The sequence below is a fragment of the Myxocyprinus asiaticus genome, chromosome 37, assembly GCF_019703515.2.
Source record: "Myxocyprinus asiaticus isolate MX2 ecotype Aquarium Trade chromosome 37, UBuf_Myxa_2, whole genome shotgun sequence".
In the NCBI taxonomy this organism is placed as follows: domain Eukaryota; kingdom Metazoa; phylum Chordata; class Actinopteri; order Cypriniformes; family Catostomidae; genus Myxocyprinus; species Myxocyprinus asiaticus.
Window position 1 is genome coordinate 24,428,359 of NC_059380.1, and position 288,358 is coordinate 24,716,716.

The following is a 288,358-nucleotide window of genomic DNA, read 5'->3' on the forward strand; positions in this document are numbered from 1 at the left end:
GTGTTCCTGTTTCCCTAGTCATGTGATTTCTGTTTTCCCTCCATGTTCATGTTCATGTTTTCATTGGTTTATTGTTTAATTATCTTGTTATCAGTTCTGTTTGTTCATTGGTTTATGTTCTCCCATGTCTTGTATTTAAGCCCTCATGTTTGCATTGTCTATTTGTGGAGTATTGAATGTTATTGGATGTGTTGGTCAAACCATGGTCAAACCATGGTCAAACCATGGTCAAACCATGGTCAAACCATGGTCAAGTCAAGTCTAATCCATGTTCATGTTTTGTTTTGTAGTCAGGGTTATTGGCGTTCACGTTTGAAAATAAACTGCACTTGGGTTCTTCATCTTCACGTCTTTGTCATTGCCATCATTGTCAGCAGCCAGCATATGTTACAGAAACACATGAAACTAGTCTAAAGTGTTGCGTCTATAACATATGTATTGTGCGCTGGCTTATGACAACAAAAAAATAAAAGCTTGTATTTGCCTACCTGTTATGAGTGATAGGCTCAGCGCTGCCTTCAGAATTGAATTTAACTTTGACGAAACAAACCCAGTCACAATTTATGGAATAAAGTTCCAGTTAAAGTGAAAACTCCATGAAAGGAGCTTAAAATTTCTCTCTGCCAGGAGGAAGAAATCTCCTTGCAGTACGGTAAGGGTAAAGAGATGAGCGATGTTCCTCTACCTCTTCCTAATTGGCCTTATTTTATAGCTAGATTGATGACATTGCAATGTTCCAGTGCATTCAACTAGTCTTTCTTAACTGTCTTTTGTTTAATCATTGGAGTAGTGATGTTCGCATTTTTGTGCCTGCTTGCTGAGTGAATTTGAAAATAACTTGTGTTACAATGTGTATCATTGTCCATGTGTAATTTTGAACGGGAGTGTAAATGCTTGATCACGCTAGATATTTGCAGTAAATCTGTGTACCGTCAGTGGATAGACCCTGCTGTGTAACCAGAAACTGACACGAAAATCTGCTCTGTTCAAATAACATTGTTGTTTAAACAGCCGTATTGAACCTGACGCTTAAATATAGATTAATCTCATTCTGAACAAGTTGAAAGTATAAGCGCAACTCTGTAAAACAATTATGTGAGTTGTCTGTAACTTGCATTGTTTAAGAATTGCTCTTTAAAGGAACTAGAGTGATAAATACCACACTGCAAATGGCTAAGCGTGCTGTTTTATTAGTTTGATTCGCCTTGAATGCATTGAAATTGCAAGCGCCACGTTGAGTTACAATGAGCTGAACATGATGGCTGTTATTTGTGAAATGCTCATAAATCAGTGGTACTGGTGTTGGATGCTATGATGATGGGTCATCACAGGAAGTCTTAGGAGACTCTTTTGGAGCAAATCACCACACATGCGCAAACTTCCAACGCCATATTGTAAACATAGCACAGGTTAGCTAAGCTAACTTGAATTAGTGGTCTTGCATTGAAAGCCTATACTGAACCATAGCATCAAAACTACCGGTTAGCATCCTGTAGCCTGTTAGAGTAAAATACAGCTTGTGTTTGAACAAACTGGAAATGATTTAACCCTTTAACTTCTCAAACTTTACACACATCTTTGCTCTCTCTCTCTCATTATGCATTTTATTAATTTTTCTCTCTCTCCATTACCTCATCTTTGAAAAATACTGTTTCTCAATTAACAATTGAGTTAAATGTAAATTAAGTTGAATTGGAGAGTCAATTAAAATAGTTATTTTCTTCCCATTGCTTCTTTTATCACTCATCTTTTGCTTAAGCCTTTACTACTTAAGATAATAATAAGTCTGAAGTAGTGTAAGTTTACAGAAAATGTACCGCTGCCTATCATTCCTATTATTACCTACCACCCATCAGTTTCCAACTTATTTTAACTACTTAATGGCTGTTTTATTTTATTTCCCTTTTTCCCTTTAGTGTGTTGGGCATTGAGGTTATCTGTCTCACGTGGAGGACCCCCACCAGAGCAGTATCATCTCAACCTCCAGGCCCCACAGTATAAGATTATATCCACTTCCCCATTGTGGAATTTTAAATCGACAAAATTCCTCCAATAAAATCTTTCTGTTACACAATCACGGTCAACGAGCACCAAGCATCAATCAGAATCCCTGATATTGCCATTAAACATAACAGAACAATTATTGGTGGATTTTGTTCATTTAGTCTTTGATTATGTCTCCCTCTGACATTTCTCTTCTTCCTGTTTACAGTCTAGAGACCACCACATCTCTTGAACCACCAATAATTCTGGTTAAAATATTTATCATCAATAAGAGTCATTTTGAAATGTCAAATCATTAACAAAATGTTCTCCCAAGTCTACCCTCACACAACCACTCTATCTTTGTGTTTATCAACACAATCAAAATTCTGGCATCCAAACGCAACCATTTCTGGAAATAAATCACAGACAAAAGTGGCAGGTAACCGTCACATGCCTTTGAGGCATCTTTGGTAAGCAGTTCAACTGTACCGCATAAACAGGTGTATGGTGTCAATCCTGACAGATTGAAAAGAAATATAATTACACTTCACCAGTTGCTCACATTCACTGAAAACAACACTTAGCTGTTACTACCCTTAATTTGTGCCTCCACACACTGAAGTCAATACCTAGTTGTAACACTACATCATGACCCTTAACCCTGTGCAGATCTGTGTCAGCTCTCTCCCTAGTCTTCCACTACAGTGCACCAACATGTTGCTGAAGACTTACCCCACGGCCCACTGGAAAGACTTGGAGGCGGGACTGAGTGTAATGCTGGAATAAATCACCTGCTCCCTGGCTCACAACCTCATAGGCCATATGAAACTGAGTGAAAAGAATGCCGCCCATCTGACACAGAAAGTAAACGTCCTAAAGCTGCAGTCCACAAAGACCCAAAAAGTGCTAACGTGTGCCATGTGCCGCATAGACCAGCTAGAAGCTGAAGCCCATGATCGACGCAAGGGGTTTGAACAGCTGGAACAAGCATCAACGAGAGAAACTGAATGGCTCCAGGAAGCCCTGACAGCTGCCAAGCACAGAGAGAAGCAGGCCCAAGAGGACCTGGAAAAGAAACTTCAGCACACCGAAGCACAACTGGAAAAAGCCAGGTTTGATTTGAAAGACATGAACTATCTAAACAAGGCCTTGGAAGGCCATCTGGACATTTCTAGAAGTTGAAACCCTGACCCAACAACTTGACCTCACCAAAGATAAGCTTGACATGGTCAGAGATGAACTGAAACACTCTTACAAGTTAAGGTGAGAGCTTAAAATGGATAGGCATCTCATAGCAGCACCCCTGTTCAACAAAGCAGCATCCTCCAACCAAAACCCAAAACCCATGATTACCTGCATGACATAGACTTCCACCTGAATATGAGGCCTCAGATGACTAACAGAGACACTTTATACCTACTATGGATAACATCCAGTTTTGAGGTGCAAAGTTTTCCTGACAGACAGCCAGACCACACAAAGTCTGACTACCAACTTCTAAGAGAGGCCCTGATTAAAGAATTCTCAGACCCAGAGTCTGAGCAAGAACTGTTTACCGCCCTGAACACCAAACAGGGTTGGAAAGAAATCATACAAGCCTACTACCATCGACTACAGCAAGCCTACTTCAAGTCCTGGAAAAACCTGAGATGGAAGAAGAAATCAACTTTAAAGCATCTGTGATAAGTTTGGATGTTCGGTCACAGGAGGAGTCGGGAAACAACGAAGCAGTTCAAGTAAGACTTTATTTACACTCACACTGCACACTCTTGGCCTCTTGGGCTCTCCACTCAAACGAAAACACTCTCTGAACATAAACTCTCAAAAACAGGCTCTAAATATCATACACTCTACACTCTCAGAATATCTCATGTCGCACTCTCGTGTCACTCTCTCTCCTTTCTGGCGTGTCTTGGCTGCTTTTTGTGGTCTCTCCCTGCTAGCAAAGTAACAAGAAACAGCTGTTAAAAATTATGCCAACCAGTTTGACAAGTCACACCACTCCCTCTCTCCCGCAAACAGACACACGGCCATGCCCCCATCCCCACACCATCTTCCTCTGAAACCTGCATCCCATGGTGAGCTATCATCTAGGAGTCACAGCCTGTCCTTGCACAATGACAGCTCAAAAACTGCGTGACTTAGCACATAACGCTTATGTTAAACAGAATTGCCTGAAGAAAGGCTCCCAAGGCATCGTCAGTCTCAAGCCTTAACGTCCATATTGTCTTAAGGCTGCCGGGAAAATGGACAACCTTTTGAGGATACGCTCCATTGCGCCATGTATTTGCCCAATGACAATGTACAGGTGCATCTCAATAAATTAGAATGTCGTGGAAAAGTTCATTTATTTCAGTAATTCAACTCAAATTGTGAAACTCGTGTATTAAATCAATTCAATGCACACAGACTGAAGTAGTTTAAGTCTTTGGTTCTTTTAATTGTGATGATTTTGGCTCACATTTAACAAACACCCACCAATTCACTATCTCAACAAATTAGAATACATCATAAGACCAATTAAAAAAAACATTTTTAGTGAATTGTTGGCCTTCTGGAAAGTATGTTCATTTACTGTATATGTACTCAATACTTGGTAGGGGCTCCTTTTGCTTTAATTACTGCCTCAATTCGGCGTGGCATGGAGGTGATCAGTTTGTGGCACTGCTGAGGTGGTATGGAAGCCCAGGTTTCTCTGACAGTGGCCTTCAGCTCATCTGCATTTTTTGGTCTCTTGTTTCTCATTTTCCTCTTGACAATACCCCATAGATTCTCTATGGGGTTCAGGTCTGGTGAGTTTGCTGGCCAGTCAAGCACACCAACACCATGGTCACTTAACCAACTTTTGGTGCTTTTGGCAGTGTGGGCAGGTGCCAAATCCTGCTGGAAAATGAAATCAGCATCTTTAAAAAGCTGGTCAGCAGAAGGAAGCATGAAGTGCTCCAAAATTTCTTGGTAAACGGGTGCAGTGACTTTGGTTTTCAAAAAACACAATGGACCAACACCAGCAGATGACATTGCACCCCAAATCATCACAGACTGTGGAAACTTAACACTGGACTTCAAGCAACTTGGGCTATGAGCTTCTCCACCCTTCTTCCAGACTCTAGGACCTTGGTTTCCAAATGAAATACAAAACTTGCTCTCATCTGAAAAGAGGACTTTGGACCACTGGGCAACAGTCCAGTTCTTCTTCTCCTTAGCCCAAGTAAGACATCTCTGACGTTGTCTGTGGTTCAGGAGTGGCTTAACAAGAGGAATACGACAACTGTAGCCAAATTCCTTGACACGTCTGTGTGTGGTGGCTCTTGATGCCTTGACCCCAGCCTCAGTCCATTTCTTGTGAAGTTCACCCAAATTCTAGAATCGATTTTGCTTGACAATCCTCATAAGGCTGTGGTTCTCTCGGTTGGTTGTGCATTTTTTTCTTCCACACTTTTTCCTTCCACTCAACTTTCTGTTATCATTGCTTGGATACAGCACTCTGTGAACAGCCAGCTTCTTTGGCAATGAATGTTTGTGGCTTACCCTCCTTGTGAAGGGTGTCAATGATTGTCTTCTGGACAACTGTCAGATCAGCAGTCTTCCCCATGATTGTGTAGCCTAGTGAACCAAACTAAGAGACCATTTTGAAGGCTCAGGAAACCTTTGCAGGTGTTTTGAGTTGATTAGCTGATTGGCATGTCACCATATTCTAATTTGTTGAGATAGTGAATTGGTGGGTTTTTGTTAAATGTGAGCCAAAATCATCACAATTAAAAGAACCAAAGACTTAAACTACTTCAGTCTGTGTGCATTGAATTGATTTAATACACGAGTTTCACAATTTGAGTTGAATTACTGAAATAAATGAACTTTTCCACGACATTCTAATTTATTGAGATGCACCTGTATTTGAATAGGCCGATTTCCATGAAAGAAAGTCTACGTGACTTTGTTGGCTTGATCTTTATCCTGGCCTATACAAAAAGCTCTTCCAGCCTTTTAAGAGTGTGTTTGTACATGCAGAGGATAATTGTGACATCATCCATTTAGCTGTGCAGTGCTGGCAATCTCACCCCAGATTGTTCATGGATTCCTTGGGCCATCTGTCTGGCACCAATTAGGATGATTTCAAATGCAGCTGTGAACAGGATGGGAGAGATTCTGCGATCCAGTTATGTACCCCTATGTTGCATGACATCTGGTACATGGAAAAACTCCAGTGCATAGCTGATGAGCTGGTGTGGAACCAATCCATAGGCATTTGCCAGGTCCAGCCAGACTACATGGAGATAATTCTTGTCTCTCTTGGCAGACTGGATCTGATCCCATATTATTGACGCATGCACAAGACATCCAGGAAAACCTGGTACGCCTGCCTTCTGGCAGCTTGTTTCTATGTATTCATTCTTCAGGAGGAAATCAGACATCCTCCTTGCTACCACCAAAAGATAATCTTTCCCTCCACATTCAGTAGAGCAATACTCCTAAACTGACTTCTGTTGGTAGATTCCTGCTCTTTGGGCATAAAGATTGCCACTGCCTTCTGCCATTCCAGGGGTATGCACTGCTTCTTCCAGGCAACTCTCAGTAGTCTCCATAACTGTTTAAGAACTGTTGGACACCGCTAATACAACCTATAAGGTATCCCGTTCGGGCCCGGGGCTGAAGTTGCCCTGGCTTTTTCTACCACTTACCTGATCTTCCTCAACTTGGGTGGAGCTACATCAAATCCCATTACTGGCTCCACTGGCTGTAGGACATATCTGGATGAGCCTAGAGGGCTGACTTTATCAACAACTTTATAGTTGTCTGCTGTCAAATTCTCTCTGCCCTCCTCAAAACTGACAACCTAGCCCTTATGGCATCCCACAATACTTTCAAGCTCTCCTTCTCATGCTCATCTGATCTTCTCCATGCCATGCAAAGCTGCCTCCGCTCTTTCACCAGCTGAAGTATTTCCTTTTCTCTCCTACCCATCGCCATGGGACCATGCTTCTTCACTGAAGCTTCCCCAAATCTACCTACACATTCTTCATAAACAATGTCACTAAACATATTAAGCTTGTCCTCCAACCTTCTGCTGAGTGCGTTCTCCAAGGTGGAGCACATGTCTTGGTCTAGTCTGCTCCAAGCATCATTATCATTAGATCTTGGCCAATTAATTAGTTTCCTTATCCCAGGCTCCTTTTCATTGTCGTGCCTTCCCTCTTTTGTCTATGGGTTAACAGTTGTATCCTCCTGCAGCTCATCTCGTGGGCATGACGTGTCTTGATGTTGGCACTGGTCTTCTTGGTGACTCTCTTTCAGTAAAGCTGTGATGCTCAACTGGGCTCTATATCCTTCTTGTCTTACCTGCTGCTGCAGTGCAAGGTTGTATTTGGCATTTCATTCTTTTTTGTTAAATCCGCAGACCCTTGTAAGTCGTTACCCTCGTCCACCCGAAGCTGCATTTCATAAGGATCCTTTGCTCATTATCCATGGCTGTTCCAGTCATGTCCATAGAATCCATCCTAATTGGTCCATCTTCTATCGCACCTCTCGGAGGACTACCGGGCTGTTTTTATTGTAAAGTGCTCGTAGTTATTTAGGGTGTCCCCTGTATGACAACCTGTGGATAAGGTAACTAGCCTGCCCACCCCTGTGCAGACTTTCCTGCAGTCAGCCAGTCTTTCTTGATAGTCTTCCAGTCTTCCCTGGACTCCAACTGCTCTATACACAGTAGTCACTGGACTCCCAGAATATTACTCGGATGCACAGGTAAATGTCTAAACCTGCAAGGCATTAAAGCCTGCCGCACCTCTGCCAGTACCTTCAGTTGTCCAGCTATGGGGTCATCAGTTGGGAGCCACCTATCACGGATGTTTCGCCCCATTAATCCCAGAACATCACCTGGTGGTGGGGCAGCAGTCAGAGATGTCTCCCTGCCATCGCCCCCCACAACTGGACACCAGATACTTTCGATTGCCTCTTGTTCTTGCTTTCCCATCAAGAATTCCTTCTTTCCCATAAAGACATACCATACAACCAGGGTTCAGTACACCCCCCATGAGCAGACCTACCCTACGTTCAAGACCTCTTCTTTGTTAGTAAAAACACAAGCTATCAATCTTTGCCTACCACCCGTCCAATGCCTATCCTTAAACCAATTCTCCAACAGATTAAATAGCAGAGCTACGTGAGTGGCAAGCCACGAGACTGTGTCAGATGCCCCTCCAATGCTTAGCTTGGCCAGATTTCACTTCCCTTCTCAATCCCTCTCCAGAAACCCCTGGATAAGGACAGAGTGGGTCAGTGGATATAATTCCTCCCCACCCCTTTCCTCTTCTACATGCTACCTCACCACATAACGCAATTGTTCCCAATTCCTACTTTCTCACTTCTAATATCTATCCTATGAGTGTTATACTTTCTGTGCTGATCAATGAACCAATTTTGTTTGCCTGTATTTGGTTTATTGGGTAAAAAAACAAAAGAAAAAAAAAACCAAAACAGATGATTAATCAGTTGAATTGAAAGAAATTGAGACACAGATTTGGTTAAAATTCTTGCTTTTGAGTTTCAGAAACAAAGTTATATAGATGTTTACATAAAACAATTTTGTTAAGAGTTTGTTGAGAAACACAGATTAAGTGAGTTTCTCTATTTTTCTTTGAAATGTGTACTTTTGCAGCTGTCAGCCAAGCCAATTGTTATAAATAAATGTTTTGAATTATTGTGTGAACCTTGACATGTGAAAGTTTCTTAGATATCCTACAGTTCAGTTAAACAAATGTTTGTGTTTTGTTGGGCCTCATGTACTCAGACAGAAGAGAAAGGCAGGCCTAACAGTCGTAAAAGCCTGACCACATACAAAGTCATAAATCTTACTGATAAAAACTGCGCCAAAATCAAACAAAGGGAGTCCAAAACAGAATACAAATCCCATGAAGCCTTGCTCACTAAAGGATCGAACTCTCAACTCCTATTGAATGAGGCACGTGACAGAACGCCCCTCAACCATGACATCGACAGGAGTAGAAATATCTCTGAGATGCTTCCGGGATTTGCTTCCACCAACTTTGCTCGCCGTGCGTAGACGCAGCTCATTGCTGCTCTCAGGTGTAGCCTCGTGGCACAAGGAAGTAACGTCCGACTTGAAACTGTGGCCATACAATCTCTATCTCGCTGGACGAGTTGAGATTACTCTGTGTTCCACTGAACACTCTAACAGATCCGAAGGAGACCGCTGAGCAATCCGCATCTTCATCCGTTTGCCTGCAGAAGTGAAGAGATAAAAGATTTCTCTTCCATCTTCAATCAAGTCGACTTCGCTGATTTCTCCGCCAGCCCGCCGAGAATCAGCAGCCATACCGCCTGCCGACAGAGCGAGGAAACAGCCTCCCGTCATCACCCGAGCCTTGAGGAACCAAGTCGGAGATAAAGGACGGATGAACACACATTCTAGCTGCATCCTCATGCGATTCAAGTAAGAGGTTTACGTCTGGGCAGGGATAGAATATTATAGTGTGTTATTCTTGTGTATCAAGGTTATTGCTTGTACAGTTTACGGACCACCGAGTCCGCTCTTTGCTAATAATAATACTCAAGGTATTACTGTAATGTACTGGTATCACGAATGAGATCTGCTGTGTTGTAGTCCAACCACATTGGACTGTTGTGTATTTTCGCCATCGCGGGTGAGACCAGCACGCTGAGTTTATCCATTAAAGAATCAAAGACCATGGGACGGTTTACGAGCCGTCCACCGCGTCTCTGAGTGATAAAGTAACAGCTACTTTCTCTCCCACGATCACGAAACCGGCTTTGGGGCCGTCACTTAATTCTCTCTCTCTCTCGTACTAACCACACACACACGCGACCCCTCACAAACATTCTCGCATACATTTTTGGCTAGTAGATAACTTTGTGATAAAGCTCAGCTTTGTCCCTAAGCTATCGTACAAGCGGATACACACGGTAAACTGGCAGACGCCATTGACCGGTTTCTCTCTGGCAACATCCGCGGCCATATTCTCTGGCCGGAAATCTCGCATGACATACTCTCCACGAGAGTCACGTCCGCCATTTTGTGCACGTCCCTCCTTAAACACACATACACACACACACACCTTCCTCATGTGTTATAGGATTATTTTGGTTACCATATCTAATCATATCACTGTTTAGTTTGTAGTTGTAAGTCGGAAGTTTATTGCATTGTATTAATTATTAATTGTTATTACTGTATAAATAAACTTTGTTATATTTCAAAGAGAAGTGTTTTGGTTTGTTTTGCATACACCTGTGTCAAATGCTGATGGGATGTCAGTGCTCAGATTCAAGCCTTCATTGTTTTTTTTTTTTTCGAAAATCGATGTCGATTTTCCTAAGAGAACAATCTAATATTGAGACTGTTATACTATCTGGTTATTAGTCCCTGATTCCAGGGTGGTGCCCCGGTGATATTAATCCTTATTAATATTCTATTGATTTTTGATAATTGATAATTATCTTTGATGATTTTTGAATTTGAAGGATCAATAAGCTAGTGTTAATTTTAATCAATGTTTCATCGATGTTAACAATTAATGATTATCTTTGATAATTGTTGATTTAAAGGATTAAAAAAAAGCTAACATTGATTCAAAACAATGTTCTATTGATTTTAATAATTAATAATTATCTTTGATAATTGTTCATTATTGCTAATAACCAAACCCGCTCCTGAACGTAGCACACTACATTTACTGGAGCCCCATATGAGGTTTTAATGGGTTAGATTCTATTAATTAATTTGAATATTAATTAATAACTAAAGAAATAATTATTAATTATTTCTGATAGTAACACTGATCTAAACAACCAATAAAGACCTACAGTTTACATGTGTGTTGGCAGCCATTTTGAGATGCCCAAATGTCCTGGAACATCCTCCCCAAATGTTCCAGCGCATCTTTTGTTAAGTATAACGAGAAGGACCTGGCTGCAGCCCACAGAACGAGGCGGGGCTACATATGGGGCGGGGTATGCCTCATAATGCAAATTATTTTTTGCATTATCTGAATATTTATTCATTGCCGTTTCTGTACAAGATAACAGGGAGTGGGTATAAATGGTATAGAAAACATTATTGGAGCGAGGAGGAAAGAGAATCTACAACTCTTAAAGAATTTAATATAAATCAATAGAGACTACAGACAAGTGAAAGCACCGCAACAATCTAATTTTTAAGAATGGCATAACATTTTTTAATCAATTTATAAGCCTCTTGTCTGTTATTGAAGACATATATAAAAATGTATGCTTCGAGTTAATTACTAAATGCAGAATGACTGAATTAACTAAAACCTGTTCTGCAAACTGCAGCCAGTTATAATTTACTAATCCTACTATGGGGAAATATTTAGCTCTATTATTAATGCAGTAGTAGTTGGTGTTAAAATAATTCGAATGGACTGATGAACAAATTGTGCTGTCATTCAAATCTATAAATCAAAAAGTTGCACAATTTCACAAAACCTTAATTATAATGTCATGGTTAGATAAATAAATTATGAATTAAATAAATTATAAAATATGTATTTTTTTTTATATCATCATAGAGGATTAATGAAAAGTGTATCAGTATTGTTGTAATATCAACATTTTAATATATATCCAAGACACACAATTGTTAGACTATTGCATTGCTATTAGTTCTGATGCAAATTAACCCGACATATGGGATATGAAATCTACTGTAATCTACTGTAAATTAACTGTAAATTAACTCCAATTCTCACAAAAGTTATCAAGATGTAATGATACTAAATATAAACATATCTCCAAATATCCTAATATGGGGACACAGAATACAAAAACTCATGTCATTCATTCATTCATTCATTCATAAGGAATTGGCTTGGTTTGGTCCCCCTACACCTCCCTTTGTGATAGAGAAGCATGAAGTCAGAAATCTGATGCTTAGTCAGAACAGTAGGAGAGCATCAGGTCCAGACTGTGTATCATTTGCAATCCTAAAGGGGTGTGCACAATCCCTTGCCCCAGTTCTTACAGACATCTTTAATTGGTCCCTAAAGGAATGCAGAGTTCCTGCATGCTTTAAAGTGGCAGTTATCATTCCGGTACCAAAGAAATCTAGGATCAGCTGCCTAAATGATTACAGACATTTTACATTTTACATTTACATTTATTCATTTGGCAGATGCTTTTATCCAAAGCGACTTACAAGAGAGGAAAACATAAGCGAATCATCTTAGGAGACAGTGGTATGAAAAGCGCTGTATTACAAAGTATCAGTTAAGTATCAGTTAAGGCAACAGACCTGTTGCCTTAACTTCAGTGGTAATGAAGATACAGTTGTGCTCAAAAGTTTGCATTCCCTTGGAGAACTGGTAATATGTGTACCATTTTAAAGAAAACATAAGTGAGCAGGCAAAACACATTTCTTTTATTTCTTATGGGATTCATATTCAACTGTAGGTTATAAAAGAATGGCACAATCATAAAACAAAACATGGCAACAAAGAAAAAAATGAAATGACCCCTGTTCAAAAGTCTGCATACCCTTAGTTCTTAATACTGTGTTTTGCCCCCTTTAGCATCAATGACAGCGTGCAGTCTTTTGTAAGAGTTGTCTATGAGGCCCCAAATTCTTGCAGGTGGTATAGCTGCCCATTCGTCTTGGCAAAATGCCTCCAGGTCATGCAAAATCTTTGGTCATCTCGCATGAACCGCACGTTTGAGATCTCCCCAGAGTGGCTCGATGATATTAAGGTCAGGAGACTGTGATGGTCACTGCAGAACCTTCTTTTTCTGCTGTAACCACTGGAGGGTCAACTTGGCCTTGTGCTTAGGGTCATTGTCTTGCTGGAAAGTCCAAGAGCGTCCCATGTGCAGTTTTCGTGCAGAAGAATGCAAATTGTCAGCCAGTATTTTCTGATAACATGCTGCATTCATCTTGCCATCAATATTCACAAGATTCCCTGTGCCTTTAGAGCTCACACACCCCCAAAACATCAGTGAGCCACCACCATGCTTCACACTGGAGATGGTATTCTTTTCACTATAGGCCTTGTTGACCCATCTCCAAACATAGTGCTTATGGTTGTGACCATAAAGCTCTATTTTGGTCTCATCACTCCAAATTACAGTGTGCCAGAAGCTGTGAGGCATGTCAAGGTGTTGTCGGGCATACTGTAACCAGGTTTTTTTGTGGCATTGGCACAGTAAAGGCTTCTTTCTGGCAACTCGACCGTGCAGCTCATTTTTGTTCATGTATCATCGTATTGTGCTCCTTGAAACAACCACACTGTCTTTTTCCAGAGCAGCCTGTATTTTTCCTGAGGTTACCTGTGAGTTTTTCTTTGTATCCTGAACAATTCTTCTGGCAGTTGTGACTGAAATCTTTCTTGGTCTACCTGACCTTGGCTTGGTATCAAGAGATCTTGTGTGTTTGTAACAAGGTCAAACATTCAAGGGTATGTAAACATTTGATCAGGGCCATTTGGGTGATTTCTGTTATCATTATGATTTAAAAAGGAGCCAGACAACTATGTGATAATAAATGGCTTCATATCATCACTATCCTTAAATAAAAGACAGTTTTTTTTGCATGATTAGTCATGTTTTCAAAATCAATGCCAAAATTTCACAATTTCTGCCAGGGTATGCAAACTTTTGAGCACAACTGTATTTGAGCGACTGGTCCTCAGACAATTAATCGCCTCAGTCACTCTGGACACCTACCAATTTGCCTATAAGGCTAATAGATCTATGGATGATGCTGTGTCTCTGTGTCTTCATTCTATTCTAAAACATTTAGAAACTCCGACCACTTATGTGAGGGTTCTTTTTGTGGACTATAGTTCAGCATTTAATAAAATCATCCCAGTCAAGTTATTTGAGAAGTTAGGGAAATTAGGGGTTCATCAGTCCCTTGCCCACACTGTTAAACCTTCCTGTAAATTACAGGGTAAATAACTGTAAAATAGTCAGTGTTTTGCTGTAATATCGAGGAACAGTATTTTACTGTAATATTAGGTGCATCTTTAGGAATTTATGTAGGGCAAATAAATAAATTACAGTAAATTACTGTCCTTCGAAACTACTCCGACGCATTACGTCACTATATATTGCGAAGTGTATACATCTTCAGAAAACAAGGATTTAGGCATTAACACACATGCACACACGGGCTGACTGCCTTATCCTAAATGGGAAGGTGTTGCCCCTTTAAGGCAGCCAAGTGATTAACTCATGGTTGATTTACTTTTGAGTGTGCTCCATCAATCAATTCAGTTGCAGCGTTTTCATGTTTTATGCCTTAAAATGGAACCTCCAACAACAAGTAAGTGAACTGTTAAAAAATTGGTGAGGGTTTCTAAAATATATTATGTAAAGTGAAATCATTATTATGTGGTCTTGGACTTGCTTGGTTCCAGAAAGCTACATGGTTAGCTAGTTTTTAGCCTCTCCTCACAACTTTCAGTAATATCCTTTGGTGTTGCACATTATTTTCGCCTAACTGCATTTATCAACAATTGACCAACTCAACTTGTTTATTATTTTATTTTTTTTATTTTTTATTGTTTAGTTAACATTGCAACAATATACAGATGCAAACTGTGCGATGTGCCTTGCTGCCAACTAAGCGTTTTTTATACACATAAAAAGACACCAACATAGAGCAAATTTTCAATTTGCCTGTGGAATGCAGCAGTGCCCTTGCACGTTTAAGAAATTCTCCTCATTAAGGTCACATATGCACAGAAATCACAGGCAGTCACAAAAACAGGATACACATAGGCATCCACAGGCTAACCTCCACTGTCAGGTCCCAGGGTGTGTATTTGTGGCTAGTAATTTTTCAGAGCTGTGCTTCCGCCTGCGAATCCATATTAGAGATGGTAGAAAAGTCTGCTGTCCAGTTGAAGGGTGCTTGAAATATTTTAGAGTGAGAACATCATTCACCACTCATTTATCACGGAAGCATAAGCAGCCAGGTCCAGTGCAGCAGTCTTGTCTCCAAAAAGAGTCAACAGATCCCAACAGATCTGTCTCTTGATAGACAACTACCTCCTACAGATCTGTCACTTAATAGTGAGGTACCATCTCAAATCAAATCAAAATCAAATCACTTTATTGTCACACAGCATATACACAAGTGCAATGGTGTGTGAAATTCTTGGGTGCAGTTCCGATCAACATAGCAGTCGTGACAGTGATGAGACCGTACCAATTTACAATAACATCAAATTAACACAGCACAATTTAAACATTTGATATACACATAATTACACTTAACAATATACAAATAATAACATACACTGTACAGTATACAATATGCACTATATAGATACACATTATTCAATAAAAATAAAAAATAAAAATATATAAAAAAGTATATATAGTATATATAGAATGTACAGTATTGTACTGTATTGACATTCAGGCTGTCGTTTGATAGTCAGTTGTTAAGAGAGAATATAATATAATAATAATATAATTATGACAGTCCGGTGTGAGATATAAGAGTAATAAAGTGCAGTGCTGATGTATTTTGATCGTGGGAGATCAAGAGTTCAGAAGTCTGATTGCTTGGGGGAAGAAGCTATCATGGAGTCGGCTGGTGCAGGTCCTGATGCTGCGATACCGCCTACCTGATGGTAGCAGTGAGAACAGCCCATGGCTCGGGTGGCTGGAGTCTCTGATGATCCTCCGAGCTTTTTTCACACACCGCCTTGTATATATTTCCTGGAGGGAGGGAAGCTCACCTCCGATGATGTGTCTGGCAGTTCGCACCAACCTTTGCAGTGCTTTGCGGTTGTGGGCGATGCTATTGCCGTACCAGGCGGAGATGCAGCCAGTCAGGATGCTCTCTACAGTGCAGGTGTAGAACCGTGTGAGGATGTGGCGGTTCATTCCAAACTTCCTCAGCCGTCTCAGGAAGAAGAGGCGCTGATGAGCCTTCTTCACAACGACTTCAGTGTGGATGGACCATGTGAGTTCCTCAGTGATGTGGACACCCAAGAACTTGAAGCTGCTGACTCTCTCCACTGGTGCTCCATTGTGATGGTGATGGGACTGTGTTCTCTGTCTTTTCTTCTGAAGTCCACCACAAGCTCCTTTGTCTTACTGACGTTGAGGGAGAGGTTGTGCTCCTGACACCAGTGTGTCAGAGTGTGCACCTCCTCTCTGTAGGCTGTTTCATCATTGTCAGTGATCAGACCTACCACCGTCGTGTCATCAGCAAACTTAATGATGGCATTGGAGCTATGTGTTGCCACACAGTCATGTGTGTACAAGGAATACAGTAGTGGGCTGAGAACACAGCCCTGTGGGGCTCCAGTGTTGAGGGTCAGTGATGAGGAGATGTTGCTGCCTATTCTAACCACCTGGCATCTGCTTGACAGGAAGTCCAGGATCCAGCTGCACAGCGAGCTGTTTAAGCCCAGAGCCCGGAGTTTCTCATCTAGCTTGGAGGGCACTATGGTGTTGAATGCTGAGCTGTAGTCTACAAACAGCATTCTCACATAAGTGTTCTTTTTTTCCAGGTGGGAGAGAGCAGTGTGTATTGTAGATGCAATGGCATCATCAGTGGAGCGGTTGTTGCGGTAAGCAAACTGCAGCGGGTCAAGAGAGAGAGGCAGCACAGAGCAGATGTAATCTCTGATTAGTCTCTCAAAGCATTTGCTGATGATGGGGGTCAGAGGGGATCTACATCGTCTTTTGAAAGTCATAGAAATACAATAGATGAAGAGGCTTTTTTACATAACTTGGCTGTGTTTTACCTGAAGATGCAGGGCAAAATGCTGTTACCTGCCAGTACAATTCAATCAATCATTGAGGAATTTCAAGCAGTTCATGTTGATGGAATGCAGGCCATGCTTGTTAGACTAAAAGAAAAGCTGTTATCATCATCAGATATACCATCATGTGACAGACAAACTTATTGATGAACTGGTTACACAGGATCTATTAACTTTGTACAATGTAGGTCAGTTAAGGTCCGACAAAACCAGAAAAACCTTCTTCAAACAAAAGTTCAACTTTGTTGACCCAAAACAGATATATCTGTGCACTGACACAGCTGGTAAAGAACGCTTTTGTCAGTATGTGCCCTTGCATCTCTATTCAGAGAGACATCAGTGAGGGAACAGTACAACCAGTCAAAAATGCTTGATTCTGGTGACAAAGTGATGGAGGATATAAAGGATGGCACATGCATCAAGCAAAATGCCATCTTTCATGAGCATCCATCATCATTATCAATTATCTTTTACCAGGATGCATTTGAAGTTGTAAATCCACTTGGCTCAGGTATAAAGAAACATAAAATCCTGGCAGTGTACATGACCCTAGGTGAGATTCTACCACACAACCGCTCCTTAGTTGACCTAATGCAGCTTGTTTTACTGTGTAGAGATGAGGACTTTAAACAGTTTGGTCAGGAGAAGGTCTTTTCCAGCCTTGTTGTTGATCTGAAATATTTAGAAGATTCTGGATTTCAGTCTGTAGATGGCACTATTCTTAGAGCAGGGCTTATTGGCATTTGTGGGGTTAATCTTGGGTCTCATTTTATAGGTGGTTTTTCTGAAAATTTCAGTACCAACAAGTATTTCTGTCGGTACTGTCTAATTGACAGAGACACATTTTGCCATCAACCTTTAAATCTTGGCCTAAAAAGAACAAACAGAAATTATGCACATAGTGTTGATCAGCTCACAACTACTGATCAACGTGTAGTAGATGGCATGAAATTCAATTCAGTTTTCAATTCCCTTAAATATTTTCATGTGTGTGGTGGACTCCCTCCATGCTTAGGCCATGATTTATTTGAAGGTATTGTGGCTAATGACTTGGCAGTTTACATTAAACATTTGGTTATAGTTGAATAGCACTTCACCTACAATGAGCTGAATAGAGCCATTGCACAATTCAGGCATTTATGAAGTGACTCTCACAATGCACCATGTGCGGTTAAAGCAGATGGCCAATGACTTGGTGATTCTGCTGTACAGAATTGGTGTCTCTTGAGGCTCTTACCAATTTATGTAGGAAGTAAAATTAAAAACCCCATGGATAGTGAGGTTTGGCAACTGTGCCTTAAACTTAAGGAAATGGTTGAGCTGATTTGTGCTCCCAAAATTAGTCATAATGAAGTTTTTAACACAAGAATATGTCTCTGTAAGAAGTACCTTGTTTCCTGATGAGAGTCTGAAAGCAAAGCATCATTACTTGTTGCACTATGCAGACCTTATACTACGGTTTGGACCATTGATTCGCTTGTGGACCTTCAGGTTTGAAAGTAAACATTCATATTTTAAGAACTGTGCAAGAAAACTGCACAATTGTGTGCATCTTTGTAAAACTTTGGCAGAAAGGCACCAATTGCTCCAGTCCTATCTAGCTTGTGGCCAGTTGTTTCCTCCTAACATTCAATCTGTCAGTGAAGCACATGAACACAATGGCCAGTTATACAATACAAAAATACAAAATGCAATAAGGACAGCTAACTGTGTCATTCAGAGTACTTCAGAGGTATCAGGGGTTGTTTATAAAGGAATCAAATATACTAATGGCCTTGTTGTTGTTGTAGACCACAACAGCTGTGGTTATATCTTTGGAAAAATATCAGTGATACTCATTAGTCCAACCGATGTCTACCTTGTTGCTGAACTGTATGAATCTGTGCTTTTGTCTGACCTTGGAGTTCACTCTCTGCACAACTCTGATCCAAAGTATGTGTGTGTTAATGCTGACAGTCTCTTGGATTACTATCCCTTTCTGGTGTATAAAGTGGAAGGCCTTTCTGTGGTGTCATTACATCACTCAGTGTGTTCTTTTTAACTTCAGACACAGAGCTGATTCAACAAGAAATAAAAAGAGTTCTCCCATAATTAGACATTAACAAACTTCAAGATGTGGTCAATCATCTTTGTTTTGTGGTGGGTGTTCAGAAGACACAGGACCTAGCGCTAGTAGAGGTGACAGATCTTCAGGACTTCTTATTCCCTATACAATGTCGAAAACTAATAATGGAATTCAAACAAAGAGGTAAGATAAAAAAATAAAAAAAATCCTAAACCATGTTTTTGCTCATTATTTTCACCATCATATTCCTTTAAATTTGTATGCCGTTTTTTTGTAGAACACTCATAACAGAAATAATTTACGTACAGCTGTTCCATGTATAGTTACTATAAAAGTTATTATAAAAGTTCTACAAAATGTAAAAAATTTAGAGTTATTTAGTGTAAAACTTTTGACTTTGTTTCTCTGTATGTATTTTTCAAAGCATCTAGAGGCCAAGTGGATGAATCGCCAATTGAGATCACAGTCACCCCATTACCACCACCTGACTCCCTATCTGAACAGCCATCCACTTCTTACACTCCTGCAAATTCTGACTGGCTCAGTATTTTCCAGATTCCTTGGGACAGCATGCCTGCAGCCCTTCTTCATGCAGCATCCAATAAGGAGAAGGCTCCATTTGGACCGAGGAGAGAATTTGTAAGAACTGTTGTGGCAGCCATGAGGGAACTTTGCCCAAACCCAAACTTAGCTGACTGCGGGGAAGTGGCAAGAAACATTGTTTCTAAACATCCCTTAACATTTGGAGACTTTTCGGAGGAAGGGGAACAACTGGGAAAAGGCTATAGTTCACTTCAAAGACAGCTGAAAACCAGAGTAGAACATGTTAATAGAGACAATGTAGCACACAGGATTCGTCAACCCCAAAAAAAAAACAAAAAAAAAAAAACACAGCAACAAGAACTGAACAGCTGCACAGTCAAAAAAGTTTGATGTAAAGTAGACAGTTACGGATGCGTTAATTGGCAACCTACCTCCATACCGGATGGAGAGACCACAGAATCTCTTGAAATGAAGAGAAAGGTTGTATTAGGAATTTTTCAATCTGGAGGCCCAAGGTCTGCTGAATTGTCTGATGTGGACAACCTAATGCAAGAGACTTATATTTATCAGCGCCAAATGATTAATTCATGCCCCCCTCCAGCCATTAGTGACATAGAACTTGAGTGGCCATACTTATTCACTAAAAGAGGCCTATGCAATCATTTTGAAACCCTTACAGGGATTGACATAAGCAGTCGCCTCAGTGAATGCCTGGTTGGTAAAATAAAAGTTATTGGTTGGATTGTGAACTACTTTCAAAAACAGTCATTAAAATGGAATGCAGAGGTCCAGGCTCTCCTAAAAGAAATTGAAGCCACACCAGCAACCAATAACAAGACTGCCATATCAGCCATCCTACTGACAATGAAATACTTCAAAGAAAAAGAAAACTCTCTCTTCATTTTAGTAGATGTAAATAATTATGACATTACAGCACTAGTAAAGTAACCCTTTAAAATAATAAATGTAGTCCTGGTTTCACAGATATGGCTTAAAATTAAGCCAGGACTAGGCCTTAGTTAAACTAGGACATTTAAGTAGCTTTTATAAACGTGCCTTAGAAAAAAAAACATTACTGGTGTGCATCTTGACACAAAACAATGGCAATGACATATTTTAAGATATGTCAGTGCAAGTTGCTTTCAGTTAAGACCGCTCAAACATGCATTTTAGTCTGGGACTAGGCTTAAGCCTTGTCTATGAAACGGGGCAATTAATCAGTATTTTTTGTTTTATATTTAGAATTGAAAAGAAACACCCTCATCTTTTAGGGATTATGAACTGCTCTCTAATGCATGGTTAAAACTTTAATTGTTTTTTTATTCCATCCAAAATAATTTAATTTCTTAAGAAGACTAAACCAATAAATAAACCAGACCAGTTACATAGATTACACTTACATTCGTATATGGCACAAATAGGTTTCTAACAACATTATGGAGAGTAATTTACATGTGGGATCATTCAAGATTGCCACGCGTGACACATAAATGTAATTTATGTCTATAAGATTACATCCCACAATTTTAGAGGCAGGTCGTACTATGGCTCTAATGCGTTTCCTCTGCTGAATTGTGGAGTTGCCAAACCACACTGTAATTGAGAAAGTTAGTATGCTCTCAATCACTGCCCTATAGAAGTGGAGCAAACTGTCCTTTGATACTCCAAACTTTTTAAGCTGCCTTAGAAAGAAAAGCCTTTGGTGTGTTTTTTAATAATCCCAGCTAAATTATCATCCCATTTCAGAGATGCAGAAATAGTAGTCCCGAGAATCTTGAAACTAGGCACCCTTTCGACTTCTAGACCATTGATGGTTAATGGCAGGAGAACATTCTGTCACTGTTGGAACCATTTCCTTCGTTTTTAAAACATTTAGCACAAGATTGTTAGCACCACACCAGTCAATAAGGGAAGACACCTCACTCCTAAAAGCAGATTCGTTGTTATCTGTAATCAAGCCAATATTAACAGTGTTGCCAGTTAATTACTGTAACGGAGCCATTACGGTGACTAACTGGCAACAGTGTTAATTAATGTAATGCAACGCAACCACTCACAGTATAATACTGCCTATACATTTACAGTATATAATATATAGTAGTCATTCTGGTGTTATAAAAATGATGCAATATTCTTTACTGTTATTTTCTTTTAAAAAGGAGAAAGCATATAAAATGTTCATACAAATATATTTTATTATTTTGGCAAAACATAAATACACAACACAAATGATATCACAAAATTAAACAAATCAGAACATATTATACTAAAATGAAAACAACACTACTAGTGTATTACCAAGTAAATCAACCACATTTTCTATAGAATTGGCAAAATAACATTTTATAACCTCAGTAAAAACGATAACCAAATACAAGCATTCTTTTTTACTTTACAATATAACAAAAAAAGTAAAATAAATAAACAAGACTGCCAGTGTGACTTAGCAATTCAAGCATATACTTTACAATATTACACACACACAATTAAATAAATAAATAATAACAATGCCAGTGTATTTGAGTGAATTCTAGCAATTTATCTGGCATATTTTCAATGGAACTGACAAAATAATTACATCACATAACCACAAAAACAAATTATAACCAAATACCCCCCCCCCCCCCACACACACTTTAAAGTAAACACACTTTTAGTCTCCCGGTTTCTGCCATAACAGCTCATCATGAGTGATTAATTTGTACAATTATTAATAGATTCATTTATTGACCAAGTTTGCTGTATGCACGCCGTCCATTTTTGCTCGATCTGTTGATTATGCTGCATTTTAGGAACTGGGGGTGTTGATCTGTCTCTCTCGTGTAAGAACATTTTCTCATCAGTTTCAGGCTTTATAAATCCCGATTTGTTACTTACTTTTAACATAGGATATGATCCATGATATTTAAAATTGATTATCACATACAGGTAAGCACTATAGTCAAACTGTCTGGCTCAACTATTCAATATCTCTCAAACTATGGTAACACACCAACGACAACCACATCTCCTATCATTTATGTCTATGAAAGATGAACAAGCCAGTGAGAGTATGTTATGGGCAGAGAAACACATGTAACTCTGACCAATATGTAGCTCTGCCTCATTCTGCGGGCTGCAGCCAGGTCCTTCTCTCTTTTGTCTGTCCTGGGCAAAAAGTTGGCACCCAAAAAAATGTGGTCACAGACTATAAAATTGTTTTATACTATTAAGAGGCTTCAGAAGATTAAAGTCAGATATTTCAGACTTGCAGTCCTTTTGGGAAACGTCTTTAAAAAATGGCATTTGCAGTAGCCCTAATCATATTTTTAAGCTAGTGCTGTGTAGTGCAAAACCTGTGTAACATAATATAACATAATATTTCCATGTTCTGCTGTTTATATCTCACTTTCTCTCAAACAGCTGAATGCAGAATTGTTGCACATGAATCAGTATATTTGCAATAAATATTTTTGACTTCTTTGAAATTAGGCGCAAACAAGGAGCAGTATGTGAGAAAACCAAGAATGCTGTTAAAATCATGGATCAGGTATTCAATGTATGGGTATGGAACTGTTTGTCCTGGATGTTCCAAAAGTGTGGTACACCCTTCCCCAGGGTGGCATCCCAGAGGTTGCAAATCTACACTGCGATTAGTTGTTGAAAGGGGCACAAAGTTATCGTAAGTTTGGGAACCACTGGTTTGTCCTAAACAGTTCAGTAGTGTAATGAAAGCTACTGTATACATCTTAATCTGTTTTTCAGGGTCTGATAACTATTTGAAGTGTAATGCACATGAATGAAGATGTGAGTGGCCTGATCAAAGAGTACATGTTAAGGTTGGAATTATTGACAAAAGCAAAAGCAATCCAACTATGCTGAACTGAAAGGAATATGAACTACCGTCATTTACTGTAACATTAACATAACATGGTACTGTCACAGTAAGCTACTTTCTTGAAAAAAAAACTTGAAGTTGTGTTTTTCATTCTTCCTGTGCATAGTATAATGCTCAGAATCTCAGAAGAAACTATGTGAAGTTCATTGGTTCTCACCTGTCTTATGATGCATCACGTTTGAATGAGTGCAAGAACAAATAGGATTTAACTCACATTTCTGGCTTGTGGTTAATGTTAACCATTAGCCAAATACCTATTTAGGCATTATTTTAGGCTGCTGTTGTAGGTAATCTTTCTAATATTTTGCAGCTAGTTTTACACAGTAATTAAGTATCTGTTAAAAAATAAAGTTCATAGCAAATAATAATAGATTTGAATAATTATAGAATAGATTTACATGTCCTGATAACCAGTTTAGTTCCCAGCAGATATAAGCTCAAGTAAATATGGATTCCTGGAACAAAAAGTTCTTTTTATTCACTATCGACTACAAACTCAGATTCAGGCTTAGCTCTTTTCTGGTAAGGAACACCCACTGTTTACAATCCAATTAATTTCCTGTGCATAAAATCGAGTCCTTCATGTTTTTTAATTTTATAGTGTAGCCGGTGGATTGTAAAGGAACAACACAAGACAAAAAATATATATATTTTTGCTGATTAAAAAAAAATAAAAAAAATAATAATAATAATATAATAAAAACAGTGGTTGATGGGGCTGTATATACTGTATATTAAAATGATAATAATAAGAAGAAATAAAATACAAAAACTGGAATAAAATACAATTAAATACTAATATAGAGGCTAATGTCAAATGAAAATACAAACAGGGCATTAGCCTACCCATATGCTTAACCATACATCACCTTAATACATGCTTTTAACATTCACAGCATTTTATGCATCTAAGTACTTGCTTAAATCACTCAAAGAATACTATCCATTTAACACATGCTTAAACACACAGTATTTTATGAATTTAACTTCTTATTGAGTTTTGTGTTCCTTGCCACATTCACCTTTAGCTTGCTCACAGGGGTTCTAAATACAATTATTATTTAATTGTTTAATTTCTATACACAATTTACAATCATATTTAATAAAATTGCACAATGATCACTCTAAGACTTTATAGATATTACAGTTTCATTTGTTGATGATTTCCTGTAAAGCTGCTTTGAAACGATGTGTGTTGTAAAAAGCACTATACAAATAAAAATTACTTGACATACTTAAATCACTCAAAGCATCCCATGCATTTTTAACCAGGCTTTAAGGACATGTACAACCATCTAAAACAATAGCATTCTTATTACACGTTCCCTATCTGTCACTCACTTGACGCTGTGTCGATGTAGTGACACTAGGGGTCATTCTTGGGAGCCCGAGACACCTCTGGTCTTTGATAAAAGGCCAATGAAAATTGGCGAGTGGTATCTGCATGCCATTCCCCTGGACATACGGGTATAAAAGGAGCTGGTATGCAACCACTCATTCAGATTTTCTCTTCGGAGCCGAACGGTCATGCTCACTGAGCTGAATTCCCATGACTGTTCATTCACCTCTGCTGGATCTGATGGTGCATTTCAGCGGCTTCTCCCTCCTCTGCACTGGTGCACTGCAGAGAATGCCCCTGGGCGCTTCGGCAGAAATAAGAGTATATTTTTCTAAAAGAGTATATTTCTCTAAAAGAGCGGCACGCACGGAACGTCTTTTTAAAGACACGTCTTTTTAAAGATGCCTTTCCGATTGTGTGTTATTCCTGGTTGCGCTCATTATCTCTCGCCTTCTGACGGTCACGATCACTGTCTTTCGTGTCTGGGCACTGCTCACGTGGAGACAGCGTTCATGGATGGTCATGTTCTCATTGCGAGGACATGTCCATGGCAACGATGCGGTCGCGGCTCGCCTTTGTAAGAAAGCAACCCACCCCAGAGGCTCCCCGCCTCGGTCCTTTTACCCACGAGTATGAGGCCAGCACGGCTAGCACTGGGGGCGATTTGGGTCCCCAATGGGACCGCCTCTGCTGGGTATCCCCCTGTGGACCTCCCATTCCCCAGCACGCTTGTCTGCCCCGATCGGGCTTCCAGAAGAGTTCGCCGGCTCGTCTCATGGCGAGTTCGACCTCTTATTCAGAGCCCGCGAAAGTGATGAGCTCTCAAGCACAGCATTGGAGAGCAGGCTCGTCCAGTCGGATGCGGAAGCCTCAGCTGGGCTCCTCCCTTTGCCCAGTCACAGGCTGACGCGGAGATGACAACATGCTTTCCCGGGCAGCTGTGAGCGTCGGCTAGAGTGGAGCCCTCCGCTCTTCCCTGAACCCTCGCGGCTCCATGATTGGTTCCTGTGCTTGCGGCACTGCTCAAAGCCACGCCCCGTCCCCGTTCCTTTCTTCCCGGAAGTGCATGAAGAGCTGACAAGGTCGTGGGAGGCATCTTTACTGCCCGGTCACGATCTTTTCAGCTTCCCTGCCCTCACTACCCTCAATGGTGGGGCGGCCAAGGGCTATTCGGCAATCCCCCCCGTGTATAAAGGCAGAGCACCGCCACCTGGTGCGGGTATCCAAAGCCCCCGTCTAAGGCCTGTAGGTTACGTTGTCTCTGACGGCCAAGGCCTACGGTGCTGCTGGGCAAGCCGCCTCCACCCTGAACGCTATGGCTCTCCTGCAAGTCCACCAAGGTGCTAAAGGAACACCGCTCAGGTTGATGCATATGAGACCGCTTCAGCACTGGCTTCAGACTCGAGTCCCGAGATGGGCATGGCACCGTGGGACACATCGCGTGGTCATCACGCCGGTCTGTCACCGTCTTTTCAGCCCTTGGACCGACCTCTCGTTTCTACAGGAGGGTGTTCCCCTAGAACTGGTCTCCAGGCGCATCGTGGTCACGACGGACGCCTCCAAAACGGGCTGGGGCGCTGTTTGCAACAGGCACGCAGCTGCCGGCTTGTGGAAGGGCCCGCAACTGCATTGGCACATCAACTGCCTCGAGTTGTTGGCAATTCTGCTCGCCCTGCGGAGGTTTCGGCTATTGATCCAGGGCAAGCACATGTTAGTTCAGACAGACAACACGGCAACAGTAGCATATGTCAACCGCCAAGGCGGTCTGCGCTCTAGTTGTATGTCACAACTCGCCCACCGTCTCCTCCTCTGGAGTCAGCAGCACTTCAAGTCGCTGCAAGCCACTCACATCCCGGACAACCTCAACACTACAGCGGACACACTGTCATGACAGGTTACCCTCAGGGGAGAGTAGAGACTCACCATCGTGGTCCAGCTGATTTGAAGTTGATTCGGACAGGCACAGGTGCACCTGTTTGCCTCCCAAGAATCCTCCCCACTGCCCGCTCTGGTACGCCCTGACCGAGGCCCCCCTCGGTATAAACGCGCTGGCACACAGCTGGCCCCCTGGCATGTGCAAATATGCATTTCCCCCAGTGAGCCTACTTGCACAGACCCTACTTGCAAGGTCAGGGAGGACGAGGAGCAGGTCATCCTGGTAGCACCCTACTGGCCCACCCAGACGTGGTTCTTGGACCTCACGCTCCTCGCAACAGCCCCTGAAATTCCCCTGAGGAAGGATCTCCATGTCTGGGAGACTGCGGTGGTAGACATGATCACTCAGGCTAGGGTCCCTTCTACGAGGTGCCTGTATGCCTTTAAGTGGCATCTGTTCGCTAAGTGGTGTTCTTCCCGACGGGAAGACCACAGAGATGTGCAGTCGGATCAGTGCTTTCCTTCCTGCAGGAGAGGTTGGAAGGGAGGCTGTCCCCTTCCACCTTGAAGGTGTACGTTGCCGCCATAGCAGCACACCACGACGCAGTCGATGGTAAGTCCTTAGGGAAGCACGACCTGATCATCAGGTTCCTAAGAGGCGCCAGGAGGCTGAATCCCCCCAGACCGCGCCTTGTTCCCTCATCGGACCTCTCTGTAGTTCTTCAGGGTCTACAGAGAGCCCCCTTTGAGCCTTTGCAGTCAGCCGAGCTTAAGGCTCTCTCCTTGAAGACTGCCCTCCTGACTGCGCTCACTTCCATCAAGAGGGTAGGAGACCTGCAAGCGTTCTCTGTCAGCGAAACGTGCCTGGAGTTCGGTCCGGGCTACTCTCACGTGATCATGAGACCCCGACCGGGCTATGTGCCCAAGGTTCCCACAACCCCTTTTAGGGACCAGGTGGTGAACCTGCAAGCGCTGCCCCAGGAGGAGGTAGACCCAGCCCTGTCATTGCTGTGCCTGGTGTGCGCTTTACACATCTATTTGGATCGCATGCAGAGCTTTAGGATCTCTGAGCAGCTCTTTGTCTGCTTTGGTGCACAGCGGAAAGGAAGCGCTGTCTCCAAGCAGAGGATCGCCCACTGGCTCATTGACGCCATAACTATGGCATATCACGCCCAGGACATGCCACCCCCGGTAGGGCTATGAGCCTCCGGGGCCCTGGCCAGGGGTGCCTCTCTAACAGACATTTGCAGAGCAGCAGGCTGGGCAACACCCAACACCTTTGCAAGGTTCTACAACCTCTGGGTGGAACAGGTTTCGTCCCAGGTAGTGGCACACAATACAAGCGGATAAGCCCGGGATAGCCGGTCGGGTGTATCTTGCACATAGCGCCTTCCACCTCCTTTTGAGCTGAAGACATGTGCCATTAATTCCCAGTAGTGTTCACAAACTTTGTTCCCTGGTCGACTTCCTCCGAGCCCTGTGGCAGTCGAGTTTTTGGAGAGACTCGCTGCCGGCCCAGTACACGTGCTAACTAAGAGTCCTGTTCTGGGGTGGGTGCTCCGCATGTGGCGGTTCCCTGTAAGGCTAACCCCATGCGATATATATCTTCCACTAATTCGTTTCCCTGTTGGCAAACTGCGCCTTCCTTGGGCAGAGCCCCTCTGCCCCAGTCTCCATGTTTGTAGTAACTCCTCCCCCATTGGGTAGGATCTACCATGAAGACTCTCCACATGGTTGGAAAGACCATGTGACGTATTTTTCCACTTAAATATCCCCCCTCTTTTTGGGTGAGGTGTGGTCTCCGCGGTGTCTTCCCCTTGGGAGGGACACCCCCCGACTAGACCTGGCGGCCCAGTCGGATAATCCCCCTTCTTTTTTAGGAGTGGAAAAAAAGAAGGGGAAAAGAGGCCACGACTGGGTTAGCCTGTCTCTATCTTTTGGGTAGTCGACTTGTCCCCAAAGGGCCGTTTGACATTCATAACTATGTTGGGGGAGGTTACATGTCGACCTGGTGTGCTGGCTATGAGCCACACAGTAGTCTGCCCACCACACACCGCCAGTTCATGTAACACAGTTCAGCCAATTGTGGTCATTTCGTATAGGGACCCCTAGTGTCACTACATCGACACAACGTCGAGTGAGTGACAGATGGTCATGGTTACTTGTGTAACCTCCATTCCCTGATGGAGGGAACGAGACGTTGTGTCCCTCCTGCCACAACGCTGAACTACCCGCTGAAATGGCCGGACCTTATATCGGCTCCTCAGCATAAAACCTGAATGAGTGGTTGCATACCAGCTCCTTTTATACCCGTATGTCCGGGGGAGTGCCATGCAAATACCACTCGGCAATTTTCATTGGCCTTTTATCAAAGACCAGAGGTGTCTCGGGCTCCCAAGAGTGACCTCTAGTGTCACTACATCGACACAACGTCTTGTTCCCTCCATCAGGGAACGGAGGTTACACAAGTAACCATGACGTTTTCACATATATATGTATTACACCTATTCATTAAACTGGAAAACATTCTGGGCAATAAATCATTAACCCTCTGGGGTCTGAGGTTGTTTTGGGCCCTGGAGAAGTTTTGACATGCCTTGACATTTGTGCTTTTTTCAGTTGCTTAAAAACATATTAATGGCTAAAGTCTGATAACACTGTATTCAGCACAAACTGGGCTACAATAATATGTGAACAACATGTATGTACATGTTTGTATTTTTGAGAAAATAACGTTTATGCGTGGTTTTTGAAAAAAAAATTTAAGTCACTGAAATAAGGCCATATAACACATACTAAACATTTGTTCACAAGACTTTTGAGAGCTGGATCTTGTAGCCTTGAGTTTTTGCTACAAAAATGATGTCAAAACCATCCTGATCACTCATTCATATAAAAACAATACAGTCATTTAACTTTTGTAAGACACTTTTAGTGTAATAAAGGCCATATGCGAGAAGGCGTGGATGATCATGAATACTGATGTGATTCACATCTGAGGAGATAAAGACCCCTCCCATGAGAAAGAATGCATGTGAGCAGACTTAATGATTGAATGTATTGTTTGTAGCTTATTTACAAAATCAAGTTTAAGTTAAAAGAATAATCTGACTATACATTTTCTTTACATAAAGACTTAAACATTTTAGACCAACATTATGTCATGACGGCACTCGCTCTCACTTGCCTGCATTTTAATCACTCACACCTGCAGCTCATCTTCACCTCGTTTGGACAAGCACTTAAGCCGCACTCTCACCCTAAGTCAGCATCTAGCCTTATTGTAGGCATCATGGACCCTCCCTCGGCTCTGACAATGTGACTTTCAACATCTCTGCAATTCGCCTACCTTTGCTTCGATGCCCTGTTCAGTTTCTCAAGATAAGTGACTTTGTATATCCCGAGTGTATGGCATGCCGGCTTTACTAGTATTTGCCCCACTCGTGTGTTGATGAACTGCTTGCTCTTACAAGATTAACGACTAATATGAAGCCTGAGTGATTCCTACATATTGACATTTATGAATGACTCCTTGCCCGAGTGTTACTTCCTGGTTACACTTCACCCCGCTGTGTCTATGCTGGATATGTGACTTTGTTTACATTGTGTGATGTTTTCGGCAAGTGCCATGTTTTGTGTTTCCTGTTATGGATCTGTGCCTACTACCATTGCCCTGTGTTTGACCTATGTCTATTGTCAAAGACTTTATTCCTATCCTGTGATTCCCTGTATACACAACTTACCTGTTTCTCCTGAGTTTCCTTTAAATAAACTCCCATATTTGGGTTCATCATAACTCCCACTTTAGTGTTGTTACACACTACCATTTAAAAGTTTTAGATCTCTAAGGTTTTTTTAATGGTTTTTAAAAGAAGTCACCAAGGCTGCATTTATTTGATCCAAAATACAGCAAAAACAGTGATATTGTGAAATATTTTTACAATTTAAAATAACTTTTCCATTTGAATATATTGTAAAATGCAATTTATTCCTGTGATCAAAGCTAAATTATCAGCATCATTACTGCAGTCTTCAGTGTCACATGATCCTTCAGAAATCATTCTAATATGCTGATTTTCTAATATGGGCATATTTACAGCACATTTTACACATTTACACCCGAACAGATATTTGCAAGCACAAGCTTCATTGATGATAATGAGGCAGCATAAACACTAATTAAAATATAATCTAAACATTCATATTATTTTTATATCATATTACATATCATATTTATATCATACAGCATACAATTTAAATACCTGCTTTAGCCGAAACAACATTTAAATGTAACTAAAACTTGCCTATTAGGACATATTTCAATTCTCTGAATACTGGCTGGCAAGTCTGGAAATAGTCCAACTAGTAAAATATGTCCATGTTTATATAAAATAGCATGTCAACTAATATGTAAGTAAAACTAAATGACTTACTCATCCGAAATTGTATCCCAGGGTGGATCAAGTCGCTCTTCAAAATGCAAACGTTCATCAGAGTCCCGCTCTTCTTCTGAGGAAAATCTGAACTCTTCGTCACTATCCAGGACCATCTGTAGAGCTTCCTCACCTGTGTAGCGTGCCATCTTCCAAACGCGCAGAAAGGTGAATGAACTTGATGTTTTTTAAGGCATTGTTGGGGGCGTTTACCATTTGCATTGATCGCCTGAGCACATTACCATATGAATAGCGTGCTCTGCTGGTGGGTGGGATCACATTAGCGATAATTAGCTGAGCCAGGAGAAACTGTACATCGCTTTGTTTCATACGGATTACATTGCAGGAGAATATTTGTTTTAAATTTGAATTGTTTTATTTAAAAGTAGACATTTTAAGCTTTCTTTAGACAAATGTTTCTTGTTTGTGTGATAAGAATTCGCGGAGTTTCAGTTAATTTTTGTGACGTGTTTTAGAAAGATGCTCGCGGAGACAGAGACGGCTGAAAGCGCACCCTGTTTATTTTCTTTATTTTACAAAAGCACAAAGTTTTGTTGTTATTGTGAGTGTACACAAATAAAAGTAGACCCTTTATTGTCTCTAATGATGTCTTACACTTATCTGTATGTCCAAAAATGACAGCGTATTTTAAGTTGTTTCCGCTCTTATGAGGAAAAAATCCAGCAGGACGCGCCGGTGCGTCCGTCGACCCCAGAGGGTTAAATAAGATATGTTTAATACTAAATTTACATACCCACTTCTCACATGTGTGCGCAGAACATAATATCCACACATGCAATCCATATGCATCCTTAAAAAAATTATCCATAACAAACACTCAATTCTAACAATTCTACATACTTCTGAACACATCTAATGCAATTCATGAGAATTTTTGCAAAGCAAAATTTTACACTTACCCAAAGAATTATCAACCGATGAACAAAAGCGGGAGCTCTCTTGCCCAACCTATGCTCTCACCTTCTAATCAGCACATGTGTATAATACAGCAGATGTCACAAAACTCTTAAAGGGGCCACGTCCAATTTATGAGCAGAGTTAAATTTAAATGAAATTTCTCCACTTGCTGCAATAAAATATTGTTTAATTTTGAAAAAGAACACATTGCAGATATAAAATTAATTTGCAAATACTATTTATTTAATGTTAACTTTAAATATCTGTCTCTTTGCAATAGTGAACAAGTAGTGGACTACTTTTATGGTGCTTTTGTGTCCTTCTTCAGGGTTAAAAGCCCCTGGTGTGCTTTCATTGTATCAAAAAGAGCAGTCTGGACATTCTGGTATAAAAGTTATTTATTTATTTATTCATTCATTTATTTTTTTGCTAAGCTATTCCTTTATTGTGTGCACCCATCTTGTTTCCTCATTAGTTTCTTTGTACTGACAACTTTCTGTGTCTTGAGTTGTTTGCCAGGTTTTGTTCTTTATTGGTCCTGTCCCAGATAGCACCCTAAGCCCTTGCTGTCTTCATCTGAGTCCACTCTTTGGTGACGTAATTCACATAGACTGAAACATAAAACAACAAATGGAACACTCTATGGACTCGTGGACTTCATATGAGACCAGCATGCAGTGGCCATCGCAAGTCCATAAGACCGCAAGTTCACATTAAGTGTACAGTTTTGGACAAGGCCATGGCTATAATGGCTGTATGTCAGAATTCTTGGTTTTCACTTGGTTTCTCACCTTCTTAAATAAAGCAGAGTCTATATCTTTTAACCTTAACATGTGAGCCAACATTACACATCCGGGGTCACTCAACACTCGACTGGCGCTGTAGTGAAGTCTGGACTGTTTTGAGAATCAAATTGGTGGATGTGAAAGTCAAAACAAATTAAATTGTATATTTAGATTTTTCTTTGGGCCTTAAGTTTCAAGATGAGTAAGCACTCAAAGACCAGTCCTTATAAACCAGTGCCCCTCCTGCCTCAGAGGCCTGAGATTCACAACAGTTGACTGAACTAATCCATATTCCCTGCAGTTTAAGGGCAGTATTTCCATTTTGAGAACCACTTTTCTTGCGAATTTACACATGCCTCATGGGCAGGAAGTGTGGACAAATGCATCATTTGCTCTCCTGTGACATGTAACTCATTTTAAACCTGAAAGCACAAAGGCTGGTGGATGCTTTTAGAGCCTGCAAGTTGACGTGTTTCAATTGCCAATGCACTGCTGTGTGTGCATACATACATATGAGATGGACAACAAATTGTGTTGAAACGAATACTGAATTGTTAGAGAGCAAGGGATTTTTTTTTATTTTTTTTATTTTCTTCTTTAAAGCTCTGCTCTAAGTAATTTGAATTTGGAGGTTGACAGTTTTTTCCTCTTCTTCCCAACATACAGTAAGACAGGCATGATTTATTTTTATTTTTTTCTCTGAGCTCTCAGTTACTGATAGCCACCTCTATGGGGGGGGGCAGGCCTTTCTGCCTAACATAATTTTTGGGTAACACTTTAGATTACAGCTCGCAATTTACAGTGTAAGTACACCGAATTTACAGCATACCTTTTTTGTATTAATAGTGTAACTACACAGTATGTACTTGTAGGTATAAGGGAACAATATGCAAAGTTTGGGATATAAAGGGGTAACAAGCACCACTTCAATTTACAGCCTGCAAATGTTGCACTTACCCTATAACTACATGGAAAAAGGGGGTAACAAGTTGGACTTACACTGTAACAACACAGAACAATGGAATATTTACACGGTAACTACAGAAAAATGTTTTTCAATAGTTCTAATTTTGCTTACCTTGTTTTCCCTAGTTGCCTTGCTTAGTTTTAATTTTGCTTGACGACCCAACTAAATCCTCTACTCTTTTGCTATGTGGGTGGGGGTTGCTGGCATGACTCGCAGCTGAGATGGACTGTATGCAATACACTTTCATAAGGTAAGTAGCCTACATTGAAAATTCTAAATAAAATCATAGCAGAAACTCATTAACTCATTTCCTTAGATTTCAAGTTTTGTTGTTCAGTAATCTCCATCATGTATCCTGTAATAATAATAATAATAATAATAATAATAATAATATATATATATATATATATATATATATATATATATATATATATATATATATATATATAATATAATACCTATGTATTATTTCAAAAATTTTCAGTGTATGTTCTTGCTAAATTGCTCACAAATGTGAGATTGTTGTTTAGCATAGTAGGTCATATATACCACGTAATATTAGAATAGTTACACCTTAGTTATAAAATACTTACAGTATAAATTATTTGTAATTTTCCATTTTGTTTAGCATAGTAGGTCATACATACCACGTAATATTAGAATAGTTACCCCTTAGTTATAAAATACTTACAGTATAAATCATTTGTAATTTTCCAGGTTGTTAGCCCTTTATTCCCCAAACTTTGCATATTGTTCCCTTATACCTACACGTAAGTAATTTATAGGTACACTATTATTACAAAAAGGTACGCTGTAAATTCGGTGTACTTACGCTGTAAATTGCGGGCTGTAATCTAAAGCATTACCAATTTTTGTTTATTGTATAAGAGTCACTTTCAAGGTTTGCTTTCAGTTTCCCTTCAAACTTTGCTAAACGATGACATATCAGCACTTTAAAATTCAATCTGGAAAACTCAGTTCAACTTAGGCAATAGTAGTAACCTAGTAGTAACCATTTTAAAATAAGTCCCGAAACACGCTTTTCGAAGCCCTAAAAAAATTTGTCCCTGGAAAAATATTTTCTGTAATGTAATGTGGGAAACATGCTTTTTGCTATTATAGGTTGTGGATCCGGTGTCTACCAGCATGTGCTAAATGTACCTCCTAACCAGCTAATTCCTGACCCCCTGGCATAAACGGTCTTCTTCTATGGTCAGTTTTCTCATTTAGGTCAACAACTGTAATTGTGGAGTAACAGTTTGTAGAGAATCTAATAAGTTAGTTAAACTTGTCAACATCAAAACACATTTGTAAAATGCCACTGACATTCCCCTTCAGGGAAGTAACAAGGTATTCTGGGCCCTCTGACTGTATATTGCTCTGGGCCCCTTTTCTATAACAAAATACAGTTCAGAATTTGTTGTGCCCCCCTCCCCCCAGCCCTGGACCTGTGGGCCCTAGACTTCTTACTATATTTCACCCCACTAACATTCCCTTGAGTTCTGAGGTTTGTTATAACCACAGTAATGCAAGAACGCATGCTCAGTGCCCATGAATTGGTTTGACAGTGTTTCTTCCCCCTATGCTAACAAATATCTGATCATTTTACTAGAAAAAAGAGGGTACAACAGGGCTAAAGGCACACATTAAGAAAAAGGTTTTTTTTTTTGTTTTTTTGTTTTTTTCACAAAATGTATCATGACTGAAAAAAATACATGTCTTTTTATTGAGCAACATACATTTTGGTGAAAATAAATAATAACAGAATGTTTTTTTTTTTTTTTTTTTTTTTTAATTCAGTTAGGTGGTGGTGAGGGGGCCCACAAGGCCCCTAGGGAGTTTATTGTGATATTGTGTAGACATAGGGGCAATAGATATAGTGCAAAATTAGTCAACTAATGCAAATAATTGTGAGACAGCAAGATGCTTTTTTGAGTAACAAAGTAATTTATTCAAAATTACCATTTCAGAAAAGGTTTAACCATTATTTAATGGCATGGCATTTCATTAAATCTCTAGTATTCTATAAACAAATGAATCTTCATTGTTATTGGATCAGTCAATGTGAGCTCACTGTAAAAAAACAAAACAAAATCATAACAAGTCTCGTCCCTCCACTTAAGAAAAACAATCTGTTTATGTGGGCCTTTAGACTCTGCATCAAGGGGGATTTTTCTCCATAAATACTGTCCTTTCACTTATTGGACAATTACTGAAATACCTTTGATTTAATCACCTTGAAAATAACCAAAAAGTGTTTTTGTTTTTTTTTTTTTTTTTTTTTTAATAAATGTGACAATTTCAGGGATTTTCATTAGCTACATGAATTTGCAATATTTTAAAAAATTATTAAATATCAGAAGCAATTGCCTCAAAATCAACCTTTAGACATTGCACGCAATGATCTCATAGGATCAGAAAATGTTTGCAGTGCATAGTGAGAAACAGGTTATTAGGAAAGTGATGTGGTAGTTTTTGTTGCTATTTAGTGTTTTGGGAGAAAGTAAAATCAAATGTGCCTTTTTCCGCTGGGGGGCCTTTAGCCCCGCTGTACCCTATAATTGGTCCATTTTCCCAGAAGAAAAAGACTGTATATTTTAAATGCCTATATGCTAGAAATCAGTGGCGTGTGGTGGACTTTTGAAATGAGGAGGCAGATAACCATTTCAGGCGTTTTATTTATTTTTATTTTTTTTTGGTCCAATGTTCAAGTTTTGGTTCCATTTGACATAAACATAGCTTTCAGATTAAGCTAATCTGAAATCTGATATATCACACCAGATGATAGAAAAAAGCAGGCCTATATAAAATGAAATAAAATAGTCACATACTTAAACAACATGCAACAACATATATTTTAAAAAATTACAAAATGTCTTTTCATATATGTAACATTTCCCTAAATCATACGTTATTATTATCTAATTTCAGCAGACTGTCATATTGTTGTTTAGTGTTTGTTTGTAGCCGATGAAACCATGTCTATTTTAAAAGGTGAGAACTGTTATACTTACTGCAGGGCTGACCCGTTGCTTAGACGACATAGGCGGTTGCCTATGGCGCAAAATGACAGAGAAGCGGCGCATGAGATTTTTTATTTTTTTGTCTGAAGTGCGCCCCATCGTGACGAGTGTGTGCCCCTCTACCCATATATTGAGCACTAGAGCTACGCGATTATATTATAATCGGATCCTTATCATATGTGGACAAAATGAGTGAAAAAAGAACCGAATTATCAGGTGAAAAGAGGAGTAGAAAAAAAGAGCAATATAAAGGAAAGAATCACAAGTTAACGACTGTTCATGTCAGCCATTGATGTTTATGTACTACTTTGAAATAGCTTATTTAGAACTTCTTAACTGACACGGACACTGTGGGCCGTTCTATGCTTGTTTATTTAAGTTTAGTGCAAGTTAAGTGCAGTGTATTTTCTTTAACAATAATATAATGTTGTTTTAATTTCAGTTATATTGCTGCTTTCTTTCACTTCACCAAAAAACTCCTGAAATTATCAAGTGTCTTCTTTTAAAAGAGAACATGATTAAGACTGTAGTCTAAAGCATTCATGCTAAGCACCCTCAAACGAACCTTAGAGCACCCTCAATTGCAAACCAGGGCAAACTACTGCCTGCGGGTCGATTTATCATGAATGGTTTTTATTAGATCTGGCTTTGGGACCTGTCGCGCATCCACAACTTTTTTAATATGCACCAGATAATAGATGCAACACCCCCAATTAGAGATATATACATGCAAAAATAGGAAATGTTTCGTCTTATGTCATACTTAATTTATGCAATCTGGCAACCATGTATGTGCTTGTGCACACTTTCTCTCTCTTCGAAAAAAATAACATACATAGCGCTCAATAGTGCAATATTATGCTCAAAGAAAAATGTGAAATGCCACTCCGTGTCCATTTGTGAAGCTGCGTGTGCTAGTGCCAAGTCTGCGAGTAAACCTTTTCAGTGATGAACCTTAGGAAAATCCCAATAGATCTTCACATCATTCGCACACGGAGGGGACACATAAGCAAAACCAAGCGAAAGAGAAAAATGTTTGTTCTTTGTGTTATTTGTGAAATGCTGAAGTCCCTCACACCTGTATGCGAATGTTACTCTGGCAGTAATCATTTATCAGTGTCATGCAGCCTGTTTTATTCAGTTGTGTGCTGAATGGGATGTAGGGATGGGTGATACCTCTTATTTTCTTTTCGATCCGATACCAAGTACTTTTAGGTCTTTATCGCCGATATCGATACCAATACCGATACCTCAATTAAATGTAATATGTACTAATTCTTTGGATAAAAGTAGTAACTTTATTATTACTAAAAAAATTAATAAATAAATAAAATTATATATATAATATATATTTATGGGCCTAAACAGAAAATTATTAGGCTGCTTTGTTTACCCTTTAAAAATTAGTTAGTATAAGCCACATATAAAACCTCAGAATTAACTATAGATATTATTATATGGTTACTATTACTAAAACCAAGTTACCATATGGATACTACAGTAATGCTGTAGTAAAACCATGGTTAATTGTATCAAACCCTCGGTTACTGCCAAAAAAAAAAACAACAAAAAAAATAAAAACATGGTTACTACAGTCATGGTTACTAGTCATGTTTAATACAATATTACTACAGTAAATCCATGGTAAGTTTTCCTAAGGGTATCATTTATTATCGAGGATTAAAGATGATTATCAATTTTTTAACAACTCTAAATTTAAATAAACCTGTAAAAATTGTCACACAAGCCCGTTATAATACATGTCATGTCTTGGTTTGTCATTACTTAGTGTGAATAATTACAGATGCTGTTTTTCTGTCATTACCTCAGGAAAGCACTGCTCCCTCTTTGAACGAGCACTATAACTGAAAGGGTGAGCGCTGTCTGTGACTGTGACTGCTACTGTAGCCTATTTAAGCGTTTCTGCTGTCAAGATGAGCAGAAGAAATTCGCTCATATAATTATTTTTTTCCACTTCAAAGCTTATGAGATGCATTAATATTCATGTAATCTAAATGATAAGATCAACTGTTAAAAAAAACCAACTTCCGAATCGATATTTTTATGTGAGGACCAATATTCTTGATACCACATCAGTATCGAAAGTATTGATACTTTAGTATCGATCCACCCATCCCTAATGGGATGCCAAACAAACCATTGATGAGACCCACAACATGCATGACCCATAAGCATGTACACAGGATGATAATGTTTCAGAATAAAACAACTTTATCCACTTTGCGGCAAACATTAAAATAAGCTTTTAGAATCTATAATTTCAGAATATTTTTCTATTAAACCAGACTCCTGATGTAGAGTGTTAAATTGAATACTAAATTACCACTGCATTGAAGTATGATAAAATAAACAATTAATTATTGTATTCAGCCTTTATTCAGTTTTACTAACACTTGATAGAAAAGTAGCAGCAAAACTTCAAGCAATCGCAGAATGGTCCCATCAGTCTGTATACACTTCAGAAAATTTTTCATCATTCATTGAGTGCATGAGTGCACTACTACTTATGGTCTTAAAAGATACAACTATGCAGAACTTTTTATCTTCCCTCTTCCGTGTTCTACTTAACGGCTGATGTGGCCCCTGTACCAAAATAATCTCACACACCTGCTCAATTGAATATGTAAGACTAATACTGTAAATACTGCAGACTTCCTTGAATCTCAGCAAACACACAAAAATCCCTGCATTTTGTGAACACACAAAATGCTGCATCAATGTATGTCCTAATCTGCAGGTGCAGCATTTTGCTGTCATTTTCAGTGACAGATCATGTGAAAAAAAATAAATAAATAAATAATTAAATAAACAAAGCAATAATTGTTTTGTATATGAAAAACTGTTAAAAACGGTTACATTGTTTTAGTAGCATTTAAACATGATTTAATCTATAAAGAAAATTGTAATTACGATACATCTCTACTTTATACAGAGCACCCCCACTATTTTCAGAAGCACCCTCTGGAACCAGGCCTGTAGCAGGCTAACATCTACAGATACATTCAGTTATATAGCCTATATTTTGTAGGTCTATTCTGGGTACATATTTCATATTGCAAACCTAAAATCTCGCCTGGGGTGCCAACAGAGCCTGGGCCGGCCCTGCTTACCTGGGAAAAGAAAGGTGTATTAACATGTTAATATGGATGCAATTGTGTGTTTCATGTTTATGTTTTATATATATATATATATATATATATATATATATATATATATATATATATATATACAGGGTTTGGAGGGTTACTTTTGAAATGTATGCCACTACAGATTACAAAATACATGCTTTAAAATGTAATTTGTAATGTATTCCTGTTCGATTACTCAAGGTCAGTAACGTATTCTAAATACTTTGGAATACTTCTTCAGCACTGGTAGATTTTTTTCACTTGTTTTGACTATAAAACCTCTGCCAGTACAGTAAGACAAAATACACATGTTAAAAACACATTCTCTGAAAAACCTAAATATCTTATGCAGTGTTGTTTCTAACCCAAGATAAATCAAATTGATCCTGTTTTAAGGATTTTTTTATATTTTTACAGGAAAACAATACAAAAATTATTATCAAGAATATGATTTTTGCCCTAATATCAAAGGTCTTACTAGAAAAAAAGAAATTATGATCTAACGTGAATTTTCTTGATAAAAAAATATGATCTTGCCTGGTAACATGTGCATGTAAAATGGCTAGAAATAGCATTTTAGCTTAGTGTTAAGCTGACAATTTACACAAGGTTTATTTCTATTTCTTCTGCTCCAAACTTACTTCAAACTTAATCCTGTCTGCTCGTATGAATGTAACACATCATAAGAAAGTGTTTCACCGCTCTTCAAATGCACTTTGGATCGCATCATTTATATGTATAAATGTTTTCCATATGAAAGGACTAAATATTAAATGAAACAAATGACAAGAAAATGCAAAGTAATCTCTTCAGTAATCAAAATACTTTTTGAATGTAACTGTATTCTAATTACCAATGATTTAAATTGTAACTGTAGTGGAATAAAGTTACTTATGTTTTGTATTTTAAATATGTAATCCCTGACATGTATTGTGTTACTCCCCAACCCTGTGTGTGTATATATATATATATATATATTATATAACTCTGTGATGTATATGTAGCCAAGTGGAGAAATTTCACGTAGTTTAACTCTAGTCATAGAGTGGACGTGGCCCCTTTAAGACCAGAGTTCTGCGTTACCAGAGGTTGTTGACACCCACTTTCCAGCACTCTCTGTGGCTGTGTCTCGTTTTGAAGGCTGCGTGCTAGGTAGGATGCATCCTTTGAAGGCTTCAGTATACAGAGCGTCCTCCTTTAAACAAATCTCGTTTAAACGAGACGGCCTTCATAGGACAAACAGATATGGAATGTAACATGGTTGCTATGACAGCACGCCACTCTTTAACAAGCGCAAGCTCTTTGAGTGAGAAGGGAACAAAGTCCCTTTAGAAGAGAATGTATGAGGTACATTTTAGGAGAGTTATAATGATGTAAAGTGAAAAGAAAATAGATTTTACAGGTGTACTTTTAGTCTAATACTTTATTTTAATTATATATGAATATAATAATACATATTATATACTCTGCACCTTTCTTTGAACATCATAATTGTGGGCAAATTGGCTTTATTTTTTTAGACATTTCCGTTGAAGCAAAGAATTGTGGATTGTGAGTGCCCACGAAGGATACACCTCATGCATTCTCCGAATTCCCATGAAAGAGGGTCGCATTCGAAAGCTGCATTCGAAGTGTCCTACTCGCTTTTCTGAAAGGAGACAGCCTCGATGACGTATGCGGCTGAGAAATGCGACCTCCGGATGATGCAGCCTTCCAAACGAGACACAACCTGTGTTAAATGTGTCAGAACATACATTGTGCATGAGAGCTCCCAGTTTTGATCATCGGTTGAGATTCTTTGGGTAAATAAAAAATTCAACACAAAATGTTATTAAATTGCATCAAATATGTGTTCAGAAGAGTTGAATGTTAAAATTGAGTGTTTGTGATGACTGGGTATGTGAATTTAGGATTAATCATGTCTCAATTGGTGGTTGGTGACCCAGAGTTTTTTCCAGTTTAGTGAATAACTGTACTATGATTTATATGTGTAATGACAACATATGTAATGAGAATTAATTTGTTTTAAACTGCAAGACATGTCCTTAAAGCCTGGTTGAAAATAAGTAAATACTGTGAGGGATTTCAGCATCTGTTAAATGCATAAAATACTGTGAGTATTTAAGCAAGTACTTGAATGTATAAAATGCTGTGAATGATATAAGCATGTATTAAGATGATGTATGCTGAAGCATATGGGTAGACTAAGGCCTTGTTTTTATTTGCTTTTGACATTAGCCTCTGCCGTATTTTATTGTTGTATTTCGTTGAACCTTATTTAAATTTTTTGTAATTAATAAAAATAAATAAATATACAGTGCATCCGGAAAGTATTCACAGCGCTTCACTTTTTCCACATTTTGTTATGTTACAGCCTTATTCCAAAATGGATTAAATTCATTATTTTCCTCAAAATTCTACAAACAATACCCCATAATGACAACGTGAAAGAAGTTTGTTTGAAATCTTTGCAAATTTATTAAAAATAAAAAAACAGAAAACAAAAATCACATGTACATAAGTATTCACAGCCTTTGCTCAATACTTTGTTGAAGCACCTTTGGCACCAATTACAGCCTCAAGTCTTTTTGAGTATGATGCTACAAGCTTGGCACACCTATTTTTGGACAGTTTCTCCCATTCTTCTTTGCAGGACCTCTCAAGCTCCATCAGGTTGGATGGGGAGCGTCGGTGCACAGCCATTTTCAGATCTCTCCAGAGATGTTCAATCAGGTTCAAGTCTGGGCTCTGGCTGGGCCACTCAAGGACATTCACAGAGTTGTCCCATAGCCACTCCTTTGTTATCTTGGCTGTGTGCTTAGGTTCATCTCCCAACAGGACAACGACCCTTTGCCCCAGTCTGAGGTCCAGAGCGCTCTGGAGCAGGTTTTCATCAAGGATGTCTCTGTACATTGCTGCATTCATCTTTCCCTCGATCCTGACTAGTCTCCCAGTTCCTGCTGCTGAAAAACATCCCCACAGCATGATGCTGCCACCACCATGCTTCACTGTAGGGATGGTATTGGCCAGGTGATGAGCGGTGCCTGGTTTCCTCCAGACATGACGCTTGCCATTCAGGCCAAAGAGTTCAATTTTTATTTCATCACACCAGAGAATTCTGTTTCTCATGGTCTGAGAGTCCTTCAGGTGCCTTTTGGCAAACTCCAGGTGGGCTGTCATGTGCCTTTTACTGAGGAGTGGCTTCCGTCTGGCCACTCTACCATACAGGCCTGGTTGGTGGAGTGCTGCAGAGATGGTTGTTCTTCTGGAAGGTTCTCCTCCCTCCACAGAGAAATGCTGGAGCTCTGTCAGAGTGACCATAGGGTTCTTGGTCACCTCCCTGACTAAGGCCCTTCTCCCCCGATCGCTCAGTTTGGCCGGGCGGCCAGCTCTAGGAAGAGTCCTGGTGGTTCCAAACTTCTTCCATTTACAGATGATGGAGGCCACTGTGCTCATTGGGACCTTCAATGCTGCAGAATTTTTTCTGTACCCTTCCCCAGATCTGTGCCTCGATACAGTCCTGTCTCGGAGGTCTACAGACAATTCCTTGGACTTCATGGCTTGGTTTGTGCTTTGACATGCACTGTTAACTGTGGGACCTTATATAGACAGGTGTGTGCCTTTCCAAATCATGTCCAATCAACTTAATTTACCACAGGTGGACTCCAATCAAGTTGTAGAAACATCTCAAGGATGATCAGTGGAAACAGGATGCACCTGAGCTCAGTTTTGAGTGTCATGGCAAAGGCTGTGAATACTTTTGTACATGTGATTTAAAACAAAAACAAAAAAATAAATTTGCATAGATTTCAAACAAATTTCTTCCACGTTGTCATTATGGGGTATTGTTTGTAGAATTTTGAGGAAAATAATGAATTTAATCAATTTTGGAATAAGGCTGTAACATAACAAAATGTGGAAAAAGTGAAGCCCTGTGAATACTTTCCGGATGCACTGTATATATATATATACGACCACTGTTTTTTCCCTTTTTAATAAACATCCGTCAGATAACAAAATGCTTTTCAAAATGTCACAATATGATGATGATAGTCCAGTATTACAAAACACTGATGATGAACATGGTACAGGTAGTATGCATGATGTTCAGGGAAAGATTCAAGAACTCAACAGAAAACATGACAAGACCGTGGCAGCTATTTCCAATTTGAGTAGAGAGCCAACCAGGTCTTATGTATATGTGTCAAGAGAACGTCACATTCAACCATTTAGTGGTAATTTCAGTAAAGATGGGAGACATGTTGATGAGATTATTGAAGAAGTTGAGAGGGTATTACATGTTAGAAATCAGACCACAGAGTACCAGTTAGACCTCATACTCTCCCTCTTAAAGGGTGCAGCTTTAGAAGAGGTCAGATTACAGATGGGAAATAAACTAAAGTGACCATGTGATTTCTCTGTGTACCTGAGAGAAGCTTTTTGAGAAAAGTGCAGTGTGTCTCAGTTAATACAAACATTCTATAGCTGTAAACAAATGGAAGGCAAAGATGTTTGTGCTTACGCTCATGCTTTGTCTCAAATTCTGAGTTATACTGTGAAACAATCATCAAATGCAATTTCAAATGTGAATTCGGCAATTCATTGAGGGGATTAGGGACACAGGCCTTAGAAGGTAGCTTTGTAAGCTTGTGAGAGACAAAGCCTAGTCAACATTAATTGGAGTGCAAGATGAAGCCCTTCTGTGGTCTCTAGAAGATCCTAAATCTCGTGTCACAAAATTATTTAGCAACAGAACTATTGTGTCTGAGATAGCAGAAGCTCAGTGCAATGCTGTTGGTATACCTGAGAAAATCCCTACTACTCTTGAATATGTTTCAACAATTGTAGCAGAACAAGGAAAAGCTATAGGAAAGCTAAAACAAACTGTTAAGAAACTCACTTTGCAGTGCACTAAGTCAGAACCTGTGGCTCATTGTAAACCCAAGATTTAGCAAAGGTTTACAGATGATGGCCAGCTAGTGTTTGCGGTGTAATGGTGTAGGACACATAGCTAAGAGGTGTGTGAAGAAAAACAAACAGACTGTCACAGAGAATGCTAAATCGTCAGTGCAGCAGGGGAAACTTGCACCCTCGCTTGCTGTGAGCCAGGCAGTGCGAGGGCAGTCCATAAGTCCAATATCGATACTTATCGTGACTGACTGCTCCAGCATGCTGTGGGAAAATGTTCTGTCACTAATCTAAAGATTAGTGGAGTAATGGCCACTTGTTTACTTGATACAGGAAGCCAAGTCAGTACAATTTCTGAGAGTTTCTTCAGAGAACACCTGTCTGGGGAGGATGAAGGTTTGCTGTCCACAGAAGGTTGGCTGAAGATTACAGCTGCCAATGGTTTAGACATACTGTACCTTACCAAGGTTATCTTGAGTTGGAAGTTGAAACCATGGGAATTACCCTACCAGAATGTGTTTTTCTAAAAGTCAGAGGCTCACAAAACTCTTCTGCTGTTCCAGCCCTCATTGGCATGAACATCATTAGCAGATGTTGACAACTGGTTCATGCAGAGTTTGATACTACCCTAGGTGGGGAGTTGCAGTCTGATTGGAGGGAGGCATTTCAGCAGATACAGAGTGCCAGCAGTCTAGTGAAGTGAAGCGTAGTCCGAGTAACTGGAAAAGACATGGTACACATACCTGCTTCATCAATTACAATGGTAATGGTCAAGGGAGCAACGTGTATGTTAAGTGATGGTTCACTGGCATTCCTGTTAGAACCAGTGAACACACCCTTACCTGGCGGTCTGATTGTTGTTCCCTCACTTGTGTCCTCAGAGAAACTGTTGTTTCCTGTACAGGCTGTGAACCTCTCCCCAGAAGATATCTGGTTACAGGCCAGAACCAGACTTGCTACTCTGTCTCCTGTCGAGTGTGAAGTCCAATGAGATGTGTGATGTGAGATTTTCTGCTGATATTGAAGAGATCAGTGTAAACACAGAAGACAGTTAGTTATTGGAGGACAGCTCCAAAGAGTTTCTAAAACAGGTACGCATTGGTGGTACTCCTGAACAGCAGGCAGAGCTGAGTGATTTGTTGATGAAGTACTCTGATGTTTTTGCACTCGAGGATGAAGACCTCAGTTTTACAGACAAAGTGCAACATGAGATGCACGTGGTGGATGATGTACCGGTGGCCCAGCCTTATAGGAGTATCCCACCTACTCAGTATAGGGAAGTCAGAGAACATATTACCAAACTCCTTAAGAAAGTAGTGATCCAAGAAAGCACTAGTACTTATGTTTCGACTATCGTGCTAGTTAGGAAAACTGATGGCAGCCTCAGGTTTTGTGTCAATTACAGGCAGCTGAGCACAAAGACCAAGTGAGACGCATTTCCTCTGCCTAGGATAGATGAAAGCTTTGATACACTACAAGGAACAAAGTTCTTCCATTGATTTAGCTAGTGGATATCATCAGGTTGCTGTCCACAAGCGAGACAGGCAAAAGACTGCCTTTACGACTCCATTTGGGATCTTTGAGTTTTGTCGGATGCCCTTAGGGGTTTGGATTGGACCTTCAATGTTTCAATGTCTTATGCAGGCTTCCATGAGTGATCTAATTTTTCATATCATGCTAGTGTACCTTGATGACATACTAGTGTACTTGCCCACATTCCCTGAGCACTTGCAGAGACTGGAAGTAGACTTTAACAGACTAAAAGAAACAAGTCTTAAAGTTAAGCCTGAACAATGTAATTTCTTGCAGCAAGAACTACCTTTCTTAGGTCAGCAGATCTCAGCTCGAGGTATTGGTACTGATCCAGGTAAAGTTGAAGCAGTCAAGCAATGGAAAATCCCCAGTACAGTTAAGGAATTACATTTGTTCTTATGGTTCTGTAGTTATTAGAGAAAGTTCATTAAGGGTTTTTCTAGAAATACCAGCCCACTTCATGATTTAGTGAACCTGTGTGTCAAGCAGTTTGGCATCACAAAGAGAGCGTTTGAGGTGCTGAAGGAGAAGCTTACTTCAAATCAAATCAAATCACTTTTATTGTCACACAACCATATACACAAGTGCAATAGTGTGTGAAATTCTTGGGTGCAGTTCTGAGCAACATAGTAGTCGTGACAGTGATGGGACATAAACCAATTTACAATAAACATCAGATTTACAACACAATTTAAAATCTAATATACACATATTTACACATAACACAATATACAAATAATAACATACAATGTACAGTATACAATACACACAATATAGAATACACATTATACAATAAAAAAGTATATATAGTATATATAAAATGTACAGTAGGTTGTATTGTACTGTATTGACATTCAGGCTGTTGGTTGATAGTAGTTGCCAGTGTGTTGTTAAGAGAGAATATAATATAATAATAATATAATTTATGACAGTCCGGTGTGAGATATAAGAGTAAGAGTAATAAAGTGCAGTGCTGATGTATATTGATCGTGAGAGATCAAGAGTTCAGAAGTCTGATTGCTTGGGGGAAGAAGCTGTCATGAAGTCGGCTGGTGCGGGTCCTGATGCTGCGATACTTATGCTCCTGTGTTAGGGTATGCAGATTTCACTTTACAGTGCGACTACAGAGTTGGCCAACTCTCCCTCTCTCTCTCTCCGTTTATGTGCTGCCATTTTCTGTTAAGTGATATAAAATGGCATATGCATCAAAAGTGGAATGAAACAGCGCTATTCGCTTCCTGGAACAATGGACAAAGCAGTCCGAGCACAGAGTAGCTGCGCTCATGCTTCTCGTGGACCGGTCTCGAGCTCTCAACCTCACAGCTCACATTACAGCACTGTGAGGAACATTGAGAAGCACGGTGTGAGTCACGGAGACATTTGAATTTGGCACAGAATTCTATGGTGCAAACCTCTCAGTGAGCAAACATTAAACGGCCCAAAAAAACAACATTGACGCTGCGAAAACACCGTGACATGCACAGACATAAATTAGCAGACTTTTCACACATTACCACCATTATCATGAATTTACTATAGTAACACTAACTGTATTGACTGTAGTATTTTAGACAGAAATATATTCATAAGAAATATTATATTACTACTATAGCTCTATTAAATGTATAATAGGCTATTAGGGAAGTGAGGGAATATCATTAGTTTTTGTTACAACTATGGTAGTTTATACATTTTTTTATTTTAATTTTAATTTTGTATTTATAATTTTAAATGCATTTAGCATACTGTTTTTCTTTACAAAAATGTCAAAGTTTGTTTTATAGAAATCATGTTACATTTTACCATGCTGGTGACGATCCACGCTTGGATTTACTTGAGGTTACCATGGTCTTGTTACAAATAAATACCACTGTTTAAACTATATATTCTATGGTACATTTTCATAAAGGCAAATGCAAAATAGAATAAAGGGCTATAAAGCCCTAAAGATTTATGGACAAACGTCTCCATTACTGTTCCCTGATGGAGGGAACGAGATGTTGTGTCGATGTAGTGACACTAGGGGTCGCTCTTGAGAGCCCCGATCACCTCAGATCTTTGAGAAAAGGTCAATGAGAATTGGCGAGTGGAATTTGCATGCCACTCCCCCCAACATACGGGTATAAAAGGGAGCTGGAATGCAGGATTCATTCAGGTTTTGTGCTGAGGAGCCGAGACACGGTACCGGCCATTTCAGTGGCTAGTGCAGCGTTGTGGCAAGAGGGACACAACGTCTCATTCCCTCCATCAGGGAACGGAGGATACGACAGTAACCGAGACGTTCCCCTTCTGTCACTCACTTGACGTTGTGTCGATGTAGTGACACTAGGGGTCCCTTTGGAAAAACGCCACAACAGCTGAACCGTGTTACATGAACTGCCGATGCAGGTGCAAGCAAGCTGCTGTGTGCATAACAGCAGGTGCATCAGACTGCACGTAACCTCCCCCAACGCCCCAAAAGACGTCATGTAGTTCCCCACATCCCTGAGGGGGGGAAGCAATGTAACTAGCATGGGAGCAGGCTGCACCAGCCGCGGACTTTTCTCTCTATGTTTTCTCTCCACAGAGTATTAGATTCAGCTGGGGCCATCTAACGCTATCATACGCATCGGGGAAGGTGTTCTTTTCCTTTCCTATTCTTTCAGGGGAAAAAGACCCCGCGGAGATCACATCCTGCCCAAAAGGGGATTTCAGCATGTGGCAATACGACACATGAGCTCAGCAGCCGCACATGGAAGAGGCACTACCTGCAAAATAGAATAAAGGGCTATAAAGCCCTAAAGATTTATGGACAAACGTCTCCATTACTGTTCCCTCCATCAGGGAATGATGGAGGGAACCTTTTTTCGTCCTGCCATGAAAAAAGGGAGGGGAACTCTACAAACACAGCGACAGGGGGCAGAGAGAGCTCTGCCCAAGGGAGACGCGGGTCCGCCGACAAGGAGACTATACCGCAGAATATACATCACAGGGGTTACCGGAGTAATTAGCACCTGTAGAGCACCTATCCCAGTACAGGGCATATTAGACCCCGTAGTGGGACTGGTGGGGCGGATGCCAGGGTGTGCCCTGTCCCTGAGAAAGAAGGTCCATATGCCCCGCTTGGCTCCGAAGAAAAATCTGAATGAATCCTGCATTCCAGCTCCCTTTTATACCCGTATGTCCGGGGGAGTAGCATGCAAATTCCACTCTCCAATTCTCATTGGCCTTTTCTCAAAGATCTGAGGTGATCAGGGCTCTCAAGAGCAACCCCTAGTGTCACTACATCGACACAACGTCGAGTGAGTGACAGAAGGGGAAACTAGATTCCCTTCTGTGTAAAATCTGTTTTCTTTTAATGCAAAAAATAAAATAAAATGGAAAGTTAACTGATTGTTTCCTGAATAAAAAATAAAATCCATGATTCAAGTAAAACCTTGTGTACTTTATTATACTTAAATAAATAAACAAAGCAATCCCTTAAAGTAGTCAGTTTTAGTATTTCAAAATGTAATTAGCCGTATACAGGTTTTTTTAAACTAACCAGCTGCAGAACTATTGCCAGAAAAAAAAAGAAAAGAAAACCTAAGACTTGACATGGACTTGTGACCAAAGACTTGAGACTTGACTTAGACTTGGCGTGAAAGACTTAAGACTTGACTTGGACTCCACCTCAAAGACTTGAGACTTGACTTGGACCTCAGGGACTTGTGAACATATCTGACGGTTACTGATAAAGCAGTGGAAGTGTGTTAGAAAGCTGGATGGCTTGCTTAATCGCATTGTTAATGACCAACATTGTGATGAATGTCAACAGCATGTCTAAAAGAACAGGTCCTTGAAAGTGTTCATGACAGTATGGGACATCAGGGCTTCGAGCGCACTCTAAACCTGTTGAGGCAATGAAGCTCTGGGTTGGCATTTATAATCTTTAACAGGACACGCCATGATTTATGTACACTTCCCCCTGAAAAAAAAAAAAGAAAAAAAAAAACGTTGGCCAGAACACTGAGTTGGTTTATGCTTATAATGTAACACTGCATGCAATCACTGGATACTCACCACATTACTTGCTGTTTGGAGTTAACCTGCATCTTCCAGTAGAAGCACTTCTAGGTCAAGAGAAAACTGTGGACAGAAAACTTGATTGGTTAGTGATTCACCAAGACAGATTGAGAGCCAGGGAATACACCAAACACAAGGCTGCTGAGAGACTTGTCCCTTTGACCCGTTCTGCCACAACACCACAATCGAGGGGAGAATCTGTTTCTGAGCAGCCTGAAGTTGTGCTTTCTGATTCCTGATTTTGTTGTGTTAGAAGAGGTCACATATCATAGTCTGCAAGAGACAGAGAATGTGAACCTTAAAAACCCTGTGTCAGCAGCTGAAGCCCTTATAGGTGAACCTGTATTGATTTCAGGGAAAATTGAACAACAAGATTCGTTACCAGAGAGAGTTGAGTCTAACAATGACACAGCTCCTAGAGTGTCTGGTCCAGAGAGGGTTGAGCCTGACACTGGCACGGCTCCTAGAGTGTTTGAACCAGAGATGAAAAAGCCTGAACCAGCACCTAGAAGAACTAAAAGAGCCAATGCTGTTGTACACTCAAACCCATTTAATGAGCTAAAATCAGCATGTAATGCTCACTTTCCAGCACTCCTGTTAGACACATCAGAACATATTTTGTGCAAGAGAGCTTCCAGTTTTGTTCATTGGTTGAGATTCTTTGGGTAAACATAAAATTCTACACAAAATGTTGTTAAATTACATAAACTATGTGTTCAGAAGAGTTGAATGTTAAAATTGAGTGTTTGTTATGGGTTATTTTTGAAGGATGCATATGGATTGCATGTGTGAAGTTTGACCACGTTCTGTGCACACGTGATGACTGGGTATGCAAATTAAGAATTAATCATGTCTAATTTGGTGTTTAGTGGCCCAGAGTGTTTTCCAGTTTAGTGAATAACTGTATTATGTGTTACATGTGTAATGAGAACATATATGTAATGAGAATTATATTGTTTTAAACTGCAAAACATGTCCTTAAATCCTGGTTGAAAATAAGTAAAATATTGTGAGGGATTTCAGCAACTGTTAAATGCATAAAATACTGTGAGTAAAAGCATGTGTTGAATGCATACAATACTGTGAATATTTAAGCATGTATTAAGGTGATGAATGCTGAATCATATGGGTAGACTAATGCCTTGTTTGTATTTTCTTTTGACATTAGCCACTACCGTATTTCATTTGTTGTATTTTTTTTCAGATAACCAGATAAGGTCAGATAACCCCCCCCAAAAAATAGTTTTGTGTCCAGTAGGGTTATTTGCAGCCCACCGGCTACATATATGTAAATAGATGTATCTGTGGTACATATTTATCTATATATACTTACCTGAGTGTGATTGGCTCCTAGGGGGGAGGAGCCTGGGCTATAAAAGGGAGCTCCGGACTTTACTCGTGGTGTTCTTGCAACGTCGAATGAGCAAGTGTGCAGTTGTGGTGCCGTGAGTGAGACAAAAACCCCAAGCAAAGAATAGATTGTATATATATATATATATATATATATATATATATATATATATATATATATATATACATATATACATATATATATATACATATATATATATATATATATATATATATATATATATACATATATACATATATACATATATATATATATATATATATATACATATATTTACTTTATTCTTCTTTATTCGTTACTTTGAATTATATGTTTTGCACCTGTAAATATTCTTCACTTACTGAAATTTTTGTGTAAGTGAATGTAAACTTCCTTTTTTCGCACCTTTAAAATAAATATCACGTTGCACAAGAGTGCTATTGTGGGTTGGGCCATCATTTATACAACATCTCGGACATTTACCACATCCTGCAGTGGGCTTTTTGAACCCACTGCATCACAAACAACATATATTTCAAAATGCTAAACAATTACTGTTTTCATGTATGTAACATTTTCCTAAATCATACTACTATTATTATTGAATTTCAATAGGCTATGTAGCCTACATATATGGCAAAGTAAATGAACTGTAGTGCACATATATATATATATACAGTATGATAGTCAGAAGTTTACATACACTTTAGCCAAATACATTTAAACTCAGTTTTTCACAATTCCTGACATTTAATCGTAGAAAACATTCCCTGTCTTAGGTCAATTAGGATCACTACTTTATTTTAAAAATGTGAAATGTCAGAATAATAGTAGAGAGAATGATTTATTTCAACTTTTATTTCTTTCATTACATTCTCAGTGGGTTAGAAGTTTACACACACTTTGTTAGTATTTGGTAGCACTGCCTTTAACTTGTTTAACTTGGGTCAAATGTTTTGGGTAGCCTTCCACAAGCTTCTCACAATAAGTTGCTGGAATTTTGGCCCATTCCTCCAGACAGAACTGGTGTAACTGAGTCAGGTTTGTAGGCCTCCTTGCTCGCACACGCTTTTTCAGTTCTGCCCACAAATTTTCTATCCGATTGAGGTCAGGGCTTTGTGATGGCCACTCCAATACCTTGACTTTGTTTTCTTTAGCCATTTTGCCACAACTTTGGAGGTATGCTTGGGGTCATTGTCCTTTTGGAAGACCCATTTGCGACCGAGCTTTAACTTCCTGGCTGAAGTCTTGAGATTTTGCTTCAATATAGCCACATAATTTTCCTTCCTCGTGATGCCATCTATTTTGTGAAGTGCAGCAGTCCCTCCAGCAGCAAAACACCCGCACAACATGATACTGCCATCCCCATGCTTTACGGTTGGGATGGTGTTCTTCGGCTTGAAAGCCTCACCCTTTTTCCTCCAACCATAACGATGGTTCCCATGGGCACTTGCAAACTGTAGTCTTTTTTATGGTGGTTTTGGAGCAGTGGCTTCTTCCTTGCTGAGCAGCCTTTCAGGTTATGTCGATATAGGACTCATTTTACTGTGGATATAGATACTTGTCTACCTGTTTCCTCCAGCATCTTCACAAGGTCCTATGCTGTTGTTTTGGGATTGATTTGCACTTTTCGCACCAAACTGTGTTCAGCTCTAGGAGACAGAATGCGTCTCCTTCCTGAGCGGTATGATGGCTGCGTGGTCCCATGGTGTTTATACTTGCGTACTCTTGTTTGTACAGATGAACGTGGTACCTTCAGGCCTTTGGAAATTCTCCCAAGGATGAACCAGACTTGTGGAGGTCCAATTTTTTTTTTATCTGAGGTCTTTTGATTTTCCCATGATGTCAAGCAAAGAGGCAGTGAGTTTGAAGGTAGGCCTTAAAATACATCCACAGGTACACCTCCAATTCAGTACACCTCCTATCAGAAGCTAATTGGCTAATTGCCTAAAGGCTTTACATCATTTTCTGGAATTTTCCAAGCTACTTAAAGGCACAGTTAACTTAGTGTGTGTAAACTTCTGACCCACTGGAATTATGATATAGTCAATTAAAAATTAAACAGTCTGTCTGTAAACAATTGTTGGAAAAATTACTCATGTCATGCACAAAGTAGATGTCCTAAACGACTTGTCAAATCTATAGTTTGCTAATATGAAATCTGTGAAGTGGTTAAAAAATGAGTTTTAATGACTTCAACCTAATGTGGTGGAATGATCCACCAATCTGGCTCGTCATCGTCGCTCCGCCTCTTAGAGCCGCCCTTAAGCCAGGCTCATGATGGTAGTTGGGCGGGAGAGCGAGAAGAGGTGCATAATTAATAAACTTCGTTTGGTCAGCGATGAAGCACACCTGATGGGGATAATGCTTCATCACCGCTGTCTTTAAAATGCAGTGCGTACCTCTTCTCGGGGAGCCGGCTTCAAATCTCCATGTGTACACACACTGGCATCCTCGCACACCCAGGGCCAGAGCTGAGAGGGATCAGATGAGCGGACGCTCTCCCGGACCCGTTCTTCGGACCCCCGGATGCCGTAATGAGTCGCCGAGGGTGAACTGCTCACGTTTCCGCCGACGGGCTAGATACCAGGCCGCCTTCCCCACATGCTTGCCGCAGGCCTGGGAAGACAGGCCGCCAGTGATGCTGCCGCCCCACACGCCGTGGACTTTGGAGGGGAGCGTGAGCGGCCGACTGACCCAGCCCGTGCCTGGGCTTTCCTATGAACACTACCCCGCCCCTTTCACGGAGCCCCGTTCACCGCGAGGATGCCAGATTCCCCCTTTATTATGAACACTATTCCCCCTTGGACACTTTATTACCCCTTTTGGACATTTTTTACGTTTATTATTGTTTCCAATAGATGCCTCTCCGAGGCTTGACGCCAAACCCACTGTGTCTGTCTCTTGCTCACTCTGCCACAATAAGTGTATGTAAACTTCAGACTTCAACTGTATGATATATATATATATATATATAATGTGTGTTAATTTCCATATTTTAAATTAGATTTCTGCATGGGAAGACATTTGAAATACCAAGTCAAATCAAAGACTTAAAGTTTATGTTTTGTATTATAATTAGGGCTGACAATTGATTAAAAATTTTAATCAAATTAATTACATGGTGTCCCGATTAATTAATCAAATTAATCGCAATTAATAGTATATATAAATATTTGCTGAGAAAGGCCCCCAAATAACAATAATTCAATATATAATTATGAAATAATTATAAATAGTTACCTTTAAATATTTACAAATATTTACAAATAATATATATGCAGGTATATACAGTGGCATGCAAAAGTTTGGACACCCCTGGTAAAAATTTCTGTTGCTGTGTATAGTTAAGTGAGCAGAAGATGAACTGATCTCCAAAAGGCATAAAGTTAAAGATTAAACATTCTTTTCAAAATTTTAAGCACTATTAGTGTATTATTTTTATTTTGTACAATTTTAGAGTGGAAAAGGGAAAGGAGCACCATGCAAAAGTTTGGGCACCCTAAGAGATTTGAGCTCTCAGATAACTTTTACCAAGGTCTCAGACCTTAATTAGCTTGTTAGGGCTATGGCTTGTTCACAATCATCGTTTGGAAAGGCCAGGTGATGCAAATTTCAAAGCTTTATACATACTCTGACTCCTCAAATCTTGTCCCAACAATCAGCAGCCATGGGCTCCCCTAAGCAGCTGCCTAGCACTCTGAAAATTAAAATAATTGATGCCCACAAAGCAGGAGAAGGATATAAGAAGATAGCAAAGCGTTTTCAGGTAGCTGTTTCCTCAGTTCATAATGAAATTAAGAAATGGCAGTTAACAGGAATGGTGGAGTTCAAGTTGAGGTCTGAAAGACCAAGAAAACTTTCAGAGAGAACTCCTCATAGGATTGCTGGAAAGGCAAATAAAAACCCCGGTTTGACTGCAAAAGACCTTAAGGAAGATTTAGCAGACTCTGGAGTAGTGGTGCACTGTTCTACTGTGCAGCGACATCTGCACAAATATGACCTTCATGGAAGAGTCATAAAAAGAAAACCTTTCCTGCATCCTCACCACAAATTTCAGCATCAGAAATTTGCAAATGAACATCTAAACAAGCCTGATGCATTTTGGAAACAAGTCCTGCAGACTGATGAAGTTAAATTATAACTTTTTGGTCGCAATGAGCAAAGGTATGTTTGGAGAAAAAAGGGTGCAGAATTTCATGAAAAGAACATCTCTCCAACTGTAAAGCATGGGGGTGGATTGATCATGCTTTGGGCTTGTGTTGATGCCAGTGGCACAGGGAACATTTCACTGGTAGAGGAAAGAATGGATTAAATTAAATACCAGCAAATTCTGGAAGCAAACATCACAACATCTGTAAAAAAGCTGAAGATGAAAAGAGGATTGCTTCTACAACAGGATAATGATCCTAAGCACACCTCAAAATCCAAAATGGACTACCTCAAGAGGTGCAAGCTGAAGGTTTTGCCATGGCCCTCACAGTCCCCTGACCTAAACATCATCGAAAATCAGTGAATAGACCTCAAAAGAGCAGTGCATGCAAGACGGCCCAATAATCTCACAGAACTAGAAGCCTTTTGCAAGGAAGAATGGGTGAAAATCCCCCAAACAAAAATTGAAAGACACAGCTGGCTACAAAAAGCTTTTACAAGCTGTGATACTTGCCAGGGGGTGTTACTAAGTACTGACCATGCAGGTTGCCCAAACTTTTGCTTTGGGCCCTTTTCATTTTTTGTTATTTTGAAACTGTAAAAGATGAATATAAAAAAGTAAAATTGCTTAAAATATTAAAGAAATGTGTCATCTTTAACTTTAAGCCTTTTGGAAATCAGGCCATCTTTTGCTTGCTTAGCTATTCACAGCAACAGAAATTTTGATCAGGGGTGCCCAAACATTTGTATGCCAATGTATACTATATATATATATATATATATATATATATATATATATATACACACACACACACACACACACACACACACACAGGCAGCCAAATTGGTACTTTAATTCACCAAAGTGGCATTCAGCTGATCACAAAGTATAGTCAGGACATTACTGATGTAAAAAAACAGCACCATCACTATTTGAAAAAAGTCATTTTTGATCAAATCTAGGCCCCATTTCCAGCAGCCATCACTCCAACACCTTATCCTTGAGTAATCATGCTAAATTGCTAATTTGGTACTAGAAAATCACTTGCCATTATATCAAACACAGCTGAAAGCTATTTGGTTCATTAAATGAATCTTAACGTTGTCTTTGTGTTTGTTTTTGAGTTGCCACATTATGCAATAGACTGGCTGTCTTAAGGTTACTATTAGGTCAACAATGGCAAAAAAGAAACAGCTTTCTCTAGAAACTCATCAGTCAATCATTGTTTTGAGGAATGAAGGCTACACAATGCTTGAAATTGCCAAAAAACTGAAGATTTCATACAAAGGTGTACACTACAGTCTTCAAAGACAAAGGACAACTGGCTCTAACAAGAACAGAAAGAGATGTAGAAGGCCCAGATGTACAACTAAACAAGAGGATAAGTACATCAGAGTCTCTAGTTTGAGAAATAGATGCCTCACATGTCCTCAGCTGACAGCTTAATTGAATTCTACCTGCTCAACACAAGTTTCATGTACAACAGTAAAGAGAAGACTCAGGGGTGCAGTCCTTATGGGAAGAATTGCAAAGAAAAAGCCACTTTTAAAACAAAAAGAAAAGGTTAGAGTGGACAAAGAAACACATACATTGGACAACAGATAATTGGAAAAGAGTGTTATGGATCTTAACCCCATTGAGCTTTTGTGGGATCAGCTAGACTGTAAGGTGCGTGAGAAGTGCCTGACAAGACAGCCACATCTATGGCAAGTGTTACAGGAAGCGTGGGGTGAAATGTCACCTCAGTATCTGGACAAACTGGCAGCTAGAATGCCAAGGATCTGCAAAGCTGTCATTGCTGCACGTGGAAGATTTTTTGATGAGAAATCTTTGAAGTAGTTTCAAAGAGTTCTGAACTTTTTTTCAAATTGTAATAGTAATGTGTCACGTTATTAATGTCCTGACTATACATTGTGATCAGTTGAATGCCACTTTGGTGAATAAACATACCAATTTCTTTCCATAAGAACAAAATCTGTACATTAATTGCCGCCTATGTGTGTGTGTATATATATATATATATATATATATATATATATATATATATATATACATATAAACATTATAAAAATATTCAGATAATTAAAATGAATTACATTATTGTGAGTTAAGCATTGATAAGACAATACAAAAAGCGGCTTTAAAATTCAATGTATTGTTTTTTTTTTTGTTTTTTTTTTCATATTATTGCACATAAGCCAATCATTGGCATACAGTTCACAGCAATCCATTTTGCAATACGTCGATCAGAGATGTATTATTAGGGCTTGTCTAAGGACCCCTCAATGTACACCTGCGTCAGACGGTTGCTTTTGGGGCGTCTCACTTTGTTTGCGTCACGTTAGGTCGCTGTGTCAAGTTAAATGTAGTTTAATACTAAGAAAAACCCGTCTTGAGATCGCTTAGTTCGGATTTGCACTCCATCAAGCTGTGTTTTGAACACAAGAACACGTCCTCGTGCTCTGCTGTTTGCTAAAGGGTTGTTTTGTTCCCTTTTGGGGAACTCGAGCTGCGTATGATTGCTATGGGACACCGTCCGAGTGTCACGTGGTCTAAAACCCTTGTACAGTCACGCCAAATTTATTGGCTGGTGGCGCTTAAGTGACGCCCCCCTAGGGAGCTATGTCAGGGGCTCCATAAAGGCACTTGCTTTCGTGCCATCGAGTCAGATTTTCTGTTCTTCAGTGCATGAATTGTCTAAGCCCGTGTTTGTTTCCAGCAGCTCGCTTCGAAGAAAGGATTATTTTTCTCCCTTTTGAGTGGCAAACACGTAAGGACACCGTTGACACAGCGTAAATTTCAGAGCAGTTTCAATGTGTTTTATTTCCAAACATTACAAGGGACCGACGAGGACAATCTTCATCGAGGCTCGCAATTTCTCACCACGAGGTGTTATCCCCACTTGTTCCAGTTCTATTCCCTCCAGATTTGGAGCTCCGTGTGCTGGAGCTGTTTGGAATTTCAGCTTTGTGTCTGAGAAGATAAGAGTGCGAACGGACACCGGAATCCTCCTCGTGTTTGTCGTCATTCCCTTGAGCGAAAGCGTGAGTCTCATCGGACATGCTCTGAGGCCTAGCTTGGGCCATTTTCTGATGAACAACGCATGCAAGAGACCATGTGTGTCGTGAGCCATCGCCATTAAAAAACGCTGTATGAGAGAATTTGTCGTTAGATCATTCATGGACCGGTGAGCCCGGCCGCAGAACGAGGGGGCTGGAACAAGAAAATATTCCCCAACTGAGTGATGGTAAACCAACGTGCTGAGTGCTTCGTAGGTGCCATTTATTCTCTCAGGATTCTATCAGGAGATGCAAGGTATTTTAACTCGTTTTTTTTTTCTTTCAAGAGGGTATTCTGGCAAGAAAAGAGATGTGCACTGCTATCTCTGCTCGATTTTTCGATGGTGGCATGGATGTCAGTGTGCAAAAGCACTTTGTCTTGAGTACTACACGTTGTTAACCCATTATATGCTGGGACCAGTTTAGTGTCTAACCCGTTTTTCAGTACACCAATTTAGCTCAGTTTCCCTCATAATTTGCACTGGCAATCAAGCATTGAATATTTTAAGCTTGAATTTTGCCTTTGCCTCCATGACCAAAGGTCTCAGGGTGCATGTAATATAACTCAACCCGTTGTACATACCTCGAACTCCCAACAACAAGAATATGGTTCAGTTTCCCCCCGCAGAATGTTCTGGGGAGCGAACATTAAAAAAACGCTTCCCGAATTCAGCCTCTGTCTCCATGACCAAGGGTCTCGAGACATGCATAATAGAATTCGATGTTCATCAAGCACAAGTGAACAAAAAACACACAGAGAACGTAAGCACCACACGTTGTCACCCTGAACCAGTTTCCTCAAACATTCCCCCCAATCTTCACACATTCTTCCCCATTCAAAATACCAGGGAAAAGGTTTATTCTGTCGGCATCCCAGCTGTAAATGCATTTCAAGGCACGCATCATTTATGCCTGAATACAATAAGGAAGAAACATTATTAAATCTCATTCAACCAGCCACAGTAGTAGAGGCGCAAAGGCCTCCCTCCACTGTGCCACAGGTTGTGGGGCAGTCATCAAAGTAAGCCAAGCACACCATCTAGTGGTTACATGTCATGCTACAGGAAAGAGCCATGCATTAATTCCTCTGTCTTCCCATCTAGCATCTTGGCAGCAGTTGCAGGGCATTTGAAACTGGGTACTTCGAGTAATAGAGCATGGTAATGTCATTCAATTCAGGCAGGCTCTGAATTCAATGGGGTTGTTCCAATAGATGTCTCTTTTTGATTCGAGAAATTCACTTTCTCTTAGAAAAAGGGGCAATAGAGGAGATTTCCCCTTCTCAGAGAGAATGCAGCTTTTACAATCGTTATTTTCTGGTCCCGAAAAAGACGGCAGCTTGCGTCCCATTCTGGATTTGAGATGTTTGAATTTCACCCTAATGAAATGTCAATTCAGAATGCTGACGTAGAAGCAAATAATGTTACGTACAGCCGGGGGACTGGTTTGTGACAGTAGATTTGAAGGATGCTTATTTCCATATTCAGATTCCGCTGAAACAAAACAGATGTTTTCTCAGATTCGCTTTTGGGGGCAAAGCATACCAATTTTGCATCCTTCCATTCGGACTTGCACTGGCACCACGCACTTTCACAAAATGCATGGATGTAGCTCTGATGCCCTTGAGGCTTCAAGGTATCTGCATTTTTAAGTATCTCGACGATTGGTTGGTGTTAGCTTACTCTGAGACTTTGGCTGCCCAACATCGAGATGTTGTTCTCAGCCATTTGAGCAATCTAAGGCTGCGTGTATACCTAGACAATTGCGTCCTGTTGCCAGTGCAACAGACTCTGTTTCTAGGTGTGGAGCTGAACTTGCAGGCGATGCGGGCGCGCCTGTCTCCAGCTCACGTACTGTCATAACACCAGTGTTTAGCAATGCTCAGAGTGGGAGTTGTTCTCCCTGTGAGAATATTTTACAGTCTTTTGGGGCTCATGATCACGGCTCCGCTGTCACTCCCCTAGACATGTTGCATGCGGGACCTTTTCAGTGCTGGATGAACTCCACAAAGGGACTTCAACAACTGATGCATGCGCTTCATCCCTTCAAAGTGACGCATGTGTGCTACCAAACTCTCCTGCAATGGAAACGGATCCGCCTTCTGATGTCGGACGTTCCGTTGGGACAGGTGTGCTGCTGCAAGGTGATAATGACAGACGCTGCCTCCACGGGTTGGGGCGCTGTACATGAAGGTCATCCAGCCTATGCAGTCTGGACAGGCCTGTGGCAATATTGGCACATAAAACTGGCTGGAGATTCTCACGGTGCTGCTGGAGTTAAGGTTTTTCCTTCCGGAGATTCAGGACAGTCATGTCCTCATCCAATCGAACAACAGAACGGTGGTGTCCAGTGGGCGAGACCGCGTCTTTACGCATTTCCACCGATCAGTCTGCTGCACGCAGGTCTGCAGAGGGTTCAGAAGGATCGGGTTTGGCTTCTGTTAGTGGCCAACTTAAGTATGGTTTCGACTCTGGCATCTTTCCTGGAATAGACACCTTGGGAATTTCCAGTCAGAGCGGACATGGTGTCTCAGGCACAGGGCAGCATTTGGCACCCCCGGCCGGACTTGTGGAAGTTATGGGTGTAGCCCCTCAATGGGGTGGTCTTTTGAATGATGGGTTATCCCACACTGTGGTTGATACCATTCTAAATGCTAGAGCTCCATCACCGAGAAGGCTAATTACGTTTAAGTGCAGTATTTTTGCTTCTTGATGTACAGCGTGAAGTGAAAATACAGTTCACTGCCCTGTTGGTATGGTGCTGGAATTTTTGCAGGAGCGTTTTGGGGCTGGGGTTGCCCCAGCAATGCTTAAAGTCTATGTTGCCACTATAGCGGCTGAACCTGCGCTTATCATGAGTCTCTATTGGTAGACATTCTCTAGTCTTTCTTTATGTGCGGGGTACGCAGGCTTAGACTTTTTCATCCAATCCGCATTCCTTTATGGGATTTATCTGTTGTTTTAGTGGCATCTCGGGTGCTCCATTCAAGCCCTTGACAACAGTTACTGATAAGTTTTTGACTCTCAAAATGGCACCGCGCGTGGCTTAATTTAAGATAGTCTGTGATTTGCGTGCCCTGTCCGTCAATCCCTTGTGTATGGATTTTGCGCCAGGATGTTCAAAGTTTGTGTTAAGACCTCATTTGGGCTATTTGCCCAATGTTATTTCCACATCATTTCACTCGCAGACCATTGTATTTCAAGCTTTCTGTCCTCCCCATTTGAGTCGGAGGAGCAAGAAAGGTTACATATGCTTTGCCCAGCATATGTAACCTTTTTGCTGTATTCGGCAGTTATCCCATGTGACAGTGAAAGGTTCTTTTATTCTCTCAAGGAGGAAGTGGGAGACAGCGAATAAAACTCAAAAGGTATCTTTTATTTCTCTTACTCAAAGGCTTTTCAGCACACACAAATAATGCCCACACACACACACACAAGAGCAGGCTCGGCTCTTTCTCCTCCGGCGGTCTGGATTGCCCTTTAAATCACTCTCCGCTCTCACTGCAAACACAAAAGAGCTGTTAAAGGTGATTTCCCACAGGTGCCAACCCTTACCGCACTCAATCACTCTCCACAGACATCACTCGGCCATGCCGGAGTTGTCCTGCCTGTCACTTACTCCCCCCCCCCCCCCATTTCTGCCGAGGAAGTCCACAACAGGCTCTGCGGCCCCGGCCTGTGGACCACCTCGAACTTAAAAGGCTGGAGAGCTAGATACCAACGGGTGATCCGCGCGTTGGTATCCTTCATGCGATGGAGCCACTGGAGCGGTCTGAACAGAGGGTGAAAGCCTGCCCCAACAGATACCGGACAGTACCGGAGGGTGAGGACCGCCCACTTGATGGCCAGACACTCCTTCTCGATTGTGCTGTACTAGTCACTCTCATCGAGAGCTTGCGACTAATGTACAGCACAGGGCGTTCCTCTCCCTCCTCCAACTGGGACAGTACCGCTCCCAACCCCCTTCTGATGCATCTGTCTTCAAGATAAAAGGGAGAGAGAAGTCAGGAGAGTGCAATAATTGGTGTAAGCTGAACGGTGTGGAAAATGCAGTTTTTTTCATTGGACATGGGAGTAAAAGGGATCTGCCAATATCAGTGTCGAATAAAAGTGAGACGTGCCTAACCGATTGAGCAGTTCATCAATCCGAGGCATCGGGTACGCATCAAACTTAGACACCACATTTACTTTTTTATAATCCACACAGAACTGGACAGAGCCATCACTCTTTGGAACCAACACCACCGGGCTGGCCCAGTCACTGTGGGATTCTTCTATTACCCCCATATCCAGTATTGACTTTAATTCATCCCGAACCACTTTTTTTGTGTTCAGGTAATTGCTAGGGAAGACTACGTACCGCTACCCCTGGGGTGGTTTTGATATGGTGCTCTATGAGATTCGTATGACTGGGAAGAGGTGAGAACACATCGGAGAATTCTCCTTGCAACCTGGCAACCTCCTTGACTTGTGATGGTGAGAGGTGGTCCCCACAAGTGACCGGGGTGAATCGATCAGTGGCTTTTAAGTTCAGCTACGGTCCGAGCTCCTCCCTCTCTGGAACCATCGTCACCAGAGTCACGGGGACCGCCTCTCTCCATGGTTTTAGGAGGTTGAGGTGGTAAATCTGATGTGCTCCGCCTCTATCCGTTCGTTTAACCTCATCAATTCCCCCGACTCGCCGTGTGACTTCAAAGGGCCCTTGCCACTTGACAAGTAATTTAGAGCTCAATATGGGGAGTAATACAAGGACTTTATCTCCCGGTGCAAATTCCCATAGCCGAGTACCCCTATTATACAGCCGGGTTTGACGTTCTTGAGCCTGGAGCAAATTCTCCTGTGTTAATTCCCCAGTGTGTGGAGTTTTGCTCTCAGGTCAAGAACGTATTGAATTTTGTTTTTGCTGTTTGAAGGTCCGTCCTCCCAATTCTCCCATAGGACATAGAGCATGCCGCGCGGTCGACGCCCATACAATAATTCAAATGGAGAGAACCCCTTTGAGGCTTGTGGGACTTCTTGTACTGCAAATAATAGGGGCTCGATTCACTTGTCCCAGTTTCGAGCGTATTCGTGGAAGAACTTATGAATCATATTCTTTAGTGTCTGATAAAATCGTTCGACCAAGCCATCCATTTGGGGGTGGTAAACGCTGATCCGAATTGATTTAATCCCCAATAACTCACACAGTTCGCGTAGTGTATGTGACATAAACGTTGTGCCCTGATCAGTGAGGATTTCTTTTGGAATCCCCAATCGGGAGATTATTCTGAAGAGTGCCTCTGCAACACTACGTGCTGATATGTTGCGCAGAGGCACTGCTTCTGGATATCGCGTTGCGTAGTCCACCAGAACCAACACAAAGCGATGCCCATGTGCTGTCTGCTCTAATGGCCTGACGAGGTCCATGCCAATTCATTTGAAGGGGACCTTGATCAAGGGAAGGGGGTGCAATGGCGCTCCTGGGGTGGCTGGCGGATTCACCAGCTGACATTCACGGCATGCCGCACACCACCTGCGAACATCCCCATGAATGTCCGGCCAATAGAAATAGGTCATTAGACAGTTCAGTGTTTTTTCCTGCCCTAAGTGACCCACCATTGGATTCAAATGAGCCGTCTAGAATAGGGTTGCAACGATATGAGATTTTCACAGTACGATAACCGTCTCAGAAAATATCATGGTTTCACGGTATCACGGTATATGGTATTACAAAATTATTATTATCAGTTACAATGACCCTTAAAGGAGTGAAAACAGATGTTTTTTTTTTTTGTTTGTGTTTTTTTTGGGGGGGGGGGGTTGAACAAACACTTTATTATAATTGAAACTTGAAAACATTTTTTTTTTTTTATGGAAGTATGTGTAAAAAAAGTCTCCCTTTTGAAAATAAATAAAATAAAAAGAATAAATAAGAAAGCTAAGAGAATTATAATAATAAACCAAATTATAAACATGATAAAAAAAATAGTATGTAAATATAACATGTTATATAACTAAAGCATGTTAGTTTACATGTTAGCATAGCATGTTAAATTAACTACTAAATAAAAAGTAACATCAGCTGTGTGAGCTTTTAAAGTAATGTCCTATGATTATTAATAATTAACATATACTGTAGGTGCGCGACAGCAGAGCCAGACTGCTCCTGTCTGTATCTTTAACTCAGTGGTTCTCAACTGGTTTTGCTTCAGGACCCAGATTTTACATTGGAAATCAAATGGCGACACACCATAGTAAAAACGTAACCTGTATTTAATGTATCCTGTGTCGCATGTTGATGTCAACAACAAAATCTACAGGAAGTTTTCTCTTCCCCCTTTTAAAAATTGAAGAGCATATTTACTTACATGAGCCCATGATTATCCTGTTTGTTTCCTAATTTCAAACAGAAAATTTAAACAGAACATACATACTACACAGGAGGAAAGGCTCCTCATTACCATGGCACCAAAGGCATACTCCACTTTGAGTGTTGAGGATAGCCAAGTGTAATGCAAGGTCAAAGAAGCAGTTTTGAAAGCTTATGAGTTGGTACTGGAGGCTTACTGACAGAAATTTAGGAAACTGCAGAAATATACAGAACAGTCTCAAAATCAAATCAAATCACTTTTATTGTCACACAGCCATATACACAAGTGCAATGGTGTGTGAAATTCTTGGGTGCAGTTCCGATCAACATAGCAGTCGTGACAGTGATGAGACATATACCAATTTACAATAACATCAAATTAACACAACACAATTTAAAGTCTAATATACACATAATTACACACAACACAATATACAAATAATAACATACACTGTACAGTACAATACACACAATATAGATACACATTATTCAATAAAAAAGTATATATAGTATATATTGAATGTACAGTAGGTTGTATTGTACTGTATTGACATTCAGGCTGTCGGTTGATAGTAAGTTGTTAAGAGAGAATATAATATAATAATAATATAATTTATGACAGTCCGGTGTGAGATATGAGTAAGAGTAATAAAGTGCAGTGCTGATGTATTTGATCGTGGGAGATCAAGAGTTCAAAAGTCTGATTGCTTGGGGGAAGAAGCTGATGCTGCGATACCGCCTGCCTGATGGTAGCAGTGAGAACAGCCCATGGCTCGGGTGGCTGGAGTCTCTGATGATCCTCCGAGCTTTTTTCACACACCGCTTGGTATATATGTCCTGGAGGGAGGGAAGCTCACCTCCGATGATGTGTCTGGCAGTTCACACCACCCTTTGCAGGGCTTTGCGGTTGTGGCCGGTGCTATTGCCGTACCAGACAGAGATGCAGCCAGTCAGGATGCTCTCTACAGTGCAGGTGTAGAACCGTGTGAGGATGTGGCTGTTCATTCCAAACTTCCTCAGCTGTCTCAGGAAGAAGAGGCGCTGATGAGCCTTCTTCACAACGACTTCAGTGTGGATGGACCATGTGAGTTCCTCAGTGATGTGGACACCCAGGAACTTGAAGCTGCTGACTCTCTCCACTGGTGCTCCATTGATGGTGATGGGACTGTGTTCTCTGTCTTTTCTTCTGAAGTCCACCACAAGCTCCTTTGTCTTACTGACGTTGAGGGAGAGGTTGTGCTCCTGACACCAGTGTGTCAGAGTGTGCACCTCCTCTCTGTAGGCTGTTTCATCATTGTCAGTGATCAGACCTACCACCATCGTGTCATCAGCAAACTTAATGATGGCATTGGAGCTATGTGTTGCCACACAGTCATGTGTGTACAAGGAATACAAGAGTGGGCTGAGAACACAGCCCTGTGGGGCTCCAGTGTTGAGGATCAGTGATGAGGAGATGTTGCTGCCTATTCTAACCACCTGGCATCTGCTTGACAGGAAGTCCTGGATCCAGCTGCACAGCGAGCTGTTTAAGCCCAGAGCCCGGAGTTTCTCATCTAGCTTGGAGGGCACTATGGTGTTGAATGCTGAGCTGTAGTCTGCAAACAACATTCTCACATAAGTGTTCTTTTTTTCCAGGTGGGAGAGAGCAGTGTGTATTGTAGATGCAATGGCATCATCAGTGGAGCAGTTGTTGCGGTAAGCAAACTGCAATGGGTCTAGAGAGAGAGGCAGCACAGAGCAGATGTAATCTCTGATTAATCTCTCAAAGCATTTGCTGATGATGGGGGTCAGAGCAACAGGACGCCAGTCATTTAAGCAAGTGATTTTTGATTGCTTTGGAACAGGCACAATGGTGGATGTTTTAAAGCATGTGGGGACTACAGACAAAGAGAGAGAAAGGTTGAAAATATCCATAAAAACACCAGCTAGTTGGTTCGCGCACGCTCTGATGACGCGGCCCGGAATGTCGTCTGGACCCGCGGCTTTGCGAATATTCACCCGTCGGAAGGATCGGGTTACATCCGCTACAGAGACGGAGAGTGAACTAACCTCTGTAGCTTTGGCCACGAGAGCTCTCTCCACGAGTGTGGTGTTATTTCCCTCAAAACGAGCATAAAAAGTATTTAGCTCATCTGGGAGAGAGGCAGCGGTGTTCATGGCGGAGTTTTTATTCCCTTTAAAGTCTTTGATGATGTTAATTCCCTGCCACATGCTTCTAGAGTTGGTGGTGTTAAACTGTTCTTTAATCTTGTTCCTATACTGGCGCTTTGCTGTTCTGATAGTTTTTCGGATTGCATAACTGGCTTGTTTATGCTCCTCCGCATTCCCGGAATTAAAAGCGGAGGTCCGCACATTAAGTGCTGCGCGAACATCGCTATTAATCCATGGCTTCTGGTTCGGATAGATCTGTGTTGTTCTGGTCTTAATGTGAGTTTGCTAGAAATTTGAAAATTCAGTTAGAGAGTTGGTGCTCTGCCACAGGTGCAAATAGCCATGTGTAGAGCGGAGGAGGGTGGGGCCAGGCTGGAATGATGCATGCCTGGTCCCCAATCAGCCTGATGGGGCACGCAAGGGATAAAGGCGGCCGGGGACGACAGTTCGAGAGAGAGACAATTACAGGCAGCTGCCTGTGTGTGATTATGTTTGTGTGTTTTTGGTTAAGTTGATCATTAAACTATTATTTATATTCTTAAGCCGGTTCTCACCTCCTCCTTTCCCTCTAACCCCCTTACACTGGTGCTGAAAACCTGGGATAAACTGAAGTACGCCCCATGGAGTCCTCCCAGGTGGCCGAGATCCTCCAGTCCCTCGCCAGTATGCATCAGTCCAACCAGTAATCCCTGCTTGAGCTACGCCAAGACCAGGAACAGCGGTTGTTCGAGATCCTATGAGCTCAAGCAGAGGACCGGCTCGCAATCCGGAGCCTCCTCAGCCAGGAGAAAGAGAGAGCTGCAACCCCGTGGCATCTGGGCCGGTCTGCTGGGGTTGCGGGGATCCGGGGCACTTCCGGGATTAATGCCCTGTGATGGAGCTCAGGACAGTGGTCCGGATCCCTGACACCCTGCAGGCTGCCCCCGAACGGGCCGGAACGTATCGGATACCGGTAAGTGTCAAAGGGGGTTCTCATCAAGCATTGGTGGACACAGTTGTAATCAAACCACTGCCCACCAATGCTTGGTTCAACACGAGGCTTTGGGCACAGCTAAAACGGTGAGGGTGAAATGTGTACATGGGCATATTCACAACTACCCGGTGGTGACCCTTATAATTAAATTCCGGGGAACAAAACATAGAGTGGAGGCCACGGTTAGTTCCTGCCTCACCCATCCGCTGATTTTGGGGACTAATTGACCTGAATTTAGGAATATATTAAAGCGAATATGTGCGGATGGGTCCTGCACAAAAGCAGTGAGATGTGGAATGTGTGATGCTCTGGCAGGGGAGGCAGAGCCAGGGCCGTCTTCGTCAGCTCCACATCAGGATGCCGTGAGGGGGGAGAGGCTGCAGCCCCTCCCCTCCTCAGGGGATTTCCAGAAGGGGATTTCCCTTTGGAGCAGTCACAAGACGAAACCCTTAAGCACGCCTTTGACCAAGTGAGAGTGATTGATGGTCAACAACTCCAGCCGAATGTCGCACTTTCATATCCTTATTTCACAATTATAAATGAGTGGTTGTATAGAGTGATGCAGGACGCTCACACAAAGGAAGATACAACCCAGCTCTTAATACCGCAGAGCCATCGGGAAATGGTGTTCCAGGCGGCTCATTATAATCCCATGGCGGGTCATCTAGGGAAAAGGAAAACACTAAACCATCTAATAGCCCGTTTCTATTGGCCGGGCATTGGCGGCAATGTCTGCAGGTGGTGTGCAGCTTGCCGTGAATGTCACCTGGTGAATCCACCGGCCACCCCAAAAGTGCCATTGTGCCCCTTTCCACTGATCGAGGTCCCCTTCGAGAGAATTGGAATGGACCTCGTCAGGCCATTAGAGCGGTCAGCACGCGGACACCACTTTGTATTGGTCCTAGTGGACTATACAATGCGATATCCAGAAGCAGTGCATCTACACAGCATCTCAGCATGCAGTGTTGCGGAGGCACTCTTCAAAATAACATCCCGGGTGGGGATTCCGAAGGAAATCCTCACCAATCAGGGCACAACCTTAATGTCATGGACACTACGCAAGCTGTATGAATTATTGGGCATTAAATCAATCAATCCACACCAGCGTTTACCATCCACAAACAGATGGCCTGGTGGAGCGATTTAATAAAACCCTTAAAAATATGATTCGTAAGTTCGTGCACGAGGATGCTAGAAATTGGGACAAATGGCTCGATCCCAGTACGAGAGGTCCCACAAGCCTCCACGGGGTTTTCCCCGTTCGAGCTGCTGTATGGGCGGTGCCTGCGTGGCGTACTTGATGTAATACGCAAAGCTTGGGAGGAGGGACCTTCAACAAGTAAAAACGAAATTCAATATGTTCTTAATCTTAGAGCAAAACTCCACACTTTGGGGCAACTAACACAGGAGAATTTGCTCTGAGCTCAAGAACGACAGAGCCGACTCTATGACAGGGGAACTCGGCTGCGGGAATTTGCACCGGGAGATAAGGTACTTGTATTACTCCCCACGTCGAGCTCCAAATTACTCGCCAAGTGGCAAGGACCCTTTGAGGTCACACAATGAGTGGGGGATCTCGATTATGAGGTAAAGGGAACCGATAGAGGGGGCGTACATCAAATATATCACCTCAACCTCCTGAAATTGTTGAGGGAGGCGGTCCCTGTGACATTGGTTGCGGTAGTTCTGGAGAGGGCAGAGCTCGGGCCGGAGGTGAATACAAAACACAATCATTTCACCCCGGTCACTTGCGGAGACCACCTCTCACCGTATCAGCTCGCAGAGGTTGCCAAGCTGCAACAAGAGTTTGCAGACATGTTTTCCCCTCTACCGGGTCATACGAACCTCATTGAGAACCACATTGAGACCGAGCCGGGGGTGGTGGTACCATTTGCCTGAGCACAAAAAGAAAATTGTCTGGGAAGAATTGGATGCAATGCTCGGTATGGGGGAAATAGAGGAATCCCACAGCGATTGGTCCAGCCCAGTTGTTCTAGTTCCTAAGAGCGACGGGTCTGTATGGTTCTGTGTGGATTACAGAAAAGTCAACGCGGTGTCTAAATTTAACATGTACCCAATGCCTCGCATTGATGAGTTGCTCGATCGGTTGGGCACTGCTCGATTTTATTCGACACTGGATTTGACAAAGGGTTATTGGCAGATCCTCTTGACACCAATCTCCCATGAAAAAACAGCCTTCTCCACGCCATTTGGATTACACCAATTTGTGACGCTCCCGTTTGGTTTGTTTGGAGCCTCAGCTACGTTTTAGTGTCTCATGGACCGAATCCTCAGACCACATTCAGTTTACCGCTGCCTATTTAGATTATATTATAATTTACAGCAATGATTGGCAGCAGCACATGCAGCATCTGAGGGTGGTTCTGAGATCGCTGCAATGAGAGGGACTCACAGCAAACCCGAAGAAGTGCGCGATTGGGTGGGTGGAGGTACGGTATCTTGGGTTCCACTTGGGCCATGGGCAGGTGCATCCCCAAATTGACAAGACTGCAGTGATTGTGACCTGCCCTAGGGCTAAGACCAAAAAGGGGGTGAGACAGTTCCTGGGGCTGGCTGGCTATTATAGGAGATTCGTGCCTAATTATTCAGATGTCACCAGCCTGCTGACTGATCTCACTAAAAAGGGAGCTCCAGACCCGGTCCAGTGGACGGAGCAGTGTCAACGGGCATTTACGCAGGTTAAAGCCGCACTTTGTGGGGGGCCACTTTTACATCCACCTGATTTCTCTTTCCCTTTTGTGTTACAGATGGACGCTTCAGACAGAGGGCTGGGGGCCATGCTCTCGCAGGTGGTGGAGGGGGAGGAGCGCCCGGTGCTGTACATTAGCCACAAGCTCTCGCTGAGGGAGACTAACTACAGCACCGTGGAAAAGGAGTGTCTCGCCATCAAGTGGGCAGTCCTCACTCTCCGGTACTACCTGTTGGGGCGGGCCTTCACCCTCTGCTCAGATCACGCCCCACTCCAATGGCTCCACCGCATGAAAGATACCAACGCGCGGATCACCCGTTGGTATCTGGCCCTTCAGCTGTTTAAGTTCAAGGTGGTCCACAGACCGGGAGCACAGATGGCTGTCGCCAACTTCCTCTCCAGAAATGGGGGGAGTGGTAGGCAGACCGGATGCCTCCCCGGCCTGAATCAGGCGGTGGGGATATGTGGCAGTGGGTGCGTGGTCAAGCGTCCATCCGGAGAGAGAGAAAGCGGTAAGGGCGCTTGCACCTGAGCTAGATTATGTTTAACACCTGTCTCTAATTCTAGTGAGCATGGGGAGAGCAGCATATAAACTGCCATGCCACCAGCAGCAGGGAAAGAGAGTCTGGCACAAGGAAGGCCACGGTGCTACAGAAGCTGTTGTGCTTAATCTATTGTGTTTGTGAAGCTGATATGTTTGAGTGACTACGTGCCTGTGAAGCTGATGTGTTTAAGTGACTATGTGCCTGTGAAGCTGATGAGTTTGTGAAATTGTAAAGCACTGAAGTGTCCGATTAAAACTCTTACCTGAACATGGAAACCCCACTTCCCTGTGTTCTCCTTCCCTTCTGCCTGTGAAGCAGTGTTACACTGGTGCCGAAACCAGGGAAGGAGGATGGATGCCCGTCCGCAAGGTGAGTGGGGACTGGACTCCCCGACCGCCTGTATCGATGGAGCTGCTGCCAGGGGCGGAGGAGTGCCCTGCCGTCCCCCAGAAATGTGGAGGGGTTGAGAGAAGATCGCCGTCCGCGAGGGGAGGAGAGAAGCGACTCCCCGACCGCCTGGAGCAGTAGGGCCGCTGCCAGGGGCGGAGGAGTGTCCCCATGGGTCGCTGGGAATGTGGAGGGGGCCTTCTATCTGCTGGGGATCGGAGGTCTGACTCCGGTCCGCCCGGGGAGGAGCAGCTGTCATCCACCTGAGAGGGTGGAGGAGTGATCGAGGACCACACGACGGTGCATCAGAGAACCGGTGAGTGAGTTTTCATTTTCTCTCTCTCCTCTCTCTCTCTCCTCTCTATCTCTCCGTGTTGGCCTTTCCCTCACCTATTTTGTTTTGTTGTTGTTGTTTTTCCCCTCCTGTCTCCTCCCAGGTCGAGGAAGGCAGGAATGACCCCCCCCAACCCCCTGTACTTCATGTCAAGGGCTCCCCGGCCTGAGGCAACACCGGGAGGAGTGTAGAGTGCAGGAGGGTGGGGCCGGGCTGGAATGACGCACACCCGGTCCCCAATCAGCCTGATGGGCCGCGCGAGGGATAAAGGCGGCCGGGGACGACAGTTCGAGAGAGAGACAATTACAGGCAGCTGCCCTGTGTGTGGTTATGTTTGTGTGTTTTTGGTTAAGTTGATCATTAAACTATTATTTATATTCTCAAGCCGGTTCTCGCCTCCTCCTTTCCCTATAACCCTCTTACACCGTGATGTCCTTCATGATTTGTTTCTGTTGGAACAATTTAAAAGTACTTTGCCTATATATGTGTCAATTTTCCTAACAGATTGTAATGTTGAAACCACAGTAGAGGCTGCCATACTTAATGATGAGTATGTCCTCACCCATAAAAGTGGCGTTAGGAAAAACAGATTGCGATGCACTGATAGCCCTGCAGAGGGCATAATGGGTCGATCTATTATGCCTTATAGTCACATGGTTGAGAAAAATGTGAAGAATATTGTTGACAAAAGTGACCAATATGCCTATTGTCATTTAAATGGTCATAGGAAGAATGATTGTGTGACACTCAAAAGTAAGTTAATGCTTGTTAAATCTGAATGTAAGCCTGCTCTTGCTGTTTCATCTGTAATGCCTGACACCATTGATAACTCTGAGTGTTGTAATATTGAGCAAGATTTAGAGGAACCAGTTATTTTATACTATGCTGAGGAAGTTGTGGGTTATACACCATTTATCATGGATGGTTTGGTGTCACTAGGGGGAAGTTCTGAGAAGGTTCCCAACTTCACATGGTGAGGTGTTCGGTAATTTTGGTGTAAATAAGACCTACCAACATTTGCTTCATTATTTCTATTGGCCCCGTATGAAAAAAAAGGCAGTATATTAAAACACGTCATACGTGCCAGTTAACTGGCAAACCAGATCAATCACTTAAACCTGTGTGTTGTATCCAATTCCTGCTATGGAACAAACATTTCAGCACCTGCTAGTAGACTGTGTTGGTCCTTTGCAACCATCTTAGTCTGGTAATGTCTATTTGCTGAGGGTGTTATGTCAGAGCACTAGATATCCTGTGGCTTATCCTTTGCACTCAATCAATACACACTCTATTGTAGAGGCTCTGTCCCAGTTCATATCTAACTTTGGAATTCCAAAGTGACCAGGGAACAAATTTTACGTCTCATATGTTTCAAGATATGTTACGTCAACTTGGTATTAAACATAATCGATCAAGTTCTTATCATGCTCAAAGTCAGGGAGCCCTTGAGCGCTTCCATCAGATGTTAAAGTCTTTATTGAAAGTATATTGTACTGAGATGAAAGGCAATTGAGAGGAAGGATTGCCTTGGCTGATGTTAGCAGCATGTGAGGTCGTTGAAGAGAGTTTGGGTTTTAGTCCCAATGAGTTAGTTTTTAGCCATTGGGTACGTGGACCATTAGCAGTACTATGTGATGGGTTTTCAGAGGCAGAACCACCCCAGAATTTGATTCAATATGTCCATGGTTTTCGTAGATGTTTGTTTTTGGCTGGTCAATTGGCAAGAGAAAAACTGGGCAAAGCTCAGGAAAGAATTAAACACTTGTTTGATTGCAAAGCAGAATTTAGCATATTCAGTCAAGGAGATCAGGTGTTAGCTGTACTTCCTCTACCTGATTCCCCTTTTTGTGCAAAATTTTAGAGACCTTATACTGTACTTAAACAAGTGTCTGACCAAAACTATATACCACGGGTATTCAATTAAAGTTCCAAGAGGTCCGGTCTCGACATCTCCATCCCACCAAAGGTCCGGAAAATAATTGTTTTGTAGCCATTCTTACTAATGACATTGTTTAAGAAATGCATATTTTTTGGTTATTATAAATTTCCAAGTTGGCAGCAATAGCACTTTGTAAAATAATAATAAATCATAAAGTGTCAAAAAAGTCTCTTAATAACTAGGCAAGAATTAGGACATTGGGGTCCCAAAGACAAGGGGTATAGGGGTATCTTCTACCGTTTATATATACTGCATATAATGAAATGCCCCTGCCATGTTTCAATATTTAATGAACAAAGTGGCAGCTGGGTTAGAGGTTTGCAACATATACCTTGACGACATTGTAGTTTATAACGACACTTGGGAACATCACCTTAGTAATGTCCGTGCAATTGTTTGAGCATTTGGCTGATGCTCGACTTGGCGAAGTGTGAGTGTGCCAGGGTAACTGTGACTTATTTGGAAAGGGTGGTTAGAATGGAAAAGGTGTGGCCTGTACGTGCTAAAGTTATGGCAATTGGTCAATTTCCTATACCTTGGATTATACGTGAGTTGATGTGTTTTTTGAGAATGGCTAGGTATTACAGGAGATTTGTCCCAATTTTTCTTCTGTGGTTGCTCCTCTTACTGATTTACTGAGAGCAAAAGCCAAGTTCAAGTGGACTCCCCAATGTGAATAAGCTGTTGAAAATGTGAAGAGGTTACTTAGTTCATCTCCCATACTGGCTGTTCCTCGAAAGGGATAACCATTTAAGATCCAGGTGGATGCCAGCCAGGTTGGAGTGGGATCTGTGCTGTTGCAGTCTGATGAGAATGGCATTGATCATCCCGTCAACTATTTTTTATGCAAGGTTAATACTCACCAGGCCAATCATTCAACTATTGAAAAGGATGCTTTGCCATTGATTTAGGCACTGCAACACTTTGATATCTATGTGACTGGTGCTACTATCCAAATTGTGGTATATACTGACCATAACCCTCTTACTTTTTCTCCACCCATTGCAGAATCCAAATCAACATCTCATTAGATGGTCTCTTTTCCTACAGCCTTAAACTCTGTATATTCGGCATGTGCGAGGCGTGGACAACATACTAGCTGATGCATTGTCTCGAGCCCCATGTGAAATGGACTAATGTGACTCTTAACTGTTCTTTTTCTAACTATTCCCTCTATCTTGGTCTTTCTTTCCTTAAAGCTAGGGTGTGTAATCCAGAGAGGCTAGCTGTTAGCAAGCTAGCTTTGAAAGCATAGAGCCCGCCCTCGCTTTAGAGGTGTCTCTAAAGCCACGCCTCCTCTATCACACATGAACACACACAGAGCAGAGTTAATTCTGCTTTTAGCACGCTCTTGATTCAGACATTTTTTTGTTGTAGAAGTTTCTAACACGGTCTTTCTTTTCTCGATTCCTTTTACTGGTGGCTCAGGAGGAACATAAGGTAGCTGCGGTTCACCTTCCATTCTCGCGCTTGCTCTGCACAGCGTCAAGGAACCCGCGCTGATGACATGTGATTGTCTGAGCAAACAAGTTGCGTGGCGGTATGCAAATATAGATTGACAGACAGGAAGGACATCCTGTCATTACATTCGGACCGAATCCAATGATTGGTCGATCATTTTTTAGTCCTGTCCCTTCCACAGAAGATATATAGGGGCAGTGGTAGCTCAGCGGTTAAGGCTCTGGGTTACTGAACAGAAGGTTGGGGGTTCAAGCCCCAGCACTGCCAAGATGCCACTGTTGGGCCCTTGAGCAAGGCCCTTGACCCTATCTGCTCCAGGGGCGCCGTATCATGGCTGACCCTGCACTCTGACCCCAGCCTAGCTGGGATATGTGAAAAAAGAAGAATTTCACTGTATATGTGCAAATGTATAATGTGTGATGAATAAAGAAAATTATTATTAATTAATTATTATATATATATATATATATATATATATATATATCAATTAGAGAGGGAAAATTTCCTCAGAATTGGAAAACAGCTGTTATAACTTCAGTTCTTAAATGCCGTCCTGATGCCTCACGGACAGCAGCGAAGCACCACCTCTCACCTTAAAAACAAGTTTTTACTTTAAACTTGCATGCGGATTTAAAAAGAAATTAACGTCAGAAAGGACAACTTAAAAAAGCTATTACATACCCAAGGATGAGAACTTCACAGCTCTTCCTCAGTGTGTCTGTAAGATATCAACATGTAGGGTGACAAGATGACAAGCACACACATATGAAGCTGACTTAACAAAAAAAAAAAAAAAAAAATATATATATATATATATATATACACTATATTGCCAAAAGTATTCGCTCACCCATCCAAATAATTGAATTCAGGTGTTCCAATCACTTCCATGGCCACAGGTGTATAAAATTAAGCACCTAGGCATGCAGACTGCTTCTACAAACATTTGTGAAAGAATGGGCTGCTCTCAGGAGCTCAGTGAATTCCAGTGTGGTACTGTGATAGGATGCCACCTGTGCAACAAGTCCAGTCGTGAAATTTCCTCGCTACTAAATATTCCACAGTCAACTGTCAGTGGTATTATAACAAAGTGGAAGTGATTGGGAATGACAGCAACTCAGCCACGAAGTGGTAGGCCACGTAAAATGACAGAGCGAGGTCAGTAGATGCTGAGGTGCATAGTGCGCAGAGGTCGCCAACTTTCTGCAGAGTCAATCGCTACAGACCTTCAAAGTTCATGTGGCCTTCAGATTAGCTCAAGAACAGTGCGTAGAGAGCTTCATGGAATGGGTTTCCATGGCCGAGCAGCTGCATCCAAGCCATACATCACCAAGTGCAATGCAAAGCGTCGGATGCAGTGGTGTAAAGCACGCCGCCACTGGACTCTAGAGCAGTGGAGACGCGTTCTCTGGAGTGACGAATCACGCTTCTCCATCTGGCAATCTGATGGATGAGTCTGGGTTTGGCGGTTGCCAGGAGAACGGTACTTGTCTGACTGCATTGTGCCAACTGTGAAGTTTGGTGGAGGGGGATTATGGTGTGGGGTTGTTTTTCAGGAGCTGGGCTTGGCCCCTTAGTTCCAGTGAAAGGAACTCTGAATGCTTCAGCATACCAAGAGATTTTGGACAATTCCATCCTCCCAACTTTGTGGGAACAGTTTGGGGATGGCCCCTTCCTGTTCCAACATGACTGCGCACCAGTGCACAAAGCAAGGTCCATAAAGACATGGATGAGCGAGTTTGGTGTGGAAGAACTTGACTGGCCTGCACAGAGTCCTGACCTCAACCCGATAGAGCACATTTGGGATGAATTAGAGCAAAGACTGTGAGCCAGGCCTTCTCATCCAACATCAGTGTCTGACCTCACAAATGCGCTTCTGGAAGAATGGTCAAAAATTCCCATAAACACACTCCTAAACCTTGTGGAAAGCCTTCCCAGAAGAGTTGAAGCTGTTATAGCTGCAAAGGGTGGGCCGACGTCATATTAAACCCTATGCATTAAGAATGGGATGTCACTCAAGTTCATATGTGTCTAAAGGCAGATGAGCGAATACTTTTGGCAATATAGTGTATATATACATATATATATATATTTTTTTTATTATTTTTTTATTTTTTTTTTTTACATTTAGACCACTTAAATTATTGATTGCTATCAGGATGTAGAGAGACTTTCAACCAGTATAACAAAAAATGTTTCTGGAAAAGATTGCACACCCTAGCTTTAAATGTTGATTTTTACAGGTGCCAGGAAATTGGTGGACTGTGAACTACAGATGTAGTATGGAAGAAAAGGAGAACTGAACAGTTAGGGTAGCTTTGTATCCACTGATCTAGGTTTGTAGTTGGATTGACAATATTAACTATGTACCTCCAGTTGTTTTTTTTTGTTTTTTTGCGGTGTTGGGATTTTGAGGAGAGGGTGTCTGATTTCATGCTGACATACATCAATCATTACTGTATGTCAGTATGTTACTGCTTGATAATAAACTGCAAAAAAGTAATAAAGATAAAGAAAGCACGAACAAAACTGGCACACTGTAATGATGTTGGCTGCTGACAATGATGACAATGACGAAGATGACGTGAAGATGAAGAACCCAAGTGCAGTTTATTTCCAAAGTGAGAACCAATAACTCTGACTACAAAACATGGACTATGGCTAGACTATGGCTAGACTATGGCTAGACTATGGCTAGACTATGGCTAGACTATGGCTAGACTATGGCTAGACTATGGCTAGACTATGGCTAGACTATGGCTAGACTATGGCTAGAGCGTACCAAACACATACCATCACATTCAATACTTGACAACCACACAATGCAAACATGAGGGCTTAAATACAAGACATGGGAGACCATAAACCAATGAACAAACAGAACTCATAACAAGCTAATTAAACAATAACCCAATGAAAACATGACACAAGAACATGGAGGGAAAACAGAAATCACATGACAAGGGAAACAGGAACACATGACATGAACCAGGAACTAGAATTTCAAAATAAAAGACATGAATCAACACAATACACATGACACACACTGTTTCTTCCAGATGCAGTTGAAATTTATTCTAAGCACAAATGCAACATTTCGAGCAAAATTATCAGTTGTTTTAGTGGAGTAGCCGACCTCTGTTAATTCAGCTTCAGATGTGTGTGCTTGTCATCTTGTCACCCTACATGTTGATATCATACAGACACAATGAGGAAGAGCTGTGAAGTTCTCATCCTTGGGATGTAATCGCTTTTTTAAGTCGTCCTTTCCAACGTTAATTTCTTTTTAAATCCACATGCAAATTTAAAGTAAAAATTTGTTTTTAAGGTGAGAGGTGGTGCTTCGCTGCTGTCCGTGATGCATCAGGACGGCATTTAAAAATTGGAGTTATAACAGCTGTTTTCCAATTCTGAGGAAATTTTCCCTCTCTAATTGATACATTTATCAAATGTTCTATGGGCTTTATCAGACTGCTACTATGTTGTTTTATAAAATCACTGTCCATTCCAAATATTTCTTTAGCCTTTGAATTTTTCAATTGATTATTAATTTGAAGTATTTTGCTTTGATTAACCTCAGAAATATAAAAGGATGAAGGTGTGTCTCTTATTATCTCTTGTGATAATTGTACTGGTTTAATAATAATAATTGTATTTATTTATCACATGTTATACATTTGCACATATACAGTGAAATTCTTTTTTTTCACATATCCCAGCTAAGCTGGGGTCAGAGTGCAGGGTCAGCTATGATACAGCACCCCTGGAGCAGATAGGGTCAAGGGCCTTGCTCAAGGGCCCAACAGTGGCATCTTGGCAGTGCTGGGGCTTGAACCCCCGACCTTCTGATCAGTAACTCAGAGCCTTAACTGCTGTTACTACTGCTAACTACAGTAACTCAGAGCCTTAACTGCTGTTACTACTGCTAACTACAGTTTCTCTACTCTCATATCTACTCCTTCCATTTATATTAAACTCCAATATCAGTTTCCTCTGTTTGCACTGACATAGTTAGATTATTAAGGTTCTTCCAAAGAGATTAACTTCCCTCTGCTTCTGCTATCAAATGCATAAAACAGTGCCTTACATAATTCACTAACTTCACTATCTTGTTTCTCAGAAAACTTAAAAACTTAAAATATTCACTTGGGTTTTTCTAAGGAAATACTTTTTCAATGCAATATCTCTCATTTTCATTATCTGATAAATAATAGTGTATAATCATGGTAAAGATATTTGTCGCAGAGTACACTGTGAGGGCTTAAACATACAACATTAGCCACAAGAGGGCAGTCAGGATCAACTCTATGAAAACTTATTTAATGATTACAGTAAACACAATCCCTTTTCAGAGCGGAAGTGTGGAGGGCAAGAGGTCCGGACTTATTGTTTTGAAGCAGAAGGAAAAGCTGCACCCTCCATCTTGCTGTCATGGGTTACACAGATACAATTTACAATCAGACCAACAACTTAGAGAAGTTCATGTCAGTCATCTTTATTTCGACTTGCAAGCAAATATACATACCAAGTTTTGCTTTGTTTTTTATTTTTATGTACAATTTCTATATATTTTTTTCTTTTTTCATATGTTTGAGGAACAATTTTAACTTAAATCAGTCAGACAATTGTTGTCTCAACTGCAAAGTATCAAAATTAAAAAGTTTGTGTAAATACACCTCTGCAAGAATCTGTTTTGTTAAAATATTTAGAATTTGTTAAGTCATTTGGTAACAGGCTGCTGAGGGGAGTTAATCCAATAAGAATTGCATTTCTTATTTCAAAGTATTTTTTCCTCAAAAGCACTAAAAGAATCATTAATGGAACCGGAATCGTTAAGAGGAATCAGAATCGTCAAATTCCTTACGATCCCCATTTCTAGTTATGTACATGGTTATGGTTATGGTTTTCATTGGCATATTGACTGCATATTGATTACATTCATCAACATTAGCTCAGTCTGCTGGCTAACACTAAAAATGGAAACTTTTTGCAGCGAGTTCACAAACTATTCAGTCTGCCTTGTTTACTTACATATTAAACAAGTTATCAATTGTAAAACTTAACCACGAGGAACAACTTTCTTGGTATTTGAAAAGAGCCCACTTAAAGTTCTACCCCACCTTTTGGAATCTGATGGCCTCCTCAGCTCCAGTGATCTGATGAGCTATTGAACTGAAGAGACTTCAATTTATGTAATCCACATGACTCATTTCCTTGCACACAAATACAGAAGCTTTGCACTGGAGCAGTTCGACCAACAAAACTGACACAAAAACATTTGTTTCAGATATACTTTGCAGTTACAAGCATGTACACAAATCCTTAAACATTATTCAGACATCAATAGCCCTGATGTTACCTGTAAAAAAGCTGTGTTCATATTAACAATAATAGAGTACAATTTGAAAACTCTGAAGATTTCTATGTAATAATAATAATAATAATAATAATAATAAAAATAAAAAAAACAACAACAACACTGGCTCCAAAGAATGTTTGGACAATCAAGCCAAACCTAAAAATGCAGTTAAATTAGATAACTAAACATGAAATAATAAATAAGTAAATAAATAAATAAATATACTGTTTAAAATAACAACACAGTATTGAGAAACGTTCTGGTTATCAAACATTTGTGGAACATATCCATTGTTAATGTGACAAGTAATACCTATGGTTGCTAGGACACCCAAGTGAACTTGGGGAGAACTGACTTACAACCTCTAAAAAACACCTTAAAAGGTTATTGCAAAAAAACAAACTAATAAATAAATAAATAAATAAATAAACAAAAATTAAAAACACCTTGCTTAAAAGTAATTGCCAAATGCCAAGTTAGTTCTGAGAAAATGTCTAGCATTATTTGTTTGCAGCTGCCACTTTGAGTGATATTCTGTTAGCTAATAAAATGACATTTAGTCCAAATAGTTTTTGGGGCCGCTGTATTTTTCCTCTGTGTTTCTCATATTGCTCCTATAGTCAGGATAGTCCCAAGTCGTCTAGCTGGTGTTGTGGTCCAATTTGTCCTGATTCAGAGAGGTTGTGTTTCTTATCTTCAAGCACACATTTCTTGCAGACATCTAGAACAAAGACGCCCGTGGTTAAAAATACACCTCTCCACCCAACTCTGATACCTACACTCTGTCGATAGAAACCTCCAGGAATAAAGCTTTTGGCTGCAAGAAGTGTAACCCATTTTGTAACCCAACAATAATCACAGTTCTATGACTTCATCAGTGAATTTGAAGTGTGATATAAAGTAATCAACATCAAACTTTGAGACAAGAGCATATGTGTCAGTATGTTTAAATAAATGTGTACTGTAGCTGCAACACTGAAAATTCTGTGCATACTTGTGTTGTTAAAAATTGTGGTCTGACACATTTCCGAATGCAACAACGCACAAAATTGTGCTTCTAAAAAATTGTCTACGTTCACGTACTTGCATAGATAATTTTTCCATTAGGTTTGCACAAATTTGGACTTCATGCCAGATCGAGTGCATTACAGCAAAAGGCCCCATTTGCCCCATACCAGATACTTAAAAATTATGAAATTCCAAAAATGTAACATTTTCATTATCAACATTTCATTTGAACAATTACTGAAAATATCATTTGTAATTATATATTTTGAATTAATTTAGATTTTGTATTTTCACTAGCAATTTTCCTCATTTTATCAGACTTTTGGACCCTTCTGTTTGTATTTGTTTGTATTATTGTGTTTGTTAGATAACAGTAGTATTGTGCGTTTGAGAGGATGAGTTGCAGTGTCCCTTATGATGTTTTTGTGAGTTGATTGAGGCCTCGGACAGGAAGGGTCAGGATTAGAGAAACAGGAAACTGACATAGGGAAGTGTTGTGCGTCACACAGTCACTTACTGCTTAAAGACATTCCAGCCTCGGCTCAGAAATTGAGTTTTTCCATAATTCTCCAATGAAACTCCTGCTTTTAGCTGGTAAGTCACTTTGATCAATATCAGACTGTATTTGATGATCTAGATACACTTAGAGTTAATCTTAAAAATATATATTTTTTAAAATTGTAAATTAGTTTAAACTTTTGGTATTTGGTTAGTTGACAGATAATATCAATGGACTATTTTTAATCAAAATCAAGATGTTAGGTTATTTATTTTTCTATTAATTTATCTTATGCCTTCAACTGTTCACCCTATTTTGAAAGTGATCACCATTTTTAATTACCTCTTTGCCTTCACTAGTTCATTTTAAATGGTCCTACAGTTACAAACTTGTTTTAAAAGTACAAACATTCCATGTAGTCTCTCAATTAATATGAGGTCATAAAAAGTAATTATAAAGCATTAGGAAAATGCTGTGTAAAATAGTGTTAGCTACAGGACATCTTCTCAAAATAATTTAATTTCAATTACCCATTTGTTTTTTTTTTTTTGTTTGTTTTTTAAATATATTAAATAAATTTCAATGTTTGATTTTGAATGTTTTTTTTTGTAAAGAATTGTATATAGATAGATATTTGCATCATTGTGATGTTATGATGGATAATAATTATCTAAAAAGCAGAAATCACCAGCAGAAGATATATATATATATATATATATATATATATATATATATATATATATATATATATATATATATATATATATATATACAGTATACTCTTTTTTTCTCTCTCTCTAATTTAGAAGAGACCATGGTTAGTTGTCACACCTTTTACTTCAGAAAGTATTTGTCATGGTAGGTTTATTTTTGAAAGTCAGTTTCTGTATAGACACATACTGTACCTTAATGTCTTGGCTACAAAAGCTATGAGCATTTTCATTGTTATTGCCCAGGAAGAAGAAGAAAAAGAAAAAAGAAAAAGGTTCATGTAAGTGATCAATATGTGAACCTGTCACTGAAACATTCCTCAATATATCTCTATTTTAATTGTAATGTAAGCTATTTGATGGCTTTCCAGCTAAATTTAAACAGTCAGTAATAATTATGAACACAAAACAATGCATGAAATAATTCAAACAAAAATGTAAAAGGGTTACATACAAAAATATCAAACCATTGTTTTGACTAACATATATTGTAACGATTTGTAAACAATTGCAATAGCTATTTAAAACACACCCTGATTGCCTGATCTGACAATTATTACAAATGCACATGTCCTAAGAACACATTTAAACCGTTTGGTTAAAATCTACCTTCATTATACTTAAATCTTAATGGACTGTAAGCCAGTGTGATTTTATAATGCTCACTTGCTTAGTGCAACGTGTAGGTGCTGGATAGAATGACCCAGGAGCCGAGGTACCAGTTCTAAAAATATGTATTAATAAGTCAGTAAAGTGCCACCGCGCAGAGTAGAGAGTAGTGTGTTCATCAGTGGAGTGTGTGCATTGTGGAAGTCAGGAGGAGCTTGGCGATGAGAGAGATGTCCAGCGAACAATGCAAGCAACGGCAGAAGTGTAGATCCCCGGCACGCGGGCATTGAGCAGAATTCCTTTATGGATTTCCAGGCTGAACTCAGTGAAGAATGGAAGGCAAACTACAACGCGGGCAAACCAACAGAGTGACAAGGACCAGCTAGACAAGGAGAGCAAGATTAGTACTCAATTTAACATAATAATCTGTCAAAATAACAAAGAAACATGAGGGAATATGTAGGGAGTGCAATCTGGCTGGAACAGGTGTTGCTTGACAATCAATCAGTGGCATAATTGGGGCAGCCTTGAGAACAACAAACATTCCCATGGAAATGCCGATCATGCCAGTCCAGAGCGCCTGTGAAACACGAGGGAGAGAAAATGACAAAACAAACAAAACAAACCTGGGGGTTTACCAGAACCATGACACTTAGTCAACAGTGTTGCAAAAATATGATGAAACTGAAATTTTAATTTGGGGGATATAACACAACTAGCCCTGGTCTCCTCTACATATTTTAAAAAGTTGCTGTAATTCATGCGTGGATCCTGATCTTTGTGTTTAAGCATGGCTTTCAAGTGTGCTGGATCCATGCAGATTATCTGACATATGCCAGTCCTGTCACCAGCATGCCAGTTGTCGTCTAAATGATGACTCCAAACATGCCTGCTTCTGCAAAAATGGGCTCACTGGTGATGGAATCAACAATTGCCAGGGTTTGCCATTTATTTTTATTACATAAAACCAAAATTATACATGCACTTCTATTCTTTCTGTAAGATAATAGGGTTCAAATTAGTCATAATTTAATACATTAAATGAGTGTAATTAATTATAAAAAATACAAAAAAAACATTCAAACATTAACACAATTAATCATGCCTCCTGACTCGTACATAAATTCTATAATAAAGGACTATACCTATGTTCCTACTATCAGAGCAATTCATTCTTAAAGCATATGTAACTTCATGCTTTAATGAGCCGTGTCAGCAGGGGGCAGTCAGTGCGGCTCAACAAAACTGATGAAGCACAGAATGCAGGGATCTCGAGATGCGATTTTTATAGTTTCAACTACTTTTTACACAGAGTCATAAAATCACGGCTTTTATGATGCTGAAAACTAGTGAGATGCTCCAAAAGCATCCATTTGACACATACACTGGCGGCCATAAGTTTGGAATAATGTACAGATTTTGCTCTCTTTCTGTCCATGTTAGAGCCAGTTGTCCTTTGTCTTTGAAGACTGTAGTGTACACCTTTTTATGAAATCTTAGGGTTTTTTTTTTTGGCAATTTCAAGCACTGTATAGCCTTCATTCCTCAAAATAATGATTGACTGACACGATTCCAGAGAAAGCTGTTTCTTTTTGCAATTTTTTACCTAATATTGACCTGAAGACATGCCAGTCTACTGCATACTGTGGCAACTCAAAAACAAACACAAAGACAATGTTAAGCTTCATTTAACGAACCAAATAGCTTTCAGCAGCGTTTGATATAATGGCGAGTGATTTTCTAGTACCAAATTATCAATTTAGCATGATTACTCAAGGATAAGGTGTTGGAGTGATGGCTGCTGGAAATGGGGCCTATCTAGATTTGAATCAAAAATGACTTTTTTCAAATAGTGATGGTGCTGTTTTTTACATCAGTAATATCCTGACTATACTTTGTGATCAGCTAAATGCCACTTTGGTGAATTAAAGTACCAATTTCCTTCCTAAACAGCAAAATCTGTACATTATTCCAAACTTTTGGCTGCCAGTGTATGCACATACAGTAGGCGGACAATATAATTTAAAATAGTGCAGACGAATTGTAAGAACACGTCTTGTGAGAACAGGATATATTGCCCGAGTTGCAAAATGGATTGCTGACAGTAAACTAATTTATATTGAATTATGTGTATTTGGGGCCTTTTTCAGCAAATATTGATATATGCGATAAATTCGATCAATTAATGGACATGTCATGTAATTACTAAATTAAACATTTAAATCCATTGACATCCCTAATAGTTTAATGTACAGTATCTGTGTATCTGACCTCTCACAGATGACAATGAGTGTGAGAATGTAACAGGGATATGTGGCCCAAACGCCAACTGCACAAACACTGATGGAGGTTATTACTGCACTTGTGTTTCTGGCTTCACTTCAAATGGGCAGCAACAATTTCAAACTAATGACGGGACCCACTGCAAAGGTATGGCCTAACATGGATAAGAACCAATCATATATACAGTATTCATATCATATGCATGCCTTTGTTCAAGTCATATTTATGTCAGATTTGTTTGTGTACTGATTGTTCAAACTGAAGGATCCTTGCATTTATTTTTGTGTGCATGCTAAATGCAGATATTGATGAGTGCATGGATGCTGGTAGATGTGGTCCCTTCTCTAAATGCCACAACAAAAACGGGTCATTCATCTGCTCATGTCTGAGAGGTTATACATCTCAAGCAGGACCCTGGTTCAAGCCCAGCAGAGGGACAGACTGCACAGGTGAGAAAAGTACAGTAACTCTCTGCTCAGACTATATGGGAAACCAGGGCCAGCTGTCAAAGATAATATTTCTCAGGGTAGGTTGATTAGGTGAAGTGAAATAGCACCTTAAGGTAACAATTTCAGGTTATTACTTTTTACAGTGCAGGAAAAAATATATACTGTAGTTCATTAAACACATGCTGACCTCACCTTTTGTGAGAAAATAACACAGGGATGGGGAACATCAGCCTCAGCACTGTATAAGGCCCATAAGACCATTTTATCTTGCCCGCGAGGCCATTTGAGAAATAATTTGACAAGCAAAAAATGGCCTTGATTCCATTAACTTAAAAAAATAAATAAATAATACAATTAAAATAATAATAAAAAATGATTAAAAATAACACAATAATGCAAAACGTCCTTGTTACTTTCGTAACCTCCGTTCCCTGATGGAGGGAACGAGACGTTGTGTCGATGTAGTGACACTAGGGGTCACTCTTGGGAGCCCCAAACACCTCTGCTTTTTTTAAAAAAGGCCAATGAGAATTGGCGAGTGGAATTTGCATGCCACTCCCCCGGACATACAGGACGAGCTGGTATGCAACCACTCATTCAGGTTTTGTGCTGAGGAGCTGAGACCAGGTCCCGGCCATTTCAGTGGGTAGTTCAGCGTTGTGGCAAGAGGGACATAACGTCTCGTTCCCTCCATCAGGGAATGGAGGTTACAAAAGTAACCAGGATGTTCCCTATGTGTCACTCACTCGACGTTATGTCGATGTAGTGACACTAGGGGTCCTTATACAAAACGCCACAACTATCTGAACTGTGTTACGTGAACTGGCGGTGTGTGATGGGCAGACCGCTGTGTTCCTCGTAGCCAGAGCACCAGGCCATCACGTAACCTCCCCCAACATTCTAATGAGCGTCGAATGGTCCTTCAGGAACAAGTCGACTGCCAAACTATAGGGACAGGCTAGCCCAGCCAAGGCCTCTTTCCCTCTCTTTTCTCCCCAAAAAGAGTGGAATTTGTTAACTGACTGGGAGCCATAAGTGTCTGCGTCGGGGGGTGTCCCTCCCAAGGGGAAGACACCGCAGAGACCACACCCTGCCCAAAAGGGGGGGGGGGTATTTTGAGTGGAATATGTCACATGGTCTTACTGAGTCTTGTCGGAAGTATGTCATGTGGAGAGGTCCCATGGTAGGGCCTACCTGAAGGGGGAGGAGTTTCTACAGAGCATGGCAACTGGGGGCATAGGGGCCTCTGCCCAAAGAAGACACAGTTTGCCGACAGGGAAACGATTTTGCAGAAAATATCACATGGGGTCACGTTCGGGGAACCAGCACATGTGGAGCACCTACCTCAGTACAGGGGCTCATTAGCGCACGTACTGGGCCAGTCAGCGAGTTTCTCCGCAAACTCAACTGCCAGAGTGCTAAGGAGGAAAGTCATCCAGGGATCAAAGTCTGTGAACACAACTGGGAGTCAAGAGTGCACGTCTTCACCTCAAGGGAGGGGAAAGGCACTATGCGCAAGCGGTACACCTGGCCAGCTGTCCCGGAACTTACCTGCTCGTGCCTGCCAATACACGGGATGAGACCGGCTCGCAAAGGTGTTGGGTGCTGCCCAGCCCGCTGCTCTGCAGATGTCTGCCAAAGAGGCGCCACTGGCCAGGGCCTAGGAGGCCGCCATACTCCTGGTAGAGTGGGCTTATAACCCCGCAGGGGGTGGCACATCCTGACCCTGATATGCCATCACGATGGCATCAATGACCCAGCGGGCGATCCTCTGTTTGGAGAGAGCGCTTCCTTTCCGCTGTCCACCAAAGCAGACAAAGAGCTGCTCAGAGCATCTAAGGCTTTGCATACAATCTAAATAGATGCGTAAAGCTCGCACCAGACACAGCAACGCCAAGACTGGGTCTGCCTCCTCCTGGGGCAGCGCTTGCAGGTTCACCACCTGATCCCTAAAAGGGGTTGTGGGAACCTTGGTCACATAGCCCGGTCGGGGTCTCAGGATCACGTGAGAGTAACCCGGACCGAACTCCAGGCACGATTCGCTGATAGAGAACCCTTTTGATGGAAGTGAGCGCAGTCAGGAGGGCAGTCTTTAAAGAGAGTGCCTTAAGCTCAGCTGACTCCAAGGGCTCAAAGGGAGCTCCCTGTAGAACCCGAAGGACTACAGAGAAGTCCCACGAGTGGATGAGGCATGGTCTGGAGGGATTCAACCTCCTAGCGCCTCTCAGGAACCTGATGATCAAGTCGTGCTTCCCCAAGTAATTACCATCTACTGCATCGTGATGAGCCGAAATAGCGGCTACATACACCTTCAAGGTGGAGGGGGACAGCCGCCCCTTCAGTCTCTCCTGCAGGAAGGAAATCACAGATCGGACTGCACATCTCTGGGGGTCTTCGCGTCGGGAAGAACACCACTTAGCGAACAGATGCCACTTCAAGGCATACAGGCGCCTTGTAGAGGGAGCCCTAGCCTGAGTGATCATGTCTACCACCACGGGTGGTAGGCCACTTAGGTCTTCCACGTCCCGTCCAGGGGCCAGACATGGAGATTCCAGAGGTCTGGTCATGGGTGCCAGATGGTGTCCCGTCCCTGAGAAAGAAGGTCCTTCCTCAGGGGAATTCATCATGGGGGGGCTGTCATGAGGAGCATGAGATCTGAGAACCACGTCTGGGTGGGCCAGTAGGTTGCTACTAGGATGACCTGCTCCTCGTCCTCCCTGACCTTGCACAGGGTCTGTGCAAGTAGGCTTACTGGGGGATACACATATTTGCATAGTCCAGGGGGCCAGCTGTGTGGCAGTGCATCTCTACCAAGGGGTGCCTCGGTCAGGGCGTACCAAAGTGGGCAGTGGATAGGATTCCCGGGAAGCAAACAGGTCTACCTGTGCTCGACCGAATTGACTCCAAATCAGCTGGACCACCTGAGGGTGGAGTCTCCACTCTCCCCAAGGGGTAACCTGATGTGACAGCGTGTCTGCTGCGGTGTTGAGGTCGCCCGGGATGTGAGTGGCTCGTAGCGACTTGAGGCGCTGCCGACTCCAGAGGAGGAGACGGCGGGCGAGTTGTGACATGCAATGGGAGCGTAGACCGCCTTGACGTTTGATGTACACTACTGTCGCTGTGTTGTCCGTCCGGACCAACACATGCTTGCCCTGGATCAATGGCCGGAACCTCTGCAGGGCGAGCAGTACTGCCAACAACTCTAGGCAGTTGATGTGCCAACGCAGCCGTGGGCCAGTCCAGGAGCCGGCGGCTGTGTGCCTGTTGCATCCGGCGCACCAGCCCGTCTTGGATGCATCTGTTGTAACCACAACGCGCCTGGAGACCTGCTCTAGGGGAACCCCTGCCTGTAGAAATGCAAGGTCAGTCCAAGGGCTGAAGAGGTGGCGACAGATCGCGTGATGATCACGCGATGTGTCCCGTGGCACCATGCCCATCTTGGGACTCGAGTCTGAAGCCAGTGCTGAAGCGGTCTCAAATGCATCAACCCGAGCGGTGTGGCCGCCGCTGAGGATGCCATATGCCCCAGGAGCCTCTGAAAAAGTTTCAGTGGAACCGCTGTACTCCATCTGAACACCTTCAGACAGTTCAGCACCGACTGCATGCTCTCGTTCGTGAGGCGCGCTGTCATCGAGAGTGAGTCCAACTCCAAACCGAGAAAAGAGATGCTCTGAACCGGGGAGAGCTTGCTCTTTTCCCAGTTGACCCAAAGCCGTTTCCCTGCGTGCACACAGCAACTCTCGAGAGTGAGCTAGGATTAGCCAGTCGTCGAGATAGTTGAGGATGCAGATGCCCACTTCCCTTAGCGGGGCCAGGGCTGCCTCTGTGACCTTCGTGAACATGCAAGGGGACAAGGACAGGCTGCAGGGGAGGACCTTGTACTGTACGCCTGGCCTTCGAAGGCAAACCGTAGGAAGGGTCTGTGTCAAGGTAAGACCAAGACGTGGCAGTATGCATCCTTCAGGTCTACTGCCGCAAATCAATCTTGATGCTGGATGCTCGTTGTGTGTTTTTGAGTGTGTTTTTGCGTCAGCATCTTGGACGGGAGACTGTGAAAAGCCCGGTTCAGTACTACCTGGGAAATGGGGGCGTCAAGGAACCATGCCTTGTCCGCCTCTCCCATCTCAACCAAGTTGAGCCAAAGATGGTGCTCCTGGACCACCAGGATGGACATCACCTGCCCGAGAGACCACGCCATGACCTTCATCGCCCGGAGAACGAGGTCGGTCCCTGAGCACAGTTCCTGCATCATTCCTGGGTCAGAACTACCCTCGTGCAGTTCGTTTAGTGCCTTGGCTTAGTGTACTTGCAGGAGAGCCATGGCGTGCAGGGCGGAGGCGGCTTGTCTAGCGGCACCGCAGGCCACAGTCGTCAGGGACGACATAAACCTACAGGCCCTGGACAGGAGCTTTGGGCACATGTGCCAGGTGGCGGCGCTCTGCGGACACAAGTGCACCGCGAGCGCCTTATCCACCTGGGGGATCACCGAATACCCCCTGGCCGCTCCACCATCGAGGGTAGTGAGAGCGGGGGAGCTGAAAGACCCAGACCGGGCAATAAAAGGTACCTCCCAAGATCTTGTCAGCTCCTTATACATTTCCGGGAAGAAAGGAATGGGGGCAGGGCGTGGCCGTGGGCGTGACCACAACGTTGCCATGGTCATGTTCTCGCAATGAGGACATGACTCATCCACGAATGATGTCTCCGCATGGGCAGTGATCGTGGCCATCAGAAGCGGAGAGATAACGACCGCAACCAGAAATATCACACAAATGGAAAGACATCTTTATAAAGATGTTCCGTGTGTGTGCCGCTCTTTTTGCGAATGAAAATATACTCTTTTAGAATATGCTCTCTTATTTTCGCTCTGCCGAAGCGCCCAGGGGCATTCTCTGCACTCCACGGGTGCAGAGGGGGAGAAGCCACTGAAATGCGCCGTAAATCCAGCAGTTTTGAGGTGCGTCTTTGGAAGGAATTGAATTCAGTGCACTGAATACAACCGCTCAGCTCCGAAGACAAAATCTGAATGAGCGGTTGCATACCAGCTCCTTTTATACCCATATGTCCAGGGGAGTGGCATGCAAATTCCACTCGCCAATTCTCATTGGCATTTTTTCAAAAAACCAGAGGTGTTTGGGGCTCCCAAGAGTGACCCCTAGTGTCACTACATCAACACAACGTCGAGTGAGTGACAGATAGGGAACACTGTATAATAGACAGACCTTTTTAGTTTAATTTTTCTTTTTTTTTCATTTTAATTTTTTTTATTGGTGTGTGAGCACGTAATGGAATGAGTACTTACATTTCAACCCACAATTAGAAACTGCAAACCATTGTATGGCCCCCGTATAATTTTGGAAACACTCAAATGGCCCTTAATGGGAAAAACATGTCCTGCCATATCACCCATGTTATTACAGTATAGTAAGAACTTACCATTAAACAGCATATTATAGGCTATATAGCTTTTCAAATTATGAAACACAATTATAAAACACACAAACAGTTTAACAACATATTAAACATACATTGGCCCAAAAAGTATTTGGACACTTAAGCTGCATTTAAAAAATATGAATATATCCATTGCATTAGAGAACAAAATATCAATCCAAATAGCATTAATATATAGAAAGATAACATAAGCACACTTTTCAAACAAAACATTTTTTAAACATAGGTTTTTAATGATAAAACAATAGATATACTGTACTGTTTAAAATGAAGACAAAAAAAAAAATATTTGGACACTTAACAATGGCTTTATTAAAGGTCATTGTTCAAGTGTTTTAGTATTTAGTTTGCAATCCTTTCCTTCCCATAACTTCTTGACAACTTCTGGGCATGCATTAAACAAGCTTCTGTAAAAGCTGTGGTGAAAGTTTCCTCCAGATTTCAGCCACCAAAGCTTTCAGTTCATCCACACTAGAACATTGACGATCTGACATTTTCTTCTCCATTGCATCCCATAGGTTCTCTCTTGGGTTTAGGTCAGGGCTCTGGGAGGGCCATTCTGACCTTAATTTTCTTTTCTGCAGAGTATTCTTTCAACAGGTGGCCGGTAATCTTTGGACCGTTATCCTGTTGAAAGATCCAAAGATGCACTTTCTTTGCTGATTTCTGAAAATTTGCATTCAGAAATCCTCAATACACTTCAGATTTCATAATTGCATAAATGAACATAAGCTCACCAACACCACTGCAAGAGAAAAGGCCCAAGACTTTGACGTTTCCCCCTCTGTGCTTTGCAGTCCTCTTAGTGCATTGTGGCTGGAATTCTTCCCCTGCATTCCTCCGCACAAACACTCCACCATTAGACCCATTTGGACTCATCAGAAAAATAATGGACAGTGAACTAAGCTGTATCTTGTAATTCTCATGTCCAAGACAATCCTTGCCATGGTTTCTTGACTATTTTTCTTGATTTTACAATTATCCTGTCCAATCTTATGGTTGTCTTTTAATGTTCTCATTCTTAAGTCCTTCATCTTTGAACTTTTTTACAAGATACCCAACTGTTAGAGGATGGAAGATTGAGTTTTTGTGGATCTGTCAAATAGAGTGACCTTCTTTGAGCACACAAAATATGCTGGACTTTTTCTCAGAACTTATTTAACTCTTTTTAACCATTTTTGCAATTACTTTTAACCAACTGGTTCTAAGGGAATTTATTGTGGATGTACGAAGTCCATTTCCCTCAAGTTCACACCGGTGCCCCTTGCAGATGCAGGTATAGTTTAAAACATTAACTATAGACATGTTCCATTACGTTTATCACTCAGCAAGTGTCCAATTTGTTTTCTTTCTTTCTTTCTTTTTTTTTTTTTTTTTTTTTTTTGGTAATACCTATTATTTTATCATTTAAAACCTTACAAACTTATTTTTGTAAAATGTTTTGCATTAAAAGTGTGCTCATGCTATCATACTTTACAATAAATGTCATTTGGTTTTATAATTTGTTCTTTAATGCAATATAATTCATATATTTTTTACTGCGGCTTAGGTGTCCAAATACTTTTTAGGGCCACTGTATGTGACAACTTGCCTAAAAAAAGGCAACAACTTGCTCCAACCTGACATTTATGAAAATTACCTTTGACCTGAGAACACAATTCAACCTTTAGGTTTGAAATCTTTATTATATATCTGACTCTTGCTCTTTAGAATATGCCAGTGCAACATGATCACAGAGGTTCCAGTACCCTAGGACCAGCCATATAATGCCGACTCAACAACAAGCACCATCTCCCATCAGACTTTTTTGCATTGGCTCAAGCATCTTTGCCTTTCCTTGTGGTGCAACCAGAAGTGCATTGCATCAGCAGTGTGGAAGACATCCACATGGCTCTGGTTCGCATCCCACATTGAAACCAGGAAGTAATTGCGTTGTATAATTAGTGACATGTACGATTCAAGGGTGGCATTTTCCCCCCTAACATTACATTTTTAACTACAATCATGGTTAGGTTTAGGTTTGGGGAATGGGTTGGGGGGTTCAGTTTACAAAATATTCATTTCTCTTCACTGTTTTACAGCCTGTGCAGCTCGCTTTTCATACCCCTCCATAGACATTTAACCCAGTAAATGGAACGCACCCATGCACATATGCCCAACATCAGTTACCGTTTTGGCCACTGGAGGCAGTGTTTTCAATTTCGGTATTAACAGACCGATTTTAGCTAAAGAACAGCCAGTGTGGATTTATTGTGTTCACTTATTTTACAAAATCATTACACAGCTATTTAAAAAAAAATAATCCAGTATGATGATATTGGAATATTAACCTGAAGAATAAAATTGTATAAAGAAATTATATTACATTGTAAAAAGTGGTAACCTGCAACTGTTACCTTAAGAAGCTATTTCTACCTGATAACCATTATAAATTAGTTTTGTTGTTGTAACCTATTCAGGTTGATTCAGTAATGTTAAATAATATTTCTGACTTGAAACCAGTTATTTAGATGTTTTCACATCAAGCACTTTTTTTAGGTTCCTTCACATTTTACCTTGTAATTTATGAAAGTTTTGAACTTGGTTTTTCAAACAAACATAGGTAACCACTTCCAGAGAAAACAAGCATTTCTGCCTTTGGACTTTTGACTCAAAACCTTTTGAGTTATTGAAAAGTTATTGAGATATTGGTCTTGTGAAAACTTACCCATGTGATAACTAGCCCCGGTCCCCCATAGTGTGTTTATAAAAGCAATCAGAAGATGCTGCAAATTTACATTTCATGTTTCTCCCCATGTGACGGTTTGTACTTAAAAAATAAATAAATAAAACATTTTATATATATATATATATATATATATATATATATATATATACACACACACACACACTACCGGTCAAACGTTTTGAAACACTTACTCATTCTTTATATATATATATATATATATATATATATATATATATATATACTATTATTCTAAAATGTGAAGAAGAAAAAAAAAATAATATATATATATATATATATATATATATATATATATATATATATATATATATATATATATATATATATATATTTATTTTTTTATTACATTTTAGTTTTATAATTAAATAAATTAATATGGTGGCACAATTATATTTTTGTCTACAAAACTAATTTCGAACATTAAAGCATATGCCTTCAGATCAAAAGAAATATTTCAGTGTTTCAAAGGATTTGACCAGTAGTGTTTGTGTGTATATATATATATATATATATATATATATATATATATATATATATATATATATATATATATATTAAAATAACATTTTCAGAAGGTATGTTTTTAAATATCCAATTTCCATATACATGCATTTAAATGTGTTTGTATGTCAGAAAACCCAAGGAAGCACTGCCATCAGGACCACAGGTGTATTTCAGAGGCTGTGAACAACACACTGGAAACAGTGAGTTACATAATTTAAGTGAAATATTTACTTTGATTCTTAATTTGACTATAATCACATACTATTAATATTACTTTTAATGTAATGTTGCTACTGCAAAGAGAAACACCAGCTGTCTAACCAGCTGTTTGCCGTTACACAGCAAATCACAGAGGAAGAAATAAAGAAATATATGTTAGAGCTAAACATTTTACATCCAGCTTCCTAAAAGAATGTTAACACTAACTATGAAGACTGTATACAGTACATAAAGGTATTCTTAATGCATTGCAGTGTTTTAAAAAACACCTCACGTATAAACTGTTGTATATTTTTGTGAACAACTGTAGCCAGTTATAAAACATTATAACACTTAACAAATTATGATTACACCCTAAGAGTTTAATGCATGAAAGCACACGGTCAACACCCATTTTCATATGTTATCGGCATATCATGGGTCACCATGCATTATAATGCATTTCAGGTCTAGCCTTTAAAGGCGTAACAATGAATTAGAATATATTTAAAAGCAATATTACAAAAACAAGAGTGCTATTGTTCTGTATATCAGTTCTGGGATTGTAAATAGTTGCTCTGACAAAGATTCAGGGGGTATTTACACTTAGTCACTTCATGCGTTTATGCTGATCAGATAGCTATCCGATCATGAAAAGACCAAGTGCAAATGCCCTCCAAGACGGATTTGAGACGGGTATAACTCTGATCACTCAAATTGCCTCCGGAGGTGGTTTGAGATGCCTTCCAAACAGAACTCAGTCAAGTGTAAATGCAACTGGCTGTTGAAGCTACATATGTAAACTTTCCTCTGCCCAAACAGCGGTATGCAGCATAGGGAAAACTTGAAACATAAGCGCTGTAATTGAGTATTTGCTCGCATGGTGCAAATAAATAATAACAAATTATGATACGGATGCACGTTGTTGGAAAGACAAGATAAACTTTTTTCTTCAATTATATGATACTGAGCAGATCACTGACAAAACTGAAACTAAACACTGATGATGAGCAAGTAGGTATAGCTGCAGGCTGGAGACCTCCACATGGGGGCAGGATACTCCAAAAGGGGTGTGGTTACTCCAAAAGGGGGTTGCACCAACTCCAAAAGGGGGCGTCACTTCCACTCATGGTTAAGGTTAGGGAAAGGGTTAGGTAAGGGGCTAACTATATCTTCAATGGCGATTTGGAGTGACCGCCCCTTTTTGGAGCAAAGCCTGAAGCTATTTCCTTCTCACAATGAGTGCAGCTCATGTGCATGGACATATCATAAACACAACAAGCCCCGAGGGCAAAAATACACAGCGTGCAAACACATAGATACGTGCACATATTAAAGTCACTTGGAATCAAATAATAAATCACATCTTTTAAATTCACTGTCTGGCATTGGCATAATGCCTGTTTTGTTTGCATATAGTGTGGGAATTGAAGATCAGATTTATATCCGTTTGGCAGAGAAACATATATGTGACCAAGTGTTAATGGAATGTGCTTATTCAATCGGATTGCAATCCAATCAGTAAAAATGCATGAAGTAACCAAGTGTAAAACCCCCTACATTTCTATACCAAACGCTGCATTGTGAAATCTGAAATTTGTTCACGATTTGATTCTATCCAATTCGATTATTTTGGAATGATTCATAATTAATTTAAAAACTATAAAACTATAAATAAAAATTATTCAAAGTTTTTACTGAATGTTCCTAATTTAGACGGCACAGACATATGCCAGACTTGAGCACTAGAGTCACATGCATTTAGGACCAAGGATGTTTGGCTTATATGTGTGGCTGCATATGCAAACAGAAATATACTGTAAAATAACTAATGTTCCATGCTTTATCTAATACAAATAAGGGATAACATAACATCTGATGCAGCATAATGACTTGGTGCAGAACTCTGCAGCATAAACCTTTTTTTCCACCTTCAATTTTGCATGTTCCGTGTGTGTTGCGAGATTACTCATGTAATCTGAGACGATATCTGTACCACATTGGGTATTAATATAGTAATGATAATCATTGTTAATTTTCGTAAACAAGGCCGGCGCAAGGCATGCGTGGGCCTAGGTGCAAAATACTCTAGAAGGCCAACTACAATGTGTTGAATGATTGGCTGCTGAGTGCATAAAACTATTGTAATTCAAGAACATTCAGAAAACATAAAATAACTTTGCATATTGTTGGACCTATGCATAATAATAGCCCTATTAGTACATTCCAAAGTTTAATTTGAAGGACATATTTACTTTTTGTATATGATAAACAATTTTGGAATCACAACTATGGAATAATAGAAATGGAATTATGGGAATTATGTTGTGACTAAAAAAATTCATAATAAATCAAAACTATGTTATATTTTATCATCTTCAAAGTGGCCACACTTTGCCTAGAGTTTGCAGAAATTTACTTTTGGCATTTTCTCGACCAATTTCTTGAGGTATCACCCTGGGATGCTTTTTAAACAGTATTGCAGGAGTTCCCATCTATGTTGGGCACTTAGTGGCTGCTTTTCTTAATTATTTGGTCCAAGTCATCCATTTCAAAAACTTTTCTTTTTAAATAAAATTTTAGTTTTGTAATTAAATAAATTAATATGTTGGCACAATTATATTTTTGCCTACATAACTAATTTCAAACATTTAAGCATATGCCTTCAGATCAAAAGGTTTTTAAGATCATGAGAAACATTTCAGGCAAGTGACCCCAAACTTTTGAACGGTAGTTTATAGGGAGAGATTGTAGCAGGTAACTGAATTTTTGAATAAAATTCATTTTAATAACATTAACCTTCCAAATCATAGATAAATGTAATGAAGCCCACCTGCCCACATCGCTCAAAAACATTTTTATTAAAGGGTCAAAATTAACTCTAACTAAATCACAAAAAATTGCTGGGAATAAAATACCCAAATACTTAATGCCCTGTTGTGCCACTGGAAGGCGCCTGGCTGAAAAGCCGTTACCGGGCAGTACTCTGTCAGAGCCAAAGCTTCAGATTTAGACCAATTCACTCTGTATCCTGAGAACTTAGAAAAGGAATTAATAATTCTGTGGACGCAAGGCATAGATCTAGTAGGGTTGGAGACAAATAATAAAATATCATCTGCATAAAGCAAAAGCTTATGCGCCACGCCACCCACCTCCACCCCTGGAAAATCCTCCTCCTATCATATCGCGGCTGCTAATGGTTCCAGAGCAAGAGAGAACAATAAGGGGGAAAGAGGGCAAGCCTGCCGGGTGCCCCATCCAGAGTAAAATAATCGGAAATTAATCCATTCGTTTGAACTGCTGCTACCGGATGTCTAAAAAGTAACTTAATCCACCCAATAAAAGTATTCCCGAACCCATACATTTCCAAAATCTTAAAAAGATAATCCCATTCTACCATATCAATCAAGTTAGATGGCACCGACCGGAGTCTGATCATTCGCCATTGACCACATGATATTGATGAAATGCCTAATGTTATCAGAAGAGTTATGGCCCCGAATAAACCCACAAGATCTATATGTATAAGAGATGTCATAACTTAACTTAATCGGTTAGCCAAAATTTTTGACAATATTTTAACGTTTAGCTGGATCAGGGAAATTGGATGGTAACTCTTACACTCACTTGGATCTTTGTCCTTTTTAAGAATCAGACTGATCTGGGCTTGTGTCGGACACTTTCCATTCTTTAATGATTCAGTGCCTGAAGGCAAGGCCTTAATTACCTCGCCAAGCTCTTCCAAGGTTATCTCAGAATCAAGAAATATTTTTTGCTCTGCTCAGTCGTCAGTTTAGGAAGTTCTAATGGTTCCACAAAGTTTCTAATATCCTCTTCAGTAGACAAAGACATGGAACTATAGAGATCAAGATAGAATAATTTAAAATAATTATTAATATCAATGGCTGAGATAAATATTTCACCACCAGCAGATTTCACTGAGGGAATGGTAGAAAAAGACTCTCTCTGTTTTATATATCTAGCCAGAAGCTTTCCTGCTTTGTCCCCTGACTCAGAGTATGACTGCCTTGCCCTGAATAGCCAAAACTCCACCTTCCGTGACAAAATAGTATTATATCTGTATTTCAATCGGGTCAATTCTCTGAGGCCATTAGACAACATTCGGCACTTCAGCTCTGCCTCTGCACTTTTAATATTCCCTTCCAATTTCACGAGTTCTTGTGCTTTGGATTTTTTGGTGAATGAGGCATACTGTATGATCCGGCCCCTAAGAAACGCCTTAAGTGCCTCCCAAGCCACACCCACAGAGGATACTGAGGACCAGTTGGTCTCCATATAGACACTGATTTCAGTCTTTAGCATTTGTTGGAATTCAGGATTTTGCAAAAAGGATACATTAAAACACCAACTATGTGATTTCTTTTTCTCCGTATGTGGCAACGCCTCTAAACACACCAGGGTATGATCTGAGACTAAAATGTTTCCAATTGAGCAATCAACAACAGATGAAATTAGGGATTTATATATATATATATATATATATATATATATATATATATATATATATATATGTAAATCTTATGGACTGATGGAAAAAAATTTAGAGTACCTACCAGATGGGTTCAAAAGTCTCCAAATATATGTAAGACCAAGATTTTTACATATCCTGTGAAGCATCAGTGTTGCTCTAGGGGGCTTGCACACTTTTGCTTCACTATGATCAAGGACTGAGTCCATCAAAAGATTAAAGTCTCCTCCCAATATTATATCATGAGGGGTGTCAGCGGCTTGCAACATCCCTTCAAGATTTAAAAAAAGCCCTGATCATCCACGTTAGGTGCATAAATATTAGCCAAAATAAGACTTTGCCCCTGAATTTCAGCTAAAACAATAATGACTCTTCCTAATTTATCTTTACTCTGTTTGAGACATCTGAATTGTAGATGTTTACTTATTAGTGTAATTACTCCCCTGCTCTTACTCGAACCAGCACAATAAAAAAAAATGCCCACCCCATATCGTTCCAAATTTTTCCGCTTCCTGCGGAGAAAGGTGCGTTTCTTGAAGAAACACTATATCACATTTCTTACGCCTAAGAAGAGAAATAACCTTCCTTCTTTTCATGGGGTGCCCCAACCCATTCACATTCCACGTGGAGAGAGACAATCCACTCAAATTAACATTTGACATTTTGACATATAAGAAAAAATAGATTGTGTGTCAAAAACAAGATTATAAAGACCACATTCCAACATTGGTGTGACCATTAAAACCTGAACATCCCCAGAACAAAACAAACAGAAAAAAGAAAATTGTGCGCATTAACCCCATGCATGACACTGCCAACTGGCGTCCTTCCCTTCAAACTCAAACAGTCCATGTACGCCTACGAGGACCCCCGCGACAACTTTCCTGTCGGTTTGTTCAAGTCCAGTGTTTCTATAAAAATTTGGTAAAACAGAATTACACAGCAAAAGATAATCTATAAAACAAACCAGTCAATAGGCGGAACAAACTCAAAGAGCGTGTAGATTCATCCACAGAACTGTCCCGAAGGTGTGCCACTCTGCAAAATAAACTCCAGCCACTAGGCGGAACCAGCACAAAAAAAAAAAAAACGCTCAGTTTCCTCAAACAGTCAAGTCAATGATCAGTGAGTCGGTCCACTTGGCTGCAATATGAGTACCACAAAATAACTTACTCCATTGACTTTATGAAGGATGTCGCTTGATGTGGGCATGTGAATGTTTTACGGCCCTCCTTAGCATCTATTCTCAATTTGATCGGGAATATCAATGCAAAAGCGACCTTCCGTTGGTGTAAAAGATTCTTGCATTCCTTGAATCGATCACGTTTCTCTCGTCGAATCCGCAAAGTCTGGGAACAAGAAAATGCTGTGGTTTTTCCAAGAAAGCCTTTCTTTACTCCTCGCCTCACGTTTCTCGACATCCCCCACTCTTGTAACCATCTCAGAGAACTTCTCCTCCATGGCAGTGATCGATTGACGTATTACAGCAAGATCCTCCAAGTCAGCAACGACCTTCGTCAGCATTGCTGACACGTTCAACATCTCTTGCTGCTCTTCTCGCACTTCCCCGAACAAATCGACTCCCTGGCTTGCGGCCCTCTCGGGGGTATCAGCTTGAGCATGTAAGTGTCTTTTAATGTCTCCAGAGCCCAAGGATTTTGAATTCTTTGACATATTGTCCTCCTAGAATAGTTATGAAACAGAGTGTATCGAATCTCACCGGTTTATATCATTAAAAGTGTTAAAACTAGCAAAGTGTGCAGAGCTCACCATTCACATGTCCGATCCTCACATGGTGTCACGTGACTCTCCATATATATGGTTTTTTTTGGGGGGGGGGGGGGGGGGTTTCAGTGTAGGGTCAGAAATTAAAGGCATAATTGCCACTGAAAATGGCAAAAATGCTCCAGGTATTTAAAATGTGAGGGTAAAAATACCCCTGTGCATTCCTCTGCAATGCAACATTTACATTTTAATGCAGTATTTCATAATACAAGCATTGTGTCAGCCTGTCTACACTGAAAATAAAGTTTAGTTAGGTAACACTGAACAAAATACTGAACATGAAAAAAACAAACAAACAAACAACAACAACAACAACAAAAAAAACATACCCAACAACTCCAAAATTTGAAACAGTGATTACATCAAAATCTGTTATGGTATACAGTTTAAAGCTTTTTAGTATAATATAGGGACTGGCAATTTTTCTGTATAACTGTATTCTTATTGTGTTATGAAACATCATACACTCACTATAAAAAGTGGAAACCTGCAATTGTTACCTTAAGAAGCTATTTCTACCTGATCTAACCCTTAAAATGGGTTTTGTTAGTGTAACTTAATGTATTCATTCCTATTGATTCAATAATGTTAAATTATATGTTTGACTTTAAAAATCAAACCAGTTAGTTTAGATGTTACCACATGGATCATATTTTATAGGGTAACCCCTTTCCAAGCACCCCCACTTTGGTAAGGAATGGGGTAAATGACATACCCAAAATAAAAGCTTTACTGCTCATGAGTCCCTCTGACTACACACATAATCAAGGTATCTTTAGAAAGCAAACACAAAATAACAAATAAAAAAATAAATAAAATAAATCATAAATACACAATGCTGTGGTATAGGCACCTAAAAACACAACAGGATAAAGCCCTAAGTCTTACCAAGCTATGTTTCAAATTTGAAGATGGTACTAGCAAAATTAGCTTTAAAAATTAATTAATGTAATAATTTATAGGTAAAATTTTTTTATTCAACATCATAACACATCCATCCAAATCAAATGGTTTTAAAGTCAAAAAATCTTTGGCACTCTAGCAGATATGTCGCTTTTTAATTGTGAGAGAATGGCTCCCTCTGCTGAAACCGATGCACATGTGCGGCTTCTCTATAACGAGATACCAGAAAAGTATCTAAGTTCGGCAGTGCCCTTTAAACTGATTCAATTAGCTTGTGTGCTGTTTGTTGGGACCCTGTTAGGAAGTTGTAAGTTGGAGCTTTATTTAACCTCATGTACTACTAACGACTAATTGTGCAATAACTGAATGAGTTTTTGTAAATGTGGGAATGTGCTTGCTGATAAAGAAATCAGAAAATTTTGTAATGCACCACAATATATTATTACAATATAGTAAAATATACAGTACTGTGCAAAAGTTTTAGGCACTCGTGAAAAATGCTGCATAGCGAGGATACCTTCAAAAATAATGACATATGTAAATAGTTTTCATTTATCACTTAATGTTATACAAAGTCCAGTAAACATAAAAAGTTAAATCAATATTCGGTGTGACCACCACATGCCCATGAGAATGTTGCGGTTGCGGCTCTCTTCCTTCTTCGTTAAGCAGAGAGCCACCATGGCTGCTTTCCGACCCAGTCTGTCCTGGGCTGAGACTCAGGCGGCTGCGTCGGCGAGCACCGAGGATGAGTGATCAGGGTGGATTTAATGGCTCATTCAGAGCTCGCAACAAGGATGAGTTATCGGTCGCAGCATTGGAGGGTGACTGCTTTTGGAAGCGGATGAATCTTCTGAGCTCCTGCTCTTGGGTGGTAGAGCTCAGGATGAGGCAGACGCTGAGTTGGCAGCCGTGCTTGACCAGGCGGCCATGAACATCAGGCTTGAGTGGAACCCTCCGCCCTGCCCTGAGCATTCCCGCCTGGATGATTGGTTTCTGGGCTCGGAGCACGACTCACGGCTGTGCCCCGCCCCGGTGCCCTTCTTCCCAGAAGTGCACGAGTAGCTCATGAATTCATGAAAGGCACCTTTCTCTGCCCGTACATGCTTCACTGGCTCGTCCACCCTAACTACCCTTGATGGCGGAGCGGCTAAGGGATACGTCGAGCTTCCCCAGGTAGAGCGAGCTGTAGCGGTGCATTTATGCCCGCAGGGCGCAGCCACCTGGAGGAACTGACCAAGGCTCCCTTCCATGGCGTGTACGTTTTCTTCGTCACTAGTGGCCTGCACGCCATGGCTATCCTGCAGGTCCACCAGGACAAGGTGCTTAAAGATCTGCACGAGGGTAGGACCCACCCAGGGCTTTTGCAGAAATTGTGTACCACGACCGACCTCGATCTACGGACAATGAAAGTCACGGCGCGCACCCTGGGCCAGAAGCTGTCCACCTTGGCACAGAAAGTCTTTCTGGTCAATAAGCAAGTATCTCATGTTCCCTCGTTTTCCGTCAAAAGAAAGCCGGCAAACAGGTAAGTACGGTGATTCTTGGGGCCACTCGCCTGCCCCAGCCACCACCCACTGTTGCAGGCTCATGGGGCAGCATGCCTCCCCCAGACAATCTTCCCAGTGGGGTGTCTGCTACCCTGGGTGTGATAAATCCAATCGTCCCACTGGGGCGACACTTAGCTGAGTCGCACAAGGTATTTTACAGCCCTTATTTTATCGTGCCCAAGGGGGGAGGAGGGGGTTGCGCCCAATTCTGGATCTGCGTGCCTTGAACAAAGCCTTACACAGGCTTCCATTCAAGATGTTGATGCAGAAGCGCATCATGACGTCTGTACGACATCAGGATTGGTTCGTGGCCGTCGACCTGAAGGACGCATAATTTCACGTATTGATCCTTCCTCAACACAGACCCTTTCTTCGGTTTGCCTTTGAGGGATGAGCATACAAGGTCAGTACAAGTACAAGGTCCTCCCTTTCAGTCTGTCCCTGTCTCCTCGTGTCTTAACCAAAGTTGCAGAGGCTGCCCTGGCCCCGCTAAGGGAGAAGGGCATTCGCATCCTCAATTATCTCGACGACTGGCTGATCCTTGCTCACTCGCGAGATCTATTGTGTGTGCACAGGGACCTTGTGCTTCGGCACCTCGACCGACTGGGGCTTCAGGTCAACTGGGAAAAGAGCAAGCTCTCCCCTGCGCAGAGCATCTCTTTTCTCGGTATGGAGTTGGACTCAGTCACCATGATGGCATGCCTTACGAACGAGCATGCACAGTCAGTGCTGGCCTGCCTGAGAACCTTCGGGTGGAAGGCAGCGGTGCCAGTGAAACAATTTCAGAGGCTCCTGGGGCATATGGCATCCTTGGTGGCAGTACTCCCCCTCGGGGCAGCGTTTCATATAGGAACCCCTAGTGTCACTATATCGACACAACGTCGAGTGAGTGGCAGACAGGGAACGTCTTGGTTCCCTATCTGTCACTCACTCGACGTTGGTGTCGATGTAGTGACACTAGGGGTCACTCTTGGGAGCCTGAGACACCTCTGGTCTTTGATAAAAGGCCAATGAAAATTGGCGAGTGGTATTTGCATGCCACTCCCCCGAACATACGGGTATAAAAGGAGCTGGTATGCAACCACTCATTCAGATTTTCTCTTCGGAGCCGAACGGTCATGCTCATTGAGCTGAATAGCACTGTTCATTCACCTCTGCTGGATCTGACGGCGCATTTCAGAGGCTTCTCCCTCCTCTGCACTGGTGCACTGCAGAGAACGCCCCTGGGCGCTTCGGCAGAAAAACTAGAGAGTATATTTTCTGAAAGAGCACTTTTCCCCTCTAAAAGAGTATATATTTCTCTAAAAGAGCGCACACACGGAACGTCTTTTTAAAGACGCGTCTTTTTAAAGATGCCTTTCCGTTCGTGTGTTATTCCTGGTTGCAGTCGTTTTCTCTCAACTTCGGATGGTCATGATCGCTGTCTCTCGTGTCTGGGCGCGACCCACATGGAGGCAGCGTTTATGAATGGCTCATGTTCTCACTGCGAGAACATGACCATGGCAACGTTGCGGTCGCGGCTTGCTTTTCTAAGAAAGCAAGCCACCCCAGCGGCTCCCCGCCTTGGTCCTCCTACCTATGGGTTTGAGGTCAGCGCGGCTGGCGCTGGGGGCGATTTGGGGACCTCAATGGGATCGCCTCCGCCGGGTATCCCCCCGCGGACCTCCCATTCCCCAGCACACTCGTTTGCCCCAATCGGGCTTCCGGATGAGTTCGCCGGCTCGTCACACGGCGAGTCTGGCTTCTCGTTCGAGGCCCGCGAAGATGATGAGCTTTCGAGCGCAGCATCAGAGAGCGGGCTTGTCCAGTCGGACGCAGAAGCCTCAGCTGGGCTTCCCCCTTCGGGGACGGTCGCCCAGTTACAGGCTGACGCCGAAATGACGGACATGCTTTCCCGGGCGGCCGCGCCCCGCTCCAGTGCCATTCTTCCCGGAGGTGCATGAGAAGCTGACGAAGTCGTGGGAGGCACCTTTTACTGGCCGACCCCGACTCCGCAGTTCCCCCGCTCTCACTACTCTCGATGGCGGGGCGGCCAGGGGCTATACGGCGATTCCCCCGGTGGATAAGGCGCTCGCAGTGCACTTATGCCCGCAGAGCGCCGCCACCTGGCGTGGACGCCCTAAGCTCCCGTTCAAGCCCTGTAGGCTCACGCCGTCCCTGACGGCCAAGGCCTACAGCGCTGCTGGACAAGCCGCCTCTGCCCTGCACGCCACGGCTCTCCTGCAGGTCCATCAAGCCAAGGCACTGAAAGAACTGCACGAGGGTAGTTCCGCCCCAGATTTGATGCAGGAACTGCGCTCGGTGACCGACCTCGCCCTCCGGGCGATGAAGGTCACAGCGCGGTCTCTCGGGCGGACGATGGCCACACTAGTGGTCCAGGAGCGCCACCTGTGGCTCAACCTGGTCAAGATGGGCGAGGCCGACAAGACACGGTTCCTTGCTGCCCCCATTTCCCAGGCGGGCCTATTTGGCGACACCGTTGAGGACTTTGCCCAGCAGTTCTCGACGGTAAAGCAGCAGACGGAGGCAATCCGGCACATCCTGCCCCGGCGCGGCTCAAGACCCCGCACCCCGTCTGCTTGTCACCAAGGGCGTCCCCCTGCGGTGACTGCATCGGCTCCACCGCAGCCCGCCCATCCGGCCCGGCCCCGGCGTGGAGCTCACCGCAGGAAGCCGACGCCACCTGTCTCACAGCCGGCACCGAAGAACCCACGGAGGTCTTCGAGGCGCCCCTGAGACGGGCAACCCAGGGACAAGGGAACCCACTCACCTGGAGCTGGTAGAAAGACCACTCCATCCCCCGGTGGAGGGCCGGGTGGAAAATCTTTTGTTGCCTTTTCGTTTGATTTCGCCGCACGCCCAAGTGGCTGCGGTACCCAACAGTTCAACAAAAGAGCGGCTTCCTTCCTCCCTGGGTCACATACCCGGTGTGTACGGTCGTCACCACGACTACCGTCCACGGGTTATATCTTGCAGGATTGGCGCTCCAGCGGTGCCCTTTTCGCCCCGAGCGCCCAGCTGTGGGACAAATCCAACCCCGATGTGACAGCCTCAACGGGTCGCGAGGACAGGCCTCTTCCTCCCCTGTCCCAGGCTGTTCCGGGGGTGGTCACAAGGAGCCAGGTAAGTGCTTCGATGTCCCTAGACTCCCTAGTGGCACCTCGCACTCCGCCCTGCCGCGAGGCCCCACCTGCCGGTACGTCCGACGACGTTGTCCCCTTGGTCCCCCTCGCACGGAATTTGGACGCATGGCTTGCGCTTCCCAATCCGTCGCGGTGGTTGATCCGGACCGTCCGACTCGGCTACACGATTCAGTTCGCCAGGCGCCCGCCCAGGTTCAGAGGTACTCACTTCACCTTCGTCAAGGGCGAAAACACTGTTACCCTGCGCGCGGAAATCGCTACCCTCCTCTGGAAGGGCGCGATAGAACCTGTCCCTCCAGCCGAGGTGAAGAAAGGGTTTTACAGCCCCTACTTCATCATACCAAAGAAAGGCGGTGGGTTGCGGCCAATCTTGGACCTGCGAGTACTGAACCGGGCTTTACACAGACTCCCGTTCAAGATGCTGACGCAAAGACGCATTTTAGCGAGCGTCCGGCATCAGGATTGGTTCGCGGCGGTAGACCTGAAGGACGCGTACTTTCACGTCTCGATCCTTCCTCGACACAGACCCTTCCTGCGGTTCGCGTTCGAGGGTCGGGCGTATCAGTACAAAGTCCTCCCTTTCGGCCTGTCCCTGTCTCCTCGCGTCTTTACGAAGATCGCAGAGGCTGCCCTTGCCCCGTTAGGGAGGTAGGTGTTCGCATTCTCAACTTTCTCGACGACTGGCTAATCTTAGCTCACTCTCGAGACGTGTTATGCGCACACAGGGACCTGGTGCTCTCGCACCTCAGCCGACTAGGGCTTCGGGTCAACTGGGAAAAGAGCAAGCTCCTCCCAGTTCAGAGCATCTCTTTTCTCAGTTTGGAGTTGGACTTGGTCTCCCTGACGGCGCGCCTTATGAACGAGCGCGCCCAGTCGGTGCTGGCCTGTTTGAAGGCGTTCAAACAGAAAACAGCGGTTCCACTGAAACTTTTTCAGAGGCTCCTGGGGCATATGGCATCCTCGGCGGTGGCCACCCCGCTCAGGTTGATGCATATGAGGCCGTCTCACCGTCTTTTCAGCCCTTGGACCGACCTCTCATTTCTACAAGCAGGTGTTCCTCTAGAACTGGTCTCCAGGCGCATCGTGGTCACGACAGACGCCTCCAAGACAGGCTGGGGCGCTGCTTGCAACGGGCACGCAGCCACCGGCCTCTGGATGGGTCCGCGGCTGCGTTGGCACATCAACTGCCTCGAGTTACTGGCAATTCTGCTCGCCCTGCGGAGGTTCCGGCCATTGATCCAGGGCAAGCACGTGCTAGTTCGGACAGACAGCACGGCAGCGGTAGCATATGTCAACCACCAAGGCGGTCTGCGCTCCCGCTGTATGTCACAACTCGCCCGCCGTCTCCTCCTCCGGAGTCAGCAGCACCTCAAGTCGCTGCGAGCCACTCATATCCCAGGCAACCTCAACATTACAGCGGACACGCTGTCATGGCAGGTTCCCCGCAGGGGAGAGTGGAGACTCCACCCCCAGGTGGTCCAGCTGATTTGGAGTCGATTCGGTCAGGCTCAGGTGGACCTGTTCGCCTCCCAAGAATCCTCCCACTGCCCGCTCTGGTACGCCCTCACCGAGGCTCCTCTCGGCATAGACGCACTGGCACACAGCTGGCCCCCTGGCATTCGCAAATACGCGTTTCCCCCAGTGAGCCTACTTGCACAGACACTGTGCAAAGTCAGGGAGGATGAGGAGCAGGTCGTCCTGGTAGCACCCTACTGGCCCACCCAGACATGGTTCTCGGACCTCACACTCCTCGCGACAGCTCCCCCCTGGCAAATTCCCCTGAGGAAGGACCTTCTTTCTCAGGGACGGGGCACCCTCTGGCACCCGCGCCCAGACCTCTGGAATCTCCATGTCTGGCCCCTGGATGGGACGTGGAAGACCTAGGTGGCCTACCACCCGTGGTGGTAGACACGATCACTCAGGCTAGGGCCCCCTCTACGAGGTGCCTGTATGCCTTGAAGTGGTCTCTGTTCGCTAAGTGGTGTTCTTCTCAACACGAAGACCCCCAGAGATGCGCAGTCGGATCAGTGTTTTCCTTCCTGCAGGAGAGGTTGGAAGGGAGGCTGTCCCCTTCCACCTTGAAGGTGTACGTTGCTGCCATAGCAGCACACCACGACGCAGTTGACGGTAAGTCCTTAGGGAAGCACGACCTGATCATCAGGTTCCTAAGAGGCGCTAGGAGGTTGAATCCCTCCAGACCGCTCTTCGTTCCCTCATGGGACCTCTCCGTAGTTCTTCAGGGCCTACAGAGAGCCCCCTTTGAGCCTTTGCAGTCAGTCAAGCTTAAGGCACTCTCCCTGAAGACTGCCCTCCTGACTGCGCTCACTTCCATCAAGAGGGTAGGTGACCTACAAGCGTTCTCTGTCAGCAAAACGTGCCTAGAGTTCGGTCCGGGCTATTCTCACGTTATCCTGAGACCCCGACCGGGCTATGTGCCCAAGGTTCCCACCACTCCTTTTAGGGACCAGGTGCTGAACCTGCAAGCGCTGCCACAGGAGAAGGCAGACCCAGCCCTGGCGTTGCTGTGTCCGGTGCGCACTTTGCGCATCTATTTGGATCGCACGCAGAGCTTTAGACTCTCTGAGCAGCTCTTTGTCTGCTTCGGTGCACAGCGGAAAGGAAGCGCTGTCTCCAAGCAGAGGATCGCCCACTGGCTCGTTGATGCCATATCTATGGCATATCTTGCCCAAGACATGACGCCCCCGGTAGGGCTACGAGCCCATTCTACCTGTGGTGTAGCGGCTTCTTGGGCCCTGGCCAGAGGTGCCTCTCTAACAGACATTTGTAGAGCAGCGGGCTGGGCAACACCCAACACCTTTGCAAGGTTCTACAACCTCCGGGTGGAACCGGTTTCGTCCCAGGTAGTGGCACGAACACAAGCGGATAAGCCCGGGATAGCCGGCCGGGTGTATCGCTTGCACATAGCGCCTCCCACCTCCTTTTGAGCTGAAGATGTGCGCTGTTAATTCCCAGTAGTGTTCACAAAAGTTGTTCCCTGGTTGATTTCCTCCGAGCCCTGTGGCAGTCGAGTCTTCGGAGAAACTCACTGCCGGCCCAGTACACGCGCTAGCTAAGAGCCCGGTGCTGGGGCAGGTGCTCCACATGTGGCGGTTCCCTGTAAGGCTAACCCCATGCGATCTATATCTTCCGCTAGCTCGTTTCCCTGCTGGCAAACTGCGTCTTCCTTGGGCAGAGCCCCTCTGCCCCAGTCTCCATTTTGTAGTACCTCCTCCCCCATTGGGCAGGATCTACCTTGAAGACTCTCCACATGGTTGGAAAGACCATGTGATGTATTTTTCCACTTAAATATCCCCCCCTCTCTGGGGTTGGGTGTGGTCTCCGCGGTGTCCTCCCCTTGGGAGGGACACCCCCCGACTAGACCTGGCGGCCCAGTCAGATAATCCCCCTTCTTTTTTTTAGGGAGTGGAAAAAGAGAAGGGGAAAAGAGGCCACGACTGGGTTAAGCCCGTCTCTATCTTTGGGTAGTCGACTTGTCCCCAAAAAGGGCCGTTCGACACTCATAACTATGTTGGGGGAGGTTACGTGTCGACCTGGTGCGCTGGCTATGAGGCACACAGCAAGTCTGCCCACCACACACCGCCAGTTCACGTAACACAGTTCAGCCTTGTGGCGTTTTGTATAGGGACCCCTAGTGTCACTACATCGACACCAACGTCGAGTGAGTGACAGATAGGGAACGTCATGGTTACTGGTGTAACCTCCGTTCCCTGATGGAGGGAACGAGACATTGGTCCCTCCTGCCACAACGCTGAACTACCCGCTGAAATGGCCGGACCATATATCGGCTCCTCAGCGTAAAACCTGAATGAGTGGTTGCATACCAGCTCCTTTTATACCCGTATGTTCGGGGGAGTGGCATGCAAATACCACTCGCCAATTTTCATTGGCCTTTTATCAAAGACCAGAGGTGTCTCGGGCTCCCAAGAGTGACCCCTAGTGTCACTACATCGACACCAACGTCTCGTTCCCTCCATCAGGGAACGGAGGTTACACCAGTAACCATGACGTTACTGATGTAACCTCTGTTCCCTGATGGAGGGAATGAGACGTTGTGTCCCTCCTACCATGTTGCTGAACTGACCGCTGACATGGCTGGGACTCTCCTCGGCTCCTCAGCACAACTCTGAATGAGTGGTGCATGCCATCTCCTTTTATACCCGTATGTCCGGGGCAGAGAGTGGCATGCAAATTCCACTCGCCAGTTTTCATTGGCCTTTTCTGAATAAAGCAAAGGTGATTGGGACTCTCAAGAGTGAACCCCTAGTGTCACTACATTGACACAATGTCTCATTCCCTGCATCAGGGAACACAGGTTACATCAGTAACCAAGACGTTTTTCTTGGTTGTTGGCAGATAGGATGTTCCAAGCTTCTTGGAGAATTCACCACAATTCTTCTATTTAGGCTGTCTCAATTGCTTCTGTATCTTTATGTAATCTCAAACTGACACAATGTTCAGTGGGGGGCTTTGTGGGGGCCATGACATCTGTTACAGGGCTCCCTGTTCTTCTATTCTAATCTTTTCTATTTGCAAAAGTAATGTTTGGGAGTCTAACATTTATATTTCCTACTGACACACTAAAGCCGAAGATATAAATAACCATCTTAAGACAAATGCTTTTGTGAAACACCTTATGTGCCTAAGACTTTTGCACAGTACTGTTTATTTATGTAATTTTAATCAGAAATCATAGATATTGTGATATATTATGACACACATGACATAAGTATGTTAGATGTGTGTTGTGTCTGCACTGTTTCTGTATTTTCTTGTTATGGATAGTCTTACAATTCTGTCATTAACATTGCATCACATTCAGTCTTTGTGAGGGTATTAAATCTATTTTGCTCTCTCTTGGCTGTAGATGATTAATCTGTCAACTCCAGAGCGCCTGAGGGAGATAAGACATCAAACATCAGCTGACCTCTCTCCAGTTCAACTCATATCATACATCGAGGCTATGGCCAGTTGTAAACTGAGTGCTGCAGATGAGCTTGAACAACATGAGGAACACATAAATGAAACTATCAAGGTAGTATACAGTGTAGTGCATGATTTGAGAGAGAAACATGGCTGCAAATTATAATTAACCTCAGTTTAAACTAGTGGTCAAATGATGTGGATTTTTAATGGCTGATGCACATACCAACAGAGTGGCTGATGGTTGATATAATGCAGAGATAGCCTATATATATAGACAGCCACATTGAGAGTCCTATGCCCACCTTAAATCTTTGAGGTGGAACTGGAACCATTATTTGGAACTAGATAGGTCAAATTTGTCAAGAAAAACATTTATGCTGTATTGACAAAGCCTTGTCTGTAAGTTTAAACTACTTGTAAACACTTTAATCTGGATGGTTATTCAAACATTACAATAAGACACACAGCTAGCTTGCTAGATAGTCAGAAAGATGGTCAGATATTCAGACAGATGGTCAGATAGTCAGACAGATGGTCAGATATTCAGACAGACGGTCAGATAGTCAGACAGATGGTCAGATATTCAGACAGACAGTCAGATAGACGACAGACAGACAGACTAGACAGACAAACAGACTAGACAGACTAGACAGGCAGACTAGGCAGACAAGCAGACTAGGTAGACTAGGCAGGCAGGCAGGCAGACTAGGCAGGCAGACTAGGCAGGCAGACTAGGCAGGCAGGCAGGCAGACTAGGCAGGCAGGCAGGCAGATAAATAGATAGATAGATAGATAGTTAGATAGATAGATAGATGACAGACAGAATAGATAGACAACAGACAGAATAGATAGACAGATAGACAGAATAGATAGACAGATAGACAGACAGACAGGTAGGTAGGTAGGTAGGTCGATAGATAGATAGATAGATAAACAAACAACTGTTTTCAATAAAGGTATGCACATCGCTGTCGCCACTCGGTGTCTGTCAGCGGTGCCCAGCTACAACTCCGGAGGCTGTTCAAATTTCTGCCGTGCCATGGTGCGCAACTCGCAAATTTTCCATTAAATTCGACCCAAATCATTATCAAAGATCATAGATTAATGTGGCAGGGCGGAGGGCGGGGCCGGGTCGTGATTCCGCACACCCGGCCCCTAATTAGGCTGATTAAGCTTGAGACAGCTGTCCGACACCTGTGTGTGTTTGTCTTTTTGGTTCAGTTTATTATTGAAATATTATTTATATTGTTAAGCCGGTTCTCACCTCCTCCTTTCCATTGAACTGTGTTACACTGGTGCTGAAACCTGGAAAGGAGGAGGGATGTACCGTAGTAGAGTTCTCGCCACTACCATCCACCCCAAAGGAGCAGCCGCTGCCTTCCGCCGGGGGACGGAGGAGCCTGGCCGCCTGAAAGCAGAGGAAAGGCCGCCGACCACCAGGGGAGGAGGGGCTCCCAACCAACCGCCTGGAGCGGTTACCACTGCCAGGGGCGGGGGAGACCCCTACCGTCCACCAAAAAACGCAGCGGGGCATTCCGTCCGCCAGGGGCCGGAGGACTGCCTCCGATCCACCCAGGGAGGTGTGGCTGTCATCCACTAGAGGGTGGAGAAGTGGCCGAGGACCCAACTACGGCGTATCGGAGAACCGGCAAGTGAATTTTTTTTTCTCTCTCTCTCTCCTCTCTCTCTCTTCCGCTGCTGCTCTGTGTTGGCCTTTTTCCTCTCTTTTTAAATGTTTGTGTTAATTTTTGAACATTTTTTTTGTTTGTTTCCCTCTCCTTGTCCCCTCCCTGATCCAGGTAGATGGGGATGACCTGCCGGCAGACGGGGCGGAAGGCACGCCCCCCCCCCACGGAAAGAGGGGGAGGGGGGATGTACATCATGCCGGGGGCTCCCCGGCCTGAGAGAACGGGGGAGGAATGTGGCAGGGCGGAGGGAAGGGCCAGGTCGTGATTCCGCACACACGGCCCCTAATTAGGCTGATTAAGCCTGAAAGGGATAGGGCCGACTGGAGACGGCAGTGCAACAGAGAGAGAGTTACGGACAGCTGTCCGACACCTGTGTGTGTTTGTCTTTTTGGTTCAGTTTATTATTAAAATATTATTTATATTCTAAGCCGGTTCTCGCCTCCTCTTTTCCATTGAACTGTGTTACAATTATTTACTCTAGCGTTGTTCATTCTTAAAGAAGGGAAAAACCTTGGTAACTTTGTGTGTCCTGTCTGCCACCTGAACCGCATCGACGTGCCCTGTGTTTGATACCTGTGCTGTGTCCTAGCCTAAACTATTTAAGTTTTCAGATATTTTATAATCTGCTGTGTGAAAACCGTAAGTCTGATTAGTTAAAAAAAAAAAAAGACTTTGCACACTATTCCAGAACAGTCTCAAGGTCTTTGCCAAGTTTGGTGGATGTAGCTTGAAAGCTGTAGGTGGAGATATAGTCAGAAATTTGGTCATTGTTTAGAGATTTTGAAAAAACCCTAAAGCAAGTTTTTAGAATAACAGTATGCTGGCTTCATCAAGCCAACATAATTACCCAAATCTGTCAATCAGACGCAATGCTTATTCTCAAAATGGCCAAATGTTGGTCGTTTACTCAGCCAGGTGCAAATACTGTATTGGCCGATCACTTCAAGCTGCATCATGAACATTAACCACTAAAACTGAGAGTTTCAGCTTATACAGATAGCAGCATTTATAAACCGTCTTCTTATTCAGGCCTCACAAACATTAAAACCCTTTTTTGCCACAGGTAAATTTAAAAGTTAAATTTAACCTATTAATATTAAGGCTGATTAAAATAAATTTTAACCTTATAATATTAAGGCCGACATGTGTAACATCTGCACCACTAGCTACCTTCATCAAATGGAACTGAAAAACTAAACCGTTTTCAAAGAACTTTTTTGAATACTCATCCCATCTGCCATTGCTTGAACAAATAGATAGTCTCACCTCAAACTCACATCATTGGAGTCAATGTTGCTGAAAAATTCCACACATCAACCTTAAATTAATGACAGATGTCATAAATGTAACGGATTCTTTAGGTATCTAACTAATTACAGAATGTGTGATTACAGATGTTACATGTTGTTAGCTAAAATAAATGCATGCTAATGTTTTTGTTGTTTCCTGGCAGGATTTGGTTTTTAGTGTGAATAATTTGGTGGAGAGTAATGAAAAAGTGGAATGGGACAGAATAAAGGAGGATTTAAGGAAGTATTATCTTACCACACTGCTTCATACAGCAGAGAAGCAAACGCTAGCCCTGTCTGCAGCATACACGTACTCTGTGCAGATGCAGGTGGACGCTGGTGATGTAGGTGAGATCGTTTGAGGCTTAACATCACATAACCCACTATGATTCTTTATTTTATGACTCTAAAGGGAAAAGCTCACCTAAAAATGAAAATTATGTAAATATATATAATTTCTCATATCATTCCAACTCTGTATGCTGTTGTTGTTTTTTTCCCATAAAAATATAAATGGATTATTTTGAAGAATTTTAATGCTGCTCTTTTCAGTACAATGAAAATTCATAGTGACCATAGCTGTCAAGATCCAAAAAAATAAAATAAAAATAGCCCCATACAAGTAGTCCAAATTGACCAAATCTTCTGAAATCACATGAAAGCTTTAAATGAGGAACAGACGTCATTGTAAATTATTATTCACTCAAATCTTCCAATTTACCAAAGCTCTAGCAGTATTCTGGATTGGATTAACGAGTAAATAATGACAGAATTGTCATTCTTGGGTGAACTATCCCTTCAACTAGTCCTACTGTTCAACTATTCCTACTATTCTGACTACACTGCTATCTAATTTCTATGTGTTTAATAATTTCTAGAAATGAAACTATTCACATTTGAACCCCACCAAGCGCACAAGCATCCAGTTTCAGCCAACATGCAAGGAAACTTTATTTCATTGACTCCTAAGAACGCAAATGATGAAAGGGAAAATAGTTAGTAAAAATAATTTCATGAATCTTCATTGTCTAACTGAAATCAAATCTGCTAAATGATGTAAGTATATTCCTATTTTGTTTTCCCTCTGCTGTTAGGGAGCACCTCCATTGTATTTCTCATCTATAACAGTATTGGGGGTCTTCTGAAGCCCACTGATGACCCTGGTGTCACTGACTACTCTCGATATGCTGCAGCTGGTGAAATTACAGTTAATTCACCAGTATTAGCTGCTGTCATCAGTAACCCAAAGACATTCACCCTGAGCAATGTGACCTTCACTCTCAAACACACAGAGGTACAGTGTGACTGTTTGTTCCATCTGTGCTTCAGCTGAAATAACTGTGGCTGTGAATGTCATTCTCATACACTTTATGGCCAAAACTATGTGGACAGCCTATTTGAATTAACAAGTTTAGCTAATCAAGTAATTACAGTGAAGACTATAAATATAATGGCATTCCATAGAATTGCATGCTTTCAACTTTGTGGCAACAGTTTCCGGAAGGACCTTTTCTATTCCAGAATGACAATGCCCCTGTGCACAACGCGAGGTCTATAAAAATGGTTTACTGAGTCTGGTGTGCAAGAATTTGATTAGTTTGCACAAAACTCAGACCTAAACCCCACTGAACACCTTTGGGATTAATTGGAATGCTGACTGTGAGCCCAATCGCCCAACATCAGTACCACACAGATGCTCTTGTGTCTAAATAGGAGCATATTCTTGTAGCCATGTTCCAAATTTTGTGTAAAACCTTCCCAGAATAGAAGATGTTTAGAAGGATCAGCTCCCTTTTAAAGAAATAGTTCACCCAAAAATGAAAATTATTTCATAACTTACTCACCCTCATTCCATCCCAGATGTGTATGACTTTATTTCTTCTGCAGAACACAAACAAATATTTTAGGAAGAATATTGCAGCTCTGTTGGTCCATAAAATGCAAGTGAATGGTGACAAAAACTTTGAAGCTCCAAAAAACAAATTAAGTCAGCATAAAAGTAATCCATATGACTCCAATAGTTTAACCCATGTCTTCTCAACCCATTTCAAGCTTGATTACACTTACTAGTGCTTGACGCATGCACAGATCGCTAGATGGTGCTAGGAAATGTAAAGAGCTGAAAAGGAGTTACATTTTGGTCTGTTCTCACCCAAAACTGATTGGATCGCTTCAGAAGACATTGATTAAAACACTGGTGTTATATGGATTACTGTTATGCTGCCTTTATGTGCTTTTTGGAGCTTCAATGTTTTGGTCACCATTCACTTGCATTTTGTGGACCTACAGAGCTGAGATATTCTTCTAAAAATCTTTGATTGTGTTCTGCAGAAGAAGGAAAGTCATAAACATCTGGGATGGCATGAGGGTGAGTAAATGATGAGAACATTTAATTTTTGGGTGAACTATTCCTTTAATGCCCATGGTTTTAAAATGAAACATTCAAAAAGCCCACATGGGTGTGGTGTTTGGAAGTCCATGTAGTGTACTGTATGTATTGACTGAGTTTTACTTTTTCATACAGGAAATAGACCCTGTCCGTGATGAAACAAAGTGTGCATTCTGGGAGTATTCCCAGAGCATGACACTGGAGGGACACTGGAGTTTGGACGGGTGTAAACGAACCCATGTGAACGCCACACACACTGCCTGTTCTTGTAATCACCTGACACACTTTGCTATCCTCATGTCCTCAGCTCAGGCCAATGTAAGTCTCCACTGCTTACAATCATTCTTGTCATCTGTAACTGAAAACTACTGATTTTGAATGATGCTGCATCCACACCACTAGGTGTCATTGTAAGTCCAAGATGACTCGAGCAAAAAGTTACTGAGTGCACATTTAAGCCCCATTTGTCTGAATGTCAGTGCATTTGATAATAAAATATGAATAGACAAGCAGTTACTTTTAATCAACTGATGATTCAAACCAGTTCAGTCAGTTCAAACATGTTCACACAGGGGTCCATGGCTAAGAAAGTAACCACAGGTGTAGTTCATCACATTAAAAAAATCTGCCGTAGCTGCGACATGGCGTGGAGCAGGCTGACTCTGGCGTGGCTGCGACATGGCACGGAGCAGGCTGACTCTGGCGTGGCTGCGACATGGCACGGAGCAGGCTGACTCTGGCGTGGCTGCGACATGGCCTGGAGCTGACTCTGGCGTGGCTGCGACATGGCCTGGAGCTGACTCTGGCGTGGCTGCGACATGGCCTGGAGCTGACTCTGGCGTGGCTGCGACATGGCCTGGAGCTGACTCTGGCGTGGCTGCGACATGGCCTGGAGCTGACTCTGGCGTGGCGGCCATTACGTGGAACTCTGGCTTGGCGGCCATTACATGGAACTCTGGCTTGGCGGCCATGACGTGGAGCAAAATCGTGGAAGGTGGAGCTATGAGAGCCTCAAGGGATGAAGCCGTGGCAGGCGGAGCCATGGTAGGCTCGAGACTAAGAGTCCTGGATGACTGGGAGAAACCTTCAGTGGTCGTGAACATTAGCCGAGTCTTGGGAGCGACCTCTATGGTCGTGGGCGTAGACAGAGACTCGGGTACGACCTCCATGGTCATGGGCATGGGCAGTGACTCGGGAACGACCTCTGTGGTCGTGTACATGGGCAGAGACTCGGGTACGACCTCCATGGTCGTGGGCATGGGCAGAGACTCGGGTACGACCTCCGTGGTCGTGTACATGGGCAGAGACTCGGAAACAACCTCTGTGGTCGTGAACATGGGCTGAGACTTGGAAACGACCTCCATGGTCGTGTACATGGGCAGAGACTTGGAAACGAAAACCTTTCTCCTCCTCCTCCTCTGGGAGGCCGAAATTGGCATCACAGGCTCTGGGACGGACGAGGCTGGCAACGCAGGCTCTGGGACGAATGAGGCTTCTAGCTCGTTGACCATGGCAGGCGTGGGCGTAGGCTCGTTGGCCATGGCAAGCATGGGCGTTGGCTCGTCGACAATGACGGCATCTGCCTCCCCCACACTTGTAGGTGCTACTGGTTGTTTATATCAGTTTTACTATCAGAAATAATCAATAATTAATTGTTATTAATTATGGAATAATCAAATAACAATTAAATAACTAAATAGTAATTAAATAGAATTTAATTAATTAAACTCTATTCTCAGGGCACCACTCTTTGAAAAGAGAAAAATGATAGCAAGTTACTGATTGAGTCTCATAAAATAAAATTTACCCTGTAGGTTGAGTATCTTAATTGTTAATCAAAATAATCAAAAAAGGGAAAAACTAGTTAAATTATTGGTATACAAATCTAATAGTAATCTAGTTACAGTTAGTTTCTAACACCAATAACATAATAGTACTCTGAGGTAACTTGGGAGTTCTTCACGTGGCAGAGGTTAGCTTCAACACAATATTCAAACAAAAAGACAAACAGGAGTACTTATTATAATATAAAAAGATTTATTATAATCAAGCAGTAGTGAACACAGCCAATACTATCCTAATATAATCCAAAAATAAAATCAAGGAAATCCTAAACTAACAGTGAAGCTATATGCTAGTGTGTGTGTGTTTGTGTGTGTGTGTGTGTGTGTGTCCAGGTGTGGTAACAAAGGAATCAAAATGGAGGATCAGGTTCAAAATGGAGGGTTAAATCCAAAATGGAGCTGATACCACGTGCGGGTGGAAATGAGCGGACACACAAAGGAACTGACGAAACAGGCGGGAGAATTTGGTTCACCAGCCTGAGTCGAACACAAACCGAGGCGCCGCTCACTCAATGAATATCAGTGAGAGAGAGAGAATGAGAGCGAGAGAGAGAGGAAAAATGCATGCAGTTTAGTTAAGGGTAACCGCTCGTAACAGCGGGACTGAATTACTAGTTCAAATCACTCAAAACAAACGTAACCCCAAAAGAAACTAAAACAAATCTCCCAACTCGAAGCAGCGAGCAGAGTTTAACATACAAATATACTCAAAACATCAGCATTTAGAATCAAAAATACGATTTAGATTCACAAGAAAAATCACAGTTTCTAAACTAAATCTGCCCAGATATCCAGCCTTACTTGGGAAATCCTGTGTGATTTCAGTAGGGTTGTCCGTTGGAATTCCTGTTGCATTGAGCGGTCAGGAGAAACGGTCTGGATGGTTCCTTGTCTTACGCTCGTCAGCGAAAAGACGCGTCTCTGCTTTATTCTTCGGATCCAGCGATGGAGAAGAATGCAGAAAGTAGTCAACGTTGAATGAAAAAGAGGGAGAAGGGAAACTGGTCGCCTTTCCGTTTTTCAAAATAAATTCACTGTTGCTTTACAATGAAACTGAACCGGTTGATATAAGTATACTATAAGACTTGAACAAAGCTAAGTTAATCTTACTCTACCATGGCCAAATGGTGAGGTTAGAAAAACGTGGTCTGTTTGTTCTCAGTCCAAACGGAGGGAAAACTCCTTCAGTACGTGCACAGTACAGATGTCCCTCAACAGCCAGGCAGAGCTTAGCACAGAGAGGCCGAACTTCATCTGTCCGCGGGTTTTGTTGACGAGATGACGTCATCGGTCATAGGCCGTTCGACCAATGGCATTTGAGACTGGGTCCATGGGCGGGACTTCACATCCAGTTGTGAATTTGTGAAGGATCCTGGGAAACTGAGTTCAATGTCTCTCCTTTTGATCATAGAACAAAGGGCCATGCGGTCTCTGCTGCCATTTTAAGGGGGCCAAGGCCCTAAACAGTGAACGTAGAACCAATGAACTGTAGGGCAAGGTCGATATACCGAGTGAGGCTGAGGGAACTGCAACCACTAGGCATCAGGGAGGAAACTGGCTCACTTAATCCGAACCGGAAGCAGTCTTTGAGGGTGACCTCATTAAAGTCCACCTCACTGGCCAAAGTGCAGAAGTCCCCCACATATTCCTCCAGGGATCGATTCCCCTGACGTAGGCACAGGATCCGGACCGCTGGGTTCATGGTTGGTGGTCAGGTATTCTGTAACGATGTGGTAAACGAAGATATGATGACGATGATGTGATGAACCCAAGTGCAGTTTAATTTACAATTGTGTAATCCAAAAAACCCTGACTACAAACGTGAAACATAAACTTGACTAAACATAAACTTGGCTTGACATAGACCTGGCTTGACATAGGCCTGGCTTGACATAGGCCTGGCTTGACATAGGCCTGGCTTGACATAGGCCTGGCTTGACATAGGCCTGGCCAAAACAACAAAGTTACATTAACACAACACCTGACATCAGACAATGGCAAACATGAGGGCTTAAATACAAGGACATGGTGAACAAGTAAACAAGACAACCAATCACATGACTAAACTATAAACAAGATAACAAGACCAAATGAACTATAACCAATGACAAACTAGAACTGATAACAAAGTAATCAAACAATGAACCAATGAAAACAAGACTGAACAAGGGAAACACATGACAAGATCACATGAGGGAACAGGAAATCACATGACAAGGAACAAACATGGCATGGAAACAGTAAATACTTACACAAAACATGAACAAAAACACATCTAGACGTGACAATAGCTATATAAATGACACTGTTGTGATTTTTTGTGCAACATCTGGACAGATCACGGACATATGCAAGGATCCTTTTTGTGGAATTCAGTTCGGCTTTCAACACCATCATCCCAGCTATATTTACACTGTACATAACAGATTGTATTAGATTTGCACTACTCATGTGTATGTGTGTATGTATGTATGTGTGTGTCTGTACGTATGTGTATAATTAGATTTTATTTTTTATTTTTTATTATTATCTATGTCTTGCTGCTGTTTTTGTATTGTTTTTGTATTGTTGTACACTGGAAGCTCCTGTCACCAAGACAAATTCCTTGTATGTGTAAGCATACTTGGCAATAAAGCTCATTCTGATTCTGATTCTGATATTAAAGTGTAAGATAGATGATATAAAAGAAGAAATAAAAATACAAATGAGTGCATTCTTGTTAAAACTCTAATATTTAAAAGATTGTTTTCAGGGACGTTTTGGATGAAAGATATTACAAACAGCATCTCTTTTTAAAAAGAAGACATGCATTTTAAACATAGTTCCTTTACCTTTCTTTGTAAGAAGATACTACAGTCAGCTTTTGAAAATCTGTTGGGGCTCAAGAAGATTGCCTTTAGCTTGCATCATTTTTACAAAATCAAAAACACTGCCACCCTCAGAATAATGACTAAAGATAAAATAAATCCGCAGGCTGTTGTGAGTCAATGAAGTGATCTACTGTATGTTGAATCTGAGGATCTTCAGGATATGTTTCTTCTTAATTCAATAAAAGTCCATGAACCAGACAGATGTTCTGAGCCACATTTTCCACCACAGCTTGAAATCTAATAACAACTAAAATTACAATATTTTGTTTTTCTCATTTCTTGTTCTCATCTTTCTCATTCTGGGTCATGGAGATTACACAAATAACACAAAAAATTACACAACTAAACACAGGACTAAAGGAATATGGTTCTAGAGGGCATCAGATAAGGGTTCTTCAGCTTGTAACTGTAGCAGAATTTTTCGGGTGCTAAAGGGTTCCTTTAAGAACCAACCAAGTCATGAATCATAAACACCAACACAAAGAACCATTTCAGCTTAAAATCATTTTAAATTTCAGCTTTCAAGGTTAGGTAGATATGGTTCAAAATATGATCGTTGGTTAAATCATAAATGACAGAATAACATGACTTGAGAAAGAGTAAATAGATAGTAGGGTCAATCCTGTAAATTATATTGTCTACTTAAAGGAATATTCTGGGTTCAGTACAAGTTAAGCTCAATCATCAGCATTTGTGGCGTAATACAACGGCATTTTAGTGCCACATAAAAATAAATAAATAAATACATCTATTTTGAGAATAAAGTCATAATATTTTGAGAATAAATTCAAAATTACAAGATTAAAGTTGTAATATTTTGAGAATAAAGTCAAAATTATGAGAATGAAGTCATAGCGCTACAAGATTAAAGTGATAATATTTTGAGAATAAAGTCAAAATTACACGAATAAAGTCGTAGCATTATGAGATTAAAGTCTTAATATTTTGACAATAATGTCAAAATTACCAGAAACAGCATGTTTGAGCCAGACGATGAGCCAGCAGCTTCATCAGTGCAAGAAATGGTTGTAGATGATTTAGTTAAATCATACTTTAGTTTAGGATTTAGCAACAAAGAAATCCTTTTTCATCTTTTGGCACATCAGCACAAAGTTTTTATTGGGATCCAGACACTGCAGTGGTTATGAATTGAATTTATTCTGGAGAAAGAACCAGACAGACATTTGCATAGTCCCGCTGGGCGTGGCTGATGCTTGGGCTGGGTTTCCCGAAGCTCTAAGTTGAACATTAGTAGCACTTTAATTGTACTTACTACAGCACGTTTCCCAAAAGCATTGTTATCTAAGTAGCATGTAAAAACGCTTGTAAATTAACTAGAGCTATAAACCGCTCTTAAACCCATTAAGTGCAACTACACGTATTGTTCTCGCATCTTTCACAGTTTATCAGATACAAAGGGACATGTAATAAATTATATTAATATATTTTGATAATTGTAAATCTATTGTACACGGTTTCAGAGGATAAAAAAGTGTTGAAAAAATTACATTGAAATCAATAGGCAGTCTCCGCAGTCTGTGCACGCCATGTGATAGGTGTAAATTAGGTCTAAAGATAGATCTAAATTTACATGACACAAAATACATTATGTTTTATTGGGCTTCTTTGATAAGCATAATTGTAATGGCAACAGAAAGATATGTTTTTATTGAACAGATTTGCTTAGTGGACGATTAGAGAGATAGAGAGAGAGACGCACGCGGCTGCATTGCATATGTGTCTGTGTTTGTTAACATTTGTTTTATATTGAGTTTTATCATTAAACTTTATGTTTACTGTTCAGCCAGTTCTCACCTCCTCCGTGCCCATCCTGTACCTGTTACAGTGGTGCCGAAACCCGGTAGGGAGGAGGGATGCGGATGCGCTATCGTGGAGTCCTCACCACTGCCATCCTCCAGGGGAGCAGCCGCGGCTGTCTGCCTGGGGACGGAGGGGTCGCTACCAGCCGCTGAGAGCCGGAGGAACTGCAGCCGTCTGCCGAGAACGGGAGGAGCGGTTCTGTCCGCCAGGGGCTGGAGGACTCTCTGCCATCCGCCAGGGGAGGAGCGAGCTGGCATCCACCAGAGGGTGGAGGAATGGTTGAGGACCGGGCGAAAGCGCGTCTGGGAGCCGGCGAGCAAGTTCTTCTCTCTCTCTCCTCTCTCTTCTTTCTCTCTTTCTCTCTATCTCCACTTGCCCTTTCCCTCTCCCCACGCCTCCCCTCATCTCTCCCCCCGGTTTGCAGGAAGTGGGATGGACCACCGGCTGACAGAACGGCCGGAAGGGCAGCGTCTCCCCTCCAGGGATGGGGGGGAGTTAGTCAGACCGGTGGCGCCCCGGCCTGAATCGGGCGGGGGAGGAGTGTGATGAGGAGGAGGGCGTGGCCGGGCTATGATGGAGCACAGCTGGCACTGAATCAGCTGATTAGCGGGAGAGCGAGAAAAAGGGCAGCCGGAGAGGCCGGTTCGAGAGAGAGACACATGCAGCTACATTGCATATGTGTCTGTGTTTGTTCTTGTTGGTTCTTTCTCCAGAATAAATTCAATTCATAACCGCTGCAGTGTCTGGATCCCAGTAATAACTTTGTGCTGATGTGCCAAAAGATGAAAAAGGATTTCTTTGACTCCAGCCAGGTCTCCTAAGCAACCAAATTGGCCCGGTTGCTAGGGAGGGTAGAGTCACATGGGGTAACCTCCTCGTGGTCACTGTAATGTGGTTTGCTCTCGGTGGGGCACATGGCGAGTAGTGCGTGGATGCCGCAGTGGATGGCGTGAAGCCTCCACACGCGCTATGTCTCCGTGGTAACGCACTCAACAAGCCACATGATAAGATGTGTGGGTTGATGGTCTCAGACGCGGAGACCAACTGAGATTCGTCCTCTGCCACCCAGATTGAGTCACTACGCCACCATGAGGACTTAGAGTGCATTGGGAATTGGGCATTCCAAATTTTAAAAAAAAAAAACAAAACAAAAAAAAAAAGGATTTCTTTGTTGTTAAATCCTTAAGTATGATTTAACTAAATCATCCACATCCATTTATTGCATTGATGAAGCTGCTGGCTCTTCGTTTTATCATTGTGATAATGACATGCTGTTTCTGGTCATTTTGACTTCATTCTCAAAATATTACTAATCTTGTAATGGCACGACTTTATTCTCGAAATTTTGACTTTATTCTAAAATAAATTATGACTTTAATCTCTTAATGCTATGACTTTAATCTTGAAATTTTGACTTTATTCTCAAAATATTATGAAATCTTCGGGGGGGTGTTGGGGGGGGGGTTGTTTGTTTGTTTGTTTACGTGGCACCAAAACACCGTGTTGATTACCACAAAAATTGATTTCGACTCATTGCTCTTTTCTTTAAAAAAATAATAATAATACAATAATCGAGGTTACAGTGAGGCTCTTACAATATTAAAACTCATGAATTATTTGAGCTGTAAAGTTGTTTAAATCATCATTTTTACAGTCATTTAGGGCTTTATGGTTTGTTGACATTACATCATAATGGCCACAAAGTTGTAAAATTGGCTATATCTTTATACAGAAAAGGTTAGTAAGTGATTTTATCACACAAAAATCATGTTTACACACATTGTTTATGTCTTGTGGCTATACTTTTGAAACAGTGAGTATTTTAACGTTCAAAAATTGGACCCATTCATTTCCATTGTAAGTGCCTCACTGGTGCCCAGATTTTCACTTTTTTTAAAGAAAAGGAGAGGCCAGTCAAATTAATTTTTGTGGTTATCAATATTATGCCAAAAATGCTGTTGATTGAGCTTAACTTGTATTGAACCCAGAATATTCCTTTAAGGCACACATTGTGCATTGTTTCATTGCTTGACACAGCTGCCAGTGCCTGTGTAAACATAACATTGTTAGTAAAGCAGAATTAAAAATTTGCTTTTAAGAAGTTTTAAAAACCTGTTCCTGCTCTGTTTTGTGCAGTTGATTGCGCACTATAATGTTCTGACGAGGATAACGCAGCTTGGAATGGTTATCTCCCTTATCTGTCTATCCATGTGTATCTTCACCTTCTGGTTCTTCCGAGACATCCAGAACACCAGAACTACGATCCACAAGAACCTGTGCTGCAGCCTCTTCATGGCCCAGTTCATCTTCCTCATCGGCATCAATAAGTTTGCACACAAGGTATTTGCCTATTATTGAAAGATGAGAAAATTGATAAGCATTTTTATTTCTCTTTCCTTTCTTTTTGACTAGAGGACAACTTAATGTTATAGTTCATGTTAAAATTAAAATTATGCTATCATTCACTCACCTTCAAATTGTTCCAAACCCACATGACTGTCTTTCCTCCATAGAAAGCAAAAGGAGATGTTAGGCAAAATGTCAGTGATTGACAACCCCAAATATGAGAATTTCCTTTTTTGTTTTTTACGAAAGAAAGCACGTCATGCAGGAATAGTTCACCCAAAAATGAAAAATCTCTCATGTACTCACCCTCGTGCCTTCCAAGATATGTATGACTTTCTTCTGCTGAACACAAACAAAGAGTTTAGAAGAATAATTCAGCTCTGTAGATCTTCACAATGCAAGTGAATGGGTACCAACATTTTTAAGCTCCAAAAAGCACATGAAGGCAGCATAAAAGTAATCCATAAAACTCCAGTGGTTAAATCTATATCTTCAGAAGCGATATGATGGGTGTGGGTGAGAAACAGATCAATATTTTTTTATGTTTTCAATATTAAGTTTTATGACAGATTATCATTTTTGGGTGAACTATTCCTTTAATGATGACAGAATTTTCATTTGTGGATGAATTATCCCTTGCAATTCTCTCATGACGAATGTCTCTTACAAAAAAAAAGAAATCTCATTTTGGAAAACGTCCTGGTTACTTGCGTAACCTCCGTTCCCTGATGGAGGGAACGAGACATTGTGTCGATGTAGTGACACTAGGGGTCACTCTTGGGAGCCCGAGACACCTCTGGTCTTTGATAAAAGGCCAATGAAAATTGGCGAGTGGTATTTGCATACCACTCCCCCGGACATATGGGTATAAAAGGAGCTGGTATGCAACCACTCATTCAGGTTTTATGCTGAGGAGCCGAGACAAGGTCCCGGCCATTTCAGCGGGTAGTTCAACGTTGTGGCAGGAGGGACACAGCATCTCATTCCCTCCATCATGGAACGGAGGTTACGCAAGTAACCAGGACATTCCCTATCTGTCACAACTGGCTGAACTGTGTTACGTGAACTGGCGGTGTGTGACGGGCAGACCACTGTGTGCCTTGTAGCCAGCGCACCAGGCCGAGTAACCTCCCCCAACACAGTTATGAGTGTCGAACGGCCCTTTGAGGACAAGTCGACTACCCAAAAAGATAGAGACGGGCTAGCCCAGTCGTGGCCTCTTATCCCCTTTTTTTCCCAATCCCTAAAAAAAAGGGGGATTAACCAACTGGGCCCACCAGGTCTAGTCAGGGGGGGTGTCCCTCCTAAGGGGAAGACACCGCGGAGACCACACCCCACCCAGAGAAGGGGGGGGGGGGTATTTAAGTGGAAATACATCACATGGTCTTGCCGAGCTACACTATATTGCCAAAAGTATTCGCTCACCCATCCAAATAATTGAATTCAGGTGTTCCAATCACTTCCATGGCCACAGGTGTATAAAATGAAGCACCTAGGCATGCAGACTGCTTCTACAAACATGTGAAAGAATGAGCCGCTCTCAGGAGCTCAGTGAATTCCAGCGTGGTACTGTGATAGGATGCCACCTGTGCAACAAGTCCAGTCGTGAAATTTCCTCGCTACTAAATATTTCACAGTCAACTATCAGTGGTATTATAACAAAGTGGAAGCGATCGGCAATGACAGCAACTCAGCCACGATGTGGTAGGCCATGTAAAATGACAGAGCGGGGTCAGCGGATGCTGAGGCGCATAGTGCGCAGAGGTCGCCAACTTTCTGCAGAGTCAATCGCTACAGAACTCCAAAGTTCATGTGGCCTTCAGATTAGCTCAAGAACAGTGTGTAGAGAGCTTCATGGAATGGGTTTCCATGGCCGGGCAGCTGCATCCAAGCCATACATCACCAAGTGCAATGCAAAGCGTCGGATGCAGTGGTGTAAAGCACGCTGCCACTGGACTCTAGAGCAGTGGAGACGCGTTCTGTGGAGTGACGAATCACGCTTCTCCATCTGGCAATCTGATGGATGAGTCTGGGTTTGGCGGTTGCCAGGAGAACGGTACTTGTCTGACTGCATTGTGCCAACTGTGAAGTTTGGTGGAGGGGGGGATTATGGTGTGGGGTTGTTTTTCAGGAGCTGGGCTTGGCCCCTTAGTTCCAGTGAAAGGAACTCTGAATGTTTCAGCATACCAAGAGATTTTGGACAATCCATGCTCCCAAATTTGTGGGAACAGTTTGGGGATGGCCCCTTCCTGTTCCAACATGACTGCGCACCAGTGCACAAAGCAAGGTCCATAAAGACATGGATGAGCGAGTTTGGTGTGGAAGAACTTGACTGGCCCGCACAGAGTCCTGACCTTAACCCGATAGAGCACCTTTGGGATGAATTAGAGCGAAGACTGCGAGCCAGGCCTTCTCGTCCAACATCAGTGTCTGACCTCACAAATGCGCTTCTGGAAGAATGGTCAAAAATTCCCATAAACACACTCCTAAACCTTGTGGAAAGCCTTCCCAGAAGAGTTGAAGCTGTTATAGCTGCAAAGGGTGGGCTGACGTCATATTAAACCCTATGCATTAAGAATGGGATGTCACTTAAGTTCATATGCATCTAAAGGCAGATGAGTGAATACTTTTGGCAATATAGTGTATGTCGGAAGTATGCCATGTGGGGGAGTCCCAAGGTAGGTCCTGCCCTACGAGGGAGGAGTTACTACAAGCATGGTGACTGGGGCAGAGGGGCCTCTGCCCAAGGAAGATGCAGTTTGCAGACAGGGAAACGAATTAGCCGAAGATACACGTTGCATGGGGTTACCTACGGTGAACCACCACATGTAGAGCACCTACCCCAGTACAGGGCTTAGTTAGCATGTGTACTGAGCCGGCAGTGAGTCTCTCCGCAAACTCGTCTGCCACAGGGCTTGGAGGAAATCAACCAGGGAACACAGTTTGTGAACACTACTGGGAGTTAACGGCACATGTCTCCAGCTCAGGGGAGGTGAAAGGAGCTATGCTCAAGCGATACACCCGGCCGGCTCTCCTGGACTTACCTGCTTGTGCGTGCCACTACACGGGACGAAACCGGTTCCACCCAGAGATTGTAGAACCTCGCAAAGGTGTTGGGTGTTGCCCAGCCTGCTGCTCTGCAAATGTCTGTTAGAGAGGCGCCCCTGGTCAAGGCCCAGGAGGCCGCTACACCCCTGGTAGAATGAGCCCGTAGCCCTACCGGGGGCAGCACGTCCTGGGCATGATATGCCATAGTTATGGCGTCAATGAGCCAGTGGGCGATCCTCTGCTTGGACACAGCGCTACCTTTCCGCTGTCCACCAAAGCAGACAAAGAGCTACTCAGAGACTCTAAAACTCTACGTGAGATCCAAATAGATGCGTAAAGCGCACACCGGACACAGCAATGTCAGGGCTGGGTCTGCCTCCTCCTGGGGCAGCGCTTGCAGGTTCACCACCTGGTCCCTAAAAGGGGTCGTGGGAACCTTGGGTACATAGCCTGGTCAGGGTCTCAGGATCACGTGAGAGTAGCCCAGACCGAACTCCAGGCACGTTTCGCTGACAGAGAATGCTTGCAGGTTTCCTACCCTCTTGATGGAAGTGAGCGCAGTCAGGAGGGCAGTCTTCAAGGAGAGTGCCTTAAGCTCAGCTGACTGCAAAGGCTCAAAGGGGGCTCTCTGTAGACCCTGAAGAACTACAGAGAGGTCCCATGAGGGAACGAGGCATGGTCTGAAGGGATTCAACCTCCTGGGGCCTCTCAGGAACCTGATGATCAGGTCGTGCTTCCCTAAGGACTTAACGTCCACCGTGTCGTGGTGTGCTGCTATAGCGGCTACATACACCTTCAAGGTGGAAGGGGACAGCCGCCCTTCCAACCTCTCCTGCAGGAAGGAAAGCACCGATCCGACTGTGCATCTCTGGGGGTCTTCACATCGGGAAGAACACCACTTATCGAACAGACGCCACTTAAAGGCATACAGGTGCCTCGTAGAGGGGATCGTGTCTACCACCGCGGGTGATAGACCGCTTAGGTCTTCCGTGTCCCATCCAGGAGCCAGACATGGAGATTCCAGAGGTCTGGTCGTGGGTGCCAGATTGTGCCCTGTCCCTGAGAAAGAAGGTCCATCCTCAGGGGAATTTGCCAGAGGGGGGCTGTCGCGAGGAGCGTGAGGTCCGAGAACCACATCTGGGTGGGCCAGTAGGGTGCTACCAGGATGACCTGCTCCTCATCCTCCCTGACCTTGCACAGGGCCTGTGCAAGTAGGTTTATTGGGGGAAACGTATATTTGCGAAGTCCAGGGGGCCAGCTGTGTGCCAGCACGTCTATACCAAGATGTGCCTCGGTCAGGGCATACCAGAGCGGGCAGTAGGAGGATTCTTTGTAGGCAAACAGGCCTACCTGTGCCTGTCCGATTCGACTCCAGATCAGCTGGACCACTCTCCACTCTCCCCTGAGGGTAACCTGCTGTGACAGCACGTCCGCTGCAGTGTTGAGGTCGCCCGGGATATGAGTGGCTCGCAGCGACTTGAGGTGCTGCTGACTCCAGAGGAGGAGACGATGGGCGAGTTGTGACATATAACGGGGGCGCAGACCACCTTGACGGTTGACATATGCTACCGTTGCCATGTTGTCTATCCAAATTAACATGTGCTTGCCCTGGATCAATGGCCAGAACCTCTGCAGGGTGAGCAGAATTGCTAGCAACTCGAGGCAATTGATGTGCCAATGCAGCTGCGGGCCCTTTGATAAGCTGGCGGCTGCGTGCCTGTTGCAAACAGCGGCCCAGCACATTTTGGAGGTGTCTGTCGTAACCACGACGCACCTGGAGACCTGCTCTAGGGGAACGCCTGCCCATAGAAATGTAAGGTCGGTCCAAGGGCTGAAGAGGCGGTGACAGATCGGCATGATGGCCACGCGATGTGTCCCGTGGCACCATGCCCATCTCGGGACTCGAGTCTGAAGCCAGTGCTGAAGCGGTCTCATATGCATCAACCCGAGCAGAGTGGCCACCGCTGAGGATGCCATATGCCCCAGGAGCCTCTGAAAGAGTTTCAGTGGAACCGCTGTTTTCTGTTTGAACACCTTCAAACTGGTCAGCAGCGACTGTGTGCGTTCGTTCGTGAGGCGCACCGTCAATGAGACTGAGTCCAACTCCAAACCCAGAAAAGAGATGCTCTGAACTGGGAGGAGCTTGCTCTTTTCCCAGTTGACCTGAAGCCCTAGTTAGCTGAGGTGCGAGAGCACCAGGTCCCTTTGTGCACACAGCATATCCCGAGAGTGAGCTAGGATTAGCCAATCATCGAGATAGTTGAGAATGCGAATGCCCACTTCGCTTAACGGGGCAAAAGCTGCCTCTGTGACCTTCATGAAGATGCGAGGGGACAGACCGAAAGGGAGGACCTTGTACTGATACACCCGACCCTCGAATGCAAACCGCAGGAAGGGTCTGTGTCGAGGTAGAATCGAGACGTGGAAGTACACGTCCTTCAGTTCTACTGCCGCGAACCAATCTTGATGCCGGACGCTCGCCAGAATGCGTTTTTGCGACAGCATCTTGAACAGGAGTCTGTGTAAAGCCTGGTTCAGTACTCGCAGGTCCAAGATTGGCCACAACCCACTGTCTTTTTTTCTGTACAATGAAGTAGGGGCTGTAAAACCCCTTCTTCATCTCGGCTGGAGGGACAGGCTCTATCGCTTCCTTCTGTAGGAGGGTAGCGATCCCCGCATGCAAGGTAGCAGCATTCTTGCCCTTCACCGAGGTGAAGTGGATGCCGCTGAACCTGGGCAGACGCCTGGCGAACTGAATCGTGTAGCCGAGTCGGACGGTCCGGATCAGCCATCGCGACGGATTGGAAAGTGCAAGCCACGCATCCAAGCTCCGAGCGAGGGGGACCAAGGGGACAATCCGTGCTGAGTTCAGGGACATCGAAGCACTTACCTGGCTCCTTGTGACCATCCCCGGAACAGCCTAGGACGGGGGTGGAAGAGACCTGTCCTTGTGACCCGTGGAGACTGTCACACAGGGGTGGATTTGTGCCACAGCTGGGCACGCAGGGGCAGGGAGACTGCCGCTGGAGTGCCAAACCTGTAAGGATGGAAAGGTGGACGGTGGTCATGATGATGGCCGTGCACACCAGGTATGTGACCCAGGGAATGAGGAAACCGCTCTTTTGCTGAACTGTTGGGTACCGCAGCCACTTGTGCATGCGGCGAAATTAAATGAAAAAGCAACAAAAGATTCTCCTCCCGGCCCTGGATCACTGGGAGTGATCTGCTTACCAGCTCCAAGGTGGGTTTCATCGTCCCTTGGTCGCCCGTCTCAGGGGTGCTTCGAAGCCTTCCGAGGGTTCTTGGTAGCCAGCCATGAGACGGGTGGTGTCTGCTTCCTGCGGTGGGCTCCACGCTGGGCCAGGCCGAAGGGGTGGGCTGTGGCGGAGCCGGTGTAGTCACCGCAGGGGGAGACCCTTGATGACGAGCAGGCGGGGTGCGGGATCTTGAGCCATGCCGGGGCAGGATGTGCCAAATAGCCTCCGTCTGCTGCTTCACCGTCGAGAACTGCTGGGCAAAGTCCTCGATGGTGTCGCCGAATAGGCCAACCTGGGAAATGGGTGCAGCAAGGAACTGTGCCTTGTCGGCCTCACCCATCTCGACCAGGTTGAGCCAAAGGTGGCGCTCCTGGACCACTAAGGTGGACATCGCCCACCTGAGAGACCGCGCCGTGACCTTTGTCACCCGGAGAGTCAGTTGCCGAGTGCAGCTCCTTCATTAAATCTGGGGCGGAACTACCCTCGTGCAGTTCCTTTAGCATCTAGGCTTGGTGGATTACAGGAGAGCCATGGCGTGTAGGGTGGAGGCGGCTTGTCCAGCGGCACTGTAGGCTTTGGCCGTCAGGGACAACGTGAACCTACAGGCCTTGAACGGGAGCTTTAGGCGTCCGTGCCAGGTGGCAGCGCTCAGCGGGCATAGGTGCACCGCGAGCACCTTATCCACCGGGGGAATCTCCGAATAGCCACTGGTCGCCCCGCCATCGAGGGTAGTGAGGGCGGGGGAGCTGAAAGATCGGGACCGGGCAGTAAAAGGTGCCTCCCACGATCTTGTCAGCTCCTCATGCACTTCAGGGAAGAAAGGGACTGGAGCAGGGCGTGGCTGCTTTGAGAGGTGCCACGAGCCCAGGAACCAATCATCGAGCCCCGAGGGTTCAGGGGAGAGTGGAGGGTTCCACTCTAGCCCGACGCTCGTGGCTGCCCGGGAAAGCATGTCCATCATTTCCGCATCAGCCTGTGACTGGGCAACCGTACCCGAGGGGGGGAGCCCAGCTGAGGCTTCTGTGTCCGACTGGATGAGAATAAGAGGTCAAACTCGCCATGAGATGAGCCGGCAGACTCATCCAGAAGCCCGATCAGGGCAGACGAGCGTGCTGGGGAATGGGAGGTCCGTGGGGGGATACCCGGCGGAGGTGGTCCCATTGGGGTCCCCAAATCGCCCCCAGTGCTAGGCCCGCTGCCCTCATACCCGTAGGTAGAATTACCGAGGCGGGGAGCCGCTGGGGCCGCAACGTTGCCATGGTCATGTTCTCACAGTGAGTACATGATCCATCAATGAATGCTGTCTTCACATGGGTCACGCCCAGACACGAAAGACAGCAATCGTGACTGTCAGAAGTTGAGAGGTAACGACCGCATCCAGGAATAACACAAATGGAAAGGCATCTTTAAAAGATGCATCTTTAAAAAGACGTTCTGTGTGTGCCGCTCTTTTAGAGAAATATACTCTTTTAGAAAAATATACTCTGAAAAAAAAAATTTTTCTGCCGAAGCGCACAGGGACGTTCTCTGCAGTGCATCAGTGCAGAGGAGGGAGAAGCTGCTGAAATGCACCATTAGATCCAGCAGAGGTGAATGAACAGTCAGCTCAGTAAACATCGACCGTTCAGCTCCGAAGAGAAAATCTGAATGAGTGGTTGCTGTAGGGCTTTACTGGTTGTTTAGATCAGTGTTACTATCAGAAAAAATTAATAATTATTTCTGTAGTTATTAATCAATATTTAAATTAATTAATTGGATCTAACTCATTAAAACCTCATATGGGACTGCAGTAAATGTAGTGTGCTACGTTTAGGAGCAAGTTTGGTTATTAGCAATGATTAATAATTATCAAAGATAATTATTAATTATTAAAATCAATAGAACATTGATGAGAATCAATGTTAGCTTTTTTTAATCCTTTAAAATCAACACTTATCAAAGATAATCGTTAGTTGTTAACATCGATGAAACATTAAAACTAACACTAGCTTATTGATCATTCAAATTCAATCAAAGATAATTATCAATTATCAACAATCAATAGAATATTAATAAGGATTAACATTGACGGGGCACCACCCTGAAATCAGGGACTAATAACCGAATATTAAAACCAGTCTCAATATTAGATTGTTTTCTTAGGAAAATCGACATCCGAAGAATATCGATTTTCGGGAAAAAAACAATGAATGAAGGTTTGAATCCGAGCACTGACATCCCGTCAGCATGACACAGGCGTATGCAAAACAAACCAAAACACTTCTCTTTGTAATATAAACAAAGTTTATTTATGCAGTAATATAAATTAATAATTAATACAATGCAGTCAATAAACTTCCGACTTACAACTACAAACTAAACAGTGATATGATTAGATATGGAAATAAAAATAATTCTATAACACAAGGTGTGTGTGCGACAGTGTGTGTGTGTGTCAGTGTGGTTAGTGTGAGAGAGAGAGATAGAGATGATTAAGTGACAGCCCGAAAGCTGATTTCGCGATAGCTGGAGATAAAGCAGCCGTGTTCATCACTCAGAGACGCGGTTTTACGAGCGGGGCTCGTAAAAGTCCCTTGTTATTTGACTCTTTAATGGATGAACTCAGTTGCTGTCTCACCCGCGATGGCGAAAATGCACAACAGTCCAATTTGGTTGGACCACAATACAGCAAAACAAATTCGTGATAATTAATACCCTGAGTATTAATAATGAGCGGACATGGCGGTCCGTAAACTGTACAAGCAAAAACCTTGAAACACAAGAATAACACGCTATAATATTCTATCTCTGCCCAGACGTAACCTCTTACTTGAATCGCATGAGGACACAGGTAGAATGTGTTTTCCTCCGTCCTTTAACTCTGACCCGGTTCCTTGAGGCTCGTGTGATGACGAGAGGTCGTTTCCTCACGCTGTCGGCGGGCGGTACGGCCATTGATTGTCGGCGGCCGGTACGGCTGTTGATTCTCGGCGGGCTGGCGGAGAACTCAGAAATGTCAACTTGATTGAAGATGGAAGAGAAATCTTTAATCTCTTCACTTCTGTAGGCCAACGGATGAAGATGCGAATTGCTCGGCGGTCTCCTTCGGATCCGTTAGAGTGTTCGGTTGAACACAGAGTATCTCAATTCGTCCAGCGAGATGGAGATTGTATGGCTACAGTTTCAAGTCGGACATTACTTCCTTATGCCACGAGGCTGCACCGGAGAGCAGCAGAAAGCTACGTCCGTATTCGGTGAACTAAGTCGCTGGAAGCAACTTTGGAAGCATTTCAGAATTATTTGAAGTCCTGATGATGTCATGTTTGAGGGACGTTCTGTGGTGTGCCTCATCCAATAGGAGTTGAGAGCTCGATCCTTTAGAGGGCAAGGCTTCATGGATCTGTAGTCTGTTTTGGACTCCCTTTGTTTGATTTTGGCGCGATTTTTATCAGTAAAATTTACGACTAAGAAGGTGGGGGCTTGAGGAATGTTTTTATGACTGTTAGGCCTGCCTTTGTCTTCTATCTGAATACATGAGGCCCAACACTGCGTACCAGCTCCTTTTATACCCGTATGTCCGGGGGAGTGGTATGCAAATACCACTCGCCAATTTTCATTGGCCTTTTATCAAAGACCAGAGGTGTCTTGGGCTCCCAAGAGTGACCCCTATTGTCACAACATCGACACATCGTCGAGTGAGTGACAGATAGGGAACTTGCAGCAAACTCGCCACAAATTCGCAACTCATTATGTTCACATGCAGACAAGCTTGATTTTCACCACAACATTTGCCAGAGGTTTGCAGCTCTTCACTGGTAGTGGAGAACCTGCAGCAAACCTTTGTCAACAATGAAGGGTTTGCTGCAAAGCTGATTTGCATGTGAAAATAATGATTTTTTGTAAGGGGTCACTGGGGGGACTGTTCACCTTCACCACCAATCCATCGTCCTTGGACTTTATGATAAATGTAACTGATGCCATTTTCAAATCATTTCGGAGCATTCCATTACTTTACACAAGGAGTTATTGTGATACTTTGTCGAACTTTGAATGCAGCATATTTCTGTAGTGCTTTTTGTCATTTTTTAAAATAAAATATTGTTATTTTTAGTTATAATATACTATGAATATTAAAACGTTTTGCAGTTAAACATGCAGTAATATCCGAAGATTGCCGAGCCTGTGACGGAATCATCCAAACTGAGAAAGACCGTTCTGTAGGAGACGCTTTAATGGTGCAGGGTTCCTATGGTGACACCTCACTTATGAGACTGCCCTGATCTTTTTAAGCCACAGTGTACTCCACTCTCCCCAACATTTTAAAAAATATATATTTGTCTGAATGAGTTTGAGACATATTTTTTTACTGTGTGTGTTTCAGTGGTTCTGTTCACTTATTGCGGGCCTGCTTCATTATTTCTTCTTGGCTGCATTTGCGTGGATGTGCATTGAGGGAATTCATTTATATCTGATCGTTGTTGGCGTCATCTATAACAAAGGTTTCCTCCACCGGAACTTCTACATATTTGGTTATGGGAGCCCTGCTGTGGTCGTTGCCATATCTGCAACTCTTGGCTACAAATATTATGGCACCAGTACTGTGTAAGTTTTTAGTATTGTAAAAAATGTCCATAGATATTAATGAATTCAATGATGCCTCAAATCATGGATTACATCTTTACACCCGGAACATCTTAGCAATGCTTTAGCATACACCAAGTGTACCTTAGCACCCACATAGCACCATGCTAAAAACCTCTCAGAACACCTTAAAAAAAAATGCATAGCAATGTCCTGGAAACCACCCAAAACATCCTACACTATAAAACATTTTTTGTCAGGCAACCTGTAAAATATGCTCCATATGGTAACATCTCAATTAATTCGTTTTGTACAAACCAGAAGTATTATTTGATTTGACCGAATCAACCTGAATACTTTACATTTTACCTACTAAAGTGATTTGTAAGGGTTTGATCAAATAGAAATAGATAATTAAGGTACAAGTTGCACAGTACCACATTTAGCATTGTAGCATTGTGGTGCCGAGTTTTGCAGAAATTTTCTTTAGATCATGTAAAAATGTAGTTTTACAATACATTTTATTTTTCTTGTTAAGGTGTTGGCTGAGCACTGAAAATAACTTCATCTGGAGTTTCATTGGACCAGCCTGTCTGATCATTCTGGCAAGTATCTGCTCTTGTATTACTGTAACAATTAGCGAAATATACAGACCCACCATTAGCCAGGTGCACTCTTCAGTATTCGCATGCACTCAGTAACTTACAAAAGTCAGTTACACCTATGCAACTCTAATGCACCTTGTTTTATGCTGTGTACTTGGTTGTGGGTAGTAACAGATTACATATTATCTGAATTACATAATAAGACTACAAAACTAGGTGCACTAGCGACTGAAGCTAGGGGCTTTAGCCTCCTTGTTAGCGCACCCGCCTCCCATGCCAGAGATGCCGGCTCAAGTCCTGTACGGAGCGGGTAGAACAGGAGTGTAATAATGGTGCCGTGACCCGGATGGGAGTGAGGTTTATTGGGGTGAGTGTAATGGAAGCCAGCTGATAGATAGCTGTGCAATGTGTATATTGCACTAGCATCTGATGCAAGAGGCTATGGCTTTTAGCCTCCTTGTTAGCGCACCCACCTCCCACACCAGAGACGCCGGTTCGAGTCCCGTTCGGAACGGGGCGATCAGGACCAGTTACACATAATCAGTGTGCAGTTGTTTTTTATGGATTACATGATTTAACTTTTGATTAGTTTACCAATCTGTAATGGCAATGACTATTGCACAATTTATTTATTATGCTGCAAAATTTTAAAAGAGCAGTTTGAGCCAGAGCCTAAAATACATGCGATAGGCCTAACAATATAGCACTACATACTCTGAAGACAGTGCGGTCCTGTTCCTCATTTGACCACATTCAGAAATAAATTGTCTTCCAAAGATAAAGGAAAAAATAACTGAGCAAAGCAATCTTTGCCTTACAACTATTATATCCATTCAAATAGACTCCACATCAAATCTTAAGAATCTTAATGGACTTTTGCATTCACAGTAGTTTTGATAGCTTTTATCTTGTATTGAAAGCACGAGTGTCAGTGTTTCAAACAAACCTGCATCCACCCGTGCATAATTAGACACTCTTCGGTAAAAATGCATGTTGCAAACAAACATTTTAGAGGTGTTGCACTTTGAATGCACTTCACCATATGTTTCAGGATAGCACAAAAAGTGCCTGTCCTTATGAATAATTAAGAAGAGGTACAAATCATGCAAGTACATTCTACAGCATATCTTTAGAAATTCACTTTTTGTTAAATTGTTTAATTGTTCATTTCAAAGCCAGATCAAAAAAGAAATAAAAAAAAAAACATTTCAATCCATATGCCTAAATAAGAACAATTCTCTTAAAATTAAAAATACATGCATGTTATCATTGTCTTACATTTTGGGTAACATAGTGTTAGTTTTTTCCTTTTGTTTTATCTTTTTGTAAATGCTGTTTGATTTTATGTTTACTTATGTTTAATGAAAGGAGTGTTAAATGGTACTTAACAGTGGTGATTTCTCAGGGCCAGCAAAGCCTTCTCTGCTGGCCTAACATGCCAAATAAATAAATATTTTTCATCCTTTCATTCTCAATCACCTTTTTGCCTATGTATTTTTAACCACTTCCCACTCTTAATTAACCTACAACCAAATATTCGTTTCGAAAAACGAAAAGTTTATCCAGTCAGAATTTATTCCTTGATGCTTACAAGCAAAGTGTGACAACTGTTTCACAAATCGAATGCCCGAAGCCAAGCTCGTTAGCCAAAGCAGCGCGTGAGTCTGAACTCCACCCCCTCTGACCTTCAGAATTTCTACAGAATCCCTCAACAGTGTAAATGAATGAGCAACTAATGTCAGATTGTCAGATTCATCAGCCAATCAGATTGATTTGTTCTTGGTGGGTGTGATCTTTAGGATATGTCCCGGTCGAGGCCTTCTAGCTGGCCTTGAGTGATGCAATCATGCTTTAAGTGATGTTCGCAATTCAAGAGCGAAAAGCACGAGATCTTGCTGACGAGTCGGCTGTCATCACCATTGAAAAAGAGATCCTTATGGATTTAAAAATACGATATGTTCTGCATGACCGTGTGATTGCTAAATTTATTAAACAGGAAAGGAGGACTGATTTTCACTTCAAGTAAATCGGTAAGTGCTTTTTGCATTGTTATAGCAACATCAGGAGTTTTCTAAGTGTAAATTAGGCTGCTGGAGCATTCAGTGTCGGATCAAGTTTTGAAAAGTAGTGCTGCATTCCATTCAACTCGGAAAGTCTGAGTTTTACAACTTCCTACTAGGAAAAGTGCAATGGAATGCATCTTGAAGTCAGAATTACAACGTATAAGCTTGTGCAGAAATTCTCAACTCCGATTTTGTCGTGATGCAGGGGCATGATGTCACACAAACATGTCGACACTCAGGGAGATATACAAAGTAAGTGATAAACATTCACTTTATTAAGTAATATCGATAAATGAGTTAGTTTCCACATTACATGATATTAAAGCTTGTTTAACAAATGCCTGCAGAAACAGGTGTATAAAACATTATAATCTCTTTTGATAATCGTACACCTGTAGCACAAATGCTAGCGCTGCAGCATTGTTTATCAGTTGGGTTGCTAGGAGACATCACTAATGAGAGTCAACCCCTGCTAAGCTAACGGGAGCATTGCAGTTCCGAATATCGGGGAATGGAATGCATTTATGGTCGGAGATCGGAGATATCAAGTAGGAATATCCCAAATCCAACTTGAATGGAACGCAGCATAACCGTGTACCCTGACGAAACTAAATTTATTGCAAGCAACATTTAAATCGCAAATATTATTAGATTTTTCCAGGCATTATAGACCTCCTTGGTAGATTCAAATGAAAAATTATGATTTTTGAATGTCTGTTCGGGAGACGTTCATTTCACAAAACATGCTGCAGTTAAAATTAGGCTTCCTTGAGCATTAATTATCATTTCAAGTTTTGGCTTTCGTGCATGGACATGTTTTTAAAATGTCAATTGGTAATATTAGTTAGCTGCGACATAATATATGATGCCCAAAGGCATAGGGTGTCTTATTCATTGTGAAACTGTGTTTTCTTAATGGCATGAATCACACTGAAGGCCTAGACTTTAAATGCATGGCCTGCCACTGGTACTTAATCATTTTAAAATTAATATGGTTTTCTTTGCGAAACCATGCCCTTCCGTGCTGATCCAGGCCACTGACACGATAACAGTTTCTTTTTCCACAGTGATGCTACGAAAGCAGGATTAGAATGTGCATAACAAATATGTCAGTTGGCAACGCCTTGAGAGGTAAACATTAGAGCAAGTTTGCTATGGAGGATGATTACATAGTACAGTTTTTACGACTGCTTTTTCTCCTGGTTTTTAGTACGTTAAAGCACAGGAAAGCAATGGCCCTTGTTGCAAAAAGGAAAGCAAAAGGAAAAAGGCGAGTGATTTACAATTATATGCTGAGGGGTTGTGTATGCCACCGGACATGAATATACAGAAAGGTAAAATTTTCCAGACTATAGCTAAAATTGATCTATGAGTTTTAATGAGCTAGCTAGCAAAATCTACCTCCATGATGGTGAAAAGGGCATGTAGTAAAATAATGGACTACACTAGTTAAAGCTTCGTCATAAAATCATGAAGATACACTAAACATGCAAACAATTTTTTTTTTTTACTTTTATTAACCTCACCCAAATAGCGAACTTGGCCAGCTACCTAGAAACAACCTGGAGTTAACTTGGTATTGGCAAATTGACAATCATGAGTCGACCAAGTACTAAAGCCATTCCACAGGACTGTTGAGCACAGTTAGCGAACCGTACCGAGAAAGTGGTTTGTATTTATACTGTGCCAAACTGTGCTCAAGTGTAAATTCTGTGTGTTCTATGCTGCACTTTAAATGTAGCAGTCTGTAACATTACTGTAACATTCAATCCCCACAAATAAATTGGTACCCAAAATGAAATAAATTCTCTGTTGTCTTTGCAGCATACAGTTCCTACAATCTTGTTGAATAAATTATGTCTGTTGCATTGAGGCAACTGTCTAACTACCCCCCCCCAGGTTAATCTGCTTGCATTTGTGGTGATCATCTTTAAGGTTTATCGTCACACGGCAGTAAAGAAACCTGAAATCAGTCACTATGAAAATATCAGGTAAAGAAACTTTCTTCATAGTCATATGAAAAAATTCCTGAAACATAAAGCAAATCTTTTCTAATGCTGTGACTTTTGGTGTGTTAATTATTTAGTTTTCACATGTGAATTTAGCTCTGACTGTATCTTTTACATTCTGAACATGTCAGACTGATGAACACTAGTGTCTTTTTGTGTTTTAGCTGTAGCACTTTACAGTTGATTTAAAGATGGCATAGCATGACTTGATGATGTAAAAATGTATTCACTTATGGCAAAAATTGAATGGGATTTTTACTTCTGGAACCCGACTGTTACGTTCTCTTGGTTTCTAAGGTCTGTTATTTTTTAAAACCAAAATACACAGAACTATACAGTTTGAGGTTCCATATCATTGTTCCTCAGGTCTTGTGCAAGAGGAGCTATTGCCCTCCTGTTTGTGCTAGGAGTTACCTGGACATTTGGTGTTGTGCACATCCTATATGAGACCACCTTCACAGCGTATCTCTTTACCTTCGCCAACACGTTCCAAGGGATGTTCATTTTCATATTTCTTTGTGTTCTATCCAGAAGGGTAAGGTTCAGAGTCTTTTGTGTATAAGTAAATTACATTTGTAATATCAGTCAGTATCATGGCTTACCACTTTGTGCCTGAATGACATATCTTTCCACTTTTATTATCAGATTCAAGAGGAGTACTACAGATTATTCAAGAATGTTCCATGTTGTTTTGAGTGTCTGCAATGAACTTGAAAGTGTTATTATCTACAGCAAGCTCCTGCAAATGCTTTTAAATCTACACTGTAAAAGATGTTGTCACCTAAAAAATGTGCTTCATGTGGTAACATCTAAATTTAGTTTAATTCAAGTCAAAAATGTTATTTAATCTGACAAAATCAACCTGACACATTGGGTTACACCAGCAAAAGTAATTTTTTATGGGTTAGTTATATTATAATTGCAAGTTACAGGTGTTTTGTTGTTGTTGTTGTTGTTGTTGTTTTCCAATGAAAGCTCTACAAAAATGTACTATGGACAGAGGTGTCTTTTTAGACCTAGACCACTAAAGGAACATGGTTTAAAAGAACTTCAACTGGTTAAGTTTCAAATATATTTATTTCTTGAGAGAAATGTATACTAAATTGTAACCGCATGCTCAAAATGTCTAAAAGTTTCTAAAAACCTCTACAAGTTTAATAACTAACTACAATCATTAGTTAAAGGTTTTACATTCAATAGCTGAAATGTTTTCAACCTGGAGAGATAATTTATATGTACTTTATTCTGGAATAATAAAAACAATTCTGCCTTTAATACGTTCACATCTACACTGTATACAGATCATGGAAATTTCAGTTTATAACTTGCTGACTGGTGATTTTGCTGTGCCCAAAGAACTCAAACTGCAGCTGTAGTTCTTGTGATATCACAGTAATATCCAAGCTGTTCTCACTCCCAAGGTGTCAAATACTGACATTTGAACAAGAGTGCCACATGTCACTATATACTAAAAACACCCCACAGCATTCTGGTATTTTAGATCCCTTAACTCAACCCATTCCTAAACCTAACCTCTTTTCTACAATGTAAATGGCAGATAGATTTACAGTCACAATAATACACTTTTACATACACTGGCAGCCAAAAGTTTGGAATAATGTACATATTTTGCCGTTTCGGATGGAAATTGGTACTTTAATTCACCAAAGTGGCATTCAACTGATCACAAAGTATAGTCAGGACATTACTGATGTAAAAAACAGCACCATCACTATTTGAAAAAAGTAATTTTTGATCAAATCTAGACAGGCCCCATTTCCAGCAGCCATCACTCCAACACCTTATCCTTGAGTAATCATGCTAAATTGCTAATTTGGTACTAGAAAATCACTTGCCATTATATCAAACACAGTTGAAAGCTATTTGGTTCGTTAACTGAAGCTTAACATTGTCTTTGTGTTTGTTTTTGAGTTGCCACAGTATGCAATAGACTGGCATGTCTTAAGGTCAATATTAGGTCAAAAATGGCAAAAAAGATACAGCTTTCTCCAGAAACTTGTCAGTCAATCATTGTTTTGAGGAATGAAGGCTATACAATGCTTGAAATTGCCCAAAAAAAACTGAAGATTTCATACAAAGGTGTACACTACAGTCTTCAAAGACAAAGGACAACTGGCTCTAACAAGGACAGAAATAGATGTGGAACATAGATGTGGAACAACTAAACAAGAGGATAAGTACATCAGAATCTCTAGTTTGAGAAATAGATGCCTCACATGTCCTCAGTTTACAGCTTCATTGAATACTACCCGCTCGCTCAACACCAGTTTCATGTACAACAGTAAAAAGAAGACTCAGAGGTGCAGGCCTTATGGGAAGAATTGCAAAGAAAAAGCCACTTTTGAAACAGAAAAACAAAAAGAAAAGGTTAGAGTGGACAAAGAAACACAGACATTGGACAACAGTTAATGGAAAAGAGTGTTATGGATCTTAACCCCATTGAGCTTTGTGGGATCAGCTAGACTGTAAGGTGCGTGAGAAGTGATCGACAAGACAGCCACATCTATGGCAAGTTCTACAGGAAGCGTGGGGTGAAATGTCACCTGAGTATTTGGACAAACTGACAGCTAGAATGCCAAGGATCTGCAAAGCTGTCATTGCTGCACGTGGATGATTTTTTGATCTGAAAAAGTTCTTTTTTTTTTTTTTTTTTTCAAATTGTAATAGTAATTTTTCACATAATTAATGTCCTTACTATACATTGTGATCAGTTGAATGCCACTTTGGTGAATAAACATACCAATTTCTTTCCATAAGAACAAAATATGTACATTATTCCAAACTTTTGGCCACGGTGTGGATATTTTTGAGCACCTAACCCCACCCCTATGCCTAAACCTATAACCAATTGTCAACAATATAAAATGGCATAACAAGCAGATCCAAGAACTGTCACTATAGTTTATTATGAAAAATGACAAAAAAGCACTATAAAAAGTTTTCCAAACCATACAATAGTTCCAAGAAGGCATTCAAATCTCATTCAAAATATAATTCTTGTATCATTTACTCACCCTAATGCCTTCTCAAACCTGTATGACTTTCTTCTGTGGAACACAGATATAGATATTTTCATAGATGTACTGAATTATGTGTTTATACCCTAACAAAAAGTGTACAGTTCTGGTAAATTTGTAGCTAACTTGCTGCAAACTTGCCGCAAATTCTCCACTCATTATTTTCACATGCAAATGAGCTTGCTATTCGCTGCAAATGTTTGCCAGAAGTTTGCAGCTTTTCACCAGTATTGGTGAACCTGCAGCAAACCTTCGGCGACAATGAAGAGTTTGCCACAAAGCTCTTTGCATGTAAAAATACTGAGAGACTATTTGCACTATGTTGGTTTTAAATAGCACCTGTCTTCTTTTAATACGTACGTATAATAATAAATAAAAATTTCTATAAAGGTTGATTGCCTCGCAGTGATTTAGTCATAGTGACGGTCGGGGAGTTAAGAGAAAGGTCTGAGCCGGTAAAAATTAACAATGGTTTTACTATAGTAATATTGTTGTAACCATGTTTTTTTGGCGGAAGCCGTAGTTTTAATGAATTAACCATGGTATTACTAAAGTAATATGATGTTAATATAGTAACCATATTTCATTTTGTGGTTACTATGATTTTACTACAAAATACCATGGTGATACTATGGTTACTGTAGTAAAACCATGGTTAATTTTTGTAAGGGAAGGTTAGGGTTTGGTTTAGGGGTAGGGGTTGGTGTAGGGCATCTGTGGGACTCAAAATAAACAATAAGCATACTGCAGAGATGCCACATTATTGTATGTTAGTATTCCATTAGGGGTGCACATAGTATCTACCACTATTTGCACCGGGGTGTAAATAGCATCTATCACTATTTGCACTTAGTGCAAATTGCCGCTGCCTATAAAATAATTTGCAAAATATTGTTTAAAATAGTTTTAGAAGGAGTATATGTATAAATGTCAAAACTATTTCAAGTTTACTATTACATGTATATTTATTTGTTTAAGTGCGGGTTGGAAGATCAGATGTTCTGGACAGCTTGATATTATTTGTTTATCGGTTCACTTGCTCTCCTAGCAGGTCTTGCCGACTCTGTCTGTGAACAGACTGACCTGTCTCACACCTTTGTCCCCTTGTTCTGTTTACTCACATTGATTCTGCAACATAGCACTGTGCTCATAACATTAGCATAATTTCCACTAGGTCACACTTTACATTACAGTGACCATGCTATAATTTACTTGCAATTGTACAAACTACTATGAACAATATGTACTTTGTATGTAATCCTGTTGTGGAACAACCTGTAACAAATTCTATTATTACTGTAATTTATGCATTTGGCAGACACTTTTATTCAAAGCCACTTACAGTGCAATCAAGCTATAAATATCATCAGTACATTCTTTCTCTGGGAATTAAACCTGTAACCTTGGCGTTGCATTCTTTACCAGTTGCGCTACAGGAACTTACACAAATAAATACATTATGTTATAATGGGATCTAAAAGTGAGGAGCATTAAGCCTTAAGAGGCTGTGCGTTACAGTGCCTTAATGCCCCTAACCTGTGGTAAAATCACAGAAACACACAGACTCTAGTAGCTTATTGCTTTTATAAAAAGGTGACAACAGCAATATGATAAAAGACATCTATGTTCAATAAGCAGTTAAATTTAGATTTAATAGTAATTGGACTAAACAATTCTTCCACAAAGTAATATACTGTAGTTCATTATCCTAACTGTATGAGTTTGCAGTTGCCAAGGAACATAGTTTGCCACATTAACACGGCTCTAATCAGAACTATACATTTAAAACAATTAATCTGAACCCCTACCTCCTTTATTTGATTTAGTTAGTGAGCTAAAGTGACCCTGTGTCATGGCACCATATTTGTCCTGCAGTATTTCAAAATTATTGCAGGACAAATATGGCGCTATGACACAGGGTCACTTTACCTCACTAACTAAATCAAATAAAGGGGATAGGAAGGTGAGACAGATATAAAAGATGATGTCCAAGTTGCTGATTCCATCACTGGACCTCACCATGTGGCAGCTGTATCTCTGTCTCCTGGTGGCCTTGGCTGGTGAGTACATACAGAACAGAGTTATGCCTGGTCCAACTGTATTTAAATAAACAGTTTTAGAGTGTGGTTATCATAAACATAATTATCATTTATAGATGATTTTCCCTTATTATTTGTACTTTAATGCTGCTTCATATAAAAGTAGAATAATGTTTCTCTTTTTTTCCCTATTAGCAAGTGAGAATGACAATTACGGTATGTAAACACCACATAGCACAGCGTGAAGCTACACAGATTCACTCCTCATTCTAAGATTTACACATTTTACTTATTAATATATTATTTGCTCTTTATTAATCATGATAATGGACCTTAATCAGTGTAGATGTCACATTTTCTATAATTTTATGCAAATGAAAATGAAGCAGTGAGGGATATGCCTACAGTCCATTCAATAGGGTGTACTATTTTAAGGCCTTTGGTCATGCCTAATATTGACATCAGATGTTTTTTTTTCATTGGAAATTTTTCTTATTTTTTTTTTTTTTAGAAAGACATATTTAATTAAACACAACAAAGTTTGAGCAGATTGTGCATCTATACATTTTTATGCATGTGCTAGCATTGCTAGCACAATATCGTTGTTTCTGTTAAATTAATTATGCTGATTTTGTATACTTAAATTTTTTTGGAAATATGTTTTCTCGTGTTTTAAGGTACAGTACATGAGACGTACAACAATTATAACAGACTGGACATCTATACATTTTTATGCATTTGCTAATGTTGCTAGCGACATGCCAGTTGAGCTACAAAAAACTGCCTCGTTTTTATTCTCGTCCTATCAAATATGACATTTATGTCCACTGGAATTTTTTGGAAAGACGTATTTTCAATGTTTCATGGTACACAGCAGTTACAAAGATTTGAATTTGAGTGCATGTCTATATGCATTTACTAGTTTTGATAGCAACATGCCAGTTGAGCTAGCCTCGTGTTTGTTTGTGTGAGATTATGGCATTTTTGTCCATTGCATTTTTTTTTTTAATTGAAAAGACGTATTTTCAATGGTTCAAGGTAAAAATCTAAAGTTCTGATAAATTTGCCGCAAATTTGCTGCAAAATTGCCACAAATTTCCCACTTTTTTTTTTACATGCAAATGAGCTTGTGATTTGCTGCAGTTTTTTGCCAGAAGTTTGCAGCTCTTCACCGGTAGTGGTGAACCTGCAGCAAACATTTGGTGACAATGAAGAGTGTGCTGAAAAGCTCATTTGCATGTGAAAATAATGAGTGGTGAATTGCAGCAACTTTGCCAAAACTCTCGATTTTTGTAAGAGAAAACAACTCTTCCAACACTTTCAACAGACTGTATCTAGATATTTTTATGCATTTGCAGCATTGTCTTGTTTTCATTTGTGTCAAATTAATTATGTTGTTAACTCTGACTAAAGTCCATTAGGACTCATTAGGATACATATTAAATAATAATGGATATAAAAAGTTATAATGTTTCATAATAGAAAAAAAATATCCCTTTCAATTTCTTATTGGCCAACATTTTAGAGCCTTTCCTGAACTCTAAAAAAACGTACGAGTATAAATATGAAGGAATGGTGCGAGTGGGACGTGAACTGCCAGACCTAGTTGAGTCCGCCCTGAAACTGAGGTGCACTTTTAAAATCATTGGTGAATCTCCACAAACCTTTGTGCTTCAGGTACCAGCACTGTCACATTTTTCACTTTATCCTTAAAAAACAAAATATTTTTGTTCTTGACTCAGCACTTGTCAATGATTGTCAATGTTCATTCATACAGTAAAAAGTGATTTTCCTTTGAAGATCTCAAATGTGGCCTTTGAAGACTTTAATGGCATCCCTGGGAAAGGTGTCTTAAGCCCTTCACAAAAGCTCACTAAGCGTTTGTCAGCTGAGTTCATCCAGCCCATCGTATTTGAGTTCTCTAAAGGACAAGTGGCTGACATTCACACAGCACCTGGTGTCTCAAACGCAGTAGTAAATATTGTGAGAGGGATCCTTGGATTTCTTCAAGTCACAGTCAAAACCACTCAAAGTTTTTATGAACTGGTGGAGGTACGAAATCTACATAATATTCATGCTAAACACCCATATGATCATACCTCCCAAGGAAAATAAACTAGAAAAAAATATATATATATTTTTGTGTGTCTTTAGTTGGGAATCCATGGCGTATGCCAGAGCAGCTACACTGTTGAAGAAGATGCCAATGCCAAAGAGTTAATGGTGACCCAGATGGTTGATACCACCAACTGTCAGCAGCCATCAGCTTTGTACCGAGGCATGGCCCTCGCCCCTGAAGACAAACTCAGCAGACAGGTGAGTGTTGCTTACCACATAGTTTCAATTTCATAACTGAATATGAGAATTCTGAAAATGCAAGCCTTGAACTGAGCTGAATCCATTCGGACTTACAGAGGGGTGAGAGTGTTGTTTCCACTGTGAAATACGTCTACACGGTGAAGTCCACAGCAGACGGCGGTCTGATCACTAAGGCGTATGCTCAGGAGCGTCAGTTCTTCTCTCCTTTCAATGTGAAAGGAGGAAACTCCCGAATGTTGGCATTGTAAGTGTTTCAAAAACAGTCATCAACACAAAAGCTAGCAGGTCATTACAGCCAGTGTTGGGGAGTAAATGGTTAAAAGTACAGACACTATCACCATGAAATGACTTGACGAGGGTAGTTTTCTGTTCTGTGTTGATGCATTTCCTATTGAAAAGGAAATTTGTGGTGGGGGCATATTGAAAGGCTTGGCCCCTTTTCAATAACCTGCATCCGAAATCGTGTACTGTTACATTATGTACTGTATTGGATGAAGGACTCACTTCTTGGTCAATAAAACAGTACGTTCTTTTAGCTATGCATGTGAGTAGCATGAACAGATTCCTGACATACTTCATCCAGGGACGTGGGTATTGACCCGTGACCCAAATTTATGACATAATAACAACAACAACGAAAATAATCAACTCTGGTTTTGTTAATCATTTTAGCACAAGGAACAACTGTCTTGATATATATATATATATATATATATATATATATATATATATATATATATATATATCACTTACAGTTGAAAAGAGCCATGCGACTTCAGTTCACCACCATTCTTTAAATCCAGCAGTTTGAATGTGATGTCACCTCAGCTCCTGAGGGATTATGGTATAGTAAAGTGTCCAGTCAATCAGCACTTCAGAATCTCACCCTACTCTGAAATAGTTGGTCATCCGTGAATTTCTCACTTACTGTTTCATGAATACTGTGGATTCAGACATACTACTATGTTGGCATACTGTTTTGGCATACTATATTGTAGGGAAGTATGGATATTCTGACACAGGCTTTACATCACAGCCTTAAACCATGATTTGTTATTTGCTACTAGGTTGCAGGTGGTATTAGGGGCAGGGACATTCTCATTCTAGAGAGCATTTACTGGACAAAAAGTTATGTTGTGCAAAATGAGTCATCAATGTAATATTCTTATATTTTTGTGTGTCACCTTAAAGCTAAATACTTTACTAGTTTTCCCATTGCATATAATGCCTCTGATTGGTTGGTCCGGTGTCATGGTAAATGCAAATTGTTCAGGGTGTGTTATGGGATACCTGTTGCTGCACCTGGTGTGAGTTGCTGCAGAGAACACAAGTGAGTCTGATCCTATGCTGTTCAATAAACAGTTGCATTTAGGTAAAGTCAGCATCCTAAGCATTAGTTCATGCAAAGTGCGAACAATTATACAAGTCATGGTTTCAGAGTAAAAGGAATATATGGACATGATGGATGCCGCTGGAGTTCCAACACCTGCGATGGATTGGGATGTGACAAATCTCCCTGAAGTATTGTGTAAATTCAGACAGCATGCCGAGCTGATTTTCATCGGGCCTCTTAAGAAAAAGGGTGAGGGTGAAAAGTGCAGTTACCTTCTCCTTTGAGTCAGAGAAAAGGGCAGAGAAATTTTTAATACATGGACATTGTCTGCAGACGAAGCAAAGATTCTGGCATCATATTACGATCGCTTTGCAGCATATGTTGAGCCGAAGGCCAGTGTCATATTTGCTCGTTGCAAATTTCACAAGAAAGTGCAAGGAGCGAGCGAGCCCTTCGAGCAGTTTGTGACAGATTTACATCTCGTTAAAGGCTGTAAATACGCAAACAGTGATGAGATGATTCGGATCGTATTGTGTTTGGGATACATTCACCATGAGTGAGAGGGAAACTTTTAAATGTGATGACCCAAAGTGATTGATGTTGCAACATCACACGAGTTAGCTCAAGCACAGCTAAAGACAATTGCCAGCAGCACAATCACTTCATGTGAGCAGTCAGTGCACTCTATCCCCCGCCATACTACAAAAAGTGCAACAAAAAACAGGGAGGAAATGTGCAGTACAGTGAAGTAGAATCAGAACGCATTAAAGGATGCGGCTACTGTGGGAATAGGGCTCATGATATGCAAAGTATGCAGAAAATTAAATCACTTTGCAAAAATGTGTCGTTCCAACCGGGAGAGAAGAGTGTATACAGTAAGTGCAGAAAATACAGACAATGTTGAAGAGACTGATAAACTGTTCATTGACTCTGTGACACAAGACAAGCAGATATCTGACATAGAGCAGGCTTTTGTTGCAAACATCAAGTTCAAATTGGACACTGGTTCCACAGCCAATGTCATTCCTTTGTTTTGAATACACTAAATTACAGGCTCAGTGCATTCTACAGCCCACATCTCTCCTCCTGTTTGGCTATGGTGGTGAACGTTTGTCTGTAAAAGGTGAATGTAATATGAAATGTAAGCATAAAGACAGTGAAATGATTGTGGCATTCTACATTGTGGACACACAGGCACCCCCAGTCATAGGTCTCAAAGGCTGCATAAACTTTGACCTCAAAAAATTAATTTTGTCAGAATCAGGCCCACAGACAGAGAGGCAGATCACAAATCAATTTGCAGACGTCTTTACAGGAATTTGACTATTTCCTGACGAGTGTACTCAACACACAGACCCAAATGCCATCCCATTGGTCCACCCACCAAGACTGATTCCGCTCGCACTGTGTAGCCGTCTCAAGGATGAGCTAGAAAGCATGGAGAAACAAGGTGTCATTGTCAAGGTCACAGAACCAACTAAATGGGTGAAATCCATGGAGGTAGCTGAGAAACCACGAACAGGTAAACTCAGGGTGTGCCTCGACATGAGGAACCTTAACAAAGCCATTAAATGCCCACACTATCCTTTGCCTACACTTGAAAATGTAACAGCGAAGCTAGCTGGGGCATGTTATTTCAGCATCCTTAATGCAAGATCAGGTTACTGGGCCATCAAGCTAACTAACAAGTCATCTAGACTAACAAACTTCAACAAATTTTTTGGACGCTATCATTTCTGCCGCCTTCGCTTTGGCTTGTTTGAGATGAGTTCCAGCGCAAAATCGATGAGACATACGAAGGCCTTGAAGGGTTCAAAGCCATAGATGCCATCCTCATTTATGAAAGAACCAAAACAGAGCATGATAAAAACCTCCATAATATGCTACAGCATTCCAGAGAGCGTCTAGTCAAGCTCAACCCCGAAAAGTGTGTCATCTATGCTACAAAGTCAGTTACTTCAGACATCTTCTCACTGCGGATGGCATAAAGCCAGATCCTGCCAAGATTGCCACAGTGAGAGACATGGAACTGCCTAAGGACAAGAAAGAACTCAAAACAGTGTTGGGTATGATGGTGTAGTGGACTAAAGCACTGAACTGGTAAGTGGAAGGTTGTTGGTTCAATCCCCACAGCCACCACCATTGTGTCCTTGAGCAAGGCACTTAACTCCAGGTTGCTCCAGGGGATTGTCCCTGTAATCAGGGTACTGTAAGTTGCTTTGGATAAAAGTGTCTGCCAAATGCATAAATGTAAATGTATGATCAATTACCTCTCTAAATTTGCACCCTGCCTCTCTGATGTCAATGCACCCCTGCACCTGCTGTTGAAAGAGTCAAATGTGTTTGTTTGGGATGCTCAACATGACGAGGAATTCAAGAAAATAAAAGGACTTTTTGCACATGAGTCAGACACAGTCTTACCCTATTTTGACCCTCGCAAAGAGCAGACTGCAAGTAGATGCCTCAAAGTATGGGCTTGGCGCTACCTTGCTGCAAGAGGGAAGGCCGGTTGCATATGCATCAAAGTCCCTTACTGAGAGTGAAATTAACTATTTGCAAATTGAGAAAGAGATCTATGCCATTCTATTCTGGTGCAAGCGTTTTTACCAGTACGTATATGTCCGCCACGTCATTGTGGAAAGCGATCAAAAGCCCCTTGAATCCATAGTGTGAAAGCCACTTGCAGCAGTTCCCCCGAGACTACAGAGGAATGATCCTGCAAATTCAGAAGTATAACTTTTCCATCATACATTGGCCAGGCAAGAACATCCCCATTGCAGATACACTTTCCAGAAAGTCACTGTCCGATCAGGACCCCAGCCAGGGAATGGACATTCAAGTGCACACCATGTACAGCAGCCTTCCTGTCAGTGACACAAAATTAGAAGAAATCAGAAATCAAACTGAAAATGACCCACAGCTCACTGCATTAAAGGATGCCATAAAAGGAGAATGGCCACAAGAAAAGTGAAAATGCCCTCAGAGCTTATCTGAGTTCTGGAATCATCATGATGAGCTCTCCCACTTGAATGGAATTTTTATTTTTAAGGGTGAGAAAATGTCATTTCCACTAACCTGCATTCAGAAATGTTGTCATCTGGGCAATGAGAAATGCAAGCAGAAAGCCCGTTACATCATGATTTGGCCTGGCATGGGAAGGAAATAGAGGAGATGGTAGGAAAGTGCTCTGCCTGCCTCACGCACCACTCTTCAAACTTAAGAGAGCTCATGATCAGCAACAAAGTTCCAGACAGACCATGGCAAACAGTGGCCACTGATCTGTTCACCTGGAACAATGAGGATTACCTCATAACAGTGGACTATTACATCAGGTACTTCGAACTGGACAGACTTCACAGCACAATTTCTACTACAATAATCCACAAGCTAAAAGCTGTGTTTGCCAGGCATGGTATTCCTGAAATGGTATTCCTGGCCCCCAATACATTTAGAAGGAATTTAAAGCATTCGCCAGGTCAAGAGAATTTACACACACAACTACAAGCCCACATTGCCCACAAAGTAATGGGCTGGCTGAGAAATCTGTTCAAATTGCATATTCACTGCTGGGAAAAGCCAATGAAGAAAGAAAAGACCCATACCTCAGTCTCCTTGAGTACCGCAATAGTCCTGTGGACAATTTCAATTTCTAAGCACAGTTGCTGATGAGTCGCCGCCTGCGCTCAATCTTACCCAGCACTAACCAGCAGCTTTTGCCAAAGATTGTTTGCTGCAAAGACCTACAAGCCAAAAGATTGCAGAAACAAAATCAAATATAGCTGCAAGCGGCAATCATCGGGGTCCAAGCACATGTGAAGAAATAACCAAAATAATCAGAATTGACAGAAATGGTCCAGTGGATGCCAAATTATACAAATTGACTATATAAAAGCTGCTGAAAGCTGATTGGTCGATGGCGGCCATGTTTTTCAAAATATGTGACTGTTCTCATAAACCTTGATGACACCTTGGACAAATAAACTGCATGCAAAATTTCAAGTCGATCGGACCAAACGGTTCCATAGTTAGAGCCATTTTTGTTTTTAACCATTATAGCGTCACCAAGTGGCAGAGGTGTGCAATATTTGTGGTTGTCCTCAGAATGATAATATCTCAATCTGTTCAAGAGTTATAACCATTTTAGTAAAAGTGACCACACCCATTATGAACGTTTCAGCATACCGTTTGACGATAAATTACAATTTTACAATTCCTTTGATAACTTTTCATTTTGGGACTCCAGAGAATGATTCTGCACTGGTTTGGTTCCAATCGGGCAAATGGCCTACGACTAGTTCGATAAAGTAAACTTTTAAAATAATCTCAAGTGTTTATTGATCATTTTGTTTCAAAGCAATGGTGCTTAAGGCAAAGTTGTTAAGAATGAGGAGGTTTACAGCATGCTCTGAATAACGTGTTTCTTTTTTAAACACAGCGGTATATACAACAATTTACATGCATGTAAAATGCAATAGCACCTCCAGGTGGCCAATTTTTGTCAAATTTTGCACAGACCTCTTGGGCCAAGAGACAAAAAGGCATACCAAGTTTAGTTCCGATCGGCCTTATTTAACCCTATATAAAAGCTGCTGAAAGCTGATTGGTTGATGACGGCCATGTTTTTAAAGATATGCGACTGTGCTCATAGATGTTGATGGACAAAGACAAAGACAGTGCACGCAAAATTTCAAGACAATTGGACCAACGGTTCCATAGTTAGAGCCATTTTTTTTTTTTATTATTATAGCACCGCCAAGAGGCAAAGGTGTGCAATATATTTTGTGTGTCCTCACAATGAGCCCATACATATGTGTACCAAATTCGGTGATAATATCTCAATCCAATCAAAAGTTATAACCATTTTAGTAAAATGGACATGCCCACTACGAATGTTTTGGCGTACCGTATGACGATAGATCAGAATTTCAAAATTCCTTTGATATCTTTTCATAATGGGACTCTGCTGAATCATTCTGCACTGGTTTGGTTCCGATCGGGCAAACGGCCTAGGGCGAGTTCGTTTTGAATTTTTTTCAAACAATCCAAAATAGCGGAAAAACGAAGGGGCGGAGCAAAATTTTGGCAGGTAGTAAAACTCTTCGGCATGATGCAAGGAATCAGAGGAAAAATATTATAATATATAATATATTATAACAAAATATAATATTTTGTTTCTAGCCCTTATGGTTCAAGATGTTTGGCCCAAAATGTGATTTTTGTTTGTTTTCTTCGCAATAGCGCCACCTAGTGTCTGACAGATGTGTGTCTGTATGCCTGAGTAGTGGGGGGGATTTGGAACCATCCTGCCAAGTTTGGAATCTCTACGACTTACGGTCTCTGACGCCTAAGCGCTTGAACCCTTAATAAAAATCGTAACAATTACAATAGGGTTTCAGCGCTAAGCGCTTGAATCCCTAATAATAATAATAATAAATATAGCTGCGAGCAGCAATTAACGGGGTTCAAGCGGTTTAAGGCCTTTAAGCACGTAAAAAGGTATTATGTTTTATTTAGCAAGCATGTAACCACCTAGATCATAGATGGAATAGACCATTTACAGCCAATACAGGCAATTTACTAAGGAAATACATGGTTTTTAAAGCTTTTTAAAGCTCATAGCTCCACCTATGGTCCAATCTCCATAAAAGTCTGCATGCTTGTTTAGAATCATATGTTGCATGTGCTCAGCTAATTTCGTGAAGTTCTGATTTTTGTTTAGGAATTATGGGCTTATTTGTACACTTGATCACGCCCATTTTCTAAATGACACTGTTATAGCTACCAAAGGGTAAAGGGTGTCCAATTTCTTTCAAATTTCTCACAGACCTCTAGGGCCAGGAGTCGAACAGGCCCACCGAGTTTTGTGCCGATCGGCCTCCGTTAACCTTGTCTAATAGGTGTTCAAATTCATTGGCCGATGGCGGCCATGTTTTTTGAGATACGCCAATGTCCTCATAAACAGTCATGGCACCTTGGACAAAGACACTGCAAGCTCAATCAGACTAACGGTTGCGTGGTTAGAGCTGTTTTCATGTTTTTTTCCTGTTACAGCACCACCAAGTGGCCAATTTTTTTTTTTTTTTACCGTGACCACAGATTGAGCTCATAAACATGTTTACCGAGTTTGGTGAAAATATCTCATTTCGTTCGGGCGTTATAGCCATTTTAGTAAAAATGGCCTGCCTTTTTCGAACATTTTGGCACCCCTTAGTGACCGTGAATCGAAATTTCAACTTTTTTTTGATAATTATGAAAAACTTAGGACTAGTTCACAAAAGTAGGTTTTGAACATTATCTTAAATATGTACCGAACGGTTTGACAGACACTAATGCTTCTAGAGGCAAAGTTGTTTGGAATGAGAAGAGCTATCAGGTGATATATATTACTTGTGATTTTTCACAACACTGCATTATATACAACCATTAACACCTACAAAAATCGTGATAGCACCAGCTAGTGGCCAATTTTTGTAAAACTTTGCACAACCCTCTCAGACTAAGATTCAAATTTCCACCAAGTTTCATTCTGATCAGTCATTATTAACCTTGTGTAATAGCTGCCGATGGCGGCCATGTTTTTCAATATATGTGAATTTCCATATAGACAATGATGGCAGCTGAGACAAAGACAATGTATGCAAATTTTGAAGTCAATAGGATTAACGGTTTCATAGTTACAGACAATTTCATGTTTTTTTGTATTATAGCGCCACCATGTGGCAAAACCGCACCAACTTTTCTGGATGACTAAAGATTGACCACCTACATAAGCATGCCAAGTTTGGTGAAGATATCTAATTTCCTTCAAGAGTTATAGCCATTTATGTAAAATTGTCCACTTCTACTTCTGATGTTTTCACATACCGTAGCTAGCTCGAGTCGAAAGTTCAAACTTTTTTTGATAACTTTTGATATTGAGACTCCGTAGAATCGTTTGGCACTGGTTTGGTCCCAATCGGATGAAAAACCTAGGACTAGTTCGCAAAAGTAGGTTTTATGAAAAATCTAAGATGTCGGAAAATTTTTATTGGCAGAAATTAAATTGGAGATTAATGTTTTGTTCGGTTTGTGCCAAGGATTCCAATGGTATAAAGCACTTGAGTCTACGACAAATGGTCTAGGAGTTATGTGCAGTTTCATGTTTTTGATCGCTGTAGCGCCCCCTATTGACCAATTTGGCCGAGTCCATGTTTCTGAGTAGCGAGCAACACTACTACCATCTGACCAAGTTTCAAGTCTCTAGGCCTTACGGTACGCTCTGCCCGATCAGTTTTATGGCGGAATAATAATAATAATAATAATAATAATAATAATAATAATAATAATCGTAAAAATTACAATAGGGTTTCAGTGCTAAGCACTTGAACTCCTAATAAAAATCTTAACAATTACAACAGGGTTTCAGCGCTAAGCGCTTGAACCCCTAATAATAATAATAATAATAATAATAATCTTAACAATTACAATAGGGTTTCAGAGCTAAGCGCTTGAACCCCTAATAAGAAAAACAATAAGAAAATCGGAACAAATACAATAGGGTTCCTGCACCTTCGGTGCTTGGACCCCTAACAAAAGAGCTACTATGACAGATCGACCAAGCCACTGTCTCAGCACAAAAAAAGACAAACAATAAGAATACAGGAGCAGGGTTACTGGAAACCAGCTGTCATAATCCAAGCAGCCAACTCTGAGAGATCAAATCATGCACGTATTGCTGATGGGCAGGAGTATCGGCGAAACAGGCGCCATCTCCTGGAGACAAAAGAGTCGCAGGGCACCAGCACTACCGACAATTCAGGGCATGATGTTGATGCTCCATGTTCAACAGCCATTCACCCTGCACCACAATGTGAAATTACGTACACACACCAAATGATGAACTACCACACCCCACCATTTACAAGACTCGTTACAGACCTCAAAAAAAGCCCAGAGCTGTTCTGGACTTATAAATTGTAAAAGAGTGTAGGTGGATCGCTGCCCTTCGAAAAACAATTTTTTAAAATGCTGTCGCAACACTGTTTCAGAGTCTGTATGTTCTGAATGACCTGAATTCAGTTGAATAACTAACATAATATTTGCCTAAATTCCCTATGAGAGTTTCTTAATGCAAATCAGTTTGGCAGAGTATTGTACTGTTGTTGTCATGAGTTATGCATTAGCATTTTGTCATCGCAAATGTGGCAATGGGAAGTTTGATACATTTAAGCGAGTCAGTTTATTTGTTTGTTCATTCATTCGATGAGTCATTTGAGTCCCTGTACAGAATGTTTACTTTTTTGTATAAAAAACAAATTAGAATAAAGTTATTTGCTGGTAGGTTAGGGTGTTTTCTAGTCTTATTAGTTGTTTTTAGTGGAACATTTTAAGTTTAATTTCTCAAAGTTTTCTGCTGTCACCCTAATTAAGATTCTTGTTTTTAATTAAAGAAAATTAGATAATCTTATTTTAAACAATTCACAGATATATTTAAAATATATTGTGCCTTTAAATAACTTCAAAGTGATAGCTACTTTATTAGTGACTGGCAGTGTACAATTGCTATATTTTTAAAAGGGTAGTGTAAATTATCAATAGCAAGTAATTTAGGAAGTTTCAAAATAGCTTCCCTAACACTAGTTGCAGCACTGCTGATTGTGAGTAACATTGCTGTTTTTCTTTGCAGACGGGACATTGAGCTCCTCAAAGTTTCTGACACAACTGATAAAATAGTGATTGGGCAGGTGCAGAGTCGAGGCAACCTGATGTTCAAGACTGAGAAGAACCTCAATCCAATTCCAGTTTTGATGATAGATCTGAGCAATCCAGTGCCAAAGGCAGACCACCTAGATTATACACACATAAACATACAAACACATACAGATGTTTAGATTCATTTTAATTAGTGCTACACTTATTTGATTTATAATTAACTTGCTTTTGCTATTTTGTTCTCCAACAGATTGTAGATTTGATCAAGCGCTTGGCACAGGCAAATATATATCAAGTGGACAGTGCAACCAGCACAGAGATTCTGGATCTAATTCAGTTGCTGCGTGTGGCAACACTTGACAATCTAGAGCAGTTATGGAAGCAGGTTGCAGGAAATGATGAGCACAGGTATGTTCTTAACCCCTGTTTATTTGAAATCTGATTCCAAGATCTTACCACAGCCCATTGACTCTCTTTTTGGACTTAAGGAGGTGGTTTCTGGACTTGGTTGTAGAGGTAACGGATGAGAGGATCCTCAAATTCCTTGAGGCCAGATACAAAGCAGCAGACATTACAGTAAACGAGGCAGGACAGACGCTAGTAGTGGCGCTTAACCACTTGTCTGCTGAACCAGTGTCAGTGGCATTAGCTCAGGTGAGTCAAGGAGCTACATTAATTTGACGTTGGGTTGGGCACAGCTGAGTTAGACCCTTAACATATACAAAAGTCTGTGAGCACTTGGTGTGCAAACAAGCTCGATTTCATGCATCGTTGTGTTTGTAAATGTGCCAGATCACAAAATCCATAATGCAACACAAGTATGCATTACATTCTCAACATTGCCACAAGAGGCTCTGTAGAGGACATCAGCATGAACTCTTTTTCTACAGACACGTCAAAACAGTTTAAAGAGAATATTGCTGAGCAAATTAGGTAACATGTCAACATGGTTATCTACCTGAATAATAACACATCTGATTTAAAGGCACAGACATTTGCACTGTTGGGGAGTAACAAAAATTTGTGATGTCACTAACATAACTACAGCTAGCGTGACAGTAGCTCAGCTGTTTTCACAATGGTTTTGGTTTTCCAGTAACGAGCAACATTCTCTGACGGGTAGCGGTGTAGCGTCACACAATGCTACATTTGTCAAAATGAATGAGCCGAGGGAGAAATCAAATGCACTCATCTAAGTTCCCTGATAGCATACGTACATCTCACAGATGTCTATTAGATGTATTTAGATCTGGAAGACATCTGTTTTACGTTGTTTGCTCATCTGCAATACGTCTATAAGACGTCTGCCCTGAGATGTCTTAGACATTCAGCAGATGTCTTTGAGACGTTTATGATTTGGAATGTTCATAATTCTGTTCTTTTTAAGATGTTTAGCAGATGCTTATTATATTATAATGTTTTCCAGATCAAAAGATCTAAAACAGACATCTTGGGGATGTATGTGTGCTATCTGGGATTCTCTCTTTTATGTAGCATTGAGAAATTCAATTTAAGTGAATCGGTCCTTTTAGACAATTCATGTAAATGAAGAAGTAAAAATAAACAGTTTACTTACACTTAGCGTTATAATTAGTGTAAACAAATTTTAGTTGGTCGGTGCATTTGGACGCTTTATACAGGTGCATCTCAATAAATTAGAATGTCGTGGAAAAGTTCATTTATTTCAGTAATTCAACTCAAATTGTGAAACTCATGTATTAAATAAATTCAATGCACACAGACTGAAGTAGTTTAAGTCTTTGGTTCTTTTAATTGTGATGATTTTGGCTCACATTTAACAAAAACCCACCAATTCACTATCTCAAAAAATTAGAATACATCATAAGACCAATAAAAAAAACATTTTTAGTGAATTGTTGGCCTTCTGGAAAGTATGTTCATTTACTGTATATGTACTCAATACTTGGTAGGGGCTCATTTTGCTTTAATTACTGCCTCAGTTCAGCGTGGCATGGAGGTGATCAGTTTGTGGCGCTGCTGAGGTGGTATGGAAGCCCAGTTTCTTTGACAGTGGCCTTCAGCTCATCTGCATTTTTTGGTCTCATGTTTCTCATTTTCCTCTTGACAATACCCCATAGATTCTCTATGGGGTTCAGGTCTGGTGAGTTTGCTGGCCAGTCAAGCACACCAACACCATGGTCATTTAACCAACTTTTGGTGCTTTTGGCAGTGTAGGCAGGTGCCAAATCCTGCTGGAAAATTAAATCAGCATCTTTAAAAAGCTGGTCAGCAGAAGGAAGCATGAAGTGCTCCAAAATTTCTTGGTAAACGGGTGCAGTGACTTTGGTTTTCAAAAAACACAATGGACCAACACCAGCAGATGACATTGCACCCCGAATCATCACAGACTGTGGAAACTTAACAGTGGACTTCAAGCAACTTGGGCTATGAGCTTCTCCACCCTTCCTCCAGACTCTAGGACCTTGGTTTCCAAATGAAATACAAAACTTGCTCTCATCTGAAAAGAGGACTTTGGACCACTGGGCAACAGTCCAGTTCTTCTTCTCCTTAGCCCAGGTAAGACGCCTCTGACGTTGTCTGTGGTTCAGGAGTGGCTTAACAAGAGGAATACGAGAACTGTAGCCAAATTCCTTGACACGTCTGTGTGTGGTGGCTCTTGATGCCTTGACCCCAGCCTCAGTCCATTCCTTGTGAAGTTCACCCAAATTCTTGAATCGATTTTGCTTGACAATCCTCATAAGGCTGCGGTTCTCTCGGTTGGTTGTTCATCTTTTTCTTCCACACTTTTTCCTTCCACTCAACTTTCTGTTAACATGCTTGGATACAGCACTCTGTGAACAGCCAGCTTCTTTGGCAATGAATGTTTGTGGCTTACCCTCCTTGTGAAGGGTGTCAATGATTGTCTTCTGGACAACTGTCAGATCAGCAGTCTTCCCCATGATTGTGTAGCCTAGTGAACCAAACTGAGAGACCATTTTGAAGGCTCAGGAAAACTTTGCAGGTGTTTTGAGTTGATTAGCTGATTGGCATGTCACCATATTCTAATTTTTTGAGATAGTAAATTGGTGGGTTTTTGTTAAATGTGAGCCAAAATCATCACAATTAAAAGAACCAAAGACTTAAACTACTTCAGTCTGTGTGCACTGAATTTATTTAATACACAAGTTTCACAATTTGAGTTGAATTACTGAAATAAATGAACTTTTCCACGACATTCTAATTTATTGAGATGCACCTGTATATATATATATATATATATATATATATATATATATATATATATATATATGAACTAGTCCACATTTTGATTCAGTTATATAGAATAGGGTGTTTTTTAGTTTTATTAATCTATTAAATTTAATGTGGTCACCCTAACTATCAGATGATATTGTTTAATTCTGATTGCAGAGTTAAAAAAATATAATCTGATTGTTATATACTTCTTTAAATACCTTCATGGTTGTTTGCAACTTGTTATGTAGCTAACTGCTTTAAAAAAAGAGTCTTGACTGTAGATTAATTACTTTAAGTTGTGAGTATCTTGTAGCTTGGGAAGCTACCATTTTAAAGTAGCTTCCCTAACACAGGACATCTGAAGGTAACTCTAAGATAACTCCCCCTTGAAAACTGTATGTTACTGCCATAACAACACAAGAGCACATGTTAATTACAGAAGCATTCACATCTGTGTTCACATAGCCTATTTGCATAAAGTATGTTTCTGGCCTTACTTTTGCATTGGCCTGAATTTTTTTTATTATTTCCAGGAGTTCCTGACAATTCCCTTCAGTAAATCGCATCCTCTTCTTTGGAACACAGTGGTTTTAGCATATGGTTCTCTACTATACAGATACTGTGTATACACTGATCCTTGTCCCATCACAGTTGTGCAGGTATCTGTGGTCTCCTACTACTGTGTTGTATGGTTCATACAAATATTGCACTTGAATCTGTTAGTGTAATGACATTTTTTTTCTGATAGTTTCCTTTTCTTATTCTTGGTAAATATTGTCGTCCAGCCATTGCTGAATATGGCTGCCAGTGGCCTCACTAAAAATTCAGAGGAGGACATGGTCCTTGCTCTGAGGGCCTTGGGAAATGCAGCACATCCCTCCAGCATCAAGACTCTCCTAAAGTTCCTTCCAGAATACTCAGTTGGAGCTGAAAAACTTCCAGTCAGAGTTCAGAGTGCTGCGGTACAGGCCTTCCGACTGCTTGCAAGCAGGAACCCCCATAGTGTAAGTATTGTGCCAAAAATACAGCAATCGTGATTTAGCCAAGCAGGATATGTTCCTAGATTAACATACTTGATCCTGTAACACAACTCTTGCAACAAATCAGATTTAAGAGTAAGGGTTAGGTTTAGGGCTGAAATTGAGGCTTCAACAACAATATTAACTACCTATCATTTCCCTCTGATTTTATCAGTAGTTACCTTTGTTGGAAATCCAACTAAACTGGTAGCTGAGTTTTGGAACATGGTAGCTGGTTTCTAGCTGATGCAAGCTGGTTATTAACTGAACCAAGTTGGCCATTAGCCAGGCCAGGTTGGTCATTAGCAAAATCTTGGTGACCCTGGTGATACATCAGTATTTCACCAGCATAATACCAACATTGCAGTACTGTTTGTGCTCTGGTTGGAGCTCAAACCAGCAGCAATCTACTGTAAATGGTAGAGCAAAAAGCTTAGCAAGTACCCGTGTCAACAGATGGGCATGTTAACAGACCATCTCTCTGTGCTTTTTATGTGTACAGGTGCAGGGTATTGTCCTGAGCCTCTTTGTGCAGAAGACTCTTCCAGCTGAAATCCGCATGCTGGCCTGCATGGTGCTTCTAGAGACCAAGCCATCCATAGCTCTGATTTCAGTAATAAGTGAGTTTCTCCTGGAGGAGGATGACCTGCAGGTGGCTAGCTTCTCCTACTCTGTGCTCAGAGGCATTGCCAAGTCCCGCACCCCTGATAATCAACATCTGTAAGCTCTATTGTCAGGGTACTGTGTTCAAATCTCTCAAAATGATCCTTTTGCAATATTTCCCTAGCCCACCTTTCTCTTTCCTTCTTCTAAAAAGATCTACTGCCTGTAATATTGCCATGAAGATTCTTTCCCACAAACTTGGTCGATTGAGTTATCGTTACAGCAAGAATCTGCATTTTGATTGGTTCCATGGTGAGTTTATATTTTAAATGTGGACATGCCATGTCTTTATTTGCATGGCTTTTTAAGTAGTGCTGGAAATGGTCTGATGTTTTTTCTTGACTGTTCAGATGACCTTTTGTTTGGGACATCCACTGATGTTTATATACTGCAAAATGGAGCAAGTCCCATACCCACACAAATAATGCTGAAGGGAAAATATCATTTCATTGGGAGAATATTACAATTTCTTGAGGTAATCAATCCTTCAGATTCATAGGACATGTTCTAAAACCTAGTGAGCTGCCTTGCTGTCTGCTGCCTATATATGCAGCATTCCAACTGAAATCGAACATCATGATTGATTGATTTGGAACCCATGAGGTGCCCATGGGCAGCTCAATATGTTTTGGAACAGAGCCATAATCGCTTATTAATTTAGTGGTATTTTATATTTATCATGGTTTATTTTAATATAAATGTTGTTAATCAAAATGTATGTGTTTCCAGTTTGGAGTTCATACAGAAGGAATAAAAGAATTTCTTGCTGGAAAAGTCCCCCCATTCGACAAAAATTTTGGAGTCACAGATTTTGCAGCTATAATAAAAATTGTGAGCATCTTCAGTCTCAGAATTTCTGAAATGTATGACATATGTCAGTCATATAACTCACATCTATTCTTCTGAATTATATATTCAAGCTCTCTGACTGGCAAAACCTCCCGAAAGATAGGCCTCTATTATCAGCGTATGCACGTGTGTTTGGACAGGAAGCATTTTTGATGGATATAAGTGGAGACCACATTCAGAGCATTGTGACGGTATTCAAAACATCTGATGTTGTTTTTTTCAATGGCATTTTTTTATTATTATTATTATTATCATTATTATTGTTTCATCTAGTTAATTCTGTGTTATGTGGGAATACAATTGAAATGAAATGCATTTATTTTGTGTTCCACAGTCATTTAGCCCTTCTGCAGGGAAGGACAGTTCAGTTTGGGAAAAGATTCAGGATCTTCAGAAAGGGACTGCTTGGCACTGGACCAAGCCTCACCTTGTTTACGAAGCTCGATTCATACAACCAACTTGTCTTGGTCTCCCGGTTGAAATCAGCAAATATTATTCCATAATTAATGCCATTACAATGAAAGGTGATAAGATTTTTTATTTTTTTTAGTTTCCCATTAGACTTCTGTTATTACAAGATAAAGACATGAGCTGACTACAATAATGATAATATATTCTATGACTACAGCTAAAGCTGAAATGAATCCTCCTCCTAAGGAACATCTGGGTGAGCTGCTAAGCTCAGACATTTCCCTACAGACAGACGGCTTTGCTGGGTAATAAACAAACTTCAGCTGGCATTCATTAAGTCTGTGCTAAACTGAAATATAGAGGGATGAATTTACTAAATAGCTGCATAAATTTTGAATGCTTTATTTCAGTGCTAAATCTTTCAGCTTATTCACTTACCACTGACAGTCCAACTTTGCCAGGGGCTACTGTATAAGCACTGGTTTAACACTGTGCATGGCATATTTATTTTAAAGTATTAGATTTTTCAGCACAAACACACCTCCTTATTAATCCAATAATGCTCACTATAGTTTGCATCTTATTTACAAAACTCATCGCAGTCTGGTGAGGCAATTAATGCCCTGCTGCATTCTTCACTACCTAGCACTCAGAACCAACCCACAAGATGTGGAATTGCAGGATTTCAATTTTGGCATGGAAGTTTGCACAGATACCTAATTTGCCATCTAGTGAATAGGAAACAAGTGCAAATAAAATCTATCAGCAGATACAACTCATTTTAAGATGTTTTGGGGGATTTTCTGTGCTGAACATTGACTTCCCTCCTCCTCACAGATTTACAAAGGATAATTTTGCCTTCCATGGAATCAACACAGATCTATTTCAGTGTGGGGTTGAGCTGAAGAGTAAGACAGTCGCCGCCCTGCCATGGGCATTTGGCTTGAAAATAAATGTGAAAGAGCAGAAGTATGAAATGAACTTGACTCCAACCAAAACAGTCACTGAGTTATTTTCAGTCAAGTAAGTTTTCCAGTAACATTTATCTGCCATACCTCTTGAAAACAAAAGTTCTGCAGAATATCCTGAAAGTTTCTCTCTCTTTCTCAAACAGCTCTAATGTGTATGCTGTGTTGAGGAACATTGAGGATCCATCTTTATCCAAAATAACTCCCATGATGCCAGAGACAGAGGGCTCCCAGCAGGGCCTGCCATTGGCCAGGAGAATATTACCCACCTCCAGGGATGAAAAGGTACAACAGTCCTCTCAATACTTTCTGTAGATGTTTGACAAATTGTGAAAACTAAAAAGAAGTGTTTTCTGATGCAGACTGAGGACTCTGAGATGAAACTCAGGCAGTGCGTTGAGGCCAAGATTTATGGAACTGCAATCTGTGTCGAAGCAGAAGCCAAACGAGCTCATTATCTTCATGAATATCCTCTGTACTACTTCCTGGGACACACCCGTTTTTCATGTCAACTAGAACCAGGTACCATAAGCCTGAATTAATTATTAATATCAAAACTTTATACATATTGAAGAGTTCCTATCAAGTGACATGCTATTTTTTTCCAAAGCAAAGGGTGCCAAACCCATCGAAAATATTCAAATTCAGGTCACTGCTGGCAGCAAACACCCTCCAGAATTCAGTCAAATGATGGATTTCAGGCACAGAGTATTCAAGGTACCATGGCTATGTTTAACTATGACCAGGCCCACATGAAATCTTTACATGCAGAACTCTGGTGAAAATTCCACAGATTTACACAGAATCGGAAGGTCCCGCATTCACAAAGTTCTGCACATTCCCAACCCAGTGGGTTTGTTTATTAAATATTTGAGCTAATACTGTATTTTCTGGAAATAAAGTTGCACCTGAATATAAGTTGCACCTGGTCAAAATTGCGTAAAAAAAACCACAGAAATTTCACACCTGTATATAAGTGGCACTAACAGTCTGACAGATGTTGCATGTGGTAGGCAATAGGACCCAGGATGCACAGACTTCTCTTCGCCCTTGTCAAGTCGCTTGTGTAGATTACTTAAGATCTACACACCATATCACATTGCAGGGTTCCTGCGGGTGCTTAAAAAGTCTTAAAATGTCTTAAATTCAATTTTCCAAAAATTAAGGTCATAAAAATTCTTAAATGATACAACAAAAGTCTTAATTATCATTTAAACAGGTCTTAAATTTGGGGGCGGAAAGACAGGAATCGTGATATGACCTAATGTGATTATCAAACTTCAAAACAATACGATTTAATTAAATAAATGCATGCGCTGCGTGGCACTGTTGTTGCACTGTTGTGAGTGTTTCCAGCTGTTGCAGAGCAGTTCGTGGAAATTTATGACAAGCAATTACTAATGATCAGTTGTTGATGATGATGATATAGTGTTGATGAAATATGACAATGTTTACTTTTAATTGTTTACATAGTAATACGTTGTAGATTATTGTAGGAGTGCACATTTGATTTCCTTTATCTGTTTGAATGAGCAGCTGGAAGCATTGAAGGGCATACATTTCAAAATAAGAGTCTCCGGTGTATATTAATGTTAAAAGTTCCGCACTATGCATAAAATATATATTTTTTATTTTTTTCCCCGGTTATTGATATATTGGTTGCACCATAAACTGCATTTAATTAATAACAGGAATTGAATTCAATTTGGACTCTTGTAGCCTCTGTCTGGCCCTTCCCATCACTGGAAGGAAAGACGAAGAACATTTTAAAATTGGTGACCGATATTACAACTACTGGCAGATTAATTGCCTTTCTTTCAATACATTGTCATATCAGCAATATCCAATATCTTTTGAACTCTAATTTGTATTTATTTATATCAAGGTACATGAACCTATTTTAATGTGATATATACAGTATATGTGTAAAACATGTCTTGAGTATTTTAAACTTGCATACATCATACCTTGTTTTACTGATAAGCAATGTTAAGGCCATGTTGAATGTGTACCCCTGCCAGTTTAAGTAAGAGTCTGTGATGCATGATTTATTTTGAGATTGTGTGGGTTTGTTTTGGTATGGGGATACGGTATTAGTTTTATTTGATCAGGTCTTGAAAAGGTCTTATAAAGTCTTAAATTTGATTTGAAAAACTCTGCAGCAACCCTGACATTGTATTTAGGCTAGTTTTAATTTGGAACATCTGCTTAAAATAATTGTTTAAATAATTTTTCATACGTTGTTTCATGAAAAAAAAAAAAAAAAAAAAAAAAACGTGACAAATAATCCACATTTGTTAATGTAAAATTTGTGCTGAAAGCAATTTGCACGGCACAATTCTGATCTTTCTGTACGGTTCTGAGCGAGTATATGTCAGAGGATGTTGCAGACCACCATTATCTGGCACACTCTGCCAGGACTATACAGCATCACTGTACAGGTGCATCTCAATAAATTAGAATGTCGTGGAAAAGTTCATTTATTTCAGTAATTCAACTCAAATTGTGAAACTCGTGTATTAAATAAATTCAGTGCACACAGACTGAAGTAGTTTAAGTCTTTGGTTCTTTTAATTGTGATGATTTTGGCTCACATTTAACAAAAACCCACCAATTCACTATCTCAACAAATTAGAATACATCATAAGACCAATAAAAAAAAACATTTTTAGTGAATTGTTGGCCTTCTGGAAAGTATGTTAATTTACTGTATATGTACTCAATACTTGGTAGGGGCTCATTTTGCTTTAATTACTGCCTCAATTCGACGTGGCATGGAGGTGATCAGTTTGTGGCACTACTGAGGTGGTATGGAAGCCCAGGTTTCTTTGACAGTGGCCTTCAGCTCATCTGCATTTTTTGGTCTCTTGTTTCTCATTTTCCTCTTGACAATACCCCATAGATTCACTATGGGGTTCAGGTCTGGTGAGTTTGCTGGCCAGTCAAGCACACCAACACCATGGTCATTTAACCAACTTTTGGTGCTTTTGGCAGTGTGGGCAGGTGCCAAATCCTGCTGGAAAATGAAATCAGCATCTTTAAAAAGCTGGTCAGCAGAAGGAAGCATGAAGTGCTCCGAAATTTCTTGGTAAACGGGTGCAGTGACTTTGGTTTTCAAAAAACACAATGGACCAACACCAGCAGATGACATTGCACCCCAAATCATCACAGACTGTGGAAACTTAACACTGGACTTCAAGCAACTTGGGCTATGAGCTTCTCCACCCTTCCTCCAGACTCTAGGACCTTGGTTTCCAAATGAAATACAAAACTTGCTCTCATCTGAAAAGAGGACTTTGGAACACTGGGCAACAGTCCAGTTCTTCTTCTCCTTAGCCCAGGTAAGACGCCTCTGACGTTGTCTGTGGTTCAGGAGTGGCTTAACAAGAGGAATACGACAACTGTAGCCAAATTCCTTGACATGTCTGTGTGTGGTGGCTCTTGATGCCTTGACCCCAGCCTCAGTCCATTCCTTGTGAAGTTCACCCAAATTCTTGAATCGATTTTGCTTGACAATCATAAGGCTGCGGTTCTCTCGGTTGGTTGTGCATCTTTTTCTTCCACACTTTTTCCTTCCACTCAACTTTCTGTTAACATGCTTGGATACAGCAGTGAACAGCCAGCTTCTTTGGCAATGAATGTTTGTGGCTTAAACTCCTTGTAAAGGGTGTCAATGATTGTCTTCTGGACAACTGTCAGATCAGCAGTCTTCCCCATGATTGTGTAGCCTAGTGAACCAAACTGAGAGACCATTTTGAAGGCTCAGGAAACCTTTGCAGGTGTTTTGAGTTGATTAGCTGATTGGCATGTCACCATATTCTAATTTTTTGAGATAGTGAATTGGTGGGTTTTTGTTAAATGTGAGCCAAAATCATCACAATTAAAAGAATCAAAGACTTAAACTACTTCAGTCTGTGTGCATTGAATTTATTTAATACACGAGTTTCACAATTTGAGTTGAATTACTGAAATAAATGAACTTTTCCACGACATTCTAATTTATTGAGATGCACCTGTATGCTGTAGTCCAGACACATGAATCATCTCTTTAGCATTCCGAAAGTGTGCTTGACTACACCAAGCATTTGGTTATATACCAGGTTATAATGCTCTTCTCCATCATTTGATTGTTATTTGATGAATTACAAACATCTCTTTTAAATAATGTTCATTTTACATTAAATCTGGCAGTAACTGCGCAAAGTAAATTGTGCCGGGCAGTTGTTGTGAATGAAATGCAATCTATAATAGGCCTAATTTACATAGAGAGGAGGAGTGGACTGCACAGCAAGGCATGACAATGACTTAATTTATATACTGAAGATGCTACTACCCTCTCTATGACTGATGATTTCTTGTTTGTGTATAAGCACGTGTTTTGATGTGCAATGTGTGTGACCGGCCAACATCCATTAAGTATAAACTAAATAAACAAGTCACTTTGGACTGTACAGTAAATTACAGGACCTTTCAGATGACAAAAAAAATGCAACTAATATTCTGGAAAATACAATATGTTTTCAGCTACTGTGTAGTATTCTCAGTTATATTGAACTAATTTCACTCTGTTTAAATACATCCAGCAGAATTCTGCATAGTTACCTTTACCAAAATTAGCACAGGAAATGTGAATCAACTCTGCAAATTATATCTTGGTCTGGCTATGACTCTTCATCATCAGTTCTAGTCGCTGAAACATTAGCTGAAGTATTGTGGGGTTTTAATATGCATACTGCCTCCTCTGTGTAGGACACAAGTGATGAGTCCATCTCCTGTGGAGAACGCAATCTGCCCAGCTCATTCACCACATCTGAGGTGCAATGCAATTTTTTTATAGTTACTTATAAAAAGTAATTTCTAGAAATTAATACAAATATCACTGAATCTACAACTTTAAAAAGAACAGGATGAATGTTAGCACTTTAAGAGTAACTATCTAGAAATGAAACAGTCAGATATATTTATTTAAGCCCTGTCATTCTCTCCATGCTGTAGGTCCTAGATGCCACTCCAGACCCTGCAATCATAGTAAAAGCACTTGCTCTTAGCCCTCCTGCAAAGCCACTGGGCTACGAAGGTGTAGCATTTTATATTCCAACAGCCCAGAGAGACGATGTTGAAATGATAGTCTCTGAAGTTGGGGAAGATGCAAACTGGAAAATGTGCGCCAATGCAAATTTGGAAAAGAGCCATTCATCAGCAAAGGTATAACAATAACATTCTAGTAATGACCCTTTCTGAAGCTGCTATTCCTGTTGCTCAAGTGGTATAACATTGCACTAGCAACAACAAGGTCAATGTTTTGATTCAGGAAACAATTACTGAATTATACTGTAGTTTAAATGCGCTGTTGCTTTGGAGCTACACCACAAAGAAACCGGCATAAACCAGCATTGAATACTATGCTTTTCTAAGCTGATTTTCATTTCCATACTGGATCAGTTTTCCTCGCTTGTTTTTAGGCCCATCTCAGGTGGGGTGCAGAGTGTCAGACTTGTGATATATCTATGAGGATGTCCACAGCGTGCCAGCCGGCGTCTAAACCTTCCATATACACCAAGATAAACTGGGGAGCTCTACCTTCAATGTTCACAACGATTGGTGAAAGGTGAAATCAGTTCCTTTTTTAGTTTCCTTAAATCATATTTGCAATTTAGTATCATATGAACTCTTAGTATCACATGAAATGTACAGTAGGTACCAGACCAAAATTATCCTTACCGCCACAGTAAAGCTTTCAATCTAAGTCACGTGTGAGACTCATTCGCAAAATCACTGCCATGTGGCGCAATGGGATATTTTTTGCACCATTGTTAAATGTTAAGAAAGTAAAAGTTGGTACTATTAACATTGTTTATATATTATATAATTTACTTACAATATTTAAAACAAATGCAAATATAATGTCGCAGTTCAAATCCCAATCCCAATATTTGTCAAAATAATAGTAATATGAATTTTAAACCTAATCGTACAGCCCTAATTATAATAAAACAATTGAAATAATATATTTTTTTTAATTATAATTAGGGCTGTACGATTAGGTTTAAAAGTCATATTACTATTATTTTGACAAATATTGGGATTGTGATTCGAACTGTGACATTATAAACATTTACCATCTCATATTGGTACTGCTTAGATATCAAGGCTTGAAGAAATTTCTAAAATCACATTAAAACAGCAAAAACTAGCAAGTGATCCCCTTTGTCTCCAAATTAAGTAATGTTTTGCACATGATCTGTCGGTAGAAATAGTCACTTTTTAACAGTGTTCACCTTGTTCTCATTAAAGAACCAAAAACAAAAAGTTAAGAAGAAAGTGTGAAAAAGAACCCAGATCCCTTTCAAGTCAGTCACTCTAAGTTACGTCAATGAGCTGACACTAGGGGTCGCTCCCGAGAGCCCTGATCTCTCTGAATGGTTTTCCATCAAGCCAATTTCATTGGCAGATGTCTTTTGAAGTCTCACCGTCTATGCTCAGCGTGCATATATAAGACGGATCGAAAGACATCCTCCTCAGAACTACTTCTTCAGAGTCAAGAACGGGTCTCACTCTGTGGATCATATCCTTCATTGAGAGTTGTGCACAGAGTTCAGCGGACAGAGACATCTTCCCTTTTGTTCCCTGGGTGCCCAGCAAAGTGTATCTTTGCAATTATTACTATTTTGTGTGTGTTCTTTTCACAGAAACAAAACTAAAAAAGTAACGCTTGTGATATATACGTCCTTTTCAGGACAGAATATCACAAATGTATTCCCTGTGGCAGACACTTTCCACCACAAGACGGGCACGATCGCTGTCTTTCATGCTTGGGCTGTGCCCATGCTGTAGCAGTGTTCGTTGATGCACAGTGTATTCACTGCAAATGCATGAGCATCAACACGCTACGCTGTGGAGCGTGAGGCTCAGACATGGAACGCGGAGAATGCAAGGAGGCTCCTGCCAGCGCAAGCTTTGCGGGCCTCTTGTTCTGAAAAGACGGATGGTTAAATTTCATCTGGCATAACCCCAGATGATTGTGTGGTGTCCATCGTGGAATCAGAAGGGGAGGCATCAGGCTTGAGTGGTCTCCTCCATCCGAGCCTGAGCACTCTTGATTGGGCAAATGGTATCTGAACGGGGGCCGCTGTCAAGCCGCTCCCCAGTGTAAAAGTGCCATTATTCCCGGAGTTGTATGCCGAGCTCTACAGAATGTGGTGTGCGCCCTTTGCTGCTCGCATACATGTTTCAGGAGTGAAAGCCTCAGCTACACTAAACCACTTCCGCAGGTAGCTTTACTACACTTCCACAGGTGGAAGAAGCATTTGCGGCACACTTATGCCTCACTTCTGCACCTAGCTGAAAGTAATGCCCTTCAATCCCATCCATAACGTGCAGACATACGTCCGCTCTCGTGGCTAAGTCTTACGTGGCCTCAGGACAAGCCACATCAGACCTGCAGACCATGCAGTTTTGCAGGTCTTTCAGGCAAAATCCTGGAGGACATGTACGAGCAGAATCCCGACCTAGCGCTCTTCAAACAGTGAAATAACTGCCTAAGCCATTGGTGGATCGCTGGACAGTTTGGTGGCACTCAAGTGGCATCTCTGGGTTTCAGAGATGCACGAGGCAAACAAGGTAAGGCTTCCTGACACTCTGGTGTCACAGCTGAGCTTGTTCGGAGATGCAAATACTCTGTCTCTGAAAAACTCCAAGCTGCAAAGAAGCAATTGTAGACTATGAAACATTTTCTGCCTATTCGTGTTGCAGCCACTGACTTAGCTCCCGATTTTCATCAAGGGCACACCCTGTCAAAACCAATGCTCATCTATGCTCACCCCGTTAAGCAACGGCGAACTGGTAGTGATACTACAGCACTCATGACCGAGATGCAAAGTGTCGTGGCCAGGCTCACAACATGCTGGGAACCCCCCCCCCCAGCCGAAGGGCTCCTGACTATGTAAGATCTGCAAAGAGGAAACTAGAGCTCCAACCATTGTTTGCCCCGGTTCGGTTCATGTCTCTTCTCCCTGCAACCACTGCCAGGACAGATTCAAATTTATGTGCAAACATAAAAATAAAATGTATGCATCTCGAAGCTGTTGCGACAGATGCAGTTACATACTCAAAATAAGGGACTTTTTCCTCACCATACTGTAGATACACCTCCCACATGTTATTGGTTAGAAACCAAGATTTTATGCCCTCTTGAGATCCATGCAGATGCCTGCAATGCACTACCGGGCATTTTCTAATGGGATCTTAAAACCGTACAGAACTGTTATACAATCCAGTTCGTGAGGCGGCCATCTCACCTCAACAGCGTTTTGTCCTCCACAATTGCAGTGCGGGACGCTCCGATACTTTCCTCAGAGGTGAACATTCCCTTAGACACTTTATTTCCACCTTTAAAATATTTTTGTTCATTTTTATCAAAAGACAGTGTCTGTGTTCGCTGACATGAGATGGGGATAGAAAGAAGAATGGGGTTGTGAAAAGGCGTATTTGAACTCCAGTTGCTTGCAATAAATGGCAAATAAAATGCTCAACCCTTCAGACCACTTCTCTGATTATGTTTCTGCAGTTTTTCATCTAACTTGAAGCTGAAATTTACCAGCTTTGTTGGCAGTGGTATTTACACTTATAGTGCAAATATGCATTCCGTAAAAATAAATGCATAAACAAAAGTAATAGCGCCAACAAACAGCCTTCCGAATAACCACCTCCCCCCCTCCCCATCAAAGAAACAGAAAGAAGCAGTCCCATCCACAACTCATGCCAATAATGTCTACTTGTTGCAAATTTGCAATTCTCAGACATTATTTTATATCTCTGTTAATTTCTCTCCCACAGAATTCAGGAATACGTGCCTGGCATGTCTTATCTCATGGGATTCTATCAGAAGCATGAGAAAAACCCAGAATGCCAGGCATCTGCTACTGTTGTGGTCTCCTCCCCAGAGACCTTTGACATGAGAGTGAAAATCCCAGAGGTTGCTTTTATATAAATATGTCATTTCAATTAAGATATTTTAATCATCTTGCAGCTTCTGTAAACTGATAAAACACTGTTACTTTGTCCTCTCTAGCGAACAATCTACAAAAAGGCGATTCTCTCGCCAATTGAACTTCTGGGGTTTGAAACCACCAACATCACCATGTCAACCTAATAGGTTAAGTCAGGACTTGTATTGTTCTAAAACGGTCTGTTCGCTCTGTTCTTACATAATTCAGTATGTCACTGTATTTCACTTAACAGGATGATGTCACAGATGTTCTGCAAGACCAAACCAACAACAACAGGGAAAAGATGCATCAAATTGTTTTGAATAGTTTTTTTTAATTCCTGACATTGCAATTATGTGCTTAATAAAATTGTATTAACGTGCATATTCAAATATATGATGATATTTATAAGATCAGTACTGCTAAATTATACACTATAACTATTTTACAAATGGAGCATTTAGTGTATCACATTCTGTCTCTAATATCTAATATGTATCATGAGTTTTGTTTGATGATTATATTCCAGCTTAAAAATGGTTACATTTTCCAGTAGAACATTAGCCTGCATATCCTGAATGATCAGGGGTTTGGCACAGACTGGCGAATACTGCCAAATGCAACACAGTAGAGTTAGGGACGGTTCTAGGGTCAGTGGAAATTTGGACTTAGTCCAGACCTCAGAGGCAACATATGGTGTCAACCTTTAATGATATATAGAAATATTTTACACTTAAAAAAAAAAGAAAGAAAGTTTAAAGAGCACCTATTATGGTTTTTAAACGTGCCTAATTTTGTTTTAAAGGTCTCATACAATAGATTTACATGCATCCAAGGTCAAAAAACACTTTAATTTGCTCATAATTTAAATTGCAGCATTACTTTTTTTCCCAGTGTCAAAAACGACTCGTTCAATGATCTGTTCTAAAGGATTCATTCTAAACTCCTCCTTCCAGAGAGCCTACACTGCTCTGATTGTTCAGATGTCCCAGTCTGTTGTGATTGGTCTACTGCTTAGTGTAGTGTTTGAGGGTGGGTCAAAGCTGTTCGCAAGCAGCCAATGAAGACCAGAGGCGGGTTTTTTGTTACCAAATTGTGTAGGTTATAACAGGAAGTAAGTCTGGAATTACTAACAATTCGTTTCAGGTGTTCAGAATCGGTTCTTTCTTTTGGGAGTCAATAACTCCATTTGTCGTGCACTTTGATTATTGAAACTTTGCAGACTTTTTTACATTCACAAATAGCTATATAACACACTACATGAAAGGTAATATTTGAAAAACCATAATAGGTACTATTTAAATGTTATATCTGTAGAGTGTCAATTATAAAGTAAATCATTTAAACTTTTACCCCAGCTTCAGATACGCTCCAAAGTCCTTATTTACAATAAATCTTGACATCTGCAGTCTCTTTGGAGCAATTGTGAAAAAAGCTCCTTCACACTTTCTCAGGCTTGATGCATGCGCATAGACAGTGCTGCTATGTCAGAAGACATGGATTAAACCACTCAAGTCGAGTATCTATCAAGTATCATACATTTATGAAAATAGATTTGCATGTTCACAGGGCAGCCCATATATGGGAAACAGAACATTAAGTGTGGTACTTAAAGCACTTCATTCAACATAAATGCATAATCAGCCTCATAAGCAGTTGTCAAGTGAAAGAGAAGGTAGAATTTAATAATTCTGTTCAAGTTAAAAATGGCTAACATTGCATACAGCACTTTAAAGAGACTACATTTCATTAAAAAAGTTTAGCCCCAAAAGATTCAACAGTACCTTTGAAAAATACAGAAGGTTTCAAATTAAGATAACTCACATGAGGTATAAGTTGCCCAATAAAAGCTGTTTTATTTTAGATGGAGCAGATCACATTGAGCCAGAGATGATGCTCTACGGACACCAGTCTACCCATAGATCTGTTTTGAACTGCTGGTTGTGCAGCTTGGGGAATATCGGTACCGGACGGCTCGGTAACAACCGTTCGTCTAATCACAAATGCTCGGCGCGCTTGGGGTGGGCTATTCAAGCTGTAAATTCTTGACCACATGATTGAGAACTTGAATCAGCTTAGTGTCAGAGACTGCATTGCACGGTTTTCCTCTGTGCAGGGCTGGAAAAGTTCACGCCTTCAGATGCAGCGAGTGATATAGTTTTGTTATCTTCATTATAAATGGCAAATGTGATAACACCATGACCATGCATGCCAATTGTGGGGCTCAGATTGTAACAGAAGTATTTAACTGGCGAAGACACTTGAAATTGAGGCACGCAAGGTTTGCGCTAGCGGAAAATCCTCCTCAAACTCTCCACACTCTTTTTCCTTGCATGTGTAAAGGATACGCTGTTTGTCAGAGCACAGGCAGGGAGAAGAAAATAATAAACTCTCTGTTCAGGTTTGCAGATTCAATGAGATTTTTGGGTGTCCAGAGCATGACCCTGAAGAGAAATATTCTGATGAAATGGCTCTGTACTCCGGTTTATATGCCAGAGATGACTTGCATATTAGGGACGGAGCATCAAGCACCATCTGCAAGACTTGTGTCTCTGCAGAACAAAAATATGCGTTTTCCAATCAGTGGGCATTTTCAAACCAGGATGGCCGTTTTTCAACCGCTTTACATGATTTTCCTCCTACATTGAGATTCCCTACTTTCATTGGATAGTTGAAAAATGCCCATCCCGATTTGAAAATGATTTATTGCTCCGCAGAGACCTAGGGTGCTTCTCATTTCCTAAATTGTGCTTCTCATTTCCTAAATTGTGCATCTTCATTTCCTCGTTCCTCCATCCTCGAGCCCATGACCCAGAAACCGAATGAAGTCCACCATCATTAAGGACGTACCAATTCTCTAAATTCACCACGAGGATTGAGGACAGAGAAAGCTTATCGAGGACACTTGAGAGAGGAAGCACAGGAGCATCCTATGCGGAAGACTTTTTGGTCGAAGCACCTGACGCACGTACAAATTCTCTTCCCCCTTCACATCTCACACAACAGTATTAATTCATTTTTCACCTTGGCGGTTTAAAAAATCCATAATTGTCTCATACTTCAACAGTGCATCGTGAATTATTTGTATTTATTATGAATATATTTACAAATAACGTTTCAATAACACTAAGGCAAGCACACCGAGGTACTGTATCTGCTCAAAAATGCGCTCTGAAGTGACGCATAAGTGAGCAAGGACATTTCATTTTACAAACACATCTTGCTTCGATTCCTCTGTCCTCATTTACCTTCCTTCCATACTTTCCTTGTTTTCTAAGAGAGTGCGGTTAGCAAGCAAGGAAATTAAAAGAGGACGCACAATTTCAGAAATGAGAAGCAACCCTATACTTCCCATCTGCTAATAGATTGGCATGATTTTATATGGCTTCAGAGACTGTCACTCCTGGGAGGAGTTTCCCATAGCACCGACTACTGATACCGTATGGAAGTGACTGACATGAAAGGGAACTGGCTTTATCTCAGTTATCCAAATATTACTGGACATGTTTGCTTGCAGAATAAATTAATCATTGCTGACTGTGAACGGAGCATTTCTGCAATGGTATTGGTAGCTGAGAACTTTTTCTTATGCGTGATGCTGCATTCACTGTGCTAGGTAGAAGTGCAACATACACAAAACATACTTATTGCACATTTAAAGAAGTATGATTTCATTTCAGAAATATTTTTTGCTAATGGTCAGTGACAACACAGATCAACAGCATTTTGACTCCTGTTGTGTCACACAATTTATTTCTATTCATGACACAACTACAGTGACATTTACTGATCCAGCCCTCTCAGCTAACTGCTCACTGATGATCTGAGGTCGGTGTGAGTTGTGTCTGCTCTGCTGCTGCAGCTGATTGGAGCTCTGAGGATATTCTTATTGGAGAAGACACACACAAGCTTGTAAACTCTACAACTCACACTGCTGCTGACAGAAAGCTCAGGGACTCTCAATTAACATCCACAGCATTAACACTTTAGTGCTCTGATATTTCTGTTTTTTGTTTCTTTGTTAGTTTCTTTGTTTGAAATTTGTGCAAAATGACAATATGAGTGGGAAACACAGTGAAGGAAAATCTGCCAAAAAGTGCCCTGCATTTTTACAATACAAAGCACATTACAATACAAAATTATTCATCTGTTTTCACTTGCATTAGGTATTATAATAACTTTTTTTCTTGACTGTTTACTTGTCTTGTAATGAACCTGTTTTCAAAGGCTCTCTTTGTGCTTGTAAATTAGTGTCATGCTTCCAAGCACACAAGCAGCTTCCAATTAGACTGGACAAGAGGTGATTCCTTCATCATTTTGGTAAGTCTTCTAATGTCTACAACTGTTCATTCTTATTTAGTGGGTTCAGGGTCAGAGGTTTAGCCTGTAAATAGTTGGCCTGAAAGTTGGATTTAGAAAAACATTTTAATAACATTGGAATTTGACTTTGTGTACTTATGAGACTGCAGATTGTCACTGGCTATGTTCACCATAAGCCAAAGTGACAAATTCCATTTTTCCTGCTCAAATCCAACTTTTGGTGGGGTTGATCTCATGAAGTTTTATCTGTGGCCCATATCATGCTCATAAACATCTCTACCCTAGCATGTTCAACATAACATCCTCAACAAATTTCTGACTTAAATCTGTGCATGACTGCTCCTCATCATGATGACGCAGACGAGGGAATTCCCGTACTCAGAGGCGTTTCTCTGAGGGGGATTTCCCTCTGGAGCAGTCACTTGACAAGTCCCTCAAGCACGCCTTTGACCAAGTGAAAGTGATCGATGGTCAACGCCTCCAGCCAGGCATTACACTTTCATACATGTATTTTTCGATTATCAAGGATTGGAGTATTAAGTGACGCAGGACACTCACAGAAAGGAGGATACAACCCAACTGTTAATACCTCAGAGCCGTCGGGAAATGTTTTTCCAGACGGCTCATTATAATCTGATGGCGGGTCACTTAGGGCAGGAAAAAACACTGAACTGTTTAATGGGCCATATTTACTGGCCGGGCATTTGCGAGGATGTTTGCAGGTGGTGTGCAGCATACCGTGAATATCAGCTGGTGAATCCGCCGACCACCCCAAGAGCGCCATTGCACCCCCTTCTGTTGATTGAGGTCCCCTTCGAAAGAATTGGTATGGACCTCTTTGGGCCATTAGAACGGACGGCATGCAGGCATCGCTTTGTGTTAGTTCTGATGGACTACGCAACGCGATATCCGGAAGCAGTGCCTCTGTGCTACATTTCAGAGCGAAGTGTTGCAGAGGCTCTCTTCAGAATTATCTCATGAGTGGGGATTCCGAAAAAAATCCTCACTGATCAGGGCACTACGTTTATGTGACGTACACTAGAGCGAACAGTATGAATTATTGGGGATTAAATAGATTAGGACCAGTGTTTACCACCCGCAAACGGATGGCTTGGTTTATGATTTACCACTTACCCAAACACAGGAAACAGGTAGTATGGGAAGAATTTAAGGCCATGCTCGATATGGGGGTAATAGAAGAATCCCACAGTGACTGGGCCAGCCCGGTGGTTCTGGTTCCTAAGAGCGACAGCTCGGTCCAGTTCTGTGTGGATTATAGAAAAGTCAATGCGGTGTCTAAATATGATGCATACCCGATGCCTCGGATTGATAAAATGCTCGATCAGTTAGGCGCGGCTCGCTTTTATTCGACAGTGGATTTGATGAAGGGATATTGGCAGATTGCCTAAACCCCCATGTCCAGTGAAAAGATGGCATTTTCCACACCATTCGGATTACACCAATTCGTGACGCTTCCGTTCGGTTTGTTCGGGGCCCCGGCTACGTTTCAACAGCTCATGGACAGAATCCTCAGACTACATATTGCTTACGCCGCTGCCTGTCTAGATTACATCATCATTTTCAGTAATGATTGACAGCAGCACCTGCGGCATCTTAGGGCTGTCCTGAGGTCGTTGAGATGGAACTCATGGCAAACCCAAAGAAGTGTGCAATTGGGCAGGTGGAAGTACGGTATCTGGGCTTCCATTTGGGTCAAGGGCAGGTGTGGCCCCAAATTGTTAAAACCACAGCGATTGAGACCTAAGACCAAAAAGGAGGTGAGATAGTTCCTGGGGCTGGCTGGCTATTATCGTAGGTTTATGCCAACCTATTCGACCGTCACCAGTCTGCTGACTGATCTAACTAAAAAGGGGGCACCAGATCCGGTCCAGTGGATGGAGCAGTGTCAGCAGGTGTTCATGCGGGTGAAGGCTGCACTTTGCAGCGGGCCGTTATTGCGATTTCCTGACTGCACTCTCCGTTTTATTTTTCAGATGGATGCATCGGACAGGGGAGGGGAAGTGGTACTGTCCCGGATGGTGGAGGGAGAGGAGCGCCCCATGCTATACATTAGTTGTAAGCTCTCACTGAGAGAGACTAAGTACAGCACCACTGAGAAGGAGTGTTTGGCCATCAAGTGGGCAGTCCTCACCCTCCAGTACTATCTGTTGGGGTGTCCTTTCACCCTTTGTTTGGACCACGCCCAGCTCCAGTGGCTCCATCGCATGAAGGAACCAATGCACAGATCACCTGTTGGTATCTAACTCTCCAGCTTTTTAAGTTCGAGGTGATCCACAGGCCGGGGGCACAGATGGCTGTTGCAGATTTCCTCTCCAGAAATGGTGGGGTGGGAGTAAGTAACAGGCTGGATAGCTCACCGGCCTGAGTCGGGCGATGGGGGAATATGGTGATGGGGGCGTGGCCGAGCGACGTCTGTATAGAGCGAGGCCGGGAGAGTTGTTCTGTGTTGCAGTGAGAGCTGGAGAGGGATAAAAGAGCAATCCAGACCACCGGAGGGAGTGAGAGAGCGACACGTGAAGCTGACTGTGTGCATTTGCTGCTGAAAAGCAAACTCCTTTGTGTGTTACACTGAAAAGTGTGTTGAATAAAAAGATTAGTTGGATTGTTTGTCCAGCTCCCGCTTCCTCCTTTGAAGAGAACTAGTGAATTGTTACAGGCTCTTTCAGATCTTACTGAGAGGATGTGAGACAATGTGACAGTATCATCACAACATCTTTTTAGATCAGTATGACCATTACAGTAGTTAAAGGAAGTTCTCTCAAAAATGAAAATTCTCTCATCCTTAGCCATCCCAGATTTGCATGACTTTCATTCATCTGTTCAACTAAAATGAAGATTTTTAAAAGAATATTTTAGCTCTGTAGTCCATACAATGCAAGTGAATGGGTGCCAAAATTTTGAAGTGCCATAAATCAGCCTTAAAGTAATCCATAACACTCCAGTGGTTAAATCTATGTCTTCAGATATGAAAGGTGTGTGAAAAACAGATCAATATATTTATCCTCCTTGCTCAGTAATATCCACTTTCATTTTCACTTTCACATTCTTTTTCTTGGGTTTTTGGTGATTCACATTCTTCATGCATATCACCCCCTACTGGGCAGGGAGTAGAATTTCTAGCAAAAAAGGACTTAAATAATGATCTGTTTCTCACCAACACCTGTCATATACATTCTGAAGATATGGATTAAAACACTGGAGTCGTATGGATTAGTTTTATGATGCCTTTATGCGCTTATTGGAGCGTCAACATTTTGCCACTCATTCACTTACATTGTATGGGCCTACAGAGCTGAAGTATTCTTCTAAAAATCATAATCTGTGTTCTGCAGAAGAAAGTCATACACGTCTGTGCTGGCATGAGGGTGAGAAATGATTAGAGAATTTTCATTTTTGGGTGAACTATCTCTTTAATGCAAGACATTTTCAAATGTCTGTTTGAAAGAGATTTCACAAGTGACTGAGAGACAATCACTAGTTTTTAATAGAAACTTTTCAATAATGCTTATGAATTAATTTCATTACCATTTGTATCAATGTATTAATTTCACCAGTGTTAGAAAGCTTTCCAATAATGCATGAGAATGAATTTCCCACATTTTAATACCAATATCTTAATTTCACTTGTGTTTTTAAGAGGCTTTTCAACAATTATGGCCTACACAACTCCTCATAGAAAAGCAGCCTCTTCCTTTTTAACTTTGAATTTGGAAGTACTTTCCCACAACTTTTTCAAAATAAAGGTTTTTAATATTGATAACATCAATGACATGAACTCAAGCAACAAACATTTTTTAATTAATTTTAAATTCTTTAAATTATTAATTACTTATTTTATTTAGCTTTTTTGCTCACTTGTGAGACCTTGCACTAATGCACTTGCACTTTTTGTTAGTTCCCCCCAGGCAAATTACAAATTCACTTTTATATATATATATATATATATATATATATATATATATATATATATATATATATATATATATATATATATTTATATAATAGAGTCAAATCGTGTTATATAGTCAAATCGTGTTATTTATTTATTTTTCTATTGTTTTTACGACTGAAAAGTCAATGGACATGTTCGTGATAATGGCCCAGCTGTATTTGTAAGGTTAACGACTTATTTAAATGTTAATCGCTTATTCACACGGATGGTATCTGATTGGCTGGAATAAGAAAGACTGCTGGAAATGACCAATCAGAAACATACACAAAGCACAACTCACGCCTTCCGCCATATACCGCGAAAGACAAGTTTGAATTCGCGACTCACACTATTATCGTGGTAATATCTCAGTTTCATTGTCCACATTTAGGGGGACCTTTTTAAAAATTCAAGTATTATGATTTCCTCCTGTTCCATTCATTTTTGCACGACTTGGTTCGTACCACATCATATCTAAGGGGTGAAACTTGTTCCTCCATTTTTTTCTCTCCATCTTTTTAATGCTCTACATATTTGCGTAATATGTATTTATCAAATATTTGTATTATATTTTACACGTATCATAGATGTGTTAATTTTTAGATGTAAGTGTCTGTTATTCGATTAAGGAAAGGCACAGATCACCCTACACCGGTGAAATAGGTTTCATCCACGTGTCCCGGAAATTCTCTGGGCTTTTGGTGACGCTGCATTAGGCGACATGGCTTCGCTCAGTAAGTTATATTTCTGCACATTTTCTTTCTATTATTTTAATTTATATTTATGAAATAACTTTAGCAGTAAACAGGAATATGTTGCTGATTTGTTTAGGCTGATTTAGTGAGGGCATGTCATCGGATTTTATTCTATCAGTGGTTGTTGCAGGTAGCTTTCAGCAGCCCAGTCAATCATTGCATTCATTTGTTCTCATATTAATAACTATTAAACACGATCTGAGTTTTGAACATCTTTTGTGTGTTCAATGTTTATTTAGAGTTGGAAAACAAGCTTTGACAACATTTATAGGGTAATTTATCATCTCGGTAGCTCATCATTCATTTGTTAAGAATCTCTGAATATAATGGTATAATGTGCATGTACATGTTTAACTCTTATATGAAAGTTTCCTTTTATTTTAACCTTGAATATTCATTCTTAATAACTTTTTATTTCTTAATAACCGAAAATTATTTAACTTTGATATAATGGCACCATTACCAATAACCAAAAGTTATTTGTTCTGAGACAAGGTCTACATCTAGCATCATTTGTAGACATCTATTGAACAATGAGAATTTAATCAAGATGGGTCCATTTGTGTTTTAGGAAATCCAATTTGCTTTATTCCTGCTTGATTTCAAACAGCATTTATTTTTGGCATTTGTCTTTTTGCAGGTTTGTTCACCCTATATGTGCTGTCATTGGTTTTTGGGACCCAGGCTCTGACCCCGTCCCATCATCTCACCATCACCGATGTGGCTAGACTGCAGGCTGCGTTGAGCCAGCCCTTTACTGATCTAAAGTCTGCTTATTATTCTGTTGTCGGTCTGAACAAGTTGGGCATCTCTGTTGCTGATGCAGATGTGAGTAAAAACATCTTTCATATTGGTGAAATAAGTTAATTATTTAATAATTAAGATTATTATGGTGTGTCTTTGGTAATGGTATCTTTCTTCTCTACTTTAGGAGACATGCAAGTTTATCAAGTCAAACCTGGATGCCTCTAGCGTTGAGTCTCTGTTTTACGCCGCCGAGGCCAGCCAAGCTCTCTCTAGATGTGAGGTAACAGGGCTCTATGCTTAAAGTTTTTTTTAGGATCACTAGTGCTCCTAATGAAAAAAATTTAGGAGCACCATTGTAGTCCTTTTTTTTTAATTTTTATTTTTTTTTAAGATGGTAACGTTAATGTGCCACAATATAACATGCACAAAAAGGCATGAGAAAACTGAGCTCATCAATTAGAACAAAATTCAGGAACATAGTGTGAGTCATGACAAAGGAGTTTAACCCTCTGGGGTCGACGAACCTGCTGGATTTTTTCCTCATAACAGCAGAATCAACTTAAAATACTCCGTCATTTTTGGGCATACAGATAAGTGTAAGACATCATTAGAGACTATAAAAGGTCTACTTTTATTTGTGTACACTCACAATAACAACAAAACCTTGTGCTTTTGTAAAATAAAGAAAATATACAGGGTGCGCTTTCAGCCGTCTTTGTCTCCGCGATCATCTTTCTGAAACGTCACAAAAATGAAGTGAAACTCCGCGAATACTTATCAGACAAACATGAAACATATGTCTAAAGAAAGCTTAAAATGTCTACTTTTTAAATAAAACTATTCAAATTTAAAACAAATATTCTCCTGCAATGTAATCTGTATGAAACAAACAGATGTACAGTTTCTCCTGGCTCAGCTAATTATAATGAGATCACACCCACCAGCAGAGCGCGCTATTCATACGGTAATGTACTCCAGCGATCAATGCAAATGGTAAATGCCCCCAACAGTGCCTTAAAAAGCATCAAATTCATTCACTTTTCTGCGCGTTTGGAAGGTGGCACGCTACACAGGTGAGGAAGCTCTACAGATGGTCCTGGATAGTGACGAAGAGTTCACATTTTCCTCAGAAGAAGAACGGGAATCCAACGAGGAACGTTTGCATTTTGAAGAGCGACTTGATCCAGCCGAGGATACGTCATTTAGTTTTACTTGCATATTAATTGTCATGCTAATTTATATAAACATGGACATATTTTACTTGCTGGACTATTTCCAGACTTGCCAGCCAGGAATCAAAGTGTTGAAATTTGAAATATATCCTAATAGGCAAGATTTAGTTACATTTAAATGTTGTTTCGGCTAAAGCAGGTATTTAAATGTTATGCTGTATGATATAAATATATGTAATATGATATAAAAATAATATGAATGTTTAGATTATATTTTAACCAGTGTTTATGCTGCCTCAATATCTGTTCGGGTGTAAATGTGTAAAATGTGCTGTAAATATATTAGAAAATCAGCATATTAGAATGATTTCTGAAGGATCATGTGACACTGAAGACTGCAGTAATGATGCTGATAATTTAGCTTTGATCACAGGAATAAATTGCATTTTACAATATATTCAAATAGAAAATATATTTTAAATTGTAAAAATATTTCACAATATCACTGTTTTTGCTGTATTTTGGATCAAATAAATGCAGCCTTGGTGAGCAGAAGAGACTTCTTTTAAAAACATTAAAACAAATCTTACAGATCTAAAACTTTTAAACGGTAGTGTAGGTCTAAAGATTTTAAGTAAAGTCTTTATGTAAAGAAAATGTATAGTCAGATAATACATTCAATCATTAAGTCTCCTCACATTCATTCTCTCTCAGGGGAGGGGTCTTTGTCTCCTCAGGTGTCAGTCACATCAATATTCATGATCATCCACGCCTCCTCGCATATGGCTTTTCTAACACTAAAAGTGTCTTACAAAAGTTAAATGACTATTGTTTTGTATGAATGAGTGATCATGATGGTTTTCACATAATTTTTGTAGCAAAAACTCTAGGCTACAAGATCCAGTTCTCAAAAGTCTTGTGAACAAATGTTTAGTATGTGTTATATGGCCTTATTTCAGTGACTTAATGTTTTTTCAAAAACCATGCATAAACGTTATTTTCTCAAAAATACATACATGTACATGCATGTTGTTCACATATTATTGTAGCCCAGTTTGTGCTGAATACAGTGTTATCAGACTTTAGCCATTAATATGTTTTTAAGCAACTGAAAAAAGTACAAATGTCAAGGCATGTCAAAACTTCTCCAGGGCCCAAAACACCCTCAGACCCCAGAGGGTTAAATTCTTAAACCAAATTTCATATTTTTAGTTCATTTGACAGGCTGTCTGCAAAAAACAACAACAACAGCAGCTCATGTTAACCTGTTTCACATTGTGACCATAAATATACAAAAACACAATGTTCAATCTTTGAAGTGTGGTCCTCTTAAATGTATTTAAGAGCTCTAAATTGACATCCGCACTACTGAACACAATTAATGTTCCTGTCACACAACGTACAACAATCAGATGCTGCATATTTCAGTTGGCCAGGCTTTGTAAACTTTAAACTTTTAAAGTAAAATTTGATGCTTTTTATTTCATTCAAGCTAAAACGTCTCGCACAACTATTTCGCGCTTGCTCGGTTGACCGAGGGGATGAAAAGCAGCCAATCGCAGTGTGAAACATTACGATTGCGCAGTGTAGATGCATTTGGGAGTTGTAATTTTTATTCCAATTGTTCTATACAACACTTAATGAGCTTCAATCTAGGGTCAGGAATCTTTATCCACCTCATGATTCGATCTGATTCCGATTCAGGGAGTCACAATCAGATTTCAAAATGATTCCTGAAACATCTACATTTTTTTTTTTCTTATTGATTATTCTGCTGTGCAAAGACAAAACACAGTAACTTCACATTTTGACCAAAATTGGGGTTCTTAGACTGTAAGTTGCCCTTTGACAGACAGGTCTCGCTCAACTATAACCAGGTTTTGAGAAAATTGCGTAAATTAAAGAAAATAAATAGACCTATTGGTTTTCAAAACAATACTAATAAATTAAATAATTCAACTGATTGTTAAATAACTTTTATATGTTTAAAGCATTGTTAATCATTTTTATTTAGAATAAATCTATCCGAGGCCTTTTATTTTAACTATAACTACAGGTTGGTGCTCCAGGTTGATTACATATATCTGCTTTTGTGAGAGTGCATATGTCAGCTTCTCCTTTACTCACCACAGGTGATAAAGCAGCACAAATAGCGAGATTATTATTTAAAAAATCTATCAAGCATCTCGTAAGCGCTGTTCCATCTGTTTGCTCTGTGAGTGGAAGTCTCACCTGCTTAACATTTATCTAACGAGCCGTCAGGTGTGTGCACTCTTCCCGACGAGCAAGAGACCGGCAATGTGCAACAGCAAATGAAAGAGCGCAAGAGGAGTAAAAGACAGTGGGAAGCAGCAGACAAAAAATAATTAGAACATAACACCACCTACGTCTCCCGAACTGCTGTCTCATCATTATTTATTAAATTCTCTTTTTTCTTGTTGTGCAGAGTAGTGCAATAATGGGTGCAAGCTCGTATTTCATTTTCTTTGTTGATATGTAATCACGAAATCAACTCTTCCGTTGCCATGTGTGCGAGTTTGTGAATTAATTTCAGGATCGTAGTTTCATTAGGCTTTGGGATATGCGCGTTTCTAACATTTGAATCTAGCGTTCGCAAAAGCGCCACTGCTCTGCCAACACAAACCACGTAGAACTAAAATGGAAAAAAGATTGTGGAGCAACATGCGACCGTACGGAACCAAAACTTAACAGAACAGAATGCCAGACAGTACACTAGAAACTGTGGTTCATATAAATGCATGTGAAGTTTATACTAGCTAGCACGCTATTTTCCCCAACTGTGATGGATCTAAAAAAAACATAAATATGTCGGACTTAAATAAGCCAAAGATTGAAGACCCACCACCGTCTCTAAAATCTGTTGTTTGGGAGTATTATGGTTTCGATGGATAAACTACAATAATACTGGGCAACGAGTAGTGAACAGGACAAAGGCTGTGTGTCGGGTCTGTTTCACCGAAGTCCGATATTTCTCAGGAAGCACATCTAACATGATGACTCATTTGCAGCGACATTATCCATATGTGTCTCTTGAGCTTATGGGAGCAAAGCATAAACAGCCTGTGCAAGTTAGTCTCGCCATGCTGTTCAAGCAGCTTCTCGCTGCAAGCTCAGACAGAGCTAAAGCAATAACAAACTCCATAGGAGTAATTATTGCTGCAGATATGCGACCGTATCAGTCGTTGAGAACGCAGGATTTAAGCATTTGCTTAATGTGCTTCAGCCCCATTATAAAGTTCCTACAAGAACGCATTTTAGCAATTCTGTAGTGTCTGCTCTAAACAAGCGCACACTGCAATTGTCCACGAATTGTCCTCTCTTCTGATAAAGTGGATATTCTGATTTTCCTGAAAGAAAATCTTGAAAATTGAGTGATAAGTACAAGTGGTGAGCTGAAAGGCAAAAGACAGAAATCTGATTGCTAATGTCTTAATTTTGTTACAATTATTATAATTGCAATTTTTAATTTTACTTTATGTTTTTATACAATTTGCATATAAGAGGCTCTTAATTTTTGTATTGTAATTTCATTGAAGAAATAGTGTTGTCATGTATAAATGGGCCTTCACAATACGAATTGTTGCCCATCAGACACTGTGTTTTCAAAATAAATAATTTAAAGAAAGATTCTTTGTTTTCCCTGCTGTACCGAAACCATACTAAACCGTGACCCCAAAACCGAGGTACATACCAAACCATGAATTTTGTTGACCGTTGCAACCCTACTCAGAAGTGACCGCAATGATCGATCACAAACGATGATGACGAATGCGTGACTTGACTTCTCACTTAATTCAAAATTATGTGAAAACTATACACAAAGGTGTGTCAAAGAGGGGCCTTATTTTTCATTTTGAGATTAATTACTGTGTGATTTTTCTACTGTACCTTGATTGTCAACAGAGGCGTCTCATAGCAACCAAACTGATACACGATGCTGCATTGGAAGCCTTTGTTCTACAGATTCACAATAATCAAAATGGAGTATAATTTATCGTGTTTTGAACACTTGTCTTTGCAAACATTAGCTAAACAAGTTTGATTGTCATGTAGAAAGTTTTACTTATTATTGGATATTATTTAATAAAAGTGAACGTTTAATATAAACGCTCATAAAATGGCATTCCATTGCCATTTTCCCAGTAGGAAGTTAGAAATTCTGACTCTCTGAGTTGAAAAGAACATAGCATTAATCATTATAGCAATGAGCTCCAACAGAGTGCACCGTGACCGGGGCAGAGACAGCACTCATTACTGTGGAGAAGCGCACGGCAGACAAGTTTTTCCTTTCAAACAGCTAGACGCTCATGAATGTGCAGAACGCATGGTCTTCAAAACTATTTTCAACTTAACATGCTTATTAAAAACACAATGGTTATGACGTCTCTGGTTAAGCCAAATCTGCAAGTTTGCATATACATGGTTCAGACAGCCACGGCAAAATAGTGGTGCGTGCTTTTTAAGATAATAACAGTAACCTGTAAGACGAGCAGAGAAACGCTTTGAGCATTCTTTAATTGAGTTGGCCAGCGAGTCTTCACATAATGGAAAAATATGCATTACATTTATTATATAATTAATTATGCCGTCCTCTGTTATTTTTGTAACAGATTGTGTTATAACAGCTTATAATAACAGATAGGCTATATACAATGCAGCAGCCAAAGAAGCCCCCCAGATTCACAAGCTTTCAATTCTGATTTCGATATAGATTCATATGGGTTTATTTCAGTTATAATGTCCCTTTTGCTTACAAATAAAAGAAATACCTCCCAGCTAATGCTGTTAATTATACAGGGGACCTTTTAACTTGATACATTAGGAAAATATTAATTTTACTAATTATATTTTATTTTTTCATCATTTTGGTCACAATCAATAAATGTAAAAGTATTCAATCAATAAATAAGTTATTATATTACATGCATTATTTTTGTTACATATTTGTTTAATTGGATAATTTGTACTATTTACAAGTATTTACATTGATTTGTTGAACACGTGCTAAAACCGGTACTGTCTCTTTAACAAAAAACTGCATTTCTGTAAACAGCGCCTTTTTAATGAGCACATGTTAACTAGAGAGGACTAGAATGGCTTTACCTCATCTGTGCGATGCATGATTAGATTTAAATGTTTTTATATAGTTGTTTTTGATCAACAACTGACTGTAAAGAACAGAAAGGGTATTAAAAGAGACCACATTCAATGACAAATGAATTGTGTGGATTACACGTAACAACTTTTACTCTCAACATGCTGTGAAAGTATCTCACTGCTGAACAAATCATGATTAAACTACACAATTACTGGTGAGTGAAATGTAAACATTTACCAGCCAGTTGTCAAAAATATTCGCTTTAGTCGCATAGCACGAAATTTTGTTGCAAATGCAAGTGATTTCCTCTCATTGTAGTAGAGAGTTGCGCGTTGAGTGAGATCGATCTTGGGATTTAATCGGTATCGAGATCGTTCAAATGAAGATCGTGATTAATTGGAATAACAGTATTTTTACCCACCCCTATTACCGTGTGTGTGTGTGTGTATGTGTGTGTGTGTGTTTTTGGCACCATTTAGGGACTGTTGTGTGTGAAAATCCCAGGAGATCAGCAGTTACAGAAATACTCAAACCAGCCCTTCTGGCACCAACAATCATGCCACACTCCAGATCATTGAGATCACATTTTTCCCCATTCTAATGGTTGATGTGAACATTAACTGAAGCTCCTGACACGTATCTGCATGATTTTATGCACTGCACTGCAGCCACATGATTGGCTGATTAGATAATCACATGGATGATTGTTGGTGCCAGATGGGCTGGTTTGAGTATTTGTGTAACTGCTGATCTCCTGGGATTTTCACACACAACAGTCTCTAGATTTTACTCCGAATGGTGCCAAAAACAAAAAACATCCAGTGAGGGACAGTTCTGTGGATGGAAATGCTTTGTTGATGAGAGAGGTCAACAGAGAATGGCCAGACTGGTTCGAACTGACAAAGTCTACAGTAACTCAGATAACCGCTCTGTACAATTGTGGTGAGAAGAATATCATCTCAGTTTTTGCAGCACGTGGGGGACCTACACAATATTAGGCAGGTGGTTTTAATGTTGTGGCTGATATGTATGTGTGTGTGTGTGTGTGTGTGTGTGTGTGTGTGTGTGTGTGTGTGTGTGTGTGTGTGTGTGTGTGTGTATACATACATACACACACACACACACATACATACTGTATATATTTTAAAATACCAACATTTTATTTGGTGCCAATACCAGTAAATTTTTACAATTCTTGACATTAAAATTAAAAACCACTGTAATAATTGATATTGTGCTGTTGAACACGGGTTCAAAGGTTTAAAAAGTTAAATTAAAAGGTTAAATATTAATGTTAATATAAACACATTAAATAAAAACAATGACATGTTGCCTTAGTGTTTCTCAATTAAGTAAACACTGCTTCATGTTTTTTTAATTATTCTGGTAAATAGTCATAATAATAAAGAAGTAGCCCAAGTATTAAGTAAGCTAAGAACATGGTAGGCTAATAATAACAAAAAAAAATAAATAGCAGTCAGTGGCTTTCTTTTCAATATTGTTTTTTGATTAAAATTAACATAATAGACAGCAGCAGATCTATTAGGCTGCATAAGTGCATTTACACTGCAAAGTCTTATGCACAGAACTGATATTTTGGCATATTTAATTTGTTGCACATATTTACATTTCACATAAGACATAAGCAACTGTTTATGTTAATCACACATGGGATGGGCATTGACCATGAAACACATTTAGCCATTCGGCGCACAACCGCATTCACCAGTAGCGCTCACACCTCGTGGTAAATAAGGTTATTTGTATGTGTTTCACAAATGTGTATTTCTACCTTGTTTGCACAAAAGGTTTCTCTCAAAACTTCTCTCAAAAAATTAACATTCATATGGACTCCAGTTGAAACACTGAGCATGCATTTAGCTCTGATTCAAGAAAATCTCCAGGTTTTCCCAATCACTTGAGTCCACCCCGGCTGTGCGGAAGCAACATCAGAAGTGTTCGGCCACGCGCACGCAGCTTAGAGGGAACAGTGGTAGTAACGTGGCTCAAATGCACCTCATCTGCATTTTGTCACTACATAATTCACATTCAGAAGTACTATTTGGACGTTAATTGTTTCTCAGGGTGATGTCTGTAAAAAAAATAAAAATAAATAATAATAATTTGCATGTCTCCTCTGTGATAAAACTCATGTTCGGATGATGTATTCAGTGGTGTGCGAGTTCTATAATTTTGTGAACCCAGAAATATGCTTCTATTGTGGTCAGTAACATGTTATATTTGTAATATTTCTATTTGGAGTTGCACCGTCTAGTCGAAAAGTCAGTAAGTTCTGCTACTATTGTTGTGTTGCTCCGTTCCAACTACTCGTGGATCACATGATTTCAGTTGAGAGTGTTGCATATGGTGATAGCAGGAGGAGAACTCCTCAGTCCACAAACTGTGTCCTGTGTATTTGCATTTAGATACATATGCAAGTATATTTATTATGCAGAAGTGTAAATGGAGTGAACACGGAGCGCTTTGTGTTTGTATGCATGTATGAGGGAACCGCACTGCAGACATATACATTGTTCATTTTCACATGATGTACAGGCCAAAATTCTTTCGTAGTACCCTGGTATTAAGGTGCATTTTGGGTAATCCGTTTGAAACGGGACAACGCTAAAGACAGTTTAACGGGGTCCAAATTGTTTAGATATTTGTCCACTTCCGCCACATTCGGAGGTAGTTCAAAACTCTGTACTTGTAGTGTAAATGCATATGCATTAAAATGTGTTTTGAATAGTAGCGAAACACCTCCTACTCACCTGTCAATCAACCACTGTGCTAAAACATGGTCCGGCGGTGGCTTCAGTGTGCTTTATATTAACATGCAGGGACACAGGTGTAAGGCACATACACCCGAAGTTCAGTTATTATAGGCTCTACACTAAAATAATGGAGAATTCCTGATTGTGCTCAGATTAAATGTAAGGATAATTGTGAGAAACTGTGTGCAGCAATTTTTGGGGGATTTGTGCTTTTCTCCTCTTTTTGCATTATCGTCATGTAGTAGCACACTGACATAAGTGATGTATGCAGTCATGAAATCAGAGACCCTCCCATTGAAATATGAACACAAGTGGTCACAGGTGACGCATTGAGTTGCATATGACAACCAGGTTTAAACAGCAATGTCTTGCCTGTCCTCTTGTGATCAGATCGCCTTAAGACTCTGCTTTACACCAGGTGTAAACGAGGAGTCTTGCTACCTCTGAATGTAGTTTGAGTGATCCGATCATAAAATGTTTTGGACCATGTTTAAACCTGTATTTAACACTTTCTATATGATCACCCTAAACGGATATTAGTACCAGGTCTAAACGAAGCCTGTTTTTCTGTTTGCAATCAAAGTAATATTTTGTTAATTAAGGGCAGTGTACCATATCTGATTACCAGTGGTTGCTATGTTGGTTGTTTAATCCTGACAGATTCCAGTGTCAAACGAGACGCGTGATTTGCTATTGGCTGCTGTAAGTGAAGACTCCACAGCGTCCCAGATCCATCAGTCTGTGAGTGCTCTAAGCTCTCTTGGGCTGCCTCTAGCCTCACAGGAGGTGGTCAGTGCCCTGAAAGCTCGCATCTCCAAAGAGGACAATGTCTTAACGTGAGTGCATTTCATTTTAAAGGGTTGAAATATACATTTTGTGCATGAATCTTACTTTGTAGGATCTTTGTTTTTTTTTGTCAGTTATTGAAAGGTATGCTATTTTCAAAAATCTTGGCCGAAAATGTCAACATTTTCAAATCCGGCAAATGAAACACTAACTACGTTTCCATCTAAGGATTTTTTGTGAAAAAAGTTTTAGCGCATCAAAATAAAGCTGATGGAAACACAAATTATTGCAAAATTTTCACAAGTGTCGACATAATATTTTTCCATGTAACTTTAGCGCATAAGCTCATTGCATTGATACTACAAATGTTGCAAAAAACTGGTTTGGAAACACTTTTTGTTGAGAAAATTGGCATTAATGCAAAAATGTAGTCTCACATGACAGAATTTGCCCCAATCGTTAGCCTGTGTTAATCATGACAACGGTATACATCCTTGAAAGCCAATTTATTGTACGTGATTATGGATTGATCTTAACCGCATAGCACAGATCCAATGCTGGAAACATGACACTTCCAGGAGTGCCAACACAAATATCTTGTATCATGCACATCGACAACTGCACAGAGAACAAATTAATAGCCACTGTGTGCGATTAATTTAATCGCGGTAGCCATCCGTTTATTTTATTAAAGTTGCTTTTCCACATCATTCAAAATAATAGATGGCAGTCATGGAATTAGCCACAGTACAAAAAAAAAAAAAAACATATCATTCCTGTGCCCAAAGATATTTTAAATTAAAAATAAATACACAATACTAGGAGAAAAGCTTCAGTGTGCTGTTTTGGAACACTAACGTGTAGCCCAATTCTACAAAATTATTGTTTATACTTTTGAAAAAATGATGGCAATATTCCCTGTATTAAATTAGGCTAAATAAATTACCAAATGAATAAAGCATTTAATAAAATATTTACCAAACCAAAAAATACATATGTATATATATATATATATATATATATATTTTTAGACCTATTATATGCCTTTTCTTTACACAAATGTAAATTAGCCTGTTCTGTAGACGACAAAAGTTGGCTGAATGACATTCTCAGATTGTTCTAAACTTTTCAAGACTATAAACTATCAGAACTATTTGTCCAATGCGGGTTCACTTTCAGAAAACTAGCCTTTGAACATTTTAAAACTTTTAAATATTTAAAATCTAACCCTCTTTACCTCGGATCACATTTGCTGAGCTTCTTCAGAAAATGTAAATCGCATTATGATGCTAAAATTAATTTTAGATGACAGTTAAGTTCAGTTGGTCGTTAAAGGTTGCTGGACAAATATGCGGGACATAATGCAGTTGTGATGGCGATGCTCTAGATGATTGTTCAAAATAGCCTGTTGAATATCAGGAATGTATCATAAACCCTGATATTACACCGCATCGATTTTTCTTTAATAGCTGTGCACACAGCATATACACATCGATGGATGGTCCTTATATTAAGCCCGAAAGTTTCCCCCACTACTTGGTGCAGGTTTCCAGCTTGAACAGGGCCATGACAATTTGCTTTCAGGTCAGAACCGGTGGCAACCAGCGAAAGGCGCAACATCAGGACCAATATTACAGTCCTATCAGAAGGGCAACTGCTCCCTTTTGATTGCAATTCCTCCTCTTCTGATTGGATTTATTTGTGAAGTTAAAATGACAATAAGCTGGCTAATTTCAATGAATTGTCTCAATACTCTCCCCATTTTATCAAAACTTATGAGGAAAAACAATTAGGGACATCTGAGAGCCGAAAGGTACACAATTAGCGATAAACACACATTTCTATATGGCAACGGCTTAAGGGCAGATTTCTTTTGAGATAAACCAAAACTTATGTGACAAAGTGTTTTTTTTTAGGAATGACGTCATCACGCACACCATTTTTATTGATAAAATGCCAATTGAATGGATACTGTTCCTAGATGTTGCATCACTAGATATAAATTAGTTTTATCAGGATCTTTGTATTATTTTACAGATTGTCCTGTTCAAATGATCTGTTCTTAAATATCTAATTTTCTCTTCTCCCAACAGAATCATACTAGCACTGCAGACTGCATCTCGTCTCTCTCAGCAGGCAGAACTTGGAGATATACTGGAAGAGATAGAGGTCAGACAGTTCAGCAGAGGACGTCAATAAATACTCAGCCTATTCTGTTAAATTACCTTTTTATTTTCCTACATGCAGGTGTTTGGGATAGGGTTGCGCGGTAACTAAATATATGTGATACCAAAACTTTTTAAACGGTACAATGTTAATTTCGGTACCATATAAAAGTATACTGCCATTAGCAAAATGTTATGTAATGTAAGAGTTTTGAGATGAAATCAAAGACCATTTGAAAATAATATTAAAAAAGCATCTCTTGGGCCAAGTGTGAAACAGCAGAAGGATGTAATTGAATTAAATCATATAGTCACATGCGCTGCGTGCCACAGTATGAATAAGAGGCGCCTCTCTGCCCTGTCATCTCCTTCACATGAACACACAGGCATGCCCACAAACACACACTACGAATGCTTGATTTTCATGCAGTGTGTCCAATAGTATCCATCTGCAGAGCCACAGTTTAGTGTGTTGTGTATAAACTGCTGTGAACTCTCAATTGAACTCTTTCTCCATTGCAGCTCGGAGATTTCATCTCGCGAGTCGCGGGAAGCTTGATATAATGAAGCGCTTCAAAGATCTTTCCAAATAAAAATCCCGCTGAAATTAGAGCTCTATTCAACTGATTGTGTGACATTTAAGACATTACGACAGAAAAATACTACTACTGTATTCAAAGAAGTCGCAATATTACTCATAGTGACAATAATATAATATTAAATGGTTATATTATTAGTATTATTATTATTATTATCTGTAAGCAATATCACATAAGTGTACTGAATATCAGCATGTTGTGATTCAGCCATGGCAGCCTTTTGCCTCAAGTAATCAGATTGTTTTTATTAATACTGTAAAGCTCTGTTGTGCATCTTCTTTATATGTTTGGTTAAATTTAAAATTATATATATTTGTTAAATTATTTTCATTTGATTAAAGCTGTACTGTATGTACAGTGCATCCGGAAAGTATTCACAGCGCTTCACTTTTTCCACATTTTGTTATGTTACAGCCTTATTCCAAAATGGATTAAATTCATTATTTTCCTCAAAATTCTACAGACAATACCCCATAATGACAACGTGAAAGTTTGTTTGAAATCTTTGCAAATTTATTAAAAATAAAAAAACGAAAAAAAAAAAAAATCACATGTACATAAGTATTCACAGCCTTTGCTCAATACTTTGTTGAAGCACCTTTGGCACCAATTACAGCCTCAAGTCTTTTTGAGTGTGATGCTACAAGCTTGGCACACCTATTTTTGGGCAGTTTCTCCCATTCTTCTTTGCAGGACCTCTCAAGCTCCATCAGGTTGGATGGGGAGCGTCGGTGCACAGCCATTTTCAGATCTCTCCAGAGATTTTCAATCGGGTTCAATCTGGGCTCTGGCTGGGCCACTCAAGGACATTCACAGAGTTGTCCCGTAGCCACTCCTTTGTTATCTTGGCTGTGTGCTTAGGGTCGTTGTCCTGTTGGAAGATGAACCTTCACCCCAGTCTGAGGTCCAGAGCGCTCTGGAGCAGGTTTTCATCAAGGATGTCTCTGTACATTGCTGCATTCATCTTTCCCTCGATCCTGACTAGTCTCCCAGTTCCTGCCGCTGAAAAACATCCCCACAGCACGATGCTGCCACCACCATGCTTCACTGTAGGGATGGTATTGGCCAGGTGATGAGTGGTCCCTGGTTTCCTCCAGGCATGACGCTTGCCATTCAGGCCAAAGAGTTCAATCTTTGTTTCTCATGGTCTGAGAGTCCTTCAGGTGCCTTTTGGCAAACTCCAGGCGGGCTGTCATGTGCCTTTTACTGAGGAGTGGCTTCCGTCTGGCCACTCTACCACCTGAATTTACCACAGGTGGACTCCAATCAAGTTGTAGAAACATCTCAAGGATGATCAGTGGAAACAGGATGCACCTGAGCTCAATTTTGAGTGTCATGGCAAAGGCTGTGAATACTTATGTAAATGTGATTTGTTTTTGTTTTTTTTGTTTTTTTATACATTTGCAAAGATTTCAAACAAACTTCTTTCATGTTGTCATTATGGGGTATTGTTTGTAGAATTTTGAGGAAAATAATGAATTTAATCCATTTTGGAATAAGGCTGTAACATAACAAAATGTGGAAAAAGTGAAGCGCTGTGAATACTTTCCGGATGCACTGTATTTGATTAAACACAATTTGATCATAACATTTCATTAAAACATTTAACATGGAATCCAGAAAATTTTTAACAGAAAATGCATAATTTGTATCTATAAGACTTAATGCAGTTCTTTTAGACAAGTAATTTTCTGTGTAATTTCATCAATTTTTATTTTATTTGTTAGTTAGTATCTATACTGAGGTACCAGGGCTGGTATCGTACCAAAGCCAAAATTTTGGTATCGGAGCAACCCTAGTTTGGGATGAATATTACTGCAGCTGGCAATTACATGACCAAGCACTGAAATGCTGCATGTGTACCACATTAAGAGTGACCCAAAGAGGAATGGCAGAAATGTAATTTTAAGATGAATGCTTTAAAAGCTATCAGAACATGTAACTATTTTTACAGCATTTGTCCAGTAGGTGGCGCAGCCCTGCAACTTATCAAGGACCATTAGGCCATTATCCCAGTGAAACATACAGTACACATTTTTAATGTAACAGCAGTGCCAACATACAGCCTCAATTCCTGGTTGGAAGCTTAGCTGTCAACTGTGTTAGAAAATCAGTCATTTTTATGTGAGGCTTGGTCTGAAGATCACGTGACAAGTTTGGCAAAGATTTATAAAAAAAATTTAGGTAGAGAAACAAAAAACAGTTTCAATTAGATACAAAATGGCATACAGGCGCTATGGAGAAAGTTGACAAATGGAGTAATGTTTAACTCTGCCTGACCCAAGCTTTTGCTTCTGCAATACCAATTCATGAAAAATCCTAACTTGGACTTGTCAGATCTTAACTTAAGACTTAAGATAGCATCTGTAATACTACTCCTGGCTTAGAAATGCTAGATCCACACAAACAAATACATGAATCTACATTTAATTACAATCAAAATATTCAAATTTCTTTGCATTTAAATTTACAAAGATTAGAGATATTGAAGAGTTCTGTATTCTATCGTAGGATCTGGCTGCGCGTTTGGATGATCTGGGTGGCGTGTACCTTCAGTTTGAGGAGGGTCTGGAGGCCACAGCACTGTTTGTGTCTGCTGCTTACGCTCTGTCTGATCACGTGGACATGGAGCCCCCGCTGAAAGAGGTAGAGCACACTTCAACCCCCTGAAAGTACCAATGATGTGAACACTTTGGAAAAGATGATGTGTTTGAAGTGCTGACTGATATATAAGTGGCTTTTCTACTGTGTCCATCTCAGGATCAGGTAATCCAGCTGGTGAACTCCATCTTCAGTAAGAAGTCGTGGGACTCTCTGTCGGAGGCGTTCAGTGTGGCCAGTGCGGCTGCAGCGCTGTCCAACAATCACTTCCACGTGCCCGTCATCGTCAGTGCGCAGGGCCCTGCTGCTGTGTCCCACAGCCAGCCCATTCTGCAGGTAGACACTGGTCTTTTAAGATTGATAGGGGTGCACTGATGTATTGCAAAAAAAATTAACAATTATAAACATCAGCTTTAAAAGACAATAAAATAGATATACAGATATGTGAAAGCACAGTAATGGTCTCATGACCTATATTTTGCTATTCATTGTGTAATTGTCAGCTTAAAGGGAGTGTTTACCCAAAAATGTTAGTTCTTTCATTATTTACTCACCCTCATGCCATCGAAGATGTGTATGACTTTTTTCAGCAGAACACAAACAAAGATTTTTAGAGTACGTCAGCTCTGTAGGTCTATACAATGCAAGTGACTGGTGATAAGACCATTTGCAGCTCCAAAAATCACAAAGGAAACATAAATAATCCAAAAGATTCCTGTGTTTTAAATTCATATCTTAAGATGCTATATAATAGGTGTGGTTGAGAAACAAAACAAAATTTAAATCTAAATCTCCATTTTAACTTTTACACCTGAAAGTCACATTTGGTGCCATTTTAGTTTCACTTTCACATCTGAAAGTGGATATTTAGAGTGAAAAGGACTTATTGTTCTGTTTCTCACCCACACCTATTATATTGCTAATGAAGATATGGATTTAAACACTGGAGGCATATGGATTACTTTTATGTTTCCTTTGTGATTTTTTTGAAGCTACAAATGTCTGATCACAATTCATTTGCATTGTATGGACCTACAGAGCTGAGGTATTCTTCAAAAAATCTTTGTGTTCTGCTGAAGAAAGTCATACACATCTGGGATGGAATGGGGGTGAGTAAATGATGAGAGAATTTTCATTTTATTTTTGGTGAACTATCCCTTTAAGAACATAAATGTGAATTGAGTTTATTACAGTAATATGCATCTTGGTTTATTTGGAATATGCTGATTACATTTACAAGAATATTCCAGAAGCTGTGGAGCATGTAAATGTCTTTCATAATAAAGTCTTAAACAGAATATGGACGCTAATCAGAAATGATGTGAATGTAAACAAGGTCAATGTGCTGTATGTGTTTCTTCTGCAACAGCTTCTGGTGACAGATGTTCTGTGCCAGCCACTCAGTTCAGCCAGTGTGCTGGTGGACTTGGCCAGTGATGTGGCCACAAAATCTGCCATCCTCAGCCAAGCACCCTTCACCATCAGAGAGTGTGTACATCTAATAAATGCTTTTAAATGCTTTACTATGATTTAATGATTGTACAATAGATAGATTGTTAGATTCAATTGATAGATGTCAGTATAAAGTCCAAGACCACTGTCGTAATGGCCAGCAGAACTTAAGCGACAACTGATTTTGTGCACCTTTAAGCAATAATAAGCCTAACAAAAGACAAATTATAATTATGTTTGGGAATGTTTTCTGTTTAAATTCTTTTCTCTATTCCACAGTGGTGTTTTTGAGCTGAATTTCATGGCAAGCCAACCTGCGAGTGGCTACTACCAGTTCTCTGTTGCCGTTGCCGGCGACAGCCGATTTGTCGCCAACCATGTTGAGGTAAACTGTATCTTTTAAGACATGTTGTTCAAATATTGTTTAGCTTTTGTGTAGTGTCTGGCATGACTACTCAGAATTCATACAGTAGGACAAAGAGTTGACCTCAGAGTTTAACTAACTGCAATTGCAATGAATTGTGATTAGTTTCCTCATTCACTCAATGTTCACTGCGTTGAATTGGTCCATTGAGCTTTCACTGAGTCATTGTAGCTATATAAAGCATAATTGCTCTGACTGTTCAGCTTACAATTATAAGGTCAAGTGCATGTCGCATTTGCCGTAGAGATTTTCTTACAAGTCACAGGCCTCTTCCTTTGAACAAAAGATTTTTTTCCTGTAATTGTAGTATTTTTCCTTTTAGCTGCATATTTGGCCTTGCAAAATGTATTTAATTTTAATGTATTAGAATAATGTCTGAGTTTTGTGCCATTTTGGAGCTTTAAATTGAATACCATTCGATTCACACTTTTTCAGCTGAAAGTGAAGGTCTCTACCAGGGTCGCCATCAACAACATGGACTTGTCTGTGGTGGATAAAGACCAGAGCATTGGCCCCAAAACCACCAGGCAAGTTTAAGTCACCCTGATCCTGTTTATTCACATTGTTTGCCTTTTTATTGCCAACTTTGTGTGCCAAAATCTCTTTCAGAGTGGAATATCCAAAAAAAGCCAAGGCGTCTTTTATGGCTGACAGCCATCAGAACTTTGCCATGATGTTCCAGTTAGTTGACGAGACCACAGGAGTGGAACTCACCCCTCACCAGGTGGTTATCACAAGCACAACTTTTAATATGTTGAGTTTGCATTAAAGTCTAATAAATTCTGTCCTTAGTATCTTAGTCTTACGCATTTATTTGAATGGTGACCAGATCTTTGAAGGTCCAAAGAGACATAAACGCAGCATAAAAGTAATCTATTTCACTCCAGTGGTTAAATCCATGTCTTCAAAAGTGACATGATAGGTGTGGGTGAGAAACAGATCAATACTTAAGCCCTTTTTTACTGAAAATCTGCACTTTCACTTTCACATTCTGGTGTGGAAGTGATTTTACTTTCACATTCAGCCACCTACTGGTTGGGGCTGGTCAGCAATGGAGATTGATAGTGTTATGTTTATGGTTAAATACCAGCAGCACTATTTTAAAAACACTCATAAACATCTATGTGTTTGAATAAACTGACTCTATTTATTGCTTTCAGACATTTGTGAGATTGCACAACCAGAAGACAGGACAGGAGGTGGTGTTTGTGGCTGAGCCCGACAGTAAAAACCTGTATAAGTTTGAGTTGGACACAGCTGAGAGGAAGACAGAGTTTAACTCCATGTCTGGCACCTATGCTCTCTACCTGATTGTGGGAGACGCTACACTGGAAAACCCAATCTTATGGAATGTGGTAAGGCAGTTATTTTCATCAGAGATCACTGGGATCTTGAATTATAAGAGCTGTTTTGTCTCATTAGAATATACACTATATTGCCGAAAGTATGTGGACACCCCCTTCTAATTAACAAGTTTGGTTACTTTATTATTTCAGTGAAAACAAATCATAATGCTACTCCATACAATGGCGTTCTTGGGCATTGTGTGCTTCTAACTTTGTGGTAACAGTTTGGGTAGAGTGCTTTTCAGCATGACAATGTCCCTGTGCACAAATTGAGGCCCATAAAGAAATGGTTTACTGTGTCTGGTGTGAAAGAACTTGACTGGCATGCACAAAGCCCAGACCTGAACCCCACTGAACATCTTTGGGCTAAATTGGAACGCTAACCGTGAGCCAGCCCATCGCAAAAAACATCAGTGCCTGACCTCTTGACTGATGATGCTCTTGTGTGCAACTTTTGGCCACAGTGTAATTCAGAGCTCTTGTTCTCTGGCAAATCTGATGGCTGCATGCCTGGAAATTAAGCTGTTGAACTGTCAACATCCTTACAAAAGATATTGATTCTGATGACTTGACATGTAAAATTCTAAAAATAACATGTAAAATCTCTTCATCTTTTCAAAGGCTGACGTTGTGCTCAAGTTTCTGGATGAAGAGGCACCTTCAACAATTCAGGCCAAAACTTTGTATACACCCAAACCAGAAATTCAGGTAATGAATTTAATGTGCTTCAATTATTGTAACAACCTCCTAATAAAGGTCCCGTCACAAGGGCTGAGTGATATCTTCATATTGAATATTTAAAATGCACTTACTGACCTCTTTGTTAGGTACACCTGTACACCTACTTATTCATGCGATTTATCAAATCAGCCAATTGTGTGGCAGCAGTGCACTGCATAGTCATGCAGATATGGGTCAGGAGCAAGAACAGAAAGCTGAGACTGCAGTGCACCTACCATCTTTGTACCTCAGCAGAAATCGAGATTCATCTGACCAGGCTATGTTTTTCCAGTCTTTAACTGTCCAGTTTTGGTGAGTCTGTGCCCACTGCAGCCTCCACTTTCTGTTCTTGGCTGACAGAAGTGAAACCCGATGTGGTCTTCTCCTGTTGTAACCCATCCACCTCAAGGTTCGACATGTGCATTTTGAGATGCTATTCTGCTCACAACAGTTGTACAGAGAGATTATCTGAGTTACCATAGCCTTTCTCTTTGCTCGAACCAGTCAGGCCATTCTCCGTTGACCTCATCAAGGCGTTTCTGTCCGCAGAACTGCCGCTCACTGTTTTTTTGTTTTTGGCACCGTTGGGAGTAAACTAGAGACTGTTGTGTGTGAACATTCCAGGAGATCAGCAGTTACAGAAATACTCATACCAGCCCGTCTGACACCAAAAATCATGCCACGGTTGAAATAACTGATCACATTTTTTAAACTTTAGTTGCAAAAATTGCTTTAGAATTTGTAAGTTTGATTCATTTCTGTGAATTAGTTCAAATTGCCCTTTTTATTGATTGAATTAGTTTGTACAATCATTTAGAAATGCCCTGCTTGCACCATAAACCCTAATAAGAAAGCAGAACTAAATAAGAGGTAATTAGTTGCATCAAAATTTTAAGTTAAAAAACTCCCAAGTTTAAATTAGTAGAACTTTCAGATTTTGTGCTATATGCAAGTTAATTGATTTTAACTTGAAATATTGAGTAAGTTAACTCATCATTTTAATGGCACTTAACTTTAAATTTAACTCTTTGGATAACTTAAAATTACCATGTAATCTTAACTTAAAACTTCAAGTAGAAGGAACCTAATTTAATTAAGTAAACCCACCTAAATTAGACTTATTAAATTGACTTAAATGAATCACTTTCCATTATAAACTAGCTAGTACATGCTAGCATGCTGAATGGATGCTAATTGGATACACTATGCTTAAATTAGCAATTGTTCAATGAGTGAAGCAATATAGAAAATGCAACTGTCCTTTAACTTAACATCAAGCTCCACTATTCACCATAATGGTAACCCCCAAAACTTCAACATTACAGAAACTCTTCTAAATAACAACAAAACATTAAACACTAACAAGTCTCCCGCCTTTACATTCATCTTGCACAAAGTACACACATTTTGCATTATAAAACACTTGATTTTAACATTTACTGTCACTGACAAGTGGCATAAAAAGCATGCTGGAAATTAGAAATCCCCTGCCCAGATTCAGTTAATCAAACTAAAAATATTCATGATATCCCAACACAAATAGATTAAGTAAAGCATGAAAGAAGAAGAACGAGGAATGCCCAATAGCCTACATCATTTTTTGGTGAAATTTCAAACCGTTCAATTTAAGTCCGCATAGCTGCATGGTAAAAAAAAATGCCCAGTAATCTCTGCATCTATGCTCCCATTGCAACATATACAGTGCATCTGGAAAGTATTCACAGCGCTTCACTTTTTCCACATTTTATGTTACAACCTTATTCCAAAATGGATTAAATTCATTATTTTCCTCAAAATTCTACAAACAATACCCCATAATGACAACATGAAAGAAGTTTGTTTGAAATCTTTGCAAATTTATAAAAAAAAAAACAAAAAAAAAAAACCAACAGCCTTTGCTCAATACTTTGTTGAAGCACCTTTGGCACCAATTACAGCCTCAAGTCTTTTTGAGTATGATGCTACAAGCTTGGCACACCTATTTTTGGGCAGTTTCTCCCATTTTTCTTTGCAGGACCTCTCAAGCTCCATCAGGTTGGATGGGGAGCATCGGTGCACAGCCATTTTCAGATCTCTCCAGAGATGTTCAGTCGGGTTCAATCTGGGCTCTGGCTGGGCCACTCAAGGACATTCACAGAGTTGTCCCGTAGCCACTCCTTTGTTATCTTGGCTGTGTGCTTAGGGTCGTTGTCCTGTTGGAAGATTAACCTTCACCCCAGTCTGAGGTCCAGAGCGCTCTGGAGCAGGTTTTCATCAAGGATGTCTCTGTACATTGCTGCATTCATCTTTCCCTCGATCCTGACTAGTCTCCCAGTTCCTGCCACTGAAAAACATCCCCACAGCATGATGCTGCCACCACCATGCTTCATTGTAGGGATGGTATTGTCCAGGTGATGAGCGGTGCCTGGTTTCCTCCAGACATGACGCTTGCCATTCAGGCCACAGAGTTCAATCTTTGTTTCTCATGGTCTGAGAGTCCTTCAGGTGCCTTTTGGCAAACTCCAGGCAGGCTGTCATGTGCCTTTTACTGAGGAGTGGCTTCTGTCTGGCCACTCTACCATACAGGCTTGATTGGTGGAGTGCTGCAGAGATGGTTGTTCTTCTGGAAGGTTCTCCTCTCTCCATAGAGAAACGTGGAGCTCTGTCAGAGTGACTATCGGGTTCTTGGTCACCTCTCTGACTAAGGCCCTTCTCCCCCGGTCGCTCAGTTTGGCCAGGCGGCCAGCTCTAGGAAGAGTCCTGGTGGTTCCAAACTTCTTCCATTTACGGATGATGGAGGCCACTGTGCTCATTGGGACCTTCAGTGCTGCAGAAATTTTTCTGTACCCTTCCACAGATCTGTGCCTCGATCCAATCCTGTCTCGGAGGTCTACAGACAATTCCTTGGACTTCATGGCTTGGTTTGTGCTCTGACATGCACTGTTAACTGTGGGACCTTATATAGACAGGTGTGTGCCTTTCCAAATCATGTCCAATCAACTGAATTTACCACAGGTGAACTCCAATCAAGTTGTAGAAACATCTCAAGGATGATCAGTGGAAACAGGATGCACCTGAGCTCAATTTTGAGTGTCATGGCAAAGGCTGTGAATACTTATGTACATGTGATTTGTTTTTGTTTTTTTTTTATAAATTTGCAAAGATTTCAAACAAACTTCTTTCATGTTGTCATTATGGGGTATTGTTTGTAGAATTTTGAGGAACATAATGAATTTAATCCATTTTGGAATAAGGCTGTAACATAACAAAATGTGGAAAAAGTGAAGCGCTGTGAATACTTTCCGGATGCACTGTAGCGTTTTAAGAGGCTACTGGCCATCTTTGTTAAATTAGACCATTTAAGTTCCTGTAAATGTAAATGAACATGTTCATTAAAACAATTTGTTATTTAAAAGGTGTCGGTTTTGTGAACTCAAAAGAAAGAGAAAGTTCTAAATACTCATTAAAGTTAATTTATTTGAAGTGACTTGGATGATTTATTTTTTTCCCTACTCAGTACAATTACTTTGAGCAATAGAGTTTATAATGTGGCATATTCCATGTATTCAAATGTTTCAGTAAAAATGTGAATGTAAATATTGCTGTTTATTACTTGGTATTGTTATGTTGGTGCACATAAATGAAAATGATTATATACCATTCTTCCTTGTGTTCGTTTAGTTTAACAAAAACAGTATGGGCAAACAAGCCTTTATAAGTTTTAACTCTATTATTGCTGTACTTCCTTGTAACAATTTGAATCTTGTCATCAAAAGGCTTAATTTAATTTTTTAGCTATATCACCCCAGCCCTACCCTACCCATCACCTCTTTCTGTTGCTGTTATTGATAGCACCTGTGTTTCTGTAGCACCTGTTCAGAGAGCCAGAGAAGAAGCCTCCCACAGTTGTGTCCAATGCATTTACTGCCCTCGTCCTTTCCCCATTTTTGCTTCTGCTCATTCTGGTAAGGGCTCTTCTGAAACCGTTTTTTTTTTTTTTTTGGAGACCTAAAACTTGGTATAACTTATTAAATTAAACTGTTAAACTGCTATGACACTGTTTTCTATACAGGCAATCTATTATTGTGGTGCCATTTTTTTTGTTTTTATACCTTTAGTCTGTCTCACTTATTTCTCTCTCTTCTCTCCTATTAAGTGGTTTAAACTGGGAGCCAATATCTCAAACTTCACTCTGTCTCCCAGCACTATTCTCTTCCACATAGGCCATGCAGGTGAGTTGACCGGGTATTATTATGCGGCTTTCTGAAATACTTAAATCTGATTGGTCAATCTTGACATTTTGCAGTAAGCTATTTTTGTATAATGACAGCTAAACTTTATTATTGAACATTGTCGCAGGCAACTGGTTTCCTACATGGCACAAGTTAATTTCCTACAAGTTTAATTTCTCAATTGATTTAAAACCAATATTTTATGTTCAACCATCCAGTTAGTTTGTTAAGTAGCAATGTGAAAAATGTCAGCCAAGTCTTTATAACAAAATAAACCGCTCTGGGGGATAAGACTCCTCCATCAATCTGTCCTGATCACTCTGGGGTTTATTTTGTTATTATTTCTGGCTGATTGTACATTTAATCTTTACTTTACTTTCCTTGCCCATGCTGCCTTGGTTATTTCAGATTATGAATCTTTTCTTTACGATAACGACATTTTAGTAACTATTGTCAATTTCGAGTTTTTGTCATCTTTAACACAAAGGATTTCCAAAAAAATGGATCAGCAGTATTCTTGTGTGATGCAAAAATTGATTTGGATTATTGTCACTTTAAAATATTATTTGTTCTCTTTTCAACACATTGTTTTTCCATTCCTTTCACTTTTAGCTATGCTGGGTCTAATGTACGTGTACTGGACTCACTTAAACATGTTCCAGACTTTGAAGTATCTGGCCATTATAGGCAGTCTCACTTTCCTGGCTGGTAACCGCATGCTGGCACAGAAAGCTGTGAAAAGGTACAATTTCTATCCCTCATAACACACTTTCAGAAACACATGACACATTTTTAGAAGTTGCTCATTCAATGTTCGTCCTTGATTCAGCACCAACAGTTACAGCAGTGCAGTTTGGTAGGTTCTTGATATAAAAGAGGAAAGGGCTGGGCAATACAGATCAAAAAGGTATATCTTATATGTTTCAGCCTTGTGACTATATTCTATACACCGATCAGCCACAACATTAAAACCACCTGTCTAATATTGTGTAGGTCCCCCTCATGCCACCAAAACAGCACCAACCCACATTTCAGAATAGCATTCTGCGATGCTATTCTTCTCACCACAATTGTACAGAGCAGTTATCTGAGTTACTGTAGACTTTGTCAGTTCTAACCAGTCTAGCCATTCTATGTTGACCTCTCTCATCAACAAGGCATTTCCATCCACAGAACTGCTGCTCATTTGATGTTTTTTGTTTCTGGCACCATTCGGAGTAAATTCTTGAGACTGTTGTGAGTGAAAATCCCAGGAGATCAGCAGTTACAGAAATACTCAAACCAGCCCATCTGGCACCAGCAATCATGCCACGGTCCAAATCACTCACATTTTTTTTTTCCCCATTCTACTGGTTGATGTGAAAATTAACTGAAGCACCTAACCCATATCTGCATGATTTTATGCACGGCACTGCTGCCACTTCTGAGTTTCTGCGGGTCCTTTAAAAAGTCTTACATTTACTTTTTAATATTTAAGGCCATAAAAAGTCTTAAATATCTTAAATTACAAGTCTTAAATTTCGTTTGCTGAGGTCTTAAATTTTGGGCCGTGAATAGAGGAGACGCTTAAAATCATCTCTCTCGCTCTCTCGTGCATCCGTCATTTAGCAGCTGACGCTTGAGTTTAGTGTGAGTGCGAGCAGGCAAGCACATTTTTACTGAACTTAAAATGTTACAGATGTTACACATTTATAAACCCGTTAATCAGAAATGCAAATGGTGTTATTTTGCATTTCTGTAAGCGAGCGACGCATTAACACTGTCGCTCCTGCTTATAATCGACAAAGCTGTCAACGTTACAATTTGCAAGCACGCGAGGTTGGAGCGGTTTTTTGACGCCTTTCAAATCATGCTGCTTCCTTATTTTACATCACCTTTGACAATAATTGTAAAGTTAACAGAACTACTCAGCTGCAGAGAATGACTGATGAGAATGACAACGAGGCTGTGAGGGATAGATGTACAGTCTCTTCGATGAATTGTACTGCAGTTTAAAGTGTTTTTGGATTGTTCCGCAGACAGAACATTGGAAAAATATTCCACTCAGTAGACAAAAAAACTCCAGACAACATGAGTTGTGGAAAATCAGATGGGATATTGGAGCTTTTTACAGATTTATATCATGCATGCCATTGAAGAGATGGTAAGTCTATCCGTCACAGCTTCATTTCCATTCCCATTAAAAATCAGACATTGCGCTACTGTGAATATGGTCTATAGACTAATCCTCTTGTTTACAAAAATGTCAGCGCTTGCGCAGTAAGTGGTAGCAGAAAGCCCGCTTACTGTTGTGTTAGAGTTGACAGATTAGATGATTAAACGAAAGTATGACACAAAACCATCATAAGTACAAACATATTCTTTTCTTAGCGATACAATTACTATAATAAAATGAGTTGATAACAAACATGTAATCATGCTCGCTATAAACTTTTGCTGCAAAGTAGTGAGTTGAAATGATCTCAGTCCAGTCAGCTCTGTTGATGGCTTGAAGCCACAGCAGTCAACTAGAGCCCTCGGAATCATTTTTTAAAAACGTAATGCGATACTTTTTACGCATGGTTTTTGCCACCACTTCCGTGTTTGACATAAGCGGTGACATTGCCAAAGCATTGGTCTATTGCGTCACGTCTTGCTGGAAAGCAAGTGACTAAAGAGAAGGGTTACAATGTAGGCTACATACTTTAGGCTACATGCATTCATAATGAATTCATTTAGAGTTTTAATGTTGTATTATATTATTTAAAAAAAAGAAAACACACAAATGCACAATAAAATATAAAAAACATGTCCAGAGACATCCAAGTAGTCTCAGTGGTTTTGTATTTACCAGCTAATGAATTATTTAATGTGCTTTTTTTTTTTTTTTTTTTTTTTAAATAAAAAAATTTTTTTTTAATTATTATTATTGCGAAAGTAATCTTAAATTTCTTTTATTTGGCCTTAAATCTTAAATTTCATTTCTTCGAACCTGCAGAAACTCTGGCTGATTAGATAATCACACGGATTATTGTTGGTGCCAGACGGACTGGTCTGAGTATTTCTGTAACCGCTGATCTCCTGGGATTTTCACACAAAACAGTTTCAAAAACAAAAAACATCCAGTGAGTGGCAGTTCTATGAACAGAAATGCCTTGTTGATGAGAGAGGTCAATAGAGAATGGCCAGACTAGTTCAAACTGACAAAGTCTACGGTAACTCAGAAAACCGCTCTGTACAATTGTGGTGAGAAGAATTTCATCTCGGAATGCTATTCTGAGATGCAGGTTCGTGCTGATTTGGCGGCACGTGGGGGACCTACACAATACTAGGCAGGTGGTTTTAAAGTTGTGGTTGGTCGGTGTATATACTGTGTATGTATACAGTATATATTTATATACTATCTATCTGTCTGTCTGTCTATCAATCACACAGTGCTGCTCGAAAGTTTGTGAACCCTACAGAGATGGTCAGTATTTTTGTAAAAAAAAATACTAAAATAACCTTATTAAATGTTAATCTATACCCCAATTCATAATACTGACATTCCAAATAATGGACTCAAACAAAAGATAATGATATATTGTCATCGTTTATTTAACGAAAGTGGTTGATTTAACAAAAACTCAGATTTCATGGGTGCAAAAATATGTGAACCCCTTCAGTTAATAGGGTATTGCACCTCCTTTCGCAGCAATAATCTCAACCAAACGGTTTCTGTAGCGACTAATCAGTCTCTCACATCTGCTTTGGGGGATTTTTGCCCACTCCTCTTTGCAGAACGCAGCCAGTGGAGTGAGGTTGGATGGGCGTTTGGCATGAACTGCCCGCTTCAGGTCCCGCCACAGCATTTCAATTGGATTCAGGTCCGGACTTTGACTGGGCCAATCCAAATCATGAATCTTATTCTTCCTCAGCCATTCTTTGGTTGTTTTGCTGGAATGCTTCAGATCATTATCATGTTGCATGATCCATTTTCGGACAAGCTTTAACTTCACAACTGACGGCTTGAGGTTATGTTCCAGGATTTTACAATATTCCTCAGAATTCATGATTCTCTGGACTATGTGGAGTTGTCCAGGTCCCAAGGACGAAAAGCAGGCCCAGATCTTAATGTTCCGACCACCATGCTTCACTGTTGGGAGAAGGTTCTTATGGTGGTATGCAGTGTTGACTTTTCGCCGAACGTGACGGTTTTGGTTGTGACCAAACAGTTCAATTTTGGACTCCTCTGTCCACTGAATGGACTTCCAGAAAGCTTCAGGTTTCTCCAGGTACTCTCTGGCAAAATTGAGATGGGCAGATTTGTTCTTTTTTGAGAGCAGAGGCTTCTTCCTAGCAACCCTCCCATGAAAGCCATGTTGGAGTTTTCTTCTTATTGTGGAAGCATGCACATGTGTCCCAGATGCAGCAAGAGAGGTCTGCAAATCCCTAGATGTTATGTTTGGGTTAGTTTTTACCTGAATTATCACTTTTCTTGCAGATATTTTAGAAGGTCGTCCACTTCTAGGCAGAGTTGCAGTAATTTTCAGTGCTCTCCATTTGTAGATGATCTGCCTCACGGTGGACCGATGGATATAAAAAGACTGATTCTGATTAAATAAAGAAATTATGGTGTGTGTGTGTGTGTGTGTGTGTGTGTGTATATATATATATAATATATAATATATAAACACACACAAACATACATACACTGGCAGTCAAAAGTTTGGAATAATGTACAGAGTTTGCTCTTATGAAAAGAAATTGGTACTTTTATTCACCAAAGTGGCATTCAACTGATCACAATGTATAGTCAGGACATTAATAACATGAAAAAAATAATATAAAAAAGGTTCAGAACTTCTTAAACTACTTCAAAGAGCTCTCATCAAAAAATCCTCCATGGCAGCATTGACAGTTTTGCAGATCCTTGGCATTCCAGCTGTCAGTTTGTCCAGACACTCAGGTGACATTTCACCCCACGCTTCCTGTAGCACTTGCCTGTCTTGTCGGGCACTTCTCACGCAACTTACAGTCTAGCTGATCCCACAAAAGCTCAGTAGGGTTAAGATCCATAGCACTCTTTTCCAATTATCTGTTGTCCAATGTCTGTGTTTCTTTGCCCACTCTAACTTTGTTTTTCTGTTTCAAAAGTGGCTTTTTCTTAGCTATTCTTCCCATAAGGCCTGCACTCCTGAGTCTTCTCTTTACTGTTATACATGAAACTGGTGTTGAGCAGGTAGAATTCAATTAAGCTGTCAGCTGAGGACATGTGAGGCATCTATTTCTCAAACTAGAGACTCTGATGTACTTATCCTCTTGTTTAGTTGTACATCTGGCCTTCCACACCTCTTTCTGTCCTTGTTAGAGCCAGTTGTCCTTTGTCTTTGAAGACTGTAGTGTACACCTTTGTATGAAATCTTCAGTTTTTTGGCAATTTCAAGCATTGTATAGCCTTCATTCCTCAAAACAGTGATTGACTGATGAGTTTCTAGAGAAAGCTATTTCTTTTTTCCCATTTTGACCTAATATTGACCTTGAGACATGCCAGTCTATTGCATACTTAGGCAACTCAAAAACAAACACAAAGACAATGTTAAGCTTCATTTAAATGAACCAAATAGCTTTCAACTGTGTTTGATATAATGGCAAGTGATTTCCTAGTTCCAAATGAGCAATTTAGCATGATTACTCAAGGATAAGGTGTTGGAGTGATGGCTGCTGGAAATGGGGCCTGTCTAGATTTGATCAAAAATGACTTTTTTCAAATAGTGATTGTGTAGTTTTTTACATCAGTAATGTTTTGACTATACTTTGTGATCAGTTGAATGCCACTTTGATGAATTCAAGTACCAATTTCCTTCCAAAACTGCTAAATCTGTACATTATTCCAAACTTTTGGCCGCTGGTGTGTGCATGCGTGTGTATGTGTATATAATATAATATAATATATATATATATATATATATATATATATATATATATATATATATATATATATATCTTGAAAGAATTTGATTGTTTACGAGGGTTGAAAATTATTTCTGTGTGAAATAGCTGTTTTCTATTAGTAATTGTAATATAATTCTGTTTTATATATATAAATATATATAATGTAGCGAAATATATTGTGGCTGAAATGGTTCCAGTTTTTACCCATTCTAATGGCCTTTTTGTTTAGGTGCACTCAGTGATATTTTTGCTAATTGCTAAGCTTTTAAGCAGGATCAAATTAATGGTATTTTTGAAGAAATAATGATGTACATTAAGTTGACATGAATACTGTGGTCATATCGGTTTTAGAAGAAATGCTGCTTTATTCTACATATGGCGCTGGGCACCGGCATGTTGAAATCATATGACCAAGCCCGCCATATATTGTTCACTTTATCTTATCAGTCCCCGTCGTTGAATGCTTTCATGGCTGACTGCAAATTGTGCATTTCTGCAATCGCATCAGTAACTAAAACTTTTGCTGAATCTACACCACTAAGTGTCAGCGAAGTAAACAACAGAATTACTGAGTGCACCTAGAAATCAGAGATGTCTCGATGCTATCACTCTTGCAAGTCACAAGATAAGGAGACCTCAGAAAATTACTGCAATATCACTGTGTTGAGAACTTAATGGCAAAAAACATCAATATTCGATAAATCTACTAGCCCTACAGAGAGTCTACTAACTGATTTCTGACCTGTTGCGAAAGACAGCTTCTTATGGGCATTAGACACTTGACAAAATAGAGGCTCTGCTCTCTCTCTCTCTCTCTCTCTCTCTCTCTCTGTCCCCCTGGGAGTGTTCAGTCTAAATCCTCTGCTGAACTTTTGCCTGTGTAGCCATCTATGAGCTCTGTGCCTGTGCTAGAGTCACTCAGAAGTGCTTTTCTCCAATCAGTTTTTTTTCTTGTGGGATTAGATTAATTTCACAGATTAGCACAACTTTTTATGGGCAATTACACATCCAATTAATCTGTAGTGCCCTCAGAAAGACCATAGGGAGATCTTAAGTGTTCAGTCATTGTTCAGTTTTAACCAGCAATGCTTTTTTTTTCTCTAATCGAGTGCAAACCTTTTCAAAGTGTGGTGTCATCTGAAATGGAACCCTAATTAATTTGTTTTGGTTAATTAAGTAGTAAACCAACAGCAGAATAAAAGATGTAAAGACGACTGCGCAAAATATTGAAAGGGCTTATATTTCCAAGTAGCTTCGGTGCGTACGCCCAAAAATACATAAGTCCAAAAAAAGAGAGGAAGCTTCCACATAATGTGTAGAAAATCGTACAAATATATCTATATATATTTTTTTATTATTTTTTTTTTTTTTGAATGAGAGGCCAAAAAGTGCTCAGTGCAAAGACTAAACATTTTTGATTTACATTGTCATCGGTGTCCCGTTAACAATAGCACACTTGATTCTATTTATAGAGAGGGAGTATTTGCCGAATTTCTCCTAATAGAATAGACTTAAGAATATACAAATATTTGCTAAATGTTATAGACATATATTGTCTCTTTATATGGTATACTGGCATTCACATTTATTACAAAAGTAACAAAGAAATGTTACAAAGAATATGTATATATACACACACACATATCAGGAGATTAAGGACACCAATTACATTTTAAAAATTACCCATTATATATATTGCATCACAACCATATACCAATAATATTCATTATTCATAGAATTATTATTGTATGCACATAAATCAGTAAAGAATTACATTGTATTTCATATATACATTATTCTTTGGGAAATGTTAATTATGTCAACATAAATGTTGGTCATGCATAATTCAAGAACATTTGCATACTACTACAATCACCCGATATTCAAAATGTCTACACGTATTTTCAAAAGTAAACTGTACATAGTTATATCTGCAAATATACCATGATTCAAATCATAGACATATGCAAAAAGAAATGCATCATAATAATCCTATAGAAAACAGCTGAGGGACAAATCTGAGGGACAACCCCCCCACCCCTACATGGACGCTTAACTTGTTCAATAGCCAAAAAAGTTAAAGCAGATACCGAATGACCATCTTCTAAAAAGTGGCGTGCAATTGGAGATTTTTGATCTTTTCTTCTCACAGCACTCATATGCTCAATTACGCATGTTCTAATTTGTCTAATGATTTTTCCCACATTGTTTGTTGCATGGACAAGAAATTAGATAAATGACAGAACTACAAGTAACAAACTGTTTTATACTGTATACGCTGTCTGTTATAGAGCTTCTAAACAAGCTAAGTTTTCTGTTGTTATTCTTACAGGCAGCGCAATTCAAACATGGGAAAAAACCAATGGATTCATCCAATCGCCCATCATTCTTATTACACAAAGTGAAACTGTCCCCTTTAACCAAAAAATCCCTAATCTTTTTTTATATATATATATGTATATAATGTGCAAAGAGCGGAGGATCCTGAAAAAGATTGGAACAAATAGGATTGCTCTCCAAAAAATACCAATGTTTTTTGATTATTTCTTTAATTTTTTTGCTGTGTTGAGAAAAAGTTGTCGTACAAACCACAGAGATATTTTTTCTATCCCTTTTGGGCGAAGGTGGAATGGTACAAACTCTGTAAAGAGCGTCATCTAACCACTTTTTAGGATAGCCCCTGAGGCGAAATTGCTTATACATTTTTACTACCTCCGTCTCAAAATCCAATTCCGTTGTACAGATATGCTTTACTCTCAATAACAGTGTATGGTAAATTCTTTTTAAGTACATTAGCATGCATCGAGTTCGCATCCAAATACAGTTGTTTTTTTTTTTGTTTTTTTTTTTTTGTGGGTTTAATGTCATAGATACTACACTGAAGCGTTCACCATTTTTTGAATTGGAGGAAATGGCATTTCAAACGCACATGCTTTTAATGTGTTAGACAAACTCAGTTCAACACTTGTATCTTCAATTATGTACACACTTGCAGAACATGGGCTTATGGTAAATAATTGAACTTTCTATTTTTTTTTTCCAATTCACTTTTGGTAGGTGCTGTCTTAAGTTTTGGTAGTTTCCACATTAACCATTCTGTCAATTGTTTTGCTAGGATTCTACAAAGTTGAGAAAAGTTTAACTTTATTCAAATGAACATTGACCAGGGTTCCCATAGTCTTGGAAAACCTGCAAATATCAGGGAATAAAATATAATTTTAAACTTGAGATTTACAGGCATGGAAAGAAATGGAATCCACCCTTTCCTGAATGCATAAAAGTTTTATGCTTCATAACATAGTGAAAGCCTGTTTTTGTTTTCTGGTCTCCATTGTTTTTACTCACACTGGCTTATGTTCTTAGCAGATAATGTGGTATTTAGTGTATTTGCAAAAGTTGAAAAAAAAAATAAAAATAACCATGTGGCTTCTTATTGGCAATACTTTAGAGGGTCCTGATGACTGTTTTTTGACAGTGGCTCACCCGTAGAAGTTTAAGGAGTGGGTGGATGACGTAAATAACTATGAGTTATGAAAGCCAACTACTGTTAAAGTTGAGCCTAAACTAATGTTTACTCCAACTAACACTTAAAATGGAGCACTCGAGTTGGTAGTTTTTACATTTTATGGAGACCAGGATTAGAAACAGTCCAGCGGCAATTAGAATCATCTTGATGGCGACCTGTCAGAAAACTGTGGATGAAGTCATGGAAATTTCAACCATGAATATAAATTATTTGAGTTATGGTCAGCTATAAAATATTGAATTGGCTAGAAATAGTAAAATCACTATAAAATGCTTAAAAAAATAAAATAAAAAATAAATCCCAGTAATCACGATTGACAGGAAAGGCTATAGAAATTGAAGGAAATGGAATTTGTGTAATCTGTCTCCTGTGTGGTACTGTAGTTAAATTTAAGCAAGATTTTACAAAGCATTTTACTGTTCTGTATGATTAGTCTACTCGCATCCAGTGTTATAGTAAAATGAGATGGTTGGAAAACCGTGTCAAATTCTGGGCATTCTAAGATACAGTAGATATGTTACACAAACAACTTCCCCTCCCGAATTTGATGTTTTTTGGGGTTTTTTAGCTATTAAACTGATTCCTTGTCATTTTGAATAATGACATTTGTTTTACAGCCAGTTATTTTGCAGGCAGTCCATTCAGTTCAGAACAAATTTTCAAAAGCTGTGGCCAGTTTTAAAGTCCACTAATAATGTTAGGCCATTCAGAGACTAACAATACAGCTGTGAACTGTGCTACAACGGTTGTAGTCCATACAACTTAAGGCTCTAAAATTCAAATATTTGACGAATTTAAGATAAAAATGCACATTCAAGTACAAAAATGAGCATTCGATGGACTCGATTTACCGGGCGGACTCGATTTATCATGACACCGGCTCGTGATGCGTGAATGGCTTGCACGTGCTGCATGAGTCTGTTGGTTTTACTGCAGTCTCGTCACATTTTCACTTTTTGTTTAACCTCCCATTCAGCTCATGAAAACGTGCTGCGTGATCACAAGGATTACATCAAGATGTAAATTGGAATGCATGTGCGGCATTTATATAAATAAAATAGCCTACTCCTCTCTCGCCGTTGCTGGCATGCCAGTGATTACCCCTCCAGCATTGGCACACGTGCCATAGGTTGCTGACCCCTGGTCTAGTGCATGCTTGCTTAAAAAAAGATGACTCATCTGGAGTGAACGGCCTACAGAGGTGTAGAGGTCTTTAGCAGTCGTGTCTTGAGTATGCCTTGCTCTCTTATCAGTGTTTTGCTGCCTAAGCATTAGGTACGTACATACATCTGTATTTAATGAAAAACACTGCAGTACCGTCTGTTATTTTGAAGCTTGAGTTAGTGTTACACAGTAAGTTAACATAGAACCATCTATTGAAGCATTTCTGTTCTCGTTTTACTTTTATTACTGAATATTTAAGAAAATTAACTGGTTAAATATTTTGACTATCGTTTTACACACATTTGTTAACAGCCAGATATGTTTGTTGCAATAAACAGCCACTACAACACTGTGCTGATTAGTTTATATTGATATATATCGTGCCCTCTTGTGGACATAGGAGACAACGTTGATTAAAAAATCAGATGTCTTTTAGATTTTTCCCCCTACCTACAATGTCTTTAAATAATTACAATTAGAATATACAAATATAATTTGAATTTTGGTAATATTTCAGTGGAAAAATTAATTTTTTTTCTCAGCCCTTTTGACTGCCCTAATACCACTCCTGTGCTATAAAGTCTTCTAAAGCCATATTGGCCCTGTCTCAAATGGCACCCTAAAGCCCTTGCAGTCTTCCTCTGAGTCCGGACTTTGGTGAGGTAAGCGAGTGCAGACAGATGGGGCACTAGTTAGCAAGTCCATGAGGGTGCGTGAGTTATAAAAGTGTGCATTTGGGACAGACTTCAATCAGATGATGCATTTTTTTTACATTATGTTTTTCATATACAGTTGAAGTCAGAAGTTTACATACACTTAGGTTGAAGTCATTAAAACTCTTTTTAACCTCTTCACAGATTTTATACTAGCCAACTATAGCTTTGGCAAGTTGTTTAGGACCTACTTTGTGCATTACACGAGTTATTTTTCCAACAATTGTTTACAGACAGATTGTTTCACTTTTAATTGACTATATCACAATTCCAGTGGGTCAGAAGTTTACATTCACTAAGTTAATTGTGTCTTTAAGAAGCTTGGAAAATTCCAGAAAATGATGTCAAGCCTTTAGGCAATTAGCCAATTAGCTTCTGATAGGCTAATTGGAATCAGTTGGAGGTATACCTGTGGATGTATTTTAAGGTCTACCTTCAAACTCAGTGCCTCTTTGCTTGACATCATGGGAAAATCAAAAGAAATCAGCCAAGACCTCAGAAAAAAAATTGTGGACCTCCACAAGTCTGGTTCATCCTTGGGAACAATTTCCAAATGCCTGAAGGTACCACATTCATCTGTACAAACAATAGTACGCAAGTATAAACACCATGGGACCACGCAGCTATCATATCGCTCAGGAAGGAGACGCATTCTATCTCCTAGAGATGAACGTAGTTTGGTGCGAAAAGTGCAAATCAATCCCAGAACGACAGCAAAGGACCTTGTGAAGATGCTGGAGTAAATGGGTAGACAAGTAACTATATCCACAGTAAAATGAGTCCTATATTGACATAAACTGAAAGGCTGCTCAGCAAGGAAGAAGCCACTGCTCCAAAACCACCATAAAAAAGCCAGACTACAGTGCACATGTGGTCAAAGATCTTACTTTTTGGAGAAATTTCCTCTGGTCTGATGAAACAAAAATGTAACTTTTTGGCCATAATGACCATCGTTATTTTTGGAGGAAAAAGGGTGAGGCATGCAAGCTGAAGGACACCATCCTGACCGTGAAGCATGGGGGTGACAGCTCTACTCTCCGCGATCCACGCACAACTTACCAGGCGCCCCGTTGAGAGCGAGAACCACTAATCGCGACCACGAGGAGGTTACCCCATGTGACTCTACCCTCCCTAGCAACCGGGCAAATTTGGTTGCTTAGGAGACCTGGCTGCAGTCACTCAGCACACCCTGGATTCGAACTCGCGACTCCAGGGGTGATGGTCAGCGTCAATACTGGCTTAGATTCCCAGGCTCCCTGATATTTCACATTCTTAAAGTAGTGATCCTAACTGACCTAAGACAGGAAATGTTTTCTATGATTAAATGTTAGGAATTGTGAAAAACTGAGTTTAAATGTATTTGGCTAAGGTGTATGTGAACCTCCTGATTTCAACTGTACATGCTGTTTTACAAATTATTTGAAAAGTCATGATGTTGGATATATATGTATACATGCACCCTCAATTCGATTAATACAATACTGCAATTAAACTGTAGCTCATGTTAACAGTACAGCGATTATTTTATTGTGATTATGCCAATAATCAGAGTAATAATAATCACAGTAAGATATGTGGAGTACGCCTATTTTAATCTCTTTATACATGCATGTAAACACTTTAATCGCATTTCATCCACTCTGACCAAAGTGCGGATGGTTCAAGCGCAGGTTCGTAAACATTGCAAAACAGAGGAAGCTGCACTTCTCGGCTTCGTGCGAAACGGCAATTACTCGCACCGTTTGCCAGCAGTGTTTCTTCTCCGCTGCAGAATCTACAGCCCCATGGCCACAGAAAATATATTGAGTTGTGAATGTCTGGTTGCAGTCTGAACTTAACATTGGTGAGATAAAAAAATACCATATACCACAAAATAATGGCACGGAAAAATGCATTTTTAATGAGTTTGTCCTTGTGGGCAGAACACAAGAAAATCCACCGTGTGTATTCTGATCCACAAACAAATGACTGAATCAACAGTGAATCAAAACAGACAAGCTGTAGTTAAAGATACATATTTGAAACAAGTATTAATTTATTAAGAAGCATTAAAACGTCACATTTCTCAGTGAATAATCAGAATTATGGCTAGTAGCATGTAAACGTGATTGAAAAGGTGTGCCCAAATCATGTAAACATCTTAATCTGATTATTCCTTATACTCGGATTATTGCAATAATCAGAGTATTGGTGTACATTTAAAAGTAGCCATTGATCAGGTAAAGGAACACACTTTAAACTAACTCTTGCATATTAGTTTTTATTAAATAATTCTAAGCAACACACTGACAAAACATTATACATTTAAGAACCTTTAAAAAACAAAGTGCACATTTTTTAAAAATATTTTGTAGAATAAATAAACATCAGACACATGGATGGTTACAGGCAGGTGCATAGAACGCCGTCAGATGTATAGAAAGACCATTAGTCTCATGCCATAGATTGCAAAATTCATTATAAAATACACACAGCCACACTTCTTCTACAGTATATATTACTGTTAGACTGAACATTGCTATATCATCAGTAAATATAAGCAATTTTACAAGCTGCAGCTATGTGTAGGAAAGTTTTCTCTCCTGTCTTGATATTTTAGAGACTCAGAATAATTCTAAAATCCTATCTGAAACAACGATAACAAAGGTTACGTGTTCAGTTACTTTTATGGACTTTAAAACTTCCCCAAGAAAAAACTAATAGAAATAATTCCATATCTCTGGAAAACAAAATAAAATTTTGGACCACTTACACAAATCAGACTAAATTGTGATACAATATACACAAGAAAATCAAGTAATCCGTCATTGACAATCAGGAAAAAGTGATAATTGAATTCAATATTTAATCCACAGTAGACAACACCTCGTACGCCATGATTTTTCCTCCAGCTCAGAAACTCCAGTCTGCTGTGATTGATCAAGAGGATCTGCAGCGGGGACTGTTGGATAGTAGTTCGCTGTGGAGCTCGCAATGATGCAGACTTAGCCGAAGGGCTTTTTTGTAGGCGCTTGTGAGCAACACTTCTGAGTGCTAAAATGTCAAATGGGACACCCTACTGTCTCGTGGACTTCGTGGGAACACGCAAATGAAGGCCACGAGGCCGCAAGTCCACATCAAGTGTGCCATTTTGGACAGTAACCATTATAGCCTTGTGTGAGAAACAGACTAAAACTAACTTCCTTATTCTAGCCTGTGGTTACGTCCAGAGTTTAAAAATGGCACAGATTTTCATTTTTGGGTTAACTATACCTTTAACTCTTCTGTTTTTGTTCCATCCCCTTTCTTTCCTCACTTTTCTAGGATTGCTGCCGAACAAAGTAGTAGGATGGCAAAGTATAGGAGTCTGCGGTAAATGCCTGTATGTTATTAAAAAAGAAAGGCCAGTCTTCAAGGCTAAAGTAAGGCTTGCTGTTGCCACATGTGCATCCCATTATATGGCATAAACATTTTCATGGCAACGCATTCTGCATGGCTGTGTTTGCGTGTTTGTTGTGACACAACCTTCCTGAAATATCATGGCTATTCTTTACTGTCAAGCCATATTTTTCATGTCATGCTGTTTATTGATCAGTGTTGTGGTCACTTGTTTTTCTGTATGTTTGTGTATCACTTCATAAGTGTGTGCAGTGCTGCAATTCAGGCCCTGTGTGATAAATTGCTTGATCTGAGTTTGTAACTTTTTATTTGCCCCCAAGCCCTTTTTGTCACTTTGAAAGTTCCTTGGTTGTCGAATTGCCTGATTAAAGTTCTGCATGAGCAACAACTCTAAAGACTTACAAGAAAGGGGTGAATTCACTAAAATGTTGTTCCACTTTAGCACTATTATATAGCTGTGTACAGAAGTAGGAAAGCATAAAGGCATGTCCGAATCCAATATTTTCATCACATCCTGCCTACTGAGATGCCTTTATCTGGTCAGTTTTTGAAGGCAGCATTGATCCAGCCTTTGCTTTCTAAAATCCTACACGTACTGTTCGCTGATTGGTTAAAAGAATAAACATGCCATCTGAAGGAGCGGGCTAAAGCAGTAATTAATTTTATAAATGTTCTGTTTTAATTTTTTCCCAACTTATGACTTCATTTCTAGCAATTGCAACAAGTGTTGTAGTTACAAAATATGTGCTTGAATAAGTCTAAAGCTTACTTGAATTTAACATGACATTATGGTGCCTTGGAAGGCTGTACAAAGCTATCATTCTTACAAGATGGAAATGGAAACCACTGCCTGTTGAGACTGACTGACTGGGCAGTGAGGAAGCAAGCTTTAGCTTTCTGCCTTAGCTTTCGGATGCAGCCATTGTCCTCCTTTTAGCACTAACACGCCTCCTTTCTATGCAAATGAGGACTATTATAGAATGCGGCAGATTCACAAATGTCATGCAAATTGTTGCACTTTTACTGCCCACAATAAGCAGGTGTAAATACATATTTGAACCTATAAGATATGTGGCAGTGCTATATTCGTGTCATGCCTAACAACGGCCTTCAAACATTACTATGCTACCAACCAAATAAATAAATACATGAACATAAAATAGCGATGAATTATGTAATAATGTGAGAAGGAATAAATCGCCGAACAGCTGAAATCCACCTCCGGTTTGCGTCAGAGTTCTGTTGGTATTTATTTTGTAATTAATGACTGTCTGACTGCTCATTAACCAAATAAATAAATAAATGCACGTGAAACATTGATTTGAGTTTAAATTATTTTATTAGCTTATTTGTAGATAATGCACTGTGATCCGAGAAGCAGGAACAATGACTCGCAATGGCTGGATGAGTGGTCTGAGCCATGTAATAAATTCAAAATATGGAATAACCTCGTATGCCTTATTGCTTGAAGAAAATGGTCACCACTTAATATTGTAGACACAAATGTTTATTAATGTAATTTTTCTAGTAATATCATTAATACAATCCTTCCATCAGAAGATATAGTCCCTGACAATAAGTAGTCAACGTTGGTATGTTGATATTCCTGTTCTCGTTTTCACTTGCATCAGCATATGTTTTTATTGGATAATGTGATGTTTAGCATATTGAATTAGTAAAAATTGGCAAATAATAATTAAAACAAAACATCTTACAATGAACGTGTTTTGACAGTGCCTCACTCGAATGGGTGGATGATATGAAGCGACGGTCCGAGGTTAATTACATTGATATCGTTAACTGCTTCAAGTTGTTAGGACAGCCAATAACTACAGAAGTTGAACCTGAACTCATTTTTACTCCAACACTTAAAATGGTTATTCTCCACCTGGATAGGCCGTTTCAGTAGTTTTTACATTTCTTCTTTTGGATACCGGAACCAGAAAACAGTCCAGTGGCAATCAGAATCATCATGGCGCCACCCATTGGTTTTTCAGGAAAACTGTGGATTGAGGGAGTTGCCCTGCGCAAATTGCCTTTTAATTGCGGCATTAATTGATTTGCATAATGCCTTTCGAATTGGACGCTAAAACCATGCTGAATCAGTGGGTGCAGTTCAGTAGTGAATCCCCAAAATATGTAATGTTGTCTTTTGCTGATAAATCATTTTCTAATACAAATGATATGAATTGCAGTGCTTACAAGGTGGCAATCTAATCTTGTTTTGTTCTAAACAAAAGCTAAACCCATAACCCAAAGTATTAAACTTCTGCTATTCAGTTTGAACCACTGAACATACTGGACTTCATTGAATTTTTTTAAATATATATATATATATATATATATATATATATATAAACACTATATTGCCAAAAGTATTCGCTCACCCATCCAAATAATTGAATTCAGGTGTTCCAATCACTTCCATGGCCACAGGTGTATAAAATGAAGCACCTAGGCATGCAGACTGCTTCTACAAACATTTGTGAAAGAATGGGCCGCTCTCAGGAGCTCAGTGAATTCCAGCGTGGTACTGTGATAGGATGCCACCTGTGCAACAAGTCCAGTCGTGAAATTTCCTCGCTACTAAATATTCCACAGTCAACTGTCAGTGGTATTATAACAAAGTGGAAGCGATTGGGAAAGACAGCAACTCAGCCATGAAGTGGTAGGCCACGTAAAATGACAGAGCGGGGTCAGCGGATGCTGAGGCGCATAGTGCGCAGAGGTCGTCAACTTTCTGCAGAGTCAATCGCTACAGACCTCCAAAGTTCATGTGGCCTTCAGATTAGCTCAAGAACAGTGCGTAGAGAGCTTCATGGAATGGGTTTCCATGGCCGAGCAGCTGCATCCAAGCCATACATCACCAAGTGCAATGCAAAGCGTCAGATGCAGTGGTGTAAAGCACGCCGCCACTGGACTCTAGAGCAGTGGAGGCGCGTTCTCTGGAGTGACGAATCACGCTTCTCCATCTGGCAATCTGATGGACAAGTCTGGGTTTGGCGGTTGCCAGGAGAACGGTACTTGTCTGACTGCATTGTGCCAACTGTGAAGTTTGGTGGAGGGGGTATTATGGTGTGGGGTTGTTTTTCAGGAGCTGGGCTTGGCCCCTTAGTTCCAGTGAAAGGAACTCTGAATGCTTCAGCATACCAAGAGATTTTGGACAATTCCATGCTCCCAACTTTGTGGGAACAGTTTGGGGATGGCCCCTTCCTGTTCCAACATGACTGCGCACCAGTGCACAAAGCAAGGTCCATAAAGACATGGATGAGCGGGTTTGGTGTGGAAGAACTTGACTGGCCTGCACAGAGTCCTGACCTCAACCCGATAGAGCACCTTTGGGATGAATTAGAACGAAGACTGCGAGCCAGGCCTTCTCGTCCAACATCGGTGTCTGACCTCACAAATGCGCTTCTGGAAGAATGGTCAAATTCGCGTGTATATATATATATATATATATATATATATATATATATATTTATTCAGCCTCAGGCGTACTATTCAATGGCTTTTTTATGAACTTAAGACATTTAGGCTATATTTAAATTGAAAATCTTTCATTGACATTAATTTATAGAATGTTCAGCAAATATAGCCAACAGTTGCCGTATTTTCAAGAAAATACGTTTTTTTATCATCTGAAAGGTCCTGCGACTTATAGTCCGAAGCGACTTGTATACGTAATGTATTAGTAATTGATGTCGGTCAGTAATCAACGTGATTTTGACCCATATTCAGGTGCGACTTTATTTCCGCAAAATACGGTATGTCATTATAACGTTTGCATACTAAATTGATATTGGCCTTCTTTCTTGCATTTATTTGCATACAGGAAATTATTAATCTTTTCTCATCTACCTTTATAGCCACCTTTTTACACCGCAAAGAAGCGTTATGTTGTGTTATTATTGATTCTCATGCACAGCCGACAGAAAACCAGACCTGTACAGTGTGTCATGACAGCAGCAATGCAGCTCTTTACACAGAACCAAAACCTAAAGCCTGTTACACACAGCTTGCGTTAGCAGCATATATTTATTTCTGTGCTCATATTAACAGGTGTCAGGCAAACAGCACGTTTAATCTGTAAATCTGACTAATTCCAGATGATTTATTTAGTTTACAGCTACACTTTGGGCTACAAAGTGCACTTTGGCTCAGTTTCATATAAATTAATTATCATTTGAAAGTAAATGTGGTCCCCGTCCATATGTTAATTCGATTTTCATCAATCAAATTCTCAATGGTACACTCCCTCGAATTTGATTATTTATGGGTGTTATCAAAGGAAATACTCAATGTGGTCACCCAGAAAATAATTTATTTTCTGTATAGAGCCACAGCCTTCTGTTGCAGTTACACTTCAGTGCCATTACATGATCAGTTTGAAACAGACCTAAGCATGCCTAAAACTACACAACCCAGTCTCATGAAAATTCTTGCATATTTTACGAGTTGGCTATTTCATATGATTTTGTATGAGTTTGTTCATATAAATTTGTATGATTTCATCATGTGCAAATGCCCGGATGTGTAATGCGGAAGTAAGTGCGAGTTTCGCGCATGCGCCGTTAAGGACATGCTTATTAATATTATGCCCTTACCCAAACCCCTCATCTAAACCTAACCTATCATTAGAGTGTGCAAACATGATAGGAAGCTGTTGTGTGACAGGAGCAAGTTATTGTCACGCATTAGATGGAAACGATGTCCAGTGACGTCATTGGCTGTAGTGAAAGTCGGACGAATTCATACAAGTGCAGTCGTACGAAATCATACGAATTAGCCAAATTTAGAAAAGTCGTATGAATTCTTACGATTTCACTGTGAGAGTGTGTAGAACTACATCTAAAATATTTATATTGCTACCTTGCAAAGCACTGCTATTTCCTTCAGAAAATGCAAATCCAGTTTTTATCTAAACCTTTAATATTCTCTCTTTCAGACTCGAAGGAAAATGATGTTGGAGAAATCATCTGAAAAAGACCAAGGATGCTTCATATTCATGTTTGTCTTTAAGAAATCTATGAACAGAAGTGTTGGTGGAGGTTAAAAGAGAAACAACACTACTGGCTAAACTATCCTGAATCAGTTCCAAAAATGCAGATTTAAGATATTCATTTAGAAACACCATTTGACTTTTTCACTCTCATTTATTTGAAAACTGAATGCACTGTAAGATAAATGTGATCCATTGGGATATGTGATGATTGTTGCTTGTACAGTGAGTTGTGTTTGGTGGTAAACCTAATGACAGTTTGTGCTGTTCATCTACGGTTGTGTTTTGGTTTTTGGGATTCATTTTGTGGTTTTTGAATGAAAATTCCTGTGCTCCCTTTTTTTTTATCTTTATTTTTTTTTTATCATGACATCAGAACAAGGAGTTTTCTTTGAGCATAATGTGGAATTATTCTCCCAGTCATCACCACAGATCAGAATCATCACAGATTTTTGTTTTTTGCTTTGTTTTTTTTAATGAAAATAAAATGATGAAAACACCGGTGAAATTCACTTTGTGAATGGTTGATGCCCTTATAATACTAAATATATTATGCAGTGTAAATACTCACATTTTTGGAATTAAGTGAACAATTATTTAACATTGCTCAATTCACAGAAAAAAAAAATTGCATTCATTTATGAGGAAGATTTTGAAACAAGGGGAACACTTGTGTTAATCAGCCCTGTGTGAATGGTTATCTGCCAATAATCGCAAAATGGTCAAATATCAGCCACGTAATCTATAACTGCTCTTATTTTCATAGCAACCACATCAAGGAACAAAATGTAACAGTGAATAGTGGGCTAAGATGTTGATCATACTAAAATGTCAGGATTAAACAGTATTCACATGTGATTGACCCTCCCACCCCCCACACCTTTAGTGTTCTGAGCTTTACAGGAAATAAAATTCAAGCTTTACTGAATGTCCCATGGAAATTTAATGGAGATTTCTGTGAACAGAGAATTTTTTTTTTTTTTTTTTTTTTACTTAAATGCTAGAATACTGTGTGACTTTGTGAAGCATTTTTGTCTGCTTTTACACTGTAACTTAAGAATTGAGGCAAACACTAGTCAAATGAAATGAGACAAGCCTCTTTTTAATGACAACTGATAACGTTTGTGTAAGTTACAGGTGCTGTAAGCGATTTTAGTGCTCTGAGGCTTACTTGAGCTGTTTAATTAGCCATGCCTCCCATTCCAAAACCTCGCCCTCCCAACAATAATTTTAGACCAAAACCGAGCAAAAGAGCAGCATTGTTTGTTCCTGTTGCTGTCAAATTCAACAGTGGCACAATAGCGCCCTTAACTGACAAACATTATGAATCATAGCCTCAATGATCTGCTTCAAATACAACACTATGAGAACGAGCAAAATATTGACAGGTGAAAAGCGTCAGTGAACGCGGACACATTTTTGTTTGCTTTTTACAAAGTCTACAGCTGTCACAGAGACCGGTGAGAAATCTCAGGACACTTATTTCATTAATATCTTTAAGGGAGTAGGAACATTTGCATACTTTTCCATGAAAAATAAAAAAAATAAAAATTGCTTGCAGCACCTTTAACAGAACTGTTCCCAATGTTTCTGCAAAATGTACTTACTATGGTACTGTGAACTCTTGCTATCGCCTCTTCTATGACCTGTATCAGTATGTAAATTAATTAACATGAATTTATCTTGGAGCAAATGTAGGTGTCCTCATTAATTTTATACATGTAATTTGGGAATGAGGTCAGACACAAAATGTAATACACAGCATTCACTTCTCAAGACTTCTATAGATCTACAATCAAAAAGAGGAAAAGCTTGTCTGTCAATATGGCGGAGGGCAACGGTTGCTAAGGTAGGATTGGTCATAATTTTAAGGCAGGGTTTAGCGAATGGTCAGTTGTACCACATACCACCATATGTGTAAGACGTAGATGGAGTTGAACATATACTGATTTTTTATTTTTTATTATTCCTGTGGTAGACCTTCCAAACACTTGCTGTTTGGTGTCAGTGTGCTGTCTGGAACTGCCAGAATGGTGAATTGAGTTCTAGTAATCAACTGTGAAATGCTGCAAATCTCAGTGTTTTGTTTTTAACTGTTTGTGGCTCTCTGTAACTTTGTTCCCTCTGAATGACGTCCATATCCATTTCTTGCTTGTAGGTGTCTCCATATACGCCAGGCTGGCGTTTTACAATTTTATTTTCTGGTCTGTTGATAGAAAAAATATAGATTGAAGTTTGATGAGTTATACTGTAGCCCAGTGTTGGGTAAGTTACTCTAAAAAAGTAATTAATTACTAACTACTAATTACATCTTCTACAGTCTAATTAGATTACTGTACTAATCACTCTGTCTGAAAAGTAATTGCATTACTTATTACTAATTACTTTCTAAAACCCTTATCAAACTCGACCAGATGAAAAATACAAGGATAGACCTGAAACTGTTCTTTTAATTTTTCAAATAAATCATATAAAATCAAATATATTATTCATGAACTGGCCAAAGAATTTAAGGGGGCAGCATTAAATTACAAAACATATATTTTAACTTCACTATTGTTTTATATAGAATTGTTCTATAGTCTATACAGTATTTAACGCGATTACATCAGAAGTAACTAATTAAATTACTGAAAAATTAAGAGTAATCCCTTCATTTTTTTCAATGAAAAAGTAATTTAATTATAGTAATTAATTACTTAGTAATGCATTACACTATGAAAATACTTAGAGGACATCTGTTTGACAGATCATTGGAGTGATTGTTTGCACTCATTATTGTATATACAGTATACAATACAGTATATTGTTCTTGAAAGGAGTTGATTGTTTACCAGGGTTGAAAATTATTACCATTTGAAATAGCTGTTTTATATTTGTATTTATTTAAAAATTCAGTTTTTGCCCATGATGACAAAGCCCCATTTTCAGCAGTCATTACTCCAGTCTACTATACTGTGTCACCTAATCCTTAAGAAATCATTCTAATGTGGTACTCAAGAAACATTTATTTTTGTTATAACGGCTGAAAATGGTTGTGCTATGAAATGACATTTGGACTGCAATACAGTGTTTTTTTTTAGTTGCTAAAGCAAAAAAAGCAAACTGGACAGAGTAAGAGAAATGGATGGCCCAGAAGCACAACGACAAAAGGACAAGTATCAGTCTCTAAATTGAGAAACAGAATCCTCACAAGTCCTGAACTGGCAGCTTCAATGAGAAGTACATGCCAAACAACAGTAAAGAGAAGACTCTGGGATGCAAAAACAAAGTCACATCTGAAACTGACAAATAAGAAGAAAAGGCTAGAATGGGTAAAAAAAAAAAAAAAAAAAGCTAAGCTGCTGTTAAATGTCTTGCAAGGTCTGTGAAAAGTATCCTACAAACTAATGACACCTTTGGAGAAGTGCTACTGAAACCATAGGATGAAATGTGATCTAAATATCTTAATAAATGTACTGCTAGAATGCCCTAAGCATAATTGCTGCAAGTGAAAGATTAGTGGATGAACAAAACTGTTTTTAAAATACAGCATTTGTTTAAATAGGAATTGTCATTTGCAGTGTCAAAAATTAATTTTTTCAATAAGGGGCAATGTTTGCCCCCTGGAATTATTTTTCAGGGACTTTGTTTACCTTTATGAGGGCATGTGGTTTGGTCAAACACTTCAGTATAATACAATTATTAACATTAATTGTTTATGAAATAAAATGTGTAATACTATATACCTAGGTCTAGAATATAATATGAAGAAATACAGTACTGTGCAAAAGTTTTAGGCACTTGGGGAAAAATTTTGCATAATGAGGATGTCTTCAAAAATAATGCCATAAATAGTTTTCATTTATCAATTAACGTCATATAAAGTCCAATAAACATAAAAAAAAGCTAAATCAATATTTGGTGTGACCACCTCTGCCTTCAAAACATCACCAATTCTCCTAGGTACACCTGGACACAGTTTTTCTTGGTTGTTGGCAGATAGGATGTTCCAAGCTTCTTGGAGAATTTGCCACAGTTCTTCTATTTCGGCTGTCTCAATTGCTTCTGTCTCTTCTTGTAATCCCAGACTGACTCAATATTCAGTGGGGGGCTTTGTGGGGACCATGCCATCTGTTGCAGGGCTCCCTGTTCTTCTATTCTATTCTATTTGCAAAAGAAATGTTTGGGAGTCTTAAATGTATATTTCCTATTGACACACTAAAGCTGAAAATATAAATAACCATCTTAAGACAAATGCTTTTGTGAAACATCTTATGTGCCTAAGACTTTTGCACAGTACTGTATATCAGATGTTACAAATAAAACACAAAAGAACTCATTATGGGTGTTTTTGTTTTTGTTTTTTGTTTTTTTGTTTGTTTTTTTGGTATGTTGAATTTTGGGGGCATTTTGTCACTTTTGGTGGCATTTTTGCCCTGAGCCCCCATTAATTTCTGACCCTGGTCTTTTGTAACATTATACATGTCTTATACATTATACATGTCACTGCAATACTTGATCAATATCCTTGGTGAAGAAAATTATAATTTTCTTTCAAAAACATAAAACATATCATGGTGATTCCAAACTTTTGAATGTCTGTCTCTGTATATGGGTAGTTTAAATGTTCTGCAATGTGATATGCATTCATCATTTAAGACATTTATAATTATTATGCATACATGCATGGCCTAATAACCTCATTTTAATTGAACGACTACATGGATTCATTTGTTACACTGCAGGACAATTTTAAATGAACTAGAAAATGTTATAAATGATGAAACTCTTAGATGAAATGGTGACCAGTTAGAGGACCTAAGATACACTTTCCTGTTCAGTCATATACATTTTAGCCTAAAGTCATGATTTTCATAAAAAAGTGGACACGTTATGCATCAACTAACCATATAATATATTAATATACTATATTATTTATATAAACTGTTTTATTATATGCTACTAGACAAAATACAACTAGTTTTTTGCACTGTTAGCATCTGCATAAAAACATACCCAAGTCTTTTGCCCATGACAGTCTGAAGGAATTTTCTTGCAGATATTTGACCGAGAACTTTTCGGTAGCTGTTGGTAAAGATGGCATCAGCATGTCTTCCAGACCTAAAACTGATGTTTAAACAACATACAGTTATGGCACAGATAGATGACTGTAATTAAAGTCAAATGAGAAAATATGAGATAGATATCTCTTCAGACAGTGATCACTTTTAAAGTAAGGAATGGATGAATGACCTGAACTCAGCATCTGGTGTATGAGAGGAAGTGTCTGTCTGCAGCTGCATTGGATCATCAATGGAGGAGGTCATCAGTATTGCAGCCGCTCTCTGACCAAACCTAATAAACACATCAAAAGAAAAAAATTATAAGTGTTAAATATACGACATGATAAACAATACAAATAGTAGGGGAGACTGGGGCTAGTTGTCAAACTTTTTTACTTCAATGAGTTTTGCTCAGGGTACATTTGTTTTTGAATGTAAATTCTCTATAGACATACTGTACATTAAGGTTTTGACTATAAAAACTACCCAACATTTCCAGTGTTATTGCCAAGAAAATATTGTAACATAATTTTGAACTTGGTTTTGACACCAACATACTAGAGAAATATAACTTTCCTGTGGTCTAGCCCTGATCTCCCATATATAAATAAAAAGAAAAGAATATGAGGGGTAAATTTGTTTGGTAAGTTTGGTATTCATAAGAAAATAGCACTGAAAGCATGTTGAATATACCACTATGAATATTCTCAGTTTATTCACTCTTTGACAGCTGTTTGCAGAGGGAGAAAAAAAAAATTACAATATTACTGTAACAATCTTGCTAACTAATTTATAGTTAACTAGTTACATTTCTGTATGATTTTGAATGTATTTTCTTATGCAAACCTTAAAATTACACTACCATGCACTTGTAAAATCCCAAATAGCAGGGGAAAGACTTAAAAAGAAGAAGCTACATGGAATCTACCTCACAGATGTCCAACGTCTGTTGCTAATGAGATGCCCTGAACGTAATTAACACAAAAAAAGCAGAGCAGAGCCTCAGTCACTTAGGGTGACCTGTGATTCTCAACATGCGATCAGAAGCAGCACACAGGCTTTCCAGTATTGCTCACTGCTCTCATAGGGAGCCATTCTTTGTCTGTGAGTACTGTTCACACCCTACTCACTGCCCATGTGTTTGTATTGAAGCCATAACAATATCTGTGAAAAAATGAGTCATACACTGTCAATTAGCTGTAACACATCAAGGGTTGTAAATGTCATGTGTTGAACAAATCAGATGCTGGGAGAATGGTCAACTATTGCATTATATAATACTGTTAAAGATCTGAAGTATAGTTTCTCATTTAGGAGCTTTTAAAGACTTTGCAATTCTAAAATATGTAATTGTTATTTGTTATGGGTTAGCTGCAAAAAAAAATATATATATATACATGAGAGAGCCCACATTAATACATATAACAATGATCTATGTAATTTGATAAAGCTGAGCTATTCCCTAGATACAACAGCCAGCTATTAAAACCAACCAAAATATGAATTTTTTCCCCCCTGAAAATGTTAAACTAAAATGATTTGCGGAATGAGTAGCATTTCACATTTATATATTTTTAAGTTGTACATGATATTATACACAAAATATTTTAGCCTATTTTTAAGGTTTACGCATTTAAATTTCAAAACAAATTCCATCGAATTGTGTAATTGTTTAACACATTTAAATGAATAAAACTTAAAATGTTTATGTTTTTTGTATTTTATTTTAATAAAGATAACTTAATTCAATTTAATGGAATTTCGTTATGAAATTGAAATGTGTAAATCTTACATTTATTTTTGGTGTAATATTAATTTTATTAAAATACAATTATATTATTATTATTATTATTATTATTATTATAAAATATTAACCCAAATATTTACCAAGGATCACTGAGTCCACATTATTTGAGCCATATTATCTGTGGAAATGATAATTACCAATTAAATCTAATGTTAAAGTTTTGTTTTTTTATCTGAAGCACTTAATGCAAATTAAAGAATAATAAAGTAAAACTAATTAAAACAGTTAAACAGACTTTTAATGTATTTAATAAAAACATGGAATACATAAAATCTTTTAAGACAACCTTATTCCATTTACCTAAGCATATTAATAATCCATTCAGTACTTTATATGCTAACAGTCTGTGTGTCTTACCTCAGTGATGGATAGATCGGGGAGGATGTTGCCGGCAGCAACAGGCAGCAGAGTGTCAGAAGGGCAGTTCTGTCCATCATTCTGACAATAGAAACACACTTCACTTTACATTTCACAATCCGCTGAAGCAACACTTTCACATATGGAATTTACTGCAGTTGAGCCTGTAATTGCTTTTTTGATGTTACTTTTTGGTTTTGATTTTTTTGTGATTTCAGAGATGTTTTTTTTTATTTTTATTATTATTATTTTCTTTTATTTTTTTATTTTTTTATCGGCTGGTAAAAAACTACATTAATCTTATCTTTCACTTTTAAAAATTAAGGCTCAAATTAGAACCAAAAAGGCTTTTACAATCTGATGCCATTGGAGAACCTTTTATATTTCTCAAAGAGCTTTTTATTATCTAGTTGTTAAGAAAGCCATTTATTTAAAAAATCTTGTACACTGATTTGAATAACCTATAATGTATAACATCAAGGAAGTTTTTTAATTTCCAAAGAACCAGCTAACTCAAGAACCCTATATGGTGAAAATGGTTCTGATAAAATGATAAAAAGAGGGTACTTTGCTGAAGAACCTTCAAATCTAAAATAATTCTTATTAAATTACTTATAAGCTTACTTTTGAGCTTTAATCTGAAGAGTTAAAGTAAAAGGCTTAACAAGATTAAAATATTCAATTTACCTCATGTTTTTCCTTGTTTGTGGTTGTCGATGTCCTCCTCTGAAGGTCTAAAATGAATGTGTGAAAATAATTGACAGAGACAGAATGTGATGTTGGTTATTCTTGCTCAGGGTTTGGTTTATTTCTCAGCCTCTCCATTCAAGTGATGCTCAGTGAAGCAGCTGAAAGCGACTCAGATGGGGATCCTGTCATACAATCTCCACCCTCTTTCCCTCTTCTCTCCTCCACCTTTCTTTCTCTTAGAGAAGGGTAATAATACAATTAGTATGTTTTACAAATCTGTTGAATGTTGAAAAATATTCAAGTATTTTTAATTGAGTGTAAATTAGAATGGGGAGCAATGTCACCATGTGAAATATATGCATGTAATGTTCAACAAAGTATTGTAAGGACTTTCAAACACACTCTCTCTCTTTTAACTTCAGTCACAAAAGTCCTTCACATTTTCTGGACTTGGGCTTTAATTATTATTGTACAAGGATTTGGATCAGGAGTCAAGTTACAAACAAGTTTGTAAAAATAAAAATATTCACAAATGCTAATAACAGTCACCAAGAAAATAGTTAGATCCATTTGTGTGGACAGATTTTACCTTAACTTTAAACGCTTATGTTTTTAATTTCACAGGAGATCATTTGGGATAGCTGTCAGTTCATAAGATTAAAATACATCACAGTGGATAACGTAAATCTTACACTTTTTAAGAAATGAGAGATTTAAGTTTTAAAATTCTCCCACTGACTTATTCTGGCTGTATGAAGAGTTTTGAAAATTTGCACTAGGTATTGAGAAATGCACATAATCAACTGTAATAAATAAATAATATTATTGTAAATGCAGTATATCCATCATGTTGGTATATCATAAGTAAAACTTGATTTTAATGTGTAGTGTAAAGCTGCAATCATTAATTATTACAGATGTTATGGTTGTGGAAAAATAAAAACTGAGTGTTTGATTTTGTCTTAAAAGATTGAGGTTAACAATTATTTTGCTGCCTTGCAAGGAGTGATATTTTCTTCTGGAAATGCAAATCTAGTTATTATTCTTCTCACACCTTCATAACCCTACAAGGCCTATTTCACACAATCTGTGACTGCGGGGCGTGAGCGGCGCATGTTCATTTCGAAGTCCTATTACAGTTTTTCTCAATACCTGGTGCATGTTTTAAAATCTCTTTATATCCACACAACAGCAGTGTCTGTGGACTAAACTGTGAATCATTTTGTCTTTGCTTATGTCTTTGATTCAAAATGCATTCAATAGCCACATCTATCAAAATTCCTGTAATCATTTCTAATTCAACCATTTGTAAAGCTCTCAGTAACTACAGCTCATTTTTCAAATGTTTACATGTTTTCAAAAATGTTAAATTCATGTTCAAAGGCATAACAGTAAACTATCTTCACAAGAGACCATCTTTGTAATACCACATGTGACAGACATCAGGCATGCCAGGAGGTTCTTCCTTGGTGTATGAATGAAATATGTACTGCAGTGCATGCAACACAATAATGAGGTCCATTATGTTTTGTAAAGGAATTATTGTTTAAAAAAAAAAAAAAAACACTTCAGAAAAATAATTTGTTAAATAATAATTTAAATGTTCTTGTTATGTTAGTATGTGGTGATTTTAAGGTCATTGTGTTATGAATGATTAGTGTTATTGATGGTAGGGAATGTTCTGAAGTAGAGATATTTTTAATTTTTTTAATTGTATTTATTTTTATTTTTTTGTAATGCAATTTTGAAGAAAGATTACTATAAATTGTTATTTGATAACTGTTCATATTAAGAACACATACAATTACTATACCAGTGGTTTCCAAACTGCACTCACTGCTCTTGGCAAAGGAAAGAAAAGAAAAGAAAAGAAAAGAAAAGAAAAGAAAAGAAAAGAAAACTATGCATCAAATTTCAATGACAGGCCTGCGTCTCAGTCAAACTCTGACAGCTTCGATTCAGTATTACAGTAATGTTTGACATCTAACAATCACACACTAAAGACTAAGCTAATTATTTAAGTAGTTTTATTTAGCATTAGATTATTTTTATATACTTAGTTTTATTTATTTTTTATTTAAATGCAGGAATATTTTCAATAGCATGTTTATTTATTTATTTATTTACTTATATTTCTTTCTATCGGTGGTTGGGCTGTTAAAAATCCCTAGAATTTTGGGAAACACTGTTGTGTTTTTACATATCAGACAAAAAATAATCTCATCATAGTGTTCTTCATAATTACAATGTCATTAGAATGTTATTTATGTATATATATATATATATATATATATATATATATATATATATATATATATATACAGTGCATCCGGAAAGTGTTCACAGCGCTTCACTTTTTCCACACTTTGTTATGTTACAGCCTTATTACAAAATGGATTAAATTCATTATTTTCCTCAAAATTCTACAAACAATACCCCATAATGACAATGTGAAAGAAGTTTGTTTGAAATCTTTGCAAATTTATTAAAAATAAAAAAAACTAAACAAATCACATGTACATAAGTATTCACAGCCTTTGCCATGACACTCAAAATTGAACTCAGGTGCATCCTGTTTCCATTGATCATCCTTGAGATGTTTCTACAACTTGATTGGAGTCCACCTGTGGTAAATTCAGTTGATTGGACACAAATGGGAAAGGCACACACCTGTCTATATAAGGTCCCACAGTTAACAGTGCATGTCAGAGCACAAACCAAGCCATGAAGTCCAAGGAATTGTCTGTAGACTTCCGAGACAGGATTGTATCGAGGCACAGATCTGGGGAAGGGTACAGAAAAATTTCTGCAGCATTGAAGGTCCCAATGAGCACAGTGGCCTCCATCATCCGTAAATGGAAGAAGTTTGGAACCACCAGGACTCTTCCTAGAGCTGGCCGCCCGGCCAAACTGAGCGATCGGGGGAGAAGGGCCTTAGTCAGGGAGGTGACCAAGAACCCGATGGTCACTCCGACAGAGCTCCAGCGTTTCTCTGTGGAAAGAGGAGAACCTTCCAAAAGAACAACCATCTCTGCAGCACTCCACCAATCAGGCCTGTATGGTAGAGTGGCCAGACGGAAGCCACTCCTCAGTAAAAGGCACATGACAGCCCGCCTGGAGTTTGTCAAAAGGCACCTGAAGGACTCTCAGATGATGAGAAACAAAATTCTCTAGTCTGATGAACAAAGATTGAACTCTTTGGCCTGAATGGCAAGCATCATATCTGGAGGAAACCAGGCACCACTCATCACCTGGCCAATACCATCCCTACCGTGAAGCATGGTGGTGGCAGCATCATGCTGTGGGGATGTTTTTCAGTGGCAGGAACTGGGAGACTAGTCAGGATCGAGGGAAAGATGAATGCAGCAATGTACAGAGACATCCTTGATGAAAACCTGCTCCAGAGCTCTCTGGACCTCAGACTGGGGCAAAGGTTCATCTTCCAGCAGGACAATGACCCTAAGCACACAGCCAAGATAACAAAGGAGTGGCTACGGGACAACTCTGTGAATGTTCTTGAGTGGCCCAGCCAGAGCCCAGACTTGAACCCGATTGAACATCTCTGGAGAGATCTGAAAATGGCTGTGCACCGACGCTCCCCATCCAACCTGATGGAGCTTGAGAGGTCCTGCAAAGAAGAATGGGAGAAACTGCCCAAAAATAGGTGTGCCAAGCTTGTAGCATCATACTCAAAAAGACTTGAGGCTGTAATTGGTGCCAAAGGTGCTTCAACAAAGTATTGAGCAAAGGCTGTGAATACTTATGTACATGTGATTTTTTTTCATTTTTTTTTTTTAAATAAATTTGCAAAGATTTCAAACAAACTTCTTTCACGTTGTCATTATGGGGTATTGTTTGTAGAATTTTGAGGAAAATAATGAATTTAATCCATTTTGGAATAAGGCTGTAACATAACAAAATGTGGAAAAAGTGAAGCGCTGTGAATACTTTCCAGATGCACTATGTATATATATATATATATATATATATATATATATATATATATATATATATATATATATATATATACACTGGCAGCCAAAAGTTTGGAATAATGTACAGATTTTGCTCTTATTGAAATTGGACATTAATAATGGGAAAACTTAAACTACTTAAAAGAGTTCTCATCAAAAAATCCTCCACGTGCAGCAATGACAGCATTACAGATCCTTGGTATTCTAGCTGTCAGTTTGTCCAGATACTCAGGTGACATTTCACCCCACGCTTCCTGTAGCACTTGCCATAGATGTGGCTGTCTTGTCGGGCACTTCTCACGCACCTTATAGTCTAGCTGATCCCACAAAAGCTAAATCGATGTTAAGATCTATAACACTCGGGGGGTCACGTGATGCCATGCGAGGTGCAGACGTGTAAACGGCGAGCTCTGCGCACTTTGCTAGTTTTTTTATTATTTTCATGTTATAATCCGGTGAGATTCGACACACCCAGCTACATATTTGTTCTCTGAGGTAAACATGGCCAAGAATTCAAAATCTTCAGCATCTGGAGACATTAAAAGGCACTTACATGCTCAAGCTGAAACCTTTGATGGGCCTGCGGACCAGGGACTTGATCTGAACGGCACGGCTGGAGAAATACAGCGTCAACTGTCCAACATGTCTGTGATGCTGATGAAGGTTGTTGCTGACTTTGAAGATCTTGCTGTAATACATCGATCGATTACGCGATGGAAACAAAATTCTCTGAGTTGGTTACAAGAGTGGCAGGTGTTGAGAAATGGATCGATTATCTGGAGTCATCGGAAAGGGAATTATCCGCTAATCCGCTAGTGACCAAAATAGATGTGGAAAGCATTTTGGAAAAACTGGAAGATTTGGAAAATAGGAGCCGACGAAATAACGTACGGATTGTTGGAATTCCTGAGCATGAAGAAGGCATGGTGAAATTCCTAGATGAGCTCTTCCTGAGTCTGTTTGACATAACTGGCCATAAGCTGGAAATCGAGTGAGCTCACAGGGTCCTGGCTCGGAGATCTGCTGAGGGGGACAGGCCCCGATCAATTCTAGCCAAATTTCTGAGATCATCCGATAAAGATCTCGTGCTGCGTGAGGCGAGGAGCAAAGGAAATCTTTGTGAAGAATCACAATATTTACTTGTTCCCGGACTTTGTGAATTTGACAAGAGAGAAACGCAAACGATTCAAGAAAGAAACTCTTACATCAACAGAGGATCACTTTTGCACTGATGTTTCTGGCCAAACTGAGAACAGATATTAAGAATGGCCGCAAAGTATTTATGTGTCCCAAACAAGCACTGTCCTTCATTGAAACAATGGGTGAGTAAGCCAACTGGTGTTCCTTATGTAGATCCAGTGTGGATTAACTCGCTGTACTTCCTCTTGGCTGTCTGAGGAAGCTGGGTGGCATTTTTGTTTCTGTTTGTGTTGGTTCCACCTAGTGGCTGGAGTTTGTTTTGTGGAATAACACTCCTTCAAGAAACTTCTGCATGGATGGAAGATCGCTTTTACACTGAATTTCCCGGCCAGATTGAGAATGGACATTAAGGATGACCGCAAAATATCTACATGCCCACATAAAGGATGTCTTTTATAAAGTTGACTGACTGAATAAGTCATGGTGTATTTTTTTATGCAGCCTCCGAGTGAATTTGACTCGCTCAATACATTTTTGACCACCCGAGGAACCGGGATGCCTGTTTTGTTTCTTTTTGTGCTGGTTACGCCTAGCGGCTGGAGTTTGTTTTGTGGAATAACACCGCTTCGGGACAGTTGTGGATGAATCTATTTGTTCATTGTGCTTATGCCTCCTGTTGGCTGGAGTTTGTTTTGTGCAGTATTTTTGTGGGTCATTGGAATAATTACGTCATCTACTGCACTCATATACAACCGGCTCACTGAACACTTGATTGTCTGTCCGAGGAAACTGAATGGATTTATATCAGCTGGAATTTGTTTTGTGGAGGAACACACCTTCGAGACAGTTCTGTGAATGAATCTACACGTTCTTTGTGTTTATTCCGCCTGTTGGTAGGGGTTTGTTTTACAGAGTATTTTCTGTTATGTAATTTTGCCTCACAAAATTTGTGCAGAAGCACCGGACTTGAGCAATCCGATGGCAAAGTTGTCGCAGGGGCTCTCGTAGGCATACACGGACCTTTTGAGTTTAGAGGGATTGACGCTGTCGTGCGCGGGGTTAATGCGTGTGTTTATCTTTTTTCTGTTTGTTTGGTTTGGGGGGGAGTTCGGGGTTTGATTGTTGCACTAATGTTGGAATGTGGTCTGTATAATCTTGTTTTTGACACACAATATCTTTTTTCTATTATATCAAAATGTCAAATTTTAATATGAGTGGGTTATCTTTCTCCACGTGGAATGTGAATGGGTTAGGGCACCCCATAAAAAGAAGGAAGGTTATTATTTTCTTAAGCGTAAGATATGTGATATAGTGTTTCTTCAAGAAACACATCTTTCCTCGCAGGAAGCTGAAAAATTTGGGAAGATATGGGGTGGGCATGTTTTCTTTAGTGCTGGCTCAAATAAGAGCAGAGGAGTCATTACATTGATAAGTAAACATCTACAATTCAAATCTCTCAAACAGATTGAAGATAAATTAGGGAGAATCATTATTGTTTTAGATCGAATGCTGTAGACCAAAATCAGTGTTTATATGGAGACCAACTGGTCCTCAGTATCTTCTGTGGGCAAGGCTTGGGAGGCACTTAAGGTGATTCTTAGGGGTCGGATCATACAATATTCCTCCTTTACCAAAAAATCCAAAGCATGAGAACTCGTGGAGTTGGAAGGGAATATTAAAAGTGCAGAGGCAGAGCTGAAGCGCCGAATGTCATCTGATGGCCTCAGAGAATTGACCCGATATAGATATAATACTATTTTGTCACGGAAAGTGGAGTTTTGATTATTCAGGACAAGACAGTCATACTTTGAGTCTGGTGACAAAGCAGGGAAGCTTTTGGCTAGATATATAAAGCAGAGAGAGTCTTTTTCTACCATTCCCTCAGTGAAATCTGCTGGTGGTGAAATTTTTACCTTGGCCATTGATATTAATAGTTCTATCTTGATCTTTATAGTTCCACGTCTTCGTCTACTGATGAAGATATTAGAAAATATGTGGAACCATGAGAACTTCCTAAATTGGGGTCTGGGTAGCTCAATGGTAAAATACGCTGGCTACCACCCCTGGAGTTCGCTAGTTCAAATCCCAGGGTGTGCTTAGCAACTCCAGCCAGGTCTCCTAAGCAACCAAATTGGCCCGGTTGCTAGGGTGGGTAGAGTCACATGGGGTAACCTCTTCGTGGTTGCTATAATGTGGTTTGTTCTCGGTGGGGCACATGGTGAGTTGAGCACGGATGCCGTGGTGGATGGCGTGAAGCCTCCACACGCGCTATGTCTCCGTGGCAACATGCTCAATGAGCCACGTGATAAGATGCGCAGGTTGATGGTCTTCCGCCACCCAGATTGAGGCAAATCACTACGCGACCACGTATTGGGAATTGGGAGAAGAAAAAAAACCTCCCTAAATTGACAACTGAGCAAATAAATTATCTTGATTCTGAGATAACCTACGGCCAAGGCTCCAGGACCAGATGGTTTTGCCATTGAATTTTTTAGATCTTATACTACAGAATTGGCTCCACTTTTATTAGAAGTTTATACGGAATCATTAAAGAATGGATCCAAGCGAGTGTAAAAGTTACCGTCCAATTTCCCTGATCCAGCTAGATGTAAAAATTTTGTCAAAAATCTTGGCTAACCGATTAAGTAAAGTTATGACAACTCTTATACATATAGATCAGGTGGGGTTTATTCGGGGCCGTAGCTCTTCTGATAACATTAGGCGTTTCATCAATATCATGTGGTCAGTAGTGAATGATCAGTCTCCGATCGCTGCCATCTCACTTGATGCCGAAAAGGCATTTGATATGGTAGAATGGGATGAAATTTTTAAGATTTTGGAAATGTATGAGTTCGGGAGTACATTTATTGGTTGGATTAAGTTACTTTATAGACACCCTGTAGCAGCGGTACAAAAAATTGATTAATTTCAGATTATTTTACTCTGAATAGGGGCAATCGGCAGGGTTGCCCTCTTTACCCATTATTGTTCTGTCTTGCTCTGGAACCATTAGCAGCCGCGATAAGAAAGGAGGATGATTTTCCAGGGGTGATGGCGGGAGGTGTGGTGCATAAGCTTCTGCTTTACGCAGATTATATTTTATTATTCGTCTCTGACCCTACTAGATCTATGCCTTGCCTCCACAGAATTATTAATTCATTTTCCAAGTTCTCAGGATACAAAGTCAATTGGTCTAAATCCGAAGCTTTAGCTCTGACAGCGTACTGTCCAGTAACGGCCTTCCAGCCGGGCACCTTCCAGTGGCCCAAACAGAGCATTAAGTATTTGGGTATTTTATTCCCAGCAAATTTGTCTGATTTAGTTAGAGTTCATTTTGACCCTTTAATAAAAAGGTTTTCGAGAGATGTGGACAGGTGGGCTTCATTACATTTATCGATGATTGTGAAGGTTAATGTTATTAAAATGAACTGTATTCCAAAATTCAACTAACTGCTACAGTCACTCCCTATAGATGTCCCCCTCTCTTATTTCAAGCAATTTGATAGCATAGCGAAGTCCTTCATTTGGAATGGTAAATGTCCCAGACTACATTTCAACAAATTACATAGGCCGATTGACAAAGGTAGGCTAGGCCTACCCAAGATTTTGTTTTATTATTATGCGTTCGGTCTCAGGCATTTGGCTCATTGGTAGCATCCACCTGAAAGAGCCCTCCCTGGTTTTCTATTGGACAGGAAGTCCTTGCCCCTATTTCGCCATTGCAAAGCCTTTCTATTAAACTAACCAGAGAAGTTAAGTCACACCACATTATTTCACATTTGCAAGTGATTTGGACAAGAGTGGCCAGAGTATTTAATTCGGACATTTATTTAAATGTTGCCTCAAGCATATGGCTGAACCCCAAATGATGTATCAACAAGTCCCCTTTCTGTTGGTCAGAGTGGATTGTGAAGGGGGTTACTACACTCGGCAACCTGTATGAGAATGGAGTGTTGAGATCTTTTGAGAATTTGGGTCATCATTTTGGGATTCCCAGATCTCAGTTTTATAGATATTTACAGCTGCGCCACATGCTCTGTACTGTTTTTGGGAGTAGCACACACCCCCCAAAAGCGGCAGATGCTTCTGGAGAGGTGATTACTGCTTTTGGAAAAGGTCATGAGGCATCAGTGTATTACTCCCTTTTATTTCAGAGTATGGGGGACAGAGCTTCAACTTCTCTGAAGAGATTATGTTAGAAAGATTTAAACTTGGTATTGGAGAAAGGAGTGTGGGCTAGGATTCTAAAAAAATTCAAGTCTGTATCTAGAGATGCAAGGGTTCGCCTTATGCAGTTCAAGATTTTACATAGATTCTATTGGACCCACTCTAGAGTGTATAGGCTTGGTCTTAAAACACACCTACCTGCTGGCGATGCAAATCGGAGGATGGAGATACAACCCATGGGTTTTGGTTGAGGGTTCAGAATTTTGTATGTGACGTCTTGGGCACTCGGGTTTCGTTTTGCCCCAGACTCTGTATTTTGGGAGATGGGGCAGTAATCAATGTGGAGAATAAACATGTGGAGAAATGGGTCCTAACCCGCGCTATGGTTGCCAGACAGGTGATTTTGAGGGGTTGGAAGTCGGTTGGGGCACCCTCGTTTCAGGAGTGGTGCTCAGAGATGGGGAGAGTGGCAGCCTTAGAGGAGGGGTCTTATGGAAGATTAGGGAATCTGGATTTGTTTCTAGGAAAATGGGGTGGATATATAGCATCCTTGTAGAGTTCTCATGTGGAATAGTGGAGAGAGAGGGGTAATTGTCAGTGTGTGTGATTTTTATATTTTTATATATATAGTTGTGCTCAAAAGTTTGCATACCCTGGCAGAAATTGTGAAATTTTGGCATTGATTTTGAGAATATGACTGATCATGCAAAAAAAACTGTCTTTTATTTAAGGATAGTAATCATATGAAGCCATTTATTATCACATAGTTGTTTGGCTCCTTTTTAAATCATAATGATAACAGAAATCACCCAAATGGCCCTGATCAAAAGTTTACATACCCTTGAATGTTTGGCCTTGTTACAGACACACAAGGTGACACACACAGGTTTAAATGGCAATTAAAGGTTAATTTCCCACACCTGTGGCTTTTTAAATTGCAATTAGTGTCTGTGTATTAATAGTCAATGAGGTTGTTAGCTCTCACATGGATGCACTGAGCAGGCTAGATACTGAGCCATGGGGAGCAGAAAAGAACTGTCAAAAGACCTGCGTAACAAGGTAATGGAACTTTATAAAGATGGAAAAGGATATAAAAAGATATCCAAAGCCTTGAAAATGCCAGTCAGCTGTTCAGTCACTTATTAAGAAGTGGAAAATTCGGGGATCTCTTGATACCAAGCCAAGGTCAGGTTGACCAAGAAAGATTTCAGCCTCAACTGCCAGGAGAATTGTTCAGGATACAAAGAAAAATGCACAGGTAACCTCAGGAGAAATACAGGCTGCTCTGGAAAAAGACAGTGTGGTTGTTTCAAGGAGCACAATATGACGATACTTGAACAAAAATGAGCTGCATGGTCAAGCTGCCAGAAAGAAGCCTTTACTGTGCCAATGCCACAAAAAAGCTTGGTTACAATATGCCCGACAACACCTTGACATGCCTCACAGCTGTGATTTGGAGTGACGAGACCAAAATAGAGCTTTAGGGTCACAACCATAAGCGCTATGTTTGGAGAGGGGTCAACAAGGCCTATAGTGAAAAGAATACCATCCCCACTGTGAAGCATGGTGGTGGCTCACTGATGTTTTGGGGGTGTGTGAGCTCCTAAGGCACAGGGAATTTTGTGAAAATTGATGGCAAGATGAATGCAGCATGTTATCAGAAAATACTGGCAGACAATTTGCATTCTTGTGCACGAAAGCTGCGCATGGGACGCTCTTGGACTTTCCAGCACAACAATGACCCTAAGCACAAGGCCAAGTTGACCCTCCAGTGGATACAGCAGAAAAAGGTGAAAGTTCTGGAGTGGCCATCACAGTCTCCTGACCTTAATATCATCGAGCCACTCTGGGGAGATCTGAAACGTGCGGTTCATGCAAGACGACCAAAGACTTTGCATGACCTGGAGGCATTTTTCCAAGACGAATGGGCAACTATACCACCTGCAAGAATTTGGGGCCTCATAAACAACTATTAAAAAAGACTGCACGCTGTCATTGATGCTAAAGGGGGCAATACACAGTATTAAGAACTAAGGGTATGCAGACTTTTGAACGGGTCATTTCATTTTTTTCTTTGTTGTCATGTTTTGTTTTATGATTGTGCAATTCTGTTATAACCTACAGTTGAATATGAATCCCATAAGAAATAAAAGAAATGTGTTTTGCCTGCTCACTCATGTTTTATTTAAAAATGGTACATATATTACCAATTCTCCAAGGGTATGTAAACTTTTGAGCACAACTATATGTATTATAATTGTTTTCTTTTTCCCTCTATTAGTTGTTTGGTTTTTGTTTTCTTTTATATGTGTTCATGTAAGACCACAGTGGTGTTTGTTGAGGTTCGGGGTGTGGTTGGGGAGGAGGAGGGGTGGTAGTGGGTGTTAAAATTTTATTTTGTGTATTTATGTTTTGTTTTTCTGTGTTTTAATAAAAAGAAAAATGTTAATCCAAAAAAAAAACATCCATAACACTCTTTTCCAATTATCTGTTGTCCAATTTCTGTATTTCTTTGCCCACTGTAACCTTTTCTTTTTGTTTTTCTGTTTCAAAAGTGGGTTTTTCTTTGCAACTCTTCCCATAAGGCCTGCACCCCTGAGTCTTCTCTTTACTGTTGTACATGAAACTGGTGTTGAGCGGGTAGAATCTGGCTTTCCACATCTTTTTCTGACCTTGTTAGAGCCAGTTGTCCTTTGTCTTTGAAGACTGTAGTGTACATCTTTGTATGCAATCTTCAGGCAATTTCAAGCATATAGCCTTCATTCCTCAAAACAATGATTGACTAACAAGTTTCTAGAGAAAGCTGTTTCTTTTTTAGCCATTTTTGACCTAATATTGACCTTAAGACATGCCAGCATACTGTGGCAACTCAAAAACAAACACAAAGACAATGTTAAGCTTCATTTAATGAACCAAATAGCTTTCAACTGTGTTTGATATAATGCCAGGTGATTTTCTAGTACCAAATTAGCAATTTAGCATGATTACTCAAGGATAAGGTGTTGGAGTGATGGCTGCTGGAAATGGGGCCTGTCTTGATTTGATCAAAAATGACTTTTTTTCAAACAGCGATGGTGCTGTTTTTTACATCAGTAATATCCTGACTATACATTGTGATCAGTTGAATTAAAGTACCAATTTCCTTCCGAAACAGCAAAATCTGTACATTATTCCAAACTTTTGGCCGCCAGTGTATATATATATATATATATATATATTGTATGTATATATGTATGTATATATTGTTTGATATTTAAAATAATTTCAAAACAGTTCTCATAAAAAGGCCAACTTATATATGAAGGTCTACATATTCTGCAGAGATTTAGATCTGTTTATTCCAAGATATTGTAGACAACCATGAAAAATATATGAAAAATACAGGGCAGTAAATAATTTCAAATGCATTGTGTCATTGTAGCTGTAGCTGTCGAGTCTTCTCGTTGCATTTACATGCCTGTGACCAGCAGATGTCCTCAGCGTGCGGTGTTTAGAGTGCCTCAAAACAGTGAATCATTTCCCAAAGCAATTGGTTCAGTTGACCCAAAGTTTCAGAAAGCTTTGTTTCTGCCATCACTACACAAGATTACATTGCTGTTGTCAATGCCACTGCAGCAGCGGCATCGACTACTCATCATAACATTAAAAATGACAAATTCCAGCGGCGGATCGCCACTCAATATAACACACACTTACAAAATGACGAAATTCAATATGACTAAATCTTAAAAAGTGGTGGGAAGAAAACTGGCCATTGCAAAAAGTGGTGGGGACCTGTCCCACCCCTAAATGTGGGACAGGCACCAGATTGGAAAAAAAGTAAAGCAAACTGCAAAAAAGTAAAGCAAACTGCAAAAGGGACAGAAAGTGATTGCATCACAATGTGCAGCATATATCATCAGATAGTTGGCGATACCCAGCAGTACTATTGCTCTACTTCTATGAGATTTACACCTTATTTAGTTTATCTTAAAACTGAAGTAATTTTTTCTGTGTTAAATACTTTCTCCAATCCCAGCTTAAAATGCAGAGGCAACTATACGTAAGCCATGCATAGGTTAATTTTCTCGAAAACTGTAAGCACTGTCTCTCTGTGGCACTATGAAAATTGATTTTTTCATAGTTTGTTTTGAGCGACCAACTTAGACCTGCCCCAACAACTGATGGCATATTCAGAAAACTGTTTTGAAAACGAAGTTTATTTTTGCAATTCCGTTTGGTGGCACTAGTGGCGCAGAAATTTCATACTTCAGCTTTAATTTATTTGATTTTATAAAACAAGACTTTTTGTCTGTGCTCTATCATTGTTTTTCTTTCTTTGTTTTCTTTTTCAGTTATACCTGAGAGGCATATCTTGAGCTTGTGGAAAACATTCGTAAAATAATACCAGGTAGCTTTTCAGTCAGTGTGATATACCAATTTTAAAGTGTCATGGTATAATGGGATCTCTATGAAGTTCAGTGGTTTATGATGGATCGCTGTTTCAGGGGTCAGTCTGAGCAGTGATTTCATCACAGGCTTCTGTGGAGAGACTGAAGATGACCATGAACAGACCCTTTCCATCCTGTGGGAGGTGGGCTATAACGTGGGCTTCCTCTTAGCCTACAGCATGAGAAAGGTCTGATCGTGCTGTTATTCTTCCTGTTGGGCACCTGCCAAATGTATGAGTTTTATGAGTAAAGTGTGTTTGTACTTTTAATAAAATAGCGGTCAGTCAGTCATGGCAAACTATTTTTGTTTTCTGTAAAGCTGAAGTGTATAATTTCTGCGACTCTAGCATCACCAAACGGAATTTTGAAAAGAATAACGTTTTCAAACAGATTCCAGATTCCTTTTTGGCTGTGTGTACACTTCAAGGCCTTATGCACAGATCCAATATTTTGACACATCCATTTCTTTTTCATATCCCATCTGTTTACATTAATTTTTAGACATAACCAACTGTGTTTACATTAATACCCCACGAGACAGTATAGTGCTATGCTGCCTCGCCATCTGTACCATGGTATTAGTGGATTGCACAAGAAAATGGATTCAGTCTGCACTGTCCATTTGATTTGTGCAGATACTGGTGTGTGCTGGATGGTTCAGTTTAGTAGCGTAATTTTATCGTTCTTTTGGAGCATTTGGCTTCCCATACAGCTCATAACTAGAAACAGACTGCATGACAAGGAATGGTTACAGTAATAATTTGACATGTATATGTGAGGGACTTTCAGTACTTGGAAAACTTGAAAATATCATGGAAGTGAAGGAAATGAGAGATAAGTCAAGAACATTTCTATAGTGAATATGCTGTAGTCGCGCTGTCAGTTTAAGTCTAGTCAAGTGTGCTAGCAGCCATATCACCCTGTAGCTCAAGACTGATTGCCTACTGAAGCTAAGCAGGGCTGAGCCAGGTCAGTACCTGGATGGAAGTCCTCCTGGGAAAACTAAGGTTGCTGCTGGAAGAGGTATTAAGGAGTCCAGCAGGGGGTGCTCACCATGTGGACTGTGTAGGTCTTAATGTCCCAGTATAGTGATGGGGACACTATACTGTAAAAAGGCACTATCCTTTGGATGAGACATTAAACCAAGGTCCTGACTCTCTGTGGTCCTTAAAAAATCCCAGGACACTTCTTGAAAAGAGTAGGGGTGTAACCCTGGTGTCCTGGCCAAATTCCCCCCATGGGCCCTTATCAGTCATGGCTTCCTAATAATCCTCATGCATTAATTGGCTCTATCACTCCACTCTCTCCTCTCCACCAATAGCTGGTGTGTGGTGAGCGTACTGGTGCACTATGGCTGCCGTTGCATCATCCAGGTGGATGCTGCACACTGGTGGTGGTTGAGGAGAGTCCCCTGTTCACTGTGTAAAGTGCTTTGAGTGTAGTGTCAGAAAAGCACTATATAAATGTAACATTCATTCATTCATAATTTAGTGTGATTATTTACATAGAAAATAACAGGGGAAAAAAAATGAACACCTAAAGCAGATTTAGCCCTGCGCAGTCATTCAAAACAGCTAGAGGGAGCACAACAGAATGGAACAGCATGCATGGGTCTCGAGATAAGTTTTTCAAACTGGACACAGCGTCTTCAAAATGCAGTGCTTGTTGCACAAGACGAGAGTGGTATCCATTTGCGGGGCCGGTAAGCTGAAAAACACCAAGATGCGACGAAACAGCCAAAGACATCCTTCTGATGTACAGTATATGTAAACCCATGAAATACAAGAACGGGTTGTGAATGAACGGCATCTGAAACTGTCACAGACAGATTGACAACTTGACTGCCAAATGTATTGCTTGTAGACTGTAGGCCAGTGATAGGCTTATGTTCAGTGATATGGAAATAAAAGAAAGAATATTTTGTTATTATTGTTTTGAATTATCTTAATTTGGGGGCTTTTTACAACAAATATTGATATATGGGGTTAATTGTGAATAATTAGATTACTTAATCTGCATATCATGTAATTAAATAATAAAAAAATAATAGTCGAATGACTGCCCTAGAATATAGATAAAGATATAAGATTTTGCTCTCTTTGTGAGTGCTTGTGTAGTACCTGCTCACAAAGCAGCATGATAACATTAGTTTGTCTTACTGGAGACATTTGTACACTTAATAAGTAGAATCAATAAAGAATCAATAAAATGTATTCATTCAAAAGATTTGTATCTTACACACAAATAGAAATCTGCTCCAGCAATCTCTAGAAAATCATTTAAAAACATCTTTATCAAGTGAATGAATTACTGGAAAGTCAGGAAAAAAGTTATAAAAATTCATTGGTCAAAACTTTGCAATTCTTATTGATGCATTTATGGATCAGAAAGCCACATGTATAAAAGTTAGTATGGCTTTTTTCTTGCTTGTCTCACCAGAAAACCCATGCGTATCATCGTCTGCAAGATGACGTCCCTGCAGCAGTGAAACAGCTCTGGTCGGCATCTCACAGCTGGTGTTGGTCGAGGGAGTGAGTATTAGAGCCTGCTGCATGATGCTTTAGTTATTGGTTGTTTGGGGATAGAAAAAAAAATCTTTATTAAAGGTGCACTTTTTTTATTGAATTTATAGGATTAAAAAAAAAAAATAAATAAAAATCTCTAGTCATTTCAGTATTAGAGACAAAACTGCTTTATTCTAAATGGTGTTGGGCACACATTAATGAGCACCCCCAGGTTGAGATCATATGACCAGCCGAATATTTCGTGTTTTATCTAAAAAATCCCCAGTAATTGGATGCTTTCACTTGCGGAATGAATTATTAATGTCTGACTGCAACTTGCACATTTCTACAATGGCATTGGTAACTGAAAATGTTTGCTCTTACGTGATGCTACATCTACACTGCTTGGTGTCAGTGTAACAAAAGAATTACTGAGTGCACCTTGAAGCCTTTTTTTTCTTGTGTACTTGACTCAGTCATTATGTTTGGAACAAGAGGCAGTAATTATTCATTCTTTGCTGCAAATAGTGAGTCTTATTTTTATATCTTGACATTTTACAGGAGAGTAAAAGATCTTCATTGGAACTTTGTCATCGGAATGATGGAAATTAACGGTGATTTTTCCTAAAACAGATTTGCCTGTTCAGGCAGGCAAACCTCAGACAGTCCCCATTACTCCTGGAGACTATGTGTTAGTCAAGGTATGAACTGATTTCTAAACACTGGTTCTTGCTTTCATATCCAAGTAAATAAATAATTATAACTGTTATTTCAAATCTTGTAGAAGCATGCACTTTCTTCATTTATAGATTAAGTTATTGTGAGGTCACACAACAAGCACTTCCAGGTTCGTTTTAAAAGCAGTTTTTAATGATGACTATAATACTGTTGTTAAAAAAATACACTCACCGAGCACTTTATTAGGAAAACTATGTGTAACACTTCTCAGTGGAAGGAGGAGGCGAGAAGCAGATTTCCTGGTTCAGGTAAGCGTTTTTTATTTTCCTCAGTGCAGCACAAACACACTCTCAGGGCTTTACGTTGTTGGCAAACACAGTCTAAAAACATCCACAAACTAGCTTACAAAATAAACTTTCAAATTTGTAATCATCAAAACTTCTGGCTTCATAGTCCGTGCCCAGGCTCTCTCTCTCCTCTAACTGCTGTGTGGCTCTATTTATGCCGCTCTCCCCGTGCTCACTGAAATTAGAGACAGGTGTTAGACATAATTTAACTCAGGTGTAAGCACCCTTACCGCTTTCTCTCTCTCCGGAGAGATGCTTGACCACGCCCCCGCTGCCACATATCCGGCCGGGCCGGGGCGGCATCCGGCCTGCCTACCACTCCCCCCCATTCCTGGAAAGGAAGTCGGCGACAGCCATCTGCGCCCCCGGTCAGTGGACCACCTTGAACTTAAACGGCTGAAGAGCCAGATACCAACGGGTGATCCGGGCATTGGTATCTTTCATGCGGTGGAGCCATTGGAGTGGGGCGTGATTGGAACAGAGGGTGAAGGCCCGCCCCAGCAGGTAGTATCGGAGAGTGAGGACCGCCCACTTGATGGCAAGACACTCCTTTTCTACGGTGCTGTACTTAGTTTCCCTTAACGAGAGCTTACGGCTAATGTACAGCACCAGGCGCTCCTCCCCCTCCACCACCTGCGAGAGTACGGCCCCCAGCCCCCTGTCTGAAGCATCTGTCTGTAAAATAAAAGGGAGAGAGAAGTCAGGTGAATGTAAAAGCGGCCCCCTGCAAAGTGCAGCTTTAACTTGCGTGAACGCCTGTTGACACTGCTCCGTCCACTGGACCAGATCTGGAGCTCCCTTTTTAGTGAGATCAGTCAGCGGGCTGGTGATGTCCGAATAATTAGGTACGAACCTTCTATAATAGCCAGCCAGCCCCAGGAACTGTCTCACCCCCTTTTTGGTCTTGGGTCTCGGGCAGGTCGCAATCGCCGCTGTCTTGTCAATTTGGGGACACACCTGCCCGTGGCCCAAGTGGAACCCCAGATACCGTACCTCCACCCGTCCAATCGCGCACTTCTTCAGGTTCGCTGTGAGTCCCGCTCGGCGCAGCGATCTCAGAACCGTCCTCAGATGTTGCATGTGCCGCTGCCAATCATTGCAATAAATGATTATGTCATCTAAATAGGCAGCAGCGTAAGCTGAATGTGGTCTGAGGATTCGGTCCATGAGACGCTGAAACGTAGCCGGGGCCCCAAACAAACCGAACGGAAGTGTCACAAATTGGTGTAATCCAAACGGTGTGGAGAAGGCGGTTTTCTCACGGGAAATTGGTGTCAAGGGGATCTGCCAATAACCCTTCATCAAATCCAATGTCGAATAAAAACGAGCAATGCCCAACCGATCGAGCAACTCATCAACGCGAGGCATTGGATACGCATCAAATTTAGACACCGCGTTGACTTTTCTATAATCCACACAGAATTGCACAGACCCGTCGCTCTTAGGCACTAGAACAACTGGGCTGGACCAATCGCTGTGGGATTCTTCTATTACCCCCATATCAAGCATCGCATCCAATTCTTCCCGAACGATTTTCTTTTTGTGTTCGGGTAGTCGATAGGGGCGGCTACGTACCACGACCCCCGGCTCGGTCTCGATGTGGTGATGGATGAGGTTTGTACGTCCCGGTAGAGGGGAGAACACATCTGCAAACTCCTGTTGCAACCTAGCAACCTCCGCGAGTTGGCTCGGTGAGAGGTGGTCTCCGCAAATGACCGGGGTGAACTGGTTATGTTTTGAACTCACCTCCGGTCCGAGCTCTGCCTTCTCGGGAACTACCGTAGCCAACGTCACGGGAACCGCCTCCCTCCACAATTTCAGGAGATTGAGGTGGTATATTTGACGTGCGCCCCCTCTATCGGTTCGTTTAACCTCATAATCGAGATCTCCCACTCGTCGTGTGACCTCAAAGGGTCCTTGCCACTTGGCGAGTAATTTAGAGCTCGATGTGGGAAGCAATACAAGCACTTTATCTCCCGGTGCAAATTCCCTTAGCTGAGTTCCCCTGTCATACAGTCGGCGCTGTCGTTCTTGAGCTTGGAGCAAATTCTCCTGTGTTAGCTGCCCCAAAGTGTGGAGTTTTGCTCTAAGATCAAGAACGTACTGAATTTCATTTTTACTGTTTGAAGGTCCCTCCTCCCAGGCCTCTCGCAATACATCAAGCACACCGCGTGGGCGTCGCCCATACAGCAGCTTAAATGGGGAGAAGCCAGTGGAGGCTTGCGGGACCTCTCGTACTGCAAATAACAGGGGGTCGAGCCATTTATCCCAATTTCTAGCATCATCGTGCACGAACTTACGAATCATGTTTTTGAGGGTTTTATTAAATCGTTCCACCAGGCCATCTGTTTGAGGATGGTACACACTGGTGCGAATCGATTTAATATTTAACAACTCATACAGTTCGCGTAGTGTCCGTGACATAAATGTTGTGCCCTGATCGGTGAGGATTTCTTTCGGAATCCCCACCCGGGAGATTATTTTGAAGAGTGCCTCCGTAACACTGCGTGCTGAGATGTTGCGAAGAGGCACTGCTTCCGGATATCGCGTTGCATAGTCCACTAGGACCAATACAAAGCGATGTCCGCGTGCTGACCGTTCTAATGGCCCGACGAGGTCCATTCCAATTCTCTCAAAGGGGACCTCGATTAGAGGGAGAGGACGCAATGGCGCTTTTGGGGTGGCCGGTGGGTTAACCAGCTGGCATTCGCGGCATGCCGCACACCACCTGCGGACATCGCCGCCAATGCCCGGCCAATAGAAATGGGCTATTAGACGGTTCAGTGTCTTCCTTTCTCCTAAGTGACCTGCCATGGGATTATAATGAGCCGTCTGGAATACCATTTCCCGACGGCTCCTTGGAATGAAAAGTTGGGTTGTATCCTCTTTGGTCCGAGTGTCCTGTGTCACTCTATACAACCGCTCATTTATAATTGCAAAATAGGGGTAAGAAAGGGCGATGTCAGGCTGGAGTCGTTGACCATCGATGACTCTCACTTGGTCAAAGGCGTGTTTGAGGGTTTCGTCTCGTGACTGCTCCAAAGGGAAATCCCCCTCAGGGAATCCCCTGAGAAGGGGAGGGGCTGCAGCCTCTCCCCCTCTCTCGTCATTATGACGTGGAGCTGTTGAGGATGGCCCCGGCTCCGCATCCCCTGCCAGAGCATCGCACATCACACATCTCCCTATTTTCGTACAGGACCCATCCGCGCAAATTCCCTTTAATAAAACTCTAAAGTCAGGCCAATCAGTCCCCAAAATCAGCGGATGGGTGAGGCGGGAACTAACCGCGGCCTCCACTCTATGCTTTTTCCCCCGGAATTTAATCGTCAGGGTCACTACCGGATACTTGTGAATATCCCCGTGTACACATTTCACCTTCACCGCTTTAGTTGTGACCAATGCCTCGGGTTGAACCAAGCGTTGGTGGATAGTGGTTTGATTACACCCGGTGTCCACCAACGCTTGGTGAGTACCCCCCTTGACACTTACCGGTATCCGGTACGCTCCGGCCCGGTCGGGGGCAGCCTGTGGGAGGTCAGAGACCCGCACCACTGTCCCCAGCTCCATCAGAGGGCACTGATCTCGGAAGTGGCCCGGGTCTCCGCACCTCCGGCAGGCCGGCCCAGGCGCTACGCCCGCACTTGCGTCGGCGGGTGCCCCCCTGAGGGGGAGAGCGGCGGGGCATTGGAATAGGGGAAGGTGTCGCCTCCCACACCCGGGGAACTGGTCTCCGTGGCTGAAGTCCTCCTCGTCTGCATGGAGCAGGAACGGGACCTGGAGAGAGAGCAGAATGAGAGGAGATAGGGGAGGGGAATGAGACAGGGGGAAGAGAGAGAGAGGGAGGGCTCTTCCGCCCTCGGGATCGCCGCCATGTGGTCCTCCACAAGCCGGATAGCTTCCTCCAGCGACGCCGGGCGGTGGCACTGGACCCACTCCGCTGTCCTTTTTGGCAGTTGTCGTATTAATTGCTCCAGTACCACCTGGTCGATGATCGCCGCGGTCCCCTGCTAGCAACCATCTTCGGCAGGCGTCGCGGAGCCGCTGGGCGAAGGCAAACGGGCGGTCGGAGCTCTCCAACTTCAAGCTCCGGAAGAGTTGACGACTTTCCTCCGGAGTACGACCAACCCATTGCAAAATGGCTCTCTTTAGATCTCCGTAGGCCAGGAGGCTCACTGCTGGTAGTTGTTGAGCCGCGAGTTGGGCTTCCCCGGACAGTAGCGGTATGAGTCGGGCCGCCCATTGGTCGAGCGGCCAGCCCCAGATCTCGGCGGTGCATTCCAGGAATGCCTCTGGGTCGTCCGCCGCCCCCATCTTTTGTAACGCAAGCGGGGGTAACGGCGTGTGGGTGTCCGAGGTCGCGGCTGGGGATGCCTCCTGGCTGAAAAGGCTCCGGATCGCCTGTCGGTCCTCTGCTTGAGCGCGCATGAGCTCCACAAACCGGCGGTCTTGATCTTGCTGGAGCTCAAGCAGGGATTGCTGGTGGCTCCGATGTAAGCCAGCGAGGGCTTGGAGGATCTCCGCCAACTGGGAGGACTCTACGGGGCGACTTCCATCCATCTTCAACCAAACTTTCATTTCCCGGCTTTCGGCACCAGTGTAACACTTCTCAGTGGAAGGAGGAGGCGAGAAGCAGATTTCCTGGTTCAGGTAAGCGTTTTTTATTTTCCTCAGTGCAGCACAAACACACTCTCAGGGCTTTACGTTGTTGGCAAACACAGTCTAAAAACATCCACAAACTAGCTTACAAAATAAACTTTCAAATTTGTAATCATCAAAACTTTTGGCTTCATAGTCCGTGCCCAGGCTCTCTCTCTCCTCTAACTGCTGTGTGGCTCTATTTATGCCGCTCTCCCCGTGCTCACTGAAATTAGAGACAGGTGTTAGACATAATTTAACTCAGGTGTAAGCGCCCTTACCGCTTTCTCTCTCTCCGGAGAGATGCTTGACCACGCCCCCGCTGCCACACTATGGTTCTAACAAAGTGCCCAGCCTGGTCTTCTACTGTTGTAGCCCATCTGCCTCAAGGTTTTACGTGTTGTGCATTCTGAGATGCTATTCTGCTCACTGCAATTGTACAAAGAGGTTATCTAAGTTACCGTAGCCTTTCTGTCAGCTCAAACCTGGCCATTCTCTGTTGTCCTCTCTCATCAACAAGGCTTTTCCATCCGCAGAACTGGCACTCACTGGATGCTTTTTTGTTTTTGGCACCATTCAGAGTAAACTTTAGAGACTGTTGTGCGTAAAAATCCCAGGAGATCATCAGTTACAGAAATACTCAGACCAGCCCACAATCTGGCACCAACAATCATGTCATGGTCGAAATCACTGAGATCACATTTTTTCCCCATTCTGATGGTTGATGTGAATATTAATTGAAGCTCCTGCCTGTATCTTAATGATTTTATGCATTGCACTGCTGCCACGTGATTGGCAGATTAGATAATCACATGAATAAATAGGTGTACAGGTGTAACTAACAAAGTGCTCGGTGAGTGTATATTATATAGTGATACCTATGGTTCATAGTGAAGAAATAAATGTAGGTTCTTTTTGAGAACCGTCAAAATCAATTTTCAATTAAAACAGTATAAGAATTTGTTGGACGTTCTGAGAAATGTAGCATATCATATAAAAGGTAAAATAGAAATATCCAGCAGATGCGCAATATACTGCTTAAATTCTTTTCACCACAAAAGTACTAATATTTGACATTGAGCAGACGTAATAGTGTAATAACAAATGGATAATGTCTAAATGCTTTTGAAGTTAATTTCTAACTACATTAAAAAATGCTAATACAAATTTTATTAGTATTGCATTTTTTTTTATTTTTTTTTTTACTTTCATTTTTGCATATCCTTTCACAGCCAGTGTGCATCATGGTGGTGGTGACTAGATCATCAGATCATCAATAGTCTTGTATTCAGCCTTGTATTTGTCACCGCAGTTGTGCTTTGAAAGTTAAAATCAGCCCTTTGTGACTTCAGACATTGTGCAGTGCCTCAGAGAAATGCAAATCAACCAACACAAGCTGCTGGGCAATCAAGTCTGATTTGTCCAGAGGCAGTTCGTGATTATCATAATTGTTTATGGAATCTCATAATTTGTAAAATTCTGAGTTTGTCCGTATCCACTGATCCACAGAAGGCTAAAGAAGTCACCAGCAATCTTTTGCAAATGTGTTGTTACAATCAGTTTTATCATCATTTATGAAAATTAAAGCATTTCCATGACATAAAAAACTAACTAAAATTACCATGAATTATTTTTTCTGTTTTAGTTACAATATATTTAAAAACATTTAATCCTGACAACCCATCTTCATTAAACTAAAAATGCCACTAGATAGCAATAACACTAGACGGCCCTGAGAAATGTAAAATTATGTAAGGCATAATGAACAGTCAGCCAGTTGTTATCGTAAAATAAACTCAGACGCCCTGAAGGCGTGCATTTTGCAATAACAACTGGCTAACTGTACATTATCCCGCTTATTACACGGCTACTAACCAAACAAATAAATAAATGGACATAAAATATTGATTTGCATTGAAATTATGTGAGAAGGAATAAATTGCTGAGCAGCCGAATTCACCTCTGGTTTGCATCAGGGTTCTTTTGCTGTTTATTTTGTGAACTGTTTTAATGTTTATTTTCTGACTCCTCATTATCCAGCTTATTACAAAACTACTTGCCAAATAAATAAATAAATGAACATGAAACACTGATTTGAGTTTAAATGATTTCATTAGCTTACTTGTAGAGATCGCACAGTGATCCAAGAAGTAGGAAAGATGGCTTGTAATACACGAATGACTGGTCTGATATGTCTTAATCCCCAGATGTGTGGTTGTTACTCAGAAATATGAGACCGCTAGATGGCGCCATTGACCAGTCAGAATAGAGTAATCCAGAGACCCATGTAATAACTATATACAGGTGCATCTCAATAAATTAGAATGTCGTGGAAAAGTTCATTTATTTCAGTAATTCAACTCAAATTGTGAAACTCGTGTATTAAATAAATTCAGTGCACACAGACTGAAGTAGTTTAAGTCTTTGGTTCTTTTAATTGTGATAATTTTGGCTCACATTTAACAAAAACCCACCAATTCACTATCTCAAAAAATTAGAATATGGTGACATGCCAATCAGCTAATCAATTCAAAACACCTGCAAAGGTTCCCTGAGCCTTCAAAATGGTCTCTCAGTTTGGTTCACTAGGCTACACAATCTGCTGATCTGACAGTTGTCCAGAAGACAATCATTGACACCCTTCACAAGGAGGGTAAGCCACAAACATTCATTGCCAAAGAAGCTGGCTGTTCACAGAGTGCTGTATCCAAGCATGTTAACAGAAAGTTGAGTGGAAGGGAAAAGTGTGGAAGAAAAAGATGCACAACCAACCGGGAGAACCGCAGCCTTATGAGGATTGTCAAGCAAAATTGATTCAAGAATTTGGGTGAACTTCACAAGGAATGGACTGAGGCTGGGGTCAAGGCATCAAGAGCCACCACACACAGACGTGTCAAGGAATTTGGCTACAGTTGTCGTATTCCTCTTGTTAAGCCACTCCTGAACCACAGACAACGTCAGAGGGTCTTACCTGGGCTAAGGAGAAGAAGAACTGGACTGTTGCCCAGTGGTCCAAAGTCCTCTTTTCAGATGAGAGCAAGTTTTGTTTTTCATTTGGAAACCAAGGTCCTAGAGGCTGGAGGAAGGGTGGAGAAGCTCATAACCCAAGTTGCTTGAAGTCCAGTGTTAAGTTTCCACAGTCTGTGATTTGGGGTGCAATGTCATCTGCTGGTGTTGGTCCATTGTGTTTTTTGAAAACCAAAGTCACTGCACCCGTTTACCAAGAAATTTTGGAGCACTTCATGCTTCCTTCTGCTGACCAGCTTTTTAAAGATGCTGATTTCATTTTCCAGCAGGATTTGGCACCTGCCCACACTGCCAAAAGCACCAAAAGTTGGTTAAATGACCATGGTGTTGGTGTGCTTGACTGGCCAGCAAACTCACCCGACCTGAACCCCATAGAGAATCTATGGGGTATTGTCAAGAGGAAAATGAGAAACAAGAGACCAAAAAATGCAGATGAGCTGAAGGCCACTCTCAAAGAAACCTGGGCTTCCATACCACCTCAGCAGTGCCACAAACTGATCACCTCCATGCCACGCCGAATTGAGGCAGTAATTAAAGCAAAAGGAGCCCCTACCAAGTATTGAGTAAATACACAGTAAATGAACATACTTTCCAGAAGGCCAACAATTCACTAAAAATGTTTTTTTTTTATTGGTCTTATGATGTATTCTAATTTTTTGAGATAGTGAATTGGTGGGTTTTTGTTAAATGTGAGCCAAAATCATCACAATTAAAAGAACCAAAGACTTAAACTACTTCAGTCTGTGTGCATTGAATTTATTTAATACACGAGTTTCACAATTTGAGTTGAATTACTGAAATAAATGAACTTTTCCACGACATTCTAATTTATTGAGATGCACCTGTAGAGTGCATTCGGTATGTATTCACAGCGCTTCACTTTTTCCACATTTTGTTATGTTACAGCCTTATTCCAAAATGGATTAAATTCATTATTTTCCTCAAAATTCTACAAACAATACCCCATAATGACAACGTGAAAGAAGTTTGTTTGAAATCTTTGCAAATTTAAACAAAAAAAAATCACATGTACATAAGTTTTCACAGCCTTTGCTCAATACTTTGTTGAAGCACCTTTGGCACCAATTACAGCCTCAAGTCTTTTTGAGTATGATGCTACAAGCTTGGCACACTTATTTTTGGGCAGTTTCTCCCATTCTTCTTTGCAGGACCTCTCAAGCTCCATCAGGTTGGATGGGGAGCGTCGGTGCACAGCCATTTTCAGATCTCTCCAGAGATGTTCAATCGGGTTCAAGTGTGGGCTCTGGCTGGGCCACTCAAGAACATTCACAGAGTTGTCCCGTAGCCACTCCATTGTTATCATGGCTGTGTGCTTAGGGTCATTGTCCTGTTGGAAGATGAACCTTCGCCCCAGTCTGATTTCCAGAGCGCTCTGGAGCAGGTTTTCATCAAGGATGTGTCTGTACATTGCTGCATTCATCTTTCCCTCGATCCTGACTAGTCTCCCAGTTCCTTCCGCTGAAAAACATCCCCACAGCATGATGCTGCCACCACCATGCTTCACGGTAGGGATGGTATTGGCCAGGTGATGAGCGGTGCCTGGTTTCCTCCAGACATGACGCTTGCCATTCAGGCCAAAGAGTTCAATCTTTATTTCATCAGACCAGAGAATTTTGTTTCTCATGGTCTGAGAGCCCTCCAGGCGGGCTGTTATGTGCCTTTTACTGAGGAGTGTCTTCCGATTGGCCACTCTACCATACAGGCCTGATTGGTGGAGTGCTGCAGAGATGGTTGCTCTTCTGGAAGGTTCTCCTCTCTCCATAGAGAAATGCTGGAGTGACCATCGGGTTCTTGGTCACCTCCCTGACTAAGGCCCTTCTCCCCCGATCGCTCAGTTTGGCCGGGCGGCCAGCTCTAGGAAGAGTCCTGGTGGTTCCAAACTTCTTCCATTTACGGATGATGGAGGCCACTGTGCTCATTGGGACCTTCAATGCTGCAGAAATTTTTCTATACCCTTCCCCAGATCTGTGCCTCGATACAATCCTGTCTTGGAGGTCTACAGACAATTCCTTGGACTTCATGGCTTAGTTTGTGCTCTGACATGCACTGTTAACTGTGGGACCTTATATAGACAGGTGTGTGCCTTTTCAAATCATGTCCAATCAACTGAATTTATCACAGGTGGACTCCAATCAAGTTGTAGAAACATCTCAAGGATGATCAGTGGAAACAAGATGCACCTAAGCTCAATTTTGAGTGTCATGGCAAAGGTTGTGAATACTTATGTACATGTGATTTTTTTCGTTTTTTAATTTTAATAAATTTGCAAAGATTTCAAACAAACTTCTTTCATGTTGTCATTATGGGGTATTGTTTGTAGAATTTTGAGGAAAATAATGAATTTAATCCATTTTGGAATAAGGCTGTAACATAACAAAATGTGGAAAAAGTGAAGCGCTGTGAATACTTTCCGGATGCACTGTATATAAATTATATCATTTAAATAATGAACTATAGCTGCTCTAAAATTTTACTTAAAATATTTAAAACTAGAAAACACAGAAAAACATAAACTAAAACTAGTAGTCATAGAGTAAACTCCATACACACAGTACTTTTTGTATGAAGTCAATTTGAATGAAGCACTAATCTAAAACAGCTCTGTCTGGGTGCTTGAAGAACCCAGAAGTGCCGCTACCAAGCATTTAATTGTAAACATTAATTTAATATATAATGTTATAATGGATCTATTGTATCTCAGAAGAGTCACTGACTGTTCAATGTTCCCACAAATCACATCAGCTAACTCCCAGAGTTTGAGAGGACATGCCTTCATCCACTCCTCCCTGAGCAAAACAAAACCATGAGACTCTGAGTGAACAGATATTTTCATGCCACAGATTCAATAACCTCTGTCACAGTTCACTGTGTGCATGCTGCAGTGAATTCACAATACATAAAGAAATTTTTCGGGGGGTGGAAGTGCCCCATGTATTTATTTATGCAAAACATTTTTCAAATGCAAAGAAAAAGAGCAGATTGAAACTAAATGATGTCAATGGATTTTATTTCTCATTAAATCATCTTTACAAACTTATTTTCCTCAGTGGTGACCCTGTATGTTGCCATATCAAGACACTAATACACAAAATCAGAAAATTGCTCACAGTTAGGAAATGTTTGTTGACTGACAGGAGACGAATCACGTGTGCCCCACTGCCTTTACTCCCGTTTGTAGTCAGCGGATCAAGTTGCTGCTAATTTGCATAAACATAAACATTTCAACTTTGCTGTGTCGCTGGATATACCAGTGGTCATTGTCTGTCAGTGTGAACACCCCTTTAGTCATTTAGACACTGTGCTTACATGATCCAAATGTATTTGAGTCTCCATTTGCTGTTTAGGTTGATCTTCAACAGAAATATTGACTCCATTGCCAGCCATTTATCCCAGTGATGATATGGGTAGTCCCAGCTTCATGACTCACATTTGTGTAGGAATAAACATACTTTAGATAATCCTTATCTCTTCATGTTTGAATGAGCCTGACGAGGTCTAAATGCTTAAAGGGTTAGTTCACCCAAAAATAAAAATTCTCTTTTTGTTTACATGCCCTTTACTCATTCCATACCCATATTACTTTCTTCTCCAGAAGTCATAAGGAGATATTTTAAAAGTTATCGCAATTGCTGATTTCCATACAATTATATTAATATTAAACAAGATTAATATTTTGATTATGCAATTTTGTAGTTGGCCATATATTTTGCTGGCTTTGCAGAGTGTTTGAAGTTGTTACAGTGCACTTTCAACATCTCTGACTGCCACATGATGGTGGCCTTCAAAGTCTCTACCTCCACTTCCGATGGTGACAATTTTCTGTAGTAAATCTGACTGACATGATGGCTAAGGGTCCATGTGCTGAAGGTTTATTAAAAGGTAAGTCTAAGTAACCAAATCACAGGGAAAACAATAATAAGAATAAAGTAACAATGGCCTACTTATACAGGAAATACATCATGCATAGCATTCTAATACTTTGGAGATGATTCCCTCTGCTGGTGTAAAGAGGGGCCTGCAGGCCCAACTGTTACTCATGGAGAGGACTTGCAGAAAATGTCACATGTTAGTTATTAAGTGGGCCATTCTTAGGAAAATGTCTTTGACTTTATACTGATATCATGAATAATCAGCATATCAGACAATTTCAAAGTCCCCATGTAGCACTATTACTAAAAAAAAAAAACACCCAGCAGTTAAATGTACAATACATAATTTGCATTACTTCAAAACAATTAACAGTTATATACTGTACCCCTTTTCACACATATTTTCTTCAACAATAAATCTTTTATTATTACTATTTTATTTTTTATAAAATATTAAAACATTTCAGGTGAGATTTATCCTTTAAATTGAACATCTGTTCCAATCAACAAGTAGTCCTGTGCAGAAACATAAACAGTTTAATACAGCTATTGTATGACAGAAAACAACAAAACTGCCAATTAAAATTTTCTTGATTTATAAGACACTCATACATGACAATATACTATATTTGTATATATGAAGTACGGCATCACTGCTAGAAATGTGAGCTTACCTTCAGAACCTGAAGTTGAGTGTTTACAAGCTGCATCTTCCCAATGGCAGGGAGCGGATAACCTTCCTCTAATCGAGCTGAGATGGGATAAATTCATGAGTAAAAAACATTTTCATGTTATAAAAATGTATAGTTAACACTCACTTAAAGAAATTTAATTTAAGTCATTATTTGCACACTTTTTCAGACTTGCTTTCTTCCATGGAACACAAAAGGAAAAATGTGAAAAATCTTCACATGCCTTTTTGCCATATAATAAAAGTGAATAGTGACTCTGGGCTGTCAAGCTCTGAATAGCGTCATTTGGAGGACAATAACATTATAACATCGGATTGGTTATGGCATGTCTAGTGACCAAACATCAAGACATCAAACCTGCACCATAGTCACCATATTTGATTTGGAAACGGGAGATCATCACTGATTTGGTTTGAGAATGAATAACAACTTAAATTTTGGTCTATTCATCACAAAAAGTGATTGGATGGCTTCTGAAGTCTTGGAATATAAAGTCAGTGCATGACTTTATGATTATTAAAAAAGAATTCTCTTTTTTTTTTTTGGGTAGGATGGGGTAACATCTTACCATTAACCTTGGGAATCACAGTAACTTTCAAGATCATCTTGAAGATATTATCAAGAGATGTGACCTGTTGGATAGAATTACTGTTACATTGAGATTTTCAGTGACTGCTTTTAGATCAGATTTTAAAACACTTTTCATAGTTACTTCTTACCTGGAATGGTCCCACGTAGCTTTTTGCTAAGCTCATGTAAATTCTGTTTAAGAGAAGTATACAGTTTGTATCAATATTGTAGTTTAAGGTGATAAACTCAAATCATCTGAACATGGATACACTGTTGCACAACTCACTCGTTAAGGGTCACAGCTCCAGCTAGTTTCAGTTCAGTCACATATACGCGAGCACTGACGCTGCCCCCCTGTTGATTGAAAAGAGAGTTTATATTTACAGTATATATATATATATATATATATATATATATATATATATAGATGTGTATTATGTTTATATATATATATATATATATATATATATATATATATATATATATATATAAAACATAATACACATCTAATTTTAACTCTCAATTGTCCCTCCTTAGTTATTCACCAGATTAAGGACAAAGAGTGGAGATAGCGTGCTATTGGGCTGGATAGCATACGCTGTCACTGTACTGCTGGCTTGAACAGTCACGTTGTTGGATTCAAATGTAAGGATGGGCTCCTTCTCTGTCTTAACCAATAGCTGCATCATCAGACCAGGATACATTTTCGCAATCTGAAGTAAAACATCTCAGATTTAGTTCCTGTTAATCTTTGAATTTAATGACTGGAAATGACTAATTTATTTGAATACTTGTGGAATGAAAACTCCAAATGTCCCCGTGTTTAGACGAAGTGGAGATCCAGAGGGAATCTGCAAAAAAATACAAATAAAATTAAATAAATACAGTATATATATATATATATACACACACAGTACTGTGCAAAAGTTTTAGGCACTTGTGAAAAATGTTGCATAATGAGGATGTCTTCAAAAATAATGACATAAATAGTTTTCATTTATCACTTAATGTCATACAAAGTCCAGTAAACATAAAAAAGCTAGATCAATATTCGGTGTGAGCGAATGAATATCCATAAAGCCGCGGGTCCAGACGGCATTTGCGGGCCACGTCACCAGAGCGTGCGCGAACCAACTGGCTGGTGATTTACGGACATTTTCAACCTTTCCCTCTCTTTGTCTGTAGTCCCCACATCCAACATTGTGCCTGTGCCAAAGCAATCCAAAATCACTTGCTTAAATGACTGGCGTCCTGTTGCTCTGACCTCCATCAGTCAGCAAATGCTTTGAGAGACTAATCAGAGATTACACCTGCTCTGTGCTGCCCCCATCACTGGACCCACTGCAGTTCGCTTACCACAACAACCGCTCCACTGATGATGCCATTGCATCTACAATACACACTGCTCTCTCCCACCTGGAAAAAAGGAACACTTATGTGAAAATGCCATTTGTAGACTACAGCTCAGCATTCAACACCATAGTGCCCTCCAAGCTTGATGAGAAACTCCGGGCTCTGGGCTTAAACAGCTCGCTGTGCAGCTGGATCCTGGACTTCCTGTCAAGCAGACGCCAAGTGGTTAGAATGGGCAGTAACATATCCTCATCACTGACCCTCAACACTGGAGCCTCACAGGGCTGTGTTCTCAGCCCACTCCTGTACTCCCTGTACACACATGACTGTGTGGCAACACACAGCTCCAATGCCATCATTAAGTTTGCTGATGATACGATGGTGGTAGGTCTGATCACTGACAATGATGAAACAGCCTACAGAGAGGAGGTGCACAATCTGACATGCTGGTGTCAGGAGCACAACCTCTCCCTCAACGTCAGTAAGACAAATGAGCTTGTGGTGGACTTCAGGAGAAGAGAAAGAGAGCACAACCCCATCACCATCAATGGAGCACCAGTGGAGAGAGTCAGCAGCTTCAAGTTCCTGGGTGTCCACATCACTGAGGAACTCACATGGTCTGTCCACACTGAGGCCGTTGTGAAGAAGGCTCATCAGCGCCTCTTCTTCTTGAGATGGTTGAGGAAGTTTGGAATGAACCGCCACATCCTCACATGGTTCTACACCAGCACTGTAGAGAGCATCCTGACTGGCTGTATCTCCGCCTGGTACGGCAATAGCACCGCCCACAACCGCAAAGCCCTGCAAAGGGTGGTGCAAACTGCCAGACACATCATCGGAGGTGAGCTTCCCTCCCTCCAGGACATATATACCAGGCGGTGTGGGAAAAAAGCTCGGAGGATCATCAGAGACTCCAGCCACCCGAGCCATGGGCTGCTCTCACTGCTACCATCAGGCAGGCGGCATCGCAGCATCAGGACCCGCACCAGCCGACTTCATGACAGCTTCTTCCCCCAAGCAATCAGACTTTTGAACTCTTGATCTCTCACGATCAATATACATCAGCACTGCACTTTATTAATCTTTTTATCTCACACTGGACTGTCATAATTATATCTCTCTTAACAACATACTGGCAACTGACTAACAAGCGACAGCCTGAATGTCAATACAGTACAATACAACCTACTGTACATTTTATATATACTATATATACTATTGTTTTTGTTTAATGTGTATTCTATATTGTGTGTATTGTATAATGTACATTGAATGCTATTATTTTTTATATTGTGTTGTGTGTAATTATGTGTGTATTAGATTTTAAATTGTGTTGTGTAAATCTGAAGTTTATTGTAAATTGGTATATCTCTCATCACTGTCACGACTGCTATGTTGCTCGGAACTGCACCCAAGAATTTCACACACTATTGCACTTGTGTATATGGTTGTGTGACAATAAAAGTGATTTGATTTGATTTGGTAGTATGCCATCTCGAACTTAGCGTGTGATAGCAGAGAAAGATCATGTGAATGTGGTGCGGTCCCTTTCTCCCCGGAAGTGCATGATGAGCTGACTTTTTCTGCCCGAAACCGACTTCCCAGCTCGTCCGCTCTCACTACCCTCGATGGCGTGGCAGCCCACGGGTATACGGAGGTCCCTCAGGTGCACCTGGGCCCGCAAAGCGCAGCCACCTGGCAGGATCGCCCAGCACTCCCTCCCAAGGCCTGTAGGATGATTTTGTCTCTGACGGCCAAAGCCTACAGTGCTGCTGGTCAGGCCGCCTCTGCCCTGCATGCCATGGCCCTCCTGCAAGTACACCAGGCCAAGGCACTAAACAACTTGAACTTGAACAACTTGAAGTCGATATTCCAACTGGGAAACTTGTGCGGAAATTTTCAGCTCCAATTTCGCCGAGCTGCAGGTGTGTGACGTCGGGACTCAGGGACATATACAAAGTAAGTGATAAACATTCACTTTTATTAAGTAAAATCAATTAATTAGTCACAATTCCTACATTACATGATATTAAAGCTTGTTTAACAAATGCCTGCAGAAACAGGCGTATAAAACATGGTAAATTCTACTCTCTTATGATAATCGTACACCTGTAGCACAAATGCTAGCATTGTTTATCAGTTGGGTTGCTAGGAGACGTCTTTGATTACAGTTAAACTCCTGCTAAGCTATAAATATAAGCCCAAAGAAGAGCACTGCAGCTGCAAGTTGTTGAGCCATAAAGTAGTTTCTTAGTAGCGCCAGGCCACCCCAAAACAGAAGTTTATGTTTATGATTGTCACGTTAATATTTTGTTATTTGATTGGTATCTATTTTTATTTGTATTCAGCAGTTCAGCCCCGTTCGGCCCTGTTTTGCAGCCAGCCCATAGGGAAAAGTCCCAGTTCTCTCTATAGCCAGTCCGCCCCTGCCCCCGTGTATGACGTGTTGCCAACTATAGCTATCCGCAGTTTTCCTGAGTAACCACTGGGTGGTGCCAAGTAAAAACTGCCAAAATGAGCGATCCAGAGGAGAACAACAAATGCTTAAGTGTTACTTGGAGTAAAATTTTATATCAGGGTCAACTTGTGCAGTTGTTGGCTGTCATAACAACTAAGAATAATTAATGATATCAACATAACTAACCTCGGACCATCACTTCATGTCATCTACACACTCAGGTGAGGCACTGTCTATAAAAAAAAAAAAAAACGGTAATCTCGACTCTGTGATGTATCGGCATGTTTTTTGACAATTTTTACAAATGTAATACCTTAAACATTACATTACCCACTAAGAATATACGTCGATGTGAGTGAAAATATTGGAGACCGGAAACTGAAAACAGTCGAATCGTGGAACACTTCCGCATTCAGGAAAAAGTTGGTTAGACTTATTCATGCTAACGCCAACTTTGATATTTAATGGGAATGACAACAAGGCTGTGAGGGATAGACTTACAGTCTCTTCAGTGGGCTGTATTGCAGTTTAAAGTGTTTTTGGATTGTTCTGGGGACAAAACATTGATAAAATATCTGTCCAAGAACATTCAGTATACAAAGAACTCTAGACAACATGAGTTATGGAAAATCAGATCTGGTCTAGGAGCTTTATACCGTTCGTGCCATTGAAGAGACTGTACGTCTATCCCTCACAGTCTTGTAGTCATTCCCATTAAATATCAAAGATGGCGCTAGCGTGAATAAGGTTTATGGAATGCCTTAGTTGGAGATTGGAGATATCAAGTAGGAATATCCCACATCCGACATGAATGGAACGCAGCATACTCCCCAAGAATCACAACGGAAATCGCTACAAATTTTAAAAAAAAATTATTCAATATATTGATGAATATGTGTCATTTTGATATTTTAATGAATTGTAAGACAAGAGTAAGATGTTAGGCTCAATAATAGATTAATTTTTAGAATTTAAAAAGTGGTCAACATTGCTGAGATGCATATTGTATGGAAGAGCTTAAATCAGTCATAGGTCATACAAATTAATTACTAAATGCCTTATTGAAATGTTTATTTTTTATTTTTTTTCACTATCGTTTATCAGGGCCGTAACCACAATATACTTTGAGAGGGTGTATTGACTATTCACCATTTGGAGAAATTCGCCGTTTTGAATTGAAAATATGTCAGGTACAGTATGTGATTCGGATGTAATAATTGTGAATGTGAAAACATTAACGGAGCCGTTTTCAGCATATCAGGCTTAAGACAAAGAGCGAATGTGTGTATATTGTAAAGGAATTGAATAAATGTGGTAATCTGGTAAGCTTTTGAAGTAGCTTTTTAGAAAAATCTCATGACGTTGTCTAAGAAAATTATCTATAAAAAACACAAAGTAGAGCGTTATCACCCAGATCAGAACTAGAACATGGTTAACCTTGTGACTTGTGACTTCTATTGTGCTTTTAGGTTTTGGCAAGGTCAGTGTCATATATTCTTAATGCAAATATTCTTAGGTAATAATTTAAAATTAATTTAAGATTTTCTAAATAATTTATTTATGTCTTTAATTAATAATGAATTTTGTACAGCATCTCCTAAGAGTCTTATTTTAAAAGAGACCATTTTATTTTGAGTACATCTTGTCAGGTTTGTGCTAACAAAATGAGCCACCAGTTCAAGGAGTAGTTCACATAAAATAAATAAACAAAAAAAAAACCTCATACTCACCATTATGTTGTTTTTTTTTTTCTTGGAACATAAAAATAGATATATTAAGCAGCTCTATTCTATAGAATAACAGTTCATAGTGAGCAGGAGCTGTCAAGCTTCATAAAGGACAAATACTATAAATTGTTATTAAAGGTTCAGTTTAAAAACATCATAACAGTATCATAACATAACAGTAAGTCCATATGACTTGTGCATTATATTCCAAACTTTCTGGGGCCATACAACAGCTATGTGTTGTCTTGTACTGTGTGAACTTTAAAAATACATGTATCTTTTAAAACCAAAAATTATACAATTTTGGGCCTTTATCGCATTTCAAGCCTTTATTTAGAAAATGATTGTATTCAGCATCTTTACTATATTAAAGGACCATAGAGGACCATTATATTTGTGACCTCAACACCCGTGACCCCCCACCCCCAAAATGGTTTTGTCCCCCCCAATGTTCAAGACATGGTTATGGCCTTGTCGTTTATCATCATAGATTGCATATTTAAAGATACTGAGGGAGGGCCGCTCGTCACAGACACAGCATAATTAATAGACAAAGATATTTCTCCACATAGCATCCATGTAATAACTTCATAACTGTTTGATCGTGAGATAACATGTAGTGTTAGATAAAACTGTTACTGCAAAGTTACGAGCATTTGAATTGTGCATATTAATTAACCTCTTGCGACGGTTTAATTTTAAGAGAGAAGATGATTTAATGTTAGTAATTTAGGTGTACCAACAATAATATTTTAAAGAAGAATTATATCTTACCATTATTGAGAGCTGAAAATTAGGATCCACTCTGCCAGTGTCACTCAGTCACTGTTCCTTCAGAAAACAGCACGTAGTGCACTGCCAAAATGTAGGGCGTGTTTAGAATTTTCTGATGTAAAAAATCTAATTTGGATTATTGATGAAAACTGGGACAGAAAATGGACAATGTCGCATTGTGTCACTGCAAACATTAAAAAAATTCTAGTTTTATGTTTACAGTATTCTTTTGATGAAACACTAGGGGACCCCACCAAGTTACATTATTTTGGCCTTATGGGGGTCCCTTAACTCTTACAGGGGGGTTCCAGATCCCCCCAAATCACCCCTAAATTCGAACACTGCTTTTATCGAATTCCGTTGTTGAAACATTATTTTGAGGCCTCACGTAGACGACTGTGGTTTCAAGCCATCAACAGAGCTGACCGGACTGAGATGATTTCAACTCGTAGCTTTGTAGCGAACATTTATTGCAAACATTATTACAGGCATGTTATTAACTCATATCATTATAATAATTGTCTTAACTAAGAATATTTCTGTATTTATGATGGCTTTATGTCATGTTATCTAAGACAACAGTTTGCCGGCTTTCTGCCACCACTTACTGGACATGCGCAGTAATAACATTGCTACATACGTTTTAAGCAGCAGATGCTCTGTAAACAAGCTTATTGCTAATTCGCAGCACCTGTCCATGGTTAGGATTTTAGTTAAATACAAGCAAGCCAACCAAAAAAAGCAAGAAAAAAAAAAAGCAAATAAAACAAACAAAAAGCAAAACAAACCAAAAAAGGTTACAAATAATATAAAACAGACAACAGAGACTGTACACAACCATCAATGTTCACAAACCAGATTTTGTTTAAGCTATTTTTTTTTTTTATTTTCTATTTTTTTTTTTTTTTTCAACTCTGTTTGTCTTTTGATTTCTATTGGTAAATTAGTCCATAACTGTATACCTTTTACTGAGAATGATGACTCTCCAAATGATGTCTTACATATTGGTACTTTACAGTTGTGACTTGTTACACCCCTCGTAATTCCCTTATCCTCTTGTTTTGTTATTAGTAGACAAATGGTTTCTGGAGCTAAATTATTTATACATTTAAAAATCTATTTAATGAACGAGACTAGACTTTTTTATGTACATAAATTGACAAAGATGCCATTTCATTGACTTCTGATCCATTATTTTCACAGCTTTTTTATATAAATACACAGTGGATTTAATAACTGACTCCAGACAGTCAGGCTTCTCTAGCCATCTTTGATTTGTAATGTGAATTAAATGAGGCTGTGAGGGATAGACTTACCATCTCTTCAGTGAAAATCGCTAGCTTGCACCAGCGGATGCAAAATGGTTATGCAAAGAACTAGTACTGTATTTCTGTGATATTTCAAGGCCAATTTGCATGTATTGCACGTTACCGTAGCATTTTTTGTCATCTTGATCAAAATACATTTGGGACAAATGTAAGGTAAGTGACTAGTCGACTTCAGGCTGACAGTGTCGACTAGTCACTAGGCTAGTTATAGACTACTAGTTGGCTAGTCTGTGCAACCCCTAGTGATTAGTATTCCCTTTGGTGAATCTGGTGTACCATATGTTTCGCAAATTAATTTTCATTTTTGTGGATACAACTTCTTTACAGACTAAAAATGTTGTTCTTTTAACAGGTTCAGGTTTAGCTTGTTTTGTCTAATAACAACTTGTTTCTGAACTAACCACAGTCTTCACTCATCACCACAATGTTAACCCTGATTATAATTGTGAGATAACTTTTATTTTGGAGGCAACAAATTTATTTTTGTCTTAAACTTGTAAGGGGTTACAGTGTACCCTTTCTACAGGATAGCAAAACCATTGATAATATAATTTCTTTATTACTCAAAATGTAACTTCTGTGTGCCAAAATTACACACACACAAAAAAAAGAAAACTCACCATGTCATCAGTGATGTTGAGGCTGAGGGCGCCAGCGCTGTGGTAAACAAAACCTGCTGAGTTGGCCGTGAAGGCAGAGACTCCAATGTACAGCATACTAGTGTCCTCAGAAGGCAATGAGAAAGGTGTTGGGGAGAAGGGGGGTTCTTTGTGTTGTCCGATGTTGTAGAATTCACCCTGAAAAGTGCAAAAACCCAATTATGACCTAGCTTAAGTTGTAAAAGTAGCATTATGTTTTCACAGAGAATTTGACAAATTTTTAGTAAAGTATGGTAGTATGTAAGGTATGCTGGTTGTTTTATAATGCCTAATATTACCTTTAAACCCAAGTCAATGGAGGTACTGGAAATGGCAGGAGATGCCACCATGGAGTATTCAATCTCAGCGTACTTGTCTACTCTGGCTAAAACTGAAGGGAACAACAACAGAGAAGTAAATTGGCTGTGAACATTAAGCTGTATTTAATGCTGAGGATTTTCATCACAAACCCAAATGATTGATAAATGATTGTTAATCATCGCACCATTTAATGTTTTCAGGTGGGGGTTCATATCAGCAATGGAATCAGCAACCAGAGGGCAGATCTGAAACAGCATATAGTTGGTTGTGAAACTCTGGTATATTTTTATTGGCTTTCTGTTCCTAATCAACTGTGGGCATTGACAATCACATCCTCACCTGTTTCTGCAGAGCATCACGCAGGGCCTTATTAATGAAGGAACTGAAGAGGTTATACAACCAGCTGCCACAAAAATAGGAAAAATTGTGCACAATAGTACAAATGTTTATTCTCAAAAGCAAACTTAACACAATCATTTGCTTCAAATTGGTTTAATCTTTTGTCACATAACAATAAGAATTGCTGGTTCTTTCCATAAATACAGTTTGACTGATGTCATATTACTTGTTACTGTTGCACTGACTGCATTCGTAAAGCTCAGCATGCAACTATGTTACCAAAGAATTTGTAAGAAACAATATCAAACAAATATTTTTTTTTCCTTTAATGTATGGGAAATAGCCTATATGTTCATCAATAACTATAAACAAAATTTTGTCCGAAACTTGCTAGCCCCAACTCATTTAAGCTATAGATTATTATTATTATTATTATTATTATTATTATTATTATTATTGTATTTTTATACATATTTAATTATGTTTGTTTAATGTTTATTGCTGTAAAAATACAAAATCAAAGAAATAATGGTTTTATTTAAACTGTAAACTGTATATTGCAAATTGTAAATGAATGTAAAATAAAACTGCATATATAATATTTCGTTTGACCTCCTGAGATTGATGGTACACATTTTCTGATGGTAAAGCACCTCCTTTCAATACAAATTTAGTGCAAAAGAAAAACAAAATGTGTTCCCTATTTGTGAAAACTACAAGTAATATTTCTAGAAAATAATATTTGTCATACAACGCTCTTTTGGGGAACAGCTCCTTCTACATTAAAATGTATTCATGTAAAAGAGCACCAGCATTTCATGAAAGCATCATTAAATATTTAACTTTTATACATATTTAAATTTTGAAGCAGAGATAATATGGTGATTGTGTATTCAACACTTACCATAAATCAGCCCAGTGGGTCTGTCTCTATTTGTGATGTGTGTTAGATGAACAGTATTACCTGGCCCCACCATGAAACTTGATGCTGACTCTCCCCACAGTTGCTGCACAGTTGGTCATACTGACTGATGGGCGGCCAGTGTCATCACTCATGACAGCAATAGTGGTGCTAATGGACAGTTCACTTACAGCCAGATCAAACGATCCGCTGTCTTTTCTGTGTAGTAACAAAGACATCAGGTGGTTTTGTCGTCTCCAAAAGCCTTATTTAATATATTACTTTTATATTATTCCTGTGGTTCCCAGATGGGTCTTCAGATTAATTTAGCTTCTAGATTAGTCATTTGGACAATCATACTTACATGATCCTGAGGTATTTTACTCTCCAATTGCCATGCAGACTGATAAAGGCATTATCAATTGAAAGACTGACTCCAGTACCAGGAACTAACCCCAGTGATGATTGGGGTAGACCCAGGTTTACTATCTGCATCCTGTAATATATACAGAGAAATCACATTATTTTTATTTTTATGAGTATGATTAAATGATAAAAACACAAGGTATATACATGTGCAGAGGAGTCATTCTACAAAAAGGGTACCTGTTTGTATTTCTCTTTAATGTTTAAGTAACTGTAACAATGAATAGCTGATTCTAACTTTTACTGTATGTAATGTTTAGGCAATTTTTTAACCACAAAAATCTAGTAACGTTTTTTTGTCTTTCTTCATGTGGATGCCATTTTTTGGCCTGTTCCCAAAAACACAGGGCCTTGTTTCCAACTTGTTGCTGTATTAGCAACACATAAAATAGTATACTATTCCACACATCAAAGAAATATGTCAAAATGACATTATCAGCCTTTCAGGAAGTGAACTTTGTGTAGCAGGGTGAAGTCGACCTACTTGCTTATTGGCCAGTGTCATGCTAAAACTGTGAACCAATCAGTGAATATAAAAAGGGAGGGGTTCAGTTGCTTGGGATGTGTCATTGTTGGTACCGCCCCTTGCGGACGTCCTGCGTTGTGAATGAAGGATAGGTTAGTGCATCCTCCTTTTCCCTTTTGCTGTGCACTGGCTGCTTACTGTTTCCAGCTTCTCTGTGTAAGCAGCTGCAATCCTACATGGTGAGTGACAATCCATAGTGCAGTTTGCTGTGAACATCTATTGGTTTAATGTCGCACGTTTGAGGGTTTCCTTGGCTCATTATGGGCTCAATATACATCTACTGATGTGACTACGCTGCTGTTTTGCCTTTTACGTAACCACGGGCCCAGTATTGTGTTTGCTCAAGAGTGGGAGTTAGTTGGGAGACCAACGGTAAAATTAGTTGGCTGTTGTTCGGCCATTCTGTCTCCTTCCGGCTGTGCCGGTGGTGCCCTTATGAGTATGTGACTGTTTGCTTTTGTTTATTTGTTGTTTCTCTTTCTTGTTTTGGTTGTATTGTGGTTTGTACACATTGAATTGGTTTATTTTTGTATTTGTATCTTTACTTTATAGTTGTGTTTATTTTTCTGTTTTCTTTGCAGTGGGTAGTGTGTTAATTATTTTGGTGACATGCTTTCTTTGCACGTGTCGAAATTGATCACATTTACCTTAATTGTTTAATTTGTTAAATTGAGATTTGTGTTTGTGCAAATTGGTTTGTGCAAATTGTTTTCTTTTGTTTAAACCACTGATTACTTGGAGCTTGTTAGCACCGGCTAATCATTGTTGTTTATGTACAGTATGTGACTTATGTATGTATTGTTATTTATTTATTTATTTTTTTGTGTGTGTATTCATAGGAGCTGGGAAGGTTTAGAGTGGGAGAGGTTGGCTGCTGTCATCCTTTGGTGTGTCTCCACTGAATGCTGTGTAATATTTTTGTATTTAATTTTATAGGTGTGTGTTGTGCTCTGGGTATTAAGTGTGGGGTGTAAATTTGGGGGTCGCAGCTAGCCTTCCCTCTCCCGTGTCCTTTGTTTTTGTGACTGGTGAACTGTGGTTTTGTATACGTGACGTGTGGTACCAGTCTTTTGTGACGTGTGTATGTTGAGACCGTTTAAATGCAGGGACCGAATGTTTTTAATTTCTGTATGCTTCAATAAAGTGATCCTCTCTGTATAATCTCTTGCCCACGTCTCTGTGCTCACCATACCTTTGGCTAATGAACCTGTGTGCCCCTATATAGGGCTGTTATTTCCCTGTGTACTCCGGGTGGCGTAGTCGACTATAGAGTCATTCATAGGGTTCTCATCCGCTCCCTTTATTTCTCTACCTTTGCGTCCCCTTCCCTTTTTGTTTTCTTCCTTGTAATTGCCCTGTACCTGACCGCCCCGCCGCATTTGCAAGGAAAAATAAAGGTCTTTTTTTCACTATATTTTCTGTTTTATATTTCTCAATAGGGGTCTTATAAAATGTCAACACTGTTACCATGATTTTGTAAATAACTGATCATTAAAAAGTGTTGCTGAAACAATCATTATTTAGGCAATGTAGCTTTTAAAAATGTAATACACCTGTTTTATTGAATGAACCAGAGGGCTTAATTTGGAAGGAGCCTGTTACTATGGTAAATACAATTTTTTGGATTACATTGTAGAAAGTAACAGAAGCACAACCTAGAAGGAGAATTTAAACTTACCCTGTAAAACTGTACTGGACTTTTCCAATAGGATCCACACGTTCTGTGCCACTTATGTCTGGCACATGGATGGTTCTGAGCTTCTGCTGGATTGAGGCAATTCCAATCTGTCGACCTGCAGTCAGAAAAAACTCAGTTATTGTCCTGATCTTGGATCTGTCGTCTCCTGAATTCAGTGTAATAATTATGATATGTGCAGGGTGTTTGAACAACGGTGAAACACTTTATTGTGATGTGTGTTACAATCACAAGAGCAGTCAGAGGGCGCTTTCACACTGTTATGAGTGAAAAGGTGGATGTGACGTCATTAAGGAACTTCGACTGGGTGCTTAATAGAGGAAATACAGAATGTTTTTAAAGCTTAACAAAAAACAGTTAGAAATTCTTTGACAGATGAAACATGAATCCAGTAAATACACGATTACAACAATATATTTGTCAATGTTTTTTTTTTTTTTTATATATGGTTTGGGTATTTTTAAAAGAATAAGGCTGTTTATGTGAGAAATTGTCACAACCTCGGTCTGACAGCCCTCTCCTTTCTGTTGTCTGTTAATGTGTTTGTGTCTGTCTTGTGTTTGACGCATGCCTCTGTTTTGTTTTCTGTCTGTCATGTGCTCTCCTAACCCTGCCTGCTTGTTTCCTCCTGCCCATCAAGTCTTGAATTCCTGTTGGGGGTGAAGAGGGGAGTCTTTCTGAGACCATAAAATTGTCTTTAAAATGGGATTATTTTATCTCAGCCTGTGTCTCGAAGGGCTCTCTTTCTTAATCCCAGCCTGACAGTGATGCCCCCTCACCGACGGTGAATGCTGCAGCCCCTCTTCCCATCACACGTAGGAGGAGGAGGAGGAGGAAGAGACGGAGCTCCACCCCTAAGTCCGTTGCTGCCTGTCAGGAGGTGGCAGCCATTTGGAGAAGGAAGCCGAGTAAGGCACCCGAACCCCAATCACTGCCGGCGCTCCCAGCCACGGAGGCCATTCCCCAGTCGCTGCCAGCGCTCGCAGCCACGGAGGCCATTCCCTAGTCACTCCCCGTGGCTGTCGACGAGCCCGTCCAGCTCCCCGTGGCTGTCGACGAGCCATTCACTACCATGTGACCTTCGACAATCCTCTTCTGCCCCCGATGACCTTCGAGCCTGTCCAGTCCCTAGCAGCCGTCCAGCCCTTTGCTCAGTCCAGTGGCCAGCACCCATCAGACACCAGCTACCAGTCTTTTATGCAGCCCAGTAACCAACACCCATCAGACACCAGTGACCAGCCTTTTACTCAGTCCAGTAGCCAGCACCCGTCAGACACCAGACACCAGTCTGTTGTTCAGCCCAGTAACCAGCACCCGTCAGACACCAGCTACCAGTCTGTTGTTCAGCCCAGTAACCAGCACCCGTCAGACACCAGGTACCAGTCTACTGCTCAGTTTGTTTAGTCCCCAGTGGGTGCCACTCACTCAGTCCTGTCCCCGGCGGTCATAGACCAGTCTGACCCAGTCCTGTCCCCAATGATCACTGACCAGTCTGTTCAGCCCTGTGAGGCCCCTGCCCAGTTTGACCAGCCCTCTGCTGTCCTCACTCGGTCTGACCCAGTCCTGTCCCTTCCTATGTGGCCACCGCTGACCTCACCAGCTGCTCAGCAGCTCGGAATGTGCCTTGGTCACCAAGTTCCCCTCCAGTTTGGCCCTGGCCTCCTGATCCAGCCAGGCCTCTGGGTCCTTCACAGACCCTACCATGGCCTTCCGGTTCTCCTACAGACTGCTCCAGACTATCCCCCTGGTCTCACCCAACCCTCCCTGGTCTGTCATCTGTTCCTCAGCTTGGTTTGGATGCCAAGAGGCATCTGGGGGGGGTTCTGCTATCATGACCTTGGTCTGACAGCCCTCTCCTTTCTGTTGTCTGTTAATGTGTTTTGTGTCTGTCTTGTGTTTGAGCGCATAGCTCTGTTTTGTTTTCTGTCTGCTATGTGCTCTCCTAACCCTGCTTGCTTGTTTCCTCCTGCCACACCTCCTCATTTAGTCCTCATCATGTTGATTGTCTGCACCTGTTCCTCATGTGTTTGGTTCTATATATTGTGCCCTCTTTGTTTAATCATTTTGTGAGTTTGTCAGTATGTTTGTCTGTTCTCCCTCGTGAGATTTGTATTGCCTGTTTGTTTCTGTTGTTTAATAAAAGTATTTTATTTTCACTCATTCCTGCACTTGGGTCCTTCTTCCTGCTTATGTACCATGACAGAAATGCTAACCAGTGTCGCAATTTGCATTGAATAGAAAACATCTTGGTTATTTTCGTAACCTCCGTTCCCTGATGGAGGGAACGAGATGTTGTGTCGATGTAGTGACACTAGAGGTAGCCCTTGGGAGCCCCAAACACCTCTGATCTTTGAGAAAAGGCCAATGGGAATTGGCGAGTGGAATTTGCGTGCCACTCCCCCGGACATACAGGTATAAAAGGAACTGGCTTGCAACCACTCATTCAGGTTTTGTGCTGAGGAGCCGAGACAGGGTCCTGGCCATTTCAGCGGGTAGTTCAGTGTTGTGGCAGGAGGGACACAACGTCTTGTTCCCTCCATCAGGGAACGGAGGTTACGAATGTAACCAAGATGTTCCCTATCTGTCACTCACTCGATGTTGTGTCGATGTAGTGACACTAGGGGTCCCTATACGAAACGCCACAACTAGCTGAACTGTGTTACATGGACTGGCGGTGCGAGACGGGCAAACCATTGCGTGCCTCGTAGCCAGCACACTCGGCCGTAATGTAACCTCTCCCAACGCTCCTACGAGCATTGTACGCTCCCCCGCACCTCGGGGACAAGTCGACTGCCCAAAATGGGGACAGGCCACCCTAGCTGTGGCCTCTTCTTTTCTCCCCAAAAAAGAGTAGAAATCGTTCAGCTGGGGGCCATAAATATCCGCGTCAGGGGGGTGTCCTTTCCCAAGAGGAAGACACTGCAGAGATCACACCCTGCCCGAAGGGGAGGCAATTGTGTGGAAATACGTCTTACCGAGTCTTATCAGCAGTGTCGCATGTGGAGAAGTCCCTGTGGTAGGTCCTACCCAGAGGAAACGGAGCTCCACAAACACAGCAACCGGTGGCAGAGGCGACTCTGCCCAAGGAAGATGCGGGTTTACCAACGGTGAAACTGTATCGCGGAAGATACATCACACGGGGTTACTCGCAGGCAACCAGCGCATGTGGAGCACCTACCACAGTACAGGGCCTACTAGCACATGTACTGGGCCGGCATCGAATTTCTCCACAAATTCACTTGCCACAGGACTAAGGAGGAAGGACATCCAGGGTCCACGGTCTTGTGAACTCGGCTGGGGGGTAAAAAAGCGTACGTCTCCTGTTCGTACCTGACAACACATGGGACAAAACCGGCTCAACCCGGAGATTGTAGAATCTCGCAAAGGTATTGGGTGTTGCCCAGCCCGCTGCTCTACAGATGTATGCTAAAGAGGCACCATTGGTTGGTGCCCAGGAGGCTGCCACACTCCAGATGGAGTGTGCTTGAAGCCCCACGGGGGGCGGCACGTCCTGGGCATGGTATGCCAAAGTGATGCCGTCAACGACCCAGTGAGCGGTCCTCTGTTTGGAGACAGCGCTCCCTTTCCGCTGTCCTCCGAAGCAGACAAAGAGCTGCTCAGAGCATCTAAGGCTCTACACGTGATCCAAGTAGATGCACAAAGCATGCACCAGCCACAGCAACGACAAGGCTGGGTCTGCCTCCTGGGGCAGCTTCGCTTGCAGGTTCACCACCTGATCCCTAAACGGGGTCATGGGAACCTTGGGTACATAGCCTGGTCGTGGGTCTTAGGATCATGTGAGAGTATGCCGGAGGTGCAGGTGTCACTGACAGAGAACGCCTGCAGGTCCCCAACCCTCTTGATGGACGTGAGCACAGTCAAGAGGGCAGTCTCTAATGGGAGCAGCATTAGTTCAACTGACTCTAGGGGCTCAAACGGGGCTCTCCGCAGGCCCCGCAGGACCATGGAGAGACCCCATAAGAGGATGAGGCACGGTCTGGGAGGATTCAGCCTCCTCGCGCCTCTAAGGAACCTGATGATCAGGTCGTGCTCCCCGAGAGACTTACCGTCAACTGCGTTGTGATGCACCGCTACAGCAGCCATGCACACCTTCAGGGTGGAGGGGGACAGCCACCCCTCCAGCCTCTCCTGCAGGAAGGAAGGCACTGACCCGACTGCGCATCTCTGGGGGTCTTCGCGTTGGGAAGAACTCCACTTAGCGAACAGATATCACTTCAAGGCATACAGGCACCTCGTAGAGGGAGCCCTGGTCTGAGTGATTGTGTCTACCACCCCAGGTGGAAGGCCACTTAGGTCTTCCGTGTCCCGTCCAAGGGCCAGACATGGAGATTCTGGTTGCGGTTGCCAGATGGTGCCTCATCCCTGAGAGAGGAGATCCCTCCTCAGGGAAATTCGCCAGGGAGGGGCTGTCGTGAGGAGTGTGAGGTCCGAGAACCAAGTCTGGGTGGGCCAGTATTGCGCCACTAGGACGACCTGCTCCTCGTCCTCCCTGACCTTGCACAGGGTCTGTGCAAGTAGGCTCACTGGGGAGAACGCATACTTGCACATCCACCGGGGCCAGTTGTGTGCCAGCGCATCTGTGCTGATGAGAACCTCGGTCAGGGCATACCAGAGCGGGCAGTGGGAGGATTTCCGGGAAGTGAACACATCTACCTGCGGTTGACCGAATCGATTCCAAATCAGCTGGACCACCTGGGGGTGGAGTTTCCACTCTCCCCTGAGCATAACCTGCTGCAACAGTGCATCTGCTGCACTGTTGAGGTCGCCTGGGATATGAGTGGCTCGCAACGACTCGAGTCACTGCTGACTCCAAAGGAGGAGATGGCAGGCGAGTTGCAACATGCGATGTGAGCATAAACCGCCTTGGTGGTTGATGTACGCTACCATCGCCGTGTTGTCTGTCCGGACCAACACGTGCTTGCCCTGGATCAATGGCCAAAGCCTCCGCAAGGCGAGCAATACCGCCAGCAACTCGAGGCAGTTGATATGCCAACGCAGTCCCTGTCCAGTTGCCCGTGGCTGCGTGCCTGTTGCACACAGTGCCCCAGCCAAGCTCTGAGGTGTCTGTCGTAACCACAACACGCCTGGACAATTGCACTAAGGGGACCCCTGCCCACAGAAATGCAAGGTCCATCCAAGGGCTGAACAAGCAGTGGCAGATCGGCGTGATGACCACTCGATGTGTGCTGCGGCGCCATGCCCATCTCGAGACTTGAGTCTGAAGCCAGTGCTGGAGAGGTTGATATGCATCAACCCGAGTGCAGTGACCGCCGCCGAGGACGCCATATGCCCCAGGAGCCTCTAAAATTGCTTCAGTAGGACCACCGTTCTCCACCTGAACGACTTCAGGTGGTTCAGCACCAACTGCGTGCACTCACTCATGAGGCACGCCATCATAGAGACTGAGTCTAACTCCATCCCAAGAAAAGAGATGCTCTGAACTGGGGAGAGCTTGCTCTTTTCCCAATTGACCTGAAACCCCGACCGGCTGAGGTGCCTGAGCACCAGGTCCCTGTGCACACACAACAAGTCTCGAGAGTGAGTTAAAATCAGCCAGTCATCAAGATAATTGAGGATGTGGATGCCCACTTCCCTTAATGGGGCAAGGGCTGCCTCTGCGACTTTCGTGAAGACGTGAGGTGACAGGGACAGACCGAAGAGGAGGACCTTGTACTGGTATGCCTGGCCCTCGAAGGCGAACTGCAGAAAGGGCCTGTGCCAAGGTAAAACCGTGACGTGGATGAACGTGTCCTTCAGGTCTACCGCCGCAAATCTTGATGCTGGACGCTCGCCAAAATGTGTTCCTGCGTCAGCATCTTGAATGGGAGTCTGTGCAAAGCCCAGTTCAGTACTCGAAGGTCCAAGATTGGCCGCATCTTTAAAAAGATGCTCTCTGTCAGTGCCACTCTTTTAGAGAAAATATACTCTTTTATTTGCAAGAATATATACTCTTTTAGGCTGTTGAAGCACCCAGGGGCATTCTCTGCACTCAATCCGCTGTAGAGAAACCGCTGTAATGCGCCGTAAATCCAACAGCATGCAGAGGTGAATGGACCAACTGAGGAATTCAGCTCGCTGAAACACAACCGCTCGGCTCCGAAGAAAAAATCTGAATGAGTGGTTCCGAGCCAGCTCCTTTTATACCCGTATGTCCGGGGGCGTGGCATGCAAATTCCACTCGCCGATTCCACTGGCCTATACTCAAAGATCAGAGGTATTTGGGGCTCCCAAGGGCGACCCCTAGTGTCACTACATAGACACAAATTCGAGTGAGTGACAGATAGGGAACTACAAATATGATATTTACTGTCTCATTCTATGAACAGAATCCACATACAATAAGAAAAAATATGTTGTATACACTCTGGGTGGTTTTTAAGTAAGAGCAGTAGAAATAGCCCCAGGGTAAATTGTCATGTGAACATTTAGCTTTATGCTAAGCTATATGCTATTTCTAGCCTTTACATGCACCTGTTGCCATGCACAATTATATTTTGTGAAAAATTCTATCAAGAAAATCCATGTCAGATGATATATTTGTTTTTCTCTCTAGTAAGACCTTTGATATTAGGGCAAAGATGTACTGCAAATATAATGGACTCTTAAGGAGAATTATTGTAAATGTAGAATGTAATTTTAATGTAAGTTATTTTTTTCTTACAATAGCCTACTGGCAGATTTTTTTTCACTTGTTATTAACTTGTTTATAGTCAAAACAAGTGAAGAAATCTGCCAGTGCTGAAGAAGTTGTCCAAAGTTTTTAGGTTATGTTACTAACCTTGAGTAATCTAATGGCATATGAAACAAATTACATTTTACAGCATTCTGTATTCTGCAATTTATAGTGATATACATTTTAAAAGTAACCCTTTCAACCCTTGATTTGAGAAAAAACAAAAAATAATAATAATAATAGGAAAAAAATCTAAGTACTCTGTACTTTATTCTTATTTAGAGATGCTATGTACATGTGTGCCATGATCTCTTTTTCCTCACAAACACATATTAATTGCACAGTCTGATAGTGTTGTTTATTTACATACACTGTCTGTTTTAGCACCAGATTCAGTAAAGGAACTATGCAAGTCAGGTAACAGTGCAAACAAGGCCAGAAAATTTGTCTTGTGGCCGGTTTAAGTACTAGGTTGTAGAGAATGCAGCAGACAAGTTCAGCACAATTAGTGCCTGATTAAACTGGATTGCAGGTTGTTAATAAATTAGAGCAAGTTTTTGCGCTGCAATACCGCTTTAGTGAATTTTAGTTTTAGTTCCATAGCATCATACTTTCAGATTTATTTTAAATTCCACAGAGCAAATTCTACAAGCAGACTTGTTTTGTCCACACTTACCGTATTCAAGTCCTTTCTGAGTTAGTTTGACATTAACTCCAGCATTAGTGCCTGTAGCCTCTGGCAGGGTCAACAGAGACCAAAAAAACCAAACGAACATAATTTCCACTTTAGCCTATGAGAAACACAAGGTGTATAACCTGATAGGTTAAAAAGGTCCTGTAATCTGCTCCAATCTAAAGTCAACTGTTGCTTTATTAAAAGCATGTGACACACTTAGTAAATCAGTATTAAGTACAGCTACCGCCCTAGAACTAACTCAGCACTTTGAAAATCAGGTTTTGTCTTTGTGCAGACACTTTGTACTGTGAAATCACTTGTATTGTGGCATCTCCCTAATCAATAAACTTGATATCGGATAATAAAAAGATAAAAACAAAATGTTATTAATGTCTTTACATACTGTGACATGGTATGTTTTAGAACTAATCCATGACACACTCTTTAATTGTTGGTTTGGACCAGTTCAACTGTGTTGTGGACTTCTGGTGAAAATAAACTTCCTCTTTCATTTAAAATGATCCTCTTTCATATCTGCTTTTTCATGCCATACCTTAATTTGCTACGCTGCCTTGAATGAGATGTTTGTGCTCCAGCCATACAAAGCCACATGACTCATTTAGGTTTAAGTTTGTATTGAATTAAGGCTTAACAGAAGTAAAAGAATGCAGAAGTAATTTTACTGGAATGCGCCATGTGACCTAGTTTTATTTCCTTCTGTAGAAAACATTTTCATAAGTTTTTATTTTCTTTTTTCTAAGTTTGGACAGATCATGAAATAAAAGGGCAATGTAATGAGGAATCAGAATTTGTAGATCAATATAATTCACTGGTTAATGAAGATATTTATAAATGCAGCAGAAATCTGACAGTTTATATCAAGACATATTTACTCAAGAACCTCAGTATTTCTATAATACAGCACCATAAACACAGCATTTTGAGAACTCTAGAGAAAAAGAGTGTTATCATGCAATACACAGAAATAGATCAGATCTGTGCGAGAAAAACAAACACTTTTCACATGTAAATGGAAACATTGTAGGCAGTCATGTCTACAATGAAGTTCAGATCGGTGTCATTTATATGTATGTATATGCATTTTACCTTGAATTGGTGTGAAGTACTAAAATGCATGTCTCTTCCTCTCTAGATGCATGAACTATCTGTACTGTGTTCAGCAATATCACTGAGTGAAACTGGAAGAAAGACACTTGACTACACTAATTTACATTAGAAGGAAGAGACTGCTGGCAAATTCACTTAAAACTGAAGTGTGTAATTTCTGTATGACACCTCTAGTAGCACCAAACAGAATGCAAAAATACAGCAATATGTGAGATTCCATACTACCTCTCAAATTAATTGTGACATTGACATTAACTCCATACAAAATGTCGGATTGTCTTGTTTACAGTGAAGCACACAGGATGCTCTTTGGAACATTCTTAAATCATACTGGGTACTGGAATGCATGCTGTCATTAAATCAGATGGCGGACATACCAAATACTATGAAATTTTGAAATATGTGTTAATGTTTACAACATTTGATAATTTTTACAAACTTAAATTATAAAGTTTTACTGTTGTTGCTAATAATTTGTTAGGAGGCATCAAATAAATAAATAAAAAAAATTAAAAAAGCAAAAATATAAGCATTTTTACTATAGTGGTCTCATACACTACTGTATGAATTAAGCATTTTAAGTATTCAGCAATTTTGAGCATTGCCAAATACTGGGAAAAACCTGAAGTTTATTTCATATGCAAGGAACACTCTTCACCTACAGATGGCAGTAAAGGCACACTTATTAAAAGTAGATTGCAAGTGGACATTTCCTTTCAAGATGAAATTATAATTTAAATAATTTTTGCTTTATCCAACTAGGAACCAATGAATATCGAACAGTATGACACAGCAGCACCCTTATACCTCACTTAGCCCACTGGCATTTCCAGGAAACAAAATGTTTGATTGCAAACATTCTTCTACAGATGAGTTTCTGAGTAATCCACTACTTTGGTTATAAACTCAGCAAAAAAAGAAACGTCCTCTCACTTTCATCTGCTTTTATTTTCAGCAAACTTAACATGTGTAAATATTTGTATGAACATAAAAAGATTC

General features: G+C 40.6%; 5 protein-coding genes and 1 pseudogene across 12 annotated transcripts; 4 read left to right on the plus strand and 2 right to left on the minus strand.

The window, feature by feature from the left end:
* Nucleotides 1-2,808: 2,808 nt before the first annotated feature.
* LOC127427793 (uncharacterized) lies at nt 2,809-20,316 on the plus strand (annotated as a pseudogene).
* A 62,164-nt stretch (nt 20,317-82,480) lies between these two features.
* On the plus strand, nt 82,481-143,327 carry LOC127428170 (adhesion G protein-coupled receptor L4-like). Of its 3 annotated transcripts, none has more exons than XM_051676328.1 (16): nt 82,481-82,591; nt 84,605-84,754; nt 86,096-86,245; nt 86,401-86,547; nt 95,381-95,451; nt 112,205-112,372; nt 115,405-115,588; nt 116,119-116,235; nt 116,335-116,534; nt 117,765-117,947; nt 126,301-126,504; nt 137,176-137,396; nt 137,914-137,980; nt 141,943-142,034; nt 142,419-142,587; nt 142,698-143,327. In XM_051676328.1, the coding sequence occupies exons 1-16, from the start codon at nt 82,570-82,572 to the stop codon at nt 142,758-142,760; spliced, it is 2,208 nt and encodes a 735-aa protein (XP_051532288.1). In that variant the 5' UTR covers nt 82,481-82,569; the 3' UTR covers nt 142,761-143,327. The 3 variants fall into 3 exon arrangements, with proteins under 3 accessions (XP_051532288.1, XP_051532289.1, XP_051532290.1); XM_051676329.1 differs by having other exon boundaries at nt 141,979-142,034; XM_051676330.1 differs by lacking the exon at nt 84,605-84,754 and having other exon boundaries at nt 82,527-82,591.
* A 3,777-nt stretch (nt 143,328-147,104) lies between these two features.
* LOC127428182 (vitellogenin-like) lies at nt 147,105-175,994 on the plus strand. The gene is made up of 28 exons (XM_051676351.1): nt 147,105-147,150; nt 147,325-147,345; nt 148,655-148,806; nt 148,930-149,181; nt 149,284-149,445; nt 149,544-149,692; nt 159,447-159,597; nt 159,723-159,880; nt 159,961-160,126; nt 163,222-163,347; nt 163,474-163,692; nt 164,210-164,427; nt 164,525-164,622; nt 164,721-164,845; nt 165,100-165,201; nt 165,291-165,410; nt 165,554-165,743; nt 165,848-165,935; nt 166,468-166,653; nt 166,745-166,883; nt 166,961-167,120; nt 167,209-167,315; nt 171,348-171,413; nt 171,594-171,803; nt 172,061-172,206; nt 175,434-175,572; nt 175,669-175,752; nt 175,839-175,994. Exons 1-27 carry the CDS (start codon nt 147,111-147,113, stop codon nt 175,747-175,749), a joined length of 3,771 nt encoding a protein of 1,256 aa, XP_051532311.1. The 5' UTR covers nt 147,105-147,110; the 3' UTR covers nt 175,750-175,752; nt 175,839-175,994.
* An 8,474-nt stretch (nt 175,995-184,468) lies between these two features.
* LOC127428172 (dolichyl-diphosphooligosaccharide--protein glycosyltransferase subunit 2-like) lies at nt 184,469-230,114 on the plus strand. 4 transcript variants are annotated; one of them, XM_051676332.1, is made up of 18 exons: nt 184,469-184,591; nt 185,253-185,440; nt 185,544-185,639; nt 195,085-195,260; nt 197,304-197,379; nt 200,486-200,620; nt 200,735-200,911; nt 201,945-202,063; nt 202,307-202,412; nt 202,887-202,978; nt 203,061-203,175; nt 203,612-203,806; nt 204,419-204,505; nt 208,366-208,461; nt 208,653-208,728; nt 209,341-209,470; nt 223,348-223,445; nt 228,368-230,114. In XM_051676332.1, exons 1-17 carry the CDS (start codon nt 184,579-184,581, stop codon nt 223,397-223,399), a joined length of 1,929 nt encoding a protein of 642 aa, XP_051532292.1. In that variant the 5' UTR covers nt 184,469-184,578; the 3' UTR covers nt 223,400-223,445; nt 228,368-230,114. The 4 variants fall into 4 exon arrangements, with proteins under 4 accessions (XP_051532292.1, XP_051532295.1, XP_051532291.1 ...); XM_051676335.1 differs by having other exon boundaries at nt 223,348-223,405; XM_051676331.1 differs by having other exon boundaries at nt 223,348-223,395.
* A 146-nt stretch (nt 230,115-230,260) lies between these two features.
* On the minus strand, nt 230,261-236,400 carry LOC127428181 (somatoliberin-like). The gene is made up of 5 exons (XM_051676350.1): nt 236,318-236,400; nt 235,631-235,711; nt 233,657-233,758; nt 233,420-233,524; nt 230,261-230,627 (listed from the first exon to the last, which is right to left on the minus strand). The coding sequence occupies exons 1-5, from the start codon at nt 236,320-236,322 to the stop codon at nt 230,474-230,476; spliced, it is 447 nt and encodes a 148-aa protein (XP_051532310.1). The 5' UTR covers nt 236,323-236,400; the 3' UTR covers nt 230,261-230,473.
* A 27,822-nt stretch (nt 236,401-264,222) lies between these two features.
* Nucleotides 264,223-287,496, minus strand: LOC127428175 (bactericidal permeability-increasing protein-like). Of its 3 annotated transcripts, XM_051676340.1 has the most exons (16): nt 287,339-287,495; nt 286,232-286,346; nt 278,844-278,958; nt 276,578-276,709; nt 276,277-276,432; nt 275,313-275,376; nt 275,158-275,218; nt 274,952-275,043; nt 274,635-274,811; nt 267,166-267,225; nt 266,920-267,087; nt 266,661-266,728; nt 266,524-266,566; nt 266,373-266,436; nt 265,787-265,863; nt 264,223-265,628 (listed from the first exon to the last, which is right to left on the minus strand). In XM_051676340.1, the coding sequence occupies exons 1-16, from the start codon at nt 287,366-287,368 to the stop codon at nt 265,587-265,589; spliced, it is 1,464 nt and encodes a 487-aa protein (XP_051532300.1). In that variant the 5' UTR covers nt 287,369-287,495; the 3' UTR covers nt 264,223-265,586. The 3 variants fall into 3 exon arrangements, with proteins under 3 accessions (XP_051532300.1, XP_051532302.1, XP_051532301.1); XM_051676342.1 differs by lacking the exon at nt 286,232-286,346 and having other exon boundaries at nt 287,339-287,481; XM_051676341.1 differs by lacking the exons at nt 264,223-265,628; nt 265,787-265,863; nt 266,373-266,436; ... (2 more) ...; nt 266,920-267,087; nt 267,166-267,225 and adding an exon at nt 269,246-269,537 and having other exon boundaries at nt 287,339-287,496.
* Nucleotides 287,497-288,358: the final 862 nt, after the last annotated feature.

Coding starts and splice junctions, on each gene's coding strand:
- LOC127428172 (XM_051676331.1), top strand. Junction 200,912..201,944: donor ACAGCCAGCCCATTCTGCAG/GTAGACACTGGT, acceptor CTTCTGCAACAG/CTTCTGGTGACAGATGTTCT. Junction 208,462..208,652: donor TTTTGCTTCTGCTCATTCTG/GTAAGGGCTCTT, acceptor TCTCCTATTAAG/TGGTTTAAACTGGGAGCCAA.
- LOC127428182 (XM_051676351.1), top strand. CDS start 147,111: ATGTGGCAGCTGTATCTCTGTCTCCTGGTGGCCTTGGCTG. Junction 147,151..147,324: donor TCTCCTGGTGGCCTTGGCTG/GTGAGTACATAC, acceptor TTTCCCTATTAG/CAAGTGAGAATGACAATTAC. Junction 149,693..159,446: donor AACTCCCGAATGTTGGCATT/GTAAGTGTTTCA, acceptor TTTTCTTTGCAG/ACGGGACATTGAGCTCCTCA.
- LOC127428170 (XM_051676328.1), top strand. CDS start 82,570: ATGAAACTCCTGCTTTTAGCTG. Junction 112,373..115,404: donor ACATAAATGAAACTATCAAG/GTAGTATACAGT, acceptor GTTTCCTGGCAG/GATTTGGTTTTTAGTGTGAA. Junction 142,035..142,418: donor AGTCACTATGAAAATATCAG/GTAAAGAAACTT, acceptor ATTGTTCCTCAG/GTCTTGTGCAAGAGGAGCTA.
- LOC127428175 (XM_051676340.1), bottom strand. CDS start 287,368: ATGCATTTTAGTACTTCACACCAATTCAAG. Junction 266,729..266,919: donor CACTCTTTGTCCTTAATCTG/GTGAATAACTAA, acceptor TTCAATCAACAG/GGGGGCAGCGTCAGTGCTCG. Junction 265,629..265,786: donor CTCAACTTCAGGTTCTGAAG/GTAAGCTCACAT, acceptor GTTTCTGCACAG/GACTACTTGTTGATTGGAAC.
- LOC127428181 (XM_051676350.1), bottom strand. Junction 233,759..235,630: donor CCGATCTATCCATCACTGAG/GTAAGACACACA, acceptor TGTGTTTATTAG/GTTTGGTCAGAGAGCGGCTG. Junction 233,525..233,656: donor ACACCAGATGCTGAGTTCAG/GTCATTCATCCA, acceptor CATCAGTTTTAG/GTCTGGAAGACATGCTGATG.